The following is a 288,358-nucleotide window of genomic DNA, read 5'->3' as shown; positions in this document are numbered from 1 at the left end:
ATTATCAAAAAAAATCAACTAATTTGAAAAAAAAACATTTGAGTAGAACGAGCGAAATAAACTCAATAGGATTTTTCTTTTAAATCGAAAAATGAATGGATACGATTTTTTTATTCTCAAGGTTTCATCAGAATAATTATTTATCATAGCACACAACAGACTTCTTAATATTATGTAAGATCAAAACTACTATAAGAAATAGACTATTAAAACATGTTGTACTATCTTTAGTATCATTTTGGTCGACTTCATATATTATGTATGTATGATACATACATTAAATTTGATCCACTACTAAACCGCACACTAGCCTGTAAGCGAGACGAGAGTCTAAATGATTCAGAGTAAGTAATCCCTATGAGGTCGAGCCCTCGCCTGCTGAATAACAAATGAACTCCCGCAAGTATTTCTACACCTCTGCAGAGGTTAATGTGAAGTGGTAATCTTCCTCTAAAACAAAGGGTTAGTGATATCATATAGTAAAATGAATATGTGTGTATGTACGTATGTATAACAAAGACAGGGCACAGTTTTGTTCTCATTACACCAAGCTACTCTAATGCGGTTCGGTGGGTATATAAATGCAAATTTTTCGAGTGGCTCATTGAGGTTTTCTCGTGATATTTTCTTATACTAGAGATAAATTCTTAATACAAATTTAGCACATGAAAATTAAGAGCTTCTCTGAGTTGGAGCTCACAATCATCGGTTAAGCTTCACGAGATCTAACCACCGGACTATCTCAGCTAGATACGATGTATTTTTATACTGTAATGTTATTTAGGTATTTCGTGATAGAAGCAAACTTTATCATTATGATTAACATAGCTACATAAATTTAATTAAAATAATAATAAATAAGATATAATAAAAAATAAAAATAAATAACTCATTCATAAATTTTATAAAAATATTTCATGTGAATATCATACTACAAGAATTGTTAGAAATGAGATGATTAAATATCTACTTACTTATGTTTAATGTCCTAGTCTATTAAATCTGTTAAAATATTTTTTTAAAACAACCCTTGCACTTATTAGTATATTTGAGTGAATACACGCGAGTGTCACTATCGCGATACGTAAATTCAAGTATTTTTTAAATCTTTCTACGATGGGTATACCAAATTTTTAGGTACGTATCTCATATAGTTTTGGAAAGTAATTGACTCCCAACAAACACAAACCTCAATATAATCCAATAGTTTGCAATCCAGCTGGCACAAAAATTCCGTCGCGGCTTCGCTCACGCGATAAACAGGAGTTCGAATTTTAACAAATACTCAGCCTTCAAAGCCGAATCTAACAAACAAAAATTTACTAGGTACTTGGCGGTAAAATAATTGGTGAGTTCACCCAGACGGGTGGAGCCGTACAAAAAGGTATGCAGTACCTTAAGACCATGTTCGAGTCCAATTATATTTCATACCTAGCTGTGCGCTACGCGACTTCGTGCGCGTTTGAATTTAACAAAAAGTCATTGTTCAGTTCGCAGATTTTACTATAACTTATTAATTCCGTATTAGGCATAATACAAATAATAATTCGTTGGTAGGAGTCGGCCGACTTGACGGCGGAGTGGTAGCATGCACGAGCGCCGCTCCTGGTACTGGATAGTATTTGGACATAGCAGCGTGACTTTATTATTATTTTATATAATTTTTATATAATTCTAAAATTAAAGTAGTCTAAGTTATTCCTCATTACATCAGCTATCTACCAATATAAAGTCCCGTAAAAACGGTCCAGCATTCCAGAGATTAGTCGGAACAAACAGACAGAAAGACAGAGAGACAGACAAAAAAATTCTACAAAATGTTATTTTGGTATAGGTACCGTGTATACATATGTATTTAGTTAAAAGTGGTTGTCTTAATATTACAAACAAACAGACACTCCAATTTAATTATATGTAAAAATTACTTATAGTTTTTAGTGGCCCATAGTCCAGTCGTTAGAGCAGCAGAACCGAAGTTTACGGGCTCAAACTTGTTTGACAAACAAGTTTGAGTTTTCATACGCTTCATTAAGAATTCATTTTCAGCGGTGGTGTCTGATTAAGATTCTTGAACGGGTTTATCACACTTTGGACTAGCCTGGTGGAATAAGGTTCAAAGCCTTTTCCTCTATAAAGGAGGCCGTAGTCAAGCACTGGCATATTTAAGAGCTATGTTATATGTTATTTAATTTCACTTGTTTTATTTCAGGCCATGTCTGAATGCATTTTGAAGCTAGCAAAGTTTAAAGTTTAATCTTTAATTAAAGCGGTACGGTCTGCCACACCGCATCTCAGCGCTTCTCCTCTCCTTACTTAATTATGTAAAATGTTGTCTTTTAGTTCAACTATAAACATAAATTAGTAAAACTTTCAAATAAAACGAAATTTTATTCAAATTGTTCTTACATTACATATGCGTATAATTTAATTTTGAATAAGGCCTTCGTGATAAATAAAAAAAAAATAGTGATAATATACCTAGCAGAATATAATACTTAATTAGAATGTATTTTTTTCTTTAAATAATGTAGCAACTACATGATTTAAATAAAGCTTAAAAATCTCGACATAGTCGTAAATTATGTATTTATTTTTGTTATATTTTTGTCTCCACAGAAAAGTGTCCTTCATGTTTTTCTTTTCTACGCAGAATATATAATATTTATTTATTTTACATTTGGTTCTTCAATTGCCTAGTTAAATCAGTTATGGAGTAAAATTATTTGCTAAGCTCCTAAGACATTTTTTAACGTAAAAATATTTTATACAAATATAAACATTATTTACCAAAAATAAACAATTAAGGAATACTCAATATAACGCTTAGTATATATAACTCACCGAATATATCTAAAGCTAATTTTAAAAGTGAGTCATTCGATAATTTTCCTTATTTCAATATATATTTCCAAGAATGAACTTAAATAGGTAACGTAATACTTCAAATTAATTATTTTAGCTCGTTAAAGGAGTCTGTCTATTAGACCGTCTCATTTCACGACTGTTCTAGGAATGTATCAGACAAAAACATGTTAACTGAAACATTTTTCTGGTCCCGATACGAACATGGTACGTGTCGGTGTTAGTATGTAACGGAGTCTCATACTTCTCAATAGAAAGAATTTAGATTATTTATATATATAGATAGAGTATCGCCCTACAAAAGAACCAAGAGAAACGAGCTATCTTGGTGTACATGACAAGCACCACTGAATTTTCATGTGCTTAATTTGTGTTTATAAATCATCTCATGCTCAGCGGTGAAGGAAAACATCGTGAGGAAACCGCATGTGTCAAATTTCAACGAAACTCTGCCACATGTGTGTTCACCAACCTGCATTGGAGCAGCGTGGTGTCATATGCTCCAAGAACCTTCTCCTCGAAGGGGAGGAGGCTTTAGCCCAGCAGTGGGAAATTTACAGGCTGTTAATGTTCTAATGTTGTGCATGACGGGTACGCTTGACACTTGGCACACGACATATTACTTTACTAGTGTGGGTGTTTTGAGTAGAAAACTTTGACTGCTAATTTTTTTAACGTTTTCTTTACCTTTGACAAACTATCTAGACACATAAATACTCGAAGACAAACATATTTTTCTACAACTGAGAGAACGGGAACCATAGGAATGTGACGTACGGATGATACGCGAATACTACGGTCACTAAGACACGCGTGTAATTAGCGTATTGGCTATTAATACGTTCTACTGGGCATAGTACTCTCGTCGTATTTATTTCGGTATCTAATACGTTCATAGTACAATCGTGACGATGTACTGGGCAGACTCCTTAATATGCCTTATGGCTTACAGCCTTAAGCAAAGGATTAAGAGCTTATTCCACCACGATGATACCACGTGTAGCAGAGTTATATCTGACCGATGCAGGCTTTTTCAGTATTCCATTCACAAGAAATAAACAATTAATACTCATCTATTAAATAGTAAATCGTAATATTTATCAAAACAATAGTATCGTATCTGCAAGAAGCACAGATTAAGCATTAAAGTAAATTACAGCAGAAACGGCTTACACCGTTTCAAAATTGTTATTGATTTGTTAAAGAAAACATAAGAATTTAAGAAATATAACTCAACAAAATATGTAAATGTGATTGGATATATTTTAATATAGGTAACAGTTATTTATATTGAATATGAATACCACACGACCCTCAATACATTCCAATATCTAGTAATATCTCTAAAACCACTGGTGTCCCAGGTGGATACGGCATTTTTATTTACATTTGAAAACATCAAAGTGTGAAGTGAAAAGTGGCCGGTGAAATGTTAACGTACTCTGTTAAGTCTTAAAAAAACTTTTTCAACATTTGTCTGATTCCAAAGCTCATTTTTACAAAATTTAAATGGGATCATTTTGAAATAAACAAAACTATTACTTAGTGCATCCGTCTATATATGACGGAGTTATTCAGAAACATATATAAAAACAATACCCCCCTTTTAATAAAGTCGGTTAAAAATTACAACAAATATAAACAATAAAATAGTAGTGTAATTTCATTTCGAAAATATAAACTATCACATAATTTTCTTCAGCTAGTCCAATTCCATGAACTCGTTAAATGAGTTAATTTTTTTTTTTTGTTAAGCAATAGGTAGCTTATCTTCGCTACAGAATCACTGTTTCCAATTGATAGTTTATGTTAATTGTGGTGATATGTTTTTTTTTTAGTTTCATTTCTTAATTTTTACTATTAAGATAATAACCTACAAATACCTCTGCAGGCAACAGCTACTAAGTATAAATCGTTCTGAACAAGAAAAGAAAATAACGTGAAAAAAGTAATCGCAAAAGTGAACTCTGGATAAAAAGACGATGTTGAATTTAAGGCCTGTAGCTTAACTCGAGATAGTTTCATATTTAAATAGCCACTTTTTTACTTAAATAATAAAAAAATACAGCGCAGTTTTCTAGCGCTGTAAGCGCTTGTAACAGATTATGCATGTTCTTTTCTTAACAGTTTAGGTTGAAATTTTAAAGATATTTAAATGCCTCGTGTAACATCTTCTATAGACTTTATTTTATCCATGCGCTTTCAGTGGAGTAAAACAGAGATTTCAACTTAAGTTATGATAATATTCGTTTTTTTTTCAAGCCTATTGATCAATAGAATTTACTTGGAGATAGGGCTCTATGCAAACCTGTCTGCTGAAGTATCGTCCAAACTTTACTTATACTGCCCCTAAATATTACTTAGTGCTTTTGTAATACAGGATTGGGGATTAGTGAGCCCGTCGGCTGTCGGTGGTACAGTGTTATCTTACATCGGTAATAAATGGTTATTATTTTTTTTATATCAGTCTAAGTTACTCATTATCAGGTAGTCCATTGGTCAATCCACCATACATCTCAATCTATACCAGCAAAGTATATGCAAGTAACGTTAGTATCAGGCAAAAACTCATCACATCTGCTCAAAGCAGTTTACACATTACCCTGGTTTCAAGTAATCAGATAAAGGCGTAAGTTAATAAGCATGTAAGACTGTATTTTATAATTAAATCATAAATATTTATATATTTTTTTGTATTAATTTTACAATCGGGTAGATTTTCCAATTGTCTTAGTTAAGGGTCACTATAGATATATACCATGAGGCGGCCTAATGATTTTAATCAATAATATTTATCCGCCTACTTATTATTTAATTACGGTGCATGAAGCTATTCACATTTTACCAACCAGGAACTAGAATAACTCCGAAGTTGAATAAGAGTAACATCATTAATATTGGTCCTTTGAGCCGGATATTTAGAATATTAAGACACAAGTCAAAATTAGTATAATATTATTAATTAGTACTGTCATTTTAATCAGTACCAATTTTGTGACAAAATTATATTTCTTTTTGGAAAACGAAGAAACAGAGAACCAAGGACCATTCATCAATTGTAGACAACACTTAGGGAATGATCCTCCTCATTGATATTTATATAAAAACAGATAATCATAATAATCAGGCTAGTTCTATAAATATGCCACAAAGTACCAGATTTATAAACAATGATGTGAATAAAAAATAATCGTAATAATATATTATCTATTATTTACAACCTTTTTGGCAAACGTAGTTTTATTGAATATAAAAATAAATAAGAGCCGAGATGGCCAGTGGTTAGAACGCATGTTTATAATGCATCTCGTTCTAAGCAGTGAAGAAAAACAACGTGAGGAAACCTGCGTGTATCTAATTTCAACGAAATTTTGCCGCATGTGTATAACCAACCCGCATTGAAGCAACAAGATATGCTCCAAACCATCTCCTCTAAGGAAGAGAAGAACTTAGCCCAGCAGTGGGAAATTTACAGGTTGTTAATGTGTGTAGTTTTATTTACTGTTGGATTATTTTTAACGTTGGTTTATACAAATTTACTTTATTTTAATGTGTTTATTATTGCTTATGTGTATATTAAAGGGTTGCACATTTATTTCTGTCAAATTTAAATATTTTCATAGATGAAGATGGTCTTAAAAAATAAAAAGAATGCATTCTATTATGGCTGAAATTAAAATTTTAGTGACTGTCGATAAAATTTAAAACGTGATGAACTTTACAATTTAGAGTTTAATTAAATTTACTTTAATTAGTTATCTTCTTTCATTAATGAAATATTTTCCTCACGTCTAGTTACAATAATGATATTATTACGTGACAAAAGCGAGGCTATATCTTAAGTAATACATTTGAAATAGGTCTTACAAAAAAAAACAGGTTTATAAATACATTAAAGGACAATATAAGCCGATTGAATTCGAAATATTATACCAATAAAGTTATTTTACATGTATTCAAAAGCTGTATTGTTGTGTATGTGGATATAAGTTATTTTAAAATTTGTCATTAAAACGTTCTAATCCTTATAGTTGGATACGTAAATTTTTTTCTCCATTTTTATTAGGGTTTCGTACCCAAAGGGTAAAATGGACCCTATTACTAAGACTCCGCTGTCCGCTCGACCGTCCGTCTGTCCGTCTGTCACCAGACTGTATCTCATGAATTGTGATATGAAACTTGAAACCTTGAATGTATTCTGTATTCCATCTCATGCAACAGACATGATTATTTTGCCGTTTTTATAGATAAAGGTACGGCACGAGTCCTGCTCGCACTTGGCTTGTTTTTTTATTGATTTTCTGTTTCTGTTATATATTATTATATTAGAGATCAATGATATCCATAAACCAAGGCAAAACACCTATCATGGTATCTTGAACACATACATACATAGTTTTTTTTTAAATATTTCTTAAATAACTAGCTAATGCTTACGTGGTTTTTCTTCGCTTAGTATTAAATAAAATTCCTCAGCAATTTATGGTAAACAGAAAAAAATTATGCTAAGATTAGATGATTACCATAAAGCGGAAAATAGAAGCTATATTCATAAGACGCGTTCAATTATGCATGAGGCATTAGTATTCCTGTTTCTGAAGGTGTTTCAACTTTTTTCTTTCAATAAATATCAATAGGAATATACGATAAATTATTATTATTATCATAAAATTGCGATTGGAATTCCAATCTGAAAAGATCTCAAAGTTGAAAAATAATATTTATTTCATAGACTTTCATCTTGGACTCTTTATTAACTGTCAAAAATCTACTACTAGTTCGAAAGAAACATCTCAGACCTGAGAAGAACCGACGAAAGAAATTCTGAAACCAGACTTCTTTAATTCCGTCATACGACAAGATAATAATTTGGTAACGTGAATCAAAAGGTGATGCTGATATTTAATAATAGCCTGCAAAACTAAAAACCCCTTGTGACGTAAACAAACCATTACTCAACGTTTCAATTTTCTTTCTTTTTATGACTTTTTACTTGGTAGTAGGGGTTTGTGCAAGTCCGTCTGGGTAATTACTACCCACTCATCAGATATTCTACCGCCAAACAGCAGTACTCAGTATTGTTGTGTTCCGGTTTGCAGGGTGAGTAAGCCAGTGTATTTATGTCCCTTACATAACATCTTAGTATCCGAGGTTGGTGGCGCATTGATTCTGTAAGGAATGGTTAATATTTCTTACAGCGCCATTGTCTATGGGCGGTAGTGACCATTTACCATCAGGTGACCTATTTGCTCGTCCACCTACCGATAGCATAAAAAAAAAGACTTTCAGAAGGACTTTGAAACAACTGGACAATTTTTAAGCGATCAGAATCCGACAATCTCTGACGTCGTTTGGCAGATTTCCTGTCGTTTGGCCTCACATCTTTTGGCAGTTTGTATTGAAGACAGAGAAGGTTCAATCGCAGTGTATATGCTAAACATGAGGAAACCTTTGTCGATACTATCCGATTTTTAAAATTCTCTCGAGTCTTTCCAATCCAAACGCGTTGGAATTGGTATGAACTTGGACTAGACCATGCTTCATGAGGTATACCTTAAGCAGGCATATCGTTCTTCCATTGATATACCTAAAACGCCAAAGGGAATCCTTAAAACCTTTCTTTTATTAACAAAATAAGTAATAAAATTTCTCGTTTTTGATTGATTTTTTATAATAAATATTTTCTATATTCGAATTATTGAGAGCAACGTACACGATAACATATCGTATTTACTCTATTTCGTCGATTTTAATCTTCTGAGCTCAAAATGTTAATCCGATTTTTTTAATTAAAATTTAATTCAAAATCGAGCCGTGGATAATGAATTATTACTAGACTAAAGTATTGTGTTTATATAAGTATACAAGATTAAAGACAACTGATATCATTATTTTTTAAGTATGAAATTTGTAAAATGCATTTCTTCATAACAAGCGGAGTAAGAAATGATGATGTAATATTTACATAATATTATATAGTTTTCTTAACATAGATGACATAGAATACAGATTTTTGTTATTTTACTTATCGGTAAAAAAAGATATGCAATTAAACTCATCACGGGTATTAGATAAAACGTTCAAATTTTAAAAATAATGAATATACGTTTATTACTTTTATTTAAAAAAATGACTTGAATTATGTTAGTAGGACGAATACATACAATCAATCTGCGTTAATGCCGCGAACTCGACTGAGAGAGCCTCGCATCATAGCCGTGATTCAACGGGCGCTCATTCGGATCTGATTTACGACCAGGACCTGTGACTGGTCCCATTTAAATGAAAATTATACACAGGTCTCTGGGTCACGGGTTCTGCTCTCGTAAAGTAACTAAATTATAACCTCGTGATGTTTCAGCGGAGGTAACCGCTCGCCTCTTGAAATTTTAAGTACCTCTGCCGCTCTGCATGCTGTGAATTTTTTAAGTGCGTTACATATTTACATTTTCAACGATCGATGTTGTATTTTCTAAGTGGAATTTTTATGCTTTGAGATTCCATATAATATGTACTACTGAAAATAAGTATGAGCTTGGAGTGTGCATTTATTTAACCCATGTAATAAAACGAATCAATTTGAGTATATAGGGTTTTATAATTATCGACACTGCTCTGTTGCTGTAGATGCTAAGTTGTTTGACTGCCGAGCATAAGGTCTTGGGTTTAAACACAGGATTCAGTCAAAAAAAAAACGAATATGTTTCGAAAAAATATCACCAGCAACACGACTTAAAGTTGGTTTGTATACAGGCAGCACTCTTAGATAGTGTCAAATTGTTGATTATATTGAGGTAATAGAGATTGAGATAATGGTTCTGCAGATACTTATGCACTCACATCTTCATCATAATTGTCCAGTCTCTGTCGAAAATTACTGTAATTTTATCCACCATTTAAATTACAAAGCTATGTTAATCAAATATCAATTTCATATATATGTAGGCTTAAAAGTAAAAAAAAATGTACGTTATGTTTAAATTATATTTACGTTTTTTAAAAGAACCGTGTAATTAATAATATAATAACTCCGTGATTGATTTCAATTTAAACGTTAATTTTATTTTAAAACTAGCTGTGCCCGCGACTTCGCGCACGAAGTCTTTGAATTAAACTGAAATTTTATAACTTTAAAATAGAAGTAGCTTAAGTCACTCTTTATTATATCAGCTATCTGTCAGTGAAAGTCCCGTCAAAATCAGTCCAGCCGTTCTAAAGATTAGCCGGAACAAACAGACAGACTCAAAGATGCACAAAAATTGTAAAAAATGTTATTCTGGTATTTGTACCATGTATACATAAAGATGCATTTAGTAATAAGTGGTTATTTTAATATTACAAACAGACACTCCAATTTTCTTATATGTATAGACTACAAATAAATACCCATGCAAAAACAACAAGCTATTTACGAGTGAAAATAACCTTTGCCATTGGAATTTCAGTCAATAATAACAGCACCAAGCATCTGGAACTTTAATTGAAATAGTTTGGGATACAAGTTGAGGTCAATGTGTGTTCTTGTTATCATATCTGTTTATACAAAAGCTATATCGTACCGTGTACTTACACTAATGTTTTTTCGTATAGGATCAGCATTGTTAGGTTAGGTTACCACGTGATGTTTTAGTTGCCACGATGACCCATAGGTACTTGCAGTGCAAAATTTCACTTGTTTTGCCATAGATATTAAACACGAGTTCCAAATGTTTTGTCCCTTATGTAAATTATTGTGAGAGTTCTGAATTTATGACATTATTTTAGAACCATTTATGCAATATTTTTTTTATGATATAGGTAGACGGGCAAATGGGCCATCGGATGGTGGTCACCGCCGCCCATAGATATTAATGTTGATAGAAATATTAAGCATTCATTACATCGCCAGTGCGCCATTAACGTTGGAAACTAAGATGTTACGTCCTTTGTGCCTATAACTACACTCACCCTTCAAACCGGAACACAACAATACTGCGTACTGCTCTTTAGCGGTAGAATATTTGATGAGTGGGTGGTACTTACCAAGACGGACTCACACAAACAAGTAATTCCAAATATCAAGTATGATATTTAAATGACTGCCTTTGTTAGTAATTATAATAAATATGTACCGTATATATATATATATATATATATGGTATTACAAACAGACACTCCAATTTTATTATCTGTATAACAGACGATCATAAAAACTGACGAAACAGAACTTTAAGTATAATTTATCGTCATAGAACTTCAAACGGTTCATAGGAAATAATCGAAAAACTTCCCTCGTGAAACTTCTCGCAAACAGAATCACGGGAATAACTACACTCACACTCATAACTAGAAACTTGTACCCAAGCGTGTTAGTTATGGGCACAATATTCCGTTTTGAGTCACTCACACTCATTTTAGTCTGACCCAGAATTTTGATTAGGTGCAAAACTAGATTATCGTAAAGCTCGACACACACGCAGGAAAGAATTGGAACAACTCAACATCTGTCAAACGAAAAAAATCTTTGAGATCTATGATGTTTATGAAAATTTCATCATGCATTTGAAAGCCACTAACAGTTATCAATTGTTTTGACGACAGTACTCGTACGAGCGTCTAGAGTATTAACATTTTCTTCTGACTGTACTTACTACACTTAGTACAGTTGACCGAAAATGCAGAAGAAGAATACAAAGAGAAAAATGACAAAAATAACTGTTTAATAATTATCTATTTAAGTAAAGCGTCTATTTAAACATGTTGTATATAAATAACGTGACGTGTGTAGTAACACTAAAGACCGTTTCTTAAACGAGCAAACAGTTAATAGCGTTAGCCCCAACTTGAAATGACTTATACGAGTATAGTGGCTACATACTAAAGTTACAGCTTGAGTTTATTCCTCGTCCATTATATATGAAATAGTGCATGAAGTGAAATCTTTGCCGCTGACAGATTTTTAAGATACAGATAAAAAAAAACTAGACAATAATTATAAAAGATAACTATTTTATCCATTATTATTATTTATCAGGCGATCACTATAAATAAATAAACATAATCTTTCACTGTATATATAAAACGTTTTTTTTTTACGTAGGTATTATTTATTTATTATCATTTATTATTCACTGTCTACCTAAATGTTACCATATACAAAAAAAGTAGCAAATAATGTAATGTAACATGCGTGTTCAATACGTTTTCATCGATTTTTTAAAAATCGAATTTCGATAACTGGAACCGGCCACATATAACTATGTCATGATATAATAACTAAATCTTCTCACTATTCTATCAAAGGGCAGTAGTTCTTCTTACATAATATTGTTTGATTGAAATCAAAATATTTAAAATCTGAACATAATTGGAATTATATATTTTTTAAGTATATTAAGAACTTAAATGTGCTATAAGAAGAAGTAGTCTATAGCGTTTTAGAGAAAATTTTCATATACAGAAAATTATGTTACCCTGCGCCAGCGCTGTGAGGCTTAGTAACACTACGTGACCACTAGCGATAAGACAGACAAATCGCTAGACGCCCACACAGATAAATAGATGCGCTTAGCCACTGTGTTGAGAGATATTGTTAGATTATCTACATAAGGAGAACCATAAATTTACATTTACATATAACATTTGAACTATGGTTTGAGTTTGAACTCTAGTTAAAATATCTTCTGACGTCAGTACTGTTACATATTGATATGCCAGCTTATTCGATTCGCATGTGAGGAGTTATGTTAGTGATGTTTGTTATACTAGTATGTAGGTACATTGTGTATGTAATGACCATAATGTATATAATTTATAAATGAAACATTTTAGGTACCTCATATTAACAACCCGTAAATTTCCCACTACTGGAATAAGGCCTCACCTCCCTTTGAGAAGAAGTTTTTTGGAGCATTATCCACGATCCTCACGATGTTTTCCTTCACCGCCGAGCACGAGATGAAATATAAACACAAATTATGCACATGAAAATTCAGTGGTGCTTGCCTGGGTTTGAACCCGCAATCATCGGTTAAGGTGCACGCGTTCTAACCACTAGACCATCTCGACTCTTTTTTAGATATCTATGCTTAATATGTTTTGTTTTCTTTTAATTTTGTACTGCATAGTTGAAAAGATAATAAACAAAAAGTATCTAAAGATATACCACAAATATCTTTAAAATTATTGGTTCATACATTTTGAAATAAATAGTATAAATTTTTTATCAGACTTTGGGGGTAAAGTTAAACAAAATTGTTAAGTCTATATATTCCTACAGACAACGTACAAAAAAAAAAGCGTACAATACATAATATTTAATTTTGCTAAGAATTAATAAGATTGGTCTAGTGGCTATACATTTTTTGTGTTTTATTGCTTTGATTTTGAATTTTGTAAATCTGTTAAGAGAATTTTATTATTAAATAGGTGTTAAACATATCTATTTCTTTTTGTTGTTGGGTTTGTGAAATTTGTAATAGCATTTTATCATATAAATTATTTTATTAGATATTATTATAGTACGTGTTTTAGTAGACATGTTATAGAAAGATTTTCAAATATCTGATTTTGGTGTTTGAATATGTTTTTATGACTACCAGTCAGAAATTCATTGGCATCGTTGCATGACACAAAATCCACTGTCATCGTGCTATTTAAACATTAAGGTTATTTACTAATAATAATGTATAGTAAAACTATAGATATAAACATTTTAATTATTAGGATGCAGCGTTAGCTTAGTGTGGATGTATCCACTTGGACTACAATACAAAAAAATCAATTCAAAAACACGCACTTCTGAATTTTTTTAAATGATATGTACTCTAGGTCCATGCGGTGGACTATGGCCCTACATTTCCAATACCGAGAAAAAGCACGTGCGCAACATTCCTGATATATATTAAATATATAAAAATAACGAATTAAAATACTTATCCCTTCAGATGATTCTAACCCACAATCTGACAAAAACTGCTCGATAAATTTTCTGAAAAATTTAATCGAGTTCTGCTTAATTAAATTTGAGTTAAATGAAACCAGTTCCAATTCGATATTATTATTCGTTCCCGGAATATTCTATTGTAAGCTGACAACAATATTGTTCACACACACGGAAATCCTTATATTAACCAAAGCTTTTGACTCCAAACACCAACATTCAATAAAGAAGTATATATATAATATACCTACTTACTTATTGTTTTTCAAATTAAAAACTACCACAGGTTCGGAAAAGAAAATACTCTGACCAAGATGAACTATCGAAAAAAACTCATCGAAAACAATTTGTGATTGTTTTCGTATATTCAATTAACAAAGAAATAGCCAGGAGTCGATCGTTTCACTCCCAAGGTGTGCAATCAATCATAAACTCACTAATTGTATAATAACCTGTCGCACACGAGCGTTTCTTTATAATATATTTTTTTTTTTAAATTGGAATGACAAAAGTGTACAACATTTTGGAAAAATATCTGACCCGAAAAATCAAAAATTAAGTAATTAATTTTTCGATTAAATGTTCTTAATAAATCAATCATCAATTCCGTGTGTATTCATTGAAAGTAATTTTATGTATTTGTAGAAATATTTCATTTATACGAAAGCGAGTCATTAATAAGTCATTTAGGTGCTTTTTAGCACACCACTAAAATTTTGGTCTGAATCATTTCACCAAACCAGGCATTAACTTTAAGGCTTTTTAAAAACTACTTTAAAACTCGTTAGGCGTTAATAGGATGTATATTATACGCAGTTAATTTTGTATGATTTCTTTTTTATATTTAACAGTTATTAAATTTTAATATAATATATTTTTAATTTTGATATATTATTTTAAATTTACAACACTTATATAAAAACCTAATTCATTCTTTTTTTAAGTAGGCTTTACAAGCACCTTTGAAAAGTCATTTTACAAAAATATTTTAAGTACGTTAGGTACTTAGTAAATTACACCGGTTCGGAATGTACATAGATTCTATTCTGAGAAGAACCGCCCAGAAACTCAGTAGTTACTATTCATCAACATTTAAAATACAAGGTTATGTTAGTTAAATACAATTAATATATATAATATCCTGCCGTAAAATTCAACAAGTATTAGCTCCACGGTTTAATGTCATCTATATAATCTTGTATTGAATATAATATGCTTTGTTTATTAATGTATTTATGTCAGGCCAGCGAAACTATAAAACAAAATACAATAATAATAATAATAATTGTCGAAGAGTTTTTTTTTAATATTGTTACCTATCGAGCTGTAAGAACAAACTCAACAGAACATGATCATTAAATACCATAAGGTGATATACGAAACTGACCATAATTATTATCACATTTAAGGAATATACACATCAAAATAGCATATCAGCGTAACATTGGTTTATAGTCATAAAATGATTTCGGTTTGTTTAAAATATTTGTAAATCATGTAGACTTTTTTACCTCCTTAATGCAATCTACATCCCTTTTTAAGCACTTATTAACTTGAATATTAGGATAGTACTAGCTGATCCGAATAACGTTCTGTCAAAAGCTATTGAACGTCAGTAGTCCCGCAAAAATACTCTAGTAATATCGTGTTAAATGACATTTTCTTTAAAATGCTAATTGTAGATACACGACATACTAGACTAACGAGGCGGTCATATTTAATATCATTCCACGAATGCTCTTAAAGGAAATTGTACGCTATTTGTTATTGCGCGTGACTTTCATTGGTCAAATAATTTCTTAGGATTGTCTTACATGCCGCATTCGTATCGCTTTGACCAATAAGATGCGTGATTTTTTTACCTAGGAGTTTGTATCGTGGAATGGACTATAGGTAAATTTTAATTTTGGAATATCTTAGAAATTATTTTTGAAGCCATCATTATCGATTTCAACAAGATGTATCTTCCAAACTTGGCTATATAATTAAGAGCTAACATTCCGAACATCATAAAGCACTTTACCACAAATGCTCTTCAAGAGATACTGATAGCATCATACGCATCTTTAAACAACTACTCCATTAATGGAATTAATCTTCAAAATTGTAATATATAGCGTCTTATATTTTAAAATGATTATAAAGTAAATATTATTAAGAAAATATAAATTTCCATTCGGTATCTTTTAAGGAGACGGTTTGCAGCTTATTCCACCACGCTGTTCTATTTCGGATAGGTGGATAAGCATTCTGGATGGATTGAAATTAGACACTTCACTGCCGAGCACGAGATATTATTCTGGATATAAATTAAGCACATGAAAATTCAGTGGTGCTTGCTTGCGTTTCAAATCAAATCAATTTTATTCAAGTAAACTTCAGAATCAAGCGTTTACACAATCATCGGCTAAGATGCACGCATTCTAACCACTGGGCCATCACGCTTTAGAATTCAACGTTTCACAATGAACGATTTGTTTACTTGGATGGACGGCTTTATGCAAGCCCATTTGGGTAGGTACCACCCAATAATGGGATGTCCTGGTGGCGCATTAACGATGTAAGTGTCATAAGGTAAGTAATATTTCTTACTATCGCTTACCGCACCATACGTTTCCATATCCATGAGATCAATATTCAACCTCCTTCAGGAATTGGGCTATGAAATACAAACACCATTTCTCTAATCTGATTGGTAGTTCCTTATATTAGATCGTTCAAACAAAAAGACAAACATGAATTAATATAATGTTTTTACTCTTATGTGAGTCATCTCACGCACACTAATACATCTCGTAAGCATGAGCGTCACACATACTATTACAGGACTAAAACAGGACGCCGCCGATAATATTTGACTCCACGTCGGTTTGTGCCTCTGTGAGTGAAGAGATATATATATATATATGTAGATGTAAAGCCAACGCTGGTTTAAAACATTTAAGCCTCACAACTACTAAACTCAATCCAAATAATAGAAAGATACATAAAAGGCAAGGAGAACACGTCTGCGGAATGTTAGTTTTAATGATAAAAAGTACCGCTTGCACCTCTATGCGGGTGGATACTTCGTCGGTATGATTTGACGCCATTGAATTATTTCCTGTCGGGATTGTAAAGTTGTATGACTATGTATAAAGATAAATCAAAAAAACATTTGAGAACATCCTATTTACGCGCCGGCCACAGCATATTCAAGCATAAATGCCATAAAATGATTGTTAAATAAAGTCAATTTCATGGAAGTTAAAGACATATTTCTGTATTTTATTTCGATTTAAAGATTTCCGCCTCTCAAAAACCAATAGAATAAAAATCTAAGGTCAAAATAAGAAATATTTTTATGACACACATTGAAATTGTTTCATATTATGTATTGTGAGTGTGCGTATTTCTGTTTCGTTAAGAACAACCCGAAGACGGTCTTGAGTTCCAAGATTATAAATAGACCAGACAGTAAGTAGCACTCGTTTCACGTACACGGGTGGCATTTTCTTTATATATTTCATACAATATATATTTTTAAATAACTTCTCATTTCAGTGGACCAATGCGATACATAAAAGATAAAATCGACGAAAATAAAACCAAGCAATGCTAAAGCATCTACATATAAATGGCTTTTTATCTTCAAACTATCGCGTTTGTTGGTGAGGTTTATGTTCATAATATATATCTGTCTTGTTGTACTAGCTTATTAAACTGCCTTTGCGATATGCTTAAACGACTCCGTAGACACCGAATTCTATATCCGTGGAGACTACAATTACACGGGCTTAAGTGGGTAAAAATCCCAGACAGCCCAGGTCCTATGCAGAGCTCAGGTTACTTTTAGAGTTTATAGATAGGTGGACAGGCAATGTCTACCTGGTGGTTTCCACCACCTAAAGACTTTAGCACTGTAACAAATACTAACCATTGCCAATGCGTTATGCGTGCTTGTTGTTACACTGGCTCACTCACCATTCAAACCGGACCACAACAAGACTAAGTATTAATGTTTGGATGTAGAATATATGGTGAGCGAGTGGTACTGGTATCCATCCAGTCGGGCTTGCACTCTATCATCAACTATGTATATACATATGTATAACTACAATAATCCTTTCATACGAAAATAATCCATTTTCTGTCTCTCAAATACAAACATATGAAAGAGACACTGTTTGAAAATCATAAAAGTCGTCATTTGTTTTATAAGGCGTATAAATAAAAAAGCCGCTTCCGAATTCATTTCCTGAAAATCGATTTGTTTTTATTATATATAAGTTTTCTACTTTTACTTTGACCGTCGCAATGCATTTATAGTAATATCTATATTGGATATCGAAACTGAATTCGAATAAAAATATACTCTGTTATGGAATGCTGTCGCCGGAATTTAATTTTATAACGTATGAAAAATTTACTACGCTATTCCGTAGGTATCCGTCACGTAAATAAATATTAATATTTTGAACTCTATAACGGTTATGAGGAATACTTTAGTTAATAGTATTTATAAATATATACAAAATAGTTGTCATACAATAGAAATACGTCCTTTAAAATAATTATTATTCAGTTGAACATAGATTGACATCTTGTTGCATGGTACACAGGGTTCACGTGTACCTTATAAAGAAATAAATCTTCGATGTGACCTTGACTAGCGCCACGTGCAGCCAATCAAGCTGAGGTATATTCTGAAAAACTAAAATCGGAGCAAAAAGCTGTGATAGGCAAAGTTGTAAAGTTGTAAGGCTCTTGAACATTTATTTTACATTTATCGGACACTTGCTGGTTGGGCTTTGTGCAAGCCCGTCTGGGTAGGTACCACACACTCATCAGATATTCTAACGCCAAAAAACAGTACTCAGTATTGTTGTGTTTCGGTTTGAAGGATGAGTGAGCCAGTGTAAATAGGCACAAGTGACATATGTTAGTAGCGACACATCTTAGTTTCCAATGTTGTTAAGGATATTGTATTTATTTAAAAAAAATTGAAAGTAGAAGCCAGTAAAAAAATACTTATAGCTGGCAAAATGTTAAGCTAAAACCACGAAGGAACTTCTGGATAGCTAGAATAATTATATTATATTTTTATACAATAAATGAACTGTTTAAAAAAACTGCTGTGTTGTCTTACAAAATATATTTATAAATATAATATTATTAGTATAATTTGAATTATAATTAAAGAACAAAAAATACTAAAGACTCATTAAAAAGTAATAAAATTTTATTGTAATTAAATCGCACCAAAAATGGACTATTTTTTATTATTTGATAAATTTTTGTTACGAGGGATTTAATTTGAAAACGTACACATTTTTGACGAAAATATAAAACACGATGAGTTGTCTACACCACAGCAAGCTTTCACGATTATTTTCATCACATCTCCTAAGCCGCAAAAAACGCAATTGTAAACAAAATATGGAAAATTCAGCAGTATCGGCCCGGGTTACCTTTGTATCAACAATAAATGTGTTCTATCCACAGTATATGATTGATTTAACTTTGTTACTGTCTTGTTGATCTATTGGTTAGTTTATAAGGCCTTCTTCCTAGTCGTTTCCTCATTACTGAGGGTCGTGACCACCATGCGTGTGACTCTTCTGTACACTTCGCACCACCTTCCTCCAGGCATTCCTATTCTGTGCTATTCGTAGGCAAGTCTGGGCCCAGTGCCTCCTGTAGACGTCTTTACTGTGTCTATTCACCGGGACGGCGCTCTTCCTCTACCCCTCTTCCCATCCACGTGGCCAACCATTATAAGTTTTTTCAGGCTGTCCGCCTGCCTAGCCACATGGCCAAAGAAACGAATTACGCGTTGAATAGTAATGGTGGAGAGACGTGTCTTAATATTAAGCTGGTTCAGGATTGATTCGTTTGTGCGGCAAGCTGTCCACTTGATACCCAGCATTTTCCGCCAGCACCACATTTAGAACACGTCAATCCTTTCCCTTGTTCTTGCGTTCAGGGTTCACGTTTCAGAGGCATATAAAAAGATGGAAAAGATTAGAGTCCGCATCACGTTAACTTTGGTCTTCAAACTAATCCCGCGATTTTTCCATATCTTCTCCAAACTTTTGACCGCCGCTTTTGCCATCTGACCTCGTCACACGACTTCTTTCTCGCAATCACAGTTGGAGCGTATCAAAGAGCCCAAGTAATTGAAATCCTCGACTGTATCCAAATCTCGAAGTTCAAACGTGCGGGGATAGGTGTTGTACCTGTCCACGAACATCAATTTAGTCTTGCCTCTGTTAATATATATATTTATTTATTATAAGGCCACAGATCATGAAATCCTAGATTCGACCTCGAGTAGAGCCAATAAAAAGTTATTGACTCTTTGAAGTAATAGCTCCTTAGCTTACATTTTTTGAAAGTATGGAAAGCAGTTCTGCGCTTTATCTCTTCTTATTGTTATTAATCTATATGTAAGAATGAAGAAAAAGATAGTGCACTTGTTTTGACGCACACACTTGTGCAGCGTATTGTCGTGCATAGTTGGCTATTATATTTTAAGCATAGCCGCTGATGCCAAAATCGGTCAGAAGAATATCATCATACGATTTAAATCAAGTGAATTGTTCACCCATACGCATTGGACTAACGTGGTCGATTACTTCCAAGCCTTTTTGCCGGTGAGACTGATACAAGCTGTTATTATTAGCTGCACTACTGGGTGTGTTCTCAAATCTCTAAAATATATTATTAATTTGTTATTTGATACTTAATTTGATGAGTAAATCAAATCGAATCGAATTCCTTTATTTAATGTAGAAGCATTACACTTACTCGTTGATTTTCAAATTAAAAACTACCACGGATTTGCAAAAGAAAATACCCTCTTTATGAACCTTATAGACCTGGAAAAAACCAGTAAAATAAACTAAGGAGATTTTTGTCAATTTGTGATTGTTTACATATATTCAATATCACAAGGAAATAGCGAGGAGGCGATCGTTTCATACCGAAATTTCCCTTGATCAAAATATGAAAGGAGTTTAAATTATTACTATTATGAAATAGAAGGAAGGTCGGAAACATCTATTTGTAGCTGTATGTAGAATATGAAAAGGTTAACTTAAATGTGAATTATGTATGTCGGTCCCTTGTGTAGTGAAACTAATTTGGGAGTCATTTCAAATACCTTGCTTAAAAACTTATTATAACTATTAAAAGCTGCACTTAAACATAGTTAAATATTATATAAATGAACATCCTTAGTAATTTATTTTTAAAAACCGAACCACTTAAATGTCACACAAATGAATAACTTATTTATTTACATAAATATAATTGTTGTTTAATTCCTTATTATTAATCAATAATGGCACTTGTAAATTTTAGTTAGCGGTGTATAATAAAACACTGTTTATCTTTTTCTTTCATCATTGACTCGACATTTAACAAAAGAAGACACATTTTTTTTTAATTAATCATCCCTTTTACTAGGTAAAGTCATAAATGTTTAATTTTCTCTATTTCTTCTGGTATTCATTTCGTTAAGGTAAAGTCATAAATGTTTAATTTTCTCTGTTTCTTCTGGTATTAATATCCACGATAAAGTAAAAAAAAACTATAAAAAAGGAATTACAATAAAACCAATACGCCTAAGATTGATAGACATTTCACATTTTTTATACGAATTCGAAATAATACTCTTCTTTATAAAACAAGTTCTGACATTCATATATTTGAGTTTCCTTTTTAATTTTTAAAAGCAAATCATATTTATGTAACTAAACGTCGTTACATGACAATTTGGACTAAATTGTATAAATTACATTAAAATATTTAAATACCACTCTCTTCGCGAATATAAATCTGAATGTTAATCGTCAGTTTTACATTCAAAAAATTCACAAAAATGAGAGACTATGTCTTAATAAAATTAGTCTCATTTTAATTTTATTTTTCACAAAGTAAAATAATAATTCTAGAATATTTATTGTAAGATTATTGCCCATTTTAATATCGTACGAGTATCATATTTTCTGTAATCGAAAGAGGTTGAATATATTATAATGAAGAGAGTTTATAATATCGTATAACGAAGTTATTGATTTAATTATAATTTATTTTCCACTCGTTTATTTAGTTGGATTTCCTAGATAATTGTAACAAATTATTAATTTATTTTAAGTAAGCAGTTGTTATTGCAAATAGAGTTTCTATATGCAATTACAACTGCTTCAATCCTTGACTTAAAAATAGAAGTATATCGATAGGAATAAATCTATATTCAATTTCGAGAGATTAAATTACAAAAGGTTATCTAAAATGTAAAACAACGCTTGGCCCTGGAATCTGTAGCTTCAGCTTATAGAATATGGAAATCATATGGAGCACTTTATGGAAGGCAGTTCTTAAGCTAAAATAGTAACTAATTTACAAACTCCAAAACCAGCGGATGTTGCTTCATTGAAACTTTCCATGGCGTATTATATTTCGAGCACGTACTTCACATCAAAGTGAAGCTTCGTCACATCAAATTATTAAAGTGTAGAAACTGACTATAAATATCGCACTTCAGTGCTTAGATCTCATTTTACCATGCAGGTTAGTGGATTTTTTTTTATTTCAAAAGGTGGCATACGAGCAGGAGGCTCACCTGATGGAAAGTGACTACCACCGCCCCTGGACATCTGCAACACCGGGGGGCTTGCAGGTGTAAAGAGTACGTACGTAGGTTAGTGGAAGCAGCTAATATCATCAGTTAGATGCAGGCATCCTCACGATGTTTTCTTTCAACGCTGAACATGTGATAAATAAACGTTCTATATCGATAACAATTATATTCGTAAACTTCTTCTTTTTAGGTTTTCTTAGATCAATTTTTACTAAGGATTTTGTAAAAAATATTCTAAATATATCTATTTCAAAGCATTAGAAGTTATTAGTAGCACGTGCACTTAACATGAATATTTGGTGTTTACTGGCTTTGATTCGCTGCCTTAGGATTGAATTATTAGATTAGATTCACGAACATCACAGTAAACCATATCAGTTAAAAAACCGACGTTTTATTTACTTTTTTGTAGTTTGAATCAAGGTTGAACTCCAAGGAGGACCAGCCTCTAAAACGCTTGCGAAGCCGTGGCTGATACTTGTGCCTTTGTTTCACAAATTATAGAAGATGCAATTAATGCTTCTAAAATAAAAATATTTTAACAGCGCATATAGTCATGGATACGCGATTTTGGTATTTAACATATACATTATTCGTTGCCATTTGTTAGATATACAATATTTAAAATCCGTTGTTCATTAAAATGAAAAATGTTCACAATGTCCGTTGTTTTGTATCAATCTATTTCAAAATATTGCTTCCATATTCTAAAATCAAATCATCAAACACTCCACTTCGAGTGTGTGCATTGAATTTCTGTAGCTGGAAAATTCGGTTCTCAAATAATTCAATTGGAAATAAATAAATGTTGTACAGTTTTTATGGAACACTAAAACTTAAAAAAAATAACAAATTGATACCAATTGTTAAATATAATCAACTTATATATCAATATATATATATATATATCAATGTTCTGAAATAAATTTATTTGAAATAGGTCTATTTTATTTATTTACTGAATAAAATTCTAAGTTTAGATTGTACAAAAATAGTGAAAAGGAAGAACTTTACAAACCTATACGTCATCAATATACAAGTACATGTCTGTACGTGTGTCATATGCGTTTGTGTGCGTGCTTACTTTTACTGATTCATTTGTTAAGTGGCTATATATAAGACCACCGATTCTGAAGTTGTGGGTTGAAGCCCCAGGCCGGGCCGATAAAGAAGTATTGGCTTTTTTAGTCAAAAAATCTCAGTAACAGTCTGGATGTTGGATCTGTGTATATTCCCCATACCTCGGAAAGCACGTAAAGCCATTGATCCTGTGCCTAAACTCTTTCTTGTCGTGTCAGAGAAGAAATATAGAAAGCACGTATGTTTGTATATATTTTACAATATGTCCTGCGTAGTTGACTAGTCTGCCTTGTTAATCGCCACCGTGATCGAACCAGGTGAGGACGATATCACCATAAAACTCCTGTGACATAAGTGAGCCGTCGATGTTGCATCTCATTTCACTCCAGTTAGCTCTCATTGGAATCTGAAAGTGAAGTAATAGACACTGCATCCGTGTGTATGCATACACTAGCGTACTCTAACTGAAACCTCATACGGAATATTATTTAGAATTTTCCGATATAATTCGATTTGGTCCTCATATTATTATTTTGTCATTATTGAAATTAAACAACTATAAAAGCCCTTAAACTTTATCATTTTATGAAAATAACATTATATTTTTCTGGTCATAAAATCGTACGACAATTTGATTGAAGCGGAACTACAATACGGGGGTCAGCGGTTGTAATTATAGCTGAACGTTGTATAACGACACCCCTAATTGCTGGCAGCGAACGAAATGCAAATGAATGGAATCTGTATCAGTTTGTTAACTTGTCAATCCTTTGCTTTACAAGACCTCTGAAAATACTCTGTAAATTGTCGATTTGTATAGATAGAGGTTTATAGGGAAGGTATTCAAAGACGCCGTTCGACATAAATTTACGACGAAATAATCAATTTCATGAAAGTTTAATTACATAATGTTATTGAATTTCATTCAAAAGCTGTTTTTCATTAACTACGCGTTGTGATTAGTAGATGTATAGTGGTTAGAATATATGACTGTTAAACGAGCGCCATGGATTCAAATATGGAGAAGGACCATCGAAATTCATGTGCTTTATTAGTGTTTAGATTTTATTATTTATTTAAGTGTCAGGTGAATTTCTGCCACATTTAGGGCACGTGGAATATGTTCTAAACTTAATCTAAAAATGAGTAGAGCAGCTTGCCCAGCAGTGATATAGTAACTCGTATACTCAATAGTTTTGAATAAGCACATAGCAACTTAAAACGTTTACAAAAACTTCTGGTACAAATAACGTATTTAATAATTTTAATAGTTGATTTAATTAAAATACAGTTTTCATTCCGAATTTATTATAAGATTTCAACCAACTGAACCAAGCAAATTTACGGCCAAATTTAAAAAAATACCTCTGATAAAATAAATACTTATATAGTTTTTATTTAACTTCACGTATTATATAAATACATAATTAGCTGAATACTACTCAGCCACAAATGAACGTAATACAAAATTCGCATAAAAAATACCTTAAAGTTGAAAGCTTAGAACGTCCGTGCCTTTATATTCGCGCCGAGTTATTTGTTAACGCATCCTTTTAATAACCCTCGAGTCAGTGTCGAGAAAAAAAAAGTGTACTTTCATTTCTTTTATGTAGTTGAGTCGCTATCTCGACGCGCCAGTCATAGAGTAGTCTTAGCGGAATAATGCAAGCGTCTGAAACAACAAGATATGAAGGATTTCGCATTTTAAAGATGTAACTTTTTATCCAACTGCAACCGCTTGATTTCGAAATTTAAATTCTTGGTATAAGTTTTTTAAATTATGTTTCAAATTTTTTTATTTTAAAGCTGTAAACTATATAATACGTAAATAATATATAATTTATACATGTAAACTATGCCTGCGACTTTGTCTGCGTTTGAATTTAACAAAAAAAATAATTGTTCAGTTCGCAAATTTTACTATAACTTTTTAATTCTGTATTAGACAACTTTTGTGATATTAAGTCGTTAGTGGGAGGCACCCGATATGACGGCGGAGTGGTGACATGTGCGAGGGCTGCGCGCGGTATTTGGACATTCCAGCGTGACTTTATTATTATTTTATATATAATTCTAAAATAAAAGTAGCCTTAGTACATGATCTAACTGGCAGTGAAAGTCTCTTCGAAATCGGTCCAGCCGTTCTAGAGATTAGCCGAAAACCGACAGACAGACGAAAATTGTAAAAAAAAAAAAATTGTTAAAAGCGATAAAACATTTAGTAAAAAGCGGTTTTTATAATATTACAAAGAGGCACTCAATTTTTTTTATATATATAGATCTATTCAATCGAAATATGTTTTTGGTTAGTATTGATATTTTATTTTCAGCTGTTTATCTATCTATCCTGATCACAAAAATCTTGCAATTTCTAAATTTATCTGGCTCTATTTAGTTATCTTTTCAACTATGCTTCATATTTTTTTATAACAACTAACGATGTCAACACAGAGTGCGCACACTTGACACTTCTCAAGTAAAGTAAAAAAGAAACAGGATGGACTTTACGCCGTATAACGTGTGTAATACAGCATGCAATTTATTTTATTATACTGTTCACATACGACGTTTTATATACTTAGTATTTCACAAATTGTATTCTTTAAATATATTTCAAAACTCTTATAAAGTATAACGAATCACAAAAGCCGTATAAAGCTGTTAATCCCTCTTTTCTTTAGAACGGCTATACGTTCTCTGTAATACTACTGTAGATGATTATATTTTATTCACAGGATATGCTTCTTAGTGTGTGTAACTCACCTCGAGCTCGGCTGTGAAGAAAAAAATCAAGTTGGTGTTAATTTGCCACATGTGTGCGCCAGCTATCATTGGAGCAGCGAGATGGAATTAGCTCAAAACCTCGAAAGGAGATGCTTGATCCATGCTGAGACATTTTGCTCTGCAATAAGTATTTTAATTATATTACTGGGTTTGTGTGTGTTTTATTAATAAACAAGTCGCCTGCGGCATAGCCTATGTCCTCTCTTGGGGTTCAAGCTTCTTACCAAATTTTATCAAATTCGATTCAGTGATTTCGCCGTGAAAACGAAAGAGACAGACATACTTTCGCATTTATAGTATTAGTCTAGGTAACTGTTAATGACTTTTGGTTTTAACTAAAATATTTCAAAACAAAAACCTAAAATAAAACGAGCTAGGATCGAAGCAAATATGAAAGCTAATTTTATTCAACAAATCGTGACAAATTAAAATCTCATACTAAAATTTATATAGATTTTCTTATTAATAATTTATGATAATTTTTCAAGGGGTATTTCATTATACTAATCCAGAGTTTTATTATGAAGATACGTCGTTCGAGAACTATTACCACTTATCAGACCGTTCCAGTAGGACCAGTAAGCTTTAATAGGTATTACTGTTATTGTTATGACTGTGTTCTGAATTCAGGTGACCACGAGACTTGAATATGTAAGTAGTTCAGATAAGAACTTAAGTTAGATCATTACTGTAACTTAATTTAATATTTGCAACATATTGCTTGTTATAGTATTAATAATTTGATTAAGGTTAATTCCGTAGCTGATTGAGATTTTTGATTCTTCATTTAACTTAGGTATCTTTCCTTAAGTATATAAATATGTTACCCATATATTTTAACTTTCTAAGTGAATAAAGTTGAATCTTCTCCTTAAATGAGTAAATATATAACTCAATACAAGATTATATAAAATATTTGAGTATTTTTTTAATTTTGAGGCAGAATAAATTATGTATAAATTACACTGTATTTATTTATTTTATTGGTAATAATATAATCTTGTAATTTTTTTTTTATTTTTTTATTTTATAGGTGGTAAACGAGCAGGAAGCTCACCGGAATGTGACAACCACCGCCCGTGAACATCTACAAAACCAGGGGGCTTGCAGGTGCTTTGCCGGCCTTTGTAAAATGACAAATACTTGTAAAAGGCTACTTGATTAAAGTGTATTATTATCTGATTTGATGTAAATTACTCCAGTGAGAGTCATTAGCAGCCTGTAAATATCCCACTGCTAGGATAAAGGCCTCCTCTCCCTTTGAGGAGAAGGTTTGGAGCATATTCCACCACACTGCTCCAATGCGGGTTGGCGGATGTTGGCGGAAGAACTCCAGTGAGAGTAAACGAAACATATACTCGTATATATAAACAAACAGGGCAAAGAGGCAACATTCGGTTTTAAGAGTCGGTTAAAAAGATTTAATGTATATAACATTTAATGTTATATAAATTATATAAATAACAGTCGCCCTATATAATATTGAATGAATTTTAAATTTATTGGTTCCACGATAAAGATGATGTTAAAGTTTAAAGATTACATTTATAGAACGATATTTCGGAAGATAGTGTATGTTTTTATGTACGTATAACATACTGATTATATATATATATATATATATATATATATATCTATATATATATATATATATATATATATATATATATATATATATATATAACAAATTTGATTATCTTAAAAATGACCACAAAAATAATCATCGTACGATTTCTATATTAATAAAGATAAGTATAAATCAATTTAAAAATAAATATTAAGTACGAGAATTAGTCATCAATACTGAACTAATATATAAAGTTAAACTCACATATTTACATACCTTATAATGAAAGTATTTATTCACATACTGATTTATTACTAAAAACTGTATATCCTGTTAATATCCCTCGAGGAATGTCACGTGGAAATATAGCATTGGTAACGGCTGGCGAAACGACGCGATCCTCTGGGATGTGACTGCAGCCCTATTTACATCTAACTTATATTCGATTCCGTAATGGAATAAAGGAATGGGAAAAATGGAAACATGCTACAAGCAAATACATTTCGAATAAAACTTAGAAAATGTCAAAGTTTAAAATCCGATCCTACAACTTGTCTCGTAAACAATAACAAACAAAACATATCAATAACATCTGTTTTACAATTAAATAATATGAAGAATAAACAGTCTCGGTAGTTACGCTTTTTTTTTTTCATGTAATGTTATTAATACTTATATTAATACCGACATCAAATGTGTGTGCAATATTACAGTACAATCGGTTGTGTGGTTTGAAAATCAATTGCAAGATTATACTCATACGTAAAGCTAATTAAAAGTATGTAAAATATAATTACTCAAAATTGACGACGTATAGATTTCAAATAAGATATACTGAATTTAATTCTAAGCAAATATATTTTCCCTAATAAAAGTCAATTTAATATTATATAATATATTTGTTTAAATATACATTTTATGTGTATATACGTAGCGATTATATTATTACTACTATCACATACAATAAAACAACACAAACTACTTAGGATGTCTGGACGAAATTCCCAATGGAGATAAATTTTCAGTGCTACACTTTTTTTTTATTTATGTTCTTAGTTAGTATAAGTTTCCTAGAATAGAATTGGCACATAAATAATACTACAAAAAGACAAGCTTTTTTTTTATTAGGGTGTTACCGTCGTCACGTACCCACTCGTAAGTTGTTTAGAACAATTTCTGTACAAGAAATCAATTATTACAATCGACTATTATATACGGAGTAATTTTTAATGTCAAGGATGACCTTAATAATGTATTTCTCTTTTACCATAGAGTATTTTTTGTCTACTTGCCTGGAAGTGTTGTTACACGTGTACTTTATGAATAATTTATACGAAAGTACTACGTTGACAAAGTTCGCTAGGTCGGTAGAAGCGAAAGTTTGTTGTATTTTAAATATTTAAAAAAAATTAACTATCGTCATTACTATTTTTTTTTTGTAATATAGATAGGTAGACTGGCAAATAAGTCACCTGATGGTAGTGGTCACCACTGTCAGTTTCTCATATTTTATTAATGCCTCCCCAATTTTTGAACTTAAATGTTATTTCCCTTCTGCGAATACTGGTTAATTCGTTCGTCTAACCAAAACACAAAAATACTGAGTATTGCTGTTTGGCGGTAGAAAATGTTATCTGTTGGAGGTTCCTACCTAGGCGAGCATACATAAATGCCGAGTAAATTGTATTTGAACTATAATTGGTTTGCGTCTGTTTTATAGTTTGGAAGATTCTGCTACGGGTATTGTTTATGCTCACGTCTAGAAAAATAAATTAGGACTTCGAGTCTGCTTACATAATATATTTTAGACATACAGAGAACTCAATGGAGATCACATTACATAGTATAAAACAAAGTCGCTTACCGCTGTCACTCCCTATGCATGCTTAGATCTTTAAAATTACAAAACGGATTTTTATGCGCTAACGATTCAAGAGAAAGGTTTATATGCCTAATACATGCACAATATAGTCGAGAACCACTGATAAATTTAGAGGTGTCTAAAGTGATGTCGTAAATAAGCACATTTTTTGCGCTTACATTGCAAACACTGGCTTAACCTTAAGAGATAGATCAAAATGATGTACTATAGTATTGTACACCTTAAAAAGTTCTTCAAAAACATTCATAATGGTATTTGTATATCTCTGGGATAGCGCACGACAACGATTTTTCTATTCTTTATTTATTACGATAAATAATGGCTTATTTTCGAAGCGATTTTAATCAATACAACATTAATCCTTATCCAATTAAGTACCTTAAATAGGTACACTGTGCATTTAATATTTATCAATTTGCACCTTATGATATTACAGGTTTGAAATGGAGGGACATAGTGGTTTGTATTGTCTAATGACAAAAAGCTGTGCACCTCGTAAGACATTCTGTAGTATATTTAGTATCAACAATGCACACGTGCGAAGCCGGGATGGTCGTTATTTTTTTTTATAAATTGAGAAGTATCATGTATGTTCTCAAGAGTTTTTGTAATTGTTTTTTTAACTAGCTTTCAAAAATGTAGTGCAATTAACCAGTGTTTAAAATAAAATGGATAAAAAATTCTAAACGTAAATATTCGTGGCTCTGTGCACTAGAATGGATAATAAATTCCCTAAGGTATTTAAGCGGTTTGCCTCGATTAGCGTGCTCTGTGAACAAGCACGTTATCCTACAGAAGCAGCACTCATCGCTCGATGTTGCTAGTTGTGTTTGTATAAACTAACTTCATGCTTGGTTCAGTAAATTAATTCAAATTATTGATGATATATTTCGTGTTATACTATTAATAATTATGATACGTTTATATTTTTGGTAATAATTTGGAAAGTATCATCCACCATTTTCATCTGATTTTTCTCATTTCCTTTTTCGTTTTTTGTTTATTAATGTAACTCTTTTAGGTTTACAAATTTTGTAAATTTTTTCATATAATTACTAGCGTCCGTAGCTCTTTGTGAGGTAATGTACTCGTACTGTGATGTACTATTTTTAACAGGATTTCAAAAATTTCTGAACATAGGTAATATTTGTTTAAAATGATTAAGCTTTTTGTATATAAGCATGAATACAGCACAACTAGGGTATGTCAAAATAACAGTCAGGCTATTTGATATAAAGAAAAGTTTAAGCGATTTTGAATTACACCACAAACCTGCGAGGTTTTCTGACGATTGTGTGAAATATTTTCCGAAGCGGTGATAGTTGTTATACTATAGCTATCAAAAGTACGTGTAATGTAAAATTGCACAATATTTAAAATTGATTTTAAATCTAAATAAAATGAATTGAAAATACTGAATCGGCTATTTTAATTACAATGCAACATAGTGCCGACACAGTTTATTGCAACTAGCGAACGAAATGCTAATGGCTGGGATTTATAACCAACATTAAAACTAGTCAATACATTTCACGATTCCAACATATCTATATACTACATACAAAATAACAACAATTCGTAGTATGCGCCAATTACACTGGCTTACTCGACGTCAATGCCGAAAAAAATACTATTGCTGTCGGGAATAAAAATATGACTTAATCACGAGATAATTTAAAGCAAAAATAATGAGTCGATGTTCTGAATTTAAATTTAAAAATTTATTCATTTTTTTTTAATTCTGCTGTCACTGCCAATCATATTACCAATCATTGCTAAATATTATTTTGTATTATTTCATGATATAGAATAAAAATCTTTCCTTTGTATGTTATTATTTACATTTTAATATCAAATAATGTATTTAACACAGATATTCTCATAATAACGTTTAAAAATCGATACAAAAACATTAAACGAAACAACGACATTTAACGTTTGCTTAAAAAATATTAACATTCGAAACAGAAATTGCAACTTGAACTGCGATATCATTTGCATATGAAAAACAACACTTCGCTCATCTTAATTGTTTTTGGGTATGGACCTGGGTAGTAAAAATTCATGGAGTTTACGTCGTTTATTATAATTGGAGCAAACATTAATTACGAACTTAAAGCACCAACGAGGTTTCGCAAGGTAATACATAAAAAATTAGTAGACAATTAATTTACAATCATGCTCATTATAATTACAAGATTTTATTTTATTTCGGATATTGTAAACCGGATTTATCAAATCGATTGAGCTGAAATTTTGGAATCATTTTTGGTGCTGGTAACAATACATAATGCCATAAATAAATCTTTATCAAGAGTATACTAATAAACTAAAAGCTTAATATATATACATGGATGCCTTGTATTATATATATATATATATATATTGTATTATAATATTTCTGTTTTCGTTCATTCAGCTGCATATTTATTTATTGGTTTTCTTTAAATATCAATTATTTAAATCGAACAAACATCGTATGATTGTAATTCGATATTTTACATTGGCTCGGCGGTTCGTAACGCTCACATTTTTGTGTACATAATATTATGTGTACAAGTACCTATATAACTATTTAAGAATATTGGTTGGAGGGGTTTATGCAAACCAATGTGGGTGGTTAGCCCATAGTTTACCGCCAAAAATTATTGTTTTTCGTTCGAAATATATAATGTAACTACAGTTACTGGGGATATGAAAACTGAATTGTGCATTTGACGGTGGGTCATAATTCTTATAGTGGCGATGTCTATAAACAGTAGTGACCACTTACCATCAGGTAACCCATTTACCAGTTTGACTATACATTTTGAATCAAATAGAACGTTAATAATTCGTAAATCTAAACATTCGTAATTATCAAACTCGAAGATTGTTACGATAGTTATACGAATGTTGTTACTAAAATTCCTTTGCTGTTTCGAACTCGTAATAGGCAAACAAGGTTGCCATTAAAGTAATGACCGTTTTAAACCCAGTCGGACAGCTGGAACGCACCAGTTAGTGCCTCATGAATATTGAAGCGCATCGTCGCTCCCGTAGCTCTACAACTATTTCCACAAAAGCTTGGATTGTAAAGTGAAATCAATGGGACGCTCGATGTTTGAATGTAGTTGCATTAGAGTATTACAGTTTGATTTATTTTAAATTTATGCAATTTTTAAGCACTCTTCATGCGTTTTCGAAGTATGAATACAATCGTAAGTGGTACTAATTGCTTTCTGTGTTCGGAAATAATTTGATCCATTTTCAGGTAACGAAGGGCAACGTTGACAAGCGAATGTATTTAAGCGTATTGTTTCGGTGATAGGTTTGAAGAGTAATCGGCTTTCTCGTTCCACTTACCGCATTCGCTATTACATAAAGGTGACATGCGTCTCTATAGTTTCGCTTTAGGTAATCAAAATGGAATCATAATGTACATACGACATTTCGTATACAAGTATACGTCTCTCGAGAATATATTGGCTTATTCCAACACGCCGCTCCGATACCGATCAGTGGATACAATTGTACTTAAATTTCAACTTCTTTTTGTGTTTTTCAACGTTTTCCACCATAGAAAATTAAGTGTAAAAAGAAATTTAGCACATAAATGTGTCTTTTCCGGATTTGATCCTGCAATCTTTGAAAGCGTTATCGTTACCGTAAGCGTATCTCATTGCCAGACTTAATGAACGTACTACTATGTTTCACTTAGCAAAAAATGTACTTTTTTATTAAAAATGCCATTAAATTATAATTAAACTTTTACCAATTTTATTATTGAATAATAACGACTATTAGATCATCATGTTTTTTGAAGACAACCTACTTTAGTATTAGACAATAAATCAGACTGATTCATAATAAAAATTGACATAAGTATACGAATTTAATGCGAAAATAAAGTCCATGAGGAATTTGATCAAGAGATCCATGACTAGTCCCCGTCTCACCTTTTTACAATCGAACTACTAAGCATCGAAAAGTATTCATAATTTAGTAGTTGATATTCCAATGCGTACAAACCCCTATACTTCATCTCTTTGATGTAGCTCGTCAAAATAGCGGAACTACCTACCAGCTTTACTTTAATGCTTTTCTCTTACCCGAGGCAAAAACATGGTTAGCACTGTTACAATATCCAAGTTTTTCAACTGCAAACGCTAGAAGCTTTCGTTTGGAATTAGAGGCGAGTATTTACGCCGTTCGTTTCTGTATTTTCTGTTGTGGCTTGCCTCTGATATTGTTTCCTAGATATGGGATAGAGCATAGAGGGTAGGGTATATATCGACATATGTAATGTGTCACAAAGGGTTTCATACTCGTTCCCGGGTAACCAGTCCTTGTATTAGAAATTTTGCCATCACCATGACTAATTCCAGGGGTTCGATAAGAGTAGAATCATTGATGGTAGCGACAGCCCTCCTATTGTATGATAATCCATAAAGCGAACTGTAGAGGAAAAGTCTGCCTCTACTCTTTGAACCACCTCAAATCCTTTCGACGAAGTTTGAAAGCCTTTTACATAATTACTAAAACGTTTATTATCTGCAGCCAAAAATAAACAAGAATATATAATAATTTTCCTTGCAATTGTACTCCTATATTGATCCACATTGGCTTTTCACTGTGTTTTATATATTCCAAATAGAGAGAGATAATCTCCCGAAAGAGATACGGGACAAATAAAAAAATATTTGTCCCGTATCTCTTTCTATACCACTTACCACGTATTCAATAATAGTACCAAATATTATTATTGTAGTGAATCCTTAAAAATCGTCTTGATACTTAAATTCAAATTCGTGTTTAATTAATTTTTATTATTTTTATCTCAAAATTCGCTTGATGTTTTATAAATAATACAATATTTTCCGTGTTATTATTATAATTCGTACATTACAAAAAAAAATCGCTTTTACAAACACGTCCTAAATCTGTAGACTACTTCAAAGAGCCGGCAAGCTCGTTAAACCGTGCTTAGTTGGGCTGGCTTAAGCAGGGACGCTTTATGCATAAATTATTCCTTAAGAGACACATTCTCAATATAAATCCAACATTTTTTTTATATTTTACATAATTTAAATTATCAAGTAACAATACAAGTGACTACAGATATTTTTATTATCATATTCAAAATTTCGTAAAATCATCTAAAATATTTCCGCTTATTTTTAGTAAGTACTATATTTACTACCTTTTAGTACCTAAGATTAGAGATAAATACTTAAGAAATAATATAACGCAAATCTAACTTTTTTTATTATTACTTTTTATGATTACGCAAAGTATATTAAAAAAAAAAAATGTTTCATTGTGTGTATTCATTGTTCAATTAAAGTATAGTAATATTTATACAAACAATGCTTCATTTACATTTTCCAATTTACATTAGAAGACTTACAATATCCAATTTAACTCCATGAGCGGTTAGAACTAATTTCCGTTTGAATATTAACATTCAGAGCTTTAATATCGATGAGCGTGTACGAGTGTTATTATTACGATGATTATTATCTCATAATATCATGTTCAATGCATAAATGAATATTGTTTTATTTTAATTCAATTCACATTGATTAATATAACGCATGTTTTAAATATGATTCAATAATGTTATTGTACTTCGATAGTATCGCGTACATCAATTATTTAATCGTTTGTAGTTTTCATGCAACTGATCATTGAATATTTTTCAAATTCTGAGTATATAGCATTATAATTTTTTTGTTTTTTTTTTTTTTTATTTCAGCTGTTTGCCGTCCACTATTCATAGGACGCCAACCATTCCGATCTTGGGCAGTCTGCATCGATCCCCTATCTGTCACCTTCTTTAAATCGTCGATCCACCTCGCGAAAGGCGTCCTACGCAACGCTTTTATAAGCGTGGTCTCTACTCTAGCACGTGTATCTCTATATAAATATATGTACGTATATATACAGATACACGTAAAACATTTCTTCTTGAAATCACGATAATTAATTATGAGGTGGTTTTTCAGAACCGATACGACGCGGAAATCTAAAAGAAAGAGAGCCTACTCATTCCACAACGGCCGGCAACGCATCTGTAAACCCTCCGGTGTTGCAGACTTTCATAAGTGGTGATATTCACTTTCCATCAAATGAGCATCTTACCAAGTTACAAAATAAACTACTTTTGGACAGGATCTGCTATTATTATCAACAAAAACAAATTAACTCTTATAATAATGATTCTTATTTTTTGTTAATTAATATATTTTTTTATTACCAATTATGATATATGTATATAATTAAATCGTATTTATTCGGCATATAAAGTCAAATCCACGCAATATTATGTTATTAATAATAAAAATATTGGATTTATAATCATGAAAACAGATAAGATATTTTTCTTGTCATTTTTTTTAAATATCTGTATTCGTACGCGTTGACTGCGTATTCCATCGCTTCAATCGTGCCCCAAGAATATCACTTGCAAATACACAGAAACATTTACTTTTTAAATCCCTAATACATCTTATGTAAGTATGTATGAAATATTGATAAGAAATTGAGCGGATACGAAATGAGAGATATTACCATTGAGGCGAAAAGATTTGTAAAGACTGTTCAATAATTCATGAGCTATTTATATTCCAATTTTAAACATATTTCATTTATCCGCAACTCTCGACTCACACCAATATAATTAGTGACATCAGCTTTTCGGATGATTTGATTTCAATCGACTTAATGGTTTACTTTTTTTTCTACTCAACCTCACTAATCTATACTAAAATTTGAAATGCGAACTACAGTAAAATCACTGAATCGAATTTGATGGCATTTGCTATGAAGAAAGCACGATCCCCAAGAAAGTATATAGAACTTTTTAAATCCTAACACCTGACAACCAACTCATAAAACGCGAGCAAAGCCGCTGGCACCATAATTATTATAGGAAAATAATAATGAGTTTCTTGTTTTGTAAAGTCAAAACTAAATTACTTCTTTTGTAACCCTATGTAGCTTATCACAATTAAGCTAGATTTTTAGTGCGTATTCCGATGCACTCGGTGTAAATCCCTTGATATTTGTTACGTGAGACTCTCCGGCGTCAAAACAAGGATCTCTGACAAATAACAAATCTTTTGTACTCGTCAGCGAATCGCATAGATTTAGATCAAGACATTAAGTTTTATTTCAGATTTGTTGTTTAAAAAAGATATACTTTATGAACTGTTTTAAACCTATCTCAAACATATCTTTATTCTGATTTATGAAATATTAAATTAGTGTTACTCAAGCAAGTCTAGCGACTACAACTTTACGGGGCCGTGGCCTAACTAGACAAGTTACAAACGTCTCTACCTTGTTGAGACCAATTCACTTAAATTCTCATTTGCAAAGATACAAGCTCATCCCTACATAAGTATGTTCTTAGAGATTAATTAAAAAACCGTTTAATGTACATGTAACATTTGTTTGAAAACCTAACTCTATCGTCAAACATTAACTTTGACTATTCCAAGTTTGGGCAAAGGTATTCATGCCTTCTGTTATAAGCCCTAGTAGTCGAACGGGCAGATGGACCACCAGATGCTAGATTGTAATAGCCATCATCGCCCACGGACATTGAAGAACTATTAACCATTCCTTAGATTGTCAATAATTAGGAATTATAATCGCTTACCTTAGGACTTAAGATATATATATCTTGAACCTAGTGTGTGATCCAATGTAATTGTAGATTTATATTAGCTCAAACGCCCTTTAAAACACAACAATATAACCATTACGGTTTAACGGTAGAACATATGATGAGTGGATGATACCTACCCAGACTCATTTACAAAAACCCCTTCCACCAAATAAAGTAACTTTGACGTAATGTGCGTTTGCGAATACTATGGGGTATTTCAGTTGATACATGCAGGTTTTCTCACGTTTTTCTCCTTAAATGCCGACGACTTGATTGAAACCTACTAACCAATTTTCGGCTAAGACTAAGTTTTTTATGTCGATACAAGTTACTTTGTAAGACTGTGTTGATGTGAAGGATGAGTGTGGCATAATTATGTAGCATAAGGAAATCGTCTTAGTTTCACGCAACTCGTTTTGGTGGCTTAAGGTCTTTATATTTCTTACACTGCTGATTGAATGATTTTTTATGGTGGTGACCATCAGCCATTTCTGTATTTGATGGACCATTTTCTCTTTTACCTTCTTATTCATACATAACAAACAAAGCATAAATGATCATTTATATATTTATCGATCGATAAAACGCAGTTGGTGTTTTAATGAGAAGTGTAGTGAACGTTTATAATTTATAGTCATGTAACAGATATTCGCATGTTTAATTATAACAACGTTGGACAAAACATGCGAATATTTTGCAAATATCCATTACTTTTTTTTCCTAAAAATGTACATACATTACACCAATTATCGTGACGTATTTAATGCTTAGAACTAATTTATTTATTCTAAGTATGTTTCCACATTTATTGTAATCAATAACAATTAAAATTCGTGTCAATACCTAAAAAAATATCGTTTCTTTAATCTTAAATATACCACTAGTTGTAAGTGCACTTCAAAGAGGTCGTGAACATGTTTAACCTTGCATAGTTAGCCTAGTTTAAATATGAGCGCTTTATGCATATATTATCCCGAGAGAAACATTTCGAAAATAAAGCCGCTTATCTGCTTTGATAGTGGCTTTCTCTCTTTAATCTAATGTACGTAGTTACATACGTCGCTTAGTAACTCTTGATTTATCCTAATATCGCTTAAAAATCTCACGTGAACAAAAAAAATTAATAAAAAGTCTTGGAGAATGATTTTAGTTTTGAATTTAATTCGTTGATTTTTTAATATTCTATTTCTTTACGTAGTTTCAATGCTATACTAAAAAAAAAAAAATATCAGTCATATCATACGCTCATTTCCTTTTTTAACAGCTCCCCATAACCACAAACCTTGAATTGAATCGTCTTCAATCCCCCGCAACAATATTAACAATTCAGCATTCCATTGTCAATGGGCAACCCATGGGAACTAAGTTGATTCCATCGAACCGGAATACAGCAATGCTGTATGTTGGTAGAATAATTGACAGGTGGGTGGTAACTGTCTACAACTACCATCTGAAAATGTCAGTAATAATATAACTTTCGAGATATTTTATTATTCCTACATAAACTTACATAATGAACCGATTATAAACTGTAAAGATGATACTAATATGATTATATTTATGGTAACTAGGTATATTATCGTAATATGTGCTTTTTGCTTTATATACGTCCTATATACTTTATTACTTTAAATCTCAACTAACACACACATATACACGCACAAATTTACATATATAGAATTACATTTAATTTACTTTGCTTATCTTTATGTAAATTAAGTTTATCATATTTTGAATTTACTAAAGTGATATTCCTTCTGACTTACGAGTTGACCACGGGACTAATCCTAAACGTAGGTAAATTAGCCTAGGTAGGATATCCAGTAACTGATCTTTATTTAATCTGATGACTATGTTATTATACAACAATATTTTCACTGGCACCATTATACGTTCAAAGTTAATGTGCGTGAAATTAATGGCTTATTAAATTATAATAATTATATTAATTTAATATTTAATTGTATTAATTTATTATTATCATTTAATTATTATATTATTATTTAATTTATCTGTTAAATATTTAATTGTTTCAGTATAAACGAAATAGAAATGATATGATAGCAAAATACTCTCAATATACTCGATAAGCAGGAATATCTTTTCATGGCGGCGTGTATGAATTTATATTATGTCGCCCTCATAAAGAACGATTTTATACCTTTAAATCTTGTATAATGGTTTCACTTTGAAAACGTTACAGTAACGATAAATAGTGGATTTAGTACCTTTTTATATATTGAAAAATTTATACCCGAATATCCAACGTTATAATGTAACATGTGTTCCGTGATTTTTGATGTATTTGCCAACCAATTGTTTTTTTTTTCACAATTTCACACGTCAATTATTCAGATATATAATATCGAGTATTAGCAATAAAATACAAATCAAATAAATTAATAAATTATAATTTAAAACAAAAGAATTAAACAAATTAAAAAAACAAGTTTTTATTTAATATAAATATAAAATTAAATATTAGATAAAAATTGTATTTTGCATAAAATTCATAAACTCACATAAAATAATCAGAATATAACATTATTTACAAAGAGTTACTAAAAAGTGAATCCATCCATGAAGAAATACACATAACGTGTACAGCAACAACTACTTTCATGCTCTTAGAACAAACTTTATCGAAGTATATTATTGTACTTTTAATACAAGTACCGGTTTAGTCAATTGTACTTCAATAAAACAATATTAGAAAAAAATAATAAAGAACTTCAAAACAGTTCTTTATTCGGGAACACGCTTTACTAGCATTATGGAAATAGGAGAACCTTAACATAAGACATTCTTATGTTTGAGATGATTAGAAAATAATATAAATCAGAAAATTTGGGTTGTAGAATATTTTATGGGTAGTCGCTACATAAAATAAAATAAATTAATAATATATTTAATATTACATATATAAAATAATATATTTTTTATTTAAAAAATAAGTATATATAAATATTGCCTTCTAAATTTTGTCCACGTATACAATTACAAAACCGACTTCTTATGAACAGAAACTATACCGTTAATACTTTTGTTATTTAGATCTCTTATTGGAATAAGTTTCGCTTTTCTATCGCAAAGTTAATCTTTCTAGATTATATATCATATAGCTTTTCAATCAATTACACCAGTAGTCGAAAACAATTTACAAACATCAAAGTACTGGTTATATTTTATTTCAAAACACATAAAAAATCCAATTAATATAAGCATTTTCTTTCAATTAATGCCGCTTTCCATAAAAATGGAATATTGTTGTATAAATGGGAAGGCAGGCATTGTCGCAGACGCGGTACATCATCACGGCGCGGAATTTCAAAGAGGGCTCGGAAGTACTTGATTTATGAGAGCCACGGATGTGTGCGCGAATATTAAAAAATTCATAAAAATATCCTTTATGGATTCACTGCATTGAATCGGGCGATAATGTCCGTATGAATACTTTATAGCGGTTATAACAGATACGTTATATCATATACAGCCGTTTTAAATTTGACCTTTAAAACGTAAAAATTAAGTGTTAATACTCAAATAAAATGACCTATCTCAACCAAAATATTATTAAGTCTGACGAGTTCTAGCAAAAAGGTAAATCATTAGTTATTCATCGTTAACATTATTTGAATAAGTCCCATTGGTTTAAAAAAGCATGTGAATTTTAACCGAAAATTGCAGGTTCATACCCGGACATACATTGAATTTTCATGTGCTCAAAATGTGGTAACATGACTGGTACATGGTACTGGACATAGTGCCATTCTTGTTATTAAGCCCTTGTTGATTAGCCAAGCCATTCTCTGCAAAAACAGAGAAGGCATATTTCATTAGTTAGATATTTAAAGTATATTCACTTAAATATAAAGCGTATTAACAAAATATTAGGAGCTAACATATTAAATAGTTTTCACGAAGTAGGTGCAAATCCAAACGATAATGCGAGAGGGAGAAAGGGTGAAGCAGATTTAATGGCTGACGGCGTTGCCTGCCGGCTCGAGATATTCTCATTTGGTCAAGGATTACAATCATTACCATTAAGCGGCTCTATAAGTTATAATATGGTTGAAAATGTTACGTATTATATTTCAGATGAATTAGTTCCTTAAGCAATATAAATAATATATGTATTTTTATATATTTACGTAATAAATAAATATAAATATTGGACAACATCACATACATTACTCTGATCCCAATGTAAGTTGCTAAACACTTATGTTATTGAAAATCAAAAGTAACGAAGGTACCACAAACACCCAGACCTAAGACAACATAGAAAACTAATGAACTTTTTCTACATCGACTAGGCCAGGAATCGAAACCGGGACCTCGGAGTGGCATACCCATGAAAACCGGTGTACACACTACTCGAGCACGGAGGTCGTAATAATAATAATTAATTTAATTTAGAACCTTTCTAATGTCGATAATAAACATTAGTGTTGTTTCATTGTCCAGATATTAACGTCCAACTCATGAATTACCAGTAATCAAAATAAAATTAAATGACAATTTTTGAAGTTCTTTAGAACTGCTTCAACTAAATAATCGAAAACAAGCAGCCATATGAACATATGTACGTTTCCCATAGCCATAATGTTGAAAATAAATATTAATGCCCTAAAATATGAAAAAAATGATCTAGTCTGGATTTAGGATATCATTACATTACTAACGAAATAGGCAAAGTATAATCACCGATTATTTTTATAATCCTTAAGGTAAGTTTCGTCGTTGACACAGCGTCGCTTGCAATCGATCGGCATATGAGACCTCTGGACGCTCATTTTGAGCGAATATTATAAGTTTTTTCAGTACGCAAGTAAAGCTAGTTCCTAAAATACTTAGTTTAATAAATGTTGACAACGATGATATCCTTTTCAAGTAAAGAAAAACAAGTTACAATATGATCGAAGTTTTTAAAAACAAGGTTTTATTTCAATGCGCTAAAATGAAATAAATAAACTTTTACACTATTATTCGTTAATCCGTTAATATGTTTCTGTGTCAAAAAGAATTTAAACTATTTCTAGATCACATTTAAATGTTAATTTCGGCGGACGCAATCGGAATTATCTAAAACCATTCTAGGATTCAAGGATTATGATTGTATGTTAAACCACTTCTCTATGGATTAAGAAATAGATACAAGATGATAAAACAATAAATAAAATTAAAAAAAAAAACACCAATATAACTCGCTCGAATAATTTTCATCCTTCATAACATCCCTCTGTATTGTGTTTAAATTTTCAACTAACACGACGAAGTATCACGAGTTTATAAATTAGTTAGTTTGCGAGATGAAGGTCACGAGCCCCGAGGCAGGGTCTATGTATTATACTGTATAATTTACATACACACAAGAAGCCACAGGTCCAAGTTGTAAATTACCTTCGATCGTCCGCTTCGAATCTCGGGAGCGGTGAGTCTCTCGATTTTGCGCCCAACGCCACAATGTAAAGAAGCATTCGCATTGTTTCGTAATAGGCTATTGTGACGTAAATTTGACTGTTGAATATGCAAATGTGGTTTGACGTCGGCCTTTTACAGGAAATATTGCGAAAGTTTACCAAAATATTAAAATTACAAATCTGCCACCGATTTTAATGTTAAATTTATGCTTCCTGGAATACTACAGTGGATATTGTTCTTTGATTTAAAAAAGCAGCTTACGGTGCTCTCATTATTGGGTTGGTATTTGTTTTCCGTAATTTATAATTATAGCGATTTTATTAAGAATTCCGTAATTTTATAAATAAAATTTATTCGTACGTAAAACGAATTAATAAACAATAAAAAAGTATTTCATAAATATGTATATTATTTCTCTTTATTTTCTTGTTAAATACTTTAAATTAAAACCACTGACGTAATTTTCAATTATTTATTTTACAAAATATGATTCCGTTATGTATACGTATATATAATATACGTATATCGTAAACGACATAACAATAATTGTTTTTGTTAAATTTGACCGAGCATCGTGCTAATAAATATTTTGGAAGATAATAATTTCGAACCGTAGTATATTAATTTACGATAACATTATATTTAAATAAAGACCTTTAAGAACAAATTCATAAATATATGTCACAGAAATACCATAAGTTTAGTTCATAAATAATCCCTGTTTTTATTTATTACAGAAAGCGAGAAGTGTTTGTTTGTGACACAGGATATTATGGACAAACACGCAATAGGCTGCTAAGGAATCTCAACACGTATATAACGGGAGGATATTTAGAGAAAAGGCAACACTGTATCATTACCCTTAAAGGAAATGACCAATAAAGAAAAGTCATAAGCGTCAACGAGGCTGATTCAAGTCATTTGGTAACAATTTACTCTAAGGTCACGTTCTACTAATGTTTGAGTGTCCAGTAGTGAGTGGAGGGCGAGCGTTAAAAGCCGTTTTAAGCGTAAACATTAAAGAGAGCCATTAAAATATATTCGTTTTCGTATTTTTATTTCATCGATAACTAAGTATCGGCTTCGTATATATTCTCAAACTGTTACATATTGTACGGATCTCTTAAAAATTCTATAGCTAATGTCGTATTGTATTAGACCTTCTTTATAGTTTATATGCACATTATATTCACTTAAATATAGAGTTCTTGATATTTTGGTTAATTTGTCTACATAAAAATTAAACTCTTCTCGTACTGAGCTATACTAAGACTAACGCGTTAAAGATTAAAAGGTTTTACATCTGCTCACATTAATACAAATTATAACAGTGTTATAGTATCAAACGTAAATATTTTATATAAGAAACTTAAGATATTAAAGATAGGTAGACTAACTGGCAAATACGTCACCTGGTGGTAAGTGGTCACCACTGCCCATTGACATTGGTACAATAAGCATAGCATAGCAGCCCGTAAATGTCCCACTGCTGGGATAAAGGCCTCCTCTCCCTTTGAGGAGAAGGTTTGGAGCATATTCCACCACGCTGCTCCAATGCGGGTTGGCGGAATACACATGTGGCAGAATTTCGTTGAAATTAGACACATGCAGGTTTCCTCACGATGTTTTCCTTTACCGCCGAGCACGAGATGAATTATAAACACAAATTTTGGTACAATAATATAATTCTTAATATTTTCGATGCGCCACCAAACTAACTAAAGTGTTATGTTCCCTTGTGTCTGTAGTTACACTGGCTCACTCATCCCTGTAACAGGAAGACATAATTACTAAGTAAGGTTGTATAGCAGTAGAATATATGATGAGTGGGTGGTACCTACCCAAATAGGCATGCATAAAGCTCTACCACCAAGTAATAATATTATATGAATTTTGATTAAATATAAAAAGCAATCTTTTAAAAAGTGACACCGCATTGATATTATTTTAATAATATAATTTTGAATTCTGTTCTTATGCATTATATACTTACAAATTATATAACCATTGAACTATTTTCTTAAATAGGTCAGCTTTGTGGCTTCTTTGCACTGTTCCTGAAATTGTATATTATGATATACATTCATTCGTTCAAATATGAATTTATATAGTTGCCTGTTGGCTTATCTCTACAAGCGTGTACGAGTTATCTAAATAAAATAACTGAGATCAATATTAAATACTTAAAAGTAAACCAGATGTAGATTTATTGGAGAATGCTAATTTATAGCCGAGATGACCCAGTGGTTAAAACGCGAGCTTTGTAACTATGTTTCCGGATTCAAACTCAGACAACCACCGATGAATTTTCATGTATTGATGGGGCTTATAATTTATCTCGCGCATTGCATTGAAGGATATTCTGTCACATGTACATACATATATATATCGCTTATTGGAGCAGCGTGATGAAATTAACTCCAAATCGACTCATCTGTGGAAGAGGAGGTTTTAGTCCAGGAGTGAGTCATTTCCAGGCTCTTATTTTACATTATAAATTCAAATTGGATTAATACTATGTTCTTACGATGACACATTTAGCTATTAATTTTGTTTTGAGTACCAAAGAGTTATTAAACAATCACATCATGATTTCTCACCAAAACCTTCTTCGGGTTAGAACTCAATCTTCGGTTACAATACACATGTTTTTACCACTGGGCTATCTCCGCTCTTATTATTTATTATTATACTCAGAATCTGTCTGCATTTTTAAAACTGTTCGTTTGGATATTGAATATTGATAGGCCATTGACAATCCCAGAGAACTTTTTCGATATTAAAATATATATTTTTTACGATTTCCTATCCATCGAAGGAGAGTAAATTAAAATCGACCCGACAATAAAATTTGAACATCGTATAACTCCGAACATTTTCCTGAGATACATTTGTTTATAATTTTTTTGGACCGAATTTCTTTTACTCGGCATATTATTACACATAACATATTTTTTGTAATTCTTATTAATATTTTAATAAGAATTAAATTTCTTGTCGTTTAATTAATCTCAGTCATATAGACAATGTTACCTGTACAAATGACATTATAGAACTCGTGATAAGCTATACAAAAACTCATTGGATTTAACGGTTTTCGCCCCAATAAGTTCGGAAGGCGGTTCGCAAATCTATAACAGTACAATAAATCGTTTGTATTGGATATAGTGCCAGCTGCAAGTAATGTGTGCGACCGCAAAAACTTACCATTAACTCGCAACCAGGAGAAAGCAAGGTGAAAATAGTAATCTAACAATTCTATCTATGGAGTCAATAATATTATATAATGGCAATTAATTTTGTATTGATATTGGTAAGTACCATATTATATAATACTAGATGAAAACCCTGCTTTGCTCCGATTATTTGGAAAACACTTTCTGACTGTACTTGTAAACGTCAATCATGGCCGCCCGATGAAATTCATGTCAATGAATTCCATGAATTTTATATCGAAATATTTCGATTCTACGAATTTTTCGGATATATGTTGTCGACTAAAAAATCATTATTTTTTTTTAACGATCTACAATCGTGGATGGGTTTCGATCTAGTCTATCGTATTCCTGCACGAAATTATTAATATAGATGTCTATATAAAAAAATAATACTATTTTTGTTACGATTTCACGCTTTATTATTCAATCTATCATCGTGTAATTTTTTACATACATTTTTTTTTACATTAGCAGCCTGTAAATGTCCCACTGCTGGGATAAAGGCCTCCTCTTCCATTGAGGAGAAGGTTTGAAGCATATTCCACCACGCTGCTCCAATGCGGGTTGGCGGAATACACATGTGGCAGAATTTCGTTGAAATTAGACACATGCAGGTTTCCTCACGATGTTTTCCTTCACCGCCGAGCACGAGATGAATTATAAACACAAATTAAGCACATGAAATTTCAATGGTGCATGCCTGGGTTTGAACCCGAAATCATCGGTTAAGATGCACGCGTTCGTGTAATTGAATTTCATAAAATAAAAGAGCATAGGCCACGTAACATTTCCAACCATCTCGTACTTAATTGTTTATAAGTAAAAAAAATGGCTTTTATATTTAAATATATTGCATTTATTTCATCAATACTATCTGATATTCTTAATTGAATAATAAATAATGTAAGCTTATTGCCAAGTGTAATACAAAACATTTTAATATTAAACAGTGCGTGAAGATTTAAAGGCAGTGAAATGATTATTTACATCGATCAATTAATGAAACATAATTACGTCAGTTAAATGACATAAGTCACGTGCCCGAACAATTATAATGTAAGCTATCACAAAACAACAGAATTGGTCGCCGATATATCACCGAAGCGCACCTGAACAGTAATAACAAAGAGAAATAACAACGTTATACGCCAGTTTTATGGCCTCTTCATTGAAACACTTTATGTACTCTACATACGTACAAATGTTTGATTAATCGGTTGAAGGTTTTTGTTGTCCAAAACCATTGTGAATGCAGGTTGCGAATACTTTCTTTTTTTTTGATACCATTAGTAGGCGGTAGAACAAATGGTCCACTTGTTAAGTCACCTGTATATATAGTATACCATAGATAGTGTCACCGTCAAAAATCTAACCATTCCTTATATCGTCAATGCGCCACCAACCATTAGAAGTACGACGTTCTGTTCATCGTGCCAATAGTTACACTAGTTCACTCACCATTCAAATGGTAACACAATAAGGTTGCTTGGCGGTAGTATATATGATGAGTGGGAGATACTTAAGATAGATACTTACCCAGACGAGTTTGCACAATGCCCTACCACCAAATAAATGAATGGAAAAGATTATAATTTACTAATGTCAGATACGTCTATTATACACCTTAAAGATAATTTTTGTATTGAACGATTGCTATATTGTATGGATAATAACTATTAAATATAAAATATAATAAGGCTTAAAACAATGATCTATGAAGTGGCTAATACCTGTCGCTTAGCTAGACCTACATTACTTAGACGCTTCACAGAAATCAACTCCTAGTGAGTTCGTAAAAATTAAATCTTTATCCATTTTAAACACAATTCCGACATTTCATTTAAACTGGAATAAACCAGATTCTTACTATTAGCGTATCTCTTAAAGCCGCTTATTAGCGCTCTTTACTTAAACTGACTATAGTATTAGATGTACCCTCATTCTGTTAGCATTCAATACCAAGTGAACATATAAAACGACGGTGCCTAGCGATGATGGGGGCCTTTCTTCTCCCGACATCGCGCGGACCGGACCTCTTCGCATTTGATCGGTATACGTGATTTCGTTTCGCTATTTCTTTTATTATTTGTTTTACTTTTGTCATGTGTAATATTTATTCGTGAATTACTGAATGTCGTACTGGTTTGTTGTAATAACAATAAAAATTAAGTAAGGCTTTGGGCAGAGGTTTTATTTTTGTGTTACCTAGCTTCTGCTTGTTAAAAATAGTATACATGCACGTGCAAATTAAATAGTACATATATGTAAAGTTCTAGTATGAAAGACTAACAGGTGACAAGCCAGGGTGATTAATATACCTTAACGTTGACACTAATTTCATCTATTCAGCTCCTTTTAACTAACACAACGCCATTCAGAAGTAACAATGGGAGGCTTAACCTCAATACTTTAGTTGACGATGAAATATATTCGTAATATAAACAAGCTATGATGCCTATTGAATGGAATTACTGCCAAATTCTTTAATCATATATATGTATAGAATATCATTTATTAAATAAAATAATAAATAAAATTAAATCTTTTAAATAAAAATTGTTTTACTTTTTTTTTTCGTGGTTGCAAAATAAACATCAATTTTAAAATTTGACATCAATTTAATCTATGTATATACAAGCGAAATACCATTGACTGACTCATCAGGAGAACTCCGGAACAATTGGTCCGATTGACTTGAAATGACACGGACAGTGCGTGTGTTAGTGTGTTTGAAGGGTTAGTGAGCCAGTGTAACCAAAGGCACGAAGTACATAACATCTTAGTTCCCAAGATCGGTGTCATGGCGATGTAAGGAATTGTTACCATTTATTACGATGCCAATGTCTGTGGACGGTGGTGACCACTTACCACCAGGTATATCATATTAGGTTTTTAAATAAGAGAAAAATATTTCTGAATATAAGTTTTATAATTATCTACTGGGTAGGTACACACCTCAATTACTGGGAACCATCATACAAGGGTTCTTTGGAATGGCATTGATAATGAAAACCCACTATTTCGTCTTAACCGGCTCATACCTATTCCGCAATGAATACACCTTATATTATTGAATAATGACCAACGAAGTTGTTTGTGTCGGAACAATTCGTGTGTTTGCAAATATGGCAAATGTATGAAGATATCGGAAATAAAATAATATTATTAAAGCACGTTTAATTCTGAGGTAATATAAAAAATACACAATAAATATCTTTTAAATTATATATTAATATTTTATTATTACTTTAAATGGAGTATTAGGAAACAGATTACTCCATTCGTGCCGTAAACGATTACGACGAAAAGAGTTTTGGAAATTCCAACTTAGTAGGAAGTAAGTGTGTAGTTCGTACGTGTAATTTATACATATTTGTATAAATTACACGTACGTGTAATTATACGTGTAATTTATACGAGACGGTCTTACCGACCTGAGTTTCAGATTCACCTAGCAGAAGTGAAAATGACTTTATAATATTAAATAACGATCAATAATTACATAAAATTAATAATAATTAATAACAAAGGCCAACTAAGCCGATGACTCAGAAAAAGTAAGCCCGAAGCACCCAAACTTCGCGCCAAAAAATAAACCCAAGCCACTGTGACAGGCAATCGCACGCTCTTTTTTTTAATTTATAACGCTCCAAGGTATTGATGCATTAGTCGATAAAAATAGTTTATCGATCTTGATACGGGGGAAAACCAAAGCACACCCTGAACTACTAACAATATTGGCGATAAATAACTACTACGGCTAATTATTGTGTTGGTGAGGTTTTGGTTGATGATATTTTACCTGTATTGAGATAAAACATCGCACCTAAAATAGATTATTAGATTTTGTAACATAATTAATTATGACGGACATAATAAATTTAATTAAAATTATATCATATTCCGTCCTGAAATATGCTTATAAATGCAAATAGTTTATGATTCATCGTTTAGTTTTAGTAAAATCAAAATTGAATGATTGAATGTATTAACATAGTAATTGGATTGATTTCCTTTGTTTAATTAATTTATCGTGTAATGTATTTAGTTAAGTTAGAGTCTATAAAGGTTTGTTAATAAAATATATATATATTCGATATCTACGTATATTAATAATTTCGTGAAGGTCTACGATAGACCCGATCGAAACCTATCCACAATTATAAATCGTTAAAAATGAACTATTTTTTAGTTAGACGTTTACGGGTGTAAACTGTATAATATGGCGTTAGAAAGTATTTCACATAATAATTTCGTGCAGGGGTACGGTAGACTCGATGTAAATTTATCAATAACAAATGATAAATCAACATTTATGAAAAAGTTATATCGTACATGAAAAGTAAAGGATAAACCGTATTTGTTCCGTTTTATTTATTTTACCCGAGCAAAGCCGCGTTTTATCCTAGTTATCATAATAATGTATAGCAATGAATTATATAGCATACGCACCAATCACACTTGCGGCGGAGAAGATGCATGACGGCATAAGAGAGCGTCATGTATGTATGTCGTTATACTTACGTGTCGTTCTCATCTCCAAGAAACATAAAATTGATATGAAACAAGATGTTTTATATAAATAAACTAGTCGTACACTGTGGTCTACGAAATAATAACAAAAACAGAACAAAGATTTTATTCTATCCCAGAAAAAAATTAATAAAGTCGGGATAATAATTTTTATTTACCATTACTTATGGTTACAAACTAAAATAGTGGTAAATATATATCTTACAAGGACAGCTATGTGAAAATAATATAGTCTTTTAATACCTTTTTAAATTACCTATTTAAAATTTCTATGTAGCTACTGCTAGCCATGTGGTATTTTTTTTAAAGCGATAATGTAAACATTGAAACGAGGCAACTATCCAGTTTGCGTGCGAAAAAAATTATTACCAGGATATAAGAAACCTCATTATACGGAGGAGCCGTACGAGGTCTCGTTATCTGTAAATAAAAAGCCTTTTCAGAAGCGCGCTGCGGCCTGAGGTTTAAATATTTAGAGTTGAGCTGCTGAGATAGCTCGTCTAATGTGCTATTAGCCTCGAAGCGCGTATTTGAGAGAGCCAAACCACGTTTGGCGAGGTTCCTCTCGAATTCTCCATTTTTAAAGCCGTAACAGTATCGATAGCGATGCGATTTCATAATATGTTCTTCGGATGAATTATATATATGTGTATACATGTGCAATAGTTTTTAAAGATATAATTTTAATTACAGAATTCAATCTATATAATTTGTTAATAAAACGACGAACTATTATTATAGTCGATCACATTTTGTTTTAAGCCATACATACAAACGAAATAAATTCTTCTTTTTTTGTAATTTAAATGACTAATAGACTTATTTCGTGGAGATAACGGTTACTCTATCACTATTGAACATTCAAACGAATTCTTAAATAAAGGCCCCATAAATCGATTAATTTTATGAATAGCACATAGACTCTGTCTATGTGCTTCATTTGGACTTCATTGTCTTCATTTGTGACTTCAATTTTTTAATATTCATGAAAAAAATTAACTTTGCGAAATACGGCTACCGCTGTGGGATACAGCGAGAGAGAAGGAGCCTGCCTGCCACTGCTGTATGCGTAAGAGAAAGGGAAGCAAAACAGACTGGCGCCGTAACGTGTTACGTAACGAAGCGGTTTACCCTTCCATAAGAATGTACAAATTTAACTAATGCGCAGCGATGCAAGCCAGTAGCCAGTATACATTATAGCTGGTATAAAAAGATTATTAAAGTGGATTACAAGCTTTATTTAAAAAGTCACTAATTGTATTTATGTTTAAATGTGGTCGACGTTCATTCGACATAACTCCTGTCACATTATGGCTGGTTGCACATCGCTTTAACGGCTTAGCAGTTTTTTTTTAATGTTTCCGAAGTGGCTACGTGTGTGTCTTAGTTTTTTTCCAATCCTATTCACCTAAAGTAAGTGAAATATTTGTACTTCTGGTATTTTTAGTCGCGTATTTTTGTAGGTAAAATGTTAAGATATATAACAGTTTTCAAATGTCCCGCTGCTAAGCTCCTCTAAGATATTTTTTTAAATATGTACGCGGGTGATTTGTTCACCTGATGGTAAGTTGTCATTACCGCCCATAGAGATGGCACTGTAAAAAATATTAACCATGCCACATATTACTTATGTGTTACTAACTCAGGGAACTAAGTTAGTATAATGTTATGTACCTTGTACCTAAAGTGACACTGGGTCACTTAAATCTCAAGCCGAAACACAACAATACTAAGTTTGTCTGTATGGCGGTAGAATATATGATGATTGAGTGGTACCTACCCAGAGGGCACAAAATCCTACCACCTCAAATGGCAGGATGACTAAAAATGGTAGGATAGTGATTACAAATATGGCAGACTTTTATCTTACATAGTCATGTAGTTTTAAGCAATTTTTTTCTGATGAACAAAACTGTAATGTTCTACCATTACAGTTTTGTTCATCAAAAAAAAATTATAAAAACAAAATCAAGTACAAAAAAGAAATCAGTGATTTGAATCCGCAATTTTCTTTTAAGATTCCTGTTTTCTAATTACTAGACCATCAGGACACTTTTATTATAATTATATTATTGTTTATGCTATTATGCTAATTTTATCATTTGTGAATCGTCTTGATACCAGGATAATAATGTTTGAATGTTATTAATTTTATTTACTTTTAAAAAGTTAACGTAACGACATTTAATTAATTTGCGAATATATTTTCTCTGTATGTTATTTTATTCAGACAATTAATATTCACAATAAAAATAATTCCTCGTAATTATATCAATTACTCATTATTTTGTAAAATATTCTGTTTTAAATAGAATATTTTACAATACGAACACATACAGAGCACCTTAAACCTCAAAATATAACAGAGTTAATTTTTAATTAATAAAAAATACCGGAAGTATAAATATTCTACTATTTCCTTGACAATTTATCTATCGTGGACTTTGATTATTTATATTTCTAGAAAGTCTGTCAAAGCTGAGTACGCGTCGAAACTAATAGTGACCAACATCTGGCCACTACGTTCACGCAGACGAAGATATCAAAGTTGGCTCTTTTGTAGTGCGACACTATATCTAAATAATAATATGTGAAAAATCTAAAATCATGGATGATTTTAACGTCATCATCATCGTCTGTGAACGTGGACACAACGGCGATTTAAAAACTTTTCGCGGATTCAATCAGATCGGTTTAATGAAGCGCCAAACGGGTTTCACTTGGCTGCTATTGACTGATGGTCGTCGTCTCGGTATTGATTGTCTGTTCACGTGATTTATATTCTTATCGACCTGTTAATTAACTTAGCTATAAAAACGTACAATTAACACGCTTGGTCGGATTTGAAATCGACTTTATAATTGAGGTCTACATAAATCAGCAAATATTACCGAAGAACGTAATGTTTAATCTATATGCATATTTTAAAGAGGTAAAATGTGTTTGTTTGTACGTAAGGATAATCTCCAAAACTAACAATATGATTGTCAAAAATCTTAAATGTTAGCAAGTTACATTATTCTTGTGTGCTACGGGCTATAAATTATATTTATCTCATATTATTTTCTTGATTAATAAATTGTAGCGATGCAAAGCCGGGGAAGGTCGCTAGTGGTTTAATAAATAAGCTTTCCATTAAATATTTTATATGATTGATTATAAAAGTAATAATCTTGAATTAAGATCAGTTGAGTCGAAAATGCTATTTTTATTTCCATTGCTAAAAGGTAATACTTCATAAATTAATTTTCCATTAAATTTTTAATTGCAATGGCGACAAACAACGTGGAATATATTTTATTATCAAAGTAAATAAACGGCTTTTAAATATTTCTCTTAATTTATAGATAAAATATTTATACTTTCAATATTATAAAGTTTTATTTTCGCAATAAACAATCATCAGTTTGTATTGACATTATTTTAATTTTATCTTTATCAAATATTACCAAGATATGTGATTAGCCGGAGCTGTCAGTTCTATCGCGTATTACATTTGTAAAAACGTTGTAAAATCGTCGTATATTCAGTAATTTTCATATGTTTCTTCTATTTAATTATTTATTCACAATTTCTGATATAGAAATACATACAGACCAAACAGAGATTAATTTTAGTAAGCAGATAGGGTAAGATGTTAAATTCTGTCGTGTATTACGTAACTATAGTTATCTTATTTGTAGGAGCCGTAACTGTCCAGTGGTTGGAACATGTATCTTAATCCTACAAAATTTACTTGGTGGTAGGGCTTTACTCTATCCCGTCTGGGTAGGTACCACCCACACATCAGATATTCTACCGCCAAACAGCGGTATTCAGCATTGTTCTGTTCCGGATTGGAGTGTGACTGAGCTAACTACAGGCACAAGGAATATAACATCTTGGTTCCAAAGGTTTGTGCCAAATCGGCGATGCAAGGATTGGTTAATATTTTTTATAACGCCATTTTCTATGGGCGGTGGCCCAATTGCTCGTCCATGTACTTATATCATACAAATACAAAAAATCCATGCAATCACCACTGATTTTTTATGTACCTAATTTGTGTTTATTATTTATTTTGGTAAAAGCTAACTTCAAGAGGAACCTGCTTTTGTGAGAAGAAAATTTGCCATATGTACATATATCCACTCCAATCCCAAAAAAGACGCAAGTTTGCGCGTTAGCCGCTAAAAAATCACCATTTGTCGTATCTCCTTGACTTGAGAACATTCCGATAGCCGCCACAGCTAGTATCGGAATACTTGGCGTTTATGTTTCGAGCCTCGTTCAGTTCCGCGGTCAATTGGAAGGTAAAGCCCAACTGGCATCATAAAAGCTCGGTATGCTCAGTAAGGCAAGACAGTTTTTCACATCGACCCATCGCCTAAGACAATACCAGGCGCAAATTCGGCCTCATGAACCTTCAAGAAAAGAGCGTACTCATTCCTTAAAGGCCAGCAAAGCACCTGCAAGCCCCGCGGTGTTGCATATGATCATGGGCGGTGGTAATCACTTTCCATCAGGTGAGCCTCCTGCTCGTTTGCCACCTATAAAAAAACATCCAATAGAAACAGGGAGGTGGAATAGGCTTCAAACCATATCCCTAAAAAGGGAAGGCCCTGTAGGAGAGCATCTATAAAAGGTTTACTATACTTTGCTTTTTTATCATGGAATACTTGCATATAAATTTAATAAATCATTTTTGTTAAATTAAATAAATCAGCGAAACCTAATGTATTGTGTTTGTATTGTAATTGTATTGTATTATATATTATGTGAAATGAATATTATGATTTCGGGGTAATATCATTGAAGATATCAACTAAATACTTCCTGATTAACAAGATACGTACTACCGAATAATGTTTTATTCACGTTAAAATACAACCATTGAAAGTTTGATCAAACAGACGCTAAACTAATAAATTAAATTAATTGAACCGGATATTCAAACTCTGTGGTTCGTTGTATTTAATCTCGTATCAAAGAGGATTGTTATTTTCTAAAGCCTTACTGTTTACTTTTAAGACACTTTTCTTTACCCTGGAAAAGTTCTGGAGGTCTTTTTCCATTTTCATAAGTGTAGTGGAAACATTTTAAAACGTTTTTTTAAAAATCTTTAAATATGTAAATCTATATCTATAAATATATATAGATACTAGTAATTAAAAAATACTATTATTAATCATTTTCTCAGAAAATCTACAACAGTTAAATATCATGATAAACGACCTATACCGAGCCAGTATAAATGTTGGTTTGGAAATAAATCTTGACCAAACAAAAGTTATGACTGATCACCATTTGACAACCATCTCAATAAATAAATAAATAACACACCTCTTGAGTTCGTTCAAAAATATGTACATTTAGACATATCGATCTCTTTTGACAAATATAAAAACACATGAAATAGACAGAATAACCACCTGGTAAAAGTACAGGGCACATAAACACTTTGTCACAAAAAATAAAAACAGCATGGATTCAGTAAATTTAAAATTAGCACGCTTTACTTACGCTTACCAGACGTCAATGGTAACACTATTAATGAAACACAGACTTCTCAAAAAAGAATCGAAAGAAGTTGCCTCGGAATAAAATTAATAGACACGATAAAGAATATAGAAATCCGTAAGAAAACAAGTGTAACTGATGCGCATACCTTCGCACTACAAAAAATGGACTGGTCACAGCCAAGTATGGAGATGATACATGTACCGTGAAATTAATAAACTTAATTTGTTCACTGCGCATGAAGGACGGAGGCAGGCCATACGCCAGATGAGCTGATGAAATAGTGGAGATGACAGGTCAAAGCTAGCAAATAACAGCTAGAGCCTAAAAAAACGGCATTTCTTGGAGGAGGCTTGTGAACCCGTAAGCGGTCTGTTATAAAATACATAACTTAGTATTATACAATATGCATATTATAATGATTATACTTTTTTTATTCTTTTTAATAATATTTTTTTACGGAAATTATGCTTTATTATATATTATTATTACTAATTTGATAAAACCAATTTCATATTGAAATAAAGTAGATAAGTTTTATTGAAAACGTCAAAGTCTTACGTATAAATATATGTATACACGTGTTATACTTTAAATAAAACTAAATACACAGACGTAAATATATTCCTTATATAAAGTGCTGAAATACTAAATATATTCACATACACTAAAATCGCATACTGTGTGTGCTGACCGCACGCCTGCTCTTCATTACATTAGCATTTTCGCTGACTACGTCCAAACCTCAATACGTTATAGTTTTGTTTATACCAAAGAGCTCTGTGCCAAAGTTAAACAAAAATTTTAAACTCGAAATTAACATTAGGATAGGAAAGCATAAGTATTATTTACATTGAGGACGTAAATAAATACAAATCAAAATTAAAAAGCAACAAAATATGAACGGTACTTCGAGCGAGGCCCAGGATAGGTTTTTCTACCGACAGTAATACTTAGAGTCGTTGTGATCCGGCTTGAATGTTGAGTGAGTCATTGGAATGACACAAGACATAAGATACAAGGGTTAGGGATAACATTTTCAATTTCTATCAGTACCCATGTGACCCGCTTGCCAGTATGCCAATCTATTTTAAATTGTTATACTGTACTGGCGTACTATAACTGTATACTGCCTAATGTGATTTTGTTTATAGTTAATTTTATGTTCGGCAGCAGAGAAAACATTGGAAAGTAATGGATTAAATTTATGATTTATTGGATGACCATTTCGCAGCCATAAAATGTTTTAAATTAAATCAAAAGTACTTTAGGTGTTTTTTTTAAATAATAATTATTATAACACAACACTACATTAATAATAAAAATAATACTTGCAATCACAAATTTTAGATGATTCAGAAAACAAAATAGTAATAAATGCAATTTTCCATCATTCGTTTTTTCTTAAGAGTTTATATAGAGTTTATAAAATAACTATATTTATTTTTACGTATTATATTTGTTTTGCGTAACATATGTTGATATAACATAATGTATTTGTTGTATATATGAAAGTGTCGTGGAACTTAAATTATTATGCCTCATTGACCCTTCTTCCCGATATACAACACACTGACCCTACTTTTAGTAATTTAGTAGCCATTCACGCGAGTGCTGATATTGTTCCTTCTAAAAAATGTGACTAAACCAGTTACGATATATTAATAGTAGAAATCGTACCTCTTGTACGATCGAAACTAAAGGCCTGTTACAAATATACGATCATGTCGATACTTTAAAAAGTGTCTTAGCAAAAAATGTTATTTACTTTTCAAATAAATTATTTCATATAAAAAACCACACATAGACGATATACGATAACTCCACAGATAGTCACTATGATAACTCCATTTGCCATCACTACTGGCTCACTCACCCATCAATCTGGAATACTGTAATACAATTAATCAACGTTGATTGAACTTAAAATAAAATCGATGACTGAATGGGACATACCTACGCAAAGGACTTGCACGAAACCAACCACAAAGTGAATATTGCTTTAATAATATTTAGTTTTAAATAATAAATCGTGTTTTAATTTAAGAATTCTAAATAGTTTAACATAATGCTGAGTCAAATACTGTTAGAAAAAGTTGTTCGCACAATGTGGTCTTGCGGGGACGCGACCGTAACAAATTAGTGGTAAAGTAACTTCGAAATAAATTAACTCGAGACTTAAGCGTTTTACTTTATTTTTCTTTAAGAAAGAGACATATTTGTCTCCTTTTTCATGTTGTAATGGAATTAACTTAACTGTTTCCTTCTGATGTTAATTTTGCAGTGATAATGAATGTATTCGTCTTATTAATACAAGATGTATTAATATATAAGAGATATAAACAGCTATCAAATTTTAGATATAGTATAGAAAATATTTTTTACTGTTATCTATACAATTTTCAATCGTCACAGAAAAATAATAAAATAAATTATTTTTGTTATCGAAGTATTAATTAAGTGACTCCATAATATTTTGTATATGTGTATGTATAATAATCGTATTTGATTACCGTCTTATCCGTCGGACTGTCTGAATGTGGTCACATCATATATAATTATAGTATAAAATACACATAAAATATAATTATAGTACGTAATTAGCTAAATTACAGATATTTCATACTATACTTGAAATCAAACACTTTCTTATAACTTGAGAATTTCTATTCATGATAATGTTAATGTATAATAAAATTGTACAACCGCGAATATTGTTCAAATAAGAAACGCAATGTATAAACATGAAATGCGAGAACCCCAATCTTCCTATTAAACCCCCCCCCCCCCAAATACTTAGCAACAGTGTCGAAGGCAATGAAGGGTAGATATACGATGTAAACACTCGCGCCACTCGCTTCACTGCTTACCGCCTTCCATGTGATCTGATTATATGTATGTATGTGATTGCTATATACAATAATATACTGTATATTTGGATATGACAAAGTTATATTCTTATTTCTATAGCTTAACATGTCTCCCAAAATTCACAATATAATACAATTACTTAAGACTAGCAACGATTGTAGCGACTTGGAAAGCATTGTTTAAAGTATTCAACAGCCAGGCATTGTAAATGATTTAGATCTCTGAGCTAGTAACTCCTTGGAGGTCATGACGCTCCGCTTGCATGTACTAAATAAATAACGAGATGTTGAATATTTCTACACATTTCGAGATCAACACCCAGTCACTACATTTAGAGTATGTTGGTACATTTTTAGAAAATGTTTCTCAATAGAAATATATAATTATATTTAACTGACACATGTTGATCTTGCAGTTTTAGTGAATAGGAAAAACTGAAAGTTTAATAGCCATATAATATATATAATAATAATAATTAAAAAAAATATATAGAGTTAGATCGAATTATGTTTGTGTGTGTACTTGTATTAGGAGTAGCTAAAGATAACGTTTGCTTGTAAGCTTCAAACGAATAATATCCGACGTGAAGTCCATTACTTAGTATTCTATGCAGGTATTACCTACTGATCAAATACCCTACCGCCAAACAAATATAAGTGCTATATAGGAATATATTTTTTGAAATATTGTATAGGTTGGCGACGTGCTTATGGGCCACCTGATGGTAATTGGTTACCACCGCCCATAGAAAATTGCCCTGTAAGAAATATTAACCATGTAAGGACATCGGCAATGCGCCACCAACCCTGGGAACTAAGACGTTATGTCCTGTAGTTAAACTGGCTCACACATCAAACCGGAACACAACAATACTAAGTATTGTTGTTTGGAGGAAGAATATTTGATAAGTGGGTGGTACTTACCCAGACGGGCTTGCACAAAGACTTACTACCAAGTTTCCTTCGTTCTTCTTCTTCTTTCTTCCAACTGATTGCCAATAAATAGAACAATTTATACCTCTTATAGTCCACGAGTCTGTGGGTGAAAATAACTACTTATGGACCGGTTCCATTTTCAACAGTGTAATTGAAAATCTATTAAAATAATATAATCTTAAACCATCTTAAGATAATGAACACTCTGTATAGTCAAGTTCCAATATATTTACATTATGATCATACTACTCATTCTTAAGGACGGGTGATCGATTCTTGTGATTTAACGCTGTGACGCACTTTACGGCAAAACGCGCTCAGCCGGCAAATAAGAAATATAAACATATCTTAGCTCCTCACTTCACTTAACACTGATGATGTAATGTGGATGAAGGAAATTGGGTCTACATTAATATTGTTTTTTTTTTTCTATAGTATCAGATATATTAAAATAAATAGTTGTTTTTTTTTTTTAAATATATAACAACTATTTTTGTTTTAGATTTTAATAAAAGATGCTCTAGATGTGCTGCTAAAATTACTATTGCATTTATACAACGAATGTGTAGGATGTCTTTACGCGTAACTTTTGAGCGTAATACAAGTTAGATTTAGTAAATTTACGAAACATTATTTTCTATATAAGTTCAAAAATTTTACAAAACAATCAAATTAATTTCAATGAACATTTATAACAGTTGAATATTATAGTTATACAAAATGTCTGAAATGATATGTCTTCTAATAACGTAAAGCGTATATTTGTAATTTAAAAAACAATTTTTGGTCAGAATATCTTGATAAAACAAAAGTTCATCGCAATTCGACAAATAACTCAGATAAGATTAGTTTGTAAAATTACAAAATACTGTATAAATTTTACTAGCAATTATCGTTTAAAAATAATAAGACTTTTTTTTTAAATACGGGATGAATAATTTTTGGATGGACGTGTACCACCTTCGTCTTCATCTACACTTTCCATCAAGTGAGGTGGAAGACAAAAAACGCCTATTCCATTACAACTATAAAAAAAAACATGATTTATGACAATCAAACGTTATAAAATTATATACCTACTAAATTTTTTCTTACAAATAACGCTCTATTTCTTTTTTATTAAACTACACTCGTCAGCTCGCTCGGTTCGCTAGCTTAAAATAAAAAAGTAAGTCTCATAATATTAAAGCTTATGTTCTATTCTAATTTATCTTTTATCTATTCTATCTTTTCCTATTCTAGATATCAAAGCTATCAAGCTGCTACATCGGGGGAGCTTGGACGAGCGTTGCTAGCCTTTAGCTAACCTTTAATAAATGAGTAGGCTCTTTTATTGAAAGTTCCCAATACGTATCGGTTCGAAAATACCACACCGTCGAGAGCTGGTCCCACAAAGTGTTTGTACATACCAAAAATGATAAGTCATTTTAAGAAATCGCACTGTCGTGGATCTCCAAACATCAAGGTCGTGTGGTTGGATTCAGATTCTAGATGCAGAGTGTAACAATAATTATAATTCAATCGCAATTATTTAACGATAAGAACAATGCATACAATTGTTTTCTTTTTAAATTAATAATATAACAATTTTCATTTAGTTACATAACCAACAATAGCAGTTTCCGCCGTCACGTGACCGTCACGTGACCCTCGGAAATAATTAAGTGAAAATATGTAACAAAAAAAAAGTTAAACTTTATTCCCCGCGGTTCTCCGCAGAAATTACGAACAACACATTACCGGCGAACAACAACTTGAAACAAATTTACTCGCAACTTCGAAGCATTATACTTTCGTTTTTGTGATGGAAACGATTTTTCTTTTGCCTCCTGTTTACGTAGAGACGTGTTTGCGATTCGAATCGATCAAAAAGTTTAATGTTCGACTGTTTTGATTTACATTTTAAATTGAAAATGATCGTATTATTAATGGAAGGTTATCTATAATAATCCATGTACATATTAATAGGTATGAGATGTAGAGCTGAGGTGGATTAAAACCAGATAATATAAGTACCAATGGTTTTTCAGCTGATTGTGCTTAGTTTGGGTTTATAAGTCATCTAAGCCTCGTTAAAGGAAAACATCACGAGGAAACCTGTATCTTTCTAATTTCAATAATATTTTCCAAAATCATGCGACCTTTCCCTCTCTTTCCATTCTCTCTGACCTTTTTTATTATATATTTGGTTGTATAAAATATTATCAAGACTTATTTTATGCTATTGTTTTAATTTAAACGGAAATTTTATTAACAATTTTATTTTATTAATTTCATTGCTCTTAAATGTTATTGATATATTTCATTGTCTGTTATTTATTACATAATACGTATACAGCAAAAGCATCTTCGTTCCATCTGGGCATCAAACGACATCTCTTTTTTAGATCCTAATAACTCTTATTAGTGGTTCTGTGTCTGGGAACATTCCTGCACAGCACGGACCAATTCATGTCGTATTCGGCGTTCAAGGAAAACATTGTAAGGAAACCTGTATACGTCAATTGTAATTCTGCCACACGTGAATAAATTTCAAACCTTTTCCTCGAGGGGAAAGGTGAACTTTTAAATAAATAATTTAAGCTTAGTGGATTGCGAGTTTTTTTGTTTTATAATGTTTTATAATAAAATAAAACACGACCTTTCAACCTCGCACTAGAGGTATTCATAAGTAATTACATTGTATTACAAAATACAATCCGTTGTTAGCGAAATGGTTTAAGGGCTAGCGGAGCGAGGTAAAAAAATTCTGACTCCTTGGGCGTCATCGTCGTTCCAACACCTAAATCAAGCTTTAAGCTTATTTGGATATCGAAATAGCAATATTAGTTATTAAATAAATGTAAAAATATTTATTAGTTATTTATTTCTTATAATAGGGCATGAAAACCAATAAGATTAAAAAAAATCTATTCACAATGTAATGGTAGAATATGTATACTATAATAGGGATTTTAGTACAATTTCGTTTATCGATATTGGTTCTATCTTTTTAGACATAACAGTAACATACCATATGATATCGAAAATCACCTGTAACACCTATTGTCAATATAACTAAATTCTGGAACGCCATTATCAACCAATACAGACAGGCAACGTAATTGCGATGTAATTTTCCTTTATTTGGTTAAATTAGACATTCAAACCTAATTTTCGACCAAGAACCCCATTCTGGTCGCAATTTACGGCTAATTAGACTCTTAAGTACAGGGGCCGCTACCCGAGGTCCTCGAGGAAGTTGAAAAGAGCGTGTTAAGAAGTAAGACCGCTTAAAATTGGTGAAACAATGCTATTCTTTTTTTCTTTTTTTTAGACAAGAGTGTTTTTAGGAATATGTATACAATTTTATTTACTCGCATATTGTGAGTCAATGAGATAATCAAGATTATTTTTTTACCCACTATAACTCCACCGAAGACTGACTTTAGCGCAGACCGGTGAGGCTACGGGATAATTTATACATAACGCATCTACGGAATGCTCCATGCTTTGCTCCTCTTGTGACTTTGCGGAATTCTTAGGGAGTGATAATTGATTTCGTCCCCGCAATCTTCCCTAGTGCATATGGTGGCCCGAGACCATTCTAATACTTCCAGGGCCGTCTTACAGGAAAGGCAAGGTCCTTGCCTCACACTTCCATGGCCTGAGGACACACCTCTGAGCCGTATTATTCAATTTATATGAAAAATTTAATTTAATTGAAGATTAATTACGAGAAATTTAAGTCTGCCTTACATACTATTAGATCCCTAATATAATTTGTAAGTAAGGAAAATTATACACAACTAGGACTAATTATGTACAATACGTCCAACGTGTATGTTTTTTAAGTAATAATTACTCCAAAACTGCTTGACTATATTGGCCCATATATATTTTTTTTCATATACATCATCGTCGTTAGTTACACAACAGTTTTTAGAAAATGGAAATAGCCATATTTAGGATCTACCAAACAGATTTTGATAAATTAATTAATTATTTTGATAGTCGCTATAAATATTAGCCGGTTTAAATAGTCGGTACTAATATTAAGGAAAAAAAATCAACGAAAAGCACTAACTGACAACAATAATAGATCTCTTAACCTTAAGAGGACTACAAGAGCTAAGTGCCCTTGAGAATCGCACGCACACACTTACAAAATCGACAAAAACGGCAAGCCCGTGTACTAAGGGTTAAGCGAGGTAACGAGATTACGCCCAAATATTCTAATAGATGGCGCCAAACCGAGCGACGTAAGATCAATCATAAATCTCATAAAAAATAGATAGGACAACAGAATTATTTTTATTTCTTTCGATGTTAGTTAACAAATGATTATGAAATAAAACTGATTCAATTAAACTTACAATATTTTTATTTATATTTTGTATACAATAAAATAGACAGTTAGTTTTAACCTTTTTTTTCTATTATTTATATTATTATACCACAATTAGTTCTTATACTAAATATTGAAACATACCAATTTTTAACATTTTATAAAAGTTTAATGATCTATTTATATAATAAAATCGTAAGTGTTCGAAATCTGTAGTGTAGTGACCGTGGGGTAAGATATAGCGTAGTATTTGTTCGTTTTATTAATATTGGTTCATAAAGAAAAAATATATATAAAATTTAAAAAAAAAAAATCTAAATATTTACTAAAAAAAAAGTTGTCAATTCAGTTTGGTTGAATCATTGATGAATGAAAGGTTAATCATAATAGGTTTAATCATAAATCTCATAAAAATAGATAGGATATTAGAATTATTTGTATTGCTTTTGACTGTTATTCGAAAATGATTAAAAAATAAAACTGATTTAATTAAACTTAAAATATTTTTATTTATATTTAGTACTACAAAAAAAAAAAACATTTAGTGTTAATTTTTTTTAAATTTTTTTTATTTAATTTCACTTGTATGTATTAATGTTATTACATATGTCCTGGAATCTTGGAATAAATATTACACCCACTTTCAGCTAAAAGTTGGCACACATATTTAATCTCGATGACAATGCACGATTCATGAATTGCTGCTATATTCAATCCAATATGCCGCCATATTGTACGTACGTACGTTACAAAAAAATTTAAATTTATGAATTACGTACAAATGACACTTCTAAATATTCTAGTTCTCTGGTTCACAACAATTACATTTTTTTTGTTACGACTTTACTTTTTTTTATTATTATTAAAATTAGTTCATACATAACTTTAATTCTTATTATAAACAATCGATAAAATTAAACTCTTACGCAATATAAATAGCTTCCGTGTTATTGTTTTCGACTTTCTTTATTCTGTAAAAAATAAATATATGTTAGTAATTACATTTTTATTAATTATAAAATTATGTATTTAAAAAATATGTATCTTAATATGTCATAGTAGTTATAATGAAAAAAAAATGCTTCGAGTTAATGGGGATCGAATGTAGTCACTTGATCCCCATGAAAGTCAATTGATATTTTCCTTCCTTTGACCAAATACTCTATCGTAATTATTAAGAATTGCTCGAAAAATCTGATTATATGCGAACTGATTGCACATTTTTCTAATAGATGTTTTCAATATTCAAAATTTATAAAAAAAAAAAATATGTTTACTAATTAAATACTCTTACCTTTTAATATCGTTCATATGTATGTTCGGCGCTTGATTTATATAAACGTTTTTTAGTTTTCCTCACGCGTTTCACTTTATTTCCCATATTTACACAATTAAAATTTATAACAAAAAATATTATTAAAAATCAAATGCCTAATTACTACTACACTATTTTAACTTAATATATTTATTTACAAGAAAGAATAAAATTTATTATAAGAAAACATGAAACAATGAATTTACAATTAAAATTACAAAAAAATATCTCGTAACGTAATGAATGATGCGGCGAAAAGATCGACACGTCTGTATAGCATCAGGCCTCGGCCGGCATTGTCTGTACACGGCGTTTACGCACACATCCGTACGCATTTTGTTCGAAAATAAGACTATCGGATTTAAAAAAAATCTATTGATTTTACTAAAAAAGTGAAACCGAGGTTAAATAGTATATTGCTTGTAGAATAATCTGACAAAAAACCAGAATTATGGAACGTATATAAGTATCGTTATTATTGATTAAAAGATCTTTTTAGAGGTAACTTTGTGATTTTTTTCTATCGTACCAAATTAATTACATCATGTTTTCAAAATAACAAATACTTAGCATGTATCCTGAAGATTATCATATATTTTTTTCATTTGGTTTACTGCATTGGATCATATACTTTTTTGCATTATAAAACTTGCATTTAGCTCATGTAGTCCCCTTAATGCTGCTGACCAAAATCTACCTGTATGGGAGAAAAATTTAACTCGTAGGTTTATCTCATAGAGCTGGGTTCGAGGTCCTGGGTTCAAACATGGCTTGGCAAAGTTAGGGTTTTCTGTCAATAAATTTACAGTAGCCTATATAGATATTTGGAAGTTGGTAGTGTTAACAATCCCGTCCTTTAAAAAGTACGTAAGACCGCTGTTCCTGCGCCTGAACTCTGTCTGGTCGTGTCCCAATTATAAAAGTGTCGGAATACAGAATATTTACTACACCTTTTCGCAGATACTCTTGCACTTTAACATAACCAGCATAAGTTGGCTATTCTCAAAATTGATACTGAAGACATCATCACCTGTAAGAGATAACTTTGGAAATGTTATTGAAACTCTAAAGTAATTCCAAAAAATTTTTGGTATTATAAACTGTGTGGTATTTTAATAAAACTTTAGTTATGGCCTAAACTGATCAAAACCAAAATAATTAAATTATTGGTAGCTAATTAATTCTGTATCAGTACTAATGTATGGTTTAAATTAACATAATTGTGTCTTTCCTGGCAAATTTAAAGAGTTATTATGTATCATCAGCAAACAATTATGATTTCGCCCTGATCTATTTTGATCTCGGCAGCCTATCTCCAGGGAAATCAGCCAGCTACGTAGGACATATACTAAACAAGATTCTTATTTTATTTCAGTCTCATACTTCCACCATCCAATAGGACGGCAAATCCAACATGATCTGTAGGAGTTCAGGTGCGTCACCAACGACTTTACATGCTTCTCTTCCAGACTCCGGGCTGATACTGAGATTTTTTACAAAAATACCCAAAAACTTTTCTTTTCAACCTGGGGCTTCAAACAGATATCTGCGTCCTTATATCCACAAGACCACTGAGGCAGCCGTTCATCAATATATAGCTTGTGAGTGATGATTATAATTTTACAAATATAATTGCCTACTTAAATAATAGATGGCGTTAGTAAGCTATTACATCGCGCTAACGTTTTTTATTATCAAATATCATAAGTTTGAAAACAAATTTGAGTAAATGAATCTTATCAATAATTGAAAACAGTGTTTCACTTATATATTAAAAGCACCACGGCTTGGAACAATCAGTCAATTTTATAATTCTATAAAAATAAGAACACGAATGAAGGATTCGTTAATTCCGAAAAGCTATCTAGTATTTTTAATTTTCATAATTTTTTCCCTAATATCGGTTATTCGGAATAACGCCGTTAGACAATTCTAATATCCGTAAGCAAAACGATTCATTTCTATCAATTGAAATAATTCATAACCTATATTTGGAAAATAATATTCATTCGAAAAGAAAAAAACGCTTATTAACTGTACCTAATTAATATATATAGAGTTTTTTTTTACATAAGAATATTTTATATTGAGGACAAATAATTTTAAGTTGATGAAAAATACTCTTTGAAAAACTTTTTTAGTAAAATAATACGATTTTTTCTGAAGTAATAAATTTTTTTCAATCAACCTTTGACATGTTAATTGAATTTTAGTTTGTTAGCCCGGATTTGATACGTTGCAGTGAAAACTTTTCAACCGTTAAATTAGCATTTTACTAGCGAACTATATTTCGAAAATTTATGAATATAAATAATTTAAACGTCCAACTTTTTCGTCGGTTACGGTTTTTACTCTTGAGATATATCTTATCACATTTTTTCAGGCAGGTTATAGAAGTTTAAAGCGTTACTCGGTGGTAGAGTTTTGTTCAAGCCCATCTGATTAGGTACCACCTACGTATCATATAATCTCCCGCCTAGCAGCAATAATTAGTATTGTTGTATTATAGTTTGAGGGAACATAACATCTTAGCCTCCAAGGTCTCAAGGTCAAGTGACGCATTGGTGATGTATGTCATGGTTAATATACTTATAGCGCCATGTTTATGGGTGGCGTTGACCACTAGATGCACTATATCATAGAAAAAAGTAAAATTTAAAATCCAGCAATATAAATAGTTGTTTGTCATAATACCAAATACTGATCGAAAACGAGTTCAAGGCAATTCTGTAACAGCCAGCCTTAGAAAATTTAGAAACGAACATAAATTTTCTTCGGGCGGTGGTGACCACTTACCACTTACTTCAGGTGGCCCATTTGCTCGTCCACCTACCGACACCATAAAAAAAAATACGGACGGTGAATTGACTAGTATTAGAATAAATATAATATGTATATTAAATTAATTATAAAAGCTTATATGAGCTTATGTGAGCGACGATGATCCAGTGAATAAGATAGGTGAAACCAGTTAGCTACGTACGTACCAAAAATGAGTAAAAAGCATCAGGTAACATTATTAAAAAAAATACGTACTCTTGTTGTGACGTCCGCCGGAGTGATAACTTAAACTAATTTCTGCCGTACGCGTAAGAGGAAGAGAAACCAGACAGACTGGCGCCGTAACGCGTTACGTAACGAAGCGGTTTATCCCATAAGAAGTCACTTTCAAAATATTTTTCAATGGCCTTTTTTATATTCAATGACATAATGCAAACCGCTGCTTCGACCATCATTGCACCACCAACCACATGATCTAAAGTATGATTGCAATGGTTTAGCCATTAATCGGAACAAAGCAATACAATATATTGTTGTCTAACGTTAGAAAAACTGGTGTCCGTGTGTTACACACCCTAAGCTTTCATAGAGCCCTCAAATTATTATTTAACAATACTAGGTTATATAATTTGATTTATTATTTACTTTGTATTTTAAATAATTTCTATGTTAAAGCAGTTGTACTGCGAAACTGACAGCAGGCGGCAGTTTGTTTTAATATTCATGAGGGAACTTGGATGTTGCGTTTGCGGTCCGAGTTGACTTAAAGCGACTATTACTTTAATAATAACTCTGCTTGCGCATGATGAGGCTTGAACTAGAATATTAATGCTTAGACTTACCGTATATTGGTTCAGAAATACAGGTACTAGTAACGTTATACCCTTCATTAGAATTTAACCTGATTATTAAATTATTTCTATAAAGGCTTTAATATTAACAAAGCACTGTCTCGTTTGAACAGCGCTTTCAGCAGACTTATCCATATAAATAATTTTGTACTAAGCAATACTAGCAAAATTTTTTTTTTTAATAACAATAATTTAAGCTTATATATATCTTCATTAGCGTAAGCAACAATATTAATAAAGTTTTTTTTTATTAGGGGTGAAATAGGGGTTGAAAGTTTGTATGTTGTTTGTCCATCATTTTTTAAGTCAGAAACATGAAACTTTATTTTTGGTCTAATGGTTAAAATGAGTAGATGCGAATTAAAGCGTTTCTGCATATCCTATCCCTGAGAGGGTGAAAAAAGGTTTGAAAATTTTATGGATGTCCGTTATTTTTAAGCTAAAAAACATGAATCTTTATTTTTCTGATAATGGTTAAAAATTACATACATAACATAAGCAGCCCGTAAATGTCCCACTGCTGGGATAAAGGCCTCCTCTCCCTTTGAGGAGAAGGTTTGGAGCATATTCCACCACGCTGCTCCAATGCGGGTTGGCGGAATACACATGTGGCTGAATTTCGTTGAAATTAGACACATGCAGGTTTCCTCACGATGTTTTCCTTCACCGCCGAGTACGAGATGAATTATAAACACAAATTAAGCACATGAAATTTCAGTGGTGCCTGCCTGGGTTTGAACCCGAAATCATCGGTTAAGATGCACGCGTTCTAACCACTGGGCCATCTCGGCCCAGTTTAATAGTTTATAAAATTAATAAATACGTATTTAAGCGTTTCTCCATATTCTACCCCTAAGGGTTTCATTTCTTATATAGGTTAGTCTGGAAATCCGTCATTTTCGAAGTTACAAGTTTAGTCTTTATTTTTGGGCTACTGAGTAGATATGTATTTAAGCGTTTCTGGATATTTTACCCCTAAGGGTTCAAATAGAGGTTAAAAATTTCGTATATAGGTGAATCTTGATGTCCGTCATTTTTTAAGTTAGAAGATTGGCGCGCCAATAATATTACTGAGGAATTTAAGTAAGAAATGTTAACCATTCCTTACATCACCTGTGCGCCACCAACCTTGGGAACTAAGATGTTATGTCCCTGTCCTGTTATGTTATGACACTGGCTCACTCACCCTTCACCACAAACCGGAATACAACAATACAGTGTACTGTTATTTGGCGGTAGAATATCTGATGAGTGGGTGGTACCTACCCAGACGGGCTTGCACAAAGCCCTACCACCAAGTAAATGCAGCTATGTGTAAGTATAATATTAGTATTTAAAACCAGTAATAAGTTACACTTCAATATTACGAGCATGTAACAATAAGAAAGATAAAAATGTGAATATAACTGTGAGACGAGACGAGGGAGACGTGTTCAAGACGCGTAAAGTAAAAAAAAAAAACAAATCCATTGCTTGTTAATTTAAATTGACTGTTATGAAAATAATAGAATAAAGAACAATGAAAATTAAATTAGTATTTTTGTTCCTATTAGCGTGTGGTTCTTTGGCAAATCTTATATATGAAACAATTGCAAATCAAATAGTGATCTTTGATTCGGTTTGTCTGAATGAAATGTCGCTATACAAGCTAGCTTAATGACCATAAATACTCGTCATCAGGAGACAGGAGATCGTAACAGGCTTTACTGATTGCAAATTGTATTCGCAGCGAAGTACAAATTGTAATCGAATTCCTTTCATTTTCCATTTTTTTTTTTAAATAATTATCGAAAACTGACCCTGACGTTTCATCTGAATGAAAAAAAAAACACTACGTAATAAACTTCTTATTAAACGCCTGTTGAATATAATGATTATTTATAATTGTATAATATATTGTACAAAAAGTATTGTTTATTAAAAAAATGATTATTGGTTATTTTTATTTTCTCACCCAGTTTTTTTTTTAATCTTAGACGTAAAAAAAACACGAAATAGTTCTAATGTTAAATTTATTTTATATAAAACCTGTTTGTTATGTATCCTTCGTTCAAAAACCGATTGTAAGCCAAACGAATTCATCCTGTGATAGACTATTCGTGAAAGGCAAATCTATAGCGTTGTAATTTCAGCTCGGTTAACCGGGTTTTAGGCCACAATAAAACTATCAAGCTAAACGAAACGGGCTTACCGCTTTCAAAACTATTCGAATATTAATTTTCACCTGAAACCAATATAACAGATACTGAAATATTAGACGATTATAAAATAATTAGTAAACATCTCAATCCTAATATTGATTATTATGAATTTAGATGCCTGTAAATAAGTATTAATTATTCATATTTTATTATAAATAGATTTATATATTTACAGCTTAGTAATTAGAAAGTTTATAGTAATCTATATTATAAAGAGATAACATTTATTTGTATGTAGAGAGTAATCAAAGAAACTAAAGGTCCAATTAAAAAAAAATTGTTAAAACTACATTACGCCTGAGAGCTATAGGGCATTAATTGCATTTATTACGTATAAGTTTCTTAATTAATACATTACGCCACTAGTATTATATTTATTAGTATTCTTTATAGCCGAGCACGAGATGAATTATAAACAATAATTACACATGAAACCCAGTGGTTCTTGTCCGGGCTTGAACCCGGCTCAGATATGTGTTCTGCGACTGAGCTAACTCGGCAATATTTTAATATTCAAATTTATCCGTTTGATATTTGATAACTGTTCCATTGATCTATTAATTCGTTATTATTAATAACCATTTAGCTAATAATTAATTAAGCGTTGCTTTTTAGAGACAAAGTATTATTTTGTTTACGTATCATTCTAATGTGAACTATCGTAGCTATTACGATCAAATATTAAAATTAAATATTACAAAGACGAAGTCGTAACGGGATTTTTAATTAAAGAAAACCAATACATAAATATGGAGTCTAGTAAATAATAAATAAATAATAAATATAGAGTTTCATTTATAAAATAATGTATATATTTTTCTTATTATTATAATCATGCTTTTGAATGTCCAGTGTTGCTTTAAGCCTCTTCACACTTTTCAGGATCTTACCTTCAAGGTGCACCTATAAATGTTTAACGTAAAATAAAACTTTATTTCCAACAACCTTGGGTGCTAAGATGTAATGTCCCTCGATAATATATAAAATAGTTATATATCAAAATTACATAATGATTCTATTCAATTAAACATTGATACATACACAAAGTAAAATTGGGATAAGGGCAGGAGGATGACGATGATGACATATTACACCTTGTATTACATTTTATTAGTACAGTTATCGGCTTAACGATAATAAAGTATTATTGGAATGTTATCTTATACACTAAGCAGATGTTTACAATGGCAGTGTCTGTAAATAAAATACATTAACAAAAGTGACAAAGATATTAACATGGTGAATAAACATGATATACACTACATATATTTACATGAACTATACGATAAAAATTAAATAAAACTATTCTTTATTCAAGTCAGCTCATAAAAGTACTTTTGAATCTTCATGTCACAGTATTGAATAAAACGTAAAGTTAACTCCGATTCAGAAAGTAGATTCTATAGAGAAGATTCGAACTCAGTAGTTACTCGTTTCCACCACAGTTACAGAGTATTTCAATGAAGTACAATTTCAGAAATCAAGAAATACTAAGTCCACGTTTTTTTTATCATTAATATCATCTTGCATTGAGTACGATGCCTTATTTATAAATATTTTCTCGACGTAAACAATAAAAAAATAATAATCGGTCAAGTTAAAAATAAAATGTACAATCTTAGTATATAAACTAAAACTGCGCCCCAAGAAGGATGTATTCACTTTGCGAAGTCGGAAACTAGGTGTTATTAGATATAAATGGACGCACATTATAAAATATTTATAAACGTTCGTCCTTGTCAGAAAAAGCTTTTAGCACTAAGTCCGACTTTTATACAATATATTTTGTTTTGTTCAGTGAAGTATTAAGTAAATAATAAATATTTATATTTCTATATCGTAAATAGATCGATGTATACAAGAATATTAAATGAATATACAAATACTTAATCCCCCTTTCCAACTCCTTTGGAAGATGACGTCTGCAAAATCCATCCTTAATTTAGTAACAAGAGTATCTAACACCTTTCAAATGAATACGTCTTCCTAATTACTTCTGATTATGTTCTATCAACGTTTAAATTTTTAGGTCATAGTCTATTTATTGTAACTATTTACTACTTTATCGTACAAATCAATTCAATTTTATAAAAAAAAACTCCTCTATTCAATATAAAAACTTATTATCAAATTCAAAACTAACACCGATTCGAAAAAAAAGCAAGGACTCAAGGAAAAGCAGCGAATGAAATCCAGCGGATTTTCTTGTTTTTTTGTCAAATTGTAATTTACAAGTATTCAATATAACAAAAAAACAGCCAGGAGGCGATCGTTTCATTTGCAAAGTTCAATGAACTCACAAATTGCATAATACCCAAATACGCTTTCCTTTATTTATTGTTTTAATTTGGTACAGAGGCATTTTGAATATTAAATATATACTTATTTTATAATGTAATGAGGTATATATTTATAAGTTAATTTATGTATTACTAAATGCAAGTTTAATTAAAAGTACCTGTTTCATTTCTGAACGTTCTCATGCCTGTGTGAGTGTAGATATTTACCTAGAGGATTTTTTTTTTGTTATTTATAAAAACTAATGAACAAGTGAGAAAATTCCATTGCAAAACATGGAAACATTCACGAACTGTTTATTTACTAAGAACTCTGCTAGTCTGCAACAAATAACAATATACATAACACAATGCCGTTGCTGTCCGTTGAATTGGCCAAGTTAGGAGTGCACGAACGTTGTTTATGTTTGTTTTGTCTCTTGAGCCTATAATGAAATTTGGCTTGCTCACTTTTCACAATTGAACACATAACGTATTGCGCATAAATAGTGTAATGCGTAATATAACTAATGATTTTAGTATATCTGTCCTGCTCTTTGAGAATGAGACTTATGAGAATTATTTCTCCAGACCGTGCTCTTTTCGTTTTTCTGTCTCCTTGACACCAACTTTTAAGAACTAACTCGATCCCCTTGAACTTAAATTCTCCCACTAATTCTGAGACTGTTTTATAAATTTTTATTTTATTTTAGGACGGGCAAATGGGCCACCTTATGGTAAGTGGTACCACTGCCTATAGATATCAGCACCAAAAGAAATTTTAAGCATTTCTCTCATAAACAGTTCAACCTTGGGAACTGAGATGTTACGTCCCTTGTGCCTGTATTTACACTAGCTCACTCACTCTTCAAACCGGAACACAACGATATTAAGTATTTCTGCTTGGCAGTAGAATATCTGATGAGTGGATGGTATCTACTCAGATGAGCTGGCACGTAGCCCACCCATCAAGCTAGATATTTATCTGAAAAGTACAACCTTAAAATATTATAAAGAACATAGAAGTTCTTCTTAAAATATTCTAACGTATCTAATGTGTTACACCACTATAAATAAATCTTTTTTTTTAGCATTAGCAGCTTGTAAATTTTCCCACTGCTGGGCTAAAGGCCTCCTCTCCCTTTGAGGAGAAGGTTTGGAGCATATTCCTCCACGCTGCTCCAATGCGGGTTGGCGGAATACACATGTGGCAGAATTTCGTTGAAATTAGTCACATGCAGGTTTCCTTACGATGTTTTCCTTCACCACCGAGCACGAGATGAATTATAAACACAAATTAAGCACATGAAAATTCAGTGGTGCCTGTCTGGGTTTGAACCCGAAATCATCGGTTAAAATGCACGCGTTCTAACCACTGGGCCATCTCGGCTCTAAATAAATCTAACACATTCATTTCTAAAATATTCTAGCACTTAATGTTATCTATTCTTATAATAAATGTACACATTCTTTAAAAGTAATGAAAATGAAAATTATTTTTATTCAATCCTTTATAATCCCGTTTGAATCATCGTGTTGTATGTTTAATTTGAATGTTAAGTTACCACTGGTTTGGAATTCAAATTTAACATAATAGATCCAAGAATGAAAATCAGCTGTAACTCTTTTTTTCTCAAATAAAATAGTAAACTTTTACAATTTAATGCACTGTGTGGAATTCAACGAATACTAACTCTGCGGCTTTCGCTTTATCTATATTATATTCTTCAATTGACTGCCTCGTTGGTCTAGTGGCTATAGCTTTAGCTATATATAGGCTGGAGAAACTCGTGGTCATGGGTTCAAACCCCAGATTGGACCGAAGCTAAATCTGTCGAAAGAATCTCACAAACAGTCTGAAGTCTAGGAGTCTGAAGTGTGTACACTCCAATGCCTCGTAAATAATGTAAAACCATTTGTCCTGCACTTGAACGCTCTCGTCGGATGTGCCATCCTATCAGACAGTGCGCCTTTTCTTGCGTAGCTGGATGCACAACTTATGCCCTACTAGTTGTCACTCGTTCGTTCGTTCGGCTTCGTTCGCGTTTTAGGTTGGTTGTCATGTGTTAGTCAAAAAAAGTAGCCTTGGAGTTCAAGTTCGCTTCATACTAAATTTCGTCAAATTCGGTTCATGGATTTGGCAGTGAAAGAGCGACAGACAGACAGAGTTACTTTCACATTTATAATATTAAGTATAGTATAGATGAGACGTCCTGCATAATTGGATATTTTACTTTGAGATTTACCGACGTGACCAAAATCAGGTCGATATAATTTTTCTCAAGTGTAATAAGCGTTGTCTAGTAGATTTTTTTTATTATTATTATTTAAATTTATTAATTAGCTAAGCTACAACTATTTTAAATACGTCTCGGTCTAAATATTATTGTACTGTTATTGATCCAATAGTCGAATTGATCTGAATCCAATTTAACGTGGGGTCGAACATCGCGTACGGCAAACCAATGTGTGTCATTGTAATTTTAGCTGAAACGACCGATGTTGGTTTTGGACAAGAGCTAACAAACATTACTGTTTTAATGTTTACTGTTTAAATTTTATATTACGTTTTAGATATAAACGATAATTTTCCCGATGTACTCAATATTCGATTGAGTACTATTTGTGAAATAATATTCAAAATGTGTAATAATTTAGGATTAATATTTGAAATAAGAAATCACACTAGAGAATAAAGAACGTGTGACAATACTACCATGTTAATTATTTAAATATAACAACGTTCACCAACATTTGTGGCTAAGAAATTTTAATAGATTTAAAAAAAAAAAAAATTGCAATTTCGTCCTGAAATATGATATTTTTATTATAAACTGTTTGGAGACAAAAAACTGTTGCTGATATCTGTGGGCTATTACGGTTAGAGCATAGCTACTGTTATTATCAAATACTTATTGCGGATTGATATTAAATTAAATCAAAAATTTATAAATCAATATAATGGACCTATACAGTAGCATAATACTCCATTATATTGATTCATCGACTGCAACATTTATCAATCCGCAACAAATATTTGATAACAGTTGCTGTGCTATAACCGTAATAACTGGTAGCGTTTTGCATAAGCAGTTTTTACAATATCGTTTCCCTGTGACGTGATTATTCACAGACACCTGCAATTATGAGAGCGCGCCCTTCACCTGGAAAGCCAAGACTGCAACCACGAAAATGGCCCTAAAGAACAGAGATCGTGTTTTCGAGAAACTGAGTGGAATCAAGGGTTGCGTTGCTTAATTTTTCGATGCATGAACCACAATTGTCATTATTATATTATGACTAAATTATATTTGAGAAAAAAGGTAGCATGTTAAAGCGATCTCATAGCGCCCTCCGAAAGACGGAGAGGGTACCGCTGGTTTTTAGTGGGTATTCAGGTATAACAGGGCGCACTCAGCGTCTAGGGTGACGGCGAGTACCACATACCTCCCCACTTTCACGTGGGGGAAACGCGTATCGCGTTTTTTCAGCGAGAAAAAAAAAGGTGGTTAGATATAATCCCTCTTAAGATATAACTTTTGAAAAGCTATTGAAACTTTTATGTATAATCTCGAATGCCAAATAACAGAAGTAGATTCTCACATTAATAAGTCACATTCATCTCCAATTCAAAATCGATATAAAAGCTATACAAAGTGATTGTTATATCTTCGATCGGGTTAAATGAATTGAAGTTTAGACTGCACAATCACACATTAGCATAGCATTAGCAGCCTGTAAATTTTCCCACTGCTGGGCTAAAGGCCTCCTCTCCCTTTGAGGAGAAGGTTTAGAGCATATTCCTCCACGCTGCTCCAATGCGGGCTGGCGGAATACACATATGGCAGAATTTCGTTGAAATTAGACACATGTAGGTTTCCTCACGATGTTTTCCTTCACCGCCGAGCACGAGATGAATTATAAACACAAATTAAGCACATGAAAATGCAGTGGTGCCTGCCTGGGTTTGAACCCGAAATCATCGGTTAAGATGCACGCGTTCTAACCACTGGGCCATCTCGGCTCTTTTTCATTCATTTCTTCATTCAATCACACACATAAATAACAATTTAGGGCATTCATAATTTCGTAATAACGAAATTCATTTTTTTTAGGCAATGATATATTTCTTAAAACTTCAACTATAACAGAAATAATATCACGTCGAATATTGAAACTGCTATTTTTACTACAAGAGACTAATAGCTAAAAGCTTTTCTCTTATATTAGGAATCTAGAAATATAAATTTTATTGAAGGTTGAATTTCTATTTCTATATTGTTTCAAAGTCGAATAAAATAACAATGCTGCAGGCTCCAGGGTCGCAAATCAAGTTTTAACAAATGGAATCCGTATTCTATAACAGAAAAATATTTTCGAATTTTTAAGTTGGTCGATATCAACTGTGTTTGAAATGATGAATCTGAGTTAATATATAAACCCTTATTGGTTGTTTATTACGTCATCAACTACCAATGACAGTTAAGATTAAAATCGAATTTAGTTAATTCGACTGTCAAAGTCGAATTAACTAAATTAGACATTTGACAAGATTTATATTGACGGTCTTAACCTAACATTGATAATAAAAATATTTTTGAGCTATCTAAAATCGATTTTTCCTCATAATTAAGTATTCTTTTTTCAGAATAAAGTGAGGGAAAAAGAAAAAAACATATATGAAAATATTTTGCCTTTTTAACTATAAATTAGATACTTCTCTCATACTCAAATTTGTAGAATATAACAAAATCAACATGCAATTCAGAAGGAGCTAGCGATCAAAATTGGCAAACGCGATAAGCAACTTTATTTTATACAATTTAAAGATAAGCATTTAAGATCAGGTGATGATTCTAGACATGCTTCTTATTTTAAAATAATAAAAGTAATTAACGCAGTCGATTCAAAGGTAATTGCAATTTTAAATTTGAATAAATAAAACATGAATTGATTTGAATGTACGGCAAAAAATAAATGCCACACACGGTTACAAAAGATTAACAACCTATAGAACAGGAGGAAGCTATCTCAAAGGAATTGTCTGCCTGCAGCCTAAATGTAATTACTTCAGATTGAAGCTGCAAAGCGCTTGAAATCACCATTGGTCGTTAATCCTTTCGTGGTCCATTCGTGTTTCTCACAAATCTGTTCGAATGTCTTAGGTCGAAATCTTGTTTTAAAATGATATATCTTGATTGAATCCTTCATTTATATTTAATAAGATTATCATATAATAATAATTTAATGAATCTCTAAATAGTTTATGAAGTGAACTTTCTTAATCTTCGTATTTTTATTAAATGTATTTTTATAACGTCGGTTTAATTACTGTTGGAATTGATTTGGATCACTTAGACTTACATGATAACATAATATATCTAATTTACACACCTCTGACTTTATCAAAGTCCGTACATGAATATTTTTGCTGATTGGTATATATTTATCACCAATTTTAGAGACAGTTTTTTCTTATTTACTGAATTTAGAGAAACTGTTAATTAAAGACAAAGATATCAAAATATCTGCAACTAACAAGAACTGTCAGGAGTTTTCGCCACATAATGTAGTGCAAAGCGATTTTCTTTAAGACAAGTCCAATTAATTTCAGTTTGTAACTTTTAATTAAAACACAAATATGATCAAGTTCAATATACTTTCATCTGGTTTTACGGAAACGTCTCTCATAGTTGTCGAGTTTACGAGATGAATTTACAATATTATTCAACTATTCTAAGTTAGCCTTTACCAACATGAAGTGCATAAAGTTTGGAACTTTGTTACTCTCGTTCCTAAATGCCTTATTTTGAAGTAACCATAAAGTCATAATTATACTACTTCATATCAGAAAGTTTATACCCCGGATCGAGACGAGCTGATAGAAGCTGTTGGCCTTGTAACTGATCTTTCTTGTTGACATCGATTCCCGTGCCATCGGATTGTAAAAGTATATTTTACTTTTACAATCCGATGTAAAGGAATATAACTTTATTTTCGCACATAGTTATATACTATAATATTCCTTGCGAATTTGCATTTGGATAAATTTGAATATCAATCAAAGATGTAGCTACCTAATAATTGTTTATTTTAGAAGTTAATATTTAAAAAAAAAAAACTGCTACAGTTAAGATTCACCTAACTTTAACGTTTAAATCATTTCTTACGAACACGTCCTAAATCAAAATAATATTATTACCTAATATATATCTAAACATCTACAAAAACCCAATTAAATTTACTAGAGCGTAAATTGTTACTCTTGATATGAGTCATAATATTGTAGTAGATACTGACTATAGCGTAAAGCGATGTCCGGTGTCCCTTGTTAATATTCCAATGCAAAATCTACTGCTCTGTGAATCTTGACTAGAAGAGACAATAGCGAGGAAGGACATCCTGAATTTTAATGAGATATAGTTGATGTGTAAATTGAGACTATAGCGATTAATATTATTATGTTAAACATTATGCGACTCATGAAAATGTATTGTATGTTATTTATCTACCAATTAAACACCTTAAAATGGTGTTGACGATATGCTTATCGACCAATGAAAGAATAAAAAAACAACGAAATATTTTACTAGAATTACGGCGTCCAATTTGAAGTCCATTGTGCGGTTAGATAGAATCACAAACACCTATTTTTAAGTGTCGTTCTTAATTTATGACATTGACAGTTTGCAAATTCAGAAGAATAACAATTTCACAAAACGTAGAATAATTTATGTGACGTACGACGTTGTATTACGATAAACATCAAACCGAATGCTTAAGTATATATCCGAAGAAAAATTGGTGTTAGGTAAGGGCCGTAAAAGTTTACGAAGTCCTCTTCTTAACAGTTAATAAAACATACAGCGACTATCCTTAACAAATGGAATAAGAGCAAACGAATGTTGTTGATGATTTTAATGGGACCACAGAATATAAAACCACTTCACTTCTAATAAATAAAAAGTATTTCTTTAGTAGACGAAAGAATATTTCGAATGATAAATGAATAACTATATACTTTTTTCATAAAACCTTCTTTTTCTGTTATAGCAACAGTAGGTCCTTCAGTACAACCTATTCCAATGCATTTTTGAATAAATATAAAATTCAATTACCAATAGAATTGGAACAATGCTCTTGTTACGCAATGTTGATTTTTTGTTCCGTTTCGTGTATATTTGAATGGCATTATAAATGTATAAAAACATTTATATATAAAGCGTTCTTTTCAAATCGAAATTTATTTTTAAAATTCAATTCTAATATTCCATATTAATAATTATAAAGCTTGAGACTTCCTAGGGTTGTTTTTAACAAAGATGTACCAGATATTCTACCGCCAAACAGCAGTATTATTGTGTTCTGGCTTGAAGGGTGAGTGAATCAATTTAATATTTCTTACAGCGCCATTGTCTATGGGCGATGGTGACCACTTACCATCAGGTACCCAACCTTATACATATAGTTACGTAACATATGTTTACACTTTGTTTAATATATATATATATATATATATATATTGCTAATTATATAGATAACTTTGAACATGAAATATAAAATAAAATTATACGTATTTCATAAAATGTGGTCCTAGTTAAATCGTATCTAAAATAAAAACACATATGTAATAGTATTTACATAATAATGTTGACTAAAATAAATTTTATTGTTGATAAAGATTGACTCGGGAGATTTTCGCCGGCTTCTATTAAAAGATTCAACCTTCGAACCTGGACAATCTGGACATACAAATTTTGTTTTGCAAAATGATGATTCAAAGATTTATATTAATTTTTAAAAGTTTTAAATACCATTACGTAGTCGCTTTGCAAGAGTTAATATTTTACGAAAAAAGAATTTGAATATAGCTTTGGATATTAAAATTTCCATTAATCACAATATAGTCACGCGGCTAAATGGAAAAAAAATCCTATTAAAAATAAATACGAATCAATCAATTCGTTCCAATTCAATTAAATATTTTTAATAATATATATATGTATATGAAAATATAAATTGACATATCCGTTTGTGATTAATAGAATTTCACACCGTTTGACCGATCACTCTAAAAAACACATACATATATATTTTATGAAACAGGAAGGTTTTTATTCTATAAACTTTCTTAAACTCAAACTCAAATTTCTTTATTCAACATAGAAGCCTTACACTTACTTATTGATAGTCAAATTAAACACTACCACCGGTTCGGAATAGGAAACACCCTGACCTGAGAAGGACCGGCGAAAGAAACTCAGCGGGTCTTTTTTTTGTCAATCAATTTAAGTACATATATTGAATATGATTAGAAATAGCCAGGAGGCGATCGTTTCATTCCCAAGGTGTGCTATCAATCATAAACTCACTACCCTTTAATCACCCTATAGTACCCTTTTGCACACAAGCGTTCCTTAACATTTTTTTTAAATTTGGCAACAGAAGCAATATTTTGAACGCTTTCTGGGATCCTGTTGTAAAACCGTATACATTGCCCCACAAATGAGATACTGGCTCTATTCAGTCGAGTAAAAGAAGTAACAAGTTTGTGTACTTGTACAAATTATAGATTGCACGAATAGCCCTTTCTGCAGCACAAATATACTATGGATAGCGGCTGCGTTACCTCGTACGTTTACGTTCATAACTCATCATCAGCTCACAACCACTTACCGTTAGATGGCGCCACATTTGTCATAATCGTATATAGAATTGAGTCTGTCCTTTTTTTTACTAATAATAAATGTTTATTTAGTAATTAATCAAAGCCACTTTAACTTTGCCTGGGCGCAAATTCTACTAACAAATCGACACTTCTTCGCAATCGAATCGAAACGAAATCTTTACCGTCTAATCGTTTTCCTATTCTATAAAGCAATCCAGTTGTGGTTTGGTTGAAGTTCGATCAAAATATAATCAGGTTCGTGTTACCTATTTAAATAAGTAAAATTGGTTACGATTAAACCGAGGTTTATTTGTGTGGGGACTAGAAGTTGAATCGGAGTACATTTAGCCCCTGTCTAGTGAATTTTCATGGCTCAATAACCAGAGCAATTTTAATAAAATTTCGACACAGCCTGAAACTGAACCCGAACTTTCTTTTAGTTTTTATTTGGGAGCTCAAAAAGCTTGACGAGCTTTAGTGTTATCAATAAAAATATTTTGAAAAAAGACCGTTATTTAATACATATATCGAACACTGGACGAACTCTCGTATAAATAAATCAACCATATAACTAAACGTACAATATTTTCAACGTTTGCTAAAATATTTGCTATGCAGAATGTGCCTCCTCATAAACCTCGGCTTAAACATTGTGAATTGACAAAGTTGTAGGTATATAACGATAGGCTTAAGATACCGTTTTGGGCACATTCCATCAAAGAAATTTGCTTATTTGATGTGTAAAGTAGAATCACCCAATTGTGAATACTGTAACAAAGTGGAAGATTTATATCATATCTTAACAGAATGTGCCAAGAACAGAATAGAGAGAGCTGCAGCAATTACTAAATTAAATATGAATCTATTAGATTTCGGAGTTTTCCAAAGCATCCTAGCAGAAACAACGACATTATCGGTTAAAACTATTTATGATATGGTTCTGGCGCACATGCGGCCCCTCTAAAAATATATGTAATTTAAGATATAGCTAATTAATAATCATATAATTCCTAGAAATAAGTTGTAAAATGTATTAGATAAGGTAATTTGTAAGAGAACATTGGGACTACAAAATATGTCAGTCATAAATAACAGTTCCTTACTTAAATAAAGAAATTACATTACATTTACATTAACAGCCTGTAAATTTCCCACTGCTCCAATGAGGGTTGGTGGAATACACATTTCGTTGAGATTAGACAGATGCAGGTTTCCTCGCGATGTTTTCCTTCACCGCCGAGCACGTGATGAATTAATCACAAATTTTCATGTGCTTAACATGAAAATTCAGTAGTGCTTGACTGGATTTGAACCCGAAATCATCGGTTAAGATGCATATGTTCTAACCACTGGGCCATCTGGGCGCTCAATACGCTCCAGATCCTAAATGAAGAAAAATGTCAGACATTTAAAGTTTACTAGTTGCCGACAGTAACTTTGTTCCCGTTTTAAGGTTTGGTAATAGGCACAAAAAATCCCCAAGGACGGACTTCCTTGGGACTCAGGCTTGCTTTACACTAGATTTCGTTAAATTCGGTTTAATGCTTTAGCCGTGAAAGAGTAACAGAGAGAAAGACAGACAGTAACTTTCGCATTTATAATACTTGGTGGCAGAGCTTTATTTATTCCCGTCTAGGTAGGTACCACCCAGATATTCTACCACCAAACAGCAATACTTAGTATTGTTGTGTTCCGGTTTGAAGGATGAGTGAGCCAGTATAACTACAGTGACAAGGGACTTAACATCTTAGCTCCCAAGGTTGGTGGGGCAATGGTGGCAATGGTAATGTAAGGAATTGTAATTATTTCTTACAAAGTTAATGTCTATGAGCCTTGGTGACCACTAACCATCAGGTGTCCTACTACTACTGATTTTCGTGTCGGTTCTCCTCGGTATAATCTCCATTCCGAATCGGTTGTAGCTTCACTTGATCTAGTTTGTAAAATTACAATTCAAAAGTGCTTGTAAATCCCTACTTGAATAAAGTAGATTTTCGACTTTGGAGAACTTATCCCGTTATACTGTTTCGGTGCGGGTTTGTGGATACACATGTGGCAGAATTTTATACGACTAGAGCATGCTTGCACAATTTTACGCCACCGAAAAGAAAACACTGTAAACCCGGATTCAAACCACGGCCTCCACTTATGATCCACCTGTTCTCGGCAATCTCCACCAGACGCGCTTTATTACAATTCACCACATCAATGGATCAATTGCTATTGATAACATAGTATTTTGGCAGCTCCAATAATTATAATATCACAAGTACATATAAGCCTATATACATATGTATTTATAAATCAATATCTGTAAGGGATAGTCGGTACAAAGCTACCCGCCTGTGACTGCAGTTAGTTACTCGTGAGCTTAAGGCGATGTGTTATTTGATAGCGAAGACATAATAGCATTGAAGCTGTAAGGCTCAGATCGCACTATTATATTAATGAAATATATAAACAATAATAAACATAAGCTGTATTAATATTGACTCTTGGTAACAATTCTGGATTTTAGAATGAAATATATGTGGAAGATAATATTTTTTATTCAACTTCCGGTCTTATAACATGGTCGTGTAATTGACTCAAATGACAAGTCATTATAAAAGTCTCGACAGATGTCAACAGATCACAAGTGGTTCAGTGCTGAACTGTGCTATCGATGTTCTGAACTGTTTACATAAATATAACATAACATAAACAGCCTGTAAATTTCCCACTGCTGGGCTAAGGCCTCCTCTCCCTTTGAGGAGAAGGTATGGAGCATATTCCACCGCGCTGCTCCAATGCGGGTTGGTGGAATACACATGTGACAGAATTTAACACATGCAGGTTTCCTCACGATGTTTTCCTTCACCGCCGACCAAGAGATGATTTATAAACATAAATTAAGCACATGAAAATTCAGTGGTGCCTGCCTGGGTTTGAACCTGAGATCATCGTTTAAAATGCACGCGTTCTAACCACTGGGCCATCTCGGCTCATCTGAACACCTGAACTCTTTATTTGGTATCCAGGTAAGCGTACTTTTGTATGTTAATATTGAATAAGTGAATTATGAATTCAACTTAATTAAGTATTTTATACATTGATTTCATTGTAATCACTGTTTAGAAATAAGTTTAACTAACTGCTGTTATATAAAATATACTTTGTTTACTTATAAATTTATAAATAGTTTTTTCTGTTTATATTGCCTTCAATTCTCTCGTATATAATGCTACCAGTAATGTAGATTATTCCAAGAAAAACAGCGATAAACTCAATAGCTAATCTTTTATATTAAAATAATTATATAAAAAAAAATGTGAAAAATAATAATCAAGCACAGCAACATAACTCGGTTTTTAATATTTAGCAAGTTGAGTACAAAGTGAGTTATCACAGAACAGCATTTCTGATAATGTTTCATAAATAAATAGTATATAATATGTAATTATATAAATGTTAATATATTGATTAATCTATACATATAATAAAATTGGAGTGTCTGTTTGTAATATTAAAATACCGCGTTTTACTAAATGCATATGTATGTATACATGTTTTTAAAATTATAAATTGTAAAAAATGTTATTTAAGTATATGTACCGTACATATACTTAAATAACATTTTTTACAATTTTTGTCTGTCTGTCTGTTTGTTCCAGATAATCTCTGGAACGGCTGGACCGATTTTAGCAGATAGCTGATAATGATAATAAGGAGTAACTTAGGCTTAGGTTTTATTTTAGAATTATATGTAAAATAATAATAAAGTCACGCTTTTTTATTAAATTCAAACGCGATCGAAGTCGCGGGCACAGCTAGTCTATAAAAAAATTATACACAAATGTAATAAGCATCGATCGTTTTGGTATCTTATACCGTACAGTGCTAATAGTAATCGTATTCGCTCGCTATACGTGTTTTCAATGCGTTCATTCCAATATCTTGTAATAAAGGTCCTTTGTAATATTAATACGGCAACATTTATTCACAAGAAGAGTAACATTGTTGTTTATTTTTTATAAGGATTGATATTGTGTGTTCATATTTATGTCAATAAAACAGTTATTTTGTCGTTATTGTAAATCAAAATTGAGTTTTTTCGGTCAATAGTACGTTTGATTCGTCGTCTAACAGTGTGACAAAAAATCAATAATAACAGTATGATTTTAGGCACTTTGTACAGTCTATTCCAATCGAAGCAAAAATAAAGATAAACAAACTACTAGATTTTAGATTTACTACAACCACGCTTTTTGCTAATATCACAGCTGTATTTCATTTATTTAATTCTTGATTAATATATATTTGTTTGCAATATGACACTATTCCACTAAACTTCTTATATGCACTTTAATTTGACTTCCCTAGAGGCGATAACGATAAGGCGTTTTTTGCAAAACGAATGAATATAATAAATAAATATCATAGATTATTATCATTCAAGCTCTTGACCGATTATATCTCCTCAATTCCAATGTCCAATCTTCTAATATATTAATAGCGTAAGCCGATTTTTGTCCCAGTGATTATGGAACGATGGCTGCATATAAAAAATCGGTTATGGTCTCATCTTGAAGATCTTCAGCCTCAGATGTGCAGATTAAAGCGGATTCTTCATTGCAATTTACTACATTTTTATGATTTAAGAATAAAATAATTTTAGAAAGCGGAAAAAAGTACTGGCCGGTTACAGAGCGGTACTACAGCTGTATAAGAAAAAAAAAAAGAAAAACGTTTTCGACAAACTTCAATTTTAACGGAACTAATGGCGGCGGGAAACCACGTATTTAAGAAAAACACGTGTCCAGAAATGATCACTTTAATTATTTTAATGATTGAAAAATGTTTGATTATTAAATTAATAAGATTTAGTGAATTTTGGGATGTTAAATTAGTCTGAAATATTTTAACGTCCATAAATAGGTGTTATATTGAGTGAATAGTTCCCCCGCACAATTTTTTTATAAAAAGCCGTGCGCCCGCCTGTATAGAGAGGCTTGTTTGAGCTGTCGAAGCGATCGGACCTCCTCAGCTTGGAATAAATCAACGAAGAATATTTCCTGCGTTTTATTTCATAGCTTCGAGGATGGATAGAAATCCAAGCCCTGATATTCGTGACGTGAGCAATGCTGACGTCATATTTTTTAAAAACAAGCTGGGACAAGTTACTTCGTCATATACTATTTGATATTAAAAAAAACCTTTAAAAGAGGTTTCATCATTTTGGCGCCAAATGTGACTTGCAGTTTCTAATGAAATAAAATCAAAACAAAATCCTTTGAATAAACGCGAAGGGTCGCGGGAGAGCCACTAGTTTATTTAGCTTTTGTCCTCTTGTGGTAGGAATAGACTATATGTAATTAAAATTATAAAGTATATTTATATCACGATTTGCTTTGCGTGTATACTTTAATTATACAGGCTTAGCAATCAAAAAATCTAATTAAAATTTAAATATATGATATGTCTATTATTTTTAAATCTGTAACGTTCTTCTTAAAGTTACCCCCTACACGTTCAGAATTTTAATTGTGACTACTAAAACTATTTCAGCTATTAAATTAGATAATTATCTAAGATAGACCAAAAGTATATTTCCTAGGAAAGGAAAATTACGTACGTAACCTACGTAAGTCTAAAATACATAATGATTGTATTTTAATGATACAATGAAAACAATTATTCTAAGCCATAGTAATAATATTTTTATAATTATATTCCTGATAGACCACTTCTATCTCTGTTTTTTCCTCTTAAGGTTGCCTGTCTACCATTAAGAATTTACTACCTTGAACTACATTCATGGACACTAACCATTCCGTGAAAATAACATTACTTTTTTGTAAGTAGGTTTTATTTAATAAAAGTCTTGAGAGCACAACTGTATGCACCAAAATTTGTTTATAGCACCAACAACTATAATACATATATCATGATAATATATAGTAGTATTATAAATGCAAAAGTAAATCTATCTGACTGTCTGTCTGTTGCTCTTTCACGGCCAAACCACTGAACCGTTTTTGATGAAATTCCGTTTGATACAAGTTTGAACTCTAAGGAACGACAAAGGATACGTTGCTGCCTAAACTAACCTAACCCTAAAATGCCAGCGAATCCGCAGGCGACACAAAGATTTCCATACTAACACAAAGGTATTTATTTTATAAAATCAAACAATATTAAACTTTAAGATACACGATGAGGCAGTCTATTTCTCCCATACGACCTTAATGTCTGGGCCCAAAATCAATATCAATTTGTCGTGTAAAATATATGTATACAACAACCGATAAATTATATTTGCTACGGTTTCATATTTCAGACTGAATCTAGACTAGTAATAATGCAGTCTAAATCTAGACGGAAGACAAAAATATAAATATATTTTTTCGTTAATCGTTTTAGATTTCCCGTATTGTAAAAAATAATATTACCATAGTGTATACGTATCTATGTCATACGTCATATTATCGTTTTAACATTGTATATTTCTTCTGTGAGCTTAAAATTATTATGGTTTGTATTAATCTGTTGGGTATAATGACCTCATTGTTATATCATGAATATTAAATGTTCGGATTCGCTTCATAACCAGCAACAGTTAATCTCCTTTTCGGTGGTTTAGCATATTTAACAGAAAATATGAATTTAATAAGTGCATTTAAATTATAATGCAATTCTTTTTTACGGAAAAATAAAATGCACGCTTGTTACGTGAATAATCTAAATTTAAAGCCGGTGTAAGTGCGAAGCGCAACTACTTAAGATATTATAATAAAATTATATACTAAAACCTTCTCCTATTCGCGTTGCATCTTCTAGTTTAGTTTTATGTATATTGGTATTTTAATATTTTTAGTTACACTACACAAACGTCTCCCAAATTATTATTAGTTATTATATTACTTACTCCAATTAGAATTATTAGACAGAGCAATAGTATAAAAATTGATTAAGAATTGTCAATCGTTATACTACACCTTGACTCATTCAACTGACCAAAGTGCTTGAATAACTTTTCGCTCAGAGAATCAGAATTGTGATTGAACGGGGAAATGTAAAATTTTGCAGATATTTTTAACGTTGCCGATTCATAAATTCAATATATTTTAAAAAAAAATAAGGAAGGCTATTCAATATTCATCTATATAATGTTGCATTGATAAAGATTATAAAGATGATAAAAAAGCGTGGAGCTATTACTTGTTGACTTTCAGGCATCATAAATAATTTTATTTTACTTACACCGGTCGTGTGTATTTAAAGGCTGGAAAAGAGTAACTACGGAGTGTCTTGCCGGTTCTTCTCAGTAGAATCTACATTCCGAAACAGCGGTAGCTTGTCTTTTTATATATAAATCTGTACAATGATGATACCAAAATCTTTGTATAAGCCTACTTGTATAATGTATATTTTGATTTTGATTTTAAATGCTGCTAGCATTCTTGCCACCATTCCACGATCATGTTTAAATTGTACTACTGTTTTTATTTTTATTTTATACTTATACACTTATTTCAATCATTAATATTAATAATTTATGTTTTTTGTTTTATTTTAACATAATAAATATATATGAAACAAATTAAACTATTATCAATTTATTTTCAAAATAAATGTTAGATCAACTTAAAACAATTGTTACATTAACATGCATATTGAAATTTTATGCGTATTAAAATATGAACAAAAAATTAGATTTAAAAAAAAAATTCCAAGTTTAAATAGAATACGTCCTAGAAGTTAACTCAATTGGTTATTAGATTGTTGTATATAAACTGACAGTGAAACATAATCGATAGTAATACGATCGCAACTGGAGTTTAGACATGACGTCGACCAGTTTGACACATACGAGAATAATGGATGACTTTGAAATCTTATTATTTTAACACATGTCTAATAACATTGTATGAAAACCTCATCACTGATGAATATTTCATTACCTAAAATTGTCGTGTACAAATAAGAGGTCCGTTAATTATGTTTTAGTTGTATAAAACTATATATTTATATTGTTTTGAATGGATTGAATAAACTCCTTCAATTACAATCAATTTATAAAGTGACAATTAATGAATATTTAGTAAACTCGTGTTAAATCCATATATCCATCCGTCACAGGTAACCAATATGCTCGTCCGCTAACCATTGCCATAAAAAAATCCAAAAGAATACCTATAAACTACATTCATAGAGGTAATGTTGGGATATAGGCTTGTATGCAATTTCTTGAAGGATTTTCCTCACAAACAGAATTCCGAGTGGCTCAAGTCCTGTGTTCAGCTAGTTTTATAATAAGAATAATATGTTTATTTTAATAATTAAGGTTTTTTTAAAGATATTTTTAAACTCTTCTTTATAATTAACATTAAGGCCTTATATAAGAAATAAAAATAGTTACTGTGTAAATCATGACCGTGGGGATTGGTGGCAAGAATGCTAGCAGCATTTTCCCGTTGAGTCGCAATTCCGATCCTCTGGGCAAAAAATGAATCGGAATCCTCTCACCAGTGGAGGTGTTACATTTTTTTAAAATAATTTCTTACTCCAAATTTATTTATAGGTTTTCTTTATATTTATAAATTATTTTTGCAGAGCTTCCTGCGACGGCTACTTTTTTACATTTAATCCAACACGAATACAAAGTTGTCTTATTTAAATATAAGTATATAATATCTAATACAGGTTCAATTTTGTCAGATTTAAAGTAAGCTTGCTTACAATTTGTATTCCGCCTCGAATACAATTTGCAATCAGCAAAGCCTGTTACGGTCCCGTGTCTCCTGATGACGAGTATTTATAGTCATTAAACGAATTTGTATAACGACATTCTATCTTAGGATTCAATGAATTTTCATACTTCATCACATCCTTATTTAATTTTGTTGAATCAAATGTTTAAGAAGTATAAAGATATTTTAGTTCTTCATAAATAATCAAAGATCTTATAGTTATATTTAAGGACATTTTTTATTTATTTTAATATTTGACAATAATATTATTACAGTTTTGGCGCTTAAACAAAACTGATATTTGATTTGAATTTGAATCGCGCTAACTTTCACTACAAGGCAGGCATCCATTAAACGGATCTGTTTTATACGAAGTGTGAATTCCGTAGTTCTTATGCAATTTTACGTAGTCAACGTATATTAAGTGTCTCGCGTAATGTAGCGGTAACTAAGGACGGAATATGCGATTTGGGTTTAAAGTACTTTCTTTTGAGGGCTTGCACCTCCATAATCTCAAAGGTTGGTCCAAGTCGTTCAATATGTAATTTTTTCCAACGTACTAAGATAACTAATTTAGTGACTAACACTATAAAACTATAATTTAATTATGAATTTTAACTAATTATTAAAATTATTAAATAATAATCTAATGTTCTTGAGTGTTAAATCAACATGCTAGTAAATTTTAAAAGTCGGTATTGATATTTTGTTAAAAAATATTTTATGTTAATCTAATTTGAAACGTCCAATTCAAGTCCCGTAGTTTTATTGAACAGTGAGGAGTGCCTGCTTCAACTGGGTTTTAAGCGTCCAATTATTTTCCTACACTAATAAACAGTTTAAAAGCCCATCTAGAATAAATGTATATATAGAAATAAATAAAACACAGCATCTATTATACTGGTTTAAAAAATGTAAAATATAGCTCACTGTAAACCAAATTTCCCTGGGAATTATTTGATAAGATGTTACAAGGGCATAGCAATGGATGGAAACAAAAACAACTAAATAAAAAACATTTATGGTACACGATATTGTAGCCGTCACTATGCAGGTGTCGTGCAATTGATCGCATTTTACGGGTATCACAAACTGTCCGACGTCCGCTGCTACAGAACTAACATCCAAAGTTTGCAACGGAGAGTGAGAATCCATATAGAGAATACCGCCCGATATCCTACGAGGTAACAACAACAAGAGCGAGCCCGTATAATCTGACGGTCGCGAAAGTCTATCGGCAGATTCGGCGTCCTCTATTAGATTAAGGAAAGTGTGCTCTCACTGGCCACTATAGTACGGAGAAATACCGCACAACATAGTTCCCGGGCCTGAAGAAGCGAATTAAGCCATATATACATAGATCGACAGCCGTAGTGTCAAAATCAGGATGACAAAATTAAAATCAAAATATACTTTATTCAAGTAGACTTTTACAAGCACTTTTGAATCTTCATTTAACAAACTATTTAAAGTAAAGCTACCACCGATTCGGAATGTAGATTCTACCGAGAAGAACCGGCAATAAACTCAGTAGTTACTCTTTTTCAATATCTTAAAATACAGTCATGTTAGTCAAATACAATTATATATGACAGTATCGTAATGTTATAGATAACGTCGCAAATATTTTTCTGCAGCACCATGATAGAGTTCTGCGTTTAGATTCGAGTTTGCTCTATAGGAGTATCTGTACTAATATATTAAAAAAAATATAACTAACTAAATATATTTTTGTATCTAAGTCTAATTAGATCGTTTAGGCATTTTTTCCACCCGTCCTTAACTAATAAACTATTTGCGAAATAATATTTTATAATTAGGATATTCATTTATTTCCACAAAAGCGTTTTAAAATATAGAAGTGCGCTAATCTCAAATAGCCATTTTGTTGGTCGGCTCTCGAACAGTAAGCCAAGTTTGTTGGTACGACGTGTAATTTATTAAAAGTATTCAAGATATAATAGTAACATCATAATAATAGTATATTATGTTTGATATTTTTTTGTAAATAATAAGAAATAATCTCGCAATCTTTGACATTTATCCTCTTAAACTAGTGTAACAGTTAATTTACAAGTACAACTCCATTAAGTTAAATTAAAAATTAAACTAGACTTTGAACTGGCAACGGTAACTCAACTATTTAATTTAACTTGTTGTAACAATGGCTTTTAAGCTTTCCTTCTCTAGTTCTTAAACGGATATCGAGTAATTGTATTTAAATTATTTAATGAGGGTTAATACTTATAAGAAATTATACAATTTGTCTCATTTAAATTTTGAAATTATTCACTCGACTCAAGTGTTCTAACAAATAATTCTGATTAGTCATTTTACAAGATTAAATTAAACGTACAGCTATCACTCCTTCAAGACGAGACGGCCCAGTGGTTAGAACGCGTGCATCTTAACCGATGATTGCGGGTTAACCCAAGCAAACACCACTGAATTTTCATGTGCTTAATTTGTGTTTATCATCTTGTGATCGGCGGTGAGAGAAAACATCGCGAGGAAACCTGCATGTGCCTAATTTCAACGTAATTCTGCCACGTGTGTATCCACCAACCTGCATTGGAGCAGCGTGGTGGAATATGCTCCAAACATCTCTTCAAAGGGAGAGGAGGTCAGCAGTGGGGAATTTACAATGTTATCACTCCTTCCCTTACACTCCTTTAGAATGTAAATACTACTGTATAGAAACGATAAGTAATATGATAATCTTTGTCATTAATAATATAAGTACATTTAATAATTATACACGTTTACGTTTATTTAAAAAAAAAAAAATCTGTTCAATGTATACTTAGTAGACATTAGTGCAAACGAACATTACTTAAATAGTCTTAAGTGTATAATCTATCGGTAAATACTCCAATAGATTTCTAATTAGCGGCTGAATTATCGATAAAGACTAAATAAATACCTCACTGAATTTTATTATGTATCCTATATGAAATTCGACGAATACTATCTCTAAGTATTTCATCATGGACTAACTGAACTTGTCGGGTAACCGCGCGAAATTTTCAAAACATTACCTATATACACAAACCGTCACCCGAATTTTATCCCCTGGAAGGGTTTAAAAAAACCGTAATGATTTTTTAAAAAATATTTATAAAACCCTATGTAAATAATGGCTTATTTTCAAAGCGATTTTAAGCAATACAGCAATAATCCTTATCCAATTAAGTACAGTCATTCCGGGTAACTTTGAATTTGAGTGTGTCAGATTAAGTAAGAAATAAATAAATAATTAGACAATTACAAACAAGGCTTACAATATGTATTGTATGTTTTAATCAATTCTGTAATAACAATAATTTAATTTATTTTTGAATTGTGTTGATAACATTGATATTAAATAAGAGGGTGCTTTGACTTTTCTGTTCATTATTGTGAGTCACGTGATTTGTAGTGAGGCTTATATATGTGATGGAAGCTCGGTATAGAACACTTCGACTTTTACTTTTCCACCAGCAAGTTACGATATAATTTTGTGATATAATATAATTGTTATTGCTTGTTAAATTATTGATGAATATATGAATTGTGTTTTTGCAATTATCAATATACAAAGTTACTAAAACACTAAAATGACTGTATTTTTGGATATTGACAAAAAGAGTAACTACTGAGTTTCTTGCCGGTTTTTATCGGTAGAATCTACATTACGAACCGGTGGTAGCTTTACTTTAAATAGTTTGTTAAATGACAATTCAAAAGTGCTTGTAAAAAAGCCTACTTGAATAAAGTATATTTTGATTGAGGTAATTGGTTTTAATCTAATTATTAATTTATACCTATACATGATGCTAATACATTTATTGTCGTATAAAACGTGTCTAACACAGCAAAAAATCTACCTTAAAGCTATAAAAATCTCTCTCCAAAAATTGATGATTCAAATTTACCCAAAATTCTTGATAACTTTGAACCTCAATTTGAGATTAAATTTTCTGAAGTTAATCATCATTTTTATGATTTTTTCTAATGTGTGTGATAAAGAAGCTAATGAGAACACTTATTAAACCACAAAATTGCTGTGTTCACACACAACTCTTACTGATAATATAAAGTAAATCAAAAAAGTATTCAATGTTACCCGAATTGACTGTACCTCAAATACATTATGCATTTAATATATATCAATGTGCTGTAAGCATATTATTTTAATGAATATCTTCGGTATTATACATTTAAAACGTCCTGACATAGCGATTAGTATGTACTGAAAAAATGTGAACGTTGTAAGACATTCTGTAGTATAATTAGTATCAGCATTGCACCCGTGCGAAGCTGGGGCGGGTCGCTAGTACTTTAATTTCATTGCTTTTTATTACAGTTACAAGTAAAATGTATTACTTTTATTAACGAACTTTGTTTTTATTTAACTCCATAGTCAGTTAGTCACTGGACGAACTATCAGCTCGTAAAGTGAAAATATATTAATATATGTAATAAAAACTAATACAATATTTGTATTCGTTGGAAGGGTTTACTTACATTGGTTATATAGAATACTTGGAAATGTTCTCAAATAAAGACATAGAAATAATAAACAAGAAATGAAATGTGACTATTGTGTAAAGAACTTTGCCTCGATGTCATATCGCGTCTACATCCATATTTTACGAGAAATTCTGTAAAGATGAAATAACCTTGCGAGCTTTCTGCACGTTGCCTTCATATAATAAACATTGCAATGAGTAAACAGAACTTCTACCTATTGCGACTTATAGCTATATGTTTGTATTTAAAATAAATCTTACTTTGTATTTTCTTTACACATATCTCAAAAACAAATACATAGATCACGTTTTTTAACTTGTAGTAGATATGTTTCAGATAGGTACCTTGTAGGAGACCCAGAAAGGAGATATGGGTATATGGAACCTACTAAAACCACTGCCTTGGACGTCTTCAGCGCGGATCAGATAGACTGCGGGATCATGTTGATATAACTTCGGAAGACAATGGCGATCTCGTCCTCCCGCATTCCTTATTAGGTCAGAAGCGATCCCGGCTGCGGTCCTATGGGCCGTCTTAAATAGTTCTTGCGTGACGATAAGTCACCTTATGGTGTTTTGTAAAAATATATAATATACATGAGGACATGTTATGTCCTTGTAATTAAACTGAATGTATGTTTTTTTTTTGTTATGTTTGTATCTCCACAGATTATGATATCAGTGTCTTTAGTGTATCTTATTTTTTAATTTGTTATATTTACTTTAGTGAACCAGGCAGCATCACAATAAAAAATATATGGTACGGTTTTGTAGTGTACATTCCAGATCAACTCTTCATTGACTCGGAATGTGTCCTTGAAGAGGTGTTATTTGTTTTCTAGGTTGATAGAAACCTAGGTGCTATAATATCTAGTATATATTGGTTTCCTACAGTACCGACCTCGAGACCAATTATATATAAACACAAAAGTAACTGAGCACATGAAATTGAGCAATACTTGCTCGGGATTGAATTTTTTGACATGAAATAGAGATTTGCCCGAAATCTCTAGTTCATGTGCTCTAACCAAATTCAAGTAGTCTAATAATTTTACAACTTACATTACTAAATTAATATAATAATAATTCGGAAACCAAATTCTAACGAGAAAACAAGACCTAAAACTCATTACCTTATTTTTACCTACCTTCTTTTACTCTAAATTGCAGAGTTTATGTCAAAAAAATTCTATATATCCAGCTTTCGTCCAGCAAGGGACGTCAAAAGGCTGAAAAAAAAATATTCTAACTGGAAATCAACAAATACTAAGTCCGCACTTTTTATCATTAATTTAATATTATAATAATATTTGATAAGATTAAATTAGTGTGGAAACCGCAGGACTATCTTATATTCTAATTTTAATTAATCCTAATCAAAGTCGGGTATTATAAGCACAAGTTTTTTTATAAGCAATTCGATATCAGAAGATGACCTTAAAAGCTTAGAGCCGGTGAGATCTCATCTGATATTCAGCGCGGCCGAGGTCAGCTTGACCTTACCCTGAATTTATTTACCTTGAATCATTTACATAGAGCGCTCGGCTTCAAGTTACAAGTATTTAAAATTTTTATGCCTGAAAATTCACGCTCGTCGTAAATATCCTAAACTTATATAATAAGCGCATATATGTATAAATATTTATACATACATATCGATGGAGTTACATAATGATAACGGCAGAGCGAAGGCAGCTTAGTGGATAGAGTGTGTCAAATTTTAAAGAAAGATCGCGCAATTATATCCTCATAAGAAACTTACTTAATCCTTCAAACTGAAACACAAAAATACGAAGTATTGCTATTTATTATAGCGTTGTTTTGACTTAATATTTGATGATTGGGTAGTAGCTACCTCATATAAAGTACCATACATAGGGGTACAAGTTTTAAATAAATATAAATAAATAAACAAATATTGGACTACATCACATACATTACTCTGATGCCATTGTAAGTTGCTAAAGCACTTGTGTTATGGAAAATCAGAATTAACGACGGTACCACAAACACCCAGACCCAAGACAACTTAGTAAACTAATGAACTTTTTCTATATCGACTCGGCCGGGAAAAAAAAAACCGGTGTACACACTACTCGACCACGGAGGTCGTCAAAGTTTTATTTACTATTAACTTGTTTTTAAGATTAAGCATACCTAACAATAAACAATAGTGTTATATCTCAGCTATAATCATATTCGTGTAGATCTTAGATAAAAATGTAGCGAGTCTTGTTCAAATAAATTCGCAAGCCATGGAACGAGACAAGAGGAATCAGTAAATTCATTTCCTTCACAACAAAAAGAAAGTAAAACACTTACAATTTGCAAGTTAATTTATTTCTAAGTTCTTTGCTGTTTGTTTTGTATCCTCTGAATGAGACCCCAACGTGCACATTGAAACCCTCGTTCTTCATTTTCGGAATCGACTAAGAAGTTTTCTTGTTCAACGTGTGACGTCGTGAGGTGTTTTATGTGATTTATTTATATTATGTAACAATATTAAACGGATGGTACAGTGATTGTATGACGTGAATATTACAAAGGGCAAGAACACGCGATATTAGTATGGGTTTAAATTGCCTTCGTATCAGTGTATCTTGTGACTAATAGTGAAGGTAATTCTTGGGAAACCTTGCTCACGTATCGGATGTAGATCTGTCACAAGTACACCATTCCGGATTTGAGGGGCGTGTTATTTTACTTTACTGTACATTGTAACATGACAGTCGCTATATGTTTTCTTTTTTAACATATACTTAATTGATGGTAGTTTTTCCATTGATACAAAAATTATCAATACGTTATACGAAACAGTATTATCAGGTCACAATCCAAAATAAATGTATTCCATATATGTATTGTCTGTCTATCTAATTTATTTAATGAGAAATTTTTTTAATATTCATTGCCTTTATTAAGAGCCAATATGGCCCAGTGGTAAGAACGCGTGCATCTTAACCGATGATTTCGGGTTAAAACCCAGGCAGGCACCATTTGCATGTGTTTAATTTGTGTTATAATTCATCTCGTGCTCGGCGGTGAAGGAAAACATCGTGAGGAAACCTGCATGTGTCTAATTTCAACGAAATTCTGCCACATGTGTATTCCGCCAACCCGCATTGAAGAAGCGTGGTGGAATATGCTCCAAACCTTCTCCTCAAAGGGAGAGGAGGCCCGGCAGTGGGAAAATTTACAGGCTGCTAATGCTTTATTAATTATACATACACATATTAAATACGTTCAAACACTGCCTATCCTATTTAATTAAACTTTTGTACAGTTATTATTAGCTCACGTAACTTCTAGCGTAGCACAACAATGATATAATATCAAGCGAATCTGGCTCTTTAGGCACTTAAAGTATTCTCGCAACGAATGCTGGGCCTTAGTGAATCGTATTCACGAAATGGAAACTAACATCATATCTTGTCATGAGTCGTGTCATGTGTGATACCACTGGTAGAAGTTCCAGCGCAGGACCAACGGCTTTCCTTGCTATTTGAACACGGCTTATGCCCGCCCTAAAAGCTATACACTTGTAACTCATTTAAAGATGAGACGTTTATATTTATGTAAATATTGGATGTAATTTGAATAAAACATTTCGTTTTAATTAAATTGTATACATCCTTGCTCCGCTAAGTAGCTGAAATAAGAATTTGTGTTTACTTGAGTAATCTGTCAGCTTGAGATAACAGGTCACGTGCGCACGTCTGTCGTTATTCTTGCCCTCTTACATTTTATTACCTCCCATTACCCGAAATCAGGTTTAACAATCCACAGGAAACATTACACTACATAGCGCTATGTATTCATTGGAATAGTTATTTTGTATTTTTATACCATGTCATGTATTGGTAATGTATGTTGTCTGTAAAATAAAATAATTGAGCCGAAGGTATTGTTAATAATGGGGGGGCCTTAATGTCAAATAAAACAAAACAAAATTTAGTAACCCACACATGATCTAAAGGACAATTCAAAGGTGTTCTTAAACCGTTTTTTTAAGTACATATTATATTTATTACATGATATTAGTTATTTAAAAAAAAAATCCTAAATTATTTATATGCTTAACTAAATTTAAAAAAGTTATATTTATAACCAATACATGAGTGAGTCGATAGGTATTGTAACCAAGTTTCGCAAGAATCTAATAAAAAAAGGTTTAGTATAATATTATGGGCGGCTTTGCGCTATTTACTTATATCTATAAGGCTTTTAAGACTCAATATATTACGTAGGTTATCTTTTTAATGCACTCTATCTCATGAAGTTTATAATATATTTATCTATTTCTTATTTTTATCAAACTCCCACACACATTTACAAGCACTTTTGAATAGCCATTTCAAGTGATTAATTTAAATTTAAAATCACCCGCTCCGAATGGAGATTCCACGGAAAATATACCGATAAGACTTACTAGCTACTCATTTCTGACAGTTAAATGACAGATGTACGTATTTTAATTAAATAAAATTGAATAATTATTTATCCCACATTAAATTAAACTTCGTACTATTTGTCATTTACTTTATCGAGAACCTTATTTAACAATGATTAAATTAATTATTATAATTATATTACAGTACGAAAACACATATATATATTTGTATAATGTATTGTTGTAATACCATAAATAAGTTTGCAATTTAAATATAATTTGAGTCGATTATACACGATATACGTTTTGGTTATGTGATTGTTACAAATTCGATGCTGAGCACATGGACAATTGTCATACGCTAAAAAAAATTATTACTTAACAAAACAGATGATAAAAATATTGCTTTTTTATTATCACCATTCCTAGTATTCTTTAGTAAAAAAAAAAACTTCTTATTGCCAATTAACACAACACTATTACCGATTATTATATTTTTTTTAATATTTTGAATTAAAAGTAAGACAAGACATGTTTTATTTAGGCAAATTTTTTTTGTATTAAATACTATATTACAACATAATATTAAAATTGACAATTCGTAACACGAGCTCTATAAGGAGTTATATTTCCAGATTGAAATCTTTTACTTTCGTGATAAGCCCCTTGCCATGATTCTATCGTGAAGAGACGAAATAAGTTAAGGTTAATTCATGCTTACGTAATCTGAAGCAAGGGCGAAACAGAATCAAAGGGCATGAATAGACGCCAAATGGAAGTAACCCTTCGTTGACACCAACATAAATATTATCTCATTTTTTTTATTTTTTATTTAGTGTAATATTTTAGTTATAACAAGTATGACTAAAGTAATATTTTTTTTATGCATTATAAAATTAAAGTGGTAAAGGTTAATATAGAATTAAAGTGGTAAGGTTAGAATAGAGTCGACCACCCGATATTAAATGGTCACCATCGCCCAAAGAATTTCGTAGCTATATATTACAAACTGTATGCACCGCTAACAATGAACATCATTCTCATATATACATTGATACTTTTTTAGTATACGGATGTTCAAATATGTCAGTGTCAGTGTCTGATGGTTAGTGGTCACCTCTGTCCATAGAAATTGACGCCGTAAGAAATTCTAACTATTCCTTATTGCAATGCAGTATCAAAAATGGCAACTAAAATGTTATATTAGCGGTAAAATGTGGCTTGCGCAAAGCCCATATTTGTATTTTATAATAATATCCCCTGTATCGTTGGCTTTGGCGTTGAATATTATGAACAGTATATTCTACCAGGAGGAAAAACTTATGGTATTTTAAATACTTTCTCTCAGATATTTTTCTTCGCGTTCGAACGAGATTGACCACACATTAAGAACGTTACACCATACGTTTATTATTTACGGAAACATTGATTCGATTATTTTTAAAATTAAACTGTTAGCTTTAAAACAATTATTTCAATTGCCTCTTATCGCGATTTAACAAATTAACAGGACAGTGGAGATATACATCACTCGAGCTAGCCATCAATACCGACACGACGAACATCACTCAACAGCAGTCACGTGGAACTGTCCGATTAACAGCTTCATTTAACAAATTTGATTGAATCCAGGAAAAGTTACCCCGTCATGAATCGAACGTAGATTTATTAGAGTGGTTACGCGACCTGAGCTCATTATCTTACTTTCTTACTCGTGAAATATGTTTCAAAAAATCAAAATCAAAACATTCTTTATTCACTAGATCGGAAAGTTGCTTCTACCGAGAAGAACCGCCAAGAAACTCATCAGTCACTCTTTACCACCATTTTAATTTCAGAGTATATCAGAAAACAACAATTGCTTTTTTTTTAAGTTTTTTTTTAAAAATCGAATAAGAGTAGTAATACTGATTCCAAGCTATTTTGTCTTTAATATAATCTTGTATTGAGTAATATGCATTTTTTATCAATGTTTTTTTGATATGAGCTTTAACTTTTTTAATTTTAATTAAAAAGAGCTGTGGAATATTATTATAAAAACGAATACCGTGCCCCAGGAAGGATGTATTAACTTGCGAAGTCGGAAACTAGGTGTTATCAGTTTTTGCACATTAATACGCTTTACAAATGAATGAGTTGTGAATTTTAATCTTAGAGTGTAAACAAGCAAGCCACAGAGTACGTTCATTCGAGTAGAAATCGTGAGCAGAAGTTCGAACAAGGCGATATTTCATAGCTTCCTGTAAAATCAGTCACTTTAAACCAAGCGTAACCGAGCGACCTCAATATGAAAATTGTTTTCATTTGTTACTTGAAATAGTAAAAACAACACAATGATTGTATAAGTACCGCTTGTTGTAACTTTAAAAATATTTACGCGCGAACTACGTAGGGCTGCCGTTGAGGATGCAGGATGAAACCGAACGAATTTAACTTTATACGTTTAATTAAGTAATTAAATGTAACAATTAATTATTTCTAATTTTTAATACGTCACAGTCTGTTCGATGTCAGAACAAAAAGTGAAGATCTATTGTCTAAATTACTCTTAAACAACAATCGAACGATATAACGCAATTGGTGAAACACTGGATGGTCCCTACGGTATGGTAATTCTTGGTAGCGCTCGATGCTCGATGTCTTGCGAAACAAAGCAGCGACGGTGGTAACAGGCGGTAGCTACAAGGAACGGCCGTAAATCATGCATGGTGTGATTGTTTCTTAACACGCAGTACGAGCGATAAATATGTCTAATACTTTGGTTAGTTTTACTATGTGATCAATAAAAATATTATCATTAAAAGATATCACTTAAGTGTTTTAGCAGTAGCTCGACATGTTTCAGGGTGACTACAGTCAAGCAATTGATCCCGAGTGTCATATTTAGTATATAATAGGGTTATACAAAATTGACGACAATAATGAAATATCTTAATAGTGGCGTAGGCGTGAAAACGAAGTGAGTCCTTATAGAATAGCACTGCTGGTGATTCTGTAGTCGTTGGTGAAATTGAATAACTTTTAACAATAATTATTACGTGGTTTAATTTTTACTTGATTTACATTGGTTGAAAAGTAAGAGTTAATAGTTCTAATGTATGTGAGCCACCTAACGATGGAAGTCTCAGGTAAAATCTGTCACTTATTGTGTTATTCATTCCTAACAGCATAAATTACTTTATAATAACTATCAAATATAATACACATCCCACTGCTAAGCTAAGGCCTCTTCTACGTATGAGGCGAAGGTTTGGAGCATATTCCACCACGCTGCTCCACTGCGGCTTGGTGCCACACACATGTGGCAGAATTTCATTAAAATTAGACACATGCAGTTTTCCTTTATCGCACGAGATGAATTATAAACACAAATTGAGCATATGAAACTTCAGTGGTGCTTGACTGTGATTGAACCCGAAATCATCGGTTAAGATGCACGCGTTCTAACCACTGGGCCATCTGGGCTCTCAAATATAATATGTATATCAGCAATTCTCTAACACAAACAGTAATATAATGTTTGGTATAAAGGAATGATTTAAAAGAATCGGACTTTATAGTATAAAACAAATATACAAGATTTAACACCCCATCGCATCACCTTTGCTCATCACTAGACTCATTCCTTTTTTAAGGAAAATTTGAATGACGAATAGTGATGTCCATTTATATAACTTAATTTGATATTTATTTATTTTATTAAATAATATTAAGGAATGTATTTTTTAATAGAATAGTATCAATGCCCCATAAGGAATTACTAATATTCCTATTTACCGCCCCAATTAAGCTTAAAGCTTGAGCTAGGAGTGGCTACGACAATAGAATAAGGGGTCAGGATCGATCTTAGTACATCGCTAAGCGGCCCTAATATATTAAGAATTTACCAACCAAAAATTCAGACTTTTAATACTAAGTAATGTGAAGATCGATATATTAATTCTAAGTGGAAATCAAAATTACAGAATATATATATATTTAATGTTAATGGCTATGCCCGAAAGAAAAATAAAACTTTTTTACATGCTAGCATCTGGATCGTAAAAGTTCAATATAAACATGACATAATACGAAATTAATACGGGAAAAACGGCCTTTATGAAATTTTAATACACGTGAATTTTTTGAGCTTTCATTAAAAACTCCAACCTACCTTGACGGATGCCTCGGAGCAAGGGCCGATATATAAAAATGACATCAACCAGTTATAAAACTCACACATTAAGATAATTAGCAAAACCTTTGATTATTTTTAAGATAATCTTTTTTTTTTAATATATTTAAAGCGAAGTAAAGTAAATAATGATGATGAATGATTATCTTGGATAGATATGTACTAGTCACCTTTAGTCACAGCTAATATTTTTAAATTATTAGGAATTAAAACACAACGCAAAAATCCTTTATATGCCACCGGCGTTTCCTCTCGTATGAGAGACATCGTGTAGCATATACGAGAGCCGAGAGCCAATACTGAGGGAGCAAGAACTACGTCCTATTCATTGCCCCTGTTAACGTTTATGCAAACTAACGTAGCAAACAAACTCACGTTCGCAAATATAAAATAAATAAAAATAGTATATAATTTTTCTTTAAAATAAATTTCTAATATATATAATCATAAAAATGTCAAACAAAAAGCGAGTTGCTTAGCATATTTCAATAAATATTTCAAGCTAAAATATACTCCATACTTTATATTAAACTGATGCACTCGAAAACTTAACAAACCAATAAGACCAGCATCTCCAGCTAATACCGGAAATTCGTATACAGTATATAGATGTTTGCTTGTCTGTGCTATATCTCTGCACTTTCGCGTTGCATAATCCCAGTCTCGCAATTTGAACATCAATATTCTTTTATACCGGAACTCAACATTGATGAAAAGATGAAGGCGTAATATTGCAATCTTTGTTTATGTGAATTTTACGATTTGTACATATATTCGCCTATTTTACAATATTCTTGTTTTATGAATATATATACGGGAGCTATTTTTCAATATATACAGTAAATTCCTAGGAAGCAGCCCATTAAATAATCGATGGCATAGATTTCGATTGTGATGCTGAATGGAAATAAATTACACCGCATGATTCACACATACATTAGCAGCCTGTAAAATTCCCACTGCTGGGATAAAGGCCTCCTCACCCTTTGAGGAGAAGGTTTGGAGAATATTCCACCACGCTGCTCCAATGCGGGATGGCGGAATACACATGTGGCAGAATTTCGACACATGAAATTAGACACATGCAGATTTCCTCACGATGTTTTCCTTCACCGCCGAGCACGAGATGAATTATAAACACAAATTAAGCACATGAAAATTCAGTGGTACCTGCCTGGGTTTAAACCCGAAATCATCGGTTAAGATGCACGCGTTCTAACCAATGGGCCATCTCGGCTCTTTGATTCAGACACAAAGAAATAAAATTCATCATAAAAAGAAATATGTCGTCAGACGCCCGGTTTGAACGTTGTTGCTTTTGCTATATATTAAAAATTAAATATAATAAAACAATTACAAAATAAACTTAAATAGTGATAAATAGAACCGATAAAATAAAAATATGATAAAATATATAATAAAAAGAGACGGAGAGAAAAAGAAAGAGAGGGAAAGGTCGCCTAGAAGGGGCAAGACTCTTTTTCCTTACTTGACAATTCCTTCCAGATCACTCACAGATAAGCCGCGTAAAAAAACTATGTACCAATAATAGAAAAGATACACCAAAAGGAAAAAAACAAGTTTCACTGCTATGGCTGGGCAAAGCCTTACTCTCATCTTGAATAGAAGGTTTTTTTTTTTTTTTTTAATTTTGCTACATCCACAGGCTCGCATTTGCCCGTGCCTTTTTTTACAATTAAATTTATATTTATTTGACAATTTTAGCGCACTGGGATTTACAGTAGTTACTATTCTAACAGTACTAGCTTATTAACTAGTAGTAGGTTTAGAATTTATTCCAAAATGTTGCTCCATTTCTGGTGGAATTGTTTTCACCTAACGCATGCCGGATCTAACTTCAACGGCTTGGCTCTACTTAAAATATATTTTAATATTAATAGGCGGGAAATAATCTCGAATACAAAAAGCAATGAGCAAAATAAAAGTACACTAGCTGAACTTGCTGCTTTACCCGCGCAAAATTTATAAAACACAAATTTACAAGCCCCGTTTTACCCCCTTAGGGTGGAGTTTCGTAAAACCCTTTCTTAGCGGGTGTCTACGCCATATAAGGAACCTACCTGCTAAATTTTAAGTCTGTATGTGTTATAGTTTTTGACATTTCGTGATTAATCAGTGAGTGGAATTTCGCTTTTATATATTATATAGATTAAAAATATTAATCTTTAATTTAACACGTTAAAGAAGTTAGCACGTAGGATGGAAGAAACAGAAGAAGATTGTTCAATTTTATGCAAAGAGTTTTTATTATTTTTTGGTATGTATCTATAAACTTTATATACAAAAAATATTGAATAGGTCTTATTTATTTTCAATTTCAGATTTTATTAAGAAGAGATTTTTTTGAATTTTAACCGTTTCTTGTTCAAAGAATCACGTGTTGCGAAAGATTAATATTTTCAACGATATTACGTGATTTAAATCTGATGTGGACAAGTTTGATAGAGAATAAGAAAGCAATTCAAAACATATCCTAACATGCTTTTCCGATTCCCAATTCCGCAACCGAGCAAAGCCGAATTATAAATGAAGCACGTTAAATCTGTATTACTTGGCCGAATTTCTAACCGCATTCTTCGGTTAAGGTCCCTGTATTCAATCCACCAGATAATCTCTTCTGTGTAACCAGGATATAAACAACGTTTTAAATCTATTTGAAAATACTCGTTATACTTTTGTATACATGTATTGTTTATAACGAGATTTTTTTCTTCCACAAATAACTTCTAAGTTAGACATCTATAAGAGTACGATAAATTTCTTGTATTGGATGTGCCGGCTGTTTGTAATGCCCGAAAATACCCTACTAACTTGTTGAGGTGAAAAACTCTTCTTATAACTTCAAATGTAATAACATCCTAAACTAGTATAATATCGCTTCTTCACTCGCATTTTATGTTTGACTGAAAATATATATATGTCGGAGGAGCAGGATCCCGAACAGTTGGGTTCGGGGACTGATCCGACATTTGGAAGACTATGTAAGCGTGAAATAGAGATATTCACAAAATAAAACGTATTTAATATCATCTAATCACTGTATTAATTGATACACAAAAATATCAAAATATTACAATAATTCATCTCGATTAAGAGCAAATGGGTTTGCAAGGAACCATCGCATTCGAGTCGCTTGATTTGATTTGATTGAAAACATCGCTTCGCCATGACACTTACAACTCCATTCGGGATGACCCGCTCTTAAAAGTGAATCAGCCATCAAACATTATTGCCAACTACTCGATACATTAATTATCCAAATCAACGACCAAAGTAACCGCGCCCGTTATATATAAATGAGTAATCCAGAGTAATTACAAAAAAAGTCATATAATTTACATGCTATTGTCGGCGCATTGACGATGTAAGAAGTAACTAATATATTTAAAAATGAATGTTGATCTGCTACCATCAAAATTACTAAACGCACGACTGCCTTATAAAGTATTGATAAAAGGTACGTAACAATGATCAGACGTTATAATAGATTTTATATTTGTAAACGAACTTTCTTTAGCGTTGAATAAGGTGCGGAACCTATAGGTATTTAAATGTTTCGTTTCAGTGAAAATGCAGTTTCTACGTCTACGTTTTACGAACTCATCGTTTTTCCACTTCTAGACAACACGTTTCAGGTAGTTGTAGTCGATATTTCGCCGACCTCATTCTAAACGTTTTGCATCTACGTTCCTGGTAACAATTTAGGAAAAGATATTTTTTGACTGTAATTCCAAAAAAATCATTTAATTTTCTTAATTTTATCTGACCGCGTGTATAACTGTTAAAGTTTCGATAAGAGTAATCACCAATCAATTATAATACTTCATTGTTCAGTATTAAATTAAACGTTGTTTTCATAAACGCTTATATGTTGGTTTGTCAGGTAAAGATCAAAATTGTTTATAAAAAACTAGTAACCAATAATTATTGTTTATATTTTCGTAATTACTCATCGATTGACGTATTAATATTTTTTCAGTCTTTACAAAGAGCTCGACATCATTTTAAATTATAAATGAGGGAACGACTACAAGTGTTGGTGTTGAATTTTACCGTTCCAATACACGCTTATTGTTACTACAATTATCGTTCGTCAATATTTTAAAGTAGTAATTATTTTAAATCCGTTATACTAAATTGTATTCCACAATATTTTTTCTATTCTTATTTTTAACGTATAGTTTTACATCTTTACAAAATCATCACGACGTGTCTATGAAAAGAGTTTTGTTACTGATACTTTAATGGAGCATCGCGTCTATGGTAGCGAGGCGGCCATTTTGATTAAGATGAAATTGGAAGGTGATCAGCGCTCTACGTCAGCGGCAATTCGCTATCGAACATTTTATTATTAGAAGATTGATTTCATATGTTTCTTTATAAACAGTTACTGAAAGGCTTTAATACATTGTTGTGTGGCTTTAATACATTATTTAAAAAAATATATTAAGATTTTAATTATTCACACATATGCGTAATAACTATACGATTAGTATTATTAGATAAAGGTGATCCTACGTCGTTAAATTATTTATTATTCTAGATACAGTGTCGCACTACAAAATAATTAAAACCAACCAGCTTTATTATCCATGGTATGGGTGACAGCTACACTTAAGACACGTCAAACGTCATACTATTTTACTAGTGTGCGTGTACTTAGTGTCCAACAGTTTGTATTTTTTTTAACGGAAATTGTATATGTTTTATTGTAAGTTGAATAACCGTTCACAATCTTTCGACAGTTTACATATATTACAATCTAACGGTATTTAGAATTTTACGGTGATATATACAAATAATTATTGAACGAAACTTTGTAATAAAAAATATTTTGTTAATTATTACGGTGTAAAGACAGCAAAACACGAAGCATTTGATAGTTATTAAATGTCCTTAGAAGGCCGGTTTCGCACACAAAATATCACTTAATAGGTAATTTATGCATAAAGCGTCCATGTTTAGAGCAAGCCAACTAAGCATGGTTAAACGAGTTCGCCAGCTCTTTGAAGTGCAAATTCAGAAAGTGTCTGCTACAAACTACTGCTTTAAGATAATTTACATTCTTGTATAATTTAGCAACACATGATACAAACTCGCGTCAAGAAATCGATTCCTCTTGTTTAAAGGAGAATAATTCACGATCCTTATATTTGTGTTTTGTATAATTTAAAAAAAAAAAACAAATATCATATAGAATATCTCAAATTTAATTTCATGGCATTTTGTAATCATGTGAATTACTTATGATAAAGTTTTCTTTCTTCTACTCTGAAATGTACTGAAATTTAATATAATCCTGTAAAATTAAGATTAAATGATGCTTCGAGAAACCTGCTTGAAAAAAGTTTTTTTTTTTTTAAATCTAATATATACGGAAGGGCAAATGGGCTACCTGATGGTAAGTGGTCACCACCGGCCACAGATATTGACATTGTAAGGAATAATAACCATTCCCCACATTATACCAATGCGCCACCAACCTTGGGAACTAAGTATGAATGAACTGTTATGAAGTTAGACTGTCTAACTCAGCCTTCAAACCGGAACACAACAATACTAAGTATTGCTGTTTGACGGCAGAATATCTGATGAGTGGGTGGTACCTACCCACACGGGCTTGCACAAAGCCCTATCACCAATAAATTTATATTATTATTAATAATGTATATTTTAATTGTGGAAACGTAACCGAACCACTTGAATAGTATCAAAAATGTTACGAAAAAAAAAAATTGAGACCTTATATTTTAGCCGAAAGGTTTACGAATTAATGTCATATCTATTAATAAAACAAAAAATAAATCTTTTATCTTATATTAATATTATAAACAGCTTTTAATTGTTACTCAAAAATTAACAAAAGATACATCACAAATGAGCCAAAATGTCCCACTTAATTTTCATGTGCTTAATTTGTATTTGGAAGTCATTACATGCTCGGCGGCGAGGGAAATCGTTAAAAGGATTCGTCTAATTTCGATTAAACTCTGTCATATGTGTAACCACCACCTCAAAAACCTGTCCTCGAAGCGAGGCTTTAGGCGGGAAAAGGCCTTAGCCCACCATTTACAACCTGATACTTTGACTTTACAACGCAAATAGAAACAAAATTATTAAAATACACTATTTAATTTAAACAGTCCGTATAATAAGTTTACATTGATCTTGCTTTAAAAATCCTTTGACATTATATTTATAGTGAGCGTCAACTCATTTTAATATTCATGAGGCGGCTCACTGGTTAGTTCCACTATTCCATAGGCTTACAACGACCATTACTTTCATGTAAGGATTACACATTGTTTGTTTGTTACTAGTTGCGGCGTTCCATGGCATTAGTCAACTGTTTAGAAAACATTATTAAGTATTTACAATAATTATATTTGAATTCCTCGTTGGTCCAGTGGCTAACTTATTAGGTTAACTTGGTGGTAGGACTTTGTGCTGGCTCACCTGGATAGGTACCACACACTCATCAGATATTCTACCGCCATATTCACTGATCTTTCAAACCGGAGTTTGAAAGATCAGTGAGCCAGTGTAACTACAGGTACAAGGGACATAACATCTTAGTTCCCAAGGTTGGTGGCGCATTGGTGATGTAAGGAATGTAACCATTCCTATAGCGCCATATTTCTTATAGCGCCATTGTCGAGTTCAAGCCAAGTTATATAAACGGTTTGACAGCACGTTTTTGGTGAGAGTCACCAAGATTTGGATCGACCTGCCTGGGTCTATTTTTCCTGATAAGTTGAACTCTGGAGCCTTTAAGAGTAAAGTGAACAGGTTTCTTTTGGATAAGCTTGTACCACCTTCGTCGTCATCTACACTTTCCATCAGGTGAGATGGAAGACAAACGCCTATTCCATTACAACTAGAAAAAAAAAAACTTATTGAATTTCTCAGTAACATCTTGAAGCCTATTATTTGACAGCGTCAACTAACACGCGTAAGTTCATTGATCCCGTCTTCTATCCCTTGAAACGTATCGGTTAATTAATGTTATAGCAAATAATCCAGTATTTGATGTAACACAACAACTTATTCCGATTGTGTTTAAGTAATCCTCAGCTTAGCTTAGTTATCTTAGATAGTTATAATAGATCTCAAATGGTTCGACAAACCGGAACGCGAATTGACTTTGATATCCGTATGTTGATACCGTCTCAAATACGATAGTTCTATCAGGTAATTAAACATATTACTTCTATATTAATATTATAAAGACATATTATTTATATGTAGGTAGTAAACAACAGGAACTAACAACCCTTTTTTTTCATTGTTAGAATGCTACATTATTCCTGAGTGCAATTTGGTATAAATTATATATATAGCACATAATTTTCTTTATTTAAAAATTTCATGTGTACGAAATCGTGTCGATTCAGTAGTATTTTAAAAACGTAGTAACAATATGACAAAGTTCTAATAATGTAGATGTCTTAACAGTAGTAATTAGTACATGTTTTTAGTGAATTTGTTATTAAAAAAATAAGTGTGCGTCTCAGGACGCCCAATAGAAGTAATAACTTAGACTAATCTAAGTTAAACTGTTTAATATTTAAATTGTTCAACTTGGAAAAACTTGGTGGAAATACTTAAATTTTATTTATATTAATATGATAATGTAAGGAAAGGTTATTTATAAATAAAATATTTTATTGATTATAAAATATATTTTATTCGTAGTTGCAATTCTTGAATTCGCCGAAGCCTTTTAACCTTCCATAAGAATTTATCACTTCATAAAGTTGAAACAAGTTTATGTAAGCTGTGACATTACTGTAATACTTTATCAGATTTTTTTTTTTCAAAGTCGAAAATCTTTATTTAATATAAAAATAAGAAAGAAGAAGAAGAAGAAGTGAAAGAAGAAGAAAAAAAAAACAAAAAAAAAGAAGAAGTGTTTACACTTGCTTATAGATAGTCAAAAATCTACCACCGGTTCGGAATTTAGCACCTCGGACCTGAGAAGAACCGGCGAAAGAAACTCAGCGGGATATACTTTTTTTTTTACCATTTTGCATGTACAATTATAATTATATTTTAGTTATTTGAAACAGCCTCCAAATTAACATTGCTTGAGCATTGTACTTTCTTTGTTTTATTTACGATAAAGATATCTCCCACACAAGACCGATACTAAGTGTATATGTTAGTAGGAATGTGATATTGATGATGTCATCCTGACCGATTTAGGACACGGCTTCTCCTGAAGTGACGATCTGCCAAAATACTATACAATAAGCCGCGTAAAGAACTTCGTTCTTTAGTTACTCCTTATTACTTTCCGAACAAGCTGGTTAAGATTAAGTATTTTTTAACCTACTTGAATGAAGAATATTTTGACTTTGATTTATCTCGAACCATTAGATGGTTTTTCCGCTGAGAAATTCTTAGTAACAGCCCGAAGCTTGGATATTGACATTTATACTCCCGTGCTCGAAAGCACGTAGAGCCTATGGTTCTGCACCTGAACTGACTCCATTCGTGCCGGTTTGCAGTCCCGTCGGATTATTAGGTAAGGAGGTAGAGAATGCACCTGTGTATTGCTTACTATAATGTATATATTATTAATAAAATCAACGTTAACGATAACAATTCCTTGCTCTAGACATTTCATTTACTTGATACATAACAATGGAGTAATTATTTACTTTTTTTGTAATTCGAATAAAAGACATATTAAAAATATATATAATACTAGTTGTCACCCTCAGCTTTGCTCGTATTTTATCGGTTTGTTGATAGGCATTAGGCATTAAATTGTACTCTATGTCTTTCCTTGAAGTTAAAAAAATCACTTCAGTGGTTTTACCGTGGAAGACCAACCACATACTTACTTTTGCATTAAAAATATTAGTATAGATTTTCAGTATTAAATACTACTATTTCTCTTGGGACAATTCAATTTGCTCAAACTGGAAAACCGAGTCAAAACAAAGTTATGTTCTTTGATAAGTATAATTTACTTAAATTTCAGGTTGATTTAAATATTATCATAGTCTATTTTTTTATTTTTCTATTAATGACTTCTGAGTACAAACTATTCCGTTCTAAAATACCGACTAGTTTGAAACACTTTTTTGGAATCATTAATATTATAAGATTTCGTAATTATACGGGCATTAGCCCGTATAATTTCTATTAAGAAATATACATCACAATTTCAGAACATATCCTCTGTTTGAGAACGCTTATAATGATTGCTATATTTAATAATAAAATCAATACGTAATAATCAGTGTGTCGTATTGAATTAAATCAAAAAATACTAAGACATAAATACTTGTCATTCAAAGAAAAACGCAAATTAAATAAAAAAAAACGGAAATGTTTTTTTCTAATTTTGTAAAAATAAAAAATACAGTTAAAAAAAAATTGGTCTACAAATAAATTAACTTATTGGTAGAATATTGGCTGCCAAAAAACCGTGTATGTGTTATTCTATACACATCAAAATTATAACAATGAACGTCCTAATTAATTAAATTCACACTATCCAGAATTATGAAAACGCGTTATAATTGGTTTTCCTCATCTCTTGAGAACACAATATGTGAGATGAGATCTGATTATGTTATTGTTTGATCGAGATTCATTTGTTACAGAGCGGAAACATTCTAGGCGTGGGTTGTTACTTGAGAAATCTGATTATTTGTGTAACTTGTACAATACAATAACATGACAGCAAAGTGGCTCAGCGGTTGGAACACGTGATCTTAATCGAAGATTGGTGGTTCAGATTCGGCGAAGCAGTAATAAATTTTCATGTGTCAGAGGAAAATGTGTCATTTGTCATATGGAATAAGCCTCAAACTTTCTCCTTTAAAAGAGCATCCTTAGCCAAGCCGAGGTATTTACAGGTTTATAACGTGTTATTAATTTCATATTCTATTATTTTTCTTGCTTCCACGTTGGGAAATTCTATTTCATTGTTGAGAAACAAACAAATTAGACACTTGCAGTTGAATTATAAAAACTGAATTACGATACACAATTTTCGTACTTGTATCATTTAAATATTACACTATCAATTCACAATTGAATGAAAAAAATTGTAATACAAATCAGTTTCTAATTATATATTTCATATATTTTAAAAGAGACATCTACTAAACCAATACAAGAAGTGATCATTTGATAATCTTACAAACAATTTATAATCTTCTGATATAATAATAGTTCACTTCAAATAATAAGGATTATTTTGCAATGATAAGATTCAATTTATGGAGATATCAAGCTAGACCGAAATTCGATTGTGAGTTTACTGACTAGCAGTTACAATGGATTGCATCGGACAAGTGAAATAAACAGAATTACAATTGCGAACAACGCCGCGTCAGCTCTACAATTCCAGGGGGCTTAGACAAATGCATTCGATTCGAGTCGAAGCAATTTCTATCGCCTTTTGTCAAACTTTGACCAAGTGACATATTAACGCTTATGTAATATCGATACACATTGGTCCGAAACAAACGATTTTTTTGATCGATATGCCGTTTCAAACTGTCTTTAACTTAGGCCTTTTCTCTTTTAGAAATCTTCGAATTATTCCCACACTTTGATTATAATATTGTTAGAGAAAAAAAAACACCGTCATAATCGCTACAATACTTATAAATGAAAGTATAATTAACTCCCTCCTAATAAAGTACAGAAAATGCACTGAAACACGAAATATTACTCTATAAGTTTTTACCAAAAAAGCATTCGTATAAGAAAACTTGTTTGGTAATCCGATTCAATTATTTATATTCCATAACCCACCTTTTCAAGTATTAAACAAGTAAATATCCGTTATTATGCTTATAATAAACTAAATGTTCTCATTCTATATTAATATGTCTGAATGTTAAGGCCTGTTACAATGTTTTAGCGATATATTATGTCAAAGTGGATTTTGAGTAATAAAATCGTACCTAAGTTTCTATGCATTTAAAAGAATGTATCAAAAATTTTAATGTTCCATTTTATTTCATTAGCAAGTGAGTAATAGTATATGAATCATATATTTATATTTAAATATTTCCTAGTTATATTAAATCTATGTACACAATCAGAAATTGAGAAATTAAAAACCGCTGAGTTTCTTTCGCCGGTTCTTGTCAAGGCTGAGCATATTCTTTTCCATACCGGCGACAGCGTTTAATTCGAAAATCAATAAGTAATTGTAATGTTTCTACATTCAATAACAAAAAATAAAACAAAAAAAAAAGGATTTAAAACAACTAATAAAATTTGAAATAATTTGTTAATACAATAAACTACGGCACTGCATTTTAGTATGTATAAAAGATTTGTTTGCTTTGCTTAAATTTTACACTGATATTATCATAGATACAAAATGTTTTTTATATAATAACTTACCTTCAATATTACACGAACAACATTAGCGGAATATTTAGCGCATAACAAAATAAAATATACTAATACAATTAGTTCTTAATAAACGACACGCTATTCGAAAATTATAACAAAAACAATACCAGAGTTCTCACTCTTAAATAAGGTACGTTTTCCAGATTGAATTGAGAATATTCTAATATACCATATAATATAACTTTATTAGAATATACGTTGGTCGCCTCGGGGTTGAATACAAGCGCATGTCAAAGGTATGTAATAAACGCAAAGACGAGAACACGCCGGCTTAACATTGTTTTATTCATATCGTACCGCAACAAAATTACCTTACACGTTTCTATAACAAAGTCAAATGCACTGTACAACCATTTTATATATACTAATATTATAAATGCCAAAGTAACTCTGTCTGTTTGTCTGTCAGTCTGTCTGCTGCTCTTTCATTACCAAACCAATGTACTGCATTAGCAGCCCGTAAATGTCCCACTGCTGGGATAAAGGCTCTCCCTTTGAGGAGAAGGTTTGGAGCATATTCCACCACGCTGCTCCAATGCGGGTTGGCGGAATACACATGTGGCAGAATTTCGTTGAAATTAGACACATGCAGGTTTCCTCACGATGTTTTCCTTCACCGCGGAGCACGAGATGAATTATAAACACAAATTAAGCACATGAAATTTCAGTGGTGCCTGCCTGGGTTTGAACCCGAAATCATCGGTTAAGATGCACGCGTTCTAACCACTGGGCCATCTCGGCTCTTCAATGTACTGATTTTGATGAAATTTGGTATGAGGGAAGATTTAACTCCAAAGAAGGACTATGCTAGTTTATTATGCATAACACCTAGCGTGACATCCCCTAAAACTCGAATGAAACCACAGGCGCCAATTGGTATGATATAAACATGTGCATGTCTGTAATTTATTTAGTAATACGCACTTTTCCTAAGAAAAATACATTTTTTGAATAACAATCGGAAAAGTATTACATTTTACAGTCACACAATGCAGAACCTAAATCAGTTTTTGAATCGGTATAAAATTTTGTACAAGATTTCCTTATAAAACTTAGGTAAGTACAAATATAGGATTTTCAAAAATTCAACCTGAGAGTATTATTGGCTATATAAGTGTCTATGGAAATCTTATTTATACTTATTTTGATCTTATTTTACTAATAAAAAGTTTTTTTTTTTTTTTATTAAATATATTATTATTCCCAAACAACATTTTAAACAGTATTGTAATTGTAAAGATTAATTGTAAATTATTTTAAAAACCACTCCGTATAAGTAACTTCGTTATTGTTGAGCCAATTAATTAATGTGTGTTACTTAGTTAAGCAGTCAATATCTTTGGTACGGGGCTTATACCAAAGTTCTGAAGTGTATTGTTTAAAGCAATTTGTGAAGTTTGAATGAAAACTATTGATAGTATTTGAACTGTATACAGTTATAATTCATGTAACTTAGTCTAACCTTTTTCCTTAAATTTACTTAACCACCCAGCACAGTTACAAAAAAATATTAGAAATATTTTTTTGTAACTGTGCTGGGTGGTAAGACTTTGTGCAAGCCCGTCTGGGTAGGTACCACCCACCCATCAGATATTCTACCAAACAACAGTACTCAGTATTGTTGTGTTCCGGTTTGAAGGGTGAATTAGCCAGTGTAACTACAGGAACAAGGGACAGAACATTTTAGTTTCCAAGGTTGATGGCGCATTGGCGATGTAAGGAATGGTTAATATATACTACAGTGCCATTGTCTATAGGCGGTGGTGACCACTTACCATCAGGTGGCCCATATTGTAGACCTAAAAGTTATGGCATAAAAAAAGGAATCTATTATTTATTTTATTTAAATACTTAATTGACCACCACAAAGTAAATGGGACAAAAAGCGGACTTAAAGCCTGAAGGCATTCTCTGCCAGTTAACCTTTAGGTCAAACAGAAAACAGTTACCATAAATCAATAAGTTTTTTTTAAATATTTTTATATATATAATATTATTAATGTCCCAAATGAATGAAGGAATTACTAATATTCCTATTTAAACTTAGGAGTGAAGACGATAATAGCCCAAAGGCTTAGGGTCGATTCTGCGAATTTTTAAATAGCTATACGGCCCGTAGGACATTGCGCTATTGACTCCCGAATCTGGATTCAGAATAAAAACTATAGTTGATTCATTATAAGACAATTTTTAAATGTTAGCAGATTTATGCATATTATATTATTCCGTGATCTCTGACTCGTTATTTTAATCACTTATCTGATTATATTTTAGAATTTAATGCTCTTCTTTTTCTTGACGACCTCCGTTGTCGAGTAGTGTGTACACCGGTTTTTATGGGTACGCCACTCCGAGGACCCGGGTTCGATTCCCGGCCGAGTCGATGTAGAAAAAGTTCATAAGTTTTCTGTGTTGTCTTGGGTCTGGGTGTTTGTGGTACCGTCGTTGCTCCTGATTTTCCACAACACAAGTGCTTGAGCTACTCACATTGGGATCAGAGTAATGTATGTGAAGTTGTCCAATATTTATTTATTTATTATTATTCTTTAAGTAATGTCTTGTAGTAAAATATAAATTAATAGATTATAATTAAATATTGTCAAAATGAAAATAATATATATTTTGAATACACATTATAAATTTTTAATACTTTGTTTTTTTTTTTAATTGTTTTATTTAAAACAAAATGTTATCTTAAAGCAGTTTGAAGTAAGAGGAAGCTTATTACGAGGCATTCTTAGATAATTTAATACATGTCTGAGAAAATAAACACAAAGCTCGTTGAAACTAATTAGATCATCTGCGACCCTCGGAAGCTGATATAAAAGCGGTATTTCCTTTATACTTGCGGTTGAAAGAACTCACTTGTATAATGCTAAGGAGATTAAAAAGACCACACGGCTCTTATAAGATCCGTACGATAGACATTTAGCCTCTTATGAATTAAGATATCTAAATTTTAAAAATAATAATATATTAATACAATTTTAAGTATTCATAACGAAAAGTGTGTAAGTAAATGTGTATGCCATTCGCTAAGATTCAATATCTTGTCTTAGAATTTCAGAAGTTTATTTCAATGTAGAAGTTTGTGTGTCTGTATAGTTTATGTAGTAAACACAGGTTGTCTTCATAGTCTTATGGAAAAGTGATGTGCATTCCGAAGCACGATTTGCAACGCATCTTCCTAAATCCTTCTGAGTTCAAATCAACAATCAAATAATGTACCAGCCTCAGATTTGCACCCGTACTTAGAGTTTAGCCGCATAAGATACTCCCAAAATCAATGGAACAGTTCAGTAAAAAGTAACATTTACATAATTATCTCTAGTAGGTAAGTACACTTATAGGCAAGTAATGTTTTGGAACACAGCCCCTCTCGATTTTCTTAAACTAAACTAAGTTGTATTGTAACTTCTGCAAACAATCGGTTTGTACATCTCTTCTTGGGTGTTAACGGATTTTGATGATTTGTTAATATTTATGAGTTATATAAATTTATTGTAGAAAAAATATTATCGTAGTTAAATTGAATAAAAATTATCCTATTAAAAATTATATATTATTTTCAGTTATTATTTTTTATTTTACGTTGATATAATTGTTTATTTGTATATAACCTAAAGGAAACATTTTCTAGTAATGGACACAATCTGATAAATTAATTTCGCATTTTACTGTTACATGAATGACAAAAGTAATCCGCTGATAAGCTACGGTGCAATAAAAAAAATTGTTATTATTAATACAGAGGTCCTCAAACTTTTTTAAGTGAAAACGCTAACAAAAGTAAAGGTGACACTTTAAAGAAATAACGTTATTCACTTGATAGAAGATAAATTTAAAGTATTTATAATTATAATACATTCTTATAACCACAAGCAGATTCGTATAATAGTTTTAAAATTTCTCCTGTCAGTGAAAAACAGCTAGTCTATTCAATCATATTACATTTATTACAGAACAAATATTTAATGATAACACTTAAAGTTTGAAACGGTCTGTCTGATTGGGCTCTAATCTCGCGTAATTCTATTCAGATTTCATAGATTTAAATTTTGATGCATATATTTTTTTGTCATTGAAATTCCCGCTCATCTGATCGAAGTCGACAAATGGGGGTCGATATAAATCAATTTGAGAATAATTGAATTTAAGAATTAAAACCCTAAAGTCAAAATATAAATAATTAAGAACGTTATTTCATTTTGAACGAGTTTAAAATACGAGTTAAAACCGGAATATACAGCGCTCGCTGCCTATTGTCTTTTAAACGTTTACAAATTGGGGTCCTTTTGTGCTGTCCATTTTCAGTTACAAAAAGCAAAGGATTGACAGGTTAACAAACTAGCGAGCTTAAAATTCTACAATTACAGGTTTTAAACCTTTATTTACTATAATTGCAATTAAATTATTGTTATTGTTATATGTGACGGCGCGCTGATTTTTGATTAATTTTAATGATAAAAATTACGAAATTATTATATACGATTTCTTTAATAATGTTTTAGTTCTAGTTGATTATGTTAGAGTATTAAAAATATGAGCGGGTAACTCCGAATAAAGTAGTGGGTGTCGCCTCGAGGAATGGCGGCCGTCATTCGTTTGACAGCTGCCGCACGAGGTGCACACGTGCTAATCTATTGACTTTAATCCAATTAAGTGTTAATTGTGTACCTTTTGTGTAAAATTGTAGAACAATAAAATAATAAGACTTTTACGAGAAATAATGGCTTATTTTCGAAGCGATTTTAAGCAATACAGCATTAATCCTTATCCAATTAGGTACCTTAAATACATTGTACATTTAATATAAATCAATATGGCCGTTCAAAGCATGTAATGTTATGTGTTCTCTAATGACTGAAAAACTGTGAACGTTGTAAGACATTCAGTAGTATATTTAATATTAGCATTACACCCGTGCGAAGCCGGAGCGAGTTGCTAGTTTAGAATATAACAAAAAAAGGGATGAAAGATTCTAAAATAATATTTAAATTCCCATTTTATTTTCATCATATAATAACATATTGGACGAACGAAATAATGTTACGAAAATCAATATAACGAGCAAATGCGTAGAAATGCTTTGAAAGGAAAGTTCAAAGAAATCCTTTGAACTTGTTTTCAAAACAAAGACTCGTAATCAAAGGAGTTGTGAGACACGAAAAAATATAATAACGTTATATTTGGATAATTTTTCTGTTTTATCAACAAAGTGTATCATCTATCCATTATAATAAAAGTATTTCTGAACGTCATGCGAGATAATTGATAATCTAATGGCAATCATACTTTTATTTTATTTTATATAAGGAGCCTGATCGGAAATTGCTACCTTACATCAATGCGTCACCAATATTGGGTACGAAGATATACCTTCTACCTGTAGTTACACTGATTCATATGACATCACTGTTTGGCGGTAGTATGTTTGTGGTATCAGTCCAGACAGGTATCCACAGAGAACTACAACCAAGTAGTAAGTATATCTAAATCACTCCTGACATCGTCAAGGATCTGATTAACCACTGGGTCAACAAGATGTTCATCCCTTTTTCCTGATATTATATTGGCTCACTCAAATTTCATCCAGCATTACAAAATATTGATGTTCGCTCGGGTAAATTGAAAAAACTAAACAAATACGGTTTATACTTAACTTTTTTATATAACTTTTTCATAAACGATGATCTATAATTTACTGTGGATAAATTTCCATCGAGTCTACCGTACTCCTGCACGAAATTATTATTTGGAACACACTTTCTGAACGCACCCGTAAACGTCAAACATGGTCGCCCGTTTAAATGTCTGAAATTTAATATCGAAATATCTCGTTTATACCAATTTTTCGGATATATGTTGTCGACTAAAAATCACTATTTTTGAACGATCTATAATTGTCGATAGGTTCCGATGAGGTCTATCGTAGACCTGCACAAAATTATATATATATATATATATATATATATATATATATAAGATAAAAAATAATCTAGTATTTATACGATGTTTATTTGCATAACGTAAGTAAACCTTATTTTCAGGATAGCAGCAACAAAGCGACTTTGTCATTTTAATTCTCATTAAAATAAGTAAGCTGAGCATACCTTAACTCACTAAATTTATACATCAGCTAAATGCGCACCTTCTTCCCCTGTTTCAATAGGCGTTCTCAGTACCCCGGGTATCCCCCCCTAGGAATTGGAGGCCAGCTTACCGGATCGACCATCAGGTCGTCACGAGAGCATGCGAAAGCGATCCCGTGGCGCCCGCCAAAGAAATGGAGAGGGTACCACTATTTTTTTAGCGGGTATTCCGGTGTACCGGTGCGCACTCGGCGTCCAGGGCAGAGGCGACTCTCACTTACATACACGTGGGGGAAACGCGTAAAGCGTTTTTCCACGAACATAAAAAAATAAAAAAAACATTGAAAATGCCTGCGTGAATTATGGTTATTTATATATCCTCATTGAAATGCATTAATTACAAATCATCTTATATTAAAGAATTAAGAAATTAATTTTAATCAACAAGCAGCCAAACAAAATTAATATGATAAACTTTTAATTAAGATCGCGTGTTAAAATCCTTACAAGACCCGCATTCGTTGACGTGCCTATTGTGAACGTACCATTTGAGTTATCGTGTGGTTTGTTTAAAATTCAACTCGTGTACAACTGGCTTTTGCCAAAGTTTAGGACTCTTGTGCGATTGATTAAAACGTAAAAAGGAACAACCACCCATCGCTGTGGAAAGAACTCGTTTCCTCCTGAGGAGAAGGTTTAGAATTTATTCCATCTCGCTCCAGCATTTTAGGTTGGAACACGAGTGGCAGATTTTCATACAATATATGTATGTAATTGTATGGTTTCCATTAGACCGTCGCCAAACACGAGATAAAATATAAACAGCAATTATTCACTTAAAAAAATCTGAAGATTTACGGGTTCTCCACTAAGCTGTCTCGGCTTTCTAGTGAACTTTTAACTCGTGAAAACTATAAAATCGTATAATTTAAATGATTTTAAATATAAATAAAGTGTATAATATAATTATTAGCTCTGAAAATAAATACAATTCACAATAAGATCAAATAAATACGTGGCGGAAGTATACTTGTAACGAACATAAAATTCTCAAATTGAATATTGTTATGAAGATACGATTCAGTGGGCGCCTAACAGACTTTGCTGATTGCAAATTGTGCTTACGTTTGAATACAAATTGTGTGTGACGTTCTTGAAAAGTAATTTGAATATCTTCCAGTGAAATTCGTCAATGTATTATATATATAAGAGCCGAGATGGCCCAGTGGTTAGAACGCGTGCATCTTAACCGATGATTTCGGGTTCAAACCCAGGTATGCACCACTGAAATTTCATGTGCTTAATTTGTGTTTATAATTAATCTCGTGCTCGGCGGTGAAGGAAAACATCGTGAGGAAACCTGCATGTGTCTACTTTCAACGAAATTCTGCCACATGTGTATTCCGCCAACCCGCAGTGGAGCAGCGTGGTGGAAAATGTTCCAAACCTTCTCATCAAAGGGAGAGGAGGCCTTTATTCCAGCAGTGGGACATTTACGAGCTGCTAATGTAATGTAAAAAGAGCATTTCATTCTATTAAAAGAGCGTGTCTTCATTTATGAATATCGATTTTCTTATAAATGAAGAGACTTTTTGCAATGCCAAACTCATCAACATCATCATCATCCTCCTGCCCTTAACCCACTTTTACTTGGGGTCGGCGCAGCATGTCTTCTTCTTCCATACTTCTCTGTCGGACATCATGTCACAAGTAACATTATTTCTAACCATATCGTCTTTCACACAATCCATCCATCGATTTTTTTTTTCCGTCCCCTACCTCTATGTCCATCCACATCCTTTCTCAAAACCTTTAAATCATTATTATACGTATAAAAAAGGGAAGCGATTCCACAAGAAAACTTCTAACTGAAAAAGCTAAACCTTTCGTATATAATTAAGTACGCTTCGCAGTTTCACCCATTTTCAATTAAAACGTGGTAAGCGTGATTGTTGACGTGACATGTCATGTTCTTATTATTTATAATTTTATAACAGTGTAAAAAATAAGAGCATTATTTACAAAGATATTAACAAAGTTTACTGGTCGATATGTTATTTACAATTATATCTGGATAGTTTTTATTGATGAGTCATCGAATATTAGTCTTGCAAATAGTGTGAACCGGTTGGTTGAGGCAGCCAGCATAATTACAGCCACCGGTTTAGTTCGAGTTTCGAAAGCATAGGTTACAATACTTAAGAGTCGCAATATTTGTGGGAGTAAATACATTTTATGTAATTTTGAAATTGATAATATATAACGTATACAAATAAAATATTAGTAAATAGGTACCTATTGCCGTCCAAACGGATTATGAGTGTAAGAAAGGGAACAGTTGTTTGTTAAACCCTGGGGTTGGGTACACAATTTAACATCTCCTTCGCGGTGCCCAATGTTACCAGAATCTGTCTGAATGACGTCATCATATAATATAGAACATATCAACTGAATAAACAATTTTATATTGATTAATATATGTACCTAAGTTTATTTACGTTAGTATTAGGTTTAAATGCACTTTTATTAGTTACACTTTAACTATGGCCGAATTCAATACATTTTTGAGAGTGTGTATGCGCACATACTAGCATTTCATATGTTATCCGTTGTAAATTACCAGCAAAATCAGTCAGTATCCCAATGACAAAGTCGCCTTAACGTTTGAAACTGTTAACTTCACTTTAGTTACCTTTTTGTTGGTTCATGGCGTTAAAACATCCGCATATATGAATAAATTCAACATATATTCGAGACGGCCCACGTACTCGCTACCTGTCCATTGTGAAATATTGAAAGCTAAGCCCGAAGCATTCTCTTGACCTTTTTGCTAGCAACATTTCACTGGGTGCAAGTTATTACGTTTCCAATGGATTGCTTTAACCCTAATATATTAGAAGAATAAATACATATTTTAGTATCTCTTGCTTATCCTAACTAACATATACCTATGTGAATATGAGTATGTTTGTTTCGTTAATCATCATTAAATTTTGAATAAAATAAAAGATAAATGAAACCAAATTTAAAGTATTTAACATATATTTTTGAGCATAAATAACTCGTTAAACTTCGTTAAACTAAAAGTGTTATTTTATAATTTATCTAAATTATCTTTGTACACGGTTTGCTGGATTAAAAGTATAAAGTCACTAACTTTGACGTTCTCATAAGTTCTTTTAATTAATAAACTTTTTCATGTTCAACGTCATTTAGAAGTTGCTGCGAAGTAAATTAATTACATAAAATATTGAAAACATCTCAAAATATAGCCCGCGGGGAATATTTTATAATATTAAACATTTGTGGTACAACTTTTCGAGTTCACCTAACGCTGAATATACTTTCTTTTACGGCTGCTAAGTTTTTTTGAGTAGCAAATGGGTCACTTGATTGTACATTGGCTCTAACTTGGCCATATACATTGGCGCCTTTGAAATTTTGGCCAATTTATATACATAACAACGCGCCACCAATATTGGAAACTGTGATAATTAAAACACGACAGTACTAAAAATTGCTACTTGGCGGTAAAATATCTGCTGAGTGAATGGTACCTATCCACAAGGCGTAGCAAAGCCCTATCAGCAAGTAAAGTGTCCGTTTCTACAGTTCACGTGCAATGTAATACGATGTTAGTTCCATAATACTTATATCTTTGTCACTTTTGTTAATTTATTTTTTTTACATATCGCCATTGTAAACATCTGCTTAGTGTGAAAATTAACATTCAAATAATACTTTATTTGTGTTAAGACAATAGTTGTGCTAATAAAAATAAAATTAGAAATTTGTTTGTTCAATTGAATAAAATAATTGTATAATTTCGGTATATAAGATCTATGTAAAAGTTTTGAAGTCCGGTATGAAGATTATTCATTTGAAACACCCATTAAATGTTGAAACTGAGACCGTCTCGTGCGCCGTAATGGCAAACGGCATACTATCTCTACTCCTTTTTGTACCACTATAATAATAAGAAAAATTGATCGCTTGATGCCTTGCACATGAGCTGGGATGGCCCAGATGTTAGAACGTCTTATCTTAACCGATGAATGCAGATTCAAACCCAAGCAAGCACCACTGAATTTCATGTGCTTAATTTTTGTTTATAATTCATCTCGTGCGGCGGTGAAGGAAAACTACTATGTTGTAATATACGTCACTGTTATACAATACAACGATAGGGATCAGCATTGTATCTGGCATTTCCTTTAACACATACAAAAAAAAAACTAATGGAATATTTTATTTGACGGACATCTTTAGCGAATTAGTATATTGAATATACCATTGTTCCTTTCTTTTATATATTTCCTGTACCTTAATGTTTCCCTGAACAGATCGCTGTCCCATCGATTAGACCGCCTCTTGTACATCTTCCTTTTCTTTCATCTTTTATAAGTTCATTGGTGGACAATAAAGATTATTTGTATTGTATTGTATTGTTTCGTCAATAGGACCAAAAGGTGCTGCATATTATTAACAATGTTTTCTTTTCTAAAATTGTTGAAATCAACGACCATTTATAATAATATTTTTTCGTAGAGTTTTATATATTTCATAAATAACATAATTTCAATAACACAAAAAAATAAATTGAAATAATGTATTTTAATATAATTACACAAAAAATTTACATAGTTAAAAATGTTTTATAATAAAACTTGTACCGTACCGTACTCAAAATTCCATTTAAAAAAAAACGGTTTCCATTTACGGCCTGCATAATAAAAGTGCAACAAATGCTTTCTGTCATAAACAAACATCCAACCGCTTGATTCCACGAGTATAAGCTAATATAATAATGGGAAATTTGGCGCCATGCCAAAGATGGATTAAATTTTAATTCGACGTACAGGCTATTTTTTTTAATTTTTAAACTTGTCAAAAAACAATCAATATACAGTTTTATAATTTATAACGCACTAGTTGTAGCGGCTTCGCTCAGGTTTTAGGGAATGGTTGTCATGTGTTAAGTAAAAAAGTAGCCTACGTTCTTCCTTGGAGTTCAAGTTTGCTTCATACCACATTTGATCTAATTCGGTTCATTGGTTTGGTATTGAAAGAGCAACAGATAGACAGACAGAGTGACTTTCACATTTACAATATTAGTACAGATTATTTAAATAAAGAATAACAGAAATGTATATTTTCAGAAGGTACAATAATAACAAAACAAACTGGAATCGTATCTGTGACGTTCATATCAAAGGACAGCCCGATCTTTATGCTATCGGGGTTTACAATTCAATTAAAATTCAATCAACTAAATCACAAATGTGACCTTTATGCCATTAGCCTCTAATTTCAATGTACGTATAATTTACATAATATTAATTATATTTCAAACTTTCCAAGTGTTTGTCTTTCTATTAGTCCTTTGTCTCTGTGTGAGTGACAAACATTTGTTGAACGTGATCCAACTTCCAAAGGGGGATTTACGAGTATCACATACCAATGTACGCTTTACATGAGAATTATTACATACAAGTTGACTCTAATATTAATATCAGACTGGTACTATATATGCGATGTTTATTTCGTCATCACGACAAACCGGTATTGAATTTTTACATGATAAAATAAGTGTAAGGACCCTTACCATGTAGACAGATTGTAACGGTCTCATAAATTGTATAAGTTGTCAAAAAATTGTGAGGATTGGAATAGTTCGGTTGGGATTGTCGCTTCTTACTCCATCTTCCGCATACTGTTGACTCTCGCAATCTTTTCCACATCGATTCTCCTGGCTAGAGGATGCCCAATACTACATTTGCAGATACGCCTTTTCTACTTTAGGCCTCGTCTGCCCAACGTCCATTGCGTCTTTCGACGTACAATCAGCCCAATGACATTGTATATATAGTTATTATAGACTGATATACACGACACCAGATGCAAATTTAGTGGTGTTTGTCTGGGTTGTTGTAGTAATGTTAAATTTTTTTTAGAATCGTCATCGTTGTCGGCAGGTATTAGGCAAAAAAATTGCCCTTACTTGGGGTTTAAGCTTGCTTCATACCAAATTACATAAAGTTCGGATTTATGGGATGGCCGTCAAAGCGTAACAAACGGAGTTCCTTTCGTCTTTACGATATTACTACATACTAATCCATGACGTGTAATATCTTATTTAAGTGTTAGCAACATATGATATTTCCCGTTAAGAAAAAAAACTTACTCCATCACGCTACTTCACCTAAAATTTCGATTTGGTAAACACATTTACAACTTTTTTATTTCGACACGTAGTAGTACTCAAATAAAACTTCAAGAGCTAGACACTTACGACTATAAATATTTAACAATAAAATGTCCTCTAAAGTATCACCTGAATATTGTATATAGCCCTAAAGTGTTGGATCTAAATGTATGATTGTCTGAAGAATAAAGAAGTCCAGTGTCCCTTGTTAATATTCCAACGGACGCATCGTAAGCTCACACCGTCCTAGAATCATGAATAGAAAAGGCAACGACAAAGGAAATCCTGAATTATGAGTGAATAGCTAGTATATGCCAACGAATAAAATGTAGATTCAAGCTTGAGAACGTCGTAACAAGTTCAATATTTATTCAGAAGTCATTTTATCTTTCGATTTTAAGACATTAAAATTTCACATAACTAAATAGATGATTGACAAGCTTCAAATGACGAATGTTATACACTTGTTAATGTTAATTATTTATCGTGAAATGTTCGACATGTTTCCCAAATACCACACCTGTCTTGTCTAAAGGTCTTTGATAAGATCATCGCTAGCTAGACAATTGCCGTTGCGAATTCAATCGAACCTTTTTGTTACAACCCTTAGCCTTTCAAACAGTACTTGCCCCGTTTACGCTTTTCTTGACTTCGAACGAAAACCAATATTTTCATTTTTAGCAGAACATTATTTTTTTATAGTTATAAACCATACTTTGTACCACACTATTTTTACTGATTAATTAAACAAAATCTAAATTAAAAAAAAAAGAAATAAAATCATTCACTCATTCACTCAAGCTTATGTTGAAATAAATTCGAACAGTTAGTTGCATTGGCATCCAATAGGACTTTATAAGGTTCAGTTAGTTTCCGTTTCTTAATAAAATTAATAGAGTTGACCCGGCTTCTTTAAGTTCATGCCCATTTTTTTCTTTTCATATCAGTCGAGTCGAGTGTTTTTTCTTCCTCCAGTTAGGAACTTCACTAATTGTAAGTTTTGTTTACTTAAATAAAAATAAAAAAGAGTTCCATTCCAAACAACAATTTCACCATAAGACACAATCGTGATTTTAGGAAGTAATATGCAAATATTTTTTTATAGTAAATAATTATAACATTTATATCATTCAAAACGCCATATCAGTTTGGATAATGTTGATCCATAAGTTGATTTTCCAAAGGTGTTAAAAAAGAGTATCTACTCTTTTTAACAATCTTGTTATACTTGGTAGTAGGGCTTAGTGTAAGGCCTTTTGGTTAGGTCAGTTCTGTTCCGTTTTTAAGGGTGAGCGAGCCAGTGTAATTGCACGCACAAGGATCATATCATCTTAGCGCCAAGGGTTGGCTGATTTAAGGAATTATTAAATATTTCTTTAAACGCGATAAGCTATGGGCGATGGTGCCCACTTATCATCTCATAGCACGGGCGTATGTGCCCCCCTACCAATATTATCAAAAAGAGCGTACTTTAGTAATCAATTCATATAAAATATATATTGATAAAGTGCTATCTTCATACTAGTAAACAAAGAAAATGTATAATCTTATATTCTAATACAATATATACTCTTGAAGGGCATCTAAGTGAAAACAGAATGTAAAGAGCTCTCATACCAACTAGCAATTTATAAAAAGAAACTCGTATCGTCCCAAGTGAGGTTATTCTAACAAATTTTATTATTATATTTATTGTACAAAGATATTTTCTTACACGATAATCCTTTTAAGTACTAATTCGAAATGTCTGAGTAGTTGAGCTGTTTCTAATAAAATATTTATACAATAAATTAAAGTTAATACAATTTAATATACCTGAGTGCCATGATCAATACATAACTTTTAGGTAAAACTTATGACGCAGAAAATATACATTTTTGTTTTATGTATGAGTAACATGTGTTTTACTTTTTAATTGTCGTGATTTACAATAGGTAAAGCAACAGTCCATAAATTCCCAATCTGGGTAAAGACCTTCTATTGGCAAAGTTGTTATTCCTCTTTGCATATCACTTATGGATATCGCGTCAGAATAAAAAAAATCATCCAAAACCGCGAGACTTTTAAGGCAATCTGTGGAACCAGCTTTCGCTGGCGGTTTTTCAGAACCTTTACGACTTCGGAACCTTCAAGAAAAGAAACCTATCTACTTATTTCTTAAAAGCTGGCAACGTAGGTGACAAGCTCCCCTGTGTCGCATATGTCCATGGGAGGTGATAATTACTTTATACCACGTAAGCCTTCTGCACATTTACCACATATGCAATAAAAAAATAAATAAAGGCTTATTCAATCACACTGCTCGAAAGATATTTGAGGAATAGGTGAGGAAAATAGAAGGAAGAAAGATAGGTGAGGAAACACAGGAGGCAAAATATTATATTATATTTAGTACATGCCTTAAACTGAATTAACGATATTTTTCACTGCCGAAACAAAATTAATTATCAACAAAAATGAAGCATACATTTTCATATCAAGAGATAATTTATTTCTTGATTGTCAGAGCCTAAGTAGTTTTTATTGATGAATTTTAAAGAGTGAGATTGGAGTTACAAGCACATAGGATATCACATTCTAGCCCCCAGGCTGACGATGTATGATTTATATTTCTTACAGTCTCTATGAGCATATGTCAGTGGGATAAGTGACTTTTTACAACCACGTTTTCCCTAATTCAGCTTAAAATATTTTTATGGATACTACAATTTCATACATTCGTACTTTTGTTTGAATTACAACTATTATTTTTTTGAATAAGGTTTTAAGTCAAAGGAAAATAAAATGTTCATGATATTATTTTCAGTCTTGAAATTTAATAATCTTCGACTCCAGAGTCGCAGATAGCCTCAAGGCCAAGACAATTGTCTCGAACATGTATGAGCCTTATAAGATTTTAGTCAAAAAATAAAAAATAATACTGGTAACACTTCTTTCTGATTATTTCATTTAATGAGATTGATTTGGAGTTGAAAGCACTGTCGTATTACGTGGAACTATGACTATGAAAATGGACTTAAAATCTTTGATCCTTTAATCCACTAAAATTTCATATTTCACCCGCGTCCACTCTCCAGGAGGGCTTTGTAGATCTTCTCGAACCTTATATCTATGCTGGTTTTTTTTTTTTAAATTAATTAATTTAGTTATTATTATTTTTTTTATTTCGATAATACGCTATGATATTTATTGCAAGTCTCAATGTTTTGAACAGATATTTTTTTGAGTGAGTTTTTTCCTCGTCGTCGGTATTTATTTTAGTTTTTTATTAATATTTTACTGTTCACATTTATGTACCAAAACATTACTTAAAAGTTAATCCTCAGCATTTAAAACTGATCATATTTGAAAGTCGTTATTAAAGAGGTGTAATCTGAATTTACATAAGATATCAATATTTAAAAAACATTTTAATCATTTATTATTTAATACGGTAAGTAGTCTAAATTTTTAACCTTTTTTAATACTCTTTTCTTGATAGCAATGTAAATAATTCTATTTTTAAAAAATCTAATAAAATAAAATAAGGTCCACCTTAGTCCTTACTACAGTTTCAGCCTTAGTTCATTTAATACACGTCTGAGAAAATAAACAAAGCTCGTTGAAACTAATTAGATCATCTGTGAGCCTCTGAAGCTTATATAAAAGCGGTATTTCTTTATACTTGCGGTTAAAAGATTTCACTTGTATAGCACTAAGGAGATTAAAAAGGCTACACGATACTTATAAGATCCTAGCAGGATAAGATAGCGATATAAATTAATTATCAAAATTCCTGGAATTCAAGTAGACGTCGATTTCATTAAAGAAAACTTGTAATTTAATATCGTATATGTGCTTATGCCGGTAGCATCAGGATCAAATTGAAAATGAAACAATGGAAGTGGTTTCCAATGCATATGTAACTTTAATAATAATAATTGATGTTCTGGATTATATTGTACTAGTTTTCTTGTAGTTATATTAATGTCATTTATTAATTTACATACATACATACAAACTTTATAATATTAGTAAGGATACATAGTTTATATCAATTCAAAAACGTGAAATATTAAAACAAGAAAAATTAAAACGCAATTTAATAATATATATTTCTATTATTTTTATGTGACTAATTATATAATATGACAAATATAAAAACTTTTTGGCAAGTCCTCTTTCGAATATGAGATTTGCGACTTTAAATAACAAACAATTCTTAATGGATCTTTGCAGTTAATCCATCAGCCGAAAAATCTTTTTATCCATTAAATTCTTACAAATTTAAAAGAAGGCTTCCGAGCGTTTTACCTTATTTTAATCATCCTTACTATGAGCGATTATGTACTCTATTTCTTGAGCAGTAAGGTTTTTTTTCTCAAATGGGAAATGGGGATGGGCATACCACTTAGCGGGTGTTCTTAGACGATAATTATTGTTAAATCTCGATAACTCCTCAACTTCATTGGATGTAAGTGAAAAGTCTAAAATGTTGATATTTTCCTTGATACGTTCTTTGTTCGTAGACCTTGGAATAGCGACCAATTTACGCTCCAACTGTAATCATTTTACAACATTAATAGATTTTTTAAATATATAACTAAATTATATCCATTTATAACTAGCTAGTTATAGCAGGTATATATACAGGTAGCTACGTGTCCTAGTTTCGCACGGGTATCCATAAAACATTTATATTGAAAAACAAAAATACAAATAATGTTTCTTTTTCTCACCAAATTTCATCACAATCAGATTAATAGTTTAGTTTGTCATATAGAGGCAAACATACATAAATACATTATATAGATTTGAATAGCATTATATGTCTACATGTTCCCGCTCTTGAGGAGACAGCCATAAACTTCATCTCCTCTTTCAAAGGCCAAGTAAATGAAATCTTGAGAAATTCGTACATAACATACCTAATAAATAACAATGCTTAAGATTAAACGATAAATAATAATTATTCATTTCATGGTAGAATATGTTTCTTAATTAACTTTACAAAGAACTAGGTTTTTGTCAATTACATTCCGAGCATTATGACGGTATAAACATCTTATGGAAAGGCCTAAAAATTCCGTTTTACCAATGATTTTCAATAGAAGAACCAACCAATAAAAATACATTGACATTTACGAGTATACATACTACGAATACGCATTAAAACGTTAAAGCAGTCTTCGTAGACTTAGTCTGATATTACCCAATCGTGTTAAGTAGGTATACTCTATTCCAACTTTAACAAGAAAAAAAGCCAAATAAACAATATTTGACAGCAAATTTACGCGATATCATCGGGCGAAAGCTTGATTAGTCAATGATATTCACTATGGATTTGCGAAAACATGGCGTTTTGAACGTCGACGAAACTGTTATCGGAAATTTGGAAGTAAAATTAAAGTGGAAATAACTAGTTAAGTGCAATAGTGTTATATTATAAATAAAGATATATTAATCATAAACTTCTAATAGCGCACAACATAGCTCAGTTATTAGCAAATCGCATGAAATACGTAAATCTAAAGTTTGTTTATCTTTTTTCCTACTTCTACTGGAATAGGCCATATAGAATTCTTTCATAATTATTATCCCGAATAATAAACCTCTTACTACACTTACTAAATATCTTAGCAGTATTTGCGGCACGGTTTTCTTGTACTTGGCAGCCAAGCGCAAAAGCACCGGGTGGTCAGCTCGTGGTGGCGGCGCGTCACTTTTGCGGCCAAGTATTGCGCCAAATGGTGTATATGCCATAACAATTACTCCACGCTCCTGGCACCAGTTTATTAGCTCATCATTTGTTATTGTAGGATTTACCTGTGAGTACATTGAGATATTAGCTGTCATTTTTATGACATTTATTGCAGTGATGATAGTTTCTAACGGTCACGACTTTAATATAGTCGGTTCCCAACTCCTGTCTCCTTTATACTTTTAAATTAAATCGAGCTGCTTATTTTTAACAAACAAATTAGCCTACTATAAAGACAGAAACTATAAAGTTTTTTTTTTTTCAGTGTTGTAACATTCAAAAATTATTGGTTGATCTACAAAAACATCTTGAGGTGGAAGAGATTTGCCAACTCACAGCTGAGCAACGCACTTAAAGGAAAACTTTTGTCCAGTTCAAAAAATATCTTTTGTTAGGAACAAACAATGTGCTATATACAACAAACATATGTATTATATGTTATCTCCCTATGTTATGTTGAATAAAATGTTTAGATAGTATTATCAACGAATGTGTTAACCGATAATTCCGTTACTCTTAAAAATTTCAATGAATCAATTTTCAGTGTACAAAAATTGCTGAATAAGTTTTATAAGCGACCTCAATTTGTAAAACAGCTGGTTTTATTCGTGAATTTTCCCACAATCTCGTCATTTGGGTGATGTTGAAATTCGAAACTCCTATAGAATCTGTGAGGCCCTGGTCTTTAGCATCTTCCAAGCCTTTCCAAGTCTCCAAGTAGTCCGTATCACTGATTTCGCCATTTTTCTTAAAAACATAGATATATTTAGTGACAGTATCAATTGATAAGTATTCAATAATTTTAAGCCCACGAAATAAAATACCATTCCATTGGCTGATTCTCAAAATATGAATTTTATGAAATTTTATGAATATCAAGTTTTCATCCAGAGATTTACAAATCATTAGAAATGACAAAGTCTAACTTGTTAGAATAATTATACAATCGATGATATTGAAGCCGATTATGCTGTAAGCACATACTTCTAAATTAAACTATTTTGATAGATCTAAATTAATTGATATCCTTGTTTAAATACATTACAATTTATTTCACTTCATCTATATGAAAGTATAAGTCAAATTGAACTTTAAATAAGTTTCACTCATTAAATAGAGAGCAAACTCTAAACATCATTGACGTGTCAGAGCTATTCTATTCAATTTCAAAGGTGACCTCAAAACACAATCGTGAAATGTTAGAAAGTGATATTGCTTTGACTACAATAGTTGTTACCTTTAAAGGATGTACATATCGAAATACCGTAACACCGTAAGTTCAAAAAAGACAAATCCGTCGTTCTTAATTTAGACTAATTAATCACTTAATAAAATTAAAGATTGAATAACAGAACTGCCACGAGTATTTAAAATAAAGACTATATTGATTTAACTCGAAACATGGCACTTAAGCCTTTTCTATTAAAATTGCTTCCCTTTTGCGTACAACGACCATTTAATGATTATGATGTTTAATATTTGCACTTGACGAACCTAAAAGTTTATTCTCAAAGATAATAAGCTGAGAGAAAGGAATAAAATAGGAAACTCCGAAGTCAAAGCTAACAACATGTTCGCCTCGAAACAAGTTACATGCTGATTGACACAAAGTAATTGTAATCAAAAGCTATATTACGAAGTTTAATACGCCCCCGTACTGTTGTTTATCTTTGACGTTGTTCAAACTCAAACGAGATTACTTTTCCACTTAATCGCATAATAGGGCTTGAGTTAAATAAAAGTTAATGATTGAAATAAATCATTAAAAAAGTAAGGTTATTGCAATATATTGTATGATAATACCTAATATAACCTAACCAAAATAAGGTTGAATGTATTTTTTTTAAGTTTATATAACTTTAAGGCTATTTTAATTCAAGTAGCAATACGGCTTAAAAAAAAAAGATTAAAAAAATATTTATATGTATGAATATTATCTGTGCTAAATAATCTGACTCGTCTTCGAGACTTTTCGCATATAATGTGATCATATCCTTATTCATGTAAATAAAAACTTATTCCCGTATTAAAATATACATAATCATAAATGTTTACTCACCGTATACGCCATTGGATAATGCATGAGATACAGATCGACCTTATCTAGGCGCAATTCTTTTAACGACTTCCTCAGAGCTGGTATCACATCGTCTCGTTCATGCGCGTCGTTCCATAACTAAATAAAGATATCCACATAATACAATTCCTTATTCCACGATATAGAACGAACATGATAACAACGATATTTGATAAAAAACGACTCACAAAAAATATATATAGCGTTACGTCTCCTTGGGAAAAGAAAATAAATGTTTTATGTAAGGAATTTTAGCTATCGGGATTATGTTTGTTCCTGTTTAAAAAAGTTTCGTTTTACGCGATAAAATAAGAGATATTTATAAGAAATAATAAATTTATTTTTTGAAAGTCGCTTTATGTTATAAGGAATTTGTTTTTAAATTTCGTTTATTTGAAATCGTAGAATGGCTGTATCAAGTTTATGCTTACTTTGGTGGTGACGTAAACATCGCTCCTATTGGCACTATTGGCCCGTATATAGTCTTGTACGCCAAGACCGACTTCATCCTCGACGCGGTACAAGGCAGCGGTGTCAATGTGCTTGTAACCGGCTTCCAGCGCCCATTCTACAGCGTGTGCGAGCGAGTGGTTCACTGGTAACACTCTTGTTCCCTGGCCATGTACAAACATGTTATACGGTGTCGAACATCGGCTTTATAACCATATATCGTAATAAATAAGCAAGGAATTCAGTGTTTTTATTATAAAGAATATATGTAATAAAACTGAATGGTGTTTGATAAAATAGCTACTTTTATTAACGGGCTCGAATTTTATAGTAAAATCATCTTATTTTAAGGATACTAACCCAAAACAAATTGAAACAGTTAAATTTTAAAAACTAAAATAAACAAATTTAACATAAAATACTCCATAAAGATGCGGAATGAAAATCATCTCAGTCAAAAACCTTTTCACTAGTAGTTTTTTTTAATTTTATTTCATGTAATAGATTATTTTTTTATTCTGTTTTAAATGTGCTCATGGTCGTTGAATAAACATCTTTATTATTATCATTTTTTAGAATATCAAATTAAAATTCTAATTTTACACATTTGCTTTTTATGTCATACTGGCAAATGGGCCACCTGTTGGAGTGGTCAATACTGCCCATAAACATTGGTGCTTTAAAAAGTATCAAGCAGTCCTCATATAAACAATGTACTACCAACCTTAGGAACTAAAAGGTTATGTCCTTTGTGCCTGTTTTAACAATAACTCACTCACCTGTCAACCCGTTACACAACAATACTTAGGTATTGCTGTTTGGTGTTAGAATGAGTGGAACCTACCCAAACGGACATGCACAAAGTATGTATAAATACATAGTTAATACTGGCCCCTTGCGAGAGCTTAAAAATAGAACATATAATAATCAATTATTTTCGTGTCGGCCATTGTATGTCTTCCTAAGCTAAATTAAAAATACGCTATTTTATAAAATACCTAGACAATATACTTACGTCTGCCAAATGTCCTAAACTAGTACCTAGTGCAACCGCTGGAATCGTATGTCCGTCATTTAGTGAATAGGACAAAGTACTGACGCTAGTCTAAAAAAACATAATATACAATATATAAAACCTTGTCGTATTCAAAAAAATAAAATAAAAGTTTATTAGTATGTGCTAAAAAACAAGAGAACATTATTTATAAAAAAGACAATATTTTTGGACCATAACATTAATTTATTATAGTTAAATAAAATAAATTCTTACCAAATAATTAAATAACGTAAATAATACATAACAAGTTGTGGACCGGCCGTTCATCTCTATTGAATTACAAAAACACACTGCGACAGAGACATCTGGAAGCTAACCGATAAAATATGAACGAACGCAGCCTATTAAATTACAAGATCGCTTTATTTTGTAATCATAATATTGTTATTAGTTAGCTCGCTGTACGTAATATATAATGTAATCATTACCGAGTACATTCTGTATAATATTATGTGACTCTTAATTCTTAAAGATAAAGATAAATAAATGTTACATCTTTAACATTTAAGACCGAGATAAATTAACCTCATGTTAAACAGTAGATCAGTTTGTTAATTTATGCTTGAATAAAAATAAACGAGTGTTTAAATTTATAATATAAGGTAAATAATAATGATTAAAGCAGACAAAAATCGCAAAATTGAGTCAAAATATTACAATAAATTATATAAAAATCCTCGATCTGTTACGATTCGTTCCGACTAGTACAAATTACACTCGGAATACTAAGTGTTTTATCTTTAAACTGTTCTTCATCATATCACACAAAAAGAACACTAAACCAATATCGGTTTATCCGTTTCGGAGCTACGATACCACAAACAAACAGATCAACACGTTAACCTTATTAAGATACTTTTGAATCTGAGGTTAAAAAATAATGGAGAGATTAGGTATAAGTTTAATTTGACTAACGCCAGAACGTATGTTATTATATATTTAACATTTATAATTTAACTCTTGATAGTTTTATATGTGATAGTATTAGTAAAGAATTAATAATATGTTAGTGAAAAGAAAATATAAAAAGATTCGGACTATACTAAACACAAACATGATATTTTACGTTTTACATCCTTTATACAAAAAGACGTCTGAATTTTAAATATACAAACATTTTTATGTCATAATATAATTGAAGAAAAGTAAATAAGAGTTTGGTTCATAAGACTCTTTATTTATTTTTTGCGTAAAAGGTAAGACGTGCAAATGGGTCACCTAATGGTAAATGGCCACCACCACATATATACATTGGCGTTGTAAAACACATTATGACCATTCCTTACATCGCACCAATACGAACCTTGAGAGTTTAAACTTTTTGTTCCCCATGCCTATAATTACGCTGGCTCACTGACCCTTAAAGCCGGAACACAACAATACTAATTGCTGTGTGGCGGTAGAATATCTGGTGAGTGAATTGCATCTACCGAGACGGCTTCGTTTAACTACCAAGATCTTTAATGGCTTTGTTCTGAATATTTATAGTAGATACTTAATAGGTTGGTAAAGAAATAACTGAGATGAGACGGCATTTGAACACGTGAATATCGATCGAGGATTGAGGGTTCAAGGCCGAACAAGCGCCACTGAATTAGATACTTTATTTGTGTTTATAATTCATCTCGTGCACGGCGGTGAAAGTAAACATCGTGAAAACATAGGAAACGTAATTGAATCGGATAAAATACGATAGCTTCATGTGTAACCAACCTTCCCCTTAAAATGAGACTTCTCTTCTATATCTCTCCGTTTCTCCGTTTTCACCCAACAGTGAGACGTTCACAACCAATCACTATACGTTTTAAAAAGTGTTTGTATTATAGAACATATTATTTTCTCGCACATTTTTATACTACAATGTGAAAATTGCGCAATAAATATAAACAAAAAGTATTTTTAATTTCCCTTTTTCGTAGTCGTAGAATGCAATTTTTGTATTCTGATTTAACCGCATGCATTTGTTTAGCAGACACCGGCTATTACATTTTACCGCACTATGGAGAATACCGATTTGTTTTCTCGCAACGCGTTGGACATAATTAGTTGTACACTAATGAGAGCAATTTAAAACGAGCTTCCCTCCGCAAACACTAGATACGAGTACGTCCAGACTAGAACTTGTACATGCTTTTTTTTTCATTTATATCACTTGATACGATCTTTATTACTTCGAGTAATTAATCATAGAATTATTTTCTGTTTATTTGTTAACAATGAAATAGTTCTTTCTCGAAAAAAAACTACGTATATGATAGAAGTAAATGAGCCTTCGTATTTAAGCGAATGTATTGTACAACCAATACAGGAATGTCTGTAATATTTAACCGTGATACTATCTAATGTTCGACATGCATGGCAATGCATCTTCAAACGTAAACATTTAAGTATTCGATACAACTCGCACGCCACAGTACTATAGCAATTACATTACATACATAAATAAATTAACAGCCATAAATTTCTCACTGCGGGCTTGAAATTAGACACATGCAGGTTTTCTCACGATGTTTTCTTTCACAGCCGAGCGCGAGATGAAACATAAACACAAATTAAGCACATAAAAAATCGGTGGTGCTTGACTGATTTTTAACCCGAAATTATCGGTTAAGATGCACGCGCTCTAACCACTGGGCCATCTCGGTAGCAATACCATCACTAAAGTGACAAGATCTGTACAAAAGTTTATTTTAATAGAATTTTTATGAAGTCTTATTAAGGTACCTCTTTTGAACTGGTCGCTCAACTCTGGTAACATGAAATATTTTCTGACTTCTAATCTCAATCATGATGTTTTATAATCTAAATTATAATGTACGGAATTATAAACATTTAAATATCACAAATTATGAAGTTCTGTATTTATTATATATATTTGAAAATATTTTGATTCGGGTTTTTTGATTGATTCATGTTATGTTAATCGACAAGATAATGACTTAGGACAAAAACAGATTAAGTTCTTTCGTGAATTCATTTCATTCAGTTGTTCCTAATTTTGTTACCAACAAGCCGATGTAAACATCAAAGCATAAAGAAAAATAAATTTAATCGATATATTCACTGAGACGAATTTAATAAAGTAACCCACTGTCGGCTCTTTTTGGTGCGTCCAAATTCCGTTGATATTAAATCTTCGGATAGAACTGATTTTGTAAAATTAAAAAGAGTTTCTAAATTAACCTTTTTAAAAAAATATGTGTGGAATTTAAATTAAATTTATCCTAAACCAAAGGAATAAAATCATGCTCAAAACTGTATAGAATAATATATAAAATTATTTAAATTCACACATTGCTTGCTACCTCAGAATTTCTTTCGTAAACTATTTCAATTACTTAGTGAAACGAAGGAGATCGGAAAAATAACTTACCGACTAAACTATCTCTGCTCAACTAACACTAACTAGCCGGGTAACAAGATCGTCTATCTGTCAGTTTTATTTACAGAATGTCTGTTTTTTTCGTTTTGTAAATTTTTCGCTCTGCGTTTTTTAAATAAGACTTATTGAGTGTTATTTTAATTATATACATAATAAATTCTTCTAAATATTCAATAATGACTGCACAAACCATTGTAATATTATGAATTCGTAACCGAATTTGTTTGTTTTTTCTGCTTATGCGCAGCGACGAACATACGGAATGAAAGTTAGAAACAATCATAGAAGTAAAGCCACAGTAAAAATATATTTTATTAACTACCTCTACCGCGAATTTTATGATTAATAGTTAACAATAAATAGAAAGCGCACTCGCAATGAAATGAAGAGATTTAAATTCATTAAACACCGACTTCGTCCTACACCGTCAAAAAAAAAATACTTTTTTTTTTCTTGCAACGTAATAAAGGGAACTCTGAATTTCTTTTTCTTTTTATAGCATAAGTCGAGCAAATGACCACTTGATGATAAGTTATCATTGCCCATAAACATTGGCAACGTACAAATATTATAACATTTCTTAGTTCGCCAGTACGCTACCAACATAGGGAACTGATATGTCCATTGTGCCTGTAATCACACTGACTCACACACCCTTTAAACCGGAATACAACAACTAAGATTAACATAATCAGCCTTATCACAATATCAGCGTGTGAAAACAAATATTAAGACAAAAGTTTTATTTTATTTTTTTGTCCTTCTCCACAGTCTTGTTCGTGCTTGCGTGTATCTTTCTATTATTTCGAGGTTGGTAGTTTGATCTGCCTGCGTGATTTTATTTTCAGGCAGAATCACAATAAAAAATTCAGGATTACACTTTTTGCTTGTCCTTTTTCTTATTGTGTGAAAAGTGAAAGTACCTAAACCTAATGACTAAATAAAAAAAAACATTAATAAATAAAATTAAACTGACAGTTTATTTGATGTGAATAACAATTAAAGTGTTGTTAGTTATTTAAAAAAAATATATTTAACTTCATCTTTTTTTTTGTTTTGTTAATGTACGAAGGGACGTATTAACGCAAAATGTAATAAATTGTTTTTTAAATATTATTTGGAAATTGGTAAAAACATATTTAGTTTGTAATTCTGTGGTTTTGAATAATGAAAATAATATATTTTATACTTCCAAGTGCTTTGTACGAATTACTACAAATACACCGAATCAGTTATTACCATAAGTCAACTACTACCAGCACTGACTTGCTTTTAATTATACGAAGACTAAAATATTCAAAATACTCTCATTTACTTTTACAATCTAGTGTTTTTGTCAAATTATTGTGAATACATTAACTTCTGATTGACCACTTTTTACAAGATTCCGGTTTTGATATTTATGTGTGTACGCGCGAGAGAAAAGTGGACTGTATTTTTGGTAAAAAAAGGGTTTGTTGCCTCAAAACTCTGCGCTCTGACTTGTGAAGACACGTTCTTCTTGGGAGCGCTCCCTTGGTCTTCATACACTCGAAGAACACAGCGAGAGGGATGGGTGATATTATAGGAGAAGGATCAGTCCGTTACACAAGCTAATTTTTAAAAGCGCGGCGCACTCACATAACACACGTTACCGAGGCTCACACCAGAAGGGAAGAGAGAAAAGAAAGTACGTCATACGTCAAATCATTCCATAGAAAAAACATAGACGTTTCAACGTACGACGACACGACACCTAAATACGCTACAATATAGATTTTTTTTTTGCAGCTGGCAACGTCTTGCGTCATGTGCGTCAGGGAATTACGTATCGTTTACGCAGAATTAATTATTATTTGTTGATTTCAACAGTCGTGAACCAATATTTGAACAACTATCAGTCTTGAGTATTATTATTCTTAACTTGTCAGAATTTGAATTCTGAATGTGAATTTTCACTCGTAAAACTTTGTACTTGTGTGTGTGTACACCCACTCATCAATTGTTCTACCGTCAAACATCAAACTCGGCCTTAACTAGTTTAAAAATTGAATGAAAAAGAATTGATATAATTACCGGCACAAATAATACAACATTTTGAAGATTTTAGTATAGTTAGTATAAATTGTATAGACAGTGAAGACACAGCTGAAAGTAAACGGCAACATAATTAATTTTCAACTACACCAGTATAGAATGCTGATATGTTTCACTTCTTCGAACAAACATCACAATTCATCTTGTCGTTTCAAACCGATTCCGATTTCAAATTCATAATTTTTTTTTTTTTTAATTCATTTATAAAGATTTCAAACCAAAAAGTATTTATTACATTAATGCAATAAATGGAATTATTCATTCATTTAGAATTTATTGAATATAGAATTAGAATAAGATACAGAATTAAAATAAGATATAGAATAATCCTTAGAGAGTCGTCGCGAATGTAGTTTGGAAGAGAAGTGACTCCTGCCGATCCCTACTTCTGTCTCTCCTGCCTATAATGCTGACATTGCAATTGTAAGCCATTCACTCAACGTTATTGCTTTCTAAGTAGGGGTGTTACGGAGCGGATAATTTATTTTTATCTCATTATTTAAAAGAATATATATTTATCATTTATATTATCATATCTCTTAAAATATTGATAATACGTTTACGTGTTTAATTTATTTATCACTGGTCGATAATGCCTTTACAATAAAGCCTTTCGTACCGATTACCATAATTTCATCAAAAAAGTTTTTAAATAAATATTAAGGAAATATAAATAAAAGTCGAATGCGATATTTAAATTAAATCGTAGAAAAGAAATTACAAATATTATATACACATTATTGTTATCAAAATATTTTATGTTGATACATCTGTTGTTTTAAATTCGAACAATCACTAACGTCTATCAAATTACATGTGATCGTTTGAAAAATACACCTATTTATGAGGTAAATATTCAACAATTTGACTATATATTCTAATGTTCAATGTAATACATAGGATACTGCCAGTTGCATATTGTTGTTCTAAATCAAGACACGAATTCATCTCGGTTATTGGGCTTTGCAATATGCAGGCTTTCTGACTGTTCTCGAGATACTGACCTCGCATGAATCTGATGGAATCTGTTTCCAAGCGCCCAATCGAAGACCCTATATACGTACCGATATCAAACCATGTGGAATTCTGCCAATCGCAGATTGACTATTAAATATTTGTTATATCAAAGGAGTATCGAGTTTGTGAAACGATAAAACAGCGCTATAAAACGTTTAAACAAAGTGACGTCGATTATAAGTATTCTTAAAAAGTAAATACGTAGAAATATTTTAATAACAAGCTGGTGCCCGCGACTCCATTCGCGTGACTTTAATCCTCAAAAGTAGGGGTATTATATGGTTGACATATTTGTCTATGTTTGAGTCTGCGGTGTCACTGTAGTTCCCTAATGGATGGACAGATTATAATTGTTTCATGATAGATGACTTATTTGAGTGCTTTTTCATCGACAAAAATTAAACCGAGAACAACCGAACGTTTTAAATTTATAATTTAATTTTGTTATATTAAAAAAGTATGATGTGTTTGTCTAACTGCGCAAAGTATATTACACAATATTACACGTAGTGCCGTCGGGGATGAACGCATAGATTTTTTTGGTTCATCAATCATCAGCCCTGGTTCCAAAACATCCCGATTTTAATAAAACAAACCATATATGTACCTCAAGATTACTACAGTACATCAGTAAAAACCGCATCTAAATCGGTTAAGCTGATTCCGTAACAAACGAAAAGATAAACAGACTAACAGACAAAATATCTAAAAATCATATTTATGAGATCTATTGTGTTAATACTAATAATAACTATACCTCCAGTAATATTTTTTAGCAAATATCTTCCATGTAGAAATTTCGATCAGTTACGATTTTATTATATGTATATATTAACATATTTCAATGAAAAATTAAGACTGACATACAAGCGTGATATTCAAGCGTCAATAGCGCAATGGCTTGGCCGCCTAGCGATGTAAAATGTCGCAGGATCGATCCTGACACCTTGGGCTATTGTCGTCCCCACTTACACAAGTGATAAGCCTAAAAGAAGGGGTAAATAGGAATATTAGTAATTCCTTAATTTGTTTGAATCATTTCTATATATCTATAAGTTAAAAAAAAGAAGACTAAATTAATCAGTAAATCTTATTATTCATTAAAGAATACTTCTAGGAAAAAATGCTTGAAATTAGGGTCGGTTGAACAGACCTATGCGAGTTTCTTTCTTGCCGTTTCATTTCGCTGAAGGTTGCTTTCCGAAACGGTGGTAGTGTTTTAACATAGTGTTTTAACGGTGGTGATGTTTACTTGAATAAAATACATTTGATTTGAATGATCCATTAACGATGATTAATAAATAAATATTATCATATATTTTAGAAGACGTTGCAGTTCAGAATAGAACACATCGATTTTAATTGCAGACCACGGCTTCAAATCCTGCTATAATAAGTTTCAACGTGCTAAATTTATGTCCATGTTAATTCATTTCAGGCGCCTTGTTCATTCATTAACAATGTGGCATTGTGGTATTGTTTTTATATTAAAGTCATGAAATTATATAAGGTTATTTTTGTTTACATTGAGCACTTAAATAAGTATATAAAAATTAAAATCAAAAATATCTACTATGAAGATAGTGGCAGAAATTCAAGCAGAATTTCCTTGTTGAATCTCATTTAAAAATCTGTAGACCAAAAATGAAATAACCGCACTAACACCATTGGAAAAAATAAGGACTGTGATATTTTTTAAAATTTTTTTGCAATTTTACAAGCACTTTTCAGTCCTCATTTTACAGAATTTACATCGATTCGGACTGTAGATTCCACCGAGAAGTCCGAAGAAGAAGAAGAAGTATATGGTTCACACTATGGTCAGAATTCAACTATAAACGGTAATGTTGCAATTTGATATACTTACAGACTACAGGCATAATATCTTAGGTCCAAAGGTCGTGGCCCATTAACAATGTAAGAAATGGTTAATATTCATTACAGCACCAATATCTATGGCTTGGTGTTATTCATTTACCATCATTTACCATTTGGCTTTCTGATTTCAATTAAGTTTAAAAAACAGAAAATTTAAATATATTAAATTAAAGTCTGTCAGTCTCGCTATTTTCGCATCATTATGAACCACAGCCATAACTTTAGTTAAACTCGTGTGATCCATATATATTGTACTTCAAAATGTCGACTGAATTTACGCTTTAAATGAAAACTTAACAATGTAAAATATCCAGTTGAGCCCAGTCCAGGAACCTACCCTAAGTCATATTGAACATAAAACGAAAAAAAAATCCAAATCGATTTATAAACGAATAAGTTCCGATCCAAACATCAAAAAATTAATATATTATCTATATATACTCGTATATTCTCAAGTAGGCTTATAAAAGCACTTTTGAATCGGAGAGATTTAGAAAGTAGATTCTACTGAAAAGACCGGTAAGAAGTTACTCTTTACCACCATTTTAATCAGGAAATCAACAAATACTTTATTGGAATTAAACGAAAATTTTTATATGATAAATTCATTAATAATTTTAAGCCAGCCAAATTAAAATTAACTGTGGAATCTCACTAAAGATGTACACACATACGATTAAATACACACTATTTGAGGACCTCCTCTTTTGAAGTCGGTTAAAAGTAATATGACACTTCATGTACTTTTTTCTCTTGTCTAATATTGATAAGTGCTATCTCTCAAACGTATAAAAATAAAACGTATATTCAATTCGACTTCTATTCGTAATATTTATAGAAAATCTCAGAAACAAAGTGCTTACAGGCGCAAAATCCTAGTATCTGAGACAAAAATTTCCTCGAACGTATTTTGTCCAACGACCATTCTTTTTAAACTCAACCAAATGGAAATGCAATGAAGGTACGTCTATTTTATTGAGTTCTTTACAACACTGAAAGAATAAAAATATCGTTTGAAGACGTTCTTTTGTAACGTGAGGGACACGATTTGACTTGAAAAAAAATTTGAAGTTTATTAAATCAATTCAAACGCAAATATAAACTCACTTTTAAATAATGTATTTCTTTTTTGTATTCGGTTTTGATATCGTTTTATGATATTATATCGATATTATATCTCTTATATTTCTTGTTTAATAAGCCTCAAAACTATTAAGTTTAATCTTATTAAATATTTAACATTGTAATTAGAAATACATTCAAAGTAAATAGTTCTCGTTACATTTGAGAAGCAAATACGCCGTAAGGTAAAATAGAACCGTACGTAGACATAAACCCTTAGGTAACGCAACAGAACTTGTTCGAAGTACGCAAACACAAATTCGAAATTCAAATTCACTAATTCTATTTGAAAATTTAATTAATTATATTATTAATTGTAGAGGCTAGAAAAGAAAGCGGCAGATACAGAGAATCTAGGTACAGATCGTGCTAGAAATTGCTTATTCTTTGCTAGACGCCTGTGGTTTGGATGTTGGCAATGTCTCCAAACCTGCGCCTCGAAAAGTACGTAAATGGAATTATGGGAGTGAGGAAACAGAGAATAAACTTGTGTTCACGCAAACACTTGTGTATTAAAATATCTCCTGCACAGTCGACTAACATCCATTGAGTGTCGCCAAAATGGCCGGAATTGGTAAAGATGAGATTATTATTACGTAAGTACGTAATTTCTTATACATATTGTTTTGAAGTTGTACAGTAAACATCAAGTTATCTCTTTCTTTTATCATCAAAATGACATTTGACAGAAGACACGGCAATACATAACTACTTACAACCTAAATAACATTAATACGTAAATACTTTTTAAGACTTCATCTTCTTACTTCGTAAGCTTTACGAATTCTATGAATTTATGAAAAGTCATAATGTTATTACTCATTATTATAATTATAACTATAAACATTTGAAGGATAAAAGTATTATCGAAATATGTATATTACTCGGTCCAAACATTCTCAGATACTAGTCTAAATCAATTTATGTAATATTTTAGACATATATACGTATATATTATTAATATTTGTTAATGCGCACTATTTTATTAATTAAAAGTTTTAATCTTAATTTTACAAGCCTTTTGTTACATATCTCCTCAAATTGTCCACAGAGGCAGGAGGTATTATTAATTTGAGTTCAATTGTTTTAATTCTAGCTTCTTTTGTTTTTTTTTTTTGTCGTAGTCATGGATGAAGTAAGGTGTTTTATGTTTGTAATCCTATCGTATATATTTGAGTGCAACGCAGTGTGTTTTCTAACACAGAAAATATTTTTTTCAGATTTTTATGACCGGCAATTGTTTTGCTTGGGAATTAGTTTTATTCCCAACGTTCACATTTAACCGCTAAGGACTGCATGCTTAACTAAAAAAAACCCTTTGTTACTAATTCGCTCTTGGGTACAGGGCTATGTTTATTATAAAATTTATTGTAACCCCTTTTTGATACTCGGCAAGCATTTTATATTTCGTGGGCATAAATATTTTGTATTTTATCATCATAACAAAAACTTTTACAAAAAGCTCTTTATCAAGATAAAATGTATGTAAAAATGTGTTCAATGAACACAAACCCTCACACTCTACCTTTGTATTGTGAGATATTAAAAATCAACCCGAAACCATCCTTTTGACCCTTTTTATTAGCAACATTCACTTGTTCCACGTTATTAAGCTTTGATTGAAAAGGGTAGCGATATCAAATTGCCCTTATTTTTCACGTAATATATGTTAAATGCTATAACTTACTTTTCAAGATTTTTAGATTTCAGATTAACTTGAAATTTACTATAAGTATATTACTTCTATCGTCATATCAGTAACTATGAGAATTGTGGTAGTTAGTTTTTAAAATCCCGATTCAAAAGTGCTTGTAAAAACCTACTTGCATAAAGTATATTTTAGTTTTGATTTTGTGGAACTATATTTTCGTATGTATTCATAATATGTAGTTAAATATATAAAGATACAATTTATTATAATAATATAATATAACGACATGCAAGTCTACACTCGTTTGTGGCGATGAGGAGGAGACACGACGATATAGAGAGCGTCATGTCGTTTGTGGTCATGGCATACCACTTATGGTGGCAAGAATGCTTAAAACATTTCCCCAACTGAATTTTTTAACAAAGTCGCATTGTTTAATAATAGACATGTTTATTATTTCTCCAAGGACCAATGTCTCTAACAATATTCTCTTTAATTCAAACCAAAGATCTAATGTATCATGAATTATACAGTCCTAAAATCAATTATACGTCATCCATTCTAAAAGGTCTTATGCTAACAATGTTTGAAATACAATTTAATATACCACACATTATAATTTATTAAGTAATTATAATTACTTAACAAAAACACTCAACGCAAGTGCCACCTTTTAATTATAAATTAATTTTGGTACGAAATTCTTGCGAGCAATTTCTCGGAAAGCTTTGCGTTCACGTATTTTTATACTTGGCAAAGTTTTGGCCTGTATTTATTCATTGAAAGTTTTATCAAACAAAAAATATTTGTATTAGAAATTGTGAGAATGAATTTTTATTTTAAATCAAATTCACATTGAAGCAGTGGAGTAACACGTAAAATCATACGAACGGGCGAAAGCCTTAGAAAGGACTTTAGTTCACAGCGCTGCTCCTGGATTTAACAATGACAAAATTTAATCTGACAAATGCTAGATTTTTGACGATGTTTTCCTGCATCACAGAGAATATTAAAATATTACTTGCGTCGAGTTTGACCTTGAAGATCCACGTGTCCTCTCAACAGTCTCAACTCTTTAAATATCGATAGAAATATCCAAGCTTTATTAAAATTTTATCGATCCAACTTTCTGTAATTGTACATTTTTTTCAAAGATTTCTAACAATATTTATTTTCAAAGAATCACTTATATGCCCATTTTTCAGAAGTAAGGCTTTGTTAGGAATATGTAAACGTAAGGCTCGGTCGGAATTGATTCTGCGGTCATCGATGTGGTCGCTTAACGACGGGTGAACTATAAGGTTTAAATATTGAAACCATTTTGAATTTAATACGAAGAATCAAACATCAAATATTGGTTTTAAGCGATAATACCCGATATTGTTCAATGTGTGTGTACGGAAGCTATAAATTATTACTCGTGAACGCTTTATGGTTAAGCTCTCAGGAATTGGACGGTAATGTTTCGAATGTGGGGGGTTTCGGTCTATTTTACATAACTGTACTGCCCCTCACATCCCCTCTGTACTTTCAAATCAGAGAAGTCGTAATCTACAGCCCTCTAGAGGTAGTGATAAATTAGACATACAGGCACTAAATCTTTTGGCCTGCGTGTCACTTTTTGTTCTTGTTTCTAGTACTACTCGTTCGTTCTAGATAATCCCCAGATGACATAAAGGTAAATATATTATCAACTCCTTACACAGTTTAATCTGTGTACGGTTTGCACGGCCGTTTGATATTCGCTTGCGAGTATAAATTGTATTTTATTATTTTATTATAAATTTTATTGTTCGTTTTTGATACTATTTCCGAAACCTTCAACGATAATTGTACACGGTTTCAACTCAATCGCTTGTATATGATGCGTGAATGGATATAAGAATCGAAACTGTAATACGAACAAATAAAAATGGTATGTATCTATTTTTTTCATAGTCACATTATACTTTATTATTTTATTTTAATGCCACTGCCATAATGTTCAATATCAATTATCACTTATCTTTTCAATTAGTTTTAAATCTATCGATCTATATTTGGCCTATATGCGCAGACATTCATTGATTGTTTCGTTAATTATTTATGAATTGTTATTAGAATATAGTATTCATTAATAACGGTAGATTATAATCGCCTTACATGTTTCAGAATTTTATAATACCAATCTAACAATACTTGTTAGGAACTAATTATAAAGCCAGTATCATTTTATTACAACGGTGACGTATAAAGAAAAAGTGCTTAACTTGAAAATGAAAATATATAAAAGCATAATTAAATTAAATGCGGGAGCTGGATTCTTTAATAAATTTGATTAGTAATAATAAACTGGTATTAAAAATAACAGTAATAAAACAAAAGATGAAGATGTTATGTATTTAAAAACGTTTCGAAATAACACTAAAATAAACGACAATCGAAATCGTACATTCCTGAAATAACGGCAGAACGGGATTCTGAATGTAACTAGCCGGATAACGAGATCAGTTTCGCTACAGTTTTAATTTACAGAATGTCTAAAGCCTTTTTCCGCTGTGAATTTTCCGCCGGCCCATTTATCAAGCGAATGTCGCTGTCCCGCCGACTCTAGCCGACCAATTACTGATGTCACACCCCATTGCGCTACCACTGGTAATTACAACCTCCCACATAGACGCCATCCTGCGCTATAAACCCTAAATCTTGTATAGTGGTCTAACCTTCTACTTTATAGTGAAGTTGTTGTGATTCATATCATCCTTTGTATATGAAAACGATTAATGTTTATTTATGAATTAATTTCATTGATTACTTTGCTTATGTTTATGTTTGTCATTTTGTTAACATGTTTTTATGTTTATAGATACAGTAACATAATAGACAACTCAACTTTAATTAATCCATATTACAAATTAAAAATATTTTCTCAAATGTCTCATTATTGCCTATATTGTTTTTATTTATGTTTTTAATTTAAACGTCCATATTGTTCTTTAACGTAATTGCTATATTTTTATTGATTACTCAGAACCATTTCCTCTCAACAATACATTGCATACTAACTAAATTTACGTAAAATTATAAACACACTTATTGCTTACCTTCTCTATATAGTTCTTCTCATAATAGGCATAACACGTCGATGTACGTCGAATAATCCATACAATTAAAAATTTACATCGAAATTTATTAGTGTTCGAGTCAAAATTAACAAACTAATATAATAATAATAATAATATTTATTTATTGTATGTAGGTATGTTTTCCAGTAAATAAAACAGAAGACGTAAGTGACGAAACAAAAGTGTGTTCGCCTGAAAAGCTGACTGTACACGACAGGTGCCTACCGTCGTGAGATATCGGTAACCGCTCCGATACGCGTCGAGGATTTTTTTATCGGTAACATTTCACTCGTTCTGGGTTGCTGAGCGTTTGACTGTAGCGGGTCGCTTTGTCAAATTGCTCTAATATTTTAAAAAGTTATTTAGAATATTCTATTGCAAGAATCCAAGTCAGTCTGTAACTGGTTTTTATAAAGGTTTTTCATTATAAAAACTATCGAACCGTCAAATTGAATTCTGAAAAATAAAATTATATTTGTTTCAGGAACACTGTTTCGCCAATAGCTAACGATTCTATATAAGCTGACCAAAGTACATTATACATTCAAAAGTATCAAATGAATGTTTAATCACTTAATTGTTCTGAATTTTTAAGAATAATTACATTTTTCTATTAGAAACTATTGTTTTACCTACATGTCGATAAATATTTCGACTTAGAGCACATTTACAAGTGCATAAAACGTATCCTAAAAAGGTATTATGAACTGTCCGATTTTAGCCGTATTTATGTTAAAGAAGACGACCTCCGTTGTCGAGTAGTATGTACACCAGTTTTATGGGTACGCCACTCCGAAGTCCCGGGTTCGGTTCCCGGCCGAGTCGATGTAGAAAAAGTTGATTCGTTTTCTATGTTATCTTGGGTCTGGGTGTTTGTGATACCGTCTTTACTTCTGATTTTCCATAACACAAGTTCTTCAGCTACTTACATTGGGATCAGAGTAATGTATACTGTGATGTTGTCCAATATTTATTTATAAAAAGTGAAGAAGTGCACTGTCTATCATAATCCGATTGAACGGCCACGATCACGGCCAGGCCAATTCTACTGACAAATTTTCACTTCATCCCAATTGAATCAAAACGTATCGTTGCCGTTGAGCCGTTTTCCTATTTTTCTAACACAACGATCCAGTTGCGGTTCAGTCGAAATTGGATCGGAATTTAATCGGGATCCTATCATAACAGTTATAAATGAGTCCGATTAAGCTGAGGTATATTTTTGTGAATAAAAGTATTTTAGTAGAATTGGTCCCCAGTTCGACTAAACTTAGTTCATATGATTTTCAAAGTATAGGACTGTAGGATTGAGCGCGGCCGACTCCCGATCTCCATATCGCTATTGAGATTTTTCATAAGCTAGAATCTAGACCAATGAGGTATTTAATACATTATAGTATATTATTACGTATTATCAACGTTGAATATTCAATTAATCCATAAGTGATTATATTCACATAAATAAAGCAACAATTGTTTCTCTTTCATTACAAATTACTCGTCGAGATTCATTTGTTTTCCTTATTAAGAATTTAATCAAAATATAAATTAAATTTTCGAAATTAAATAAGACAAAAATTATTTTCGAAGCGACATCGAACGAAATTAGACTAAAGTCCCGAAAATATTTCCGGAAAAATTGCTATCACGAACGCGTCACATAATTTGGTTGAAAAGGAAATGCTTAAAGATTGTATTTTTTTCTAAAAAAAAAAAACCTTTCTCTATATCTCCGTCGTCCTCGCCTGTTTCATTTTCCTTTTACTAATTTGACTCCGCGGGCTAATTATAGAAAGTGTAATAACATTAATATAATTTATTCTGACAGTAAAGACCGATGATCAGCTCAGAAAAAAAAACCTTATTCATTTCAATTATACTTTTTTGTGAATTTTTTTTGCTATTTTCCCAGACAACAGAGACATTAATACCTCTACATATTAGCGTATACCTTATCCTAACACCTGACCCTCTACCCCCTCATACGCGAGTGGAGCCACAGGCGAAAGCAGGTAATTATATAAGTTAGTAAATATTACTAGGACGTGTGACAAAGGCACGAATTTATAATACAGGATATTTTTTTAAAGTTCAAACACATATATACTTGGTGGTAGGTACCAGCCACTCATCAGATATTGTACCGCCAAACTTATAGTTGTAAGTATTGTTGTGTTCCGATTTAAAAGGTGAGTTAGCCATTGTTATTACAGCAACAAGGAATAGAACAGTGTAGCTCCCAAGGTTGGTGACGATTTATGTGATGTAAGGAATGGTTTTTATTTCTTTCAGTTCCATTGTCTATGACCGGTGGTGACCACTAACCCACTTGTTGGCCCATTTGCCTGTCCGCCTAACTAATATGTAAAAAAATAACGGTATGTGTTATATATGTATTATAGAAACATTCAGATATATACGATATCTATATAATAACTACTAATACATAATGTTTAAACTGTTTGTATTACTAATAAGTGACGATAAATCAAAGGTGTTATTTGTTGAGTCAGTGGTTTTGCGGATATCAAACATGTACCGAAGCTAATTGCTAGCCCAATATTAAATCAAATCAAATCAAATCAAGTTTATTCAAGTAAACTTCACAACGAAGCGTTTTTGAATCGTCAATATTAAAATACTACCACCGTTTCGGAAAACAGCCTCCAGCGAGAAGAAACGGCAAGAAACTCGCATAGTTGCTCTTATATTAGACACATAAGATTGTATGTGGCTGTAAAAATTAAAAATGTTAAGTTACAATATGCATATATTGAAAGAATAAGATAAAAGCTGAACCAGCTGTCAAACTCTAATATTGACACATTTAAAATACAAATAATAAGATGTAAAGCAAATAAAGATTTTTTATAACTATAAAAATATTACTAAGCTTCAACATTTACAATTTTCGTAGCAAGCAACACGAATAACAATAATACCTACCTACCTTTAAAATAAAAGTACAATATATTTTATTTATTTTTTATAAATTACATCGAAACTTATTTATCAATAATCTCATTCTAGTATTAAAAAACTTCATTATGATATTTAAAAAAATATCAATTTTAATTTTTAATTACATTCATATCGATTTTGACATGAGTTTCAAAATCGAATATAATTATTCGCACAAAAATTAACGACACAATTTATGTATAATACAGACAAATATATTTTGTTATAGCCGATAAATTTTAACTAGCACATATATTACATAATAATACACTATCAAGCAATATTTAAATCGATCGTATTACAACATGAAAATTTAAAATGTATTCGACCATAAAAAGGCTTCAATGTTAATCACAGCTTTATTTTCCACCAATTTGTACAATGTCTAGCGCAAACATACATACGTACACGTGTTATGTAATCAAGCAATAACTACAAACGTCAACAAACTAATTAAACACGGATAAACAGCGCCCAAAATGTATTATAATGACAATGGAATTAATGACAATTCGTGACGTCAATTTATGTGTATCGTTTTTTTTTTTTTATAGAATGAGACGAGGAAGATAATTTTGTGAACTGTCGATACAAACTTTATTTTTGTTATTTATCCGATCGTAGTATACACATATATACATACAATGATCTGTACTAATACTGTGAATAAAAATAATGAACGTGAAAAACCGAATTATAAATGAAATCTCTATAAGAGTTTTCTTCCAGCCCCCAAAGTGTGAGTAATATGATTGTAATTATATGACGTAAAAATTTACCAAAATAATAAGCTTTAGAATATTAATATAAAAAAAAACAGTTTAAAATATATACCGTACTGCAGTATCAATACTATTCTATATATAAACATATATTAAAGAAACAGTATCATAATTATATAACGGCGTCGTTGGTCTAGTGGCTAATACTTAAGGCCTGATCTCGAAGTCCTGCGTTCAAATCCAGAGTGCTCTGCTCAACTCTGTCCGATCATGTACGTTTGCCTTCTCATCGTATTATAACGATTAGAGTGAATAAAGGATACAATTTTATTTACACACACTTGTTCACTACTCGTAATTTCGGAGTTAGTCTTCGTTAACATGACAAATATTTACAAACACATATATATATTATTTTGAATATTTATTACCTTTAATTAAAATTTTTAAAGGTAATTCTTTGTTCTTTCTACAAGTAAGAAAACAGTATTCGAATTCGAAAGCAATAACTTATGAAATAATTTTTCCTTAACATAAATATAAAATAGAACGAAAACGTTATTATATTTTAACGTTTCAAGAGCCCGAACAACGTTGCTCGAAGATATTAAAAATATTCTGTATATTTTCGTCAAAAACATTTATATTATTACTCCGATTAAACGAGCGGAAAGAGAATCGCAGTCTACGAAAGGAATCTAATTTCTTTCGTCGTTTTGTTTTCATCTTTGTTCGGGTCTTATTGTGGTTTCTTGGCCCTTAATACCGTGAAATAAACTTCCTCAAGGTTCACAATTTATGGTTAAGTATTTGTGATACTTTAAGATATCTGAATTATTTTACTGGAAAATCACGTGAACGATTTCAAAGACGTTATTTAAAAGCTCATTCGAGGGTTTCTCATTTTTGACAATTAAATTATTAGGCTATCAAGCTGTGTCGTATTTTAATGACAAGCTTTCAACAATATTGTCAATGGCCCTAAATTGTTTTTGTAACTCAATAATTTGTTTCAAATTGCACAAAACGGTTTATATACCTCAAATTTACAATGGAAGGGAAGGTAAAAATATTATAATATGATATCTTGGAAACTTGCAACACATAAGAAATCTGTTTTATAGTATTATTAGTGACGTTAGTGTCGCCTCAGTAAAAGATAGCCTTAATTTGCCATCCATCCAAACTGCAGAGCCTCAAGCTATTCCCATCAAATCTTCTCACACTTGTTGACGGTGCCGTTGATAATAGTTTGATGTTCTCGCATGCTTTTATCACCCACCCGCTAATCAGTTATTATACCAGAAAACAGCACCACTTAGTATTCTCGTGTTCTGGTTTGAAGGGAGATAGTATAACTACATGCCCGAGGTATTTAATATCTTATTTCCCAAGTTTGCAGCACATTGGCGTCGTAAGGAATGGTTAATATTTCTTAGAGAGCCAATTTCTATGGGCGGTTGTAATCACTCAGATGGCTCATTTACCCGTCCGTCTACTTATGTCATAAAAAATATATACATCTAGGCAGTACCATAATCGAAATTTCAGGATTACAACTTTAATTGCCTTCTGCGGTTGGCAATTTAAAGTTATCCAATATAACTAACGTAATATGTAGATTATAATTTATTATAGAATTAGCACAGCGTTCAAAAACAAGTATCTTCATTCGCTAGTTATCCCATTTATTTGGGATAACGCAGAGTGCAAACACACGGCAAGAAAATGACTGATTTTGACTGACATGCATCCAAGGAAATTATTTTGCTGTTGGTCTGGTAACTAAGTACTAATTAAGCATAAGCAGACTGCCTTCCTATCTTATAACTATAATTAGTTTCGTATATAAAGTAAATATTTTTTTATATAAATGCAATACACACTCACAGAAGCAACGAAGTTAATAGCATACCCACCATGCAAACATAAGGTCTATTCGGCTCTCTAGAGTAGCACTAATAGATGAACATGACTGCATAAAAAAACGTCATTTAGATGCCGTCACAACATTCGAGTCAATCTCTAAAAGGTAAATCACATTAAAAAAAAATCCGTGCTATACTTAAAACTCTTAGAAAGTAACTCAAATTAAAAAAACGCCTTACGGCGAATTTATAAGCTGTCCCCGTGCCTTATTATGTTTTTCGCTTATGGGATTTAGTAGCAAATATTTATTACTATTCGATATATTGTAACCCTAAAGTATATTAATGTATCCCTAAACAAATAAATAACATACATCGTTGACACCGGCCCGCAAATATTTATGTATAATCCAAGCTTGCGAAAAAGTAAACAGAAAGGACCCGAGTTCCGACCCGATTTCCGAGTTAATTGTGAACATTAGTCATTCTCGGGTCGCCGCATGACCACTCCGGCCGTTATCATAATATGATTTGTGACACTACTGAAATATATGACCACCATCATAAATTACATTAAAGAGTATTTAAAGCGATGAGCCAGATTTGACTTAGCTCAGGTGATTATGACAGAACTAAATAATAAAAATAAAATTTTAATAGTCAATTATCACATTATTTGCGCCTTTTAAATTAAAGTTGCACCGCTTCTACTTTTTCTAAAGTGAATTCGCAAAGTTTAAAACGATTTCAAGTCGAAAAGTCCGCTGAATGGAACACGCGAATCTTAACCTAAGACTCCACAACTCGAGGCAGCGCCGCAAAGAACTTTCCTTGTTTTATATTTGTGTTTAAATTTCCTACTTTTATATTTGTATTTAATTTTCTGAAGTGATAATTTCCTGTGGGAGAGTAAACCGCTTCGTTACGTAACGCGTTACGGCGCCAGTCTGTTTGACTTTCCTTTCTCTTACGTATAGATACGGCATCGCCAGGCAATAATACTAATAATGTACATACACAAAATTCTAATACACATATTCAATAATTGTAACTAAGAATAAAATATATTTTATATTCTATAAAAGATTTTATTTTGATGAAATTAAAGTAATAACCTAAGTTTTTCTGAAGATAAACAATTTTAGTATTAAATAGTTATTTCTGTCGGTCGTCCCGAGACGCACGGTTAGTTTTTTTTTTTTAATTTCTCCCCTCGCTTTCGTAGGGTCCTTAATGGGCTAAAACGGCCCTAATTGTGTGTCCAATCGGGACATATTCTCAATCTCATTATAGGAGCTGCTACAAATAAAAATTATATACTAATTAAATCAACGTCGACGCTTTCGATCTAGAAAGGAGCCATTGACGACAATAGTCTCCAAAATGTTAATGACAATTTGAGACGTATAATACAATTGCTAAGCATCTTCCACAGGAAAATATAACTAGCTTACGAGATTATTACTTTATATAGAATTTTTTTCAAAGACTTTGAAATGCAAGGTTATAGTTGGGTTAAAACTTTTGAAAGCATAACAAAATCATCTGCATTTAATCCATACTGTTATATAAAAAAAATATAATGTTATTTATTCTCGTATAATGGAATTTCGAACGAAAATTAATAATAAAATATTACGATACGCTGAATTGCGTAGGTATGTAATATTGTATATTTTAAATTCATTTTCAGTAATAAAAATTCACAGTATTTATAAACTTTTGCTGCTTTCTATCATAAATAAAAAGGTTTAAACGGATGAAAATGTGGCGAACATACCAGTAATATACCTGCGATAAATAAACATAGTTTAAAATATATAATTTATAAATCTATTAGTGTTTGATTTACCCCAAAAGTAAATATCTATTAAAGGAGCCAGGTGCTTGTATACATTTGATTATATAGATTTGTATGTATGTGTGCGACTTACTTGGGTGTTTATTTGTTGCTTTCATTAATATATTTTTATCCCATAATATCAGCAATACTTAGTATTGTTAGTTCAGATTTGAAGGATGACTAATCCCATGTACAGACACAAGGGATATGACGTTTTGGTTCCCAAGCTTGGTGGCGCATTGGCGATATAGGAATTGTTAATGATTCTTACTATGTATTTACATATGGTATATCGTTGTCGTAGAACCGAAAACCGTTGGGGAAAACGTGTTCTAAAGTGGAGACCGCGTCTTGGCAAACGTGGTGTAGGACGTCCTCAGGCACTGTGGAGTGACGATTTGCGCAAGATAGCTGGCAGGAGCTGGATGCGAGTTGCCGAAGAAAGATCGCAGTGGCGTGCAATTGAAGAGGCCTATGTCGAGCAGTGGACGAGTATGGGCTGCTGATGATAATGATGATGATGTATATAAGTGGTGTTGATCACTTACCATCAGATGGACCATTTGCCATACCATAATTATCCTTACTGTATTAAAAAATCATTTTATTACATAAACTAGACTTGCTATAACAACGTGTATCATATATGCACTTTTAATTACAACACATTATGCGATTTATCACTTTTTAAAATAATATTATGATACAACGTTTCGTTTCTACGACTAATTTGTTGGGTCTCGAGGGTGTAATTAGCATCAGCTTCCAAAAAGTCACTACCCCCTGCTGTTTAGTTAAGTACCTTTGTTTACTAATTAACCAACTTTATTTTAGAATTTATATTCGTGTATCGTTGATTTGTATATAAGATTGCAGATCGCGAGATACTAGATTAAAAACCCAAATCGAGCCAAAGCGAAATAAGTTATTGAGCTTTTCTGTCAACATACCCTCGATGCTTCGAAAATTAAGAAATTGACAGTGCATTATACAAAGCAAATAAAATCTGTTCTCTTTGATTATTTATATGACTAGAGTCTAGGTAGACTGTCAAAGTTGAGAACGCGTCGAAGAAAATAATGGCTAACCAGGTCCGGATCTACCATATGGCTTTTTGGGCTTCAGCCCATAGCCCCGTGGATTTAAGGGGCCCCAGCTAAGTCAGGTCAAAGTCAAAAATAGACAATAACGCGAAAGAATCCATAACTTTATTAAATTAAACAGATCGTATGGTTTGCAGCCCTGCGAGTCTTGCAATTAATCAAACCCATTCAATTAATTTAATTCAAGTCTACATTCAGATATGTCTTAGGTGGGCCCCTAAGTAGTGTTAGCCCAGGGCCCCCTAAAGTTACTGTCCGGCCCTGTGGCCAACGTTTGGCTATTATTTACGCAAACACATATAACTTCTAGACATAGACTGATCTTACTTGTAGGTATATAATATAATTAAACTTTATAAAATAAAATTAGAAATTACACCGTTTTATAATTTTTTTGTTTTTTTTTTTTTGTAGGTTGTGCTGATAAATGTAAAAATAAAATATGTTATATAAATTATGTTATCGTAAAATTTCAAGGATTGAAATTTTGGCATGTTGTCTAAACTATGTGTAAACTATAGAAAAACCGTGAACCGAGCATTTGATTTAAAATGAAACATAAAATTTTGATAGTTTATAATATTTTATGTTATTTTAGGTTAGTGTGTTATAATAAAACTCAAAACCGTTATATAAAAAATATGCATCGTTCACAATTTTTCGACAGCTCACAATCTGGCTGGATTTATTTTGAAATGACGGTCTTTGCAGTTATCCGGTAGCATACATAAACATATGAATAGGTACACGATATTATGTTTTTTTTTTTTATTTAATTTTGGGACTTTTGTCCTACACAGGTACGTCAGTCTTCTTATGTTTTTATTTAATTGTTGATTAGGGCAATTGTTAAAGGGTTGCCTAGCAATACACAAATTCGATTAATTTGACCCCTTGGGTTATTGTCATCCCCACCCCTAAAACAAGCTTTAAGCTTAAATGGAGGGTTAAATATTCCATATCAGAACTTATCAGGTGATTTTAAATTCTTAATTAAAATTAAGGTGAAGGTTATAAATAAATAGTTTTCTGCCGCGATGTCACCCACGCGTTAGTGGGGTTGTCGTACGTAGGGGGGTGTTTCTAAGCTAAGTGTTTCTAAGGTCTTAGGTTTTAAGCACTTCCAGCTTGCTCCATACTAAATTCTATCACCAATTACATTTCCTTAGAACATATTTTTTTAACTACAGTGTCCTCTGTTATTAGAAGTTCTATTGTTTTCAAAATTGTAGGCGCAAACAGGTTCGCTTATTGCTAAGGTTTATAATACAAAGTAGTTCATGCTTAAAATACTAGATGGCGTTTGTAAACGCAGTTATTTTTAATTGACATATAATTTTATTTTAGGACTAGCTGTTGCCCGCGGCTTTGTTCGCGTGGAAGTCGAATATATTTACAGATTAAAATACCCCTTAGGGTAGAATATCCTACTCATTTCATTTAATCAGTGTCCTAAAAAATAAAGTTTCATGTTTCTAACTTAAAAAATGACGTACATTCATACAAACTTTCAACCTCTTTTCCACTCCCTTAGGGTTAGAATCTCCAATATTCCTTTCTTAGTGGGTGTTTACTCAAAAAAACAATTCTACTCAAATTTCATGGCCCTAACTTTTTACACTAACAGTTTAACATGTTATTTTATGTATATACTTATATGTATGTAGAAGATAGATTATTTAACAAATAGTAAAAGAACTTCGTTATGTCATTTATACTAAAATATATAAAGTTTTCACGTTGTTAATTTCAAGAAACCAAATGAAGAGGCTTGTAGTATTAACTTGGTTTACAACGTGCTGTTTATATTGAAGGATGTATTTTATGGGAATTTATAAAATTTCTTCAAAGATGTATTATTCTGTAGAAACATAAATGAAAGTGTAAGTAACCAATACTTAAGCCAGCACCATACGCGTGTGTCTAAAAAAATATAAATTCTTATCAAATTAAATAGGCTTAACAAAAACATTAATGCTTTACTAAAAAAAACTGTAAGTCTAATGACACAGGTGTCAAAATACAGAAATTAATTAATCTACACTAAAACAACTATCAAAAATGAACTATTTTGACACGTATGCTTATTAATTACACTGAGTCACTCATTCTTCCCGCCAAAAATATCAATACAGGACTAGCAAGAACACGTGGGTAAATCAAATCGGGCTTACACAATGGCAAATAATAAAACAACACAATTAGAGTCAATATATTTTATTTTACAAAAGACCTTATTAACATGTATCTAAGAATCATTCTTCTTTGGAAACAAATGCAACTTTTTCTCTAAAATAGACATCACAGATAAAATATAGACACAAAATACTTTTGCCACTAAACAGTATTTGAACTCTTTGAGACACTAGTGGCGTTACATTACACGCGTAATGTAATCAAGCGTATATTATATCTTATTTATAGCTAAATATATTCAAAAAAGTTTTACGCCGTTAATGTCTCATTACAATACCAAAATCCTATTATAGCATGCATATCGAACAATTTATACTTTTGCCAACTTATTAAAAAAAAAGTTGATATTTTTTCTTCTAGGCATTATGAAATACCAACCCAATAAGAATACGATATTATATTGTATTTTTACATTATATCATAATTCATGAAGCAACTTATTAAAAATAGAAATATAAAAATTTAATTTTAATTTATCAAATTATACACATAAATAAATCAAATACACCATCGATCGTTCATAATAAGATATGTAAAGATGAACATCTAGAAAATAATATCAATTAGATATATTAGATAAAAACCTTAATGTATCCATTTCAACGCCAACAAACGAACTGAATATATTAAAATTGTATACAGGGTTATAATTAAATATGTACCCAATAGGTGCATCTGCCACTATAAATGTTTGTAATAGAGATCTCTCTTATAAGAGTGTTCAGCAAAATATATGTCATGGTATTGACGTCTCAGACATAATTTAAATTTGATAACATGTTTAAAATAAACCCGTATATATTATAATAAACAACGTACCTACAAATATACAAGCCCGTGATTGAAAGCACATCAAAGAGGTTTTGATGATTATTTAAAAAAAAAATAGAAAATGTCAATGATAAAAATACTCTTGAATTTAACAAGCTTACTAATAATTACATTTGCCGATAAGTAATTGAGAACATATCTCGGACCTATAATAATACTTAGTTTACGCACGTTACTCTAAAAAAACATAAACGATTGTACTGGTACACTTGTGTACAAAAACGATCATTTTTAATTTAGCAAAAAAAACTGCGATTTTTTAACACAGATAAAAAAACTTTTTATTTTAAAGATATGTACAATTTATTATTAAAATACATTTACAATATCGCAAAACAAAAGCTAAACAACATTTTATTGAATCAGATACAAGAATATCATTGACATACAACCAGATATGTAATAATAATTATATACAAACGTATAATAATTAATATATTTTTAAATGAAAATATGATAAGTTTCCACTACAAATAACATCAACGATGGTATAAAGTCGTCGCATCGAATGGCATTAAAATAAAAAAATATATATTTATAAAAATCATTTAAAGTGAGTGAGTGATATATATCTATTATATCAATTTGGCTCATCTTTATTATCATTGATATTTGTGTCTTGCTTAATAAACAAACCTACTTCAAATTTATTAAATAAAGACTATCCTGTGGACTTAAAAAGAAAGATTAATCTTCAATGTTTTCTAGAATAAATATAAAAATAATTTTCACAAAAGTTAATAAGGTACAATATTATGGTTGAACTGCAATTTTTAAATATTATGCTATTTTTATAATTATAGTTATATTATTTACAATATATAACATAAACACATAAGTTTATATACAAAGACCACAAATTATTGTGCTTCATACCACATTTATGTAAACTACTTATAACATTAATTTATTATCCTCAGAGGCCGCATTGCCGAAACAATTTATTTGGCCTGTATATTTATAAATGATGCATTAAACTTTTAATTCAATATATGTTTTGTTTTTTTTATTATTGCAACGTCGATTCAACAAAGATCAACAAAATTATCTGACAGTTACATTAGGTATATAAAATATATTGTTTCAAATAAAAATAAGCTCTTTTTTGTCATGGCAACATTATATCTTAAACTAGCAAGCTGCCTTGGTTTCGCTAGGATGAAATTTATTAATAAAGAAAATAGAAAGTGCGCTTTTCATGGATGTATTTAAAACGTATATTCATTTACGTATGTCAATAATGACATTCGTACATTTTTACTGTGAAACTTAGATCAAAGTGTGTCCACGCTTTGCACTGATTTAAGGTAAAATTTTTTATTATTGTTAGTTTAGCCATTTTGAAGAAAATATTTATAAAATTATATATACAAGCCTTCCTCGTTTACCGCTTATTAAAAACGTATGAAATCGGTTTAGAAGCAGAAAGCGGAGATACATACAGTAACAGAAAGCGGCTTTATTTTGTACTATTTATAAATTACCTAAAACAAATACGGTAACATATTTTTATTATACCTAACTTTATTTAAAATTGAATACGTTTAAATTTTATTGTTGAATCGACAAAGAATCGAAATAATACTGATAGTGACAATTTATTGAGCAATCTATTTTAATATAACATTTTAACGACAAAATTTTATATTAAACCTTATGTACTTAATTTAATTATTATTAAAAAATAGTCGCAATACGTATTTCAATAGGAAAGATGTTAAATGAATTTGATTTAGAATGGAATTAAAATCAGTGGTCCTCTAATAGTATGGTATGTATTTGGGGCAATGGGTCTATTGAAGAGGCCATATTTCGAAGATATATTATCTCTATTCTCAGACCAAGAAATATATTCGGCCATATTTGATAGTCACAAAAAGCCATCTACTTATTAAGAGGGTGATACAGTTGTGAATAAAAATATGTATATATTAAATTTATATGTATAAATAATTAAAATATTAACTGTAATTTATTCACCCGTAAAATAGCGAACTTGTAATATGGCATGGATACTTTCATATTTGTGAATATTTTTAGGAAAAAAACAGACAAAAATAACCAATCGCTGGGTTATATTCGGTCACCTCTACAAACACAAGATTAAGAACATGAAAGCTCAGTTAGTTTTTCATACCACGGTTATAATCACTTGGCCATGTCGGTTCATAATACTCTTAATGATATAAATAAATGCACGAGGTTATTATATTTTTTGGTCAGAGAATATAACCATTATTTGATAAATATTTTTTGATTACTTTGCATAACAAATGTAATGGCAACATTAATCCATGAAAACATGTTACTAAAACGTATAGAACAATACTTGTAAGCGAAAAAATCAAAAATATAAAAACTGGATATAAAACGACCCCACCCTACCCTGTCCTAAAAACATAAAATCTATTCCCGTAAAAGGAAATTATGAAAATCATATTCGACCAAAAAATAAAAATACGCAAAAAACGTTTGTCGTTATTTATGACCAAGACTTTGTACATTCATTTGATAAACTATTTTAATTATTATTATTCATTACATTGTATTTAACGATCCATCATAGTTTTATACAGCAAATTTTCACACTTTGGACTTTTAGCATCATTAAACGAACGTATAAGAAAGGATTAACATTATATAACAGACAGTTTATTGTACTTCAATTATGTGATTAATACTGAGTACTGCAAATTATTTCCAGTCCATTCCATGAGTCGAACGAATCATAAGTGACAAAATATACGTTCCTTCCTTATTAAGGTCACGCTTATCAACCAATGGGCGCCCACGGGCGAATTTCTTAGGGAGTTCGTTTCGTGGAATAGACTTCAATTAACTCAAGTAATATCATCTTTAGTAAAATATCATTGAATTGAATAATGGCCTTACTTAAGAAAGGTTAAGCGGGTGTTTAGTTAAACAATGTTTTGTCTCTTTCTGACGTCATTGATTTGACATATGAAAAAAAAATGAAACAGCATTGTTGAACTAAACACCTCTACATAACGTTTATAGGGCCGTAAAAATTTACAATTACTACTCAACTAAGCCAACTTGACGAAAGCGTGGAACGTATAAAATCCTGTCTAACGCGAGCCACCCCCCACTTACCGCCTTAGGTAACGGTGTTAAAACAATTATTTATTTATTCTGCTGAAGTTTGATATTTATAATTCCGTTATTAATTTTTTATTACCCGCTATAATTTTATTTTTCGCAGTCCATATTCGAAACTCGTGAGGTGCATTTGCCAGTGGTCAACTTGGTTTGGTCGCGTATTTTAAGGCGTGTTACACACATAAGCGGGCATTAATCGTATTAAACCCGGGCAGTGAAATGGAATATATATATTCAGGAGCGAGAAGACCGCTCGGTTTAACCACACCACCGGCCTCCACAAGCACAAGCCAATTCTGCGAAGGTATGCCGAACGGTCTCCAGTTTAGTGATTATTTCTGGTCGGTTTGTTGTTCGACAAATACTGCCAAATCAAACGTGCTCGGCATAAGTGTGTAACCTTTTTGAATTAATTAAGAAAAAAATAATTAAAAAACAATTTTTTCTAATGAGATAATGATTTACCTATATTGTTGGATAACGGTTTTGGCTGATATTGTTTAGGCGGGACACGTCTTCGCTACCTGTTCCTTCTCTGAAGAGACGCGTTGTATCAACTCGTCCGACCATCGGTGAGCCGTTCGGTCCACCGTCGACGGTACTGTTAGACATTGTACACCACCGTACTCGCAAGCAATCTGTAATTTACAATTCGATTTTATAATTACAAGAGAATTAAGGAATTAATAAATACACAAGTGAAAATAAATTTGTTAATTTCACATTAACCAATTATAATTGATTTCGTCTAATCGAAAGTAACTCTGTCTGTCTGTTGCTGTTTCACGGTCAAACCAATGAACCGAATTTGATGAAATTTAGTATGAATCAAGCTTGAATCCCAAGAAAGTATGATATGATACTGATTTATACCTAACGACTAAACCCTACAACGCGAGCGAAGTCGTGCGCGACAACTACTGGTATTAATACGTGACAGGTGATGAGTATTTTAATTAAAGTTGCGTGTTGCAGAGAGCAGTCCAAGCGCGTATGAATCCCGCGTGTTCTGTCAGCAAGATGATAAACATCAAGTCAAAATTAATGGCAACACCACAGTGTTACTAAATTGATCTATTTAGACATCTCCCCCCTTACGTGACTTATTTTGAGAACCCTGCATTACTACTTTTTGGTACATTCCTCAATACCATTAGACATTCAAATAAAACGAAACCACAGACACATTAGCAGCACGTAAATTCCCCACTGCTGGGTCAAGGCCAAAGGGAGAGGCCCTTTGAGGAAAAGGTATGGAGCATATTCCACCACGCTGCTCCAATGCAGTTTGGTGGAAACCACAGATAATACATGAATTATTTCGTTATCACCCTATAGAACTTCATAATTTGCAGATAGACCGCTATCGGGGGGTAACACTCCCTGTGCTTACCCTGTAGTGGTGTAGCAGCGCCCGGTCGGTGGGGACGCCCACGGAGCTGGCCCCGGGCGCCAGCTCCCACACGAAGTGGTTCCCCAGCTCGACGGCGTCCCGCGGCCGCAGAGCGTACTTGCTGCGGTTCTTCAGCGCGTGCGGCGCGGCCCAGCGACGAGTCTTGCGCGCCGTTACCAGTGGCGCTGGAGCTTCGGCATCGTCCTGTAGTCAAACAATGCAATTTGGACCCTTTTATACATCATATTATTTTAAGTTGTCATTATATTAAATTTTGCTATAATCTACATTATTATATAAGAAGACGATTTAAGTATATTACATAAGTTTGTCTGCCGATGGTTTTTCTTGTAAGATAATACATGTCAGAAACTGTTTTCTATTGCAAATTAGCAACATTTACGAATCAGATTTACTTTAATACGGACCACATTAGGGTTATAGACACCACTATACACGGAAATCCTTCATGTTATAACAATGATAAAATAATTGATTACTTGTTCTAGCAAAAAATATTAAGTTTAAGACCATGTCGTACCTCCCATCGAAGGTAAAAGAAGGCGTTTCTAAACAAAAACGCGGAAGGCGCCTTTGAGGGCGGGTTGTATGCAGCTCTTAGAGCCGTCAGCAGCGCTGGTAATGTTCTCTCGCGCCGCGGCAATATGACCTCATCTACGTCTATGACGAGAAGCCAACCCGCCGTCGACATGGACCGGTACAGACAATCGTTAAACGCTGCGAATTGTCCCTCTGTCCTGAAATGACAAATACATTTTTTTAATAAAGCAAGCTTGACAAAAGGATAATTTTTTACACCTAGCACCTGACGACCAACCCCTAAGAAACAATCGCAACCGCAGACGACAACTATATAATATTTTGAATCATATATCTTCTTTGTTTATTTTGTACCTTATATATCGTATAAAACTTTCATCCGATTGAAAATAAACTTTGTATAGTGAAGATGAAACACATACCTAATTTCCACTTTTGACACAATGGGTAGCTTCCACGGTAACAGAGTCACAAGTCCTTGTTTGCGATAGTGGTCCAATAGGCAGGCCACCTGTGCACTCAGCGACTCATTATACATGTAGAAATGACTGACACCCAGGAGACGGTTCAGTTCGAACCATTCCACCAGCCATTCGTCCCTCGAGTACGAGAAATGGAATGGCTTGACGCAAACATGTAGAGTTTCCTGAAAAAAACATGACAACCATTTAAAACAAAAAGCAATACTTCGGTCATTTTTTATATTTTATAAAACTTTTTTTTTATTATAGGTATAGTTATGATGTGGTATATTATATGGTGTATGGTAAGTGATCACCACCGCCCGTAGACAATACCGCTGTAAGAAATGTAAACCATTTCCCACATCGCCAATGCGATATCAACCTTGGGAACCAAGATGTTATGCCTGTAGTTACACTGGCTCAGGGTGAGTACCCTTCAAACCAGAACACAACAATACTGAGTACTGCTGTTTGGCGGTAGAATATTTGATGAGAGATAACCTAACTAGATGGGCTTGCACGAAGCCCTCCAAGCTTGCACTGCCAAGAAATTATTTCACTTTACAAAACACACGCTTATATAATCTTTATAACCTAAATTAGGACAAGAAACAGCTTTCAAAAACATTTCCAGAAACTACATATATTGATATATTTTGCAAGTATTCTGATATAGATTTATTTTCTAATACAAAGTAAAATAAATAGAAAAATCTAAAAGAAATAATTTAGTGTTAAGCTTTTTATAGTTTTCTAATACTTATTTCTGACATCATAAGAGTCATGAAATAAATTTATAGATTTTATTTTGAACTATTATTACACCTATTATATTTGAGATTATAACTATTACTACAGGTCTTTTACCTATATATTAAAAAAAAAAAAAAAAAATTTCAAATATACTGAACAATCCAGGAGTTAATAATTGAGTTTAACGTATTTCCCACAAAGACTACTCAGACGGTACACGAAGCAATTTAGGTGGCTACAATATCCGAGTAAATAGCTAATAAATAATAAATAACGATCGTAGGAATTACATGGAATACAGGTTAGGGTTTAATGGTCTTTTTTATATATTCATAGAACATGCACGATGCTCGTTTTAGATAATCTCACAGCTTATCGATATATATGCTATACTATATGCATTCATTTATGCACTTAAACTAATGAGCATTTTATTTACTATATATATGGAAGTATATGAATTATGCAATACATATATATGTTACTGTAAAAGCTCGAACTACGGTAAATCTTAAGATTTTCCAGTAAAACCTAAGATTTACCGATTATGAATGGTAAATGTCCATAAAACTTTGGGATTCAAACTTTTACCATCATTCACTTGGTAAATCTTAGGATTTACGTGTTAGGTTAGGTTAGGTTGGAATGGTGAAAGTCCGAAAAAGTAGTCCCTTTATAATCAAATTCTTACATTTACCAACTCATGTCGGTAAATCTTAGGTTTTACAGGAAAATCTTAAGATTTATCTTAGTTCGAGCTTCTACAGTAACATATACAAAAATCAAGTCAAGTCAAATCAAAATTATTTTTTATTCAGGTAGGCTCACAAACTCACTTTTGAATCATTATATTATAGTGTTGAATTAAATGTAAAGTCATCGCTGAAAGTAGATTATTCTCAGTAGTCACTCTTTCCCACCATTTCAATTACAGAGTATGTCAATAAAGAACACTCATATTTATAATAGCATGACTAGGCACTGTCTGCTATCCGACTGTATTCACTACCAATTTCGAGACTCCGGGCTACCTAATAAGTATTACTTAGTATATCTCGTCAATAATCATTTATTACTGACCACTGAATTTCCGAACTTATAAAGTAATCACTAGCAAAACACGATATTCAATGATATACGTTTGTCTACTTTATGATAATGTGCTAAACTGGTTTAGGTTGTTATGTTACTTACTTACTTACTTTATTCTTTTATTGTACACCACAAAGAGAAAATAAATAAATAAAACATGGATACTAGCTAAATAAAAGAAGCGTACAATTTTGATGCTTTAAGATAGCAAACCTATGTTTCCAATTCCTCGTGTAATATTCTCTCGACAATTGTTTGATTTTCATTAATCGGGAAAGTTGATCATAAAAAAGTTAATTATAGTTATATTATTTAACTATATTTGTTCGAGATTTCATTTGAACCGAGATGGCAGTGGTTAGAACGCGCGAATCTCAACCGATGATTGCGGGTTCAAATGCACTTTCGTGTAGTGTAATTTGTGTTTATAATTCATCTCGTGATCGGCGGTGAAGGAAAACATCGTGAGGAAACTTGCATGTGTCTGTCTTCAACGAAATTCTACCACATGTGTATCTACATTGGCGCAGCGTGGTGCAATATACTCCAAACCATCTCTCAAAGAGAGAGGAGGCCAGCAGTGACAAATTTACAGGCTATAATGTTTATTTGTTGTTCGAGATTTAGCTATGTAACCGATTTGCGATTTATTAATGTACATATTATCTAACATATAAACGTTGTCATAATCAAATAATCAGATGAGGGTATATATGCTGTTTATTTCCCTAAAACATTGAAATTACTTGGAAAATTCTAGAAAAGTTTTCATTGAAACTTGATAGGATACAAAGTTGTACCCTCAACGTCAAGATAGATGAAGTTTACTTAAGGCTTCATCTGTATAGATTTCCGAGAGACTGAATTTCCGTGTTACGAATTACATTATTTTATTTCAAATTTATAATCCTAACTAATATTATAAATGTGAAAGAAGATTTGTTTCTTTAATAAGTAAATAAATAAATAAATAAATATTGGACAACATCACATACTCTGATCCCAATGTAAGCACTTGGGTTATGGAAATCAGAAGTCACGACAGTACCACACACACTCAGACCTAAGACAACATAGAAAACTATTGAACTTTTTTTCTAATCGAACCCGGGACCTCAGAGTGGCGTAACCATGAAAACCGGTGCACACACTACTCGACTACGGAGGTCGTCAAATTTTGTTACGTTCTTACTAGTCAAACGTCATCATGAAGTTTTGCATACACGTTGTTAGGAATATAGAAAAAGTCAACGAGTACATAGCACCTGGAAACAACACCCCCCACCCTGGGCCCCTCTTACAAGAAATCGAAGCCGCGGAAGAAAACTAGTTAAACTATAACTGTAAGCAGTTCGTAACTCTGCAATAAATCACATAATATGTATAAATGTATATTAATGACTTATTTAAAAGATTTAAATATTCATAGAAGTCAGCAATACTACATAAAAGTACACGCAAGATTAGAGGTCACGCAAATAAAGGCCAGTTGAGCTAATTCAACGTTTAACCTTCGTATAACAAACAATTTCCGTCCCATCGATGTATAGCCTGTTATTATTCAACTGTTGAGCGATTCATTCTTTAACCAAAAAAATATACGGCTTGGAATAGATATACGTTTAAGTAGAATATAATAAAAAATGGGTAAATCTTGAAACCGTGATTTTCGTTTAAAATCTTCATGTTATATCCACTGAGCTATTCCGACACATAAAGCCTGTGTATCAAAAACTATTGATCAAAAATAATAATATTAGAATATTTCTCGTTAAACATTTTTAAATATTCGTGAAGCTCGTGTGAGAGACGACTTTGAAGTTGTGCAGTAATTACAGTAATTGTCACGCTCCGTGAAACGTATGCAATTATAGAGCACAGCACGGCTAAGCGCCGTTAATAAACTATGAACAGATGTCATTGTTTCTTTTTTTTTCTTTGTGAATGATTTGTTTAAATTTCCTTGCATAATATAATACATCCTATTATAAATAAATGTGATATAGAGCATTTTCATGTGGATGGTTTAATTTGAAGAAATAAACGTGTACATTATATTAGTTTTTCAGATTCTAGTTAAAGTTTACAGTCGCAGTGTGAAGTAACCCTAATACCTTCCTCAAATGTATAGGTTTTACAACAGGATCCCAGAAAGCGTTTAAAATGCTTCTGTTGCCAAATTAAAAAAAACTGTTAAGGAACGCTTGTATGGGAAAGGGTTGGGTAGGAATAAAGGAATTTGAGTTTGAGTTTGAAAATAGAATGTACAGTTAATTTATAAATTGGACTAGTTCTGACGGTAGCGCATACAACCACACCAAAGCCCCAGCTTCATAATGCTGTTCCGGTGTCATTGCGCTAAACGTAACTATTGCACTCCGTGAACTGTAAAATGATATTACATAGTATATTTCAATAAATGGGCTATTAAACGCTAAGGTTTTCCAAAATCAAACGTAGATCCTGAAATAAGTACGTTCAAACAAACAAATGAACGAATATTAACTATTATATATTAATATTAATATATAATAATATTAACGAACTTGAGCTTTAAAATATTAACATAGATAAATATAACAATATATGTATGATGTATCATATAAAGTTTGGATTTGTATATAGTTATCGTCGTAGCCAAATGTTTAAATTTGCCATTCAATGAAACGCCTCGCCATTGTACTAAGCGGCGCCGTTCACCAGCGGCTTTAAACGTCAGCAAATTCACTTTCCTTCCATAGAATCATAGGGTCATTTGATTTAGACTCCTTTTTTAATTTTGTGAAAATAAATCGATTCTATGCGGACTTTTGGAGTGTTGGTTTTAAGAAACTGAAGGCGTGAAGCGACTTACACACACATATATATATATATATATAACACTTCAAATATGAACAATTTCTTACCTCAATGCCGCTTTTCGGCTCTGTGTCTCTCACAGTCAGCAGGTTAGTTGGCGGTCTGTTTGGAGCTGTACTGGCCACTAACGACAATGAAGCGCCGACTGTTTCTTGGGGCTTAATCCCTGAGTCACGCAACAAGCATAACACATACGTAGCACTGTATCTTAGGTTCCAATTTTCACGAATTGGCTGAAAATAAAGTTATATGTGATTTTATTTCTAATTTTACATATCTTTTAAGACTTTTTAAAATATTTATACAAAGAAGAAATTAAGATTGTCTGGTTGTACGTACTTACGTGCATAGGAAAATAACTATGCATAGCAATAGACGTACTTTCATTGTTATTAAATTGTGTGAAAACGCTTTTAAGAAGCCGAACCCGATATTCGAATCCTGATATCGAAATCTGCAGCTTTATTTAGCCAACAGATTAATGACAGGTAAGTAACAGCCAATAATTCGCAAAAAAAAAGTAGTAACATATTTAAAAAAGGCATTGAATATTTTATAAATAAACGATCAAATATTACAAAAGCCAATTCCGTATACTAAATGTTTTCATACAGCCTTCTTAAGCCTCTTTCACTGACGTTAATGATATTCATTCTGATAGAAATAACTTACTCGTGTGATTTATGTTTAAACGCATAAATTTTGCTGCAAAAAAAAAACTGAATATTCACTGTGTGAACTCTTAAATTAAATTAAAATTCTTTTAATATTATTTTTAATCCAAATCTTTACACAGATTTTATAAAAGAATTCATGCGCGGCAAGATTAATTAATGCACCCTTTTAAAAATTTCCCTTTAACAAACTAACCTAATTTTAATAGAAAAAAAAGTTCAGATTTATAACTAAGTCACGAAGAGCGAAAGAGTAATATTACATTTATTTTATTTAATTCTGAACCAAGTAAGTAAGGCCGCATTTATTCTAAGTACGCAAAACAGTATATCACCAACCGGTGGTAAGTATTTACTTAAAAGGTTAAATTAAATACATCCACCGGTTCTCAATATATATTCTATCGAAAGGAAAACAGTATGAATACCTACACATGCTAAAAAAGCCCAATTGCCTAACTTTTAATGACTGTCCGTCCCGATTTCGTATGGGTTAAATAAGGGTTTTCCCTAATTGATCCCAAAATATATTTCAAATGAGATATACAATTTTGCCGCGATCTATTCACGCCTGTGGCGCTACTACATCGTATAAAATGAAAGGCGTTTTTTTTCTCGCGTACAAATATATTTTAATATTACTAAAACTGCTGGTCCGAATTGAATAGTGCTAAATAGAAACTAATCTTTATGAAATGTTTAAAACTAATATGTATTTTTTTTATTAGGATCAATATCGAGTGACTGAAACTGAAACACAGTTGTCGTCATTTTATTTTACCATTCATTTTAAATATAACAATGTTTAAAGTGAATTAATAAAGAAAATGAATTCTGAAAATTATTTAACAATAAAATAAAAATAATTCAAATCGGAACAAATTTGAGTTTAAAAACTGAAAGCGTATATTTATTTTTGAGTTGTGGCCGTTATAATAAGTACCTATTAAAATATATGTATCAATGTTATCCTCAGTAGAGGTACCAAAACCAACAAAGTAATATTCAATTAAATTAAATTATTAGTTTAATGGCTTTTAGTTGTGCCGACAGGGCACAGATTATTTCGTCAATGTCAGGTAAGATGGAGAAGACACAAATATATTACCTTGACTCTAGCCTTAAGAGTGACAGTGCGGTTATCTGACAACCACAAGCGGCACATGACAGCGTCCGCACCGCGCGTTTTTGTCGCTGCGATAACGCGCACTGCGGCCACAGTGCGTCGCTCCACGTAAGCGGAGTACACGTAGAACCTAAATCTGTAACAAATACCGTTGATATTTAAAAATTTTATCCAATAATATTATTATATGAATGTAGATTATAAGTCAAGCGTGATTTTCTTATATTTCATATAATATGTAAATTATATATTTATATATATAAAAGCGAAATACCATTCTCATTGATTAATCACGAAATCTCGAAAACTATAACACCTACAAACTTGAAATTTGGCAGGTAGGTTCCTTATTCTGTAGAAAATCTGATAAGCAAGCAAGCTAACGGATTTTATGAAACTCCAGTCTAAGGGGTAAAACGGGGGCTGGAAGTGTGTGCTTTATAAATTTTCCGTGGGTAAAGCCGCAGGTTCAGCTAATAAATAGTACACAGGTATGTATCACATCTTATAGATCACTCATTCACTCTCCTATCGTCACCAAATCCGTCATTTAAAACAATGTTCAAGAAATTGATTTATCGGAAGAAATTGTTTTTTGACAATATCCTAATTTTCGCTATATTCCTTTTCCGACGATCTGATTTTCTTTTAATACTTTAAATGACTAAAGGCATTGGTCGACCGATGATTAATAATTGAACGGAGTTAATAGTTTATACTTCGATAGGATATATTAAATCATTATATCTCTCTAAAGGTAAAGCAGGGAAATCACGACAAAATTTAAGTAGATCAAAAGAAATGTTTCCTTTTTAGTTACCAAGACAATATTTTGATAAAAACACCGGAAGTTACCCTAAGTCGTATAAATTCTCCAATCCGCACTAAAATAACGTGATGGATTAATCTCTTTAAATCCTCTTCACTATCAGTAGACAAAAGCTTATCCTGTAAAACAGAAACACTACCGTACGGGTTTGTTCAAGCCCCTCTATCTAGACGGGATACTAGGGATACCACACACTCAACAGATATTTTATCGCCAAAGAGTAGTACTTAGTATAGTTTTCGAGTTTGGTGAGGGAAGAATGAGCCAGTATAACTACAGGCACAAGGGAAGTAACAATTTAATTCCCAAAGTTGGCGGCATCCGCGATTTAAGGAATGGTTAGTGTTTCTTACAGCGCTATTGTCCATGTGCCGTGGTGACCACTTACCATCAGGTGGCATTAGGTGGCATAAATTTACTTACATTATTTTGAATGATACATTATTATAAATAATTTAAAGCCAAGAAAAACTATAAGTATTTTTCATTAAAAAAAAACTGTGCGATTAATGTTACTTCCAAAATTTTTAAAATTGGAATTTTCAAACATATTCCTAAAAATAATAAAATAAATAATGCCTATTAAATCAATAACACCGTCCATATATCACGAATGACGATTTAATTCTTGAACTCATTGAATATAAATTAAAAAGTTACAAACGTGAACGAATGAACGAATAAAACGATGATAATACAATCCGTATTACGGCTGCGGTTTCAGAGTAAAATTAATTCAAATCTATTTACACCGTTGATAATGGAAAATCGATTCTCGTCGGTAACTTTAATTAAGTTACAAATTCTGTGTATGTTCTGATTACCATATTAGTAGATTACAACTTTGTAATTTTATACATTGTTCTCATATTTTGTCTTAAATTTGACACCCTTCCAATTTACAACCCTAATCTGGATTAGAATACCGAACGCTGAAATCATTAAAGGATAAACTAATACCAGTAACCAGACTAAAATAGACTATTTGGAATGAATTTCGAAATTTTATATTACATTGATGAAAACTGTCATAAAAAAAAACCAAAGTAAATGATAATTTATTCCTAGATATCTTCTTAAATACAATTTTTTTATTCAATATAGAAACAGTTCACATAATTATTTATTGTCAAATTAGACACTAGCACCGGTTCGAAAAAAAAATACCCCGACATGCGAAGAACCAGCGAGAGAGTCTCATCGGGAATTGTTTTTCTTATTTTCTGATTGTGACCATTGTTCCTATATTTCATATACACTATCAAAGTTTTATGGAATAAATAACAAACCAAATTTTCAAGATAAATTACTATTTACTTCGACATTCTTATAGATAATATTGGCTATGTTAATAGGTATACCGTCTTCGACATACACCTAACATTGATCCATTTATGAGGGGCACCTGTCATCGATCAATCTTGTTCAAGTTGCTTAGATTAGCTTTTCACAGCTAGTTGTATATAACATATTGAAACAATAAAGAAAATATATGTACTTTTACTTGGTGGTAGGGCTTTGTGCAAGTACACCTGGGAAGGTACCACAAACTCATCAGGTATTCTACCGTCAAACAGCAATACTTAGTATTGTTGTTTTGTTTGAAGGGGGAGTGAGCCAGTGTATCTATATGCACGAGAGACATAACATCTTAGCTCCCAAGGTTGGTGGCGTTTCAGAGCTAACGTCTATAGGCGATGGTGAACACTTACCAGCAGGTGGAGCATTTGTCCGTTCGCCTGTCTTAAAAAATGTACATCGAGTAGAAATGGCATATTTACAATTCAATTTCAATATCTGAACGAATATTTCATAGCACGTCCTTTTGATCTGAACTCAATATTATTTCTAGATAAAATATCATACCCTACAATGCATTTCATAGATATTCGAAGTAAGTGCTGTTGCCATTTCTATTTCCCTTTATTCTGAGTACCTATTATACAACGCTACAACAGGAAATGGAAAAGTACTCATTCAACAGCAACGAGCATCGGGAAATTGTTCCTCGCTACCGAAAATATCTTTCTGTGAGAAATGTGAGGAAACGAAGATATTAGTACTTCATCTCCAGGCTTATATTTCTAGTGTTAGTGTTCATATGACATATTTTAAAACTTTGAGAAATGCACAGGTATTTTACAAGGTTGAATTTATTTAAATAATCTTAGCTTCATTTGCCAGCCGAATAAATTGAAATACATTTCTAGTTGTTGCTTCATTAGCACCAGTTAAATTTGGTCTATCATCTCATCAAAATGTATTATATCAAATTTTTTTCTTCCGCCAGCGGCGTCGCTCGCGTGTGAGGGTTGGTGGGAACAGTAATTACTAATATTCCTATTTACCGCTCAAACTTCGACTTAACTCTTACTAGAAGTGGGAACGACCATCAGATCTGCATGGTTTTACAAATTTTAAGATATTGCTTTTCTTACAGATATTGTTTTGATTACTTTTGCGTTAATTTGTAAGTTGTAATAAATTCATGAAAATTTCTTACGGCTTACGTTTACGTTCTTTAGAACTAATGATAGCCGTGTATTTCTACCAGATGATAAAAACTTTTGTTTTTCCATGGGTATCAAACGAGCTAATTAATGGTTTTTGATAAGGTGCTGTATCAATACCATGTAGCACTTATGCATTTCAACTAGTGTAAACTGACCCACTAGCAAAGGCTTTACCAAGATAAGATTTTGCCAGACAGCTTTAAGTCAGCCTTTTTCACGTAGTGTAACCCTCTACTTTGATTCTAAAGCAAATGATAATCGTTTCGTACACCAAATGGTAATGACGTAATAATTTAATGACCACTTACCCATTTGTCCCATTCAAATCGTTTAAGCTGATTTTTATAACAAGAATCCATATTAAGATAAATTTTATATGGCCTTCTATAGCGTCTTGTTATGAAGATAACAGCGTGGGTAGAAGAAATAGCAACGCTAATATTATAACATAATCAATATTGAACCAGGAGATCAGTTCGACCGTAATATAATAGGACATCCTACTCGGGTCCCACGTCTTTCAAATAACTTCACTATAGTCTCATGTTAGTTTCAGAACTATCCTCTGGTAAATTTTGGAACAGGTATTTATTTTTACTTTTCTTTCGTTTTTCCAGCCGGAATTCGAATGTGTAAGCTTAACAAACAGATTTTTCGTCAAGCAAACTTGCAGCATCGAGAACACATGGCGTAAATTTGAATAAAAATAGTGCGAAGTTTTCTGAATCCGCCAAATAATGCTGCTTATTTTACTGATGAATAATTATGTACGGCACGCTTAACATTTGCATCTGGCAAAATATTCTCTTTAGCATTTAACTGAGATAAACTAAAGAATTCCAATATAAGAGAACCTGTTTATAATACACAGCGGACAAGGAATTTGAAGAGGAACTTGGATCGACTGTGATTAAACTGTCTAAATGAGGCTGATTGTTTTAGAAAAATACTATCCATAATACAGCTTTACCAAAAATTTGCAGTCAACACAGCAGGATCTTGCGGAAATATGTTACATATATCACAAACATTGAATTGTTTTGTTTTGAGACAATAAAGTTGTTTTGTTCCGTTATGCAACTTTATTTGATTCGCTGACTTACATAAATAAACAAATGCGACTACTGGCTTTCCGCTGCAACATCGCACGGATAAGGTAAAAATTTGCTCCATACACCAGCCATCCTTTGACATGATAAACGAGTCTTTAGTTGGTTGTAAGGCTATATGCAAGCAAAGGCCAAGCTTGGTAAGTATCACCAACCTACCAGATATTCTACTGCCAAACAGCAATACTTAATAGTCATGTGTTCCGGTGTGAAGGTTGAGTGAGCCAACTACAAGCATAAAAGAACCTTACATCTAGGTCCCAAGGTGAGTGGCGCATTGGCGATGTAAGAGTTGTTTAATATTTCTTACAGCGCCAATATACATGGGTGGTGGTGACCACTTACCATCAGGTGATCAATTTGTCCGGGGACCAATTAATTTTGTTAAAAAAAGAAGCAAATCTCGAATTTTAAACTACCCTCATCTTAATGCTGTATATTGGGATGGATTGACAGTTGGATGGTTGATTAAACAGTTTTACCATCTACAAATACATATATCATTATCCATAACGTCATATCGTGTCGAGTTTTCATTCAAATCCATCAAGTGGATTTCGCGTACCTGATATGTATATTATATTAATCCTTGGAAAAATGTTTCATATAAAGTAATGTGCCTGTTTCAGTTTCAACATATGACGTAAACATTTTTTCTTTAGGATAAGACAGTAGACTTTACTAATTTAGATATAAACGTATAAAAACATACTCAGTGCAAAACACTGTTAAAGGCAGGCACAGCGTTGTTTAACTTACATATAAGTACTCATAACATAACTTAATTTAAGATAGTGCAGATTTATAGCTCAAGAGAAATAAAAACAAGCAAGAATTGGAAAACAAAAAATAACTAAAATCAAAAGTGGCAACAAAAAGCTAGTAAGTTAACGTCCCACAATTGGGCTTATGCCTCATAACATATTCAGGAGACGGGGTTTGGAGCTAATTCCACCACGCTGGGATGCGATTTGGTGATATTTAGCAGATTTTTATCCAACACATGCAGGTTTCCTTTCGATGTCTTTCTTCATTGCCGTGCTCGAGATGAATAACAAATATAAACTAGGCACATGAAAATTCAGTAGTACTTGTAAGTGTTTGATCATCCACTTCTACTGGGCCATCTCGACTCTCAATATCTACCATATTAAAACTATTTAATTCTTTCTCTCTCTCTCTCTCTTTCCCTGTCTCTCTCTACTTATTCAACACCATTTTAAGCCGACACTTAATATTTGTATACAAATGCCACTTTTTAGTACACATTTTGAAGTAGGATCGTCGTCGGATAATATAAACAAGTTAGACGCTGTTGGCTTGATTCCATTGTAATGCAGTGAATGTTAAATAGGTTAGCCATGTCATGTCGTCTATAATATTTACCATTAAACGACTAGTGAACATACGAACGCGTACGCGTGTGTGTTTCGCACGCGGTCCATTTTTAATCGGCAACTATTTATTTATTTGACAAATATCTCTACATAGTATCAAAATCACTTCCCGCCATCTCTACGCTTAGATCTTTTAAACAACGCAATGGATTTTAAAACGATTTTCATGAATAAACTGAGTTACTCATGAGGAAGGTTTATATATATAGTATATACATATTTTCTATATTGTAAGTCCATAGTCAATATAGAAACAACTATGTATATAAAAATAGTTTAACAATTCAGTTCCCTTTTCTCCACTGTTCGTCAAACATATTTTTTATTTTGCTTCTTTTTCATTTTTATTGAAGCTTTCAGTTTCAAAAACAAACGCTACAAAAATCACCATACGTGAATGTATTATAATGAAATTGTAATGAATCTATAGAATTATGATTTCTTCGAATCAATAATTGTCATAACCGAATATAAAAAAAAAAACAGTTAATTCCATTAACTTAACAATATGACACGCTTCAGAGAGGAGCCTTCTTTTAAAAGTAGGAGTACTGCTCTTAGTCATAGCAATCCATTACACGTGCAAGCAATATCTCCCTCAGACGTAAGACGCACTGTAGAGAAAAAATCAACTGGACTGGGATTTCATATGAATTGGTTTGGAACGAATATTTATTCGCTTCGTCGTATTGTATTCTAAAATTCGTATGTTTTAATGTTATAATATTTATTGACAACTACTTAAATTATTTAAATCGTGACATTTGTTATTTGAATATTCACGAGAAAAGGGTTGTTTTATACCTAGACTTACTTGGAATGACAATGATCATATATCTTGCAATAATAACCCCATAAGCCCAGTACATCTAATTTGAATATTTTTCATATTAAGCTTTCTAAATTATTGCATTATTTATTTATATAAAATAATTTAATTTATGCTATATAGATAAGCTGCATTAAATATGCAAAATTAAATTTTCCACAATTCCAATAGGATTTGAGAATATTTCTCTCACAATTTCCAAGTGATCATTTATACATTAAAAACGCGACAACCGTTGTGTGTATTCCATATATTAATCACTTCTAGATACTTCTGTAAGAAGTTCAGCGACCGGCATAATATTAAAATTAAGTACTTATTGAGATTTCTCTGATTCTTGTATTCTGAAACAGCACGCCACCGATAGTATAATATTACTAATTGTCACTCGCCCGCTTCTCTAGGTTTAAATTGAAACAGAACATTTTGTTGATTAATCGTAAATAAAAAAGTATTCAATGACCTATTTCAGTACGTAACAGAGTTTTATTGTGAATTACATTCCAAACGTCAAAATATAGAACATTCGAGTTTATATAGGTAGTTTATTTCCATAGAGTAAATGTTAATACAAAAGCTTTTACTGTTATGATTAGTTTTTTTTTTTTTTATAATTGAAAAAGAGCGCTGACGATCAATGAAAACAAACGATACTAAATACCCTTCTACACTCAATACCACTCATTAGAACCCGTTCGTCTTACACGAACTATTTGCAACAGTTATAAATTAAAATAATATATAATTATTTAAGAGAAATCATATATGTCTTCAAATGGATTTATATTCACGACCACTGAGTATCTAAATGTTCGATTAAAACACAAAGTCGAGTTTAGGTTGTAAATCGTTAAGATAGTCCATCTTTAGCGACACTAAAGATTTATTATAGCTAATAGTATTAACCAAGAAGATTTTACAGGACATAGTATCGTTGTCCTCCTCGTGAAATATATTAAATCTTTCTAAAGCTGTAAAAGCCTCGAAATGTTCCAAAACTGGGTAGAGACTAGGCTTCTCTTAAAGAGAAGATTTGAGGTTTAGAAGCAGCTACTGCTGCTCTTATGCAGATTGTAGACTTTATGTGAACGTGATTTCCTCACGATGTTTAATATAAATTAAAAAGGAACACATATTTTCAATTATCCAAAAATATATATCTCAAATGACAGGCCTAAATTAAAAAACATTTGTATTTCTTTCACACTCCTTAACTCAAATCACCTTCTATATTTACCCAATATTTTAAACCTAAAACGTTGCGACTTATCTTTGGAAGATAGATATACCTATTATGCCGTCGGGAATTTTCCTGTAAACATTTTTAAAACTCTCGATTCAGTAGGACATTACTTTGATGTATCTCTTATAGTTTAGCTGGCGTACGCCATGCTAGCGAACTAAAACAACAGTTTATCGACTTAAATACAAAACATTGAGTGTCTACTATAATAAAAACTAAAGTATTACGTACACTAGCATATTTCCTACTGCTTGTATAAGGCCTCTTCTCTCTTTGAGAAGGTTTTTGGAACATATTCTTACACACTGCTCCGATGCGATTTGGTGGATACACGTGTGGCAGAATTTCGTTGAAATTAGACACATGCAGGTCTCTTCGCGATGTTTTGCTTCACCCCCGAGCACGAGATGAATTATAAACACAATTTAAGCAAATGAAAATTCAGTGATGATTCCCTGGGCTCATCCGCAATCATCACCTCGGCTTTATCATCGTCATCATCATCATCATCGCGGCTTTGCGTAGAATCCAAATTGCATTATAAGTCTTATTATAACAGCAACAATTTATTATTGCCTGTGTTATTTCTGGATAATGTAGCTCACTAATACTAAATGAATTATTAAAATCCGTTCAACAATTTCAGAGTTTATTCATACAATGAAACAACTGTTTCATCTTAATAATATTATTGGCTGTTACCCGCCCGCTTTGCTGAGCAGAAAGGGGGGAAGGAACGGGAATTCAAGAAATGAATGGCCTATCTACCGACGATTCCGCGTCGATTGATTATGAGTTCATACTGTTTAGTGGTTAACAAACGGAATAGATCTTTTTTTAACACGGCAGTACTAAGTATTGCTGCTTGGAGGTGGAATTTAATATAAGTGGGTGATACTACTATGAGCTATCGTAGCATCCTACCATCAACTATTAGCTCGCAAAGCTAAGTTTTATACTATTTAAAGATAGCAAATACAATCTCATTTACTTTTCAGTCTAGTGAATATTATATCTATCGTATTCCCAACAACGAGTTACGATGAGATTGTATTGAAATATTTTAAATATATAATTATATATATCTACATTAATACGCGTAGAATTGTACACATTTAAAAAAAAAAACACGTAAACGGAGAAGTGTGATTTAACATATTATTCATTCATTCATTCTCCTGCCCTTATCCCAATTTTACTTGGGGTCGGCAAAGCATGTCTTCTTCTTCCATACTTCTCTGTCGGACGTCATCTCACAAGTAACATTCTTTCCAACCATATCGTCTTTCACACAATCCATCCATCGTTTCTTGGGTTGTCCTCTACCTCTATATCCATCCACATCCATTCTCAAAACCTTTCTTAATTAATTAGCATTAAAGTTAAATTATTTAATTTAATTTCCAAATTAGAGAAGATACATAATATCTGTAACAAATACATACTCACTACTCCACTACTACTACTACTACTCATGCAACTTTTGTTAAAGTAAAGTAAAACTTGAGTAAAGTATAAATTAATATATAAAATACTATTTAAATTTTTAAAATTTTACATACTATTAATACAAGAAATAGAATAAACATGTAACCTCTATTTTCCGTTTGCATACGGTACAGAGAACATTTTTAGGCTATGTTTAAATATTGACGATTCAAAAAAGCTTCACTGTGATGCAGAACTTGAATAAAATACATTTGATTTCATTTGTCTTTATATAAAATGTCTATTGTTTACGTTCGTTCTGACATCACACGTCATGTCAAACTTAAAAAATAATAATGAGGTTTTTACACCTTTTTGGGTTATTTTTTTATTTGTAACAATGACAATGCGGTTACTAAATACAGCTGAGATTAATTTTCCTATCTTACGGATAGGAAAATTAATCTCAGCTGTATTCCGGATCTTACGGATATATCTTTAATTTGGATTAGCAATTAATTTTGGTCAATGTCAATGGAATTTCGACCAATGGGTGACCGCTAGTACAAAATATAAATCTATATTGGTATATTACCCGTTTGAGGTTAGTTAACGTCGACAGGTAATCGACGTTGACAAGCAAATAATAAAGTATTTTTAAATATTGAAGTATTCATTTCCCTCTAGATATCGCTGCAGCACATAAACTTTTATAGCGTTCATCCGATCACCATAAAAATAAGTATACACAAACTCGATATACATTAACGCGATCAACTTTATTGTTACACGAAACTACTAACACATAAGTAAATTATAAATAATACTCATGTACAATATCGGCCAAATTTTGCTAGTGCTATAAAAACCGTCTAAGCACTTATCGAACTCGCACACGAAGGGTTCCGTACCATTATCTATAAAAACGGCAAACACAAATCTGTCGTATGAGAGCCCCCTTAAATATTTATTTTATTCTGTGTTATATTTTTTACATTATCTGTAAATATTTCAAGTGTCTATCTATGACGGTTCATGAGGTACAGCCTGGTGACGGACAGACGGACGGAATGACGGAAAAACAGCGCAGTCTTAGTAATAAAGGTCTGTTTCGCCCTTTGGGTACGGAATCCTAAAAATGGAACCCACACAAGAAATAGAATCATTGACGTGCCTCATATAGAATTAGTTACGCCCCTTTTCAAAAAGCTCCTTCCATAATTCTAACATATTAAGTCTTTGTTACTTTAATAATGAATTGTCTTCTTGATAACAATGATATTATATTATGATAGCATTAGTATTAGCAGCCCGTAAATGTCCCACTGCTGGGATAAAGGCCTCCTCTCCCTTTGAGGAGAAGGTTTGGAGCATATTTCACCACGCTGCTCTAATGCGGGTTGGCGGAATACACATGTGGCAGAATTTCGTTGAAATTAGACACATGCAGGTTTCCTCACGATGTTTTCCTTCACCGCTGAGCACGAGATGAATTATAAACACAAATTAAGCACATGAAATTTCAGTGGTGCCTGCCTGGGTTTGAACCCGAAATCATCGGTTAAGATGCACGCGTTCTAACCACTGGGCCATCTCGTACTTTTTATTATATTATGATAACCAATAAGAAAAATTACGACACAAGTTTTCCTTAATAGCTCTTAGTTTTAGAAGTTAAATAATTAATCGATACATTTTTAATGAAAAATAATAAAATATTCATTTAATTAATAACATTCGCCTTTATTAAAAATAATAATTATTAAAATATACTATGGGTTCTTACAAACACTTTTGAGTCAAAAAGATTAAATGTAGTTTTCAAAGTGATTTATAAATTAACAAGGAATATTTTAAACTAAATTTATTTATAGCGTATATGCATATATTTTATTAAGTATTGCTGTTTGGCGGTAGAATATCTGCTAAGTAGAATTTTTTTTTTTCAAGTTTTTTTCAAGTCTTCTCTTTTGAGTCAATTCCACGCTCAAGTTGTTTTTCTTTTTGATGCAAAATATAAACATAGTTCATGACTTGAAATATGAAACGAATTTGGTATTTTATTTTTAACGACACTTTTTAACTAAGTTAGGAACGATTTTAATGAAAATGTTCAATATAAAATAACTTTGAAAAATCATAAATAGTACATAATGACGATGCAACAGAAAATACGCTCTCAGTGTGGTCTGAAGTTTGCATAGATTTTTACAAGGCCAACCACTTTGAGTGCTTTCTGAGGCACGGGAGTGTACAATGCTAACATCCAAACTCATACGACAGAAAAACCCAATAACTTCCCTAACCAGAGTTTGAACTCACTACATCGGGTTCCGGTCCTTTATCCAAGCAACGACGAGGCAGTATAACTTCCAACTTTCGTCAATATAAGTTCCAGAAAAGGTTTTATTTGAATAAAGAAAACGCGACAGACAGCAGAAAAAAATGTCGATTAAAGCCGGTACGTTTTAGGATTTAATATCAAAAACCTACTGGTAAATCATTAACAGACGTGACATGTTACTTTTTTATCAACTGATACAATCGAAATGTATTTATTTGTATATAAAAAAAACACATGAAGTTAATTACAAATACAACATTACAGGAAACGCACACAAACAGTTAAAATTACTTGTCTGTTTACACGAACATCAGACCAATTGAACGAAGTTATCGTGAAATCAGCTTTCATCACGAAACAATTCTATAATTGTTTGTTGGATCGATACGTATAAATATAGAACTTAATGTAAATTAAACTGGCTGTTACTAACAGCTTCATCCGCTCCATTAATAACGTTCTCGTTTTAAGGTAGATCTTGGTAAGAATTGGTCACCACTGCCCATAGACATTGGCGCCGTAAGAAACTTTAATCATTCTCTAAAAATCTTGGGAACTAAGTTATTATGTCCCTAGTGCCTGTAGTTACACTGGCTCACGCAGCCTTCAAACCGGAGCACAATATAACATAGTACTGCTGCTTGGCGGTAGTATATGTCAGCGTTGCAGAACTATCGATATTTTGACTATCGATAATTGACCTCGAATATTATTCAGGATATCGACAGTACTGTCGATAGTATCGCTAGCTCTCTGTAAGCAATACTATTGGTAGCAGCGATACTATTGATACTATCGATAGTATCGATAGTTTTGAACCATCGATAGTTTAGGTTAAAAGTAATGGGTTTTGCAATACTATCGATAGTATTGACACGTGACAATACTATCGATAGATTATCAATACTATCGCTTACACCTTAACTATCGATAGTCTATCGATAGTGGACCATCGATATGCAACACTAGAATATATGCTGAGTAGGTTGTACCTATCCAAACGGGCTTCCAAAGAGCCCTACCACCAAGTACCTAATAATCATTTCACATTTTTTTTTTTTTATGGCATTGGTTGGCGGGCGAGCATATGGGCCACCATATGCATAAGCATGTGTAATTCTAGAGGCGAAATACTGTGGCGCTGTGGATCATTTACGTGCATTTTAACTTTATGGTACTTTTTTAATCTTGAGAGACGATTAGGTAATATTTATCTATTTCTAGCACGTACTACATAAATAATCATATACATATGACGCAAACTAGCCACTATCGGAGCTGACGACTCTATTTACTGGTGACGACACCAAATATATATTTACCGAAATTCACATCACTTCCCTTCATCGTCAATGTTCTCATCCAGACACAAAGCTACCTGGATCTTATTATATTTCACTACGATCATTCCAATGATTTAGTCATGATGATGTAACAAACAAATAGACATAGTTCCTTTCGCTTATCAGTCTAAAATCTGATAGTCTGAGGCCACAATCAAGTTTCATCATAAACTTCTCTTCAAAGAATTGGACTACACTGGCCAACCTCAAATACCTTCGACAATTCACCAAAACTGAAGAGTAAATAAACTATCATTGATCTCTCACTAATATTAACAGCATGTTTTTGTTGTATGTCTGTAAACTATTGAAGACATATTTATTCGAACAAGTTAGTAACTCGTTTATTTCTTACTTCATTTATTTACTTGAAAAACAATTTTATTATTTGCTGAATACGTGCTCCGCGTACTTACGACTTTTCATTATTATTATTTTTTATATTCTTCAATTTTAAAATAAAAAATCCGCGTACATTATTTCACAGTCAAAAACTTTACTAATTAAAATGTGAATGCATTCTCCTATAAAAATATTAGGATTACTCACAGCTAAATACGCCAGGAGTTAGGTCGGGTTGCTGAAAATTTTGGGTCAAAGTCTACCCTCAAGGCTATTTGACGTTCCCGGCGTTTTATAAGCACGTCATTAACTGTGTCCCTTAACGTTTTCGAGTTATTAAGCCGGACGAGTTGAAAAGCTGTTGATCTTGTGTCCAATGCGCTAACATTATCGTCTTTTAAATTGGCCACAGTTTTAGTTTGCTAACGTGTGACTTACTTTCTTTCAACTGGATACAAAAGAGTATTAGTATTTTCGTTTTTAAAGTCTAGACATAGTCATCTATTGTGGGTGTTGATATCTGTACACACAAATGGTCATAATAAGGAGATTACTTCACTAAATGAAAATAAGTATACAAAGGCGGATTTATCCCAATAAGAGGATCATTCATTAGAGACCGTAAAGAAGCTAATACATTTTATCCTATTCATTCGTTTATACGTTATCTACGTGTTACCTTTGTGTTCGTTCCAGAGCCTAAATACTTTAATCAGTAATCAATATTAGACTTTTGTTACCCTAAAAGCATTTTTAGTTTAACGATAAGACATTAGATGTAATCTAATATAGCAGTTAATAGGCTAGTTGACAAAATTTGGAAATTAGTTTAAAACTATAGCTTAGCATCTATTTCACCCCAAAAATATACTATTTTAAGAAAAATAGGTTTTTTATGTTAGTATTTTGAGTTTTTAGAAATGAACTTGAAATTGACCGCGAAAAAGGCCAAGATTGTCATGGCGTCTTGAATGACGTCACACCTCGCGAAACAGCCGTGTTTGTGTATGACAGTCAATTGTGTTTTTAATAAATAATGAATTCCTCGTATTATAAATACTGTATGGTGCCCCAATGTGAAAGTACAACGATAAAAACGCCAGACAAATTATTCATATACGTACCAAACAATAAATAAATACGAATAAAGTGGTTAAATGGCATGGAGGCAAGATGCTCTTATTTTGTCAACTAATTCCACAATTTATTTCTGTGAAGATCATTTCGATGTAAGTATTAAATACAACTTGATATATCTATTTATAAATGTATAGTAAAAGAAATGAATTTAGCAAATATAATATATCACACATAACCTATAAAATGTTAGGACTAGAATAGGATTTTATGATTTGTTTGAGTTAAAATATTATTTTGTTTTATAAAATGTAATAATTCAAACTCTTTTTACTTTTTTAGTTGCCAAATGATATGACTAATTATACAGAGTATCATATTATGGGTAAAGACACAAGTGCGTATAAAACCAGGTTGTATACCAACGAAGTTCGAATGCCAAGAAGATATATGTTGAAAAAACAAATTTTGTCAATAATCGCAGAGTGTTTGAAAGATCCAGAACCAAGTAGTACCCCCAGTTTATCTGCCATAATGATAATTGATAGCAACAACGTAGCGTTCCGCGCTTGTTTCGCGAGGTGTGACGTCACGCGACTCTGATTTGTGTTTAATGTCACGTGATTAAATGCCTCATTTTGTCGATTTTATTTTCCAAAAATATAATTAATCTTTTATTATTTTTGTAGAAAAGTTGTTTTTTTATTTACTAATTATCATGATTTATCATTAGAAACTCAAAGCTATCCGATTTATGATTAGTGGAAACAAGCCTATTGTCATATTGTAACAACGCAAAGGTAATAAACACACTCACGCACTCATGCATACACACAGATACGCACGCACACAACAAAGGATTAAATATTATAAATGATTAAATGTCTGGCCGTTTGTTACGTTCACGGTTAAACCATTGAACAAATTTTGATGAAATTTGATATGAGACAAGGTTGAACCCCGAGGAAGGGCGTAGATCACTTATTTATTCCTAAAACCTAGGACCCAATAACATACGCAAAAAGCCGCGGTTGAAACTAATCTTTCATAATTGTATGACTTACATGTGTCGGTACAAAACAGTCCGTAGCTCTTTGAACGAATATTTTATTCAATTCCGACAACTGTGTTTTTTTTTCAATTTAAATGAGAACGTTTAATTTGAACGCGTTGTAAACAACGAAAATGTGAAGCTTTCGAACAAAGTACAAAACACAATAGTTTATTTGGGCATTTAGTGAAACAGCAGACAACGCGCTGAAATGAACAGTAAGTTATCAATACACTCAATGTAATATTTGTCATTAACAATGCAACGTTTTTATTTTTTAATCTGTATTATTTTATACTGTATGTAAAAGTGATTATAAGACTGCCTCCTTGGTCTAGTGGCTAGATATAAGACCACAGATTCTGGGTTCTGGGTTCAAACTCCAGGTCAAGCCTTTTTGGGTTTTTCAGTCGAAAAACTCTCAGTATCAGCCTGGAGTCTGGGAGTTGGTGTTTACACACCCGTATCTCGGAAAGCACATACTGCCATTGGTCCTGCGCCTGAACTCTTTCCGGACGTATCGGATTTGCTTTCCCATTCGAATATGAGAGAGGGAATAGAGAGTATACCTGTGTTTGAGCACACACTTGTGCACTTTAATATGTCCTGCGTTGTTGTTTGGTGACCTCTCTTGAGATTGCCCACTTTGACAAAAACGGTCAGGACAATATCATCTTCAGAAATAATAATAACTACACTTATTACTCCTACGCTTATCCCATCTATATTCTTTAAAATTGTCTTTATTCATAAATATACAGGGTTATTGGTAATTCGACGTATTCCCGTTAGGAGGTAATAAGTGATACTTTTTTTTAAATAAATTTTTGAAGTTGCATTTTTATATCTTATTTTGAAAAATCTAAATAACGTGAAAACTCAAAAATGGTTCATTTTTGCATCATGCATATGGGGGTTAAAATTATCGCAAATAATCATCCTTATTACCTCCTAACGGGAATACGTCGAATTACCAATAACCCTGTATAATCCTACTAGATTAAGAAGTTCATAGGAGCTGTTACAAATACGACAAAGATGTATTTTTCTTTAGCCTGTACACTTTCATTTGTTGTCTAAACTTCTGCCGACATAACAGATATGTACGGAGCACTTAAATACGCTCGATCTTTCAGATTTATTGTTGGCAGCATAACTTAAAATAATTAAGGTGTTCTTTTCATTAGTCAGCTATTTTATGTATTTGACTTTTTATCGATATCGTCGCATTATCTTCAAATCTACTTTTAACTCCTAACACCAAGAGGCGTATTTAATAAATTTTACCACGAGTTTATCGGTGTGTGTTGTCTGTGACGGTGTAGCTCCTTAGTGTATAAACCATTTTTTTTGTTTGATAGGTGATTTGGTCATGAATGTTTCAGATGTAGTTAAGAAAACTCAGCTCATTTTCGGTTATTGAAGGGATATCAGCAATTCTTGTGGTTTTATCGATTGAAAATTAAATATCAAACAAGTTCAAGCTCAAAAATATTATACGTAACTAACTAAGACCCGACAGGTAAAGACATAGCAACACTTAAAGCGGTGTTTACAAACATTATCCAATACAACACGCTATTATATTATAGCATACTATGAAACATCCACGCAACATGTCGGCAACAACTATACAAAGTTTCAACTTAATCGAATAAACGGTACGTGAACGCATTGAATATGAATAAAACAATCATTAAATATTGAAACAAACTTAATGTACAAACAAATGAATGCAACACCCTAAACAAAAAAGATTAATAATATGCTTGGAGTTCATTTAATTATATTTTTGGTTAAATTCATTAAACAGTGGAATATACAATTACAATGTAGTCATTAAGTTATATAAAATACTTAATTATTATAGAAAAGATATAACAAAGAACAGTCGCTATCCCTTACCTCTGCTCTTGGCCCTACTGGCCTTTACAGCGTCACCGGACGTTGGGGCGAGTACTAGACTCAGTCTTGAAGTTTGAGCCATTTCGGGCTCGGGGTTGACGTTCGTCCTGAGGGTGTCTCGTATGAGAACGCACCTCGGCTCAGAACGTATTCGGTGGGTCTTGTAACTCATGGCTCTCTGGTATTATAAACCAGTTTCTTAGAAAGGTATGTTATTATATACATTTTTGGTATCTAATAAACACGAAATTCAATTTGTATATCCTTAACAGCATATGCTATTAAAAACAGGAGTTACTTTTCGTAAAAATAATATCTATAATAAGACCTTCAAAGTCTAAGCCATCCGCGTAACGTAATGGAATAATGTTTTGTAAACATCATTGAAATAGAATTAACGATTCGTAGTCAGTTATTGTTCATGAAAGGAAGCTTCATCGCTATTGGTTAACAAATTTACATAATGTGTTATTAATATAAGCCCATCTGTGCCCGTTTCAGTGCTCCACGCCTTCCACGGTTTAGCTAAATGTTTTTATAAAATGTATGTATATGTTTACACTGCCTCTTATTAAGACCGCATTCAATTTAAAACGACATTATGGCCATACCTCTGAGAGAGATCAACGTTTTTCCGTACGTGTTTATATTATGTGCGTGTATATATGATTTTGTAACATATTCATGTATTTTTATTGCACACTCATCAGACTTAAACAAATGCTTTACTTGGAGGTAGGGCTTTGTGCAAGCCCCTCTTAGTAGGTACCACCCAGTCATCAGATATTCTACTGCCAAACAGCAATACTTAGTATTGTGGGTTTCTGATTTGAAAGATGAGTTAGCCAGTGTAACTAGTGTAAGGTTGAAGAATGTATATGGACGATGGTAACCACATACCATCAGGTGGCCCATTTGCCCGACAGCCTACCTCATAAAAATGCATTTGAATCGAGTAAGTTTCAATTGTCTTCCTATGGTAAATGTTTGATCACTTGGCTTGTCATTTCTATACATTTTGGTGTTATTTGCAAGTGAATTCGTCATTATATTTGATATTATGTACCTGGTCAAGCACCTGAATTACAATTATTTTAAAGTGTAATTAATAATATTACATGATTCAAGTTATAAGCGTTAACCACATTGTATAAACTCTTCGACGATATTCATGATATGCGTCGTTTTAAAAAGTTAACCATAAATTAAACAAAAACTAGATAACAAATACAACAGGAGTAATATAAAAGAGTATTTTGTCAAATTAAACAAACAAATATCTCATAGATTTTTGCTTATACTTTCATCCATGTAAAAGTCTCAAGTCCTTTCAACATTCATATTCTTGGAGCGAAACTCGAATAAATACCAAACCTTTATTAAGGTTACAATTGAGTACTTTAATATACCACGATTCAGGCACACGTGTTGTCAGATGTTAATATGAGGCAATTTGGAGATGGATATTAATATTAGACGGAAACTCTCAATACTTTATGTGACCCTGGTACGTACAGTTTATATTACACATGTTAACGCAACGAACATGACTTTTTATATTCATAACACATATCTCTAATAAAGCTACAATATGTAAATAGCCTGAAATTATTAATCTAGAATAATTCGTTAATTTCGTGTATGTATTTATTAAACTAAACGTCGAAGTTGGGACTCCTAGTAATATTTATCATCTAGTAATAAAATTAACCATACTGAACGTGTGCTCCTTGTACGTTGTACCAACAAATATTAAAAACAGTCTATTGTAGGTAGAGTGACAATTTGACTACCTGAAAGTAAATTATGGCCTCCGCCTATAGAAATCAGCGCTGTATGAAACATTAACCATCCTTCACATCCTCAATGAGTTACCTACCTTGACAACTAAGAAACTATTTCTTTTGGCGGTAATACTGACTGAATCAACGGAACACAACAATACAAAATGGTGCTGTGTACCATGTGTGGCTGGTACCCCCATGCACAAAGACCAGCCATCAAGTAAAAATGATACCTTACGACATATACTGAGATATAAGGTAACGTGCTACTCATGAGAACAATTTTCAAATGTTCTCAAATTTGATCATTTCATTCGTAGGAAAGATTTTATGATAAAAATATTATATAAAAATTCAAAGCGATACGTCTTTGAGCTCACAACGATGCGTCGTCCTGTACTGCCTTGTAATGTAACACTCAAAGGGATTGATATGCAGTCGTTGAAAAATTGCCAATCGGGTAGATGATGCAGTATCTACCTATAGAGAGCGACGGGTCGTTGTACCAACTGTAAGAATGCTCACAAATACGTAACAATGGAACACGTTTCATTATTTTCAAATGATAGAGATCGCTCACCATCTTTGATTTTTACATCATAATTTTGCAATAAATTAACAACATTGAACAAACTACTAACTGAATCTCTAAAGTTTTAGTCAACATAAAATTGATATAGATTATCTTTCATAAGGGCACACTTAAAAATAACAATTTTCTAAGTCCCAATTCTATTTACAGATAGACAAACTCAAACCTTTTTGACCATTTCTAGCAAAGAAAATTCTAAACTAAATATGAAATTCCAAAATATATATAATAACAAAAATAAAATTTCTTGCTCCGTTAAAAGATTTAACTAAAAAGAACTCCTTCGCTCACTGCTTTAGTGTTATTCCCGAGAAATGTCTTCAAAATGAAATAAAACTTTCGCATGAAATAGTTTCCCGCTTAAGTTATTTTTTTTACGTTTTATATTACTAGACGTTTTATTAAGTCTTCGCAGTTGCTTCAAAGCAACTTTGAAATAAATGAACGCGTAATGAGATTCAGACTGCGTTGGGAAGACCTTTAATTATCTCGAATACCATACCTTATTTATGTTCCGGCATTTTAAACATTCGAAATCGTTCTATTTTATTTGAACATTTACTTTAAAATACAAAAATTGAATGAAATGTTTAAAAGTATATAACAGATTTAACACTTTGGATTATTATGTATTTTTTAAACTATAAATAAATGTTTAAGCTGATTTAAGAGCCTAGACAGCACGACGGTTGGAACACTGTGGTGTGTGGTCCTAATCGAGATCGGTGGTAGCTTCACTTAATATAGTTTGTCATATGATAAAGTATATTTTGATTTTTGCTTAAAATCTGGCCAAGTATCATTGAAATTTCATATAAGTATTTAGTTGATGGTAGTTAGTAGTAAAGTGGCATTAACAAAACGTAATACATTATTTCCATGGTCAGAAACAGTACTACTGATATATATTTTTATTCTTTCAGTAATGCTGGTCCTGACATGTTTCACGTCAGTATCAATAACAACTGTATAAAGTTTCAATTTAATTTTAAATCTGATGCGTTTTATGCATTTCTACGTCTTACAATTTGCGTTATATTCACAAAACGAAGTCGGATACATTTCTTCATAACAGTAATATTCAAACGTCAATGCATACCGAATAATCTATAAACTTAAAAAATAATTTCATTTAAAATGAAAATTGGAATGAAACTATAAAAAAACGTAAGGTCACAAATCACTGATTCAAAATATTATCATAATGGAATGTTAAATATCAATTTGATTGGTTAAACTCTCTGTATCCGTACAAAAACACAAGAAAACAATTTTATAATATTAAAATGACTCCGTTCTCCAAAAACTATTTGTTTCAGTAAAACGTTAACAACTTTTAGATAAATTAAAAAGAAAATGATTATTACAAATTATTAACGAATCGTCACCGACAGATAAACATATGTGTGGCCGGTCCATAAATAAACTATACAAAAAATTATACAAAAGATCTAATATACTTTATTATATAATACCTACTGTATTATATAATAAAATATACGAACACCTACGAGATAAAATATTAATTGTTATAAATATAGACACTCGTATTCACATATAATATTTCAAAAATAACGAGTTAACTTGTGAAATTAATCTCATTAACCTGAAATTTTGTTCTAAACTTCAACGCGAACTTCGTCTTCGAAATTTACAGAACAATGTTTCGATCGCTCGTAATAAAGGTAGATCCGGTGACCCGGTCCGATAGCAACGCAAGCGGATTTGTTACGAAACAGAGAGGACGATCGCAAACGACAAATAATAATGACATAATTATAAGATGGCGGACCATATTCAAAGTTGACCAAATAACGAAAAAAACTAAAGTCAGGGCGACATCATCATCATCAACATGATTACTTAAGTTCGAGCGAACAAATTTGGTTCTGGATTTTTTTACCAACAATAATAATTTCTCTTTGACTACTTCATCGATCTGTGACTAATTTATAAGGCTGCAGTTGTCGAGGTTTATGTTTTAAGCCCTAGGACAGGCCAAATAAAAATTTATAGATTGCCATATGTTTAAAAAATTGGGACTGTTAAAACTCAAGTTCCTCAGAACGCAAGAAAAGCCATTGGTCCTGCGACTAAACTCTCTCCGAAAATGTCAAATATCATGAATATCAATGAATTGATATCCTATCACATTATGAGAGTTTTAGAAAAGTGAGTGTCAGCTACTCTATCTCACATACATACTTGAGCGTATATTATCTGTATAGTTGACTGTTTCTTTTAAAGAACATCCGCTGTGGCCAAAATTGGCCAGGAAGCCATCAAATACGTTTAACCACAAACGTAATTGAATAAAATAAATTAAAAAAGTGCATTTACTTTATCCTTGTACAAACTCAACCAAAAATTATTTGGATAGGTCAATATTATTATCGCTCATAAAATGTAAAATAAACGTGACAGGTACTTATATCAATCGTGTTTTAATATTAAATCGATTTTATATCATTTCTAAAAATAGGATAAGTTATTAATAAGGTTTCAGTTGATTGAACAGCTGAACTATCACGAATTAATATAATATCTCATAAAACTATTATTTCTAGAAAATACAATTGCATACCTAAATCACATTAAAACAAAAATAAAACTGTATTAATAAATCAAAAGCATTAGACTAATAAAGATATAAAAAATATAGAACAAAACAATTATTTAAAAAGAAACACTCTTTATTATATTACATACGACAGAGGTGTCTATGAAAAGAGTGTCCTGTTACTAGCACTCTAGCGGAGCATCGCGTCTATGGTATTGAGGCGGCCATTTTGATTAAGAAGGAAATGGAAGGTGATCTGAAGTATTGAATTATTGGAAGATTGTTTTATTAGGTTTTTTGATTATTTTGTATTTATTGTTTCCTTGTACGATCTAACCTCGAATACGCCACTTTAATTTGGAACCCATCTTATGAAATTCAGGTCATATAAAGATCGCGGTTTTACTTATCGAACTAACTATAATACGAGACTGGCTCGCTTAAAATATCGTAAAATTAGTGATGTTTTGACTTATCATCATCATCATTATCAACCAGTATTAATCCACTGCTGGACATAGGCCTCCCCAAGGCGCGCCACTGAGCCTGATCCGGCCCTTATTCGGAAGAAGAAAAAGTGGAAACTTTCTAGCAGCCACCTTCCGTATATCATCGCACCACCATGCCACAGGGCGCCCTACACTACGCTCGCCGATCGCGATCTCCACTCTAGAATCTTCTTGCCCCTATAGCTTTCAAAATATTTTGCACTCATTCCGCAAAAGCAAATTTTATAAAATACTAATACTAATACTATATATCTATACCTGTTGATAGTGTAACTAATTTAATAAATAAACTGTACTGTAAGACTTTCATACTTAGTTGTGGAAAAGTATTTATTTAACTTTAAAGTTTAGTGGTCGCTTATTGATCGAAATTCGACCGTTTTCCATTGCTTACAAAAATATAAACGATGGAGAAAATGAGAAATCAGATCGACGATTCCTTAACATTATTACAATAAATGAAACACATGTCAGAAAAAGCGCCATTGATTTTTAGCTATGACATAACGTATGTTGTCATTGGTAGACTAGTAGTATTTAACAAAGAATACTAAACTTGGAAATAAGTATGAATGTTTCATATAAAATATATTCATATATATATTTATATTAAGTCGCATATATTTTTTCTTAAATTAATTTAACGAATACATTTTTCATACTAAAAATATTAGCTTAACTGTACCAAATTTCGTACACCATGAAAATGGGTTATAAAAACACTACAACTTTTCCCTTAATCTTTCGATTATTTTGATCAGCTTTATTGGTCACGTGTCGTATATTTATTTCCAGGCATCGCGATCACCCTGTATAATTAAAAAGTTCAATGTCCTAATACAGTTTTAATCTAATCTAACCCTTATGTTAGCTATTCCCAAATGTGCAATTAATTAACCTAAATGGTGAAACCCTGGGGAAAGTTGTAATGTTCCTGAACTACGGAAAGTAGGTACAGTTGAGCTATATATACAGTATATACAGTATATATATAGAAATTTTGTAATCTCAAAGCAATGAAAATGAATGCTCATATTCATTATAGTAGCTTTAAATTAAACATTTTTGTTATTGTTGTAGCCTAAGTTACTCCTTATTAAATCAGTTATCTGCCAGTAAAAGTTCCATCAAAATCGGTCCAGCTTACAGAGATTAGCCAGAACAAACAGACAGACAGACAAACAAATAAAAATTGTAAAAAATATTATTTTCGTATATGTACCGTGTATATACATATTATACTTTTGGTAAACAGCGGTAATTCGATTATTACAAACAGACACTCCAATTTCATTATATGCATAGATTATCGTAACTACATTTAACAAACCGACATAGACATTTGATTTAGACATAATTACATTTTAATCCGGCGGTCGGATTATGGTACCATCGCACGTGACTCCATCTGTGTATTTACATAACAATTTAAAGCTAATATATCGCGTCTATGTATTATATAAATCGATGCCATTTATTAGCAATGTTTTTCTTAAGTACGTATATAGGCAGATGACCTATATCTTAGTATAATTCACGATTTAATCGTCTCATTCAATTTGCGATACATTCTGCAAGAGAAGCCGGATAAATTATCTACAAAATAATTATACGTGAATTTATTCTATACATTTATTACAATATAAAAAAACTATTTCGATTTAAAACGTTACTGGAAATCTTTAAACTATTCTATATGAATTCCATAAAACGCTCTCTTTAAAATCAAACGACATCTTTATATACAAGTTAAATAAGAATTTATTTATTTTAGAAATCCTTAAACGGCAAGTAAACAATATTCTATTAGTAAGTTTCGTTAGGATACATTAAAGTTACTTGTGTTCCGTTGTAGCTAAATCTCCACCCTGTTGCGCTGCGAGTTACAATTAAATTAAGTGTACACATACAACGTTCCACGTTAGATACGAGTAAACACAGTCACTTAAACACACTATGTAAATATTCGATAATTCTTGAGGTAGTTATTAAGTTATTTAACATCACACTAAAATTTAATATTCTAGATATCATTCCAAGTTTTAAATATATTGAAAATTAACAGTGTTCGTTAACTTTTATCATAATATATGTATATTGTAACATTATAAACAAATAAAATAAAACCATTACGTTGTACGTTTATCAGTTTAAACAACAATTTGCATCGTTGTCAGCCGTAGTCTCGTTTAGTTCGCAATTTAACTGATTAGGTGCCGCTGCAGTTTAAAAACACACTAAAATTTATTTTAAAAATTCGAAAACGAGTTTATTATGTATTTGTTTGTCTCTCTTTAAATCAAGCATATCATATCAACAATTTATAGACTAAGCAACATGTACATCAAAGTGTTATAATAGATCTTGGAGTTAAATAATATAGTTACAAAAGTTGCAGAAATATCTGGTTTCATTAAGCGTATATGGAAAAGCAACATAGACATGATCAAAATTTATACAACCATCCTGTACGTAGTATAGTAATGCTCGAGGATGCACCACCAATCCGGAACTCGAACATAAAACGTAATCGTATTAAATATATTCTAAGAAACTTTAAGAGATACCCGACACAGAGCAACCTATCGAGAAATTCGTCTATATTTTAAAATTAAATCTAAATAATTTGCATAAATAGTGACTACTTATGAATTTTGCATACACGTTTTCAGTGGTACAGAAATCGACATAGGGTACTCAACACCTGTTGTGTGAGGGCCCCGGGGTGTGGGGGGGGATAAAGCCCCGAACGGAATCTACCAATTAATATGTTTTAATCTATTCTCATGTACTTTCATTTTAATTTAGGTTCTACACATAAAATTAACTTTTAATTATTATCACTATACACGCATCTTCATTACTTAAAAAAAATAACATAATATTTTTCAATAAATGCCTAAAGTTCGTTTTGTGAATAAATTGAATCTTTTTAGAAATTAAATATCACTTGGGATAAACCAGTGCGTGGGTGGTTGAAGTAAACTTTGATCACAGAATCAATTCCGGACAAACGGATTTTTTTCATGTGTAAAATTCGTGATTTATTCAGGCGAATATAATTTGTACAGATTGAAGGATGACAAATAAGATGTATTCCATACTCTTCGTTTTGAAGCATCTTGGTGGAATTCGGTCTCAATCATTCTTATTAAAGAATGAGAGACTCTCCGACAAAGGAAGGAAAAACCGTTTAACATTAATTAAATCATTTCTTGCAATAGGCTATTTGACAATGCCAAAAATAAAATGTCAATTATTGTAATCACTATATATTATGAGATTAAAAATGGTTATTTATTAACGAAAATTGAAAATAATGATTAATTTATTTAAAAACCCATAAATAAAAATGCATTATTTTAAACGGCTGTCACTTGACACAAAACACTCCTGATTGGTTGGGCTTATGATGACGTCACTTGTTTGTTAACCTCGTGTGCCTACTGTATGTGGATTATATGTGCCACAGATTATAATACAGGAAAGTGACGTCACCGATCCCATTGCAGCGCCATATTGTCAAAGTAGCGTTTTCGCGCGCTATTTAAATATGGAATTTTTTATTTGATATTTTTCAGCAAACATGTACTAGAATTTAAAAAAAACAACTTTTACTGGGTTCCTTAACCTCTACTTAATAATATAAAATGGATTTTAAAAACTAGTCAAATAGTCTATTACTATAAGAAATGCTAAACATATAAGGTTAGAATTATTTATATAAACAATTAATAAAAGAGACATAAATACTTATTACATATAATTAACCTCCAGTTTCTGAAACGACGATCAAAGTAAAATAGGCTAAGTTCGCTTAATCTGAATGCTCATTGGTCTGTGGCAACCGTTGACGTAACAGGCGACCAATGAACATTTAGATTAAACCCAAATTAGTTTATCTAACTTTGGACTAAAACATAACGAAACTTACGGTAAGTTAATTGTAACATTTAAGTAATTAGTTTGATTACAAACAATTTTTCTCAATTTACAAAAAAATATTTACTAAGTAAATTACATTAATTCATGATCATAGCAAAAAATAGCGGTACCGTTATAAAATACCACGAACACAAAACCATTGTATTCGAAGCGTTAAAGAGGAAATTAAGAATCGTTGAAAACGTTCATTAGTGGTAACGCCGTTTTCCCTTGTTCTACAGTTTACATAATGTGTATTTAATATTGGCCCGACTGTGCTCATTTCGGCGCGTGCCCGACGCTAAATACTCAAATAAATTCTTGTAGTGGTTGTGTACTTTTGCCTTCTGGTACAAAGTCATACGTATGCTTCTACAGTAATGGTAACATTAGGTAATGTTAACGAAAAATAATTTTGAATTATAATATGACCCTATTAACATATGAGGCGTAATTTTCAAGTAGCTAAAGAACACGTGAACCTTAACTGAAGATTGTGAGTTTATACGCGAGCAGGCACCATTGGGTTTTAACGTGCTTATTTGTGCGTATAATTTATGTCTCGGCGATGAAGGAAAATATCGTGAGGATATCAAAATTTGTAGAATGAAATCCAGTCGAACGTGTTTGATACACATACTAACCCGCATTAGACCAGCGTAGTGGAATACGCTCTAAACTCTTCGACAGAAGAGGAGATATTTACTCAGCAGTGGGATGGCGAAGTATATATCGCAGAATCCATTTTGATTGATCACATCACGAACGCTTTACTCCTAATTTGAGAGGAACAGTTGATTAATACCATGTATCTTAAATAATGACCGCTTGGAATGGTAGCAAGATTACTAGCAGTGTTTCCCCGAATTATTTATAATTATAAATAAAATTAGCTATTATACCAATCCGTTTAAATAAAAAACACTTTGTTAAACAAAGAAAAATGTACTCGGCTGCTATAAAATCTAAAAATACGATGAGAATTTTAAATTAAAATGTCGAAATCTTTCACGCTTCTAAAGGCTTTAGCAGATTTGAACCAATTTCCAGCAACTTCCGTTGTTTGCAATCGTTCCATAATTTTCAAGACTTTGAAGATATAAAAATATCGTTTGTCATTTAAATAAAATATTCCAAGCGTTACATAAAAGTGACAGACATTTCATTAATTCGCTTTCGAACAACTCTGGAATAGACGAGCGCTTAATTGTATTTAAACTACGACGAGACTTTTCATTATACTCATACTTCATGCTAATATACACAAACTATTCTTACAAAATAATTTAATTTACGTACGACTTTCCTATTTCCTTCTCCATATTTTGCACAAGTAAACTTTTCGTCTTTGGAAGTTCACAAGCACGTTTGTTGCTATTTTACAAGAATAAATTAATTATAAACGTACCACGATGTGATAAGTTGAACCCAGTAGAACCAGTACCTAATGAAAATCAGTAATGAAACTCAACTAAAAAAATATTCATAGTTTAAGAAATAATAATTCAAATACGATTGAAAGTATAACCCAATAACGAAAAACAGGAGACAGGTGAGGCTGTGTGTGCAAAATACACAGGTAGGCAGATATATGTACATATACATCATCCAATAACATCTGCGGGGAGATAAATAAAAACATAGAAGCAATATCATACGGACAATCAATTGATTTAATATTTTGAAACAATCGCTTTTGATGGTGAAATATTTTTATTTAAATTCACTTCGATTGTGCGGGTCAAACCTTACAACAGATTTTTATTGCAACGTTTACAATTAAAGAAAAGTTATATAACTTACCAAAAATTAAACATTACTCTTGAAAAATAGTCGCACTTGCAATAAGTATTATACAGATTACAGTATTATTATATTTTTATTTTAGCAACGGTAAACGGACGCGCAAATGGGCCACCTTATAGCCCTATAGTGGCTGTACTCTTGAGCCTGTAGTTACACGTGCTCACACACCTTTCAAACCGGAATATTACTAAGTATTATTGCTTGGAAAGCATTGCCAAGAATGTAAGTGATTGGGTGGTATCTACCCAGACGGACCTGCACAAAACACTACTAAAAAGTGCTACAGATACTAACATTATGTACTAGCTGAAACTGCGGTTTTACCCCCTTAGGGGTAGAGTTTCGTAAAATCCGTTCTTAGCGGATGTCTACGCCCTTTAAGGAACCTACCTACTAAATTTCAAGTTTGTAGGTGTTATTCATACACATATATATGACTATATGTGTATTAATCTTATCGGAAAACGTGTCAATCGCCAATAAACTTCGATGTAATTGCCATAATTCACCCACATGCTCCACGCTGCCTACTCAGGGGCACTGAAACCCGATAACGTTAACACATTGATTGTAGAATAAAATTGAGCATCACACAGCTTTTACAACGGATAAACGATAAGGACGCTATTAAAATGAAATCTTATCAACCAAACTATTTCATCAATATATACAGATGTATGTATAAATGTAATGTATAGTGTTTTATTTGTTTGTAATTTTTTGCTAAGTTCTTTTCATTTGATTAGATACTATTTAGTTAAATAGCTAATAGTGGTATATAGATGTTAGGTATAGAGATGTTAATTGCGACATTTATAATATAATTATTTTATACGTATATTAGAGCCGAGATAGCCCAGTGGTTAGAACACGTGTATCTTAACCGATGATTTCGGGTTCAAGCCTAGACAGGCACCACTGAATTTTAATGTGCTTAATTTGTGTTTATAATTCATCTCGTGCTCGGCAGTGAAGGAAAACATCATGAGGAAACCTGCATGTGCCTAATTTCAACGAAATTCTGCCACGTGTGTATTCCACCAACCCGCACTGGAGCAGCGTGGTGGAATATGCTCCAAACTTTCTCAAAGTAAGAGCCTTAGCCAAGCAGTGGAAAATTTTCAGGCCGCTAATGTAATGTAATACAAATATAATGAAGGTTTTATTTTTCATTAATCCCGAAAACAAAGTTTCTACAATATACTCGTCTGCATTTTCAAGATATATTAAATCTTCCACACAGGATTTCCGGTTTTGGTAGAAACGCGCCTCAACCTACATAGCCTGAGGCATATATACATAATCTATACTAAATAAATCAACAAAAACTTTGTATGTCTGTCGTTTGCTCTTTCGCGGCCAAAACACAAAGTAAACCGAATTTGATGAAATTTTGGACTTAAACTACTTTTTTTATACCTAACAACCAACCTGCAACACGCAAACGAAGCCTACTAGAAATCAACACCACCAAAACCTATGCATCTGCTGTAATACATTTATTAAATGAAAATTGTATCTATTGTTACTTCCATATGATACAAATTTATTACCATAAATAGCTCCGTCTATCAAATAAAAGTATAATATATATATATATTGTTGGAGACGGATGTTGGAGACGGATGGGTGTGTGTAAGTGGGTATGTGTATGTATATATATATATATATATATATATATATATTGTATATATGTACATTGTATAAGTATTTACATGTAGATATTTGTGTGCAAGTGTAGATATAATACCGCCTTAGCACCACCTACCCAACTTCCATACAACCTCACTCTTTATTGAGTTGTCTGGAAGAAATGGCTACTTAACCATAGGCCGCCCGTTGTACTCTACAATAATATCTAATTTTTTAATCTGTATCATGTGGTGTACAATAAAGTATAAATAAATAAATAAATAAATAAAAGTATAAACCGACATCAAAAACTATTTTGCATTGATTTAATTTATTTATATATAATATTCTATAATACATACATACAGATTTTTTTAGGTAGAAATATATTTATTTCCTTTCTAACAACAACAGTAGAATAATCGTATAGCTTAAAAAATAATTTGTTTTACGCTCTGCCGATAGTGACTAGCGTGTACCCCGGATGTACGGAGAAGGCTATTGGACTAGAAATTGATGTTCAGTGGAAAGGAACACGCAATGTTGTTTATTTAATTAAAGGTACGAACTAGGGGTTTAATTTATACCGACCTATTTTATTGATTGAAATATAATACTTTTATAACCTACATAATTAAAAAAGGAGCCAATAAATTAGGGGTTTATAAATCGGAGATCTTGGATAAACTTAAAAGAAATAAACATCCTAATATATACATACATATAATAAAATTGGAGTGTCTGTTAGTAATATTAAAATAACCGCTTTCTACCAAAAGTATAATATGTATGTATACATGATATATATACCAAAAAAAAATTTTTGCAATGTTTTGTCTGTCTGTCTGTTTGTGCCGGCTAATCTCAGTAAGCTGAACCGATTTTAACGGGACTGTCACTGGCAGATAGCTGATGTAATAAGGAGTAACTTAGGCTACAACAAAAACTTTTTTGTTAAATTCAAACGCGCACGAAGTCGTGGGCACAGCTAGTTTTAAAATTAAAAAAATAAAACTGAATAAAACCATCAATGGATTTAAGAACGAACACGTAATTCACCACAGAACACGATCATCAAAAGTCAAAAAAATTATATGCGACATTTTACTATTATAAAAGTGTAACCTTTAACCAACTCCACTCGCATCAAAATAACGCATAACATTCAACATTTCACGTGTGAGATATGAAGCGAATTCATACATAATAGCATTGCTGATAAAGAACATAATTTAAGATAAGAAAATCCTTATTACCTGTTATCACGTGTGAGACTACAATTATTGATTTAAGATGTAACTACTAAGGTTCTTCTCGGTAGAATCTGCATTCCGAACCGGTGGTAGCTTCACTTAATACAGTTTGTTAAATTACAATTCAAAAGTGCTTGTAAAAGTCTACTTGTATTAAGTTAATTTTGATTTCTTCGAACCAAACATTTAATATTAAAGGCCAATCAGAATAAAAGTATCGATAAAAGGAACTCCCGCCTATGATTGGTGTAGGCGACATTGTATTTAACTGGAGTCGATTACTTAAATTCTTCATACAAACATCTACTACATTTAAAAAAAAAATCAATCGATAAAAATATGTACAACATATTCACCGTCAAAATCAGAACACCATTAACATCAATGTATACGATAAACATCTATAAAAATATCGATATCACAGACCGTATATCAGTCCTATAATTTAGATTATGTTGTGACCCTTAGTACACCTATACACATCTACACTAATATAGTGCTACACTTTATTAAGTACAAAGGTACCATGAAAGAATTTTAAAAAAGGATAAACAAAATAATAGTATACTTATTTTATTGTAAACAATGTTAGAATTTTTTGTCATTTTTTTCATGCATAGTTGGCAAATGTGTTGGAGTCACAAAAATTGATATGACGTCACCTAATCAACCAAAATCGAAATGAACATAATCTTTATTCAAGCAGGCTCATGAAAGCACTTTTGATTCTACCGAGAAGAATCGACAAGAAACTTAGTAGTTTCTCTTTTCCACCATTTTATTAACAGAGTATGTCAGTAAAGTACAATAACATTAATAATACTAATCCCACGCTTTTTTATCTTTTATATAATCTTGTATTGAGTAATATGCCTTATTTATCAATGTGTTTTTGACATGAGCTTATATATAATACCGTGCCCCAGGAAGGAAGTATGAAGTTTAAGTTATGTATATATATATTTTAAGTCGTAAACTAGGTGTTCTTAGATTACCCTTCTAAGGTGGAGCGTTCTTTTAAAATGCCATATTAAAATAAATAAAACAAAATATCTATATACTGTATTTGACAAATATACAGTTATATAAAATTAAAATATATATCCTGTAAAATTATATATTGATGAGTATCAATGTGTCATTATATACGCGGTTACACTTTTTCCATGTAAATCAATAAACACGTACTTGACACAGCTGGAGAGTCTTGACATCAACGCGCGCATCCGTAGTGTCAGGTAAATCCATCAAACTTGTATTAAAAATGTAACTGTTTATAAGTTTATATTAAGACTAGCGACTCGACCCGGCTTTACACGGTTGTAATTTGTCTTTAAAGAAAATGATATTGTATAAATATATTTATACAATATCATTACGCGTTTGAATTTAATAAAAAAGCGTGACTTTATTATTATTTTACATATAATTCTAAAATAAAAGTAGCCTTAGTTACTCCTTAATACATCAGCTATCTGCCGGTGAAAGTCCCGTCAAAATCGGTCCAGCCGTTCTAGAGATTAGCCGGAACAAAAAGACAGACAGACAAAAATTTTAAAAAATGTTATTTAGGTATATGTACCGTGTATACATACATATGCATTTAGTAAAACGCGGTTATTTTTATATTACAAACAGACACTCCAATTTTATTATATATATAGATTATATATAATATACCTCTGTATAAAATTCGTATAGATGACCAATTCGAAACTGACAAAGAACATCTCTACGTCTCGACAAATTCAAATTCAATTGTTTCAGGAGCAGTTTACGTATTGAAATGGACTTTAGAAAACTATTACTAAGTTACAATTCGGTATTTTGGAATATTTTTTTGTCTATTAATTTATTTTTCAGTACAGATGACCCCAATTTTTACATCGTCATTACAAAACAAATCATTCGATCTAGGATATTATGTCCCTTTTACCAGTAATCACACAGGTACATTCACCTTTCAACCCGAAATGTAATAATAAGTGGAATTGATGTTTTGCGGTAGAAGCTGATGAGTTGGCGTTACCCACCCTCACAGGCCCGCATGAAGCTCTTCCACCGGCTGTAATGTTGACAAACATCTACTTTTAGAGTCTACATCTACTTAAGTTTTCGTACAGTCTGTGTGTATTTTTCGATGGACGTTTTCAGAAACATCTCGAAAATAAATGCAAATAAATTATTATTATTATTAAATTAGTATAAGACAAAAATGCATAAATGTTGACGAATATTGTTTCCTTTGTGTGTGTTTGGTGTAGGTGTACAATACTGTAGAACATTATTTTGATATATCTCGTTGGGTTCAGCCAGCGCTTGCAATGTAAGCGCAAAAAATGTGTTTTTTTTACGACATCACTTCAGAAACCTTTAAAATTATCAGTGTTTCTCTACTATATTGAGCATGTATTATTCATATAAACCTTCCTCTTGAATTAACGTTTTCAGAAACATCTCGAAAATAAATGCAAATAAATTATTATTATTATTAAATTAGTATAAGACAAAAATGCATAAATGTTGACGAATATTGTTTCCTTTGTGTGTGTTTGGTGTAGGTGTACAATACTGTAGAACATTATTTTGATATATCTCGTTGGGTTCAGCCAGCGCTTGCAATGTAAGCGCAAAAAATGTGTTTTTTTACGACATCACTTCAGAAACCTTTAAAATTATCAGTGTTTCTCTACTATATTGAGCATGTATTATTCATATAAACCTTCCTCTTGAATTAATCTGTCTATTAAAAACAAACCGCATCAAAATCCGTTGTGTAATTTCAAAGACCTAAGCATATATAGTGACAGAGAGCGATAAGCGACTTTGTTTTATACTATGTAATGATAATGATTGGAAAATCAATTGTAAGATAGACCTAATCTCATCTAAATATGTTTATATTATCTCTCTTTCTATTGAATATATAAAACTTAAAACAGCATTCACTTCATTTTGGTTTTCAAATAGATTTTTCCGCAACAATTTTACGTGTCTATCATACCGGTCCTAAGTGACAATCAATAGGATTGCTCTGTAAGATCAAACACAAAACTCAAAGCAAATATACACGAATCAAAATGGCGAATTACATTTCTCGACTGAGAGACGTCGTTTATCGAAAAAATACAATAAATATTTTTTTAACTTAACAAATTTTAATATAACAATGCTACGATATTAAATTGAAACATTATGCATTATTACACATCCAATAATATATATATTTTTTTAATAATTCAAACTATTTGAATGAATAAGCGAATACTATAAATGATAATAATTGAACTTATTATACTAATAACTAATTAATTTATTGATCATATTATTATTTTTAAAAAGTGTTCAAATAAAATAAATGCAATAAAAATAAATTGCTCTTGAAAATGTATCATTTTAAAGATTTATAAAAAGAGATTTTATTTTTTATTATTTATAGCTTTTTATTGTGCCAACTGTAAATTGATTATTATTATATTTATAATTCAAACCATGACCACTTAAGAATTAACTAAAACTTTCGAATGCATCAATGTCAGTTGATTGTCAAAGTTATCTGAAACTGGAAGCGTCTGATGCAGAGCTCCAGTACCTTTTCCTGCGAGGAATGACAAATGAGGCATCTCAGTTCTACCCGAGTTTTAATATTTCTAGGATTAATTTAGTATCAGTATAATTCAAGAACTTTATACATATTTTAATTTGACTTCAAAAAAGGAGGAACGCTATACGTCTTTATATAATACTAGCGACCCGTCCCGGTCTCGCACAAATGCAATATATTAATAAAGAAAATTATATGATATAAGTGTAACTTTTACCGATCTTTTTATAGCACTTAGATTTAATGTAACTTAAAATAAAATGCACTTAGCCAGAAAATATTAAATTGGTAAATTTATATTATAAGATCATCTTCATTAATTAGCTTCATAAATGAGAAATATAATTATTATAAATAATTGTTTGAGTCGTAATTATATTGTGAAAACGAGGTAAAAGTTTCTCCTCGGCTTAAAGATTCAAATTTGGATAGTTTTAACTACTAAGTCACATTAAATTATTTATTGATACAGCTGGCTTACCGAGTACCCGTTTCGCATTGAACGATTTTATTCGTTGCTCATAATCTAGTTATGATGACATGTTACTGCCTAAAAAGCAATTGCACGCACAGTTCTTTATACTATTAAAACATATTTTACGCCTCATTCGGGCTAATATTTTACTCTTGTTATTTTAAATTATTTTGCATATCGTTATAAGGATAATTTAATGGAGACCAATTATGTACCTTTCAAAATTTATTTAATGTTATAAAAACATAAAATGCATCAAAATATTCCGAAATCGTTTCCACGCGTATATATAACACGCGTGCCACCTGAAAACAACTTGTGAAAAATATCAGTACATAATTGTGTAAGCTGTTTTATTATAATTTCAGTAATTGTTAGTATAACGAATGGCAGTGTCGCAACCAATATTGTGGATTTTTTTTTTATTATATACATAGGCAGACAGGCAAATGGACCACCTGATGGTATATGGTCACCATCGCCCATAGAGAATTGCGCTATAAGAAATATTAACATTCAATTATTAATATCACACATGTGCCACCGTAAATTGGAACTAAGATGTTTTTTAGTTACACTGACTCACCTTTCAAACCGCAACACAATACGGAGTACTGCTGTTTGGGGGTAGAATATCTGATGAGTGGATGGTACCTACCAATACTACCAATTAAAATGATATGATCATCACATCGTATGCGATAATTGTATGGCTCGCTAGGTTTGTTTTATCATTCAATAAGTGTTGAGTATACTTTTAGATGTACCAAGAGAAGGAAACGGAGATACAGACAGAAACAAAAAAAGACTTTGTTTTCTACTATTTATAGATTTAATTTAATATCATCATTTATCATCGTAGTGTTATTCTAACAGACTAATTTGAAAAAAATATAATAGTTAGTCACAGTAACGCCTACATTTTTGTAGGTAGTGCAAACAATATTGTATGTATTATCTAGTGTTTTTGAAGCACGCGCCAAATAATGACATTTATAAGCTAATTTTTGACACCTTGACTTTATTGCATTTCCATAGGAAAATCATTTGTTTTTAAATAAATTATAGCTCATGTTACTTCGGAATATGTATCTTTCCATATGGGAAATAATTTATTAACTCTATATATATATATATATATATATATATATATATATATATATATATATATAAATGTATAGATGGGGTATAGTTTATCGTCTGTTTATAACCTTTTTTTGTGAACCCTTTTAACAATTCTATTTGCGTAGGTTCAGAATAGCTTTAAGATGACACCGTCTCGATTTTATTGGTATTGGACATTCTTAGGTTTTTATTTGAAGCGTACCTACTTCAGGCAACTGTTTTGAGTTATTTGTTTTTTAAATATGTAATGTTTTTAATATTTAACTCGAAACTTGTCAAAATCTTACAAATAATACAAAAATCTATAGTAAATACTCTCCGATCAATTTTAAGCAAAAACTAAAAAAAACATTCCACCACGCTGATATAATGCAGTTTAATAAACATACGTACAAAAAACATGAAAACTCTATGGTCGTCCTGATTTGATCCCGCGATTCTCTGTAAAAATCCACATAGCTATCCACTTAGCAAAGGCATCTCTTACAATGATACGTCTTACCAAATTTTACGTGAGTAAACACAGATGATCCGAATATCATGTTAATCCTGAGGGGAGACCTTCACGGAAGGTAGACAAATAACATATTAAATTCCTTTTTATTGTATTTTGATCCTTAAGCACATTGTAATAGGACACAAATATGAGTTATCTATAAGGCTTTGTTTACGGTGAACATTTCGGTTGAACGAAATTGTACGTACGCTGTGATATATGTTACTGTTGGGTCTCCAAGGGTTTCACTCTCTGTTCTACGCATTTTGAAAATAAGAATAAAACCTATTTCCTTCATCCGTAAACATACTGTATGATACGACTTATCTCGATCTTAATATTTTAAATACATTTATATTAAGCAGATATCGCAATCTTCACGTTGATTTATTTTATTACAAACACAAACACATTTAATTTCAAACCTTTTAGTTTTAGTCAATACAAAGATCAAATTGATAAGTTTTGTTAAAGTCTACACACAACATAGGAAATATAATTGGTGGTACGGATTTGTGCAAGCCCATCTGGGTAGGTCACTTCATCCAATCATCATATAGTCTTCTGCCAAGGATCAACACTTAGTACTGTTGTGTTTTAATTTTATGTTTCTTATGTATGTATCTATCTACACGCACAATAAACATAACATCTTAGTTCCCAAGGTTAGTGGCGCATTGGCAATGTAAGAAATGGTTAAAATTTTAAACGGCTCCAATATTTATGAGCAGTGGTGATCACTTACCATCAGATGGCTCAATTTCCATCCGCCTTTAAAGTTATAAAAAAAAATCTTTTTATTTGAAAATTCTGAAAAATTGTTGGAGTAGGCCTTTACAAGCACTTCTGTACCAAGTAAAGCTACCACCGGTTCGGAATGTAGATTCTACCAAGAGAAATCCTGCAAGTAAATCAATAGTTACTCTTTTCCAACATTTAAAATAGAAAGTTATGTCAGTTGAATACAATTATATTTATATATATAATATCTTGAAAGTCAACAGGTACTAGCTCCACGGTTTTTTATCATCTATATAATCTTGGGTCATTTCCCTATGGAGATGTTCTTTAGTTGCATTGCTGTTTCGGTATGATGGTTAGCCAGAGTAATTGCAGGAACAAGGGACGTAACACTGTGTATCGCATGGACGGCAGCGCATAAACAATTCATTGCCCCTTACAAACCCACTGTCTATATCCAGATATGACGCTAAACTAGCAGGTAGCTCGTATACTCTGTTTCAGTCACCGAACGATATAAAAATCTCCATTGTATATAGTCATAATATGAGATTTGTTTCTGAAACAAAACACTATTTATTTTTCTATTATTATTACGAATCTATAAAATATACATTATGTATAATAAATTCTTTGGTAGAATTATAAATAAAAATATTACATATATTTTAAAGCTACAGACTTACACGTCTCAAACGATAATACGATCAACGCTGAAGGCAATTTAAATTCTTGAGTCGGTCGTTCCAAGACTTATTCTAACACTCGTCTACTCGCAAGGCGAACATCCGAATGTTTTTGTCATTTTCAAAATACATGTGATGAAAATAAAAACGATAACCTAATAGACCGTTATTTGAACTTATTTCAGTATCAAATATTACTATTACTAATAAAATAAGTTTATTTGAACAAACAGTTCGACTTAAAATGAACAATATTTGTTGCTACGAAAAATCTAAACAAACGTATATTGAAAATAAGATGATATTTGACATCGAACCAGCAAAAGTTAAAGGATAGAAAAACTTGTATTAAATCGATTTTTGTTTGTAGAATTGAAAGTTTGTTCATTCTTTCAATTCAATTTCGATACAAATCGCTTTCGATGTAGCAGATGATTGACTTGTGTGTACGGGGTGTAAAGCAATTTTTCTTTATTTTAATATTACAAGCACCTTATAGCCCTGGCAGATGTGAAACATCAAATTTTTTTGGTTATTGAAAGAATTAATAAAGAAAATCAATAAAAAATTGTTAAAAAAACCATTTTATTAATAATATATAACATATGTGTTTATATTATATGATTGTGGATTTCCCAAGTATACGCGCCAAGGAAAAAGACCAAACAATTTTCGGTCGCTCTTTACTTTTCCTGGCAGTAATAGATAACTATTACTGTAAAAATCAATGTATGAACTCTTTTTCTAGATTTATTTTTTATATTAAAATACAATAATTATAAAAACATACTTAAACCAAGCACTTTCGGTTTCGGTTTCGGAAAATAGATTTAAAGAAAAAAAATATAATGTTTATATATATATTTACAAGTTACAAGAATCAATTATAATGTTTTATATAATAGCCAGAATTAATAATAATTCTATTTATTTCGCTATCGCATCAAACTGAAACGCAAAAAATTACATTAAAATTCATACAGACATCAGTTCAGTAACATACAACAACACGCAAACAAAAGAATAAAATGTATATAAACTACATATTCAAAAAATACTTAGAAGCGTACTGTGTGTATATTAACAGCCCTGTCACTCTTATCCCATACAAAATGCGACATATTCCGCAAGCCTACAACCCAGTTTAAGTACAAAGACGTGTTACTGCTAAGGAACGAACTGAAATCGTCTAAATCTGTACAATTGCCTTTATAACGACAACCTTATGCGAAATAAAACTCATAACATCAACGAAAATGTATTATTCGAGTTACTTGTTGATTTATTAATATTACTGTATAAAAGACGACATAGCCTCATGGTTAGAATACGAGAATTTTAACTGAAGATTGCTGGTTCGAACCGGGACAAGTAAACTTTAATTTTCATGTATTTATGTGATGGATGAAAATCTGCCACATTTGATTTTTATATAAAACGACATTGTGGTGGTGGAATAAGCTATATAACTTCTCGTCAAAAGGAAACGAAGTCGCCCGGATGTGGAACAGAAAATGCTGTAATTGACTTTTCACTTTTATATAAATAACTACTGAAAATTCTCTACCCAATATGAATGCTGAATTTGTCTTATTTGTGTATCGCTAAATAAAGGTTATGTTACATATACGTATACGTAATTAAATAAAAAAAAAATGATATAATTTTTAAAATAAAGCTATTTTAGCCGCAGTGCGAGTAGTTTCTAAGGTTCACTTGGTGGGGTGGCTTTGTGCAAGCCTTGCCTTATCACCACCCACTCATCACATGTTATACCGTCAAACAGCAATACTTATTATTGTTGAGTTCAGGTTTAAAGGATGAGTGAGCCAATTAAACTGCCGGCCCAAGGGATATAACATATTAGTTCCCTAGGTTGACAACGCATTGATAATGTAAAGGATGGTATATTAGTTCCCTAGGTTGATAACTTGATGAAAAGGATGGTTCATATATATTACAGTGCCAATGCATATAGACGGCGATGAAAAACACAATTCGAGTATTTCATATCTTTATTATAAAACGTGTCGGAAGTTCCAGTTTCCTCTCAAAGTTTTCTGTCAGTACAATCCTAATAATATTATAAATACGAAACTTGGATGGATGGATGTTCGGGAATTCCAACGCTTCTATCTGTGCATGTACTGAGTAGCATGCAGCACTTTAAAGATCACTATATATTCATCTCTCAACCTAATGAATTGTAACTAGATGAGGCTAGCGCTCAGGCTAGTGATCTCGATCAGAATTGTCTTACATATTAATGTGAGCTCCGTTCGACCTCTCAAAGTATTCTGTCTACAATCTTACTAATATTATAAATTAAAAAGTTTCGATGGTTGGATGGAGGTTTGTTACCTGATCACGCCAGAATTGCTAAACAGCTCTAAATGAAATTTGACACTGAGATAGTCTAGAATAAGCACATAGGTTACCTTTTATCTCGGAAAAATCTCCCTCTTCGATCACACGAAGGCGATGACGCGGGCAGTAAGTAGTATGTACGTAAATATAAAAATCGCAGTCATCTCCAAGCCATTAATTATTAATCCCCACTCTACAATTCTACTGTTTGACATTTTTACAATGTCGTCAGTCAACATTCTGTCCCTCTGCGAATCCATCCAAGTGTGAGCTTGACGTTTCCCAAAGCCTAACTTAGCCTGTACTAAACTTTAATCCTGTACCAAACTTTTCGGTGATTCCCTACATACTATATATATTATATAACCTAAGTCAACATTTAAAGTTATTTGTATGCCGTGAAGTTTTCTTAGGCGACAGCTTCACCAAAACATCTTTAACTACCACTAGTAATAATTATTATACATCCAAAATTGTTTATAAAAAAGTTACGCAATAAATACCTAATGTATGAGAAATGCATTCGACTAGAAAAAGACCTGTTGACATAAAAATGACGGAACAGATTTCACCAAAGAAAGTCATAAGTACCATTCCGATTAAAACAGCCCTCGAATAAAATTAAACGCATCGAATCCGGTCCATAACATATGTGACAAATTTACAACCCCTCGTTTTTCGACATCGGGTTCAAACATATCTTGTAAAAACATTTGATAATCATTGAAGCGATATTTATTCACATTCACTAAATGTCCGCCCGTGTAAAATGGCCGCCCGTTGAACTGTCATGTCCTAACTGTCTTACGAATTTTGCGGAAACTAAAAAATAATTATTTTTTAACGATCTAAGTATAATAACTGTGGATAGGTTTCGATCGGGTCTATCGTAGACCTGCACAAATTATTAATACAGATTTTATTTTATATGTGCGCCGATAAATAGATTCGAATAATGCGTGGGTATATTGAAGTTACAAATCCTTTTTCATGTTAATTTGTTATCTGTCGATGGTACCGGAATAGTGTATGAAATCTAGGAATTATATACAATTCCTAGATTTCATACATTTCAGGTAACATCGATATGAATACCATAGATTATACTATACGAGTATTTACATCGATTCCCTTATGTAACACGTACATTAAAATCTATTAAAAAACTTACGCGATAATTGTTATTATGATAATTTTATTAATGACGTCCTAACGAAAAATACAATATATAGAATTTCAATACGATTACGATTCAGTAGTACAATAATTTGATATATTTAATCAGCGTAAGCCGTGTTTAGTGCCAATAAAAAACATATTAACGACATGATTATAAAACATCACATCTACTGTTATTGAATACATTATAATTATGAAAGAAATAAGCAAAAATACTTCATTTTATAGTATTTAAAGATATCTTTAAATACTATAAAATGAAGTTAATTAGATATATATCTAATCTCAACATATAAAATAATATTTGATCCAATTGATATTTTCACTCTATTCTAGTATAAGAATCACTTTCTTATGTAAACATATTCCCATTGTGAATTCCATAACGCAAAGCAAATATTTTTGTTATAATCTGGGGAATATTGAATAATGTATTTGTACACGTTGAAAGAAAAATGGTTCCATTTTTCCAATGTCACACTTCGCTACAATAGTAAAATGGAAACTTGTGAAATCCAATTATTGGAGTAACAGGCAATTTACAAAGATTTAAGGGGTTTATCAGAAAATTTATTATATTCTATAAATACCGCCCTCGCCTACACGAATCAATATCGGGAACGTGATTTTATTAAAAAAAAGATGCCTACAACGGAAAACCTATCAATCTCTAGGCTACAAGATGAATTCGTGAAATAACAGCGCGCGAAATTGATGTTGTGATTAAAATGATTTTTTTTCATTCGTGCTTCGTTACTCGTAAGATTGATTTCTCCTTCCGTGCTCAAGAGTGAACCAGTTTTTATGGAGGACTCAAGAACGTGTAGATAGATGGCACCAGCGAAATATACTGTCAACATTCCAATATATTACATGGAAATTAAATTCATACTTGTCACGTCAATATTCTAAATTTAAAGTTGCGAACCGCAGCTCCTCGGTTTATCTACTAGTGTAAGTTTTATATATATATATATATATATATATTTTGGTTGGGTACTTTTTACAAAAATGGGTCATTTTATTTATAACTATTGTTTTATAATCGTTCAATAAAACTGGAAAACGATTCTTAAATTAAACGTCTATACTTATTAGGGCTAAGACGAAACTCTCCTAAAACTTAAGTGATGTCATGTGATTCTCATGAGTTTAATTCGAATTCCGTACCTCGTAATGAAATTCCAACAAGCTGTGAAACCTCCTGTTCACGGACGACGCATCATTAATAGCTTTCCGGAACGTAGGATGGATAATCCTTATGCCTCGGTGCATAATCGGATTCGGTGTGTGTTTTCCGTGCTGTTCTTCAACTTCGACATTGAAATGTTTTGTGATATGCGAAGTATGACATGTTAATTTGTCTGTCTTATTAATAGGTATTTATAATGGTTGTAGGTAACAACCTGTCGTTACAATAAAATCTCATGTCAAAAGACTTAGTACATGCTAAAAACCTGTATATGTCATTAAAATAGCGTGGAGTAAATACTCGTTGATTTTCGTGCAGGATATATAATAAATTCAATTGAATTAATTTAACCTACTTATTTCTATCGGTAAATTTGTTTGATATTTAATAGTTATTTTATGGTTCTTCTCTCTAAGATTCCGAGCCGTTAGTAGCTTTATAATTAATTAAATAATATACATGATGATTTAAATGTTTGCCTTTTATAAGCTTAATTGAATAAATAATATTTTCATTTTGAAATTAATCAATTGCATATTTTCTGTCGAAAGCTAATCCTTTACTTAGGTGGTTACAGCTGTAATAGTTCTGGAGACACGTACATTTAGTGATTACTGTCGATGTGAACGACCGGCTATCGATAATGAACGGAAAACCAGCAACGATTTGGAAAAACCATACTGCAATCATTATTGCATATTAAAAAAAAATCCAAGACATTTTTAAGAACTAACCGTGTGCCCGAACGAGATTTATCAGCAGTAATATCTTTGGAGTTACCCAGACTATTCTCGAATGTTAAGGATTTTTGAAAAACCTAATCTGACTATGCTCTCTTTTATATTATTTCCAACCCTACGACACTGCAGTTCCGTATTATAAATAAAGAATAGACCAAGGGTCTTTGATGCTCCTAACTACAAAAATAACAAAATATAAAATTGAATACTCTATTTAACCGCTGAGGTGATAAATATTTCAAAATACTGATACAACTGCCTACAAACTAAATTCATTTGTTTTTGCTTTACAAATGAGAAACTTCCATTTAAATCTAAAGATATGATAAATTAAAAAATAATTCATTTACAAATTTTAACTATTTAAAATCCAACCGACCCAAGACGACTGTGCTGTATGTCATAGACAATTTTAAAATTATATTAAAAAAAAAGATTACCGAGTAATATATTTTCTCATACAACATAATAAACAATATCATATTCGATTTTACATATTTGTAATCATACCGATACCTACCAAAAAAATAGATATGTAACCATTCTGAAAACTATAAAACAGAAGATATGTTCTCCAACCAACTCATAAAATAAATTTATTGCATCGAATGGTATGATATGTTGATATAGTTTACTACATCATTATATGCTTTTACGTCATTGTTTAATATAAACAATGACGTAAAAGCATATAATGTTATATATACTCTATATAAGCGTATACTTAAACGTTAAAACAAAACAGAAATACGCCATACATACGCCTTTTTTTAATCATAATAATATTTCAAAAATGACTCTCAAGTCGTCTTCTCATACTAATATTATAAACGTGAAAGTAACTCTGTCTGTTTGTCGCTCTTCCACTGTCAAACCGATGAACCGAAATTTGGTATGAAGCAAACTTGACCCCCAAGCAAGGACATAGGCTACTTTTTTTGCCTCACACATGACAACCAACCCCTTAAAGGCGAGCGAACTCAGACAACAACTCAGACATTCACGATGAATATTATTTTGAACAGGCTTCAAGAAATTAAGGAAATTCTAATATGTGTAACGCGTATCTTTTTTTATACAATATGTCCACCGATAACTTAACAACGGCGTATTTGTAACATTTACATTCGATAAATTTGTATTTATTAACATAAGAACTGATAGCATTAATATGTTGAAATATATATACAAATATGTATTAAAAATAGTTACTGTATAAATCTTGAACGCGTGGAATGGTGGCAAGAATGCTAGCAGCATTTGTAAGATTAGAACTGTATTCTATTGGAGTAGTTTCCCGGGTGGTTCAATATATTTTCCTTTGACGTATAGAAGAATTATTTTTTTATCACAAAATATTCATTCATTCATCCATTTAATAATGTCATCGATGTATGCTTTACAAAGATTTTATTTTATTTCTGAGGACAGTACAACTGCACTTTTTTTTTCAATTAATTTATATTTCACTTTTAAGTACAATGCAAATGTTTCTATTTATTTTATAGTCTACCGCCAAACAGCAGTGCTCAGTATTGTTGTGTTCCGGTTTGAAGGGTAAATGAGCCAGTGATACTAAAGGCACAAGGGACATTACATCTTAGCTCCCAAGGTTTGGGGCGCATTGGTATAATGTAGGGAATGGTTATGATTTCTTACAGCGTCAATGTCTATGGTTGGGTCACCACTACCACTTACCATCAGGTGGCCCATTTGCCCGTCCGCCTAACTATTACATTAAAAAATAAGTGATATTTATGATTAAAACGAATCGAACACCCGAAGACATTAAATAAAATTAGATTATCATTGTTTTTCGGAAACTTTAAACTCTGCTCTTGTTTCAATCACACTTGTTGGGACATCACACACATTTGTTTTAAAAAAGAGATACACATAAATATACAATAGTATCGAGGCAAGCGATCTAACCGTTTGCACGTTTTGTGCTAGTTCTGCGTGCAGCACGCCCCACTTCTATTTTATTTACAAGCTTTATTTAACTCCACCTGTTAGTTATGTTAGAGTCAAATGTTGCAACTGAATTATAAACTCGTTCTACTAAACCGATTGCGCTGAAATTCTGCGCATAATTTTGTTGCTAGTGTAAATACCGTTAGATTACACTCTATCTAGCGAATTTGCTGTTAGTGAAAAAATGTGAACCGTGATGGTGAAATATAAAAAAACGTTAAATATTTCGATAGTTAAAACTTTCAGTAAGGTATAATTAATCTACCAAAAAGTAATGCGTTAAATTATAAGCAGCATGTTACAGTGATATATCTATGTTGGTGGTGACATGTACATAGTACGAAATATATTATTAATTTTATTTGTACATATATAAGTTAGTTTTAAGCGATTTCCTCTAAATTTGCTATTTCTCATTTATTTCATATAAAAGTTACACGCAAATAGCAGACAATATGTGAACGCGCAGAACTACGGCGTAGACTTATCTGAAACCTTGAAAAGACACAAATTCTATTCTTTATTTACAAACAAAAATAAACATTTATTATTATAAAAACACTGGAAATACAATTCACTTATTCTCTTAATAATAGAGTATTATTACATTTTTCTATAAAAAAAACTTGACCTTGGGTTTTGAAAATTGACATAGTTTAAATCCCGTGCCTCAAAAAGTACGTAAAGTTATTTAACCTAAGATTATTTTTGCGCACAAACACGTGCGCTACAATAAAACCTGCAAATTTGACAATTCCTCCTTTTGAATGACCGCCGTAACCGCCATAATCTGACACGGGGACATTATCATAATATACATTCATGTCGTTTCATTTCTATATCTATCTACATACATATATATCCGGATATTTGAAAACGAGTAAATATAAAAACATACAAACAATATAAGAATCATTTATTTGTAGTATAATGCAGAAATGTGTTGATACGAGTATATATGTTTCATAGCAGTAATATTGCATCGTATGCAGGTAGCGTCGCGATGAAATATGTAAGGCAAGAGTCTTGAAACGTAGCTCGCTCGTAAATATTAAAAATGCTCCCATATTGCCATTTCAATGTGCCACTTCGATACAAATACATACATACTTCAAACATCAATTGGAATAGAAATGTAGCAAACATTAATAAAAAAAAAATGAATTCGACTTCAATTATTTACCTGCATATACTAGTGACTAACACTTAAAAATACAATAATAACGATGAATACAGACAAAATAAAAATTCAATTCATTGTTATAATTAAAATATTTACAATACTTATAATCTACAAAGCTATCCAACATTAGCCTTAGAGCAGCGTGTTAGAATCAGTATTAAAACTTCTCAAATGTGCAGGTACAGTTTTGCAAAGCAGAGACATTTACATTTTTGACTTTGATTATATTATCGATTGCAGAAAAAGAGCGTAGGTACTGCTTGTTGTCGCAATATTTACGTAAAGGTTTCTGGAGTAGTAATCGTAATACTGTCAATGTAATAGCATTGCAACGCACGCCTAACTAGTAGGTCGTTAACACAAAAAATCATTAAAGATAAATTAATATTGTGTGGAAGGGCGTACGGCAAGTTAATGATGTAGGGTGTGTGGGCAGACCAAACGACAAGCGGACCAATGTTTCTATTAATAATTATTTTAAGTTTTTTTTTTATATCAAGTGGTAGAAACAATATATAAATGGTGGCCAAAAACTTCCATAATATGCAGAGTTTTAAATCCAAACACCCGACGGGCTAAAGTCTAATGTGAAACCTGAACAAAAATAGATACAAAATCTCTTCAATTATTCACTTTATTGTAACACTAAAATGTTACGAAATAACAGTCGACATCTATAATAACAATAATTATACCATTTTACGAAACAATCGTATTGTTGACGTATCGATAGTTTTCCCGCGTTCTTCGAATTTCGAAATTACACCAGCCAGCTATTATGATATTCACCCCTAATCTTTCTTTACGTGTATATTCTATTATACACGTCGTACCATCTAAATTCATAATAATATAATGAGGTGAAAAAGTTGATGAATATTCGAAAGCTAAAACAGCTATTATAACTGTTATCTTTATGTTGCCCGTTATCGTAAAGAAAGAGAGATTAGCCAGTGGTGTTTCAACTGTGATGACGGCTACAACTGGCAACAAAAGTATGAAGTTCACTTCGAGAAATAAAAATAAGCAATAAAAACAATAACAAATTGTTTATTTGATCTGCATTTCGAACCCGTGGTAGCTTCACTTATACTCGTATAGTTTGCTTGTAAAAGCCTACTTGAATAAAGTATATTTTGATTTTGATTGAACATAAAAAAAATTATCAAACCCGAGAAGCCTGACAGATGTGTCATACAAAATTTTTTCGTTATAGAATATTTTATAAATGTGAAATTTAATAAATAACAACATAGCCTTTGCTTAACAATCTATATATATATATATATATATATACATATATATATATATATATATATATATATATAGATTGTATATATTAATGTAATAATACTATATAGTACACGAGACACGGAGGGAAGTATAGAGCGACGGCTGAGAAAGGGCATGACGGCGGAAGGGACTGAGAAAGGGATAACAGAGGGTCATGCCGTTTGCCGTCACAAGTCTATCCTACCCCCAAGGTGCGCCAACACATATTTTATATTTAAAGGAAATACACAGGATAGTAAGAAGTACTGAAACTAGTTGATTGAACAAAATAGTCTCCCGAATAAATGTTTATATCGCATATATTAAATATCAACAATTCGTTAACGTTCCGCTTTTAAGCAGAGTGGACTCTGTTATTTCTTTGAGGAGAAGAATCATTCATTATGTAAAGCATTTGAAGCTTAAATATTTAAATGAAAGCGTGGGAAGATCTACATTATTGGAAGAAACATATTTTACCAGCGGATATTTATTTTCTCTGAAAAAGATTAAGGAAATCAAGGCGGAAAACGTCTGACAGAGATTCAATTTTTAAGGTTTTGAATAGAAAGCAAGGGAAAGACATCTTAATACTTAGTTTTGTTTATTTTTATATAAATATTTTTTCCGCCTAACACATTAATACCTTGTAATACATTAAAAAAGAGCGCGTGATCGCCTGTCACAGAGGTTCTGTGTTTACTTTTTGGCGCGAAGTTTGGGTGCTTCGGGCATAAAAATTCTGAGTCAAATTTGGCGTTTTAGTTGGTTTAGTGTTATTAATAATTTTACATTTAAAGTAATTTTTAATTGTTAATTGTTTTTTGTTCTTATAAAATCTAATAGTTACCTGTTTTTTATTTCTAAAAAGTCATAGTCACTTCTAGTCTGGAATAACAGATTATACTATTAATTAGAGTATCGTATTTAATAAGAAGTGTACCCAAATCTAATGAGAAGATTTAAAAGGATACAAATATGAAAAAACAACAAACAAATACATATGAAAAAACAGAGATTTATCAAATGCCATAGTCCACTATTACCTTTCGGTAACGCCCGGCCCAAAACTCAAATAAGGGTCTTTCAACAATAGGTACAGCTTGAACTGTAAATCAAATCCCCATTACCCACCATACTCATACCTAAGTTAGCTTATAGCATTTCTTATTTAGATAAAAACGCCATTAAATTATTAATCTATTACTAGAGTCTTCGATTACCTTCCATCAAAATGGCAGAGTGCATCGACAATAATGGCAATCACGGACTATATCAGCGTAGCCGACGAATAAATGAATAATATTAGACGTTAAAATACTCATAGCAATTTGTTACAAACGTTGATGGAAATAAAATGTCTTAGAAATTGTTTTATTACCAATGAAATATGATGAATGATTTTATTTTACAAAATCATCGTAGCGTACGTAAAAAAATTAGAACATATATGTATAATATTATAATCCCGTAGTTATCCTGTATTTTATAACCTTTAACCTTTGCATGGAAGGCATCAATCAACAAGTCGTTTATTATTTGTTAAAAGCAATCAAATGCAATACCAAAGACAAGTTATGTTATACACATTGTTCGTAATGAAGGCTCGCTCGAGAGTCGTAGATGCTGGGAGGGCACTAGAGCGAAGACTCTTGACAATACCTCTCATCACTACAATTGCCTTTGTCTACGAGAGTCCACTACGATCATTAGAATCGAGGTTGACTGTATATCAAGTAGTCATTAATAATTTTCAATAATTAATTAAATATTTAAATTATTTAAAAAAAAAAACGGTTAATTAAAATATTGACATTTTATGAAAAAATATATCTAATACATAATGTATATGCAAGACATAAAATAGTTGAAGATTTATTATTTTATATATTGTATAAAATAAAGCAAAGGCTCGTTACATGTAATTAATTATACAGGCAGATTTCCTTGAATCTTGAAGAAAAACTTTTCCATTAATTTAATAGTAACCTTAGTAGTCAGCCTCATATATAGCTTCCATAACATAAACATGCATGTATATATTACGTACATAATTACGATAAATATATCCGAATTCTAATTTTAAATTGTTTTCTAAGAGTTCTAAAGCGGATCCAGCCCTTAACAACTAAACTTCTACTAATTGCTGATTAATACCACACATGCAAATCCTCATATTGAACGCATACAATAAGTTACGAAATTGCAAAATCTTCCCGAAGTTCGCTTAGGAAGCGTACACATCAAGGGTACTACGCCCGAGAACTTTACAGACAAGCCCCTCGAGTGACTTCGATACCACTCAATACCTCGTAGCAATCGCCTTTGTCTATATGAAGCACAAAATATCTTTCGAATAGAATACATGGATCCTTATTGTTTAACTTTCTTTGTTCGATTTCAAATAACGTCTGATATATTTTCAGAGGTGATGCGATTGTAGGTGCTATTTATGCCCTACAATTTCACACGTGTTAAATTTGGTTTTTATACACACGACGAGTTTGAGTATTTTATATAATCATGGAGATATATTTGTTACTTCGGGTAGATTTTACCAGATTATCGTAACGCTACAGATGTTATTATGTAGCGACATACATTCGTACTGTAATATGATCAATAAACGTGTTATCTATCAAAAAAAATCAGACTGATATCCCAGATATTAGCGCATTCAAACATAGCAACGGACCAATTTCATAACTTTTTTGGAATGAGAACGGAGATAGTTCTATTGCATGACCAAAGGCTTAACGTACTCTCCGAGGCTTGGTGTGTTATCACTACTAACTTCCAAAAGTATGACTGCGACTAAGAAATATATTGTAAGAAAATATTCTTAAGTATGGACTGGCCCTACCACAAGTTTGAACCAAGGCCCTCAGTGTGTTGGTTTTTAAGCTAAATTCATTCTTTTTTCATGGTTAATCTTCGAAAGCTATTCCCCCTGGTTGAAACTAAGTTACGTGAGACCCATACCTACTAAACCGCCTGCGTTGACCGACGTCGACACGCCTATCACATAAACCAGCCACTAGATCAACGAGGCAATCGACGAGTACATGACATAACGACCTCTCGGCCAACACACAGCCAACGTAATCAATGTCAATACACCTTGCGGTAAGCCTCACGCTCCGTGTTCACTTATGCATTCTACTAAATATATTTTAATACTAGCTGTGCCCGCGACCTCGTGCGCGTTTGAATTTTACAAAAAAGTTATTGTTGTAGCCTAAGTTACTCCTTATAACAACAGCTATATTTGTCTATTGTATTTGCCAGTTAGTCTCGTTAAAATAGGTCCAGCTGTTCCAGAGATTAGCTTTAAATGTTATTTCGGTATATATATATACATACAGATGCATTTAGTAAGAAGCGGGTATTTTAATATTACAAACAGACACTCCAATTTTATTATTGTATAGATAGCTTAGCAATTATACATTAGAGGGAATCGTTGGAGTGCAATAGCGTTTCAAGTGTACTATTTTTATATATAATAAAGCTACGCTCCGAGTTCCTCCTTAAGGCTTGTAGGTGAGGAAAAAATATATAATATCGTAACCACTTCAAAGATTTCACAACATTATTCTCTCCCGTGACATAGATTAATAATTAGCATAAACGTGACATAGATTAATATTATTCTCATTATACATATGTATTTAAATTCTCCGTATTAAAGTTCACCGCGATTAACTTTTTAAAAAGTATTACGCAAACAAATGCCACCGATACATTGATTATACAGAACATCTAACGATAAAAACGCCATAAAAACATTGTAGATCGTAAAAACGTACGAATGAACATACATATGTAATATTACGTACTCATATTAGTTAAATAAAAGTTAAAACAGAAACAATTTCCCTCTCTGTTAGAAGAGAAGTTTAGGAGCTTATACAAACACCAATGTAGATTGATGGATTGACACATGCTGCAGGTTTTCGTCCAATACATGCAGGTTTTGCTTCACCCCCGAAAACGAAATGAACTCGGTATGGAATTTGGAACCTCAAACTTTTTGGTTAAGATTCACGGATCTAAGTCTTGAACTAAGATTCAGTTGTTCTAACAGCTTATTAGTTATGAATCTTTGATTTTACTCATATAGCTAGATAGTATCGCACTACAAAAGTGCTAAAAAAAAATACGACACGAGCCAACTTTTTGTATGTTGGTGTGTGTGACAGCTACGTTTAACTACGCTGAGCTACGGTTTAATTAGTGGTCAATAGTTGGACACTATTTCTTTGTTCGCGTCCTCCGCTTTGTCAGTCTATTTAGACATATTAACCTTATTTTAAGGTTTAAACTTTGTAGTGTATAATTTACGACATAATAATATTCGTTTTGTAGACAAAGAGTAAAGTGTACTTTTTAAAATTCAAACTGCAATGCGAAAACTATAAAAAAACCTCTGATTCGTACGTACGATGTTATCAAAACAATTTTATGTTCCGATACATGCAACGATGCGTTTTTTAATAACGCGTGCAAACATTATTCGTTTAATAAACAATAATTAATTTATTGGAAAATTTAAAAAGCAATAACGAATTTCATGAATCAGTACCCTTATATCTATCTATCTTTTATATAGATAAAAATACAATAGGAATGTTTGTAGTTTATCCCCTAAGCCATATGATTTTAAGCGAATGTGATGAAACTTTGGTGAGTTGTTCTGCTTAAACAAATGAAGAATCCAAGTTAAAAAAAAAAAACAGAGTTACAGAAAAAAAGGTATTATAGGATTACAGGGAACAGTTAAACAATCTACGTCGAATCATAGTCTGCACTAATATTATAAATGTGAAAATAACTCTGTTACCTCTTCAAACTTAAACCGCTGACCGATTTAGATGATATTTGATATTGAGATAGTTTAAGTCCCGAGGAAGGATATGAGCTATTTTTTTAATTCACCCCTCGAGAAGATAAAATAGAGGGTGTCGATTTGTGTGCTATAACAAGAGTTTTATAAATTTTGCAATAGTAATCGACAGTTTTAGCTAGCAATAAATATGAAAGAAAAAAGTTAACTACTAGAAATGAAGCATACAACACAGAACAAAAAAGGAAAATGAAATAAACATTAATTTATTCGAATTCGATACAAAGGCGACTTCATCACTTCAAGCAGTATGAATGAGTTTATTCAATCGATATTGATAAAACCTAACCCATTAAAATAATTTAGGATAAATAGCTAATATTAATATAGATATTCGATTCCATTAAATGTAACTCGCTTAGAGTGAAGCAATTAAGCAAAAGACGCATACGATTTTTTTTTTAATTAAAATATGAAAAGTTTATTTCCAATCGCATTAGGCAAATAACAGGAAAGTAACGACACGATGAACGTTGAAACGTTTAACGAATAGAGTGAAAATGGAGGGAGCAGTTAGCAAATTGGAAAAGGAAACTTTTAAAGCAAAGAGGAGGCAAGGGTTTTTTCACCATTACTACTCGTTAGCGACCTCCTTTTACGAAATTTCAAACGTCCATTAACGAGACCGTACTTTATTTACTTTGTTAAATAAACGTCGGTTAATAATTCGTTATATTATAACCTCAATCGCTTTAAATATAATATAATATTTTTCGTTTAAAGATTTTTTTTAATTTCCTTCCCTACATGCACATACTTCTAAAATATGAATTCGACCCGACTTCATACGGTTTACCTGGATATATTATTTAAATTAAGATACATTAACGAATATCGTTATTAGAGTCCATCCTCGCTCGTACTTTCTACTTCTAAAAGTTAGTACGTACAGTCGTACATCCTTCCCAAAAGAGTGTATTCCCTTTTATAATGACATTCCACAGAACATTGTACGTTCGATAAATAAAAATAAATACAAATATTACATACTGTACAGAATTATATAAATGATAAAAGAGCTTGTAGATAATATATACCTAAATATATGATACATAAATATAAGTGTGTATGATTATTGCCCTCCCCTCAAAAGGGAGCGATCTTTGCTCAGCAGCGGGGCGTTAAATTATTATTTTTCAGTCAAAGAGAGCGACTACTGAGTTTCTTGCCAGTTCTTCTTGGCAGATTCAACATTCCGGTCTGGTGGTAATTTTATATTAAAATTAATCTTGTAAAATGACCAATCAAAAGTGTTTTACATGCATTAGCAACCTGTGAATTTCCCACTGCTGGGCTAAGGCCTCCTCTCCCTTTGAGGAGAAGGTTTGGTTTGGTTATTCCACCACGCTGCTCCAATGCGGGTTGGTGGAATACACATGTGGCCGAATTTCGTTGAAATTAGACACATGCAGGTTTCCTCACGACGTTTTCCTTCACCGCCGAGCATAAACACAAATTAAGCACATGAAAATTCAGTGGTGCCTGCCTGGGTTTGAACCCGAAATTATCGGTTAAGGTGCACGGGTTCTTACCACTGGGCCATCTCGGCTCCAAGTGCTTTAAGACTTACTACTTTAATTAAATATATTTCATATTGTTCATATTGTTGTTTTGTTTGTTATTTTTATCGGTGGTGTACCGTGCAGTTACGTTAAATGCCTCATGTACTTTAATAATATGCAAACGTTTCTTTTACTTCACCTATTAGTTTATGTAGGATACTTTACAAATGAATTTTAAACCAATTAGACACAACCGTTAAAAGGAATATTTTAAGAATACAATCAAGTATAAAAAAAGAATATTTTAAGAATACAATCAAGTATAATAAATATGATTAGTTTTAGTACTTACATTAACCAATGTAATTTGATTTTTAATTTCATATATACTAATTTTATAATATACAACAATTCTACGAATCGGGATGAAATTAAACTTCACCGGAATATTCATAGAACCTTCACGACTATATAGCGAAAATTCCATTATTTCCACAACTTGTTTAGATTTACCAATAATTTTAATAATAATAATAATACGATCGATAAATCAATGTACATATTCAATACATTTTTTTTTCTAAAATACTATATTTATTTCACTTAACTTATGAATGCAATTATAACTTAGCCGACATCTTTGACAGTTACGTTATAAGAGAATTCCAACGAATAAATACGAAACAAGTGGAGATCGGACGGAACAATTCCTGGCTCTACGCCAGAGTTCGTAGGTTTTAATGGCAATATTTAATGCCGCCGGATTTATTGGAGTTTTCGCTCAAATTATATTCGCTATAACTGATGGTTTTTGCGTTTATTACTTTAAATGTTTACATTTTAGCCATACTTATTGGGTTAATCGTGATTTATATTATGTTGACACGTTTCTATTTAATAATAAAACTAGCTATTAGTCCTGAATTCGTTCACTTTTATTACCAAGACAATGTGATGATACGTATGTAGTCTAATATTCTTCTAGGAGGATCTATCTGGTAGCAGTAGTTTAAGGAAAATGTATCATATTTGATAGAGATTTTAACGTGACCATAAAAATACCAAAAAGGCGTTTTTGATAAAATTAATAAAAACTATTATAGCAGCACTAAGTTTGACCATCGTGCTAAAGCAGAACAAGATAGATTTATTTTGTTTAAGTGTGACAAAGATGGCAGATGATTATGTTACTTATTTCAAAAGGACAACATTGACATTGACATGTCACGACAATGATGTAGCACGAATTTAATAAAAAAGAAATACGTTTCTTTCGTGTTCTTATATAATATAATCCCTTCCAGAGTAATTATTATGATTTCTTTAGATGAATATCGTACATCACAGACCCGGCTTATTCATCCTAGATTATAGGAGTACGTGGCGTTATCTGTCTTAGCCCTGGAGTGCTCTTAATAAAATAGTAGGCGCGGAGAGGAGGCAGGCAGGAGATTGGGAAGGCTACACTTCACGCGACGCAGGAGGCAGTTACGATTCTGAATTGTAATTATTAATGCATCAACTATAAACAACATTCATTTTCAAATTATAATACTTTGTATTCATTGTTGTTTGATACGAGTTATTATAATCAGCGAGAAAACAACAAATACAAAATTCTGCTACCGTATACCAAAGTTTAACCAAATTTAATGAAAGGAGCCTATGTGCCCCAAGAGATTTGGCCTATATCGTAAAATTGATCGTATATGTAAAATTTCTCTGATTATTGTATCGTGAAAACCCAATTCAAAGTAAAACTTAAAGTTACTTTTACATTTTTATTTCATTCATTAATAGTCAAACACTTCAGACGTGCCTTCCAACAGAAGATGGTATTCGGCCCAACGGTGGCGGATTCAATCATGTCAACATATACACCAAGATCACTTTTTGATTCTTTTGATAAAACTAGTTACCAGTTATAAGACGGGAAAGGGTAAGGGTCTGCATAAAACGTCTATATAGTCGTACATATTCACACACGCAGCTAAAGCTCTCAGTCGGCACGATTCTTCCGAGATCTCCAAAAATTATTTCCATAAAATATAATTTGTATAAAAACTTAATGACTTATACAACAAAACCTTCACCATGAATCACTCCGTCCATTACTGAAAGCCGAATATTTTATAGTTTTTAAGTCTATCACGTATAGAAAGACCACGCGACTCTGCTTGTGTTCTGTAATGATTATTTATGTATATATATATATATATGATAGCTTGGCATTTTTTATATCAAACAGCACCGATTGGCCTCTAAAGCTGAGCTTAGCTTCAGCGGTTAAGAAGTTAAGTAAGGCTATTAGTGTCCCGTATTTGTAACCCAACCTTTAACTTGTATATAAAAATAAACTGACTTGGTAAAATAGTGGCTTGAAGTCTGTACATAAGACAGGATTAAGTAGTGTGGTGTGACGGTATATAAGATAAAAAGTTCGGTATATTAAATGAACTACTATTTTTAGTCTGCTTTTTTTCCTTTGTTTCTGTGTTCAATAAAGATATTTATTATTGCTAAGCTAAATGTATTAAACAAAACAAGTACAATCAAAAATATAAATTGAAATTATTGTTTTTATTTTATTCTTGCAAAGATATTTTTATATTAGGTATTAATTTTCTTTTTCTATATTTATATCACACTGAACCGAGTTACAGTACTTAGATAATGTTATGTATACAGCGTGATCGGTCTTTCCTTTTAATTGAATCAAATAAATATTTTCTCATTGAAAATAATAACAATGTTTATTTTAATAAATAAAATTTAAATTTCATATTGAGTATTCCAAACCATTGAAGCATATTTGAGAATGGATTTCTTAAGTGAATTGATAAGAAAATGAGTGTGTATATATATACGTAATAACGTACTTTTAGTTATGGGTGGGCAGTGATACCTATTCTAGGTATACAGTTAAATCTAGTTTAGGAGTCACAGTCCCATACTATAGTTGTATCTATTGTGTTGCAATATAGATTATTATTGCAATTTTAAACTCCTTGGATCCTCAAAATTATCTCTATTTGGTAAGATTATGATGTATCAAGAGTTCGTCAAAAAGTAATTTAAAATCTAAATAGACCCCAAGATTCCTAACAACTAACTCTATTGAATCCATATACTAAAAATTTATAAGATTTTCCAGCAAAAAATGTTGTAACGACAATATCTTTACCTATAAGCAATAAAATATAATGTAAGAAGCACTAACTATATGATTAAACTCTATCCCTCTGTGTTTGAGTACGTCTGAAGAGCTCATGTGAGGGAATATATCATTATGCATCACAGAGTATAAATATAGTATAAAAAATTCCTAGATATAAAGCGCACGCTTCATCAATATTAATGTGGGCAAAGTAAAGGGCTCGAACTGGGTTACTGCTACTTGACTTACCGAGTGCCAGCTACTGGCTGCCAGACTGCGTCCAACGGCGCATGCGCCGGTGGCGGTGGCTCCGCACCTTCGCCACCAGTTTCTGTTCTTCCTTCCCAACCCTAAAATAATAAAAAATATTTTTGAATTCTTATCAATAAATAGCATTCCAAACTCGTACTTATACTGATTGTAATTAGTCCTAAAGTTCTATTGCTTGGAGTCGGTTTGTTACCAAACCATGGATACTTATAGAGTAGCGTATTAAGTATTACAATTACACTGCGACACACAATTTTCTCCATGAACGATTATGCATGTTTTCAAATACTTATTTCTGGGTTATCATAATTGCCTATTGATATGAGCAGTTTTGATAACTAAGTAAATGGAAGTGTTATTACAAAATTTTGTGTGCTTACGTTGTTTTTTGTCATTGGGCCAACGCAAAACTATAAATAATTATACAATTAAAATTAGACCGAAAATAATTATGTGTCAAGTCAAATGTTAGATATGAACCTGTTTCCTTCCACATTTACGTTTTAAAACTTTCGTCATAGGTTTGTAAAATAACAGTCGAGGCTACAGATAAAAATGGTAAAAGTGTTATCTATTTAAATAGTTTTTTTTTATTCAAATTTAATGACTTAATTATAGGAATGCATTTTTGTAATAATTATGTTAAAAAACTGTTTCCTTTTTCTAATTCGATATAAAAACTACCAAAAAGGTTGGTTGATAAAAAAAAGCTCGGTTACGTCTTTAGAAGTTTATTTTATGATATTTCATGATATATCGTGGTGTAGAAGTTTTTATTTGTAAGACTTCATAAGAAAAATATGGGGTATATAAAGTATGGAAAATACGTTTTTACATTTACATATCAATATGATTTCTCTCTTCCTTCATCCATCTTGGAATAGTAAATGACGAACAGGATAAACACTTTGACATAGATATAAAATAGATAGAAAGAACCAAGGAAAATGTTACGTCAACATTTTAGGAGATTACTACTGGTTTAGTAATTCAGGAGGACTTTAAGATTCACAAAACGAAGTGTTTTTTTTTTTAATTTTATTTTATAGCATATTCTTTTATTACGTTCCTTGTGCCTGTAGTTTTACTGACTCAACTACCCTTCAAATCCGAACATAACAATACTGAGTATTGCTGTTTGTCGGTAAAATGTCTGATGTGTGGGTGGTACCTATCCAAACAAGCTCGCACAAAGCCTTACCAAAATCAAGAATCAAAATCAAAATATACTTTATTCAACGAGCACTTTTGAATCGTCTTTTTACAAACTATCTTAAGTGAAGCTACCACCGGTTCGGAATGTAGATTCTACAGAGAAGAGCCGGCAAATAAACTCAGTAGTTACTCTTTTCCAACATTTAAAATACAAAGTTATGTTAGTTAAATACAATTACATATGTATATAATACATCCTGCCTGAAATTCAAAAAGTATTAACTCCACGCTTTTTTATCATCTTCATATATAATCTTGTATTGAATAATGTGCTTTTTTTATTGATGTATTTTTTACAAATGATTTGAATTTATGAATAGGCAAAGTTAAAAATATCTGCGGAATTTTATTATAGAAACGGGTACCTTACCACCAGTGAATATAAAGATAAATTCAATCTAAACGATGTTCTTATATCCTGTTCACTTGGTTCCATATAACACGCTAGATTTGTTCCGCGTCATACCAAGCGTACTTGTACGAATGAACGGATCGGTTTAATGGACATTAGTAGTGATCTAAACGCTACTTGATTTCATCATAACCAACTAAAAAGTATTGGAAATTCAAAATTGTACGATTGATTTTCAAAAATGTAATTTAACTAACTAAAAACAATATCTTAATTTTATGAAAACGCCTTTCTCAATCGCGATCTTTAGTAAAGTTGTTAACGTAAACTCGAAACAAACCGGCAACTTCGATAATGAGGATCGGATTTTGGTCATCAAATTCGTTTCGGTAAATTAAAAAATAATAAACTACGCAGGATAACAAAAATCTTTCCTTTAAAAAAAACCTTAGTTATTTTTAAATAAATAACGATAGCTAACTCAACATCGTTAACAAACATACTTATCGAGCAACGATTCTCGATATGTTCCACTCGATCAACGTCAAATAGAGTTTTCGAATGACAAAGCAAACATTAGGCGATTAGAATCGAATATTCGCTAATTATGCTTACTCACATGTCGTACACAAAAACGTGTGGCCGTGATGAGCGCGTTGTATTCAGCTCCACCTAAATTTAGCCTTATTATTAGAAACAGATTACGTATGGTTTAATTCTCGTTAACTACCCAATTGGAAATAGTCGTCATTTTTACAGTAAATTTATTTATAGGACAAATCATAACGAAGTCTGCTGAATTAAATTAAATTTATTTTTATAGAATGCATGTACATGTGTGCGTATCTGTATCTGTTTAAATGTGTGAATATTTTTATATTTGCTCTGTGTTCTCACTAAAAATGTAAAATAAAATATTATAATAATACACCCTGCAAGTTATTAAGTATATCTTAGGGAAAACTAACAGCTATCTAATTGGTTTAGTTCAGCTTATAATGCTACAGAATACGGGCCAATAGATATTATCATTACAGTAATTGGGTTTATACATTACGAAATTCAGAGTAACCAACCATAGACAGGAGCCATTGGCATTTATTACATGAAATCGTTTCCTTGCCTTGTCTCTGATCTTGTCGGTTTTGGCGTCTCATTATGAGACCAGAGAAATATTCATCCACAAGTAATAGTGCACGGAGAACATTATATCTGTACTAATATTATAAATACAAGTTTTATTGGTTGTAATTCCAAGAATTCCAAGGAGGTTCATCAACAGACGTACGAAAATACTTAAAATTATACAATAATAATATATATTCAAACAATTATATTAAACTCGGAAAGCGACCCATTTTTGAACGAAGTCATTGCATTGAAGTTAAAAAAAAAGCGCTTAAACTTGTTAGGGATTCTTTCTAAAAGAAACATTAAGGTGAGGAAGCCTACATTTCTAAACTGAAATTCTGCGACGGACGTTAACCAGCCATCAGCGCGCGTTGTATAAACCCTCAGTTCAAGTGGGCCTTTGTTTTACAGTCGGACACAAATAGCCGGCTATTTTTGTTTGTTAGTTAAAACGGTCTCATTTCAGAAACGCTAGCTCATTGCATGGTGACTTAATATTTAAATATAAAATAAATACAGAATGGAACTTTTTAAACTTTAATTTGACCGCTTTTTAAGACGTGACTTTTACTGTTTATGTAATCCAGCTACTACAAAATTAGTCACCTAAACCATCTTCATAAATCACTCCGGCCATTGATGAAAACCGGGCTTTGTGCAAGTTCGGGTAAGTACCACCCACTCATAAGATATTCTACCGCTAAACAGCAAAATAGTTATTGTTGTGTTCCGGTAAGGTTGTGTGAACCAGTGTAACAAAAGGCACAAGGTACACAACATCATCCCAAGGACAATGTGGCACTGGAGATGTAAGGAATGGTTAATATTTCTTGGAGCGCCAATGTCTATCATGTCGCTTACCATCAGGTGGTCCATTTGTCCATCCGCCTGCCTATATTATAATTTAAAAAAAACGTATGAAAATCCATTCGGGAATTTTTGAATAGACGATTCAGATTTTTGCACCATTTTGCACAAATAAACTGCATAGGACTCAACGAATACGAATTACATCCGTACAGGGCAAGTGCGGGTGATGAAGGTCTTAATTTATTCAAACACTAAGTGAATTTAAGTGGCTACACGTCCGTATCGTGTCCGTGGGTAGAAAGGGTATAGACAGACTTATTTTTTAATTCAAAAGTAGGTAAACACTATTTTTGTTACAAATGGAATTCATTCCTTTGATTTGTAAAGGAACTAAGCATGGAAACTTATATATTTTTTAATTAAACGAAAATGTTTTAGAGTTAGGTTTTATTAAACACGAACGAAACACGTGTCTCTGTTTATTAATCCTATGATATAAATTTTAACTAGATCGTTGACGGGCAGCAGCATTACTGGTGCGAAGAGCTACGGCCTGCATTCGTTAACCCGCATATGTCCAGAGTAGCGATTATGGGCAAGACATTCCACGGCAAGTCGATGATGGTCGCGGTCCGGCCGGGCAAGGGTGCGAAGAATCTCAGCGCTAGACCGCCTACTTTACATAAAATGACAAGTTCTGCGTCTATGTGAAGTCCGAAGAAAGAGAGAGAACACCATAACATTAGAACCTGATCATCACATATTTCTATTCGTATTTTAGATATGCCTTACACTTAATTACTATTAACGTTGTAATTACTGCAATATTTCATTATCTTTGTGTATATATTCTAAATCCTCGGTAAACTTTACCAAACAATTCAAAGATACTCGTAAATTTCAATCAAAAATGTCACTGTAATTGTTAAATATGTGTCACAGTAAAATTGTAAATACCGTTAGATTATAATCTATCTCGCGAGATTGCTAATCGTAATGTACTGCTTACAATATAACGCATTACTTTTCGGTATAATATAATCTACAGAAGCTAATTAAAGTTACCAAACCGATATATCATCTATCGTTTTTTTTTACGTTATATTTTGAGTTAAATCACCGTTCACAATATTTCGGCAGTTTGCAATCTCGCGATATAGATTACAATCTCAAAGTACTTACCATTCTACGGTGATATACATATATACTTTAACGTAGAAATTAATACATGACTTACGAAGATTTACTCTTTACGTTTTATTGAAAAAATTGTAATTATAAAAAAGATAAAACCCTATAAATAATATTAGCCAATCTCGTTTAATATCCATTACCGCTATCTATTGTACGGATACCCAGACGTCTTCCTTCCTAATAAAATTAATGGACTTCGAAGGCACAGCCGGGCGGATTGAATGCAGCCAATTGAAAATTGTATTATCTGCCGTATCGAAGTTTCATGAATAATATACATTTTAACTTATAAACTTTTCTAAATAAAAATTAAGGATTATCGTTCTATAATTCAAATAAATAATATAACGTAAATATTTCGCAATTGCTCATTGAAAATCTTCTAAACCAACTTATGCCAAAATCTCCAGCGCATTTCGAAGGTTTTGTTACATATATCATACTTATTGTCGTTCGTGGCTTCGCTTACGTTTTATTGTAAGCGTTAGGTATGAAAATGTAGCCTATGTTCTTTGGAGTTTAAACTTGCTTCAAACTAAATTTCATCAAGTTTGATTAAGTGGTTTGGCCGTTAAAGCGAGACAGACAGACCGACACTTTACTTTTTCTTTTTTATAGTATTAGTACAGATATAATATAATTTTTTATATAAGAAGCTGAAGTACGCTGTTTCCTCCACTTAAAATTTATACTTTAAATGCATAATAAAATATAATTAATAATATTAAAAGTAATCATGTTAAAATATTGGTTTGACGTTATATAATATCATATAATTCGCATTAAGCTCTATAAAATTTAAAGGTAGTAAAATTTTATTCGTAACTCAATGAAATGGTAATCCGACACGGCCGAAACGAGATCAATCAACCCGAAGGCTTTATAGCTCCAGGCTGGTTTTCTTTAGATAATGCTCAATGATTTTTGATCGGTCCGAAAAATTTAAAAACATTGTGTGATCACGATAAATAATGTTTTAATAACAAGCTGGTTAACTTGAGCATAATAATCCTATGATTTGGTTTTATATATTAAAGCGAACTAAAAGTTTGTCCTATCCGAACAATATATTATATCCTGGAACGCTATTATACTTTAAAATTTTAAGTAGCCTAATTAACTACTTTAAATACTACTTGTCTATCTAGTAAGAGTCGCGTCAAAATCGGTTCAGACCTTTCGATTCAATCGGTATACTTGACATAAAAAGATAAACAGGCAGATAGACAAAAAATAAAATAAAATTGTTACAATTGCTTCTGTATAATTCAAACACTCATACGCATTTATTATTTTTATATAACAAACAGACACTTCAATTTCATTTAGTTGTGTGGATAACATTAACACACTCAATAATAAAATAACTTTACTTAGGTATTTAATGTAATTATTGAACTATTAATTAACATAACGGAGATATACTATGTATTTATGTGCTTTAAGAATACCTACTAACAAAATAAAAACATTTTATAGCTACGTTTTAATAATATTACTTCCCTGAGGAAACTATGTAGATCAATTCATATATCAAATAGATTCCTAATATCGTTATAAAGACTGAAACGCTATCATTCCCAATGTTAGTTTCATGCTGACGTCCATATACTTTTACTATCGGAAGGCGGTTCTATCTCTCGTATAAAACAATGTTTATAAAATCCGACTAAAATGTTTTCACGAAAGAATTCAAATATCGAATAATTAAAATACAAAGAAAATCAGCTTGTTTCGATTGTACACTAGATAAAAGCCCGGCTACGCTATAATAAAATAAATACAACTAAAAAAAATACAGATTATCCTTTACTTTCCATATAATTTTTTCATAAACATTAATAAATTTGTTATAGATAAGATTAAATGGAACACACTTTTTGAATGCTCCCGTAATCGTATAACATGGCGTTGAACTGTTATGTCATTGAATTTTATGAATTTATTGTCAAATATATCGATTATACGAATTTTGCGGATATATGATTTTTTAACGATCAACGTCAATAGATTTCGATCGGGTTTGTCGTAGACCTGTACGAAATTATTGAATTTACAATTTATTTACATTTGGAATTATTACAAATTACTGACTCACAATTATGTATTTAGTTTATATATTTTGTTATAAAAATAAAACCAAAGAGTTTTGCACTATAATAATTCACTTTTATATTAGCAGTGAGCACAGAGTACTTTATTAGGTTAAGATAAATCATTATTTTCGTATACGTATGATAAAAACTATGAGTATTATATATAAAGTCTAAATCATTTTCTCACAAAGCAAGCCTTAACGCGAACTAAAGGACTTAGAGAAGATCAGGCTCAAGCTTGTTGCTTCGTCTTGAAATTTAACGTTGCTAATTCAATGTAAGCATGTGTAGTTATACATTTTTAGTATTTACTTTTCTCGATTAGCTTAAAGTTAAGTGACTATTTTGGACATATTTTGTTAGTAAAATATAATAATGGTGTTTATTACAAAAATGACAAGGTTTTATTATACAATTGTTTATTTCAATGCATATTTATAACTTATAATGTCATAAAGTCTCCCTTGCCGGATGTCTGTCACAGCACAGCAGTAAATATCAAGGTCTAGCCAACTGTGCAGGTGATAGCACCTATAGTTAACATGCACAAGTGTGCGCAAACACATTTGTAACATCTATTCTCTCTCTCTTTCTTTCACATGCGTCTCGGAAAACAGACACAGCTGGAATTAAATCAAGCTCAATAAAATACGTCAGAACTCGGAATACTTCTTGACATACAAATTCAAAAGATTTTTGATCGGTTCGAAACAGGCCTAAACCTGCGTCTTTGTAAGCAACTGGGCCAATGAAAAAAAAAAAAGAGAAAACAAAAGAAAATCTTGATCAATACTGGAAACTGATATGTAGATAAAAATGACACAGGCTGTCCATAACTCTCGATAATATCTATGCTAGTAAGTCAATGTACATAATTATAAGGACTGCTTCTTCATTTCATCGGTGTGTTTTCAGAAGCATATAATTAGATAATTATATTTTGAAATTCGAATGCATAGAAATGTTAATTAACACAACTGCCCACTCGTACTCGTCAATTCTGCCTTCCTCTTTCAATCGTCGCGTCGTAAACGGTTCACGAATTGAAATATATTTTTAACTTCATTAAACACAAACGATCCTAGCGGTTACTGGGATACTTTATTCGCGCGTGAGCTCATTTAATGAAATATAAATTCGCATTGCACGCAGATTGCTGCGAGGTTGTTTAGTGGATATGCCGAGTTGATAGAAGATGGTTCAGATCCGTGCAAGCAACATGGATTTCTCATTCACTTGTTTACTCACGGGTGATACAATTGATTACAGAATACATGACGTAATTCAAGTCGAATAAAAAATAAGCGCATGTTTAAGAAACGCATGTATGTGACGTAAAAACTTATAGAAACTCTAACGACTCGTTACTCGTAAGTTTTTTTTTATGCAGCTGATAGTAAGTGGTCACCACCGCCCATAGACAATGGCGTTGTAAGAAATATTAACCATTCCTTACATCATCAATGCACCACCAACCTTGGGAACTAAGATGTTACGTCCCTTGTGCCTGTAGTTACACTGGCTCACTCACCCTTCAAACCGGAACACAACAATACTGAGTACTGCTGTTTGGCGGTAGAATATCTGATAAAGTGGTACTTACCCAGACAGGCTTGGACAAAGCCCTACCACCAAGTAACAATCAATTTGTTATTAAAATAGTATAATCTATATGTGTAAAGCGAAATACGACTCACTGATTAATCACGAAATCTCAGAAACGATAACATCTACAAACTTGAAATTTGCAGGTAGGTATCCCTACAGGATGTAGACATCCGCTAAGAAGGAATCTTACGAAACTCCACCTCTAAGGGGGTTAAAACGCGGTTTGGAAGTTTGTATTTCATCCAAGCCCCTTTTTATGTGAACATTCTGTAAGTATATTTAGTATCAGCATTGCGTCCGTGTTCGCTAGTATAATATACATACATATAATCAACCTCGTGAACAAAACATGGCGACGAGAACTTTGTATCGAGCCGAGTTGAGGAGGTGTGAATATATACTGGAGCAGCGTGGTGGAAGGCAAAAATTTTCTAGAAAAGTGGGCCTTTTCCCAAATGTGGAACATTACTTTTTTATCGAAGAGGAAGCAATCAAGCTGCAGGCTCAGAAATTGTGACAACCACTACTTATTTTATTTGGTTAATAAGCGTGCTGTTACTATTTTTTTTTATAGATACATAGATAACATAACCGTAATTTCGGTGGAAATTGCAACGGTACAAAATATCGTTTCGTTTTTTTATTATTATTTTTAATTTAAAATTTAAAAAAAAAACTGAAATCTTTCGTCAGATAACAAATACACTAGACATTTTTAATTGTACATTTGTGCAAAATATAATGAAAATAAACGAAACGAATGCAATTATGAAGGGTTATAAAAATGTTAATTAACGCCGTCTTAGATATAATAAACCTTACAAATATCAAATACTGTTAATTAATTTAATACTAAAAATAATTAAAAACTAAAATTGATAAAAAAAAAACTTTTTTTTAATAATTGCAAACTGAGTGAGCCAGTGTACTACAGGCACAAGGGACAATACATCTTAGCTTGTATTAGGAATAGTTACTATTTCTTACAGCGCCAATGTGATGATGACCACATACCATCGGGTGGCCCACTTGCCAACCTATATCATAAAAATAATATATATTATTATTTAGGAAGATCGTAGTTTACGTAGTTTACTGCGTACAAATTTTAATTACACATTAATATTTGTACGCAGTTTTGTGTACTGGCTATATGACTATTATAAGTAAACATCATATATAAATATAGCCAAGACATATTTTATCGTAATCATTATAAACATAATCACAAGTAATACGATAAGAGATCTCATCAATATAGTCCTAAAAATCACAATGTGATCTTCCAGAAACACTGTGATGAGATTTCTGAGGGTATTACGAATTTATATTTTTTCCAGATCTTTTTTCGCTTAAAACTCGCGCGATAAAGCTTACGCGCAATTCAAGATTGTCTTGACGCAAATGGAACAGGAAAAAATATTAAAAATGATATGTGGATATATGTGTGTTAAAATGTTTATATAGGTATTTATATACACATTTTTATACATGAGATTTTGGTGAATTGTGTGCACGCCCGCAAATATTTATATACTAAGGCCTGGATATACACATGTGCAATGGCTTAATTTGAGTGACATTTGAATCCTTTTTTTGGGATATTTATATGTCAAATGACATAATTAAAATACCTGATAAAGAATGTAGGCCAATCTTGGGTCATTGTGAAGGAATTTTGTTGGTGTTCATGAAGAAGACTTACAACGTCAAGGCATTTTCGTAAAACAAGTAACAGATCGTAAAACTACAGCCATACAAGGACCACTTGACCTTTTAAAAATTGATATGGAACTAAATCCACCAACCTGCTCCATTATTGATTGGCGGATATATGTACAAGTCAGACATAATACCATACTTTACATGCAGGTTACCTTACGATGTCATACGTCACAACTAGCAATCAAGCGCAAGACAATTAAAAAAAAAAAGAAGATCGAATCGATCGAACACGTAAACAAATATAGATTTCTATCAATATAGATAAACGATTTACGATTATTAAAAAACTTGTATGGGTATTATTTCTTTTTCTTTTCACGTGTATATACATACATATAGATATACATATATTAAACAGGCCGATTATAAGGTAATCGTTGTATTCAAGTTCGATTGAAGCTTGATAATAGAATAACTAAATATTTTTTAAAATGTTTTATACAGAATTGCAAAATATCACTTATACATAAAATACGTACAGTGTATACAGAACTTTGTGTATAATGTCAAGTTGTATTTTAACGGAAGGAGTGGTGCACGGCGGTTAAGAATAACATTGTGCATCAGTCGAATGATCAAAGGTTTACGTCCAAACCGCAGTGGACCAACGTTTGGAAATAATGGATATTCCTTCTACTTTAGAGGGGGAGACCCCTTTGCACATTTATTTTTACAAACAGTTGCCGCTCTAAGTGAACTCATAAAGCGAAGAAAAAGTGTGGCCGTCGTTTTATTAGAGTAAACTGTTCGAAATAGAAGCTACACGACCGTTTGAATTTTTACATGAAATTGAAACTATGGTATCCTAGAGGAACATTGCGGCCGCTTAGTCCGTTTACCGGTTAAATAACACGGTACTGGTTATGGTTCTATAATTGATTATACCCTTTTTTATCTGTAGATACCAATATTATAAATGAGAAAGCAACTCTGTCTGATTGTATGTTGCTCTTTCAGTGCCAAGTCACTAAAATGAACTCCAAAAAAGGAAAGGCTACTTATTTTTTATACCTAACGCGAGCAAAGCCGCGGACGACCACTAGTAATTAACATACTTATATTTCTGTGTTATTATTAACAATACATAAATATTAAACATGTAACTCGCCTTATTTTATATGAAAGGAGTTAAGTGTATTTAAATAAAAAAAATCGAAACGAATTTTCTTATCACGATTGGCGTAATTGACACCAGATGCTCGTAATTTATCTTTACTGAATTAGGTTTTTTTAAAGAAACATGCTCGATCGATTGTGTATTTATTGCTTATATATTCATACATTTCATTATACTATTACACATGGGATAAAATTATTTGTTCTCTATATAATATTTGTTATGTTGTCTGTATGTTACGATTTCAATGCAATGAAATTTGGAATAAAGCTTGAACATCAAGGATGGACGAACACGCAGCCGAAACCGCGAGCGAAATTTAGTATAATGTATATAGAAAGCGAGTTTTAAAATTAAACTACCAAAATTTTTCAATTGAAATAGTAATCGATCTAATGTTTGAATACCTGTAAACAATTATACTTTTTTTATTATCAAATTTTATTGAGTATATAATTACGAAAGTATAAAGAAGCCTTTCAATCACTTTTAAAGATCAATAATTAATTGCAATTGTATTTTATATGCGATCAATAAAAACTAATTATCAGATTATTCAGAGAGATCTTGGAAACTTTTATGTTTTCTGTTCCATATTTATTTAAATACCTACCTAATTTTTATATGCACCTATAAATACGATTAAGGTCCCAATGGAGTCAATTATTTCGAATGTTAAATCAATATTGACATAACTAGAGAAATTTTTGTTTATCTAAACAACCGCTTAGCAGAGAAGTCTTTAGCGGTAGCCCGTCTTGATAGGTACCACCCACTCATCCTATGTTCTACCACTAAGCTGCAATACTTAGTATTGTTAAGTTCCGGTTTGAAGAGAGAGTGAGCCAGTGTAACTGGAGGCACGGGTCATAACATCAAAAGTTGCCGGTGCCCTTAGTGGCCACTTACCATCAGGTGACCCATTTACGAGTACCCTTACCAATGCTATTAAAAATACGAATATTTAGGTACCAATAATATTTAAATTATGTACCTATAATATAAGTTAGTATAAGTTTTTCATAATAATACGCAAATATAGTGTCATCAAACGATACACGATAGGGCAATGACCCGTGAAGACTTTTAGCCATTTGACCGGTAACTGTATTTCTCATACAGAAATATTGTTTGTACGAGAATTTAGCACGGTGTTAGTACAGAAAATAACACAATAACAGATAAAAATTTAAATTTACGGTTATTTCAAAAAGTGAAACAACTTTTTATTTTAACATGTGTTTATTTTCTATACAACGAAAATTTTATTGTGGATTTAAATATTAAGTTATAAATAGACAATATTCTACGCGCAACTTACCTTTGAATAATATTTTAATGTATATGGAAATTAGTAATAAATATATCCATGATATAATGCTGTGATATTCCATTAAATGAATACAAATCTTATTTAATTAAACAAATATTATTTATCAATCTGGAAGGCGAAAGCTTTCATAACAATGTTTTTATCGCTTGTTGTCAATTTACCTTCTATTATTAAATATTGTTCTTCCCTCCAACGAGTCTATAATAAACACATTTATCAATATTTTCATAGATAAGCAATAATTCATTAATTATATAAGATTTCCGTACAGACGAAATAACAAAGAAATATGTCAACAGTGATTTTGATGTCTGACCTGAAGATCTTCATTATACCGCGATCTCGTAGAGCCTGGCGTAGGTCGTTCGAGTAACAACAACTCAGTCAACACAATTACACCAAACACAGCGAAGAACATAATGAAGATGAAGAAGCTGATGTTCGCGCGTTCTTTGGCGCGGGAAGGCGCCGCGCGCGCCCGCCACCGCATTTTGCCGACACTGCACTCGCATTCATGAGCGTGAACCGACAATGGCCGAATACCGCGGGCGACACGCTACTGAACAGTACACGCGCAACGCTCTCTCGGTCACTAGGGCCGCGGCGGACCCTACGGTTTGCGACACAACACAACGCTACCACACACTAACGCACAATGAAATGACAGCTTGCCGGTTTTGACTCTGTCAAACCGGGTTGCAAGCTGCTATACCCAGGTTCGAAAACTCCTTCACTTTTCAGCCATGTAAACAAAATATTTTTGACGAATTTTGACATAAATAGTTACATTAATTAGTTCAGTCAAACGTGATTTTGTAATTGAAGGGCATGAACTGAAATATAGACTCATAGCTAAATATATCTTTCAAATTATACGATAAATGTACCTCCTCTTATATTTTAAATAATTAATTTCAAATCGATTTGTATATTTGTATGGCTATAATTATACGGGCCAATTTGGAAACAATGATGTGCATTTAACGATAAATTTATTTTTTAATAATATCAAAATAAAAATTATGCAGAGATATTGTTTAGTAATTAATAAGCTTATATATTACATTAGATTAACTTTGTAAATAGTAAGGTAAGCTAAGTAACTGTGTACAAAGTTAATTAGTAATAAGTCTTATAGAAATGTTAAAATTTTCCACTGAAAACTTTTTTATTTGGCCTAGCAACCCGAAAATAAAGGAGTTAATGCGCCTGCGCGGCGCCCGCCCCCGTTCAATGACTTTCATTGACGGTGGCTTAAAAAGCTGGGAAAGCTTCTCAAATTAAAACCTCAACGCGAGATTAAAATATTACCACTTAAACTGAAATCAGATAGGTAAAATAATGTATAAATAATTTAAAAAAATATAAAGAGTATATTTTGAAAACAATATGTTAGTAATTCCTTAGTAAACGATGATCAAAGTATGTAGGTCAGCGAATTTCGATATCATGCTTCTAAAATCGGACCAAAATAGTCTATGCTAATTATTAAGCAACGTTGAAGCGCTTCGCGAATATCTAATGAGCAAGCTGTAATATACTATTTTGATTTAAAAATTCGTAAGTGGATGTTCTTATTGGAAGACGTTTATATTTTATCAAAATTATTTATTCGATGAAATAAGCCTTTATCCTATAAATATTTTTAAATAAATAACCAGTAATTACAATTTTATGTTAGCCTTGAATCCCAAACTAACAGCTGTATTGGGATTTAATCCCTTCCCAAAACTTGAGAACTATGTATATAGGTATGGATTTTTTTTTGTTAACTTATATGCAGTATATATATTGTATATGGTATGGATTTATATATTCGTAGATTCAATATTATACACAAGATTTAAAGGGTAATTCTGTGTAATGTATATCACAGAGAGGGTAAGAGCAGATAATCTAATTTTAATATAAGTGTCTGGTGAACAGGTTTAAATTATGCATAGGAATTCCTTATGGAACGAGATAAGTAAGAATTTTTTTTTTTTTCAAAATTATTTCCCTAGGGCGTGAATGTTTGTATGAAAATTCGTCATTATTTATGTTAATAAGTTAAAGATATATGTTTTTGTTTATTTTGGAAATTAAACACCTCACATTTGAGGTCAATCTTAGGATGAAAATTTATATTAAAAGTTTATAAGTAAAAGTTTGTCGTTTTTGTAAATTATATGTAATTATGGAAATCGGTGTTTAGGGTTACGTTTACGTATAAAAGCCAGATGTTAAATCTTTTTAAAAATTCATCACCTAAGAGGGTGAAACTTAGAAAAAAAGTTTGTATGGATGTTCATCTTCTTAGAAAATGCATCCTTTAACGAGGTGTATTTGGGAACAAAACGTAACGTTAATTACCCTTCATATAAGGAAGATAGCCTTTTTTTACGTTGAAATTATTGAAATCTATTAGTCATCTGTTTTTGATTAAAAGACAGTCGGTTAAGGGCTCTTAAAAATCCATCCCATAAGGTGGTTAAATGGGGATGAAAGATTATATGAAAGTTAGTCATTTTTGAAATACCTAGTATGGAAATTGATCCATAGATAACGCAGCTACCAAAAATCCACGTTAAAAGAATCGGTTTAACTTTACAACGGAATATCCCATCGAGTACACTGCTAGTATGTAATATGTATATAAATTATTGTCGTATTAACGAAAAAAAGTAGATTAAATGCGGGCGAAGTGTCGGATGTCGAAAATTTGGTATACTTTGATGCGTACTAAGTGGCAAAAACAGCTAATGGGAATTATAAATGAATAGGATCGTTCCATCTTAAAGTTTATATAATCTTTTTACTATATGTACTTATTTTATATACACTATATATTTTTACAAAGAATACAATATCATACCTACTTTCGGATATGATGACTGAAAGAGACCTCTGCGACGATGCTAACGATGTCTGTCATACTGATAAGGTTTTTAGCACAATAAACATTATTGTCCTATCAGTATTATTATTTTAGAGTCAAAACAATGATTAACTCGTGACCTTTGAAACTATCAACCGGCCTTATTGCAATTATCTCTAAACATTCTGTTCTAAAGGAGAGGAAGCTTTAGCCTGGCAGTGTAGTTTCTACGTAGTACGTAGGTACTAGTCGTAGTTGTTGTTTAATTCAAAACAACAGGTTATAGTAATCATTATAATATGGTGGAATATGCTCCAAACCTTCTCCTCAAAGGGAGAGGAGGCCTTTATCCCAGCAGTGGGACATTTACGGGCTGCTAATGCTAATAGTAATCATTAGTATATAAATACAGGACGATATCGCTTTCACACAACGAAAGTTTTAATTCAGATTACATTAATATTAATATGATACTTTTGATCTTTTGAATTAAAGATATTATATTTAAATATGCTAATTTTCATCTTATAATTAGTTATTAAAAATTACTACTTTTTTAAAGACAAAAAGAAAATGCTATTAAATGAAGTAAAATTTTTAGAAATCAACTTTTTTTTACTAAATATATTTCGTGCATTTATAGGATAGGTACTAATAAGAACATTCTGTTAAAGAATTTTATAATTTTACAACTAAAGTTTAAAAGTATATTAAACTTTTCAAATTTCACGGTAAATGTTAGACTTATTTTTTTTTAAATAAAATAATGTTGACGAAAAGACACCGCTTGTTTTTTTTTTATTTATTTGCTCAAATTTTAATATTTTAGAAAAATAAAACAATAATTCAAAATCGGCGAAAATATACGTTTTAGTAAATTTGTATGTACCAGTTCAGTGATAAAGCCGACTAGAAAAATCAGTTTACGTATTCATTGAATTCATTACATTATATATACGTATTATATAAGTAAAAACAAAGTCTTAAATCATTACATTTGAGTGTCACTTCGTACATTTCTTTGGGACTGATCCAAAGGTCTTTTCTATGTAAAATAGTTAAAACATTCCATAAGAAGGGAATTTGTAAGATAAACGCACGGCTATTAATTTTATGCTGTCTCGGGTTCACGACCGTCCCGGAACGTGACTAGAGACGAGGCGGAAAATGCGAGATGTGTAAAGTGAAAAATTTATAACACTTAATACGGCAAAGACGACGCTAAATTTAAAGGAGATGTGACAAGAATGAACTTTAAATAAAATAACATTGAGATATTGTGCTTATATAATGGTTTATTTATCATTTTAAATGAACAATACATCTATACTTCTATACTAATATTATAAATGTGAAATTAACTCTGTCTGTCGCTCTTTTACTACCAAACCAAAGCAAACATGAACTCCAAGCAAGGACATGGCTACTTTTTGGCCTAACACATGACAACCATTCCCTTAAACGCGAGCGAATCCGTTGACGACAACTAGTATTTAATAGAGCTTATGGTTCCTATAAAGAACAGTACGGTATTATACAGTTCGTTTAGTAACCTTCATATAATGACGGTCTTGTTTATTGAACTACACCCAAACACACCAAACGCAAAAATCTAACCCTAATAATTTCATCATTTAAGTACGTCTGGGTCATGATATTACGATTGTAGGAAGTACGGTGTAAAAAATATTTTGTCAGTTGACGTAAGCCTATAGGGTTCTGTTAACCCTTGAGAACAGATAAAGGATTTTTGTTTAAATATTGTGAACGGTGATTCAACTGAAATTAAATCCGATTATTATCTACCAAAAATAATGCCTACTAAATAAATAAATAATAAACATATTGTCATCATTGTTTTACGTTCAAAATCGTTTGACAGTTTACAATCTCGCGAAATAGATTATAATCTAACGGTATTTACAATTATACGGTGAAATGTACAAATACTTTGTTGTAATTTAATTAGTGACCAAATAATTTCATGTATAATATAAATAGATTGAGGTAAAACCCTGCTCCACTAGAAATAAAATGTTATTTTTCAATTTTTTCGATAAAAATACTGAAAGTAAAATTTGAAATCTTCACAGTGCACGCGGGGACACTTAATTGACTCTTTTTTATATTTTAAAATAAATTTTGGTCATCGATTTGGTTTGTCTATTACATGACTATTTTTTTAACTCGGTGTTAAAGCTTTATGCAAGCCCGTCTGGGTGGGTTCCACCTCGGTACTCATCAATATATTTCACCGCCTAGAAGAAATATTTAGTATTTTTGTTCATTGTAACTATAGGTACAAGGGATATAACATCTTAGTGCCCAAGGTTGATGGTGCATTGGCGATGTATGACTGGGTGCATAGTATACATTCCCTTGTCATATACATAAAAAAATCTTCTAAAAAAAAAAAGAACAAAACTTTGGCAACCACAAACCACACAAGGTTTTGTCAGTTTAGCTTTTAGAAAATCATACAAGAACTATTAAGCGTACGTTAATAAAATAATTAAATTTACTGCATTGTACTACACAATGCCTACTTACTTGCTTACTAACAAATTATGTAGAGCAAACTTCTGGCAATGAAGATATAATTCTAAACTTTTCATTAAATACTAAAAGTAGATATTTCCCAAATTTATGGACATAAAAAATAATTGAGGATATCTGAGACTCAAACTGTTTTCTTGGGAATGAAGATGTACCTTATTGTGAGATGCTACATACGTTGGCCTCATCTCGTATAAGACTAATGTTCAAAGCCGTAAGAGAAACAGAAGACAAACTGCGCAAATATCAGAAAAAAAATGTAAATTCCAAATTATTGGTAGGTATATCCGTCCTTCTGAAGTTGAGACACAATCTTTGGAGTAATCGTGAAAAATAATTTTAAAACGCCATCCTATTACTTCCACTAACGCTAAACCAACAGGTTTATTGAATTTACCCAAAGGTATAAATGTATAGCGATAGTAACGGTGATACAAGTAACTACAGATCCAACATCTATCTACAAACTACTACTACATATTAAAATTTAATTGAATATATATAATTTAAGATGAAATTCAATTTTAATAAACAAAAGGTATGTTTAAAAATATAACTAATTTCATAAATAATACTTTTTTTATCGCTTATGTTGACTATGAAATATCTACGGTTTCCGTTTCTAACTCCGCATAGTCGATAAATCTTTCTTGGTGTATTTGTTTCTATAATAACATTCCGCAGATGTTTTTAACTATTCTAATTAATACACTTAAATATAATATTTTAGACAAATGTAGTGAAACGACCCAAATGAACACGTGAATCTTAACCGAAAATCGCCGGTGAAAATCCGGACAAGCACCACTAAATTTTCGAGTGCTTAATTGGACCGTGTTGCGCAGAAACGATTAAAACCACAGAAACACTTATAAAGTTATTAAGATTCAAAACAGCACCATTTTTATAGTGACAGTTAACTCTATTGAATAAATATAAAATTTTATATATTATTTAAAAGACCTTTACTTGAATAGCTTTCTCAATATTTTTTTTGTTTCGTGAGTACAATATATATAGTAGTTACTATACTAATACGTTTATTAGTCTGGGAACTACCAGTTAATAAAAATATATAAAAAAAAATACATTTCATCTCTAAATTTTTATAAACAATGAATATTCATGCGGTTTTTACAATTCTGTGGGTAAATTTTCCGGCTTGGTGTTAGTTTTTTTATTCATTCAGATTTTATTTAATAATAGAAGAATGGTTAATGTCATTAATGTGCTGAAATATGTTTTTTAGATATTATCAATTCTATCTAAACTTAAGAGATACATTCGAATAATTTGTATATGCTTAAAGAAATAATGTTTATAGAAAATTAGACGTTACATATTCACATTTCATAGATAAGTTCCAATAAAAATATTTCAATAGTGAAAACTTTTTTCTATCCTGCATTTTACTTAATTCAATTAATAATATTAGCTTATTACAATAGGTACTAGCTGATATTTTGTTTGTTTTTTTTTAGTGATACTAAAGCTGTCTTCGTCAAAATGGTTGTCTGTGGTATCTTAAAATAATTTGAAGCACTGTCTCAACTGTCATAAGCAATATTTGTCAATGTCGCATTCATAAGAAATGTCAAGTTGTCAAATAATCATTAATGAATGTCCCATTTGGTAGGGACATCGATAACATTTTAGCAAAATGGTTCAAGGGGATCATCCTCCAGACGATAATGTATTTAGATCTTTTATAAACGCTGTATATAATACTATAGATGCTCCTGTGACATGGATGCGAGGTAGGAATCACGTACTCGACGCTCCTAACTGTTATGTAAGTACGGTACTAATATAATTGTTGTGCTACAGAAAAGGTCGTGGAACCAAACCAGAAGAAGTATCCGTGGTATCACAAGCAGTATCGCCGTGTACCAACCATCGATCAATGTTATACCGATGATGTGCTTTGCGACTATGAAGCCAATTTGCAGTTTAAACGTGATAGGTTAGTTTTCCCTTGTTTACTAAATCATTTATCTTTTAATAAGAAATTTTTGGCGATCAACAATATTAAATTTCAATGTTATTTTTTTTAATTAAGTAAAGTTAGATATTAAATTAATTAATATTACCTATATCCTTACTGTTCTTCACTGTTTCAGCCTCGAACCTCTCTTGATGTCTATCCCTCTTATCAGTATTCTGTTTAATAGTTTTACCTGGTGTACAATGAAGTAACTCGTAATTTTTTATACATATGAAGCTATTAAGAATAATTTTAACCTTATTTTAAAGATCCTATGAGCTTTCACATGAGCCAAAAGCAAATTAGGTTTTAATAAATAATAACTGTATTTTTATAGAGCTGTTGATTCTGAGATCTTGAACATTCTGCGTATGCGTTATGAGGATTGCATGATGTATGAAACACCAGAACATTTGACTGTCTGCAAGCCCTTATGGGAAAGATACAAAGCTGCGGAAGAAGCTTGGTTCATCAAATGTGAGTTTATTTGTCCAATTCATATACATTACACTATTTTTTAACATTAACGAACAACACAGGTTCCTCATTTATAAAAATCATCTAGGAAATTTATTTTATACATTCATGTTACAGATGGTGACCTTGGAGCTTATGCTGATGCTAGGAAAGCGTACATGAAACAAAAACATCGTATGATTTGGGAGAGACGTAATGGTCCCCTTTCTGATCAGACGAAGTGAATACAGTAAAAAAATGTTAATATATAAGTAGATAACATTAAATGCCCTTGCAATAAAAATTTTAGTAAATAATTTGCTCCTATTTTTACCCTTAATTTTTATTATTTTGAAAATATTTACATTATCTATGATTGCTACTTGTACTGTGTAAATAATTTGCAATTTTTTTCCTCTCCTGGCTATTTCTATATAAAATACATTTTTGATTCAAAAATCGTGAAATAATTTGTCATAAAATTAAAGATTAATTAAATTTGTTTTATCACTGGAAAATCCATATTATTTAGATGTGTGGATGTTGGATATGTTATAATTTTGCCTGCATCTGCAAAATATTAGTTTAAACAAACAACACTAAAATTTTGTTTTTTTTTTTTATTATTATATTATTTTAATAAGTTTAAAGCATATAATACAAATATTAATTTAATAAGCTGCATTGTTGATTGAGACCAAATAGCTACATTATGAAGCTACAGATCCTATTACCATTAGTTTTACTTTCAAGAAATTGTCAGTTACTGTCTGTATTTGGCATCAATAGTCAATCAAACCTGTAAAACTGTGTTTTTGTTTCTTTAGTTGTTGTAGGTCCCACTGAATTATATCATCTGCGCAGACAGTGGTCAAAATGTGAACAGAAGGACTTTTAGGAATCAATTTACTGAATAAAAAAATATATCAAAAAATAACATTTATTTTCCAACACTACATTCATTTCATGCAATTATGACGAGATACAATTTCCATACGTACACCGATTCACTAGTTGGAAACTATAACAAGAAATTAAAGATCACAGAACGACGAAGACGTAGAAAATAATACTAACATCTTCACTTACTGTACTTGAAAACCTTATTCTACCTTACCCTTATAAATTTAAAACTTTGTTATTGGTCACGAAAGTAAAAACAACATTGGATTAATTAAAAGTATCTAACTTATCTGCTACAGTCTCATGAAATTCAATTCACATAAAGGGTGTTGTGACAATCGAATTCCATTTAAAATAAGAATAAATTTCAATATATAGTCACAAAGATAAAATTACTTAAATAGAATCTGCAGCAGAAATACATTATAAGTTTTGTCTTAATCATAATATAGATAATATAAGTATTGGACAGGTGGTTTCTTTAGTGTTTCGTTTGAAATGCAGACTGGCAGTGTTACAATAAATATAATTGCATTAAATAAATATACTCGAAAACATATGCAAGGGCCTGCTTACATAAGGCTGATGTAAATAACTATTAATTTTATAATCATTAACGTATTTTAAAGCATCAATGTCGCGGTTCCACATTAATTCTACTATACAAAGATTCGAGTAACGATAACCTTGTAAATAAATGTGCTTATTGATTTTTGTACCAATCAATAAGATATGTACATAATATACATAAAAATTATTTTCGTATGCTTCTTTTAATTTTTTTAAGTGATATATTTATTGGTACGTAAATATCACAATTAATTTGATAGCTAAATAAATGATTGCACATTTACTTACACTAACATTATTTGTATCTCTTAGTTGATAAAAAAAAACTTATAATCCTTAATAATATACTTATTCATTTTTTACAGTTTTTGATTCTAGTCATATAACACTACTTAAAATAAACAACGGCAATCATTTGAAACAAATTTTTAGATTGACCGTTATTAAAAAATAATATTTAAATTATCCTAAAAATATGATCCAAATTCTTATAAAAATATATGTACTTAAGCTATTAATGTGGAACGACGGATTGTACTGTAAAATGTCCAAAATAAAAACCATCATTGCACTTCAGGCACAAGCATATTCTTACAAAGCAATATCACTCACTATACAATACTTTTATAAAACATTTGAACATCTATAATTGACTCTTACATTGTAAGTTTGATGGGTAATTGTAAGAATTCTTTGAAATAAAGTCTATAAATTTTATTGCAATATATAATATTCTACATACAAATAATAAAAATGTTGTCTTCTTAAATTATAAATTCGATAGTGACATTTTGACGATTCTATTTATTAATTACACAACATGGATTTAAACTAAGTCATATAAAGCCAAATTAAAGTATAATTATGTTATGTACTCGTACAATCATTGGAGATCAAATATCAAAGGATAAAATTCTAAAAAATTAACATTTTTAAAGATTATTATTGTACTTTGAAGAGCATTCGAAAAATGTTATAAGCGCTACTATATATGACCGAATTAACATTTACTAGGCTCAGGCAGGCTGCATGATATGTAAGAGAGCAATACCAACGGAAATAACACAAGACAAATATATTGCAAATGCCTATAAATAGGGTTTAGAATCCTATATAATTCATCGCTTATAAAAAAATAATTTAAATATAGCCGATAATTTATTTCAAGACTTTTAAATAATATTTCACTGTAAACATTGTATGTATGTCAGATAAATACATACTAATACTGACTTGTTGCGTTCTATACATTACAATCTAGTGAAACAGATTCTTAAATTAAATATTACACATGTTAAATGTCAAATGATAAAATAAAGATTGGATAGAATTTAGGATAGATTCGTAAATTTTAGCCAACCTCGGGTAAATACAAAGAAATTATAAATTTAAATGTATCATCGCAGAGCTATTCAAATCATTAAGCGCCATTTTTTTTTTACAAACTAGAACTAACTTAATTTGCACATTCCTTGCACTTGATAACATTTTACGAACGCGAGAAGATTTTCTTAACCTAAATAAACACACAAAAATATACGCCATCTAAAACATTATTGTTATAGACATCACATTTATTAGGACTCTTATTTTAGTCTGGAGATAAAATTCGTTGCGGCTCTGTGTTGACAGCTTTGGATCAGAACACATGCATTTTTATTATACTATAATATTATTTTGGAATGCTTCGTAGGTGGGAACATTTTACGCTGCATCAAATTGAGCGGCCAAACGTGTGCGACCTGATGAAGAAATCGGTTCATAAATTAAGTATATACATTGAAATAATTATCTCACAAATTCAATTGGAGTCGACTACAGCAGCTTATTCAAGTCTAGTAAATTGCATTAGATGGACTTGTGTTTGCGCAAACACTACACTACACTTTTAAGTCAATTTTATAACAATTGTGTTAATAGCAACTACTAAGTTTATATGAGTTGTATCGTAAGTATTCTAAATAAAAAAAAATCTATGAACACATATTAATGAATGAGTCGATTTATTAAATAGTTTACTATAAAGGAAAGCCAAACATTATATATAAATATTAAAATGATTAGTGATAACTTACGTTTATTATCTTGGCTCAGCAAAGCCGTAGGAGCTGGCAGAGCACTCGCGGGCGGCGAACACCAAATATTTGTATTAGGTGATTCGAACACGCGTGAACCCTAAAAACAATCATCAAAATGAAATGATATTACTCAGTTCAGGTCTACAATTGAACAACTGTTTATAGGCCATTAAGCGAATAAATATTTTTTTATTACATAAAAAGATTATGTTTTTCGAATAAAAATATATAAAATCGGAGACATATATTCTCATTTCAAACTAATAAATACTATTTTCTTTTTATTTATAAGCTATTTACTTAATTTATTATTATTGTAGTTTCTTGTATAAAAGGTGTTTTAATTTACTAACAAGATTCTTACCTTCTGTCCTGGCGGCGTGTCATACACAGAATAATCTTCCACTGCGCATCGAACAGGAGCCAAGTCACGTCGTTGCGGTAGTGTGACTCCCGCAGCAAGTTTCCATAACCCTTCGCCATCAGTTTCGATAAACACAGCGCGGTGCTGGCGAAGGAAGCTTACTGCGGCTTCTAAATCTGAGGGCATCGTATTTGAATTACAAAATAATCGATTTTCCTGACAACATTTAAGGCACTTCAGAGATATAATTTCATATATATTTAAATAAAGGCATCTACGTGAAAATAGTATTTAATTTCATTAACAAGTTTTCTACAATATTAAAAATTCAATAATATTTACCAGTATTTTTTAGAAAAGTTTTATAGCGTATATTTACTTACCCAACTCTGCATTAAGGAATGACAGGCCATAACGTTTCGAATACTCGATGACGATTTCCATGACAGGAAGCGGACCCGAGCGATCGGATAGGATTTGTGCAATTCGCCATACGGTACGCCAAGTCGCCGTCAAGCAAACTTGACGTTCGCATATTTCTAAAACACCGGATGCAGTAAGGCTGTTCAAGTCCGGGTCGGCGCCGCACAGGCTACGGAAAGCGGTGACGAAGTATTCCTCTGTCGAACCGCGAGCAACGCTACGGTCTGCGGACAGCACGGCACAGGCTGCAAGCGCCGAGCTCACCCAACGGGACGTATCCTCCGCAAGCTGCACGATCCCCCCTTCCACGAAACCCCCCGCAGCATACACGAGCGCTTCGATCGACGATTTGTCTAGGATGTCCGGCTGCGGAGGCGCTCCAAACTGCGCCGCGTAACGCGCCGGCAGCGCCGTGAGCGCTACGGGAACCAAGGCCCGCAGCCTCTGAGTCATCACGGCTCGAGCCGCCCTCGTAGCCAGGCGCACGCTACGTTCGCCCGAGGGCTCGCAGTATACGGTCACCGCTTCCGGAATTAACTCGAATAACTCCACGAGTTTAACGCAACCGTAGTGAGCAACACGGAGCTGTCTACCGAAATGTGCGTGATACGCTGGCACGAAACGGGAGAATTCCATTCTCAAATTGGGCGTATAGCATAGCAGTTCGACGGCTTGTACTGCGAATTGGACGGTGCGTGCCCGCTCTTCGGGGGTTGGGGTTCGACGAGGCAGTGATACGGTCCCGTCGGGGCCGATGACAACGCTCTGTGGGGCTACTCTTTCCATGAGCTCCTCGATAGTGCAGACTCCATAGTCAACGGTTGAGAAAGGCCGACCTATAGTAGCTTGATACAATTCGGGAATGTCATGAAGCATGATCGTTCGACCCGGTTGAGCCTTCAGTACTTTCAGAAGATCCGACGTCCAACGTCTTCCTTGCGCTGCCGCGGAAATCGTTATCACACGGTATGATCCAGATCCCAAAACCTGTAAGTGTATAATTACAATTTTATAGTGAATCTACTCGAGCTTAGACCAAAAGTTCTTATATATATATTAGAGCTAACCACGATAGTGTTGCCAAGGGCCGATAGTAAATCTGGGAGTTTTGTGAATCCATAGTCAGCGACACGGCACTGACGACCAAAATGATGGTGAAATGCGGGTATGAGTCTGCAAAAGCGAAAAAATTAAAATAACGTACAATATCATTCAATATTATCTATTGAAATATGAAAAGCCCTAATGCAGACGACAATACGTAAATTATTTACCAATAACGTGAACCTTCGAATGTATACAAGCATATATGCAAGCGTATATAAGGGATATTCACACGTACTTGCTGAACGGAATGGAGCAGCGCGGAGCAGTACGGAGGAGATCAATGAGTTCCCTCTCGAACAGAGCCAGCATGGGTTCAAGCGCCGGTGCAGTACGAGGCCGATCACGTTCACCGCTCGAGCGAGATGTCTCACCTGCACGAAGAATTAAGCAATTAAATGTGGTAAATATGTAAGACGAACAAAAGCAAGATAATTTAATTTCGGAAGATACTAAGAATCACGTGAAAATATTTTATGTTCAAATTCAGACTAGACTCCGATTTTAATTACTCACTCAGATAACTTAGCGAAGGCGGCGAATCAGCCCGGGCGATACGCCAAGTGAGATGGCGTGATGGACTATCCTTAACTTCCAGATTAGGGATGCTTCGGAGAAGCAACTCTAAAGCAACACCACGTCGAGCGTCTGCCACTAACGGGGGGAATACGGCCTCATAGCATTCCACGAAACTATAAAGAGCAATACATATAATTAATCACAATGGAACGTTAATTTTAATTACAAATTGTCACAAGCTCATTTCAAGTTTATTTACCTAAGTAATGGCAATATCCCTCCGTGATTCTCCAGTATAATTTGGGTATTCTTTGCCAAAACTGCTATCTCCATAAAGACCGGCTGCAAAATACGGCTTCCGTCTTCGTGACCGGTATTCATGAGAGCATGTATGTGACACTTCCAGGGCGCCTCCTCGGATTCCGAGTTCGACACGGGCGTGTGGTCGACGAGCTGCACCATGCGACCGAACCCCTCGTGGATGACGACCGTGTCCTTCACCTTGGCGATGTCGGACGTGGTCAGAGCGCAGCAATGCCGACTGGCGTAGGCGTCGCGCAGGCGCAGCAGCGGCAGCGTGTAGTTCTTCTGGTCGAGCAGGATGGCCCGCAGGCGGATCCGCAGCACGTCTAGGTTGGGCGCGGGCGAGGGGCGGCCCAGCGACAGCTCGAGGCGGCGGCCCGCCCACTGGTTGTCGAGGCGGCGCTTGTGCACGCGCGCTATGGCCAGCCGCGCGTCCCACTCCGAGCGCAGCACCACCGTCGCCAGCGGGCCCTCGCCCGCCGCCCAGATGGACACCCGGACCACGGGCACGTACTGGTTGAACAGCTTCATTAGCATTTCCTGCGAAGACAAAATGAGATTTTAATATAATTACATTGAATATCAACATTTAAAAAAGTCCCTTTTCTTAGGTAAATTATCATCAATATTTAATGATTTTCAGAACATCATTTATAACTATATACCTATATACTATGAACAAAAAAATATATCTATCATTTAACTAAATCTATTTGGATAATAACATAGTCAAATGTACCTGTAACACGATCGGTTCGTAGGGCGGCAGGTTGGAGACGGTGAGCTCGGCGGTGGACTCCAGCTCGGCCTCGCTGTGCTCGCTGAAGCTGGCGGACGAGTTCCACGGGGAGGCTGCTCGCCGGCTGTCGTCGCCGCTGTTGCTGGACGAGCAACCTGACCGGTCTAGGTTCACAGTACCTGGTTTTGTTATGAAGACATCACGTTATATACGTTATTTAATTTACTTAATTTAAAATAATGGGCCATCAAATGACAAGTGTTCACTACCGCCTATACATTATAAGTTAGAAATTTACAAAATATTCAATGTCCCTAACACCGTCAAGTTCCAAACAATTCAAAAATGTAAACTATTATACTACTTGTTTTTGTAATTTACAGAATCAAATCAATACAAATTATGGCCGTTCGTCGGAATTATAACTGATCCGTACCCAGACGATTGCCAGTAAAATCGCATCATGTAAATAGGTATATGTTGTTTTGTAAATTCTTGAAGGCCACCATCGAATTAAGAATTCAATGAAATCGCTTTCATATAATTTCTGTATAACAAACAGACATTAAATAATGTGATACTTCATCTTCTACCCGTCCACCGATAAACCAAAGATCGTTTCGGGGTAGCACCGAGTGTGCGTGCAAGCTATTACGTATGGCGCGTGTCTGACCGTGCGTGCCGCGGATCTTGCGCGGGCGCGGCGCGGGCGGCGGGCAGAAGTCGAGCGGCGGCGGCGTCGCGGCGGGCAGCTGCTGCAGCGCCAGCGCCCACTCGCTCGACACGCAGCGAGACCTCTCCGGTGGAGCGGTTGATAAATGCTTGATAAATATACATAACAAATTTTAAAAATCATTTTAGTTATACAGATGACTTTAATTGCAATTTACATTCGACGAAAACCATACACGGGTCCGTTTAAGTGAAATGGGTACTAGTTTTCCAAATCCTAGTAGATACTTTTAAATGCTTATTTTTAATTTATTATTTTAGAAACAAAATAAAACTATTTTAAAATATTTTTCAGTTAAATTAACGTTAAAATATTAACTAAAACTATAATAATAAAATGAACATGGGTTTGTGACATCAACGACTCTGCACTTTTATGAAAATAAGATCCATAGTATTACCGAAAAAATAACTCTAATAAAACCGGTGAATGATAATTATAAAATAGTTGCGATATCAAGGGCAAGCTGTATAATCTCGTAACTGACCTGTGCTACTGGCTGCACAAATTGCGGTTGCGCTCTCGGCTGCACGGGTGCAGTGCTGTACCCCTCGTCGCTCGAATAAGTCGGCTGGAATGCACTCCGCGCATATCGGGTGCTTATCTTTCGTCCGAATACATCCTCGCCATCCATACGTTTTAAAGCTCTAGAAAATAATTATACATACATTATTAAGCGATTATGACTGTATTACTAAAGAAAAAAAAATTACAATTCTTTAAACAATAAAGTTTCAAAGGTGATAAAACTTAATTAATAAGAAAAAAAAAGAAATTCAACATCCACAGACAGTTTTTAGTAGGGGATAATTCGCCTATAGGCCCAACGTGATATTCTTAACCTAGCGATAGACAGCCAAAGAGTATAAAATTTGTATATACGAATACGCGAACATAATTTCATAGACGTAAAGTTCATTATATACCTATTTAATATTAATATACTTATTACGTTCTTAATGTTTCAATATTTATGTAGTAGATGAATAATAAAATGCGTTTTAAGTAGGAAGTTCTTAGACGAACGGATTAAACTTATCTACCATGTACACGGTTCAGTGACCACTAAAGAGCCTTCAGCTTTAGTTCAGCGAGCTGTAACTATCAATTCGTTCACGATAAACAAATAAAAAAATAGTTGCGGTCCGTCGATTATATTATTGAACAAAATACTTGTTGAAATATAAAAATAAATAAACATTTTTATTTCGATGATTGGACGTTTTATCAATTCACTCGACCAACTGTAGGTATACCAATCAGTTACTGAATAATATTACACATTTATATCTTCCAAATTCAAAATGTTAACGTTTCAATAATTTATAAATACTTAAACAAAATAAAAAACAACATTGCGTTAATACAATTTCTTTGTAAACCAACGAACTGTAACGGAACATTACATCAAAATAAAAATTTTTTGAAGCTGTCTAGTACATACATAAAATATAGTGTGTAGGAACTTCTTTCATAGTATAGAATGTAAAGTCGATATCATATCCGATACTGATGTATAGAAATAAGAGGTACTAGCTTGTAAAAATCAGGTTTTTGGAGACCGCAGTGTATATGACTTTTTTGCTCCGCGGGGAAGCGGAGAGGCTGTCTTCCGTGTCAGCTGCCAGCTGTAAGCTAGGTGCAGGCAATTCGTCCCACGCGATAAAGTTACAACCGTTTTTTTTTTTTAATAAATCTTTAAATTTCGAGTATTTTCTTAATACAAAATGTTCTTACCACTGGCTATTTGGAGACACAGAGATAGAATAAAGTAAAAAACTTGCAAATAATTTAAGTTCTCCTGAATAATATACATATTTTGTTATAGTTCAAAAGTGCATCGCGTAGGATGATATAAATAAAATTATTATTATTATTCATAGTTGATATTTTTTTGTAAGGAATGTTAGAAACGTAAATTAAATGGTAATCCCCACAGTAGTGATTCATTATAATTGATGGCAGAGTACGTTTAATTTGATGTGGAGTAACGGCATGTTTATGTGTATGTCCAACCGCTGGCCACGGGCCTCCTCTCCTCTTCAGAAGATTTGACGCTTAATTCACCACGCTACTCCAATGCGGGTTAGTCGATACACATGTGGCACGATCTTAAGTTAAATACAACATAGTTATTTGAGAGGTTTTCTTTCAAACACAAATTAAACACATGCACAAGAACAAACAGAGTTCTGTTTGTCGGATGCGAATGCGCAAACTTCGGTTAAGATAACACTGTTCACAGTTCTTAATATTTTATATAGTAGTCATAAATTGTATACCAGATTCATGATTGAAATAAAACTAGTTTTTAACGGATTTAATCGCGTATATTAATTATTTTAACATCCCGACGTTTCGAGCACTTTGCAGTGTTCGTGGTCACGGGCAGACAGTCTGCCCGTGACCACGAACACTGCAAAGTGCGTATACGCGATTAAATCCGTTAAAAACTAGTTTTATTTCAATGTGTAATAATCGCGAAAATCTAAGACAACAGATTCATGATTTATGTTTTGATTCATAAACATAATAAATATAACCATATCATTTCTTCACTAATATGTAAACATAAAGATAGAAGACAAACGAATCGGAGTGGCAGACTATGAAGAACATTTTGTTCTTTTTTATTACGTGTCATTTGAAAGTGCACCGACTATAGTATCTTCATCGTGTGTGACGCGATTAACGAGTTTTCTAGTGGAGAGCATGAATCATACAGCTATTTCATTCGCGCCACGTACAAATCTACAAATTTTTTTTTTATTAGCGCGTCTTATGACATAAATATCGTTGTTTATCTCAAGATATGGTTTGAACGATAAATATTAATAGACATATCTATAAATATACACAGAAATAAACATTAGATTGAAAGTAGAATTAAATCTATACTAATATGATAAATTCTCAATTAACCTGGTCTGTGTGTCTATTGCTTTGTCACGGCTAAACTATTAAACCGAATTTGATGAAATTTGATATAAAGCAAGCTTGAACTCCAAGTAAGTATATGGCATATGGTATAGATTAACATATTGTACGTTTAAGTCCAAAGTATATCGCCGTTTAATGTATGTTCGCACTAATCACAGTTAGTTCTGTAGGGATTTCTATTCCATTTTCACAAATAGTCATATTCACGCGAAAGACTTGTGTGTGTTGGTGTGACTAGGACTTATCCAGATAAATTAGGTACCCACACAAAAAATAAACTATAAATGTCCTACTGCTAGTCCTGCATTATTTTTAAAAATGGTTTCGAGCTTATTTCGTTTCCTTGCAATAAAGAAAGATCCATCATGGTAGATTTTCATCCAAAACAGGCAGGTATCCTCGCAATGTTTTCCTGCACCGCTGAGCACGAAAGCAATTATATACACTAATTATTTATATACATGAATCATTGGACACTTGCCCCGATCTGAACTAGTAATCTTTGGTTAAGATTTACGTGTTCTAACTATTGGTTCATTTCGACTCCACCTAACGATGTACTTTCATCTGTTACGAATTTTTTTAGGTTATTTGTCAATTATTCGCCATACTCTCAAAATTCTCAAATGTACTAAAAGGTTATATAAAATATAGCGTAGTAGGTACATAGTTCTAGTTAAACGGTTCTTAAGAAACGTTCGCGAATCGATAAACATAGTAACGCTTTAGTAATACCTGTGTGCAGGGGCGGGGCGCTTTTAAAATATATACTAATTAACAATATTTAATCGAGTTATGTTAAGCACGTCCAACATATTTCCATTTTTAAATCTGAGGTACTAGACAAAATACCTTCCACAAGTTTGTCGAAGCTATTTTACGAATTACGAAATCGACAATCGTTGTGACATTGTTAAGACCCGCTGTTCTTCGTTCGAAGAAGTATTTAAGCCAATGATTAATCTATAAAGTTTTCTATCCTTTATACATGACAAAAGATATCACTATGCCATTTGCATTAATAAATCTTATTAAAAAGAACAGAGAACAGACTCCATTGCAAACATACGTCGTGATATTACATTAGTATAGTCAACGACTTAATTTAAGTTTAACAATCTTTTTATAGGCACTCCGTTGTTTGGTCATTGCATTAAGGACTGCATTTAGAATAGATTTATGATAAAAAAAACAAAGATTTTTGGTTGTTATGTTTATCTGTATCTACGGCTATATGCAGAGAGCACAATGACATTATCTTTTGAATTATTTAGTTTTAAAGCGTGGATTTGAATTTTTATAACGTTACAAATTTCGAAAATATAAATCAAACGGCTTACCCCGTGAGTAGCATCTTATGCTTGTTTTATGGCGACTTCATTAAATGCTTTCAAAGCTACACAATAAATACTTAAAATTCTATGTTTAAATAATATAAATATTTTTTTAAAAAAACTTTATAAATGTGTTCTTGCTTGTGCCTGGCGTTGCAATGGCCGATATAATTTCAATTTCATTCATGTATTAAATAAATACATTTATGTGGGTAAATATAAAATACGTTATTAACGGAATATAATGCAACGTCTATACTTCCGAAATCTGAATTATGCTTTATATTACATACAATGAAATTTTTGGTTTGCTTTTTCTAATCCGTTTGATTATACTAATTTCAAAAATATATTATGCTTTAAAACTTGTTTATTTATTATTATAATAATTTAAGCTAACATTATAGATGTGAAATCATCCTTCTTATATATTTAAGTATATACACCTCGCATCTATTGACTATCAAAGGCGCGATCATCCACATTAATTAATTATTTTTTAATAAAAAAAAATACAAATATAATCAAATTTTTATTTATTTACTGTCTTTACTCTTCGTCGTCTCACAAACAGAAAAATATCTTGTAAACACGAGCGCTCACTTATACTAATGCAAACCGATGGGAATTTAACGCTTTGAGACTTGAGTGAATAGATCTATAAAGTTGTTGAAATGTAAATTGAATTCTGGGCTCACGCGAATAACATACACGGCACACAGTACGTGTAATAAATTCGTGATCGACTACGGCTGCGTACAGTTCGGTTTAACACGTATAGAACTACGGCTTTACCTTATGGTTATTTCTTAAGCTAATTTTAAAATGGAATAAGTACAAACCGAGCGATCGTACCAATCGCATACCTTTAATTCTCATTTATCTCTTTACTCAAATATCTTGCGACATCTCCGTAGTGTTAATTCAAATCACAAATTAAAAGCGCTTTTTTTTGTTGTATAAAAATAAATTTATATAATTAAACTTAAAAGATGACTATTAAAATAAATATTAATCTTTAAAACAACCAAAACTTACTTTTTACTCAGTCATGTTTTTTATTCCTACAAAATAAATTTCAGGCAAATTGTATTTTAAAATCTAAAGGACGTTTTGTATTGTTATTTTAAACTTCGTTCGAAATCAAATTTCAATTTAGGTAAACATTTCGAACGCAAAAGGTCGAGTTTCGAAATAAACGGGGAAAGGCAAACATTAACGATTTTCTATTTTTAGCGGACCATCAGATTGTTCTAGTTTTGTACTTACGTTAAGTTTATAACGACATTTCACAGTTCTTACAAGGAAAATACCTATAAAAGAAAAATTTAATATTTGCGATTTGTTTCCTATTATATGCAATCAAATTCCAACGAGTATGTGAACGCCGCATTATCAGATAACTCAGAAGTTTCAACTACCCTCAAATCATCGTTTCAAAGTCAGCTGATCGATTCAACTAAAGTTCACTGACCTCGTTCTGTATGTAAGAAAGCGACACGTAATTAAAAATTATGGTTTCGTTATTTTGTACTTGATTTATATTTTTAAATTTTATTAGTTATATTTATTTAAAATTTCGATTAAATATGTTTGTATGAGCCGTATTATTATTATATTCTTTATGTGAATTAAATAATAATAATTTTAAAGAAGTACATGTTAAAAATATGTAATAGTATGTTTATATATATTATAATATTACAACACGTTTTGATCAAATTGCTTATATGTATTTTTGTTTAACTGTTTTGAAAACATTTTGAATCAATTTAATTACAACTTACAAAAGATATTTTTGAAATCGACTCCATTATTATATTATCTATTATTTATAACAGGATACTATAATAATACGCGAATATATAAAATTAAAACCTTTTGAGTGTAAGAATTATACACGTTAACAATAATGTACAAGCACGCAATATGACACGTATTCGCTACATATGTTTATGAAGCGAATATTTCTCACTGGAGACCTTGATCTCGAATACACACATATAAGACATATACGCAAACCTTGACAGGAAAATTTCCTGCTCGAATGAAAACCGTACCAAGCGAGGTTAATACACTTTTTATAATAAAATAAGATATACTATGACAGTAATAGTAAGGGTAGGTGTACGGGGAATTAGGACACTTGATGTGAGTGATCCACCACCAGCGAGACAATGGCGTCGTAAGTAATACTAACCATTCCTTACACTGCCAATGCGGCACCAACTTTGGAAACTAATATGTGATCCCTTGGTTCATGTTTGTTATGTTTGGGTGTTTGTTACTCAATCACGCAAAACGGTCGGGCCGAATTGGATGAAACTTGGAATAGAGACAACATATTACCTAACACAGGTTATTTTAAACAGGTTATACACGCGGACAAAAGCTAGTATTTTTATGTATTATATATAATGTTCATTCCTTTTTCTTATGGCATCGGTAGGCGGGCGGTCAGAGTTGATATTGGTAGACGAAAGAGTAAATGCACCACCAACCTTGGAAACTAAGATGTTATGTCCTTTATGCTGTCGCTCACCTTTCAAACCGGAACACAATAATACAAAGTATTACTGTTTGGCGGTAGAATATATTATGAGTATTTGCTATCCAGACGTACCTTAAAATAGCAATTTTAACTAACGATTACGATATACATTTTATCTCTTACTAACCTTAAAATCGTCATTTTAAATATCAAGTAAACGTGAGCCACAATAGGTTGTAAAATCAAATCCACTGAGAAGTAAAAATCTAAATTATTCCGAAAGCGGGATTTTTTTACGGTTAATATCTTTAATATGCTGCTTACAAAGTTAGAAACATTAATTGAACGATATTTTTAGGCCTTATAAAATATATCTTTGACAGTTTTTCAATTTTTTAACTGTCACGTATCCCTTAATAACAAGAACGAATAAGTAACTTGCGATCCACTCACTAATAACGTACGCACAATAAACAAACCTTTATTTGTTTCATTACATTATTAATAAGTACTTGATAATATGATGGATTTTGTATATAATATGAATAATATTATAATAATACTTGTCGGCCGCGGTTTCACTCGCATTTTAGGGGTTGGAAAACAGTTTCAAGCTTGCTTCATAAGAAGAAGAGCAACTGGCGGACAGAGATTTTTCCTTTTTTGTTGAGAATCAATGTTGTAAGGTATATTTTACATTATCAATATTTTTTTTCACAACAGTTTTAAATTCGACAAAATAAAAAATGTCCCGTTAAAGCGATTTCAAGCGTATGACGAAAGATTCAAATTCGGGTTGTCCTCCTTTATGAATCTTGGCTCACTTTCACTATTCGAATAAATATTTCTGTGGCTTGGTGTAAAAGGGCCAATATTAATAAACCTTACGTATATTAATCAGAATAGAAACGGTGAACACTGTTGGTTGTTTTATATAACACATAAGCCATTTTGAAAAATAAATAGGTATATACATATATTTAAATGATTTGTTTTTATGTAGACAATGTAGTTTTATGTTTTCGTTTAGAAATCCAGAATCCTCACAAGTTTCCTAAAAGATTGCGATAGAAATTTATTTCTGTCGTAAATTGCTGCCATTCAAAAAACGTTAGGAAAAAAAGCGATAACATTTTTCGCAATTCGTTTTTGTTTTTTAATAATTTAGACATTAATTCACACGTTTCATTCTCGATTTATTTTTATAAGAATAAAAAAAATAGAAAAACATTGATACGTTTTGTTATAATTTCTTTTTATTTCAACTAAAACAACAAAATCTGTGTTGCCATCTGTGATTACTTTTTGCGTGTATTATAATTTATGGGAAATTTCGTAAGCAGAAGCAAAAATTCAAGACAAAAATTTTATGGTGTTTTATAGACATTGTTATATGTGCCTAATAAGTACTTATTTCGATGAAAAATTACAATCATTGACGATTTGTTTTCTCTTACATAATTACTCAAAAATACACTTACTACTTATTTTTATTTAAAATGAAAACAAAAAAATATATAATTAACTTCATTGTGAAAGACCACCCATTACTTTTATAGAATTAACATTTTTACTATTAATAATATAATATCAACTCACCTCGAAGCATGATCAGGTGTAGGAAACTTGAGCATAGCCGTAGACGCAGTGACACGGAGAACCTTCCCCCCACAATTGTCGGCCAGCCTTCGGAGACGCCTCGACACCCGCTCCGGCGGCTGGTCCATCGGTAAATTCGCAACTTCCATTTCACATGTCGGCTCTTCTTCTTCTGTTTGACTCACCTATTATAATAATAACTTTTATATAGTCACACAATAGTATACCAGTTATTATGAAGGAAACACTAATACCATATAAATAGTTCCTTATTACATACATAATTTGATTATACTTTAAGTTAAATTCTATTGCAAAAACTTATTAAATGAAATGACATCTCAACATTAGAACCTAATTTATAAAGTCGGTCACATTAATAACATTTAAATATTTTTGTTATAACAACTATTGACAACTACAAAAACACTAATTTCCTAAATATACATATATGTAGTACATACAAGCAGCAATTGCAAAACTAATAAAGTCACAGAAAACATCTTCACTATAAGATAATATAAGATTTATTATGAAAACACCTCCCAAACATAAGTACGGAAAAAAAATAGCAATGTATTCAGGACAATTCCATTGTTTTGCAAATACACTAATATAATTGCAATTATAATTAATGAGTTATTTGAAATACTTAAGTGTTCGCAAATATTAAATAAAAGTAAATAGCCTTTGAAGTAATGTTCTCTTTTAAAATATAGGTTAATTATTATGTTGACATTTTATCATTTAGCTTTATTTGTTATGATCTTATAATGAGGTTAGATGGGATCTATTATTATTAACAACGTAGGCAAAGGAAAAGATATTGTATTAATTATATTTTAAATTACTCAATATTTATAGAACTTGAGTTCATACTTGAATATGCTAATTCAAAAAAAATATTTTAGTACCTTAGGGTTCCTTGGCAGGTGTGCGGTCAGATCATTGTAACAATAATGAGAAGAGGCACAAGCGATTAAGGCGGATGAGGTGTTCTGTTTATGAACCAATATCACTTCCATATTTTTCCTAAACAACAACACACAATATTAGTTTATAGATTTTTTTGTATAAAAAAATACTTATAATCCCATGTAAAATACGAACCTATGCCTAAAATCACACAAATCTGCTGCAAAATTTATATCCCCCGAGATCAATAATAAAGCAGCGGGAGCTGAATGTAACTCCCCGAATCTCCTCATACATTGCCTCAACTTTTCATCGGCAGCATTCTTTTGTGTCCCACAAACATGAATTAAACTAACCTAATGAATGAAAAAAGAAAGATTTTTTTATACTAGAAGAGAAACATTCAAATTTTTTACAATGCAATAAAAAAGCTATTCATTGAATTATAAAAAATTTAACTGTTTTGAACCTTTTAGTCTATGGAACATGAAATATAACAAAAATTTAAAAAAAAAATTTAGGCAATGAACAAAATTATAAGCCTACCATTTTAATTTTAAGAAGATAAAACTATTTTTTAACCAATTCATACAAACATACCTAAAGGAAATATTTATTGATCAATATTCTTACACAAAACAAAACAAACAATTGTACATTTAAAACCATAAACATTTACAACACTGTCCACTATGTAAACATATCATTTTCTATTTGTGTGTTGTCCTTACATGGTAATGCTGTGATAAGGTATACTGAATGTAAGTAAGTTTAGTGAGCCAATGTTATTGTGTTCAAAAGATTCTATAAATGGCAGCACTGTATAAAATAGCTATATATAGGTAATGTTGCATACACCCATAAGGTGGCCTACTTGCTTATCTTTCATCTGTTATAATATAAAAAAAAAAATAATGTAATAACATTAATAAGAATAATTTAAAAAAATATTTACTTGAGCATCATTAAGTTCTTGTAGTCGATTTGGAGATTCCTTTCTCACATCACACACCACAACAAAGTCTGCTTCACGTCGCCCTGTAAGAAATTTAGCTCGAATTGCGGCAACCACATCAATTGCAGAACAGCCCCGAGGCACCTAAGATAATATTTGAATACAATAATTTAATAATAAAATAAATTAATAAACTATGTTACAATTTTATTATATTGTTTACCTGACAATTTTCAATGTCCCAGAAAATTCCAACTGGCACAGAAACAGCTGTTCGCTGTTTATGATGTCGAAAACGTGATCGAACTCTCGCTCTCTCAACTGGAAAAACTCCGTCCTCTCTTAAGCTACCATTCATTTCGTCAGACGATTCATCTTCAATATCTAATAGCAACATGATATACTTTTATCACATACAAGTGTATACAACACAAAAACAGAGAGTGGATTGGTGGCCGATATAATCGTTTTTAAATCGATGCACCACATACGATACATATGTTCGTTGCATAATAATACTGACCTGTAATCCACAAACGAGGTGGTAATGGTATTTTCATTGCAGGGCTAGACACATTACTAGCTAGACCTTGAACAGAATGACTTCTCGTTTCCATGAGATTTCTCTCCGTACCCTTGATTAAGCTCATTGTACTCGTCGAAGTAATATCTTACCACAAAATTTATTATTATTCATAGATGTGAACAAAGCCTCAACCAAAAGTAGGCTATTTGAGCCCTAAATAACAACACGTAAACGAAACACGAAAAATAATATAAATACTTAAAATACTACATAAGGTGCTTAAATCGTAAGGATTTGCGTCTAATAAAACAACTATATACAAAATGTAAAAACAAATTTACACTTCGCTACGCCATTTCCACTTTCCACAGACTATATCATTACAAAACACACGGTCAATCAACCAGCGACTACCAAAATCCATACTTACCATACTTTAAAAAATTTAGTCCTTAATATTTCGGAAAAATATTTTTTAAATGAACACATTAGTAACACAAAATATAATAACAATTTTCAAAATTATTTCATTAAACAAAACTTAAAAACCTCACAATCCTATCCTTATAATATAGTACCTTCCAGTCGTAAATAAGTGACCTTTGTCTGTGTGTGAGGAGATGTTAGGTAAATACAGATGCAAACGAAATAGAAAGACTCATTTTTATAATAATTTACAACAGTGGATAGTTTAAAATTTACAAATGTAGCTAAAGGCTAGAGGAATCACAAATAAAGTTGATAACATAATTAGTTTATAATTAACTTTATAACTGTATAACTTTATATGCTTTACTAGAATTTAAGATCTTTAAAACATAAAACAGTTGTAATTAAAAAAATAATACGTGAGAATATTGATATTCAAACTATTCGTCGAGTTGGGATGGGAACTGTGAAATAGTTAAATAACGCAGTGAAACCAAGAAAAGTAAATGGCAAAAAATACACGTTTTTAGTACGACTTTTATTTATAATATCGTATCCGATGTAGGTTTACACATTATTAATTTACATGTTGGTGCAAACACATATGTAAAAGTAATTATTCTTATATTCTATCATAATCGTTGTCGTTGAATATTTTTTGACACTTGTCAATTCTGTTGCTGTCACTTGTAGTGATATTGCATTTACAAGAATTTAACACAGCACTGAGAATTAACTTTGTTATTCTACTAGTCATATTAAAATACAAAAGTAATAACTATTCAGTAAGTATATTTTTTAGTATAAACATTGAAGTAATAATGAACAATACTTCTATATGTCTTTAATTTATTAACTACGGTCTTTTTAGAAAGCAACATGACTACAAACGGCGATATAGGGAGCTTGGATGCTAGCGGTAAAATAGTAAAAATGGAAGTAAGTTATATCACTCTTTATTTAGTAATTTTGAAATATATGAAACAATATAAATTTACACCATTTACTTTTAGGTGGATTATAGCGCCACTTGTGATGAAAAAATACCCCTATGGAAATCATGGGCCTCTAGTGGCAGAGTTCAAGAAGCTATTGATCAGTTGCTTGCTCTTGAAAAACAAACGAGAACGGTAAGCATACTTCGGAATTAACTTAAAAAAAAACCATAAACTACGAAAGTAAGTCTTTGTGTCCCATTGTAATTGTTACGATAATATTTATTGTTGAAGATTTATAATTTACAAAGGGTTTTGGTTTTTAACGCTTTAAGAATAGCATTCTTCTACTAATCAGCTATAGAATGTATTTTTATCATTAATTGTATAGGGTGCAGATATGGCTTCTACCGCAAGAATCTTGGTAACCATTGTCCAAATCTGCTATGAGGCCAAGAACTGGTCTTCTCTCAATGATCATGTAGTTCTCCTGTCAAAAAGAAGGTAATATATTTTTAATAACAAATAACTAAATCTGTGAAGCGTTTTGATGATACTATTTATAAATATTTTAATTTGTTATAGGTCTCAACTAAAACAGGCAGTAGTTAAAATGGTGCAGGAATGTTGTACTTATGTAGATAAAACACCAGACAAAGAAACAAAAATAAAGCTAATAGAGACACTGAGAACTATAACCGAGGGTAAAATCTATGTAGAGGTTGAAAGAGCTAGACTCACTCATATTCTTGCTAAAATAAGAGAAGAAGAAGATAATGTTGCCGAAGCTGCTAAGATCATCCAGGAGCTGCAAGTGGAGACTTATGGGTCTATGGACAAGAGAGAAAAAGTTGAACTGATTCTGGAACAAATGAGATTGTGTCTAGCCATCAAAGATTATGTTCGGACTCAGATTATATCTAAGAAGATAAATACAAAGTTCTTTGAAGAAGATAATACTCTAGTAAGTAGAATTACAATTAGTTTCTATTTTCTAATTGCTTTTATGTGGCAGAAATAAAACTGACGCTAATCCAGTCACCGCCGCTCCATCTATGTGACACTAGCTTACCAAAGACAATATTGTCATTCTTTTAAGTGTCAGATAAAGCAATAGATGGCATCTGCGACATATATATATTTTATTAATATAAATATTTACCACACTATATTTCAATGGCAAAAGTGAAGAATATCAAACTGTAGATTTACATAGTCTATATGATATGCTGATAGCTCTGTTATATTGTGCACAACAGGCAGTTCTCGATTCATAACACTTTAATTTTACTTCCAAAGTTGTGATAACTACTTCGACTACATTCAAAATGCAATTTATTACTGATAGACAATTTTAGTTATCCACCAATTTTTATCATTGCTTAATGGTAGGAACCATCGGATTCAATGCCATCTTCCAATTTGTCTTTGATTAGATTTCAAAAATTACAAATATGGAGATTCTACAATAATTATAATTCAATTCTTTGTGTTATTGATTATAGTTGTAAAAGGACACATAGACACAGAATGTTTGTTTTTCAGGAACTGAAAGAAAAGTTCTATAGAATAATGATAGCAGTGGATCAACATAATGGACAGTATTTATCAGTCTGTCGTCACTTCCGTGCCCTGGGACAGTCTGGCGGATCCGATGCACTCATTGGCAGTGTTGTATTTCTCATATTAGCTCCATATGATAATGAACAGGCTGATCTTACACACAGACTTAACGAGGATAAGGACTTGGATAAACTACCTGAATACAAGTAAGATAATATCTTTATTATTAAAAATAAACATTCTTAAATGTAAAAATATATACTTGTTTTGCAAACAACAAATATATTAATTTCATATTAACTATGTGTGCAATCTTATTAAATGAATATAATTGAATTTATGTTATATGCAAGTCACAGAATTAATAAAAAAAAAACAGATTGACAGAATACTTTTCAAGTGATCATAACGCAGATTGCCCAAATGGCTGTTATGGTTGATACTCTGATCCTTCAATATTTTAGCTATTGAAGCAAGATTTTTTTCAAATTTGCCTGATCAGTCCAATTTTTATATTGATATATCAGCACAGAAGATATTGTAGTACACAAATGAATCCACAAATAGATACTCTCATAGTCTGATGGGATGGGAATTTAACATCACTGCTTAAACAAAACAAAAACAAAAAACAAAATTTTTAAACAATTTTCATAATATTTTTCTAAGATTATTTTCGTAAATCTTCAAAATTATCTTTCTGTTTTATATTGAGGTTGGATACAAGGCCAACTACTGTACATGTTTTCTGAGCAATGATACACTGTCAACCTCCTCTCAACTCTGGGTTGCAGACAATTCTTTTATATCCCTTTTCTGCCATTTAGCTACAAGATAATTAGATTTTGACAGTTTGTGATATGATACTTTTTACAGGCAACTCTTAGGTCTGTTCATCAATCCAGAGATAATAAGATGGAGTACTCTCTGCTCAACATATGAGAAGATGTTGAGAATAACACCATACTTTAATTCCACCGATGAGAAAGGACAAGAACGTTGGAATGACTTGAAGAACAGGGTTGTTGAACATGTAAGTAACCAATAACTTTGAATACAATTTGGTTTAGATTACTTTATTAATTATATATATGATATTATTACATAATAAAAGTGTGATATCTATTGATAAATTGAAAACAATTGAAGAATGTAAACTCAAATTTAAGATATATAAAAATTATTAAGATATATTAAAATCCTGAATGTACCTGGTGGTTTTGTCTTTGCCTTTTAAAAAAAAACAACCATTATGACTTTTCCATAGACATGCTGTCCGTATCATTGCTGTATCATATTATTAACAATTGTTATATAAAAATATGTTATTTTAATGTGCATTACAATGTATTTTGTTCCTGTTGACTTAACAATGTTTATTTAAACCATGAACATTGTTAAGTAAGCTGCCATTCTTACACGAAATTCTTAGATATGCATCCAATAATTAATTATGTTTGGAGCTTTATAGCTCATGCTACTCAAGTAAGAATGGGATCTTGTAAGATTTCATGAAGATTTTAAATAGAAAATTTATCTAAACTTTTTCACGTGTTTCCATATCTTATATGCGGGGCTAGTTATCTTAACCTATGATAGAATAGTCAAGTTAAAATATGATTTCTTTTAAACTAATTTCAAAATATAATATGATTATATGAAATGTTTGTCAACAGAATATCCGTATAATGTCAATGTACTACACTCGCATCACGCTGCAGCGGATGAGCGAGCTGCTCGGTCTGAGCGTGACGGAGACGGAGGAGGCGTTGAGTCAGCTCGTCGTAAGCGGCGTGGTGCGCGCCAAGATAGACCGGCCCGCGGGCGTCGTTCACTTTAGGTATTCTAACATTTCCCATCAAACAGCACTTGACCATTTGGGTCTTAAAAGCTGTTAGTTGCAGTGTTCATACAGTTACTGTGTAAATAAATGCTTTCTTAAATGGCGGAATGTGTATTACAAAAGAATGGATTCCTTATTAACCATGTCCAGGGAGTGTTCATTAAGAATGATTTTTTCAATATTTGGGTCCTTTGGAGTGCCTACTCTGCTTAATGAATAATCCTGCCCTGCAAAACATCAAAACATCATGACTATATTCGTATCAATTGAGAGCCTGGTGGCCTAATGTATAGGTACCACATTTTTAGGCACCAATCTCCCCAAATATATGATAATGTGTAAAACCTACCTGATAAGATTTACTTAGTTCTGCACTGTTACTGGAGAACTAAACAAAATTGATTCAAAGTTATGTTAGATTTGAACGTAGATGAAGTGAACAGATTTACCTAGTTTTGTCATATGTATAATGGAGTAGATAAATAAATCATTAATTTGAGCTGAATTCGTATGAATTGTTCATAATGAAAACAATTTAGAGTGAAAACCATAATAAAATGAAATGCGTATTAGTTGCTGTATGTATGCTGCATGCAAGCCAGATCTGGCTCAGTGATTAGCCAATCTTCTCGATTTCATAGGTTAGACAGACAGCCTTAAAAAATGGTACACTATTACAAAGAGGACATTATTTTTGATGTTAAATATTATATTGGAATGTAATTTGAAGATTGGTAACAAAAAAAATACGTCAGCGTCACGGGATGCTCGTTAGAAGTGATATCATAAACTAATCGCTGCCGTATGCGTAGGAGAAAGGAAAGCCAGACAGACTAGCGCCGTAACGCGTTACGTAACGAAGCGGTTTACCCTTCCATATGAAGTTATCACTTTAAAAAACCTCAACGACACTTGTTGCACTTCAGAGGTTTATTGTATTAAAATTTTTAAAACTCATAAAATGTTGTTTTGTCGAAAATATTTCAGTCACGTTTATATACTGTTATGTAAAAATATATGAATTTATGCTTTAAATAATATCATATTTTTTCAGATTGAACATGGATGCCTCTGACCGATTGAACGAATGGTCCAGTAACCTGAACACTCTGATGCAACTCGTCAATAAAACAACACATCTGATCAACAAAGAAGAGTGCGTTCACAAGCATTTGTTAGCTACAGCAGAATAGACCTAAATACTTAATACATACATCTTATACTAAAATAACCTGTAAGATTTTTTTGATTTCAAACATGTTACAGAATAATTTTCATTTGATATGTTCAAATTGGTATTAAAATAAATACGAATTAAACTAATTATGTAATTTTATTTTCAATTTATATTTATAGTGTATATTATTCATATTTATACTCGTTGACGAACAAAACTGAACTAAAGCTATGAATAACCATTCCTAGTCAAAAACATGTCCCTTGACATTCGACACTCGATTGAGTGCGACTAAGGTGAGTGTGAATGAGTTTTTGACGTCGACTTGACTAACGCAAAATTTTACAACCGTGTGCATGACATTGATACCTTTTGTCACGACACTTATTTTTGGTGGTGACTATAATTGTTAGTAGCGATTGGTTTATCATTTTATATATAATATACTTACAGTTTATTATTTCAAATTTCCGCATAAGTAATACCAATTCCGTTTTGATACGATAAAGGCTTAGGGTACGAATTTACCCACCATGGCTTTCGGTACAACATTAATTAAAATTTACGTAAATTATATTGAACGCCTTGAACTCGGTAATCAGTAAAAAGTTGCGATGTATTTCTTATCAAATATGATACTTAGTCATTACTCAGGAGATTAGTCTAAATTACAAAAATCAGACGAAGACAAGTAAGCCGATCGAAAGGTGATAAGATACTAAGATAGTAAACGTTTCGAAATAATTTACTCAAAATAATAATCTTTATCAAACGCTTCAGTAGCAATTAAATTATACGAGTAATTGCTAGGATATACTTGAATATTAATTATTTAATATGTTAACATGTTTAACTTCTCTGTTAATATCAGTGGGTGTTGTATTTATTTTTCGATTTATCAATATGAAGTATAAACCGGCTATATTTGGTATTTATCAACAACGAAACAAAACTTACTGGTTTAAGTTTTTATTTATGTATTCTATTCTTAGAATTAGACAGGTAAAGATAGAGTGAATCATTATTATATCACACCATAGAGTTTTAATTATTGTCTTTGATAGCGTAATCAACTCAGTGAATCGAGTTATCCCTATTAATCCGCGATATTGCAGTATTATTTATATAAATTAAACTACACTTTATACATCTACTACTTTAAGCAAGTTTAGTTTCATTATACCGCCAAACGTTAAACATTTCTGTTACTTATCGTTTATTCAACAGATTTTTACAAATTTCGAAACCGATGACAGGATTTTTTTTTTAATTTAATTTCATTGTAAACTGGCGACGTCTGTTCGCACGATTTACATTTGTTTTTTTTAGCGCCGCTCTACATGGCCAATAACTTTTTTTTCAGCTCTCTAAAATTAACTCTGTCAAATCATAACAATTTAATAAATTGCCATCAAGAATACTTTTTATTTTTCTGCACATCTACGGCAGGAGCTCTTCAAAATGAGACTATAACCGATTTTTTATGTGCAGCTATCGTCCCATAATCACTGAAACAAAAATCGGCTTACGCTATTAATATACATTATACGAGTCAGTGCAATAAAAGTGACATAACATCTTAGAACCCCTGGTTAGTGGTTAACGTAGCTTTGATGATGGAAGAACTCGTTAATAGATAGGATGCAAGAGCATTCGGCAAAAGTGACCATTTAATATTATCATGACCATGTAATATTTGTTAATTTCAGGTTATCACATATCTGAAAAGACTATTAGCAATAGAATCAGGTCGTAGTCCTGACGGAGTTGCACATGTCCAAGAACATCACGCGAAACTGGAGCATATATACAAATTGGATGACCATACTTTGGTAAAGATAATAAATTTATGTAATATGACTGTTTATAGAATACTTAATTAACCATTACATTACTTATTTAGGGAATCGATGGCGTTTACTATAATGGAATGTCTGAAAATGGAGATGCTATCATTTGTGGATTAGCAAGAAGGCCACATGGAATCTGCGATTCTTTCTTATATTTGAAGGTATAACTTAACCTTTTGTACCGGATATATTTCGTATTTCTTTCTTTTATTTATAGATCGATTTTATGTTTGTAATACAATCAAGTTACTGTAAATAACATCCTTAGATCTGTCAGTATATTTTTAAGCTTTGGTATATAATATAGCCATACACACAAATTGAATTCGTGATGAATAAAATCTTTTTAAAATATTTTTGTAGATTAAAAATGAACCCCTCCTACTGACACCTAGACTTCCGGATACTTACGTGCAACGAACAAAGGAGGACGAGGATGATTATAGCGTTCAAGGAATTAAAATTAAAAACTTTATACCTATGCGCACTTGGACGTTATCTTACAAAGGAGAAATGAAGTAAGTAATTGAACTTTTAAATAGTAACGTATTTCTTAAATGAGCTAAAGTATAATGGAATTGATCCAAGAGTTTTTATTTCGCAAACAGCTTTTTTCCTAGTCTAATTTCTAAAAACAGTCAAATATATTCAATAAACAAGTTTCATAAAATTATTATTATATATGTTTTTGGGCAGGTTTTAAACAATTCGCATTTTATATTTAATCGTTTACGCATGGCTTCGCTCTTATTTTATCGAGATAGTAAAGCCTATGTCACATAAACTACGAGTATCTTTAGGCGATTAATCACGCTGATAATAAAATACCAACAAACAACGTACACATTTTCGCATTGATAATCCAATCATAATATAATGAAGAATTAACTTTGTATTGTAAAAAACAATTCCTTTAAGAAGTAAATATTGAAGCGTTTAATCATCTACACTAATATTATAAATGCAAAAGTAGCCCTGTCTATGTGTCTGTTGCTTTTTGACAGCCAAACAATTGAACCGAATAAGATGAAATTTGGTATGAAGCGGGCTTGAACTCCAAGGAAGGTTTTTTTATTTAAATTATTTATTTCCACTTGAATTCAACTTCCAATATTCCGATAACAGTTTCGTCGATGTTCAAAACGCAATTTTTTCGCCAAATCCATAGTGAATATCATAGATAGTCAAGTTCTTAACCAATGAAATCGCGTCAATTTGCTGTCAATTGTTGTTTATTTGGCTTTTTTCTGTATTGATTGGAATAGAGTATTCTAATATCAAAGAATATTTCATAATCTGTGTGTTACTTTGTTCAATTACTAGATCAATTTATTTATCTGGTTTGCTAGCGATTTTTACATAAAATTTACAATTAATTAATTAATTATTTCTTTTTTAAATATATATTTTTTTTAGACCTAGAAATGATGTTAATAAAACGGTAAAAGTGTCAGCTGATCTCATATGGAGCGCGCAGTGGGCGCCATTCGAGTACGACACGCAGATGTCACCATACAGCGTCGCGGACGACATGGCGAGAGAACCTTGGTCGAGTGACTATTTTGAACTTGTTAAGAAGTATGGTCACTACTAATTAATTTCTAAAAATACTAGTATGTTCATAAATTTAGCATAAAACAAAAAATAACACTTACCGACATCATTGGTTGTATCACCTGGTCCTATAAAGTCACGATGAAGCCTTAAATTTTCTTTTGCTGCTACAACAACGTGATTGTTACTTATGTGCAGTCTGAATAAACATTATCGAGACGTAAAATTTACCAATAATTGCTTATCTGCAAATATACGTCTAAGGAAAGCAAAAATTTTTATAGTCTATTCCAATCGTAGAAGGTATGGTACATATGATATGATTTCCGTATTCCTTGCTATATACCTCAGCCATATTGTGCACTACTAAAAGTTAATGATTAATACATATTTATTTATAATACAACACTATTCCATTTAACTAATTATATCCAATTTAATTTTACTGTCATAGATTTGATAACAGCTTCGTCGATGTACTAAACGCCATTTTTTTTGTAAATCAATTACGAAAATCATAGGTCAAGCTCTCGAGCAATGCTCTTGCGTCAATTCTATGTCAAGTGTTGTTTATTTGAGTTTTGCGCTCGTGTGGTTGGAATAATATGTAGGCGGTTAAAGTTAAATGGGCAATGAATGACGAGAACTGATATGATACGACATTTGATATACAACTATTTTACTGGAAATTGGTCTTAGAAAACTGACATATCACATGTGTTCAAAATCCATGACTTTCGTATTTTGAAGGACTTGTATTACAATTTGGAAATAATAGTAAAGTAATGCATGTATTATTCCGAATGTGATTTTTCAGACTACATCAGACGCATTATGAGCAAATGGGATCCCTTACCGGCACCGTGACGGTCGAAGACAACACGTACAATATAAACATGCCGTGCGTTAGAGATAGAAGTTTTGGTATTTATGATACTTATACAAGTTATACAAATGTATATACACTTTTTTCACTCGACATCAACGAATTAATTAAAATAATACTAGTTACGTCAAATGAAATGAATAAATTAAATAAATTTAACTCTTTATATTATTAAAAAGACCACATTGTTGGTCGTGGTTATGAATATTTGAGTAGCGGTGGCTGCAGATATTGAGGTCTCGGGTTCAAATCCCAAGTCCTGCTAAAAATGTGTTTTGTTATGTTTGGAAGTACCACGCTCCTCGGAAAGCACATACAATACTTTGATCATGCACCCTTATTGTGGTCCTGTCGAAATCAGACTTTGATATTGAGGGAGTAGAGTGCACCTGCAGTACAAAGTTGCACACTATATCTCCTGCGCTTACGGTAATTTTTGAGACTGTACGTCGTAGCCAAAATTAAAAAATTACTACCGTACGAAATATAAATATTAATAAGACGATCTAGTTTACTAATATTTATATAAGTATCTAACCATTATATATCTTTAATAGTAATTGACACTAAATTATTTTTCAACAGGACCTTTGCGGGATTGGCGTAACTTCCATCGCTACGTTTATCATTTCGTATTCCTCGAGAACGGCGACTGCATGGCTATTGGAAGTGTTTCGCAACCCGCAATACTATCTCAGTAAGAATTATTTTAAAACGTATAACAGTTTACATTTTCAATCTTGCAAAAAAGGAAAAGATTAGTAATCTAATTATAAATCCTGTTGTTGTTGTCTTTGATTAGAGTATGTATTTGACAGTACGCTAGGCTAGACTCTAGTCTATGCCGGAGGACACTAGTGTAGTAATGATCGGTATGTAGTTTAAAAAGTATGTAATAAAAGTATGCCTTTTCAGCCTTACCATTGGATATTTATGTAAGAAGGCAGATCAGAGTGTAGTTGCAGTGGATGCATCCGATTTCCATCTTTACCAACACGGAGAAAATCAAATACTTCCCAAGGACTATGGTTTTATATTTCAAGCTGGTACGAGTATTTATGTTTTATTTTATTTTCGCTAAACTGTTACCTTATGACACTATCATTTATTCTACGAGGCATTTAACAATAGCTTTATTTGTTCCTGTTCCTATATTGAGCGTGTCTATAAGTGCTATAACATTAAAGCGACTAATGAATGGTTAAAACATTACTGATTGGCACGTTCCTATTTAATTCTAGGAGGTCAATCATACGCAATGCGAGTAATGTTAATTGATGAAGATAAGTTTTACATTGGAAAGGATAGAGAAGCAAAGTTCTACGAAAGATGGAGCAACGTTGAAGTGAACGGTGTTAAAGGAAAGGCGTGTGTGGAATGGCAGTTCAATAATACGCAAAAATAAAATTATAACTATTGAAATGGATTATTATTATTCGTTGCCCGTTAAAACATTTCCTATCTATTACATATACAGATTGAATTCGTTTAAAAGTAATGTCTTAAGATGACTCAGTCTTCTGATTTCGTATCTGAGCAATCGGATTCAGAGGGTTGATATAAATGGAAAGAGATCTCCCGGGTCTCCAGTTAAAGTGGGGGTCCCTCAAGGATCAATTCTTGGACCATTTCTCTTCCTTGTTTTTATAAATGATCTGCCACATCTCCTAGGTGATAAACTCGAGATAGTATTGTTTGCTGATGATACTTCTTTAATTTTTAAAATAAAAAGACGTCTTTCAATATATGAAGATGTGAACAATACTCTCTCTGAAATAATAAATTGGTTTAGTGTTAATAATTGAATGTTAAATAGTAAAAAGACTAAATGTATTAAATTCACTACTCCCAATGTAAGATGTGTCAAAACGAGTGTACGTTTAAATGGGGAAGCATTAGATGTTTTAGAATCAACAGAGTTCCTTGGTATGACAATAGACTCTAAGCTCCAATGGGGCCCCCATATAAATAAATTGGCAAATAGACTCAGCTCTGCAGCCTATGCGGTAAAAAAAATAAGACTTTTGACTGATGTGGATACGGCTCGCCTTGTGTACTTCAATTATTTCCATAGTATAATGTCGTATGGCATCCTACTCTGGGGTAATGCAGCTGACATTAACACTATTGTTGTACTGCAGAAGAGCCCAAAAGATTCGTTAAGAGGTAAATTTAAAGAAATTAAGTCGCTTTTCAATTTGTTTTTGATAATGTTATGTATGTACGCAAAAAATAAACCAGATTTTCCCAGAAATTGTGACGTACATACTATTAACACTAGGAACAAGAATAAACTTGTTACTCCAAGTACCCGATTACACAGGGTTAGTAACTATTTTTGGGACAATGTATACGTTTTTACAACAGGGTATAAAATTCAAAAGAATCGTTAAAGAGCGTTTGTGTGCTAAAGGATATTATAACACTAATGACTTTTTAGTTGACTGCACACCTTGGGAATGAAATAATCGCCTCCAGGCTGTTTCAAATAACTATAATATAATTATCATTGTACATGCAAAATGGCAAAATAAAAATATATATATCCCGCTGAGTTTCTTTCGCCGGTTCTTCTCAGGTCTGAGGTGCTAAATTCCGAACCAGTGGTAGATTTTTGACTATCAATAAGCAAGTGCAAACACTTCTATATAAATATAATAAAGATTTTTGACTTTGACTTTGATTATAATATGTATTTTACAATAATAACATGTAGTATATGTTGAATCCATTTAAGGATTCTAAATACGCTTGAACTAAGAGTGCCCCCTGAGAGTTCGGCCCTCGCCTTAGAACTTGTTGGGAGCGAATATTTTGCGCTCTTTGACTAAGAGGTACCTTAATTTAGTCTTAAAATTCATAAGGGGATAAAGGATTAAACAAATAAAAACTCAATTTAGCGAGAAATATTAAGTATATTTAGCGTTACACTTTATACAGAATAGTTATATTTTATACTATGACTCAAATATGGACTAGCAAATTATAGCGTCGTCTTGACATTTTAAGATAATGTTAATGGTACATATCACTGGAGTTGCTTACTTTAATTATTATAATTGCTCAAGAAACATTTCTAGTTCCTATATAATAATAAAAACTCGGTACTAGCAAGGTAATTTCCATTCATTTCATATACATTTTCAATAGAAATTGTATTAGTATTCTATAAAGTCTTAATACTTCGAATTGGCGTAGAATAAAGCGCAACTTACCTACATTGTAATACAATTCATATTTATATAACGCAATAAAAGATAATAAATTTAAAATATTAAATATCGAATATTTAAAATTATATACGAAACTTACTAAAATTTTGGTCACTATACGTACTACTACGTTCTAAGAGTAAAAATTGTGCATTCTATAATATTAAATTTGGAACATTGGAACACATTAAAATTAATTTAAAAACAAAAACTTATTTAATCTGTGTATAAAAACAAATAAAATTTAATATATCGTCGCCAGCACCACAGGTGTGCAAAATTTCAGCTCAATCGAGCAACTACTTTATAATTCGTTTGTAAGTTCTGACCCATATTCTAATAGATTTAGTTAAATAAAATCTTTTAAAAAGGAGAAAATTTAAGAAGCCATCGATCAATTACCATTAAATCACCAAGATTTTAATATTATATTAAATAGAAAAAATGTTTTCACTGTCCCGTTAGTTGTCGTAATTGTTTATTTGATGACAAATAATAAACTCAATTTATTTTTTTAATCAAGATCAAGTGCTAAGTTTTTCTGTGACGACAATTTCGAATAATCGATTTGGTGCTTCTAAATATAACCAAACAGAACAATTGTGGTTATATATAATAAAAAAAAAAGAAAAAAACAAAACTGTTTTATAGCAAATACGAAAATCATTCAAATTAGGTTCCATAGTATGAAAGACAAATATTTTTTTTATCTTTGTATCATCAATTTGAAGTTCAATTTGTAGCGTTGGCAGAATAATATGGGTCATAAATTCTTACAGCTGATTAAAAAAAACGATTCTGTCTCGAAATTCGCCAACATAAATTTAAAAGAAATAACTTAAAGAAAATCTTTAGGTAATTTTTAGGTTAAAATACAATTTAGAATTGCACAACTCAAAACATTAATCTTCACAATGTTGTATTGTCTAGTAGTAAAACATATCCAGTTATATAATACATTCTACCTGATTACAAATATTCAAACAATTCCATGAAACTGTTATATTTAATCGAAAAATCTAATACAAGTAAATACTACAACAATTATTTTTCGAATAAAACTAAATATAACTAAACTAAATCACAACACATACAATTTTAATGACATTTTTGTTGCACTTTTTTATTAACATAATAATTAATAATATATACGATGCTTATTTTTATTAAAAAAGATTTTATAATAAAAATTATACCACATTCCTTCATTTAACTAATTAATATTGATTTGAAATAATTTCATACAGAATGTCCAAAAAATATCATTTTGAAAAGCAAAAGGATATTCATGAGTCCAGTATGACAATAGAATAGAACATTTAAATAATGTTTAATCACGAGAAACGGACATAACGACATGCGAGTTCCTTTTTAGAGGATTTAACAAAATCAACTTCTTTGTCCATTGACTCAAGATCTACCGGATTTACGGAAGCAGGTTATAGAAATCTTCGGTGTTATAAAAGACGCAATTCCAGTAAGTGTAATTTACGAGTCACTGGATATCAGTCGTGTTTACGAAAAGGGTGGGTAACCACCCATATTGAATGTTTTAGATATTAGAATTTAAAGGAAAGTAAAATAAAAGACAGAAAATATTTATCTAACTAAACATGAAACCGAATACTATTGCCGGAGTTATAATTCATTTTAACCTTTTTTGATAGGCTAGATTTTAGGACAGGCAGAGGGTCTGTGCCCATACAGCCTTTTTATTTTTCTTGGATTAATAGATCATAAATATTAATAATATAAATATGTATTTTTAAATTTTGCTAACAATTATGTTGATATATTAATAATCTTAATTAATATTGGATATTTTTTTTCAAAATATCATACATTGTTTTAGTTTTTTTTTTTATTTTTTTTTTATCTTTCTTTTATCCGAATATATTTTATACATAAAAGTATTTTTTTTTTAAATATAACAGTAATAGTCGCTCAAAAGCTTTCACCTATATTAGGTAAAATTGAAAGATTTTAATTACAAATAAAATAAGAATTTAACATTGATATTAGAAACACTAAATAGGATTGTTCATGTTTAGGATATAATTAATGAAACGACATGCAACTAAACATAAGTAGACAACTTATAATTACGTTTGAGCCAAAGATGTATGTTTTGGAACTGTTGCAAATCACATCATTCGACGAAATTCGAATTCACGCTTATTAAAATCGCGAAATTTAATTTGCATAAAAATTTATATGTAAACGTGCATACTTTTCATCTTTAAAATCATAATTATAAACGAATATTTCGTATGACTTTTTACCGTCAAAGATGCTTTGACATTTAATAATATATATTTTATAAAGAACATTATATGCTATTGTCACCTTACTTATGGAATGGGTCAAAGACTAGAATAATTACTAACTAAAAACTACTTCGTCTACAAAAATGACTTAATAGAATGTATAACGTATTATTATCATTTTTATGAATTCATTTATTTTGCTAATTTAATCTCAAGAAAGTTTTTTTTTTATTTTGCTTTGTAAGCCTCATTTGTGTTTATGTTGTCAGTGACTCAATTCTATATTATCTGTGAATAAACCAAACATCGACTAGAATCATTATTGATCACAGCGCATCATTTAAATGTTTCCAACATTTCCCAGTTAAGTAACGTAGTAAGGCGGGAAAACCTTAACGATTTCCCAACATGTGTTCACAGGTATATTTCATTATAAATATTACTATTTACATAAATTACAGA

General features: G+C 31.8%; 6 protein-coding genes across 8 annotated transcripts; 3 read left to right on the top strand and 3 right to left on the bottom strand.

Annotated features, from left to right (window-relative positions):
• Positions 1 to 132,068: 132,068 nt before the first annotated feature.
• On the bottom strand, positions 132,069 to 137,413 carry LOC125065688 (aldo-keto reductase AKR2E4-like). 3 transcript variants are annotated; one of them, XM_047673454.1, is made up of 7 exons: positions 137,329 to 137,413; positions 137,074 to 137,163; positions 136,040 to 136,222; positions 135,591 to 135,707; positions 134,111 to 134,278; positions 133,399 to 133,596; positions 132,069 to 132,330 (listed from the first exon to the last, which is right to left on the bottom strand). In XM_047673454.1, the coding sequence occupies exons 1-7, from the start codon at positions 137,380 to 137,382 to the stop codon at positions 132,091 to 132,093; spliced, it is 1,050 nt and encodes a 349-aa protein (XP_047529410.1). In that variant the 5' UTR covers positions 137,383 to 137,413; the 3' UTR covers positions 132,069 to 132,090. The 3 variants fall into 3 exon arrangements, with proteins under 3 accessions (XP_047529410.1, XP_047529412.1, XP_047529411.1); XM_047673456.1 differs by lacking the exon at positions 134,111 to 134,278; XM_047673455.1 differs by lacking the exon at positions 137,329 to 137,413 and having other exon boundaries at positions 136,040 to 136,262; positions 137,074 to 137,100.
• A 25,852-nt stretch (positions 137,414 to 163,265) lies between these two features.
• On the bottom strand, positions 163,266 to 246,464 carry LOC125065999. The gene is made up of 8 exons (XM_047673876.1): positions 246,148 to 246,464; positions 233,230 to 233,330; positions 174,894 to 175,047; positions 173,159 to 173,344; positions 168,366 to 168,589; positions 167,924 to 168,140; positions 167,383 to 167,586; positions 163,266 to 166,627 (listed from the first exon to the last, which is right to left on the bottom strand). Exons 1-8 carry the CDS (start codon positions 246,319 to 246,321, stop codon positions 166,490 to 166,492), a joined length of 1,398 nt encoding a protein of 465 aa, XP_047529832.1. The 5' UTR covers positions 246,322 to 246,464; the 3' UTR covers positions 163,266 to 166,489.
• Positions 246,465 to 252,839: 6,375 nt separating this feature from the next.
• Positions 252,840 to 254,001, top strand: LOC125065581 (NADH dehydrogenase [ubiquinone] 1 beta subcomplex subunit 10). Its single transcript, XM_047673273.1, has 4 exons — positions 252,840 to 253,001; positions 253,072 to 253,207; positions 253,566 to 253,705; positions 253,823 to 254,001. The coding sequence occupies exons 1-4, from the start codon at positions 252,905 to 252,907 to the stop codon at positions 253,927 to 253,929; spliced, it is 480 nt and encodes a 159-aa protein (XP_047529229.1). The 5' UTR covers positions 252,840 to 252,904; the 3' UTR covers positions 253,930 to 254,001.
• Positions 254,002 to 254,610: 609 nt separating this feature from the next.
• On the bottom strand, positions 254,611 to 272,541 carry LOC125065579 (meiosis regulator and mRNA stability factor 1). Its single transcript, XM_047673272.1, has 17 exons — positions 272,178 to 272,541; positions 271,878 to 272,038; positions 271,655 to 271,798; positions 270,895 to 271,055; positions 270,699 to 270,816; positions 269,785 to 269,969; positions 261,908 to 262,067; positions 261,361 to 261,508; positions 260,688 to 260,866; positions 259,905 to 260,488; positions 259,643 to 259,818; positions 259,365 to 259,500; positions 259,090 to 259,195; positions 257,983 to 259,009; positions 257,600 to 257,775; positions 257,233 to 257,332; positions 254,611 to 256,899 (listed from the first exon to the last, which is right to left on the bottom strand). The coding sequence occupies exons 1-17, from the start codon at positions 272,302 to 272,304 to the stop codon at positions 256,862 to 256,864; spliced, it is 3,726 nt and encodes a 1,241-aa protein (XP_047529228.1). The 5' UTR covers positions 272,305 to 272,541; the 3' UTR covers positions 254,611 to 256,861.
• A 722-nt stretch (positions 272,542 to 273,263) lies between these two features.
• Positions 273,264 to 278,263, top strand: LOC125065601 (26S proteasome non-ATPase regulatory subunit 12). Its single transcript, XM_047673308.1, has 9 exons — positions 273,264 to 273,394; positions 273,481 to 273,548; positions 273,623 to 273,739; positions 273,936 to 274,048; positions 274,130 to 274,508; positions 275,090 to 275,313; positions 275,984 to 276,140; positions 276,784 to 276,947; positions 278,005 to 278,263. Exons 2-9 carry the CDS (start codon positions 273,489 to 273,491, stop codon positions 278,141 to 278,143), a joined length of 1,353 nt encoding a protein of 450 aa, XP_047529264.1. The 5' UTR covers positions 273,264 to 273,394; positions 273,481 to 273,488; the 3' UTR covers positions 278,144 to 278,263.
• A 695-nt stretch (positions 278,264 to 278,958) lies between these two features.
• On the top strand, positions 278,959 to 283,822 carry LOC125065921. Its single transcript, XM_047673780.1, has 9 exons — positions 278,959 to 279,129; positions 279,837 to 279,959; positions 280,031 to 280,138; positions 280,341 to 280,495; positions 281,394 to 281,555; positions 282,349 to 282,455; positions 283,003 to 283,114; positions 283,333 to 283,463; positions 283,659 to 283,822. The coding sequence occupies exons 1-9, from the start codon at positions 278,965 to 278,967 to the stop codon at positions 283,820 to 283,822; spliced, it is 1,227 nt and encodes a 408-aa protein (XP_047529736.1). The 5' UTR covers positions 278,959 to 278,964.
• Positions 283,823 to 288,358: the final 4,536 nt, after the last annotated feature.

The sequence above is a fragment of the Vanessa atalanta genome, chromosome 8 (genome assembly GCF_905147765.1).
Source record: "Vanessa atalanta chromosome 8, ilVanAtal1.2, whole genome shotgun sequence".
Classification (NCBI taxonomy): Eukaryota; Metazoa; Arthropoda; class Insecta; order Lepidoptera; family Nymphalidae; genus Vanessa; species Vanessa atalanta.
Note: the sequence above shows the minus strand (reverse complement) of the source record. Positions and strands in the feature narration are given on the sequence as shown.

Bases quoted from the DNA above. Each gene is read 5' to 3' on its own strand.
- LOC125065688 (XM_047673454.1), bottom strand. From the start codon at position 137,382: ATGAACGGCCGGTCCACAACTTGTTATGTATTATTTACGTTATTTAAT. The intron at 135,708-136,039 runs GTAAGCATAAAC...ATCTTTATTTAG, and splicing joins ATGTTTACGTCACCACCAAA to TTATGGAACGACGCGCATGA. The intron at 132,331-133,398 runs GTAAGTGTAGTA...AAATGATTACAG, and splicing joins AAATACTGCTAAGATATTTA to TTGGAGCGTAAATTGGTCGC.
- LOC125065601 (XM_047673308.1), top strand. From the start codon at position 273,489: ATGACTACAAACGGCGATATAGGGAGCTTGGATGCTAGCGGTAAAATA. The intron at 274,509-275,089 runs GTAAGTAGAATT...TTTGTTTTTCAG, and splicing joins TTGAAGAAGATAATACTCTA to GAACTGAAAGAAAAGTTCTA. The intron at 275,314-275,983 runs GTAAGATAATAT...TACTTTTTACAG, and splicing joins GATAAACTACCTGAATACAA to GCAACTCTTAGGTCTGTTCA.
- LOC125065579 (XM_047673272.1), bottom strand. From the start codon at position 272,304: ATGAGCTTAATCAAGGGTACGGAGAGAAATCTCATGGAAACGAGAAGT. The intron at 259,819-259,904 runs GTAAATAAACTT...TGCTCTTTATAG, and splicing joins GGGATATTGCCATTACTTAG to TTTCGTGGAATGCTATGAGG. The intron at 256,900-257,232 runs GTAAGTTATCAC...TTTCTTCATCAG, and splicing joins GCTGAGCCAAGATAATAAAC to GTCGCACACGTTTGGCCGCT.
- LOC125065581 (XM_047673273.1), top strand. From the start codon at position 252,905: ATGGTTCAAGGGGATCATCCTCCAGACGATAATGTATTTAGATCTTTT. The intron at 253,002-253,071 runs GTAGGAATCACG...GTTGTGCTACAG, and splicing joins TCCTGTGACATGGATGCGAG to AAAAGGTCGTGGAACCAAAC. The intron at 253,706-253,822 runs GTGAGTTTATTT...TTCATGTTACAG, and splicing joins AGAAGCTTGGTTCATCAAAT to ATGGTGACCTTGGAGCTTAT.
- LOC125065999 (XM_047673876.1), bottom strand. From the start codon at position 246,321: ATGCGGTGGCGGGCGCGCGCGGCGCCTTCCCGCGCCAAAGAACGCGCG. The intron at 233,331-246,147 runs GTCAGACATCAA...TTATTATTTTAG, and splicing joins GGTATAATGAAGATCTTCAG to GGTTGGGAAGGAAGAACAGA. The intron at 167,587-167,923 runs GTACGACATGGT...GTTTGACTACAG, and splicing joins TCTTTTACCTTCGATGGGAG to GACGATGCCGAAGCTCCAGC.
- LOC125065921 (XM_047673780.1), top strand. From the start codon at position 278,965: ATGTTAACATGTTTAACTTCTCTGTTAATATCAGTGGGTGTTGTATTT. The intron at 279,130-279,836 runs GTAAAGATAGAG...TGTTAATTTCAG, and splicing joins CTATTCTTAGAATTAGACAG to GTTATCACATATCTGAAAAG. The intron at 283,115-283,332 runs GTAAGAATTATT...ATGCCTTTTCAG, and splicing joins CAACCCGCAATACTATCTCA to CCTTACCATTGGATATTTAT.